General features: G+C 34.1%; 31 protein-coding genes, 3 long non-coding RNA genes and 1 other non-coding gene across 60 annotated transcripts; 16 read left to right on the top strand and 19 right to left on the bottom strand.

Moving 5' to 3' along the window:
- The first annotated feature begins 3,485 nt into the window (after window positions 1-3,485).
- On the top strand, window positions 3,486-7,540 carry RR18 (response regulator 18). Of its 2 annotated transcripts, none has more exons than XM_022278985.2 (6): window positions 3,486-4,092; window positions 4,276-4,428; window positions 4,659-5,060; window positions 5,136-5,212; window positions 5,367-6,587; window positions 7,178-7,540. In XM_022278985.2, exons 1-6 carry the CDS (start codon window positions 3,945-3,947, stop codon window positions 7,250-7,252), a joined length of 2,076 nt encoding a protein of 691 aa, XP_022134677.1. In that variant the 5' UTR covers window positions 3,486-3,944; the 3' UTR covers window positions 7,253-7,540. The 2 variants fall into 2 exon arrangements, with proteins under 2 accessions (XP_022134677.1, XP_022134679.1); XM_022278987.2 differs by having other exon boundaries at window positions 3,488-4,092; window positions 7,152-7,540.
- Window positions 7,541-7,950: 410 nt separating this feature from the next.
- TIL (temperature-induced lipocalin) lies at window positions 7,951-9,052 on the top strand. The gene is made up of 2 exons (XM_022278989.2): window positions 7,951-8,382; window positions 8,725-9,052. Exons 1-2 carry the CDS (start codon window positions 8,011-8,013, stop codon window positions 8,905-8,907), a joined length of 555 nt encoding a protein of 184 aa, XP_022134681.1. The 5' UTR covers window positions 7,951-8,010; the 3' UTR covers window positions 8,908-9,052.
- Window positions 9,053-9,247: 195 nt separating this feature from the next.
- Window positions 9,248-12,256, bottom strand: YKT61 (SNARE-like superfamily protein). Its single transcript, XM_022278988.2, has 6 exons — window positions 11,889-12,256; window positions 10,911-11,008; window positions 10,371-10,475; window positions 10,164-10,229; window positions 9,638-9,724; window positions 9,248-9,505 (listed from the first exon to the last, which is right to left on the bottom strand). Exons 1-6 carry the CDS (start codon window positions 12,079-12,081, stop codon window positions 9,455-9,457), a joined length of 600 nt encoding a protein of 199 aa, XP_022134680.1. The 5' UTR covers window positions 12,082-12,256; the 3' UTR covers window positions 9,248-9,454.
- An 875-nt stretch (window positions 12,257-13,131) lies between these two features.
- Window positions 13,132-25,910, bottom strand: FIP1[V] (FIP1[V]-like protein). Of its 2 annotated transcripts, XM_022279131.2 has the most exons (10): window positions 24,794-25,910; window positions 22,966-23,219; window positions 21,986-22,112; window positions 21,660-21,728; window positions 21,400-21,537; window positions 17,501-17,602; window positions 17,037-17,383; window positions 14,852-16,511; window positions 13,495-14,024; window positions 13,132-13,418 (listed from the first exon to the last, which is right to left on the bottom strand). In XM_022279131.2, exons 1-10 carry the CDS (start codon window positions 25,712-25,714, stop codon window positions 13,406-13,408), a joined length of 4,161 nt encoding a protein of 1,386 aa, XP_022134823.1. In that variant the 5' UTR covers window positions 25,715-25,910; the 3' UTR covers window positions 13,132-13,405. The 2 variants fall into 2 exon arrangements, with proteins under 2 accessions (XP_022134823.1, XP_087981510.1); XM_088125384.1 differs by having other exon boundaries at window positions 13,132-14,024.
- A 4,163-nt stretch (window positions 25,911-30,073) lies between these two features.
- LOC111007406 (RTF2 RING-finger protein) lies at window positions 30,074-31,698 on the bottom strand. Its single transcript, XM_022279758.2, has one exon. The coding sequence runs from the start codon at window positions 31,496-31,498 to the stop codon at window positions 30,338-30,340; it is 1,161 nt and encodes a 386-aa protein (XP_022135450.1). The 5' UTR covers window positions 31,499-31,698; the 3' UTR covers window positions 30,074-30,337.
- Window positions 31,699-33,460: 1,762 nt separating this feature from the next.
- Window positions 33,461-35,368, top strand: LOC111006914 (uncharacterized). 3 transcript variants are annotated; one of them, XR_015791314.1, is made up of 4 exons: window positions 33,461-33,599; window positions 33,753-33,849; window positions 34,379-35,068; window positions 35,175-35,368. It is a non-coding gene; the product is annotated as an uncharacterized LOC111006914 (long non-coding RNA). The 3 variants fall into 3 exon arrangements; XR_015791312.1 differs by having other exon boundaries at window positions 33,750-33,849; XR_002600923.2 differs by lacking the exon at window positions 33,753-33,849.
- A 5,409-nt stretch (window positions 35,369-40,777) lies between these two features.
- On the top strand, window positions 40,778-44,003 carry LOC111007413 (bHLH transcription factor RHL1). Its single transcript, XM_022279766.2, has 6 exons — window positions 40,778-41,599; window positions 41,679-41,834; window positions 42,059-42,124; window positions 42,622-42,687; window positions 42,819-42,887; window positions 43,198-44,003. Exons 1-6 carry the CDS (start codon window positions 41,054-41,056, stop codon window positions 43,585-43,587), a joined length of 1,293 nt encoding a protein of 430 aa, XP_022135458.1. The 5' UTR covers window positions 40,778-41,053; the 3' UTR covers window positions 43,588-44,003.
- A 4,266-nt stretch (window positions 44,004-48,269) lies between these two features.
- Window positions 48,270-49,207, bottom strand: LOC111006886 (Cytochrome c oxidase, subunit Vib family protein). Of its 3 annotated transcripts, XM_022278983.2 has the most exons (4): window positions 48,992-49,204; window positions 48,761-48,898; window positions 48,500-48,660; window positions 48,270-48,359 (listed from the first exon to the last, which is right to left on the bottom strand). In XM_022278983.2, the coding sequence occupies exons 1-3, from the start codon at window positions 49,073-49,075 to the stop codon at window positions 48,538-48,540; spliced, it is 345 nt and encodes a 114-aa protein (XP_022134675.1). In that variant the 5' UTR covers window positions 49,076-49,204; the 3' UTR covers window positions 48,270-48,359; window positions 48,500-48,537. The 3 variants fall into 3 exon arrangements, with proteins under 3 accessions (XP_022134675.1, XP_087980964.1, XP_022134674.1); XM_088124838.1 differs by having other exon boundaries at window positions 48,270-48,660; window positions 48,761-48,865; window positions 48,992-49,207; XM_022278982.2 differs by having other exon boundaries at window positions 48,270-48,660.
- A 493-nt stretch (window positions 49,208-49,700) lies between these two features.
- Window positions 49,701-49,772, bottom strand: TRNAW-CCA (transfer RNA tryptophan (anticodon CCA)). Its single transcript has one exon. It is a non-coding gene; the product is annotated as a tRNA-Trp (tRNA).
- Window positions 49,773-58,733: 8,961 nt separating this feature from the next.
- Window positions 58,734-68,896, top strand: LOC111007466 (AP2/ERF and B3 domain-containing transcription factor At1g50680). 5 transcript variants are annotated; one of them, XM_088125729.1, is made up of 5 exons: window positions 58,734-59,499; window positions 59,585-59,698; window positions 60,039-60,199; window positions 60,338-60,431; window positions 67,652-68,896. In XM_088125729.1, exon 5 carries the CDS (start codon window positions 67,659-67,661, stop codon window positions 68,682-68,684), a length of 1,026 nt encoding a protein of 341 aa, XP_087981855.1. In that variant the 5' UTR covers window positions 58,734-59,499; window positions 59,585-59,698; window positions 60,039-60,199; window positions 60,338-60,431; window positions 67,652-67,658; the 3' UTR covers window positions 68,685-68,896. The 5 variants fall into 5 exon arrangements, with proteins under 5 accessions (XP_087981855.1, XP_087981854.1, XP_087981853.1 ...); XM_088125728.1 differs by having other exon boundaries at window positions 58,734-59,515; XM_088125727.1 differs by having other exon boundaries at window positions 58,734-59,515; window positions 59,938-60,199.
- A 5,236-nt stretch (window positions 68,897-74,132) lies between these two features.
- Window positions 74,133-76,165, bottom strand: LOC111007147 (CBL-interacting serine/threonine-protein kinase 6). The gene has a single exon (XM_022279377.2). The coding sequence runs from the start codon at window positions 75,787-75,789 to the stop codon at window positions 74,497-74,499; it is 1,293 nt and encodes a 430-aa protein (XP_022135069.1). The 5' UTR covers window positions 75,790-76,165; the 3' UTR covers window positions 74,133-74,496.
- A 19,516-nt stretch (window positions 76,166-95,681) lies between these two features.
- LOC111007258 (Reticulon family protein) lies at window positions 95,682-100,472 on the bottom strand. Of its 3 annotated transcripts, none has more exons than XM_088126099.1 (9): window positions 98,712-100,472; window positions 98,551-98,625; window positions 98,354-98,456; window positions 98,191-98,265; window positions 97,930-98,074; window positions 97,773-97,842; window positions 97,546-97,611; window positions 96,160-96,282; window positions 95,682-96,025 (listed from the first exon to the last, which is right to left on the bottom strand). In XM_088126099.1, exons 1-9 carry the CDS (start codon window positions 99,643-99,645, stop codon window positions 95,844-95,846), a joined length of 1,773 nt encoding a protein of 590 aa, XP_087982225.1. In that variant the 5' UTR covers window positions 99,646-100,472; the 3' UTR covers window positions 95,682-95,843. The 3 variants fall into 3 exon arrangements, with proteins under 3 accessions (XP_087982225.1, XP_022135249.1, XP_022135248.1); XM_022279557.2 differs by having other exon boundaries at window positions 98,551-98,598; window positions 98,712-100,470; XM_022279556.2 differs by having other exon boundaries at window positions 98,551-98,604; window positions 98,712-100,466.
- A 2,335-nt stretch (window positions 100,473-102,807) lies between these two features.
- Window positions 102,808-105,134, bottom strand: LOC111006988 (F-box protein At5g49610-like). The gene is made up of 2 exons (XM_088125943.1): window positions 103,466-105,134; window positions 102,808-103,223 (listed from the first exon to the last, which is right to left on the bottom strand). The coding sequence occupies exon 1, from the start codon at window positions 105,064-105,066 to the stop codon at window positions 103,954-103,956; it is 1,113 nt and encodes a 370-aa protein (XP_087982069.1). The 5' UTR covers window positions 105,067-105,134; the 3' UTR covers window positions 102,808-103,223; window positions 103,466-103,953.
- A 5,362-nt stretch (window positions 105,135-110,496) lies between these two features.
- LOC111007003 (formin-like protein 13) lies at window positions 110,497-123,849 on the bottom strand. 4 transcript variants are annotated; one of them, XM_022279132.2, is made up of 18 exons: window positions 123,502-123,834; window positions 122,213-122,913; window positions 121,273-121,494; window positions 119,516-121,173; window positions 119,312-119,432; window positions 117,850-117,921; window positions 117,167-117,265; window positions 116,710-116,751; window positions 115,512-115,592; window positions 115,379-115,429; window positions 115,234-115,315; window positions 113,629-113,723; window positions 112,685-112,756; window positions 112,472-112,588; window positions 111,525-111,593; window positions 111,368-111,434; window positions 110,908-111,250; window positions 110,497-110,773 (listed from the first exon to the last, which is right to left on the bottom strand). In XM_022279132.2, exons 1-17 carry the CDS (start codon window positions 123,572-123,574, stop codon window positions 111,072-111,074), a joined length of 3,801 nt encoding a protein of 1,266 aa, XP_022134824.1. In that variant the 5' UTR covers window positions 123,575-123,834; the 3' UTR covers window positions 110,497-110,773; window positions 110,908-111,071. The 4 variants fall into 4 exon arrangements, with proteins under 4 accessions (XP_022134824.1, XP_022134826.1, XP_022134827.1 ...); XM_022279134.2 differs by lacking the exon at window positions 115,512-115,592 and having other exon boundaries at window positions 123,502-123,835; XM_022279135.2 differs by lacking the exons at window positions 110,497-110,773; window positions 110,908-111,250; window positions 111,368-111,434; window positions 111,525-111,593; window positions 112,472-112,588 and having other exon boundaries at window positions 113,629-113,766; window positions 123,502-123,844.
- A 4,063-nt stretch (window positions 123,850-127,912) lies between these two features.
- FAD6 (fatty acid desaturase 6) lies at window positions 127,913-132,317 on the top strand. The gene is made up of 10 exons (XM_022279540.2): window positions 127,913-128,232; window positions 128,316-128,370; window positions 128,721-128,962; window positions 129,285-129,428; window positions 129,539-129,690; window positions 130,198-130,320; window positions 130,470-130,647; window positions 131,215-131,333; window positions 131,602-131,716; window positions 131,885-132,317. Exons 1-10 carry the CDS (start codon window positions 128,194-128,196, stop codon window positions 132,044-132,046), a joined length of 1,329 nt encoding a protein of 442 aa, XP_022135232.1. The 5' UTR covers window positions 127,913-128,193; the 3' UTR covers window positions 132,047-132,317.
- Window positions 132,318-133,011: 694 nt separating this feature from the next.
- LOC111007491 (BTB/POZ domain with WD40/YVTN repeat-like protein) lies at window positions 133,012-135,312 on the bottom strand. The gene is made up of 2 exons (XM_022279884.2): window positions 134,880-135,312; window positions 133,012-134,705 (listed from the first exon to the last, which is right to left on the bottom strand). Exon 2 carries the CDS (start codon window positions 134,572-134,574, stop codon window positions 133,243-133,245), a length of 1,332 nt encoding a protein of 443 aa, XP_022135576.1. The 5' UTR covers window positions 134,575-134,705; window positions 134,880-135,312; the 3' UTR covers window positions 133,012-133,242.
- Window positions 135,313-145,043: 9,731 nt separating this feature from the next.
- Window positions 145,044-148,608, top strand: LOC111007236 (Leucine-rich repeat protein kinase family protein). The gene has a single exon (XM_022279529.2). The coding sequence runs from the start codon at window positions 145,773-145,775 to the stop codon at window positions 148,326-148,328; it is 2,556 nt and encodes an 851-aa protein (XP_022135221.1). The 5' UTR covers window positions 145,044-145,772; the 3' UTR covers window positions 148,329-148,608.
- Window positions 148,609-153,493: 4,885 nt separating this feature from the next.
- LOC111007197 (eukaryotic translation initiation factor 5A-2) lies at window positions 153,494-155,984 on the top strand. The gene is made up of 5 exons (XM_022279470.2): window positions 153,494-153,848; window positions 155,046-155,168; window positions 155,281-155,337; window positions 155,480-155,554; window positions 155,653-155,984. Exons 1-5 carry the CDS (start codon window positions 153,726-153,728, stop codon window positions 155,755-155,757), a joined length of 483 nt encoding a protein of 160 aa, XP_022135162.1. The 5' UTR covers window positions 153,494-153,725; the 3' UTR covers window positions 155,758-155,984.
- A 1,543-nt stretch (window positions 155,985-157,527) lies between these two features.
- Window positions 157,528-162,732, top strand: WRKY32 (WRKY DNA-binding protein 32). Of its 2 annotated transcripts, none has more exons than XM_088125817.1 (5): window positions 157,528-157,975; window positions 158,095-158,165; window positions 160,782-161,473; window positions 161,591-161,749; window positions 162,138-162,732. In XM_088125817.1, exons 1-5 carry the CDS (start codon window positions 157,708-157,710, stop codon window positions 162,493-162,495), a joined length of 1,548 nt encoding a protein of 515 aa, XP_087981943.1. In that variant the 5' UTR covers window positions 157,528-157,707; the 3' UTR covers window positions 162,496-162,732. The 2 variants fall into 2 exon arrangements, with proteins under 2 accessions (XP_087981943.1, XP_022135102.1); XM_022279410.2 differs by having other exon boundaries at window positions 157,529-157,975; window positions 158,095-158,144.
- Window positions 162,733-166,411: 3,679 nt separating this feature from the next.
- LOC111006799 (DNAse I-like superfamily protein) lies at window positions 166,412-169,315 on the top strand. The gene is made up of 7 exons (XM_088125492.1): window positions 166,412-166,749; window positions 167,138-167,179; window positions 167,833-167,915; window positions 168,019-168,121; window positions 168,228-168,441; window positions 168,654-168,748; window positions 168,824-169,315. The coding sequence occupies exons 1-7, from the start codon at window positions 166,608-166,610 to the stop codon at window positions 169,069-169,071; spliced, it is 927 nt and encodes a 308-aa protein (XP_087981618.1). The 5' UTR covers window positions 166,412-166,607; the 3' UTR covers window positions 169,072-169,315.
- A 572-nt stretch (window positions 169,316-169,887) lies between these two features.
- Window positions 169,888-173,361, top strand: LOC111007084 (transmembrane 9 superfamily member 8). Its single transcript, XM_022279272.2, has 7 exons — window positions 169,888-170,238; window positions 170,708-170,872; window positions 170,973-171,082; window positions 171,171-171,279; window positions 171,376-171,488; window positions 171,595-171,748; window positions 171,863-173,361. The coding sequence occupies exons 1-7, from the start codon at window positions 170,128-170,130 to the stop codon at window positions 173,018-173,020; spliced, it is 1,920 nt and encodes a 639-aa protein (XP_022134964.1). The 5' UTR covers window positions 169,888-170,127; the 3' UTR covers window positions 173,021-173,361.
- Window positions 173,362-174,820: 1,459 nt separating this feature from the next.
- Window positions 174,821-175,818, bottom strand: LOC111006810 (uncharacterized). The gene is made up of 2 exons (XM_022278882.2): window positions 175,678-175,818; window positions 174,821-175,398 (listed from the first exon to the last, which is right to left on the bottom strand). The coding sequence occupies exon 2, from the start codon at window positions 175,312-175,314 to the stop codon at window positions 175,075-175,077; it is 240 nt and encodes a 79-aa protein (XP_022134574.2). The 5' UTR covers window positions 175,315-175,398; window positions 175,678-175,818; the 3' UTR covers window positions 174,821-175,074.
- Window positions 175,694-178,559, bottom strand: APO2 (APO RNA-binding protein (DUF794)). Its single transcript, XM_022278881.2, has 4 exons — window positions 178,428-178,559; window positions 177,832-178,000; window positions 177,370-177,725; window positions 175,694-176,705 (listed from the first exon to the last, which is right to left on the bottom strand). Exons 2-4 carry the CDS (start codon window positions 177,997-177,999, stop codon window positions 175,874-175,876), a joined length of 1,356 nt encoding a protein of 451 aa, XP_022134573.1. The 5' UTR covers window position 178,000; window positions 178,428-178,559; the 3' UTR covers window positions 175,694-175,873.
- A 4,701-nt stretch (window positions 178,560-183,260) lies between these two features.
- On the top strand, window positions 183,261-186,907 carry LOC111007166 (serine carboxypeptidase 24). Of its 2 annotated transcripts, none has more exons than XM_088125530.1 (8): window positions 183,261-183,721; window positions 184,855-184,962; window positions 185,033-185,221; window positions 185,301-185,386; window positions 185,470-185,882; window positions 185,940-186,059; window positions 186,266-186,371; window positions 186,462-186,907. In XM_088125530.1, exons 1-8 carry the CDS (start codon window positions 183,433-183,435, stop codon window positions 186,603-186,605), a joined length of 1,455 nt encoding a protein of 484 aa, XP_087981656.1. In that variant the 5' UTR covers window positions 183,261-183,432; the 3' UTR covers window positions 186,606-186,907. The 2 variants fall into 2 exon arrangements, with proteins under 2 accessions (XP_087981656.1, XP_087981657.1); XM_088125531.1 differs by having other exon boundaries at window positions 183,264-183,721; window positions 185,964-186,059.
- Window positions 186,908-186,969: 62 nt separating this feature from the next.
- On the bottom strand, window positions 186,970-190,216 carry LOC111007167 (nucleoid-associated protein At4g30620, chloroplastic). The gene is made up of 7 exons (XM_022279414.2): window positions 190,059-190,216; window positions 188,983-189,134; window positions 188,704-188,804; window positions 188,554-188,593; window positions 187,821-187,892; window positions 187,345-187,401; window positions 186,970-187,263 (listed from the first exon to the last, which is right to left on the bottom strand). The coding sequence occupies exons 1-7, from the start codon at window positions 190,126-190,128 to the stop codon at window positions 187,189-187,191; spliced, it is 567 nt and encodes a 188-aa protein (XP_022135106.1). The 5' UTR covers window positions 190,129-190,216; the 3' UTR covers window positions 186,970-187,188.
- A 3,268-nt stretch (window positions 190,217-193,484) lies between these two features.
- On the top strand, window positions 193,485-196,201 carry LOC111007291 (uncharacterized). Its single transcript, XM_022279602.2, has 4 exons — window positions 193,485-194,421; window positions 195,146-195,216; window positions 195,292-195,700; window positions 195,784-196,201. The coding sequence occupies exons 1-4, from the start codon at window positions 194,317-194,319 to the stop codon at window positions 195,979-195,981; spliced, it is 783 nt and encodes a 260-aa protein (XP_022135294.1). The 5' UTR covers window positions 193,485-194,316; the 3' UTR covers window positions 195,982-196,201.
- Window positions 196,202-196,274: 73 nt separating this feature from the next.
- LOC148210571 (uncharacterized) lies at window positions 196,275-201,685 on the bottom strand. The gene is made up of 5 exons (XM_088125820.1): window positions 201,444-201,685; window positions 200,891-200,973; window positions 200,529-200,797; window positions 199,456-199,935; window positions 196,275-196,537 (listed from the first exon to the last, which is right to left on the bottom strand). The coding sequence occupies exons 2-4, from the start codon at window positions 200,907-200,909 to the stop codon at window positions 199,462-199,464; spliced, it is 762 nt and encodes a 253-aa protein (XP_087981946.1). The 5' UTR covers window positions 200,910-200,973; window positions 201,444-201,685; the 3' UTR covers window positions 196,275-196,537; window positions 199,456-199,461.
- Window positions 201,686-204,764: 3,079 nt separating this feature from the next.
- LOC111007433 (PMP3 family protein At4g30660) lies at window positions 204,765-208,457 on the top strand. Of its 4 annotated transcripts, none has more exons than XM_088126018.1 (3): window positions 204,765-204,966; window positions 205,079-205,225; window positions 208,086-208,457. In XM_088126018.1, the coding sequence occupies exons 1-2, from the start codon at window positions 204,877-204,879 to the stop codon at window positions 205,214-205,216; spliced, it is 228 nt and encodes a 75-aa protein (XP_087982144.1). In that variant the 5' UTR covers window positions 204,765-204,876; the 3' UTR covers window positions 205,217-205,225; window positions 208,086-208,457. The 4 variants fall into 4 exon arrangements, with proteins under 4 accessions (XP_087982144.1, XP_087982145.1, XP_087982146.1 ...); XM_088126019.1 differs by lacking the exon at window positions 208,086-208,457 and adding an exon at window positions 207,734-207,751; XM_088126020.1 differs by lacking the exon at window positions 208,086-208,457 and adding an exon at window positions 206,087-206,487.
- Window positions 207,605-208,219, bottom strand: LOC111007432 (uncharacterized). Its single transcript, XR_015791890.1, has 2 exons — window positions 208,077-208,219; window positions 207,605-207,981 (listed from the first exon to the last, which is right to left on the bottom strand). It is a non-coding gene; the product is annotated as an uncharacterized LOC111007432 (long non-coding RNA).
- Window positions 208,458-210,249: 1,792 nt separating the features above from the next.
- LOC111007431 (uncharacterized) lies at window positions 210,250-212,852 on the top strand. Its single transcript, XR_002600987.2, has 2 exons — window positions 210,250-211,661; window positions 212,290-212,852. It is a non-coding gene; the product is annotated as an uncharacterized LOC111007431 (long non-coding RNA).
- Window positions 212,853-213,536: 684 nt separating this feature from the next.
- On the bottom strand, window positions 213,537-219,658 carry LOC111007430 (eukaryotic translation initiation factor). The gene is made up of 9 exons (XM_088125689.1): window positions 219,145-219,658; window positions 218,735-218,806; window positions 218,203-218,298; window positions 217,773-217,988; window positions 217,046-217,140; window positions 215,817-215,904; window positions 215,393-215,743; window positions 215,047-215,289; window positions 213,537-214,916 (listed from the first exon to the last, which is right to left on the bottom strand). Exons 1-9 carry the CDS (start codon window positions 219,325-219,327, stop codon window positions 213,867-213,869), a joined length of 2,394 nt encoding a protein of 797 aa, XP_087981815.1. The 5' UTR covers window positions 219,328-219,658; the 3' UTR covers window positions 213,537-213,866.
- Window positions 219,659-224,513: 4,855 nt separating this feature from the next.
- Window positions 224,514-227,964, top strand: MEF29 (Pentatricopeptide repeat (PPR) superfamily protein). 2 transcript variants are annotated; one of them, XM_022279794.2, is made up of 2 exons: window positions 224,514-224,902; window positions 225,337-227,964. In XM_022279794.2, exon 2 carries the CDS (start codon window positions 225,418-225,420, stop codon window positions 227,779-227,781), a length of 2,364 nt encoding a protein of 787 aa, XP_022135486.1. In that variant the 5' UTR covers window positions 224,514-224,902; window positions 225,337-225,417; the 3' UTR covers window positions 227,782-227,964. The 2 variants fall into 2 exon arrangements, with proteins under 2 accessions (XP_022135486.1, XP_087982041.1); XM_088125915.1 differs by having other exon boundaries at window positions 225,295-227,964.
- A 1,222-nt stretch (window positions 227,965-229,186) lies between these two features.
- On the bottom strand, window positions 229,187-233,882 carry IRX3 (Cellulose synthase family protein). Its single transcript, XM_022279792.2, has 13 exons — window positions 233,721-233,882; window positions 233,422-233,617; window positions 232,991-233,187; window positions 232,803-232,902; window positions 232,557-232,677; window positions 232,198-232,464; window positions 231,745-232,090; window positions 231,395-231,658; window positions 231,097-231,309; window positions 230,807-230,999; window positions 230,507-230,703; window positions 229,989-230,342; window positions 229,187-229,768 (listed from the first exon to the last, which is right to left on the bottom strand). Exons 1-13 carry the CDS (start codon window positions 233,793-233,795, stop codon window positions 229,187-229,189), a joined length of 3,105 nt encoding a protein of 1,034 aa, XP_022135484.1. The 5' UTR covers window positions 233,796-233,882.
- Window positions 233,883-235,289: 1,407 nt separating this feature from the next.
- Window positions 235,290-237,924, bottom strand: LOC111007427 (heat shock 70 kDa protein). The gene is made up of 2 exons (XM_022279791.2): window positions 236,495-237,924; window positions 235,290-236,319 (listed from the first exon to the last, which is right to left on the bottom strand). Exons 1-2 carry the CDS (start codon window positions 237,638-237,640, stop codon window positions 235,507-235,509), a joined length of 1,959 nt encoding a protein of 652 aa, XP_022135483.2. The 5' UTR covers window positions 237,641-237,924; the 3' UTR covers window positions 235,290-235,506.
- A 2,446-nt stretch (window positions 237,925-240,370) lies between these two features.
- On the bottom strand, window positions 240,371-246,377 carry LOC111007340 (AUGMIN subunit 8). 5 transcript variants are annotated; one of them, XM_022279679.2, is made up of 7 exons: window positions 246,147-246,376; window positions 242,983-244,404; window positions 242,489-242,608; window positions 241,752-241,868; window positions 241,583-241,672; window positions 240,827-240,934; window positions 240,371-240,606 (listed from the first exon to the last, which is right to left on the bottom strand). In XM_022279679.2, the coding sequence occupies exons 2-7, from the start codon at window positions 244,282-244,284 to the stop codon at window positions 240,535-240,537; spliced, it is 1,809 nt and encodes a 602-aa protein (XP_022135371.1). In that variant the 5' UTR covers window positions 244,285-244,404; window positions 246,147-246,376; the 3' UTR covers window positions 240,371-240,534. The 5 variants fall into 5 exon arrangements, 4 of the variants coding, with proteins under 4 accessions (XP_022135371.1, XP_022135373.1, XP_022135369.1 ...); XM_022279681.2 differs by lacking the exon at window positions 246,147-246,376 and adding an exon at window positions 245,078-245,215; XM_022279677.2 differs by lacking the exon at window positions 246,147-246,376 and adding an exon at window positions 244,517-245,058.
- Between the last annotated feature and the right edge of the window lie 8,076 nt (window positions 246,378-254,453).

The following is a 254,453-nucleotide window of genomic DNA, read 5'->3' as shown; positions in this document are numbered from 1 at the left end:
GTTTTGTTAACCACAAGTTTTCAAGATCATGGCGGCCTAAGATCTTTGGAGAAAATAAATAATATGGACAGCTAATATATAGTTTACTAAAAAGGGAACCGAGTTAGTTTGGTCCACAAGTATAGGAAAAAAAATGGTCCGATCCAGGGTGTGTGTGGCAAATGTGTCACGAGTAAAGGAATAATAATTATAAAAATAAAAATATTGTTGCTTATTTTGTTGAAAATGTCAAACCATTTAATTTATTGGTTGTACTTATAATTAGCTGGCCTCAAACTTATTATATTCCCCCTTTTCTCCAACACTTGCCATTATTTCATCATTCTTCTCTCCATGTGTTAACATATGATATTATTTCTTTATTTTATTACCCTCTCTTTCTCATTATACATTACCTTATAATTAATATTGCAATCAAAAAGTTGTATATGGTTATTATATAAGTAAGTTCACGTCATGGGGTTACTTTAGTTTAATTAATTTAATTTGTTGGGTTCATATAGTCAAAGACTTCTCCTCAACTTGTGAGATGCATCATTAAGATAATCTTTATAAGCTAGCTCAAGCAATTAACAAAGTTCTCTCTTTTTCTCTACTTTTAAAAAATATATATGACTTCATAGTTTTGATGGTGTGTTTTTCTTAAAAAAGAATCCAGTGTTAATTAATTTAAATTAGTTTGGTCTATTTATATATTATTTTAGTTTTTGAAGTATCCATCTTGTCAAGTATCCTACGTGTAAAAATATTAATTAGGAGACCTGCTCATCTCGTAACCAATTAATTTTGAAACGAAACTCTGTGAATATTGATATAGTATCAAAGTCCAACGAACTGAAACAAGTATGCAATTAAAAAACGGATCCCACGTGGGAAGCTAATTGGTTTTTATCTCATTTCTTTTGATCATAATTTTAGCATTACAGTTTACTCACTAATTTTTTTGAAACGTGACCATAAATTTTGTATTAAAAAATTTTCATTGTGTATAAAATTTTGTTATAATATTGTAAATAGGGACCAAATTAACTGCTTTTTAAACTTACAATGACCAGAACATATATTTTAAAAATATAGAACCCAAAAGTTGAATGGAAGCTAACAGTATATTAAACCTTATTTTAATAAGTGATGAACAAGTTGTTTTGTTTGGTCTCTTGTAGAGAAACTAGGAGCCAATACTATTTAGTGATTAGTTGATTTGGACAAATAAAAAGTATAGTTTAAGTGGTGCAAGTAGATGAGTGTGTGATTGAAATTTAAGTGCAAATTGTGAGACATGATTGGATATATGTTCCCATGATGAACTTGGCTACATAGCAATAAAATATATTCACATCTTATTATCTAAATTTATTTGTCACTTTTTCTTTGTTTTCCAACTTTGTTGTTGTATTTTATTATAATATAGATATATATTTGTTTGTGTAATGATTAATTCAACTCAAATTATAAAAAAAAATATCAATTCAATTGATTAAGATATAAAATATAATTTTTTACCTATGAGATGGATTCAAATCCACTTCATGAACTAAAAAAATAAAGATATTCAACTCAATTAATTCTTCAAAATGTCTTATCTATCCACTATGTTGGATGAGTTCCTATTCTGACAAAATTTAAACTTCAAAATTGATACATTTGGCAAAAAATTAATTGTAATTTGTAAAATTGATTTTTTTTTCCTTTTAATGTCAATTATCACAAAAAGGCTGCATTTGTTTCTGGGTCTAGCATAAAATTGAGGGACCCACGTGGAATTAACGAGAGCCAATAGAATCACGAAACGTGGCAGTAGCTGCAGACCTGGAGGAGGATGTGTCCCATTTTATAGGTTTCTTGCTTTAGTTATAAACAAACTCATTTACTGCACATACCCTTTTTCTTTATAAGGAATACTCCGGCGCGTGATTCACACGCTCCCGCCATTTTCCTTGGTAAGTTTGTGAAAATTAAATTCTCAAAACGTTCAAGATTTTGAAATCATTTAATCACAAATTAATGTAACTGCTAATGCAAAAAAGGAATGCAATTTTATTATTTTTTATATTCTATTATTAGTCATATCTATTATTTTTTTTTTACAACAACGAAGGAATTCGAATTCATGACTTTAGTCCGAGACCCAATTATCGAACTATGCTCATGTTAGTTATTATTATTATCTTTTGAATCAAGAACAAAATTTCATTAAAATATAAAATTGTATAAGATGTAGCCATCTCAATTATTATCGAAAGACAATCCTATAATTTCTTGTATTTTTTTAACTATAAATATAATCTCAGTATCCTCACAATTATAAAAGTGTACATTATTTATATTGTTATCAATTTTGCAAGGGAACAAAATTTCTTATTGCATAATTGCTTGGAGAAATAAATTCTCTATCCTATGTATATATGTATATAAACTTTAAAGGAGCAAAATTTTATAAGGAACTTGAATTTCATTAGTAGGTCCATAACAAATGTAATAGAGATTTATACCCTTGTAATTCTGACTTTTTATCAAATTATTAAATTATGTTCAGATTAGACGTTAATTTGATTATTAAAACTTCGAAATTCATATTTTTCACATGGGAAAGACAATAATTTTTTTAACATTTTGTTATAATTTGATTTGACAGTGAATTGTAGAAACTATTTACCTCGATTTCGGTTTATTCACACGTATCAATCAAAGGGAAATAGCTTCCTTTTAGGAATAAAATCATGATTTACCAAAAACAAGACAAGGAAAAAGCAAAAAAAAAAAAAAAAAAAAACAAAATAATAATATCTGCCATTTAAAGCATCAATAATTACTAGATTCTAAACGGGATTTGATTGAAAAAGAAGAAGATACAGAGAAAAATGATGTTTTGGACTAAATTGCTCTTAAATTCTCGCTTAATATGTAATTTACGAGAAAAAAAAATTAACTTTTCTTGTTAAACTTGGGCTTAATCTATCTTCATCATAAACTTTTAATTTCATAAGATTATAACTTAGATTTAGATTATTATTGTAGTTTTTATTATTTTTTTTTGGTTTAATTTCTTATTATCAATCTACTAACTATAACCCAAAAAAACAAGGTAAAGAACTCAGCTTTGCATGAAAATTTTGTAACAGAGCATTGAATAACTCTGCCAAAATTCACCATTTTCTTATATATTTTCCTCAAAAATCGATTAATTCCATATCAGAAATATATGTCTCATCATTGAGTATGTTTTTCTGAAACTATTCTTCCAACAAAAACCTAACATATAAGGTAAAGATTACAACTTTTTATTTTATTTTAAGGTAAATACTAAATACTACCTCACTCAATTGATAAGTTGTTTCTTAAAGGATTTTTTCCGTAGATTTTTCTTTAAATTATGAACGCCACAATAATCACATGCAAGATTAAAGCCTGTGGGAGATCGTCACCGACTGGAGAGAAGCGGACGCTTGATTTGACTGACTTTTTTTTCTGTGATGCATTAATTTTGACTGCAATGGCCAATGCCCAAAGAGCTGTTCATGGACATTAGACTCCCACTGTCAAAAAACCCAAAGTTCTTCCACTTTCTCACAGATACGGATGATGGAGAGAGAAAGTGGAACAGAGTTTTCCTTGAACCAATTATAATAAGACAATGGGGGAAGAAGCAGAGACTGAGAATTGAGAGGAATTTGGCTTAAAATACTCGAACGAATTTCTGTTTTATTGGGATTCAATTTCTTCCTTTCTCCCCTCTGTTCTGCTTCTGCGCATCGCCATCATTGCCGATTTCTACAGCTTTACTCTCTGTAATCTCCATCTTCTTCTGATTCCCTTTATCATTTTCTTCCCCCACTCTCTTTTCCCATCTGGGTTTCTTAGAAAACGGAAAGGGGGCGCGGAAAACATTGAACCCACTTGGGAATTCGATTTATTTTCACTATTTTTACTCTCTTTTTTCCGCCATGACCGTGGAGGGCCATTCCGTTGCTTCCGCCGGCGAAGATGGCGCCGCTGATCGTTTCCCAGTTGGGATGCGGGTTCTCGCCGTCGACGACGACCCTATTTGTCTCAAAGTACTTGAGAGTCTCCTCCGTAGATGCCGGTATCATGGTTGGTTTTCCCTCTCGCCCTATTTCGATTCTGTTTAATCGATGTAATTTTTCAACAGTAATTTTGATTTGGGGATTTTTGGTTTTGTTGTTGACTAAGCTGAATCGTATCTTCTTCAAATGTGTTCTTGGGATTTTGGGTTCCTTACAATTGGGACTTCTTTTTTGTTGGATTTTTGTGCAGTTACTACGACGAAGCAGTCCATTGAGGCGCTGAGAATGTTGAGAGAAAACAGAAACAAATTTGACTTGGTTATTAGCGATGTGAACATGCCTGATATGGATGGTTTCAAGCTTCTTGAGTGTGTGGGGCTTGAAATGGACCTACCTGTGATTAGTAAGCTTCTTTCCCATTATTCATTACATCCTTTGCCTTAAGATACCAAGTTGCCCTATGCTTTTGAGGATCAGTTTGATCTGTTTGTTGCTGCTGCATAGATGTAATTAATGTGGTCTCTTTATTACAGGGGAATTTTGAACTGCATTAATTGTTATGTTCTTCAGAGTAGTTGGTTTGGTTATTGAATTATCAGTTGTATGATGATGGTGTTTCTTCTTTTTCCCTAGTGTTATCAGCGCATAGTGATACTGAGCTTGTTATGAAGGGGATTACACACGGTGCGTGTGACTATCTGTTGAAGCCGGTTCGAATTGAGGAGTTGAAGAACATTTGGCAGCATGTGATTCGGAGAAAGAAGCTTGAACCTAAGGCGAAAAACAAGTTCCCTAATCAGGATAAGGCTCGAAATGGAGGTGGTGAAGGTGAACAAGGTTTCTCATCAACCAGTAATGCGGAGAATGCAAAATTCAATAGGAAGCGGAAGGACCAAGACGAGGATGACGATGAAGAAGGAAAAGAGAACGGGCATGATAGTGACGACCCTTCAAACCAGAAGAAGCCTCGAGTAGTGTGGTCGGTTGAGTTGCACAGGAAGTTCGTTTCAGCAGTTAATCAGTTGGGACTTGAAAGTAAGTTGTTGCTTAAAGCTATGCTAGTTCATTTGTGTTTCCCCAAATCTAACAATTTTCTTCACTCTTAATCAGAGGCCGTGCCAAAGAAAATCTTGGATCTGATGAATGTTGAAGGACTTACCAGAGAAAATGTGGCCAGCCATTTGCAGGCATGAATCCTCCTCCCTTTCCTACCCTTCCCTAAATTACTCAAATCAAGATGTAACATGACATATTTAGAAACAAACATAGAATGAAGAAGATCATTAACTTTATTGTTTATCACATAATGAGAAGGTAAGATAATTCATGTTGGTATTGCAGAAATATAGGCTCTATCTGAAAAGGATCAGCAATGTGGCATCTCAACAAGCCAACATGGTTGCAACATTTGGGAGTAAAGATGGCACTTACATGCGCATAGGTTCGCTTGATGGATATGCAGATTTACATGGCTTTGCAGGATCTGGGCGGCTTCCAAACTCGACATTATCGTCATACTCACCTGCTGGAATACTTGGAAGATTGAACTCCCCGGCTGGAATGAGCCTGCGTGGGATTGCTTCTTCTGGACTGATCCAGCAAAGTTCCCAAAATTTGAACTGCGCTATTAATACCCTTGGGAAGATCCAGCCAAGTACTATGTTGCCTCCTAGCCAAACTACTAGCCTGATGCAAGGAACTCCGATGTCGCTCGAGCTCAGCCAGTTGGAACACAGCAAGTCCAGCGCCCCGATTGGGGAATTCAATACAATGAATGAGACATCTGGGTTTGGAGTTCCCAACAGCTTCTCTGACACTAGGGTGAATATCGGAAATTCAACCAATTCGGTTTCCCGCTCTCCATTGATGTTACAAGGAACCATGGCAGCATATGGAAATCAGACTTCCCTTAGAGTGGATCCATCAAATGGAGAAACTTTTGACATAGAAACCAGCGGTTCAAATTTTTTGGATCCTGATCTTCCTAATGAAAACTGGCAGGGAGCAGCTCAATTGTCTAGATTCTCAGCAACTTCTTTGACCCCTAATGAAGCTTATAACAATGATCAATTGCACGCAATAAACTCGACCATTTCTTCCACTCCCTCAACGATTGGAAGCATCCCCGTTGATTTTTCCACCAGAAGTGCAGTTTCAGCTCCCTTGCAGGACTCAAGAAATATGCAATGCCAGGCAGGTCTTGGCAGTGTTATTCAAGCTATGAATAGCATGCCAAAGCAGAGTTGGGAAGAGCATAGATACGATTACAGTCAAAACGTGCAGCATAATCTTAGCGCAATCAATTCTATGGTTCCTAGCAATGGGACTCTAATGAGCCAGAGTTTGAATCAGAATAATATAGGATGTGATAGAAAGGTCAGTTCATCTTTGATTGTCCCACCAAATGCTGCTGCTCTACATAGCGTGCTTGAAAAATTGGGTCCTAACGCAAGGGTGGATGCGGATGGAAACTACGTTTTGAATCAAACAAAGTCACACGGAGCGTCAATTCAAGGCAGTTTCGAGTCCTTGGACGATATAATGAATGCGATGATCAAACGGGTATAGTCAAATTTCTTGCTAAATAGTTAGCTACTGCATTCTGTTGTGCCTTCAATTTTCCATAGTTTTCGAAATTCTCCTCGCTGCGGTGACATTAGTACATGTGACAACTATATAGACATTCCTTTCTTTTGAATTGTCGCTGTTTTATGGTTGAGTCGATTTGTTTCTTGCCATTATAGTAATATAAATACGAACTGTCTAAAACATGGAAAATGGCTGAAGGATCGTGTGTGATCGTGTGAAATGATATGAAAAAGCGCTATAATCTCGTTCTAAGTTTGAAAATGGCTAAAGGATCCATGTGATTGTAATGTTACCAAGTGAAGCAGTAACTAGTTTTCAACCTCTTTTGATTCAGCAAATTTGTATGCATCATAAACAGGTCAAGTTTCATGGGCCATTGGTTCATTGATTGCAGCAGTTGTCGATTTTAGATCATGTTATGTATTTCTCCTGATCACTTAAAATGAAGATCTTTCTCCTTATTTCGTTATCGATTTAGATCGGATTCTTGTTGTTATTGATTTTAGACTGTATTGTGAATCTCTCCTGATCATTTAGTGACAGAATTCTGCATAATGACTCAGGAACAAAATGAAATATCAGAAATGAATGGAGAATTTGGATTTGATAATTACTCTCTTGGATCATCATGCATTTGAGACTCATGCATCTCCCAACTGTTGGATGAAAACAAAGGCATTAACAGCGATTCATCGGTCTGTTACAAGGCTCCATTGTCGTCTGCTCCTCCATTTCCTGATACAAAAACCATCTCGTTTCAAGGTTTTTACTACAAAACAGCTGATTTTGTCCTCTTTTTCCTTGTTCATAAAATATTGACAGGACAACTTCTCAGTTTTCTCATAGTTTTTCTGTTTCCTTTGCCTTGTGCTTTGAGAATGAAAGTTTTCTTGAAATCTAATATGGGTCAGCCAATTTCTGTTCAATCTTACACGCCTTCACCTCCACATGTCGTCGAACTACCAAACTAAATTATGTAGATGCAGCGTAGTTACTTTTTAATGTTAAAACTGAACGACACTCCTCTCTATTAAATTCTCGACACAGTCGCGAATCCAAAACGTTTCGAAATCGAGAAATTTCATCGAAACAGCGTGAAAAAGATGAAGACACCATCAGATAAAACATCATTTTCCCATTGCAAAACAGAGCAAGTTGCACGAAATGAAGCCAACCAAAAGGGTCCACCACAAAGCCACAATAGTCTTAGGTTCTAGAAAGTAGAAACCAAACGAGCAATCCGAAATCGAGAAGCTTCGAGTATCATCTCGATGATTGGGCCACATGGGCACCGCTGAAAACACCTTGTGGATAAGAATCCACCAAGCAATCAACCCTGTTTGTACAAGTACAAATATCTCGAGCAACCCACATCTCTGAAACTGAAACTGAAACGATGGCAAAGAAGGAGATGGAAGTGGTGAAAGGATTGGATCTCGGGAGGTACATGGGAAGATGGTACGAGATCGCTTCGATTCCGTCGAGATTTCAACCCAAGAATGGTGTGAACACGAGGGCTACTTATGCGCTCAGAGAAGATGGAGTTGTGAATGTGGTGAACGAAACTTGGTCCGACGGGAAGAGGAATTCCATTGAAGGGGTGGCTTATAAGGCTGCGCCTTCCAGTGAGGAGGCCAAGTTCAAGGTCAAATTCTATGTGCCTCCATTTCTTCCCATCATTCCAGTTGTTGGGAATTACTGGGTTTTGTATATTGATGATGAATATCAATATGCCCTCGTTGGGGAACCTTCCAGGAACAATCTTTGGGTATGTTCCATCTCATAATTCTTCGCTTTCTTGCACCAATTTTTCATATGCTCTTGTTATTCATGTCTGTTGACTGAATCATCCATCCACTAGCTTTTACTTTTACTTTTACATGGATTTCTAATCTGCTAATTTTACCGTCGTTGATTCAAATTTTAAATTGAAACATTAAAGTACGAATCCAATATAAGTTCCCAAATTTTTAAAGAAAGGCTAAAATAATACCTTTTTAAAGGTACAGAAACCAAAAATGACATTTTAAAAATATAGGGAACCAAAATAAAGAAAGTATTTGAAAAGAGGAAACTTATATTGTACTAACAATTGGTGGTATTTTATCAGATATTGTGCAGACAAACTCATGTTGATGAGGAAAAATACAAGCAGCTGCTTGAAAAGGCAAAGGAGGAGGGCTATGATGTGAGCAAACTGCACAAGACACCGCAGAGCGACCCTCCACCGGAAGGGGAAGGTCCTAAAGATACTAAAGGCATATGGTGGTTTAAGTCTATTCTGGGAAAATAAAGTAAATGTAAATCACAGAAGCTTCTCTTTATATCACTACCTCTCTCTCATCAGTTGTGTGTGTTGGACGTGTTGGTTTGTAGGTATACATATCATCTGCACCTCTGTATAAACATGCTTTGAATTATACCCATGGTTTTCTTTATTGATCATAGAAGCAAAACTAATTTGTCTAACAGTGGTAACTCGACTCGAGACCGCGATAGTTGTTATCAGCTTGGCATTAATCAGTAATGATCATCATATCTAGAGATGCAACAACCAAACTAAAGCAGCATAACATGGGGCATAAATAATAAACATTTCACTGACAATAGAAACCAGGATGCGTGAACACCGATGAAGAAAATGAGACATTAATATACTATACGAATAGGATTTTACGCCCAACATTTTGTTTCCCCCATCTTTTAAACAACAAACGAGGATTCACAAGATTCACAAGATTCAGCGAAGCAAACAAATTGTAGAGGATATAATCGTATTACAATCGTCAATTTTCTGGTTCACCTTCTATGTAAGAACATGTGATGCCATCATCAAAAGCTTACAATATGGTACAACACTGGTTGGTCTTTTTTGCTTGTTTGTAGAACATCTGTTCAATCACAGGTGAGCAGAAGTTTAGGTCGGTCTTCAGAAAATGAAAAAAATTAACAACATACATGCATACTATATACTTCTACTGGTAATGTGGAGGCTTCACAGAATACTGTAAATAATAACTTACCTGTGATGCTGCGCTGAGGTCAGAGCTCTTCTCAACTAAACTGTCCAGCTTTTCACCACGGGCAAGCACACTGTCAATGGTCTTATGCTGCATTGGAAGAGAGAGTATATCGGTATGAAAAGTGATTGACAAGAAACAGCAATATAGTATACAACTGAGGAAGTTATCTACTAAATCGTTCTTTGTAATTATCCATTATCTTTTATCATTAACAATTGGAGCTTTTTTATATAAGCCATATGTTATAAGGAAAAATGGTTTCTTATCAAAATGAGCAAGTACACAATGTAATTCTCCTCAACAAAGTCATATGTCATCATTTCTTTCCTGCGAGATTACAATCAGGCTGGCACTGAAATGCACAAAGAAGTTTGCCTCGGGCAAAACAACTTAATCCCACAACCAGACAAGAAATGTATCTTTGATATGACAAATGACTAAAGGTCGAGGCCAGACTAATGATGCAATTTTGCAGTAATGAGATGCGCACAAGTTCACAAACCACTGCACCTATAATATGACTTACAAGAATAATTTTGGTTTCGTCCAACTCCCTCTGTATTTTCAACAATTTATCAGCCTCTGCAGGGTCCTGGTCAGTCGATTAAAAGAAAGGTTATCAATACATATATTGGGTTGAGGTGGGAAGAGGGAGGATGGAAGACTAGATACAGTTTCAAATTCTGTCATGCAATTATGTCAATAATTAAATGCAGTAAGAAGAGCTATAAACCTGGAATTTGATTATAGCATCATTCAGATAGGGCCATGGTTGAGCGTTATCAGCTTGTGTAGTTCTCCATGTTTCACCAAAGTTTTTCTGGTACTCATCCACAACCTGTCAGGAATTGACGTGCATCATCAATAGTCCGAATCATGCGAAGACAAATATATAAACGACTCATTATTCTCAGAAAGTATAAGCTTTACATGTTTGATTAAGGTTTGTTAAGATCAATACCCATCCATCCATCCATATATCATAATAATTCAGCACTTTAATTGTGGCAAATATATAATTAGAGAATAAAACTAAACATTATATTGCACTACCCTGCTAATATTAGTGAGTCTTATGCAGTAATGACAGGTGAGTTATTTAATGAGAAATCAATAACTGGCCTATTAGTTCGCCTTTTTCTGAAAGAAAATCAACTCATCAAGGACAAATCATAGAAAAAAATTTCCATACCACACGTTTAATTTAACACAGGGAAAGAAAGAGTGCTCTATAACAAGACATTTGGTAAGTGTGATAAAGAATTATGCTTACCTGATTAAGCAGAGAAAATGCACTTCGAACTGGGTAGTGATCATCCATAAACCCAACAGCACAAAGACCATTTCTGTTGTAACTATGCACCTTGTACTCTATACAAAAATTCCAAAAAAATCATTGAAAATTTAATAATATAGCACATAATTAATAGGCAATAGCTCTAGCTGAAAGATGCTAAATGGTAAACTATCATTGCAAAACTTCTTTAACAGAGACTTCAAAGTAGAGAAAAAACATGAAAAAAGAAGAAGCTCACATAAGAAATACCCAACCTCGTATTGAAAAATTATCATTCAAAAAGAAAATTACTAATTGACCTATTGAAACAAGAAAAGGGCCAAAAGAAGAAAAAGTAAGAAATTCAAAATCTTTATATGCAAACCTCGTACTATAGCTTCAAGTTTCAACTTGTAACAAATTCACTGCCTATAAATGACGGGCCCCAATAAATCCCCTATATGGTATTCAGATTGCATCAACCATATGCAATCTATTGCATTAAAACACTAACTGGGTAAAAAATATTACACGAAAACATCCAGTTGTCGGTTGTACCCGCTTAAACCAAAACTGAAAAAGGGATCATCATGAGACATTCCTTGGTATATATGTCGCATACACCACCGTCGACTGGGGTTTTATTTTGTCTTTTTGTGCTCAAAATTTGTTGCGTGGCATCACATCCTGTTCGTTCTACCCTAATCTGCAATAATACTTTCCCTCTAACAATTACAGCCTTTTAATCTTTCCATATTCCGGTCAGCATATAGAATTCATGAATTTCCGATTATGAGATTGATCGAAAAAAAAAACAAACTCAAAACCCAAATTCAAACCCGAAACTCCAATTGCAGCAGAAAAGCAACAAAATCATCAGAAAAAAGAACAATCCCATAACGACAGTCCAAGCAGAAGGGCAGAAACATAACCCTAATCGAGAATTAACCATTGAAAAAGAAAAAAAGAAGAAACCTTCGTGCTGAACAGATTGACGCTGGTCAGGTGGGGTACGCTTAGCGACGGTCCGACCAACGAAGCAGACGAACTCTCTAACGCTGGACCTCTGGAAGTAACCGAAATGACTCACATCGGAAGCGTTGGCTAATATAATCGGATCAGATCCATCCGGTTGGCATTTCAAGACCAACAACGCCGTGATCTTCATCTCTTTGTCCTCAAAACTCAATCCCCCGCTTCCCTCTGCGTCTCCCCCTTCAAAGAAAAAGGCTCCTCCGTCTCGTTTCTCTCTGTACAGAGGGATTGAGAAATCGTAAGGAAACGAACAGTCTGTAAACGCAAATTTGGGTAATGGGATCTTATTCTTGTGCGTGGGAATTTAACGCAACGCCAACGCGCGAGAGCGCCAAGTAAGAGCGACTCGGTTTGGGAATCGGCAGGTAAAATGGAGACAGAATCTGCTGCGGTAAGCTTCATTTTAAGACCCTGCAACCAGTTACGTGGAAGAATTTGATTGCGCCGACACAGTACCCCACCAAATCAAATCAGAAGTGCAAATTGCTCTCATCCACCGTATTAACTTGTTTTGTTTTAACAGTAATTGTTTTGTTTTAACGGTGATTGACACCTGCGTACGTCTCTATATCCATTTATTATACCTTAGAATATTGGATTAGATAAAAACTTTTTTCCCCTTTTTTTTTTCATAATTCATAATATTAATAGAATTGATTAAAAGAAATTCTCATTTCACTTCACTAATTAATGGACAAATTTGTAGTTGATATATTTATGATGAATCCAAAACTTTACTAATTAAACTCATGAAAATATCTAATAAAAACATAATAAACTAACGGTAAAGAGATATTTGACATCTAAGAGAGAAAAATATAAAAATAGAGACTTTTAATAAAAACTAAGCAAGTGTTAATTTTTCAACAGCGATAAGAATTTTTGGAACAATATTCTTGACATTTTTTTAAGCATCCATTCAAATATGTGAGAGAGCGGTCCAAATAAAGTAGAAAGAAGAACCTTTAATGAACTAAAAGATGAAGTGTGAAGAAAGTACGCAGAAATGATATCTCATTCATATATGTCAAATATGAAGGAACTTTTTTTCCTCACCTTCATTGTAATGTTAGTAGCAAAAACTTGGTATAGCACATTGCTGAGACTAAGATGTCCTAAAAACAAACAAACATGTAGATGTTCTTCCGCGAATGCTTCCCGACGAATTAGAAGGCAACAATCATACAGTGTATCTAAATGCATTCTAAGCCGCTTTCAGTAATCAATTCAATGTTACATCTCTTGCTAGTAGTATATACAAATACTGTAAAAGAAAAGTTGCTACTGCAGATGATTATATGGTTACAAAATAATATATTGACTAAAAGAGATGGAGAAAGAGAGAGATGATGCATTAATTTGGTACCACCCTCCTACAGAAGCCACTCCCAATTAGAAGGCGTTGCATTGTCAATGGATTTGAGCAGGGCGCTGAGTGGAAATGAACAGGGCCTCTTTCATGGATCTTCCCTTGAAAGAAAGAAGAAACACCACAGATTACAACCAAATAGTTTCTTTATTTTTTAACCATTAACTACTAATCCACCTTCGTTTTCGAGCGGGTCGTTCGGGTTTAATCTCTGAATCTGCAGGAGCTTCGCTTTTGGAAGAAGGCAGTGCTTCACTCTCCATCTTTTTTATCACTAAAGCCTCTTTCTCACTTGGCATTGGGAGCTTGAAGCGCTCGCTTCTCTTCTTCAACTTTTCGACCGTGTCCATATGTCTATCCTCCAATACTTTTGTATCGGAAACGCTGCCCTTTGACTCCAGATCACCACTATCTTTCTTTTCAGCCACATGATGATTATCGACGGCCTCAGCTGCTTTCATGGAGTCGTCTGGATGTTTGCTGGCTTCTGAAGATCCGCCGTTGTTCTCAGTTTCTTTAGATATTAATGAGGATGATGACTTGCTGTTGACGTTGAAATCTCTCTCTTTGTGACTTGTCCAACGTTCTAACTTAGAGCGCCCTCTCCTAGAATCTTGCTGCTCCTCGTCTGAGGAAGCATCATCAGCATGTTTCCTGGATCCATGATGGTGCTCCGGCTCGCCATGATCATCGGAACCTTTCAGGACCTAGATTGAAGTAAAAAAAAAAATAATTAAAAAATGATAGAAGTACATAATGAAAACAGAGAACAATTACAAGGAAATATCTCCACTAAAATCAATGAGAGATTACAAGGAATAACAGAAACCAATCTCGAAAGACCATGCTACTAAATCAAGTGGTGAGCAGAGGATTCAAAAACCAATCCTCTAGAGAAGAACCACGAAAAAAGAATTTTAAGAAGACAAACGTCAACTTACTAGGCATAGACTTGAAACTTAAAAATAATATTCTCCATGGTAGTCCTCACGCATCGATCGAATACATAAATATAAGAGAAGGAAATAAACAGAGAACAATTACAAGGAACATCTCCACTCTAATCAATGAGAGGCTACATGGCTACATGGGAATGCTAGAAACCAAGAATGAAATTAAACCACACGGCAGAACTTCCTAAAGTAAGTAATGAGCAGGGTAATTAAACCAGCTCTCTGTAATAAAGGAAGTAATTAAGAAAGGACCAGAAAAAAGGAATTGAGGAAGATAAACCTCAACTTGCTAGTCCACAGGCATTGATAAATTGAGGAAAAGGATTGAGAACCACCAACCCCCCGCGGGCCACACAGGAAAAAAAAAGGGTAAATTGGATGAATGATGAAGGAACCAAGCAACAAAAGAGGTAATTATTAGGAAAAAAGGGTTGATGTCACACATATTTAGCCATCCAACTATGCCAATTTCAAACTTAAAACCTGCCGTTTATGTTTAATGAAAAACCTTGCTATTCCAATTTTAAAGTAAAAGGTAGTATTTCCACTTCCATAAAACAAACCAATAAAAGGAAATATACCATCTGACTCCTATAATTGTTTTGGTTCTCTTGGCTTTTCTTGGAAGGACCTAAAGCATTGTGGTCGCTGCCATCTACTTCTCTGTTCTTCATCTTGCTTTCTTTGTGCCTCTTATCATGAATTCTCTGGCTATCAAAAGCATTAACAGCATGTCTTTCACCAGTTGACTTTTCCAGCCTAGATCTTCTGTCCTCAGTACTAGGTGGATTCCGCCGTGAATAAGCATCCTCACGTCCTCGACGTGAACTTTCCTCCTCTATTCTATCCCTCCTCTTAGTTTGTTCACTGTGACGCACCACATCTTTTACTTGGTACTCCTTTTCAGAAACTCTATTATCATCCTTCACCCTCACATGACCCACCCATGCTTTCTCTTCTGCTCCATGCCCACCCCTGACAGAGCTCCTTCCTTCATCTCTATCCCGCTTTGATAGATTTTCCTCACGGGATTGTTTCAGCCTATGCCAATCCTCCTTATCTCTCTGCCGATCACCCCTTTCTCTTTGTAACCACTCCTCTTTGTGCCCTACAGAATGGTGATCTCCAATGTTATCTCTAACCCTCAGTAGCTCATCTCTCTTTTGCGGTTCAAAGACTTCATCTCTTTCCCGTTTTCGGTGGCTTTTACTCTCTCTCTTACCATGCAAGATTTCCTCCTTGTCTACATGATCTCGCCTCAGATGTTCTTCATCTTTCCTTTTCTTGTTATAATAGCTATCCACATTTTCATATCTACTCTTCAAACTGTCATCTCTTTCCCTATGTCTTGAGCTAGCACCTTTATCATAATGAACCCTATAGCTTCCATTATCTAACTTTTTCGTTAGATGGCGGTCATCTTTATCACTTCTCTCAATTTCACGAATTTTGCCCCTATGCCTAGATCCGGTTTCATCATCATGCTCCCTCTTTCTTGTTTCTTCAGCTCTTGCTTTTCTGTAATAAGGATCATCATCTCTTCTTTGCCAAGTAGCTTCAGCATTACTCCTCTCCTTTCGCCTATCAAAGCCATCAGTTTTCAAATGATGCTGATGAGCTAAGCTAGGGTCCCAGTCTCTATAAGCATAAGATTCCTTCCTCCCCTTAACTTCCACACGGTTCCTCTCATCTGGTTTGTCATCGTGATCTTTTTTTCGAAAATTCTGTTCATTTTCATCGATGTACTTCTTGATGCTCCCCATGCTTGATGAACGTCTGTTTTGAAATACTTCCTCCTCGACCCCATCCTGCCATTTCTGATAATCCCTGCTGCTCCCTGAGCGCGTTTTTCTATTTTCACTACTTGCAGCTTTTGAGTCTTCATCGTCGTCTTCTTTGGGCAGAAGTGGTTCAACTATAGGACTCAATTTCTCATTATTCCCCATTACTTCATTATCTCTATCACTTTTATTAGCGTTGCTGGTTGAAATGAAATTCTCATTATCCCGATCTAATTCAGTATTTCTGTCAGCCTCAATGAGCTCATCGTGTTCAGCATCCTTGTCCTCGGCACTAGACTCCCGCGCAGCCTCAACCATTACAGGAGATGACACTTGTGGACTACGTTTACCATTTATACTTCCAACAGAGCCTTCCTCCTGACTGTCGGAAGATCTCCTATCCTGCAAGTTTTGTCTAGGAGAATGAGGGGACTTGTTATGTGTTCTACTCTGTGGCCGCCTGTACTCAGAAAAGGAGAAAAATAAGTAATTCCTTCAGATACGTTGATATTGAGCTAAGAAATACCCAGAAAGGGGAAAGAATCAAGATTTCAAAAAAAAAAAAATTCTAAAAAGCATTGGAAATTAGGATCAGTATTGCTTTGAGTTCTATTTCAGTAGAACATGAACTATTTATTTGACTGATGATCTTGAATGGGACTGTTTAACAATCTGTAACCTGAAATGGCATACCTGCTACCGAAAACACTCCAAAAGACTTCGAAAGTGCATAATACAAGCTCTAATACAATGAGACATACATCAAGTGTGCCTAACTCAAAACTTTTATGCTACAAGCATCCTAAATTGTCAACTATGATATGAAGACGACTTCGTTACTATAACGTGACATTTAATCATTGTCAAGTCCGTGTAATTAAATGAAAAATGGTTCAGACTGCATGCTGCTATTTTAAACTATAAAATCAACTTCGTGGCAGTAGCTATCAAAGTGAATGATTGATGTTCACCAAATGATTCTTACCTTTCTTCAACAACACCCAAATTTTGAGCAGGGTAAGCAGGGGTATGGCCTCTGGACGCAGGATAGTGTACTGGTCCATCTGGAGGGGAAGGCAAATTCACATCTTCGCGTATGTTATCACAAGCAGAATTCGTTGATGCCTTTCTTCTTCCAGCCTTCTCTCGCAGTTCATTATCATGAATTTCTGAAAAATTGTCAGGATATTCAGTATCACTATCAATTTGTGCATTGTCCTCTTCGGTCTCATGGACTGCTTTGAAATCCTTTCTAGAAAGATCATCATTCTGTTGGTTCGGGGTGCAATTTCCTGTGGAGGAATTGTCATCCAAAGAATCCTGCAAGACAATCTATAGAACCAAACGCCTGAAGTTAATTTTTATTATGAGTATAGGATTAAGATTAATAATAGCGTTGAACATGGAAGACTATGGCATTTTGCTTAATCACAGGATTGATGGAAATACCTCAATTATAGCATCTGAATCACGAATTCTGGGAGGTCTAATATCAATTGAGGGAAGACGCTCACCATAACCACCTTCCACCTGTATTGCTCTGCCAGTAGGCTGGGAAGGAAAATTTTCACCATTGAGCATCAGTACTAGAACAATGTAGAGACTAAACTACCCACCCACAGCATAAAATTCTAAGAAAGCAATAAATATCAATGCAAGGGACAGACACAAAGGAGTTGTGGCAAGGACAATGAAAAGCAAAATCCAGAAAAAATACAGACAAAATGACAATTATACTGATATAGAAAATAATTTACAGCTATCCGAGAGGTGTGTGTTTCTCCCAACAAAAACAAGCTACTTTGCTACCTTTCCTTTCCCCACAACCATGTTTGCTAAAAGTACTACAAAAGAGCCATGTCTCTCACAAACCTCTCCCCCAACTGACATGACCAGCTCACAAACTCAAGCATTACATAATTTACCTATTATTTAAGCTTTAAAGTGAGAAAGTATGCATTATAAGGTTAGTTGATCAATCACCACTAGAATAGTATTCTTCCGCTACCTCCTATTTAGCCATGCCATCCACAAAATCCATCTCAAAATCATCCCAAGGTGATTTAAGGATAAGGAGGGGTTAAGCCAAACTGGCTGGTGGTGATGTTGATATTTTCTTGAATACAGAGTCTTTGACCCCTTCTTGAATTCCTTCCCAATACAATTCAGATGCAACTGCTTATAGGTTTTCTGCTCTCCAGCATGCCCTCCCGAAAAGCCATTGTGGTACTCTTCCAGGAGTAAAGAAATCAAGGGCAAGCTCTTTAGTACTAAGAGACCTTATACTTCAATAAGTCATCTACTGAGGAGGGACTATCTGCGCTACTGCCATTCAATATCACAGTTTTAATCTTCGAAAGAAAAGAATCCTCAGTTACTTGTATTCTTGATATAAGCCATAAGGTCTTATTCACCACTAAGATTGATGTCAAAGTGACCTCCACTGAAAATCCCGATATGCATCAGCGACTTTGTTTTCTAGACTGAGCACGTATTGAATTTGAAATAGAAGCTATTCTAAAAGGTATGTTAAACCCAGGAGATATGGTCTCTATCTTTTCACGGCTAGCACAAGGTCTTATTCACCACTAAGATTGATGTCAAAGTGATCTCCACTGAAAATCCCGATATGCATCAGCGACTTTGTTTTCTAGTCTGAGCATGTATTGAATTTGAAATAGAAGCTATTCTAAAAGGTATCTTAAACCCAGGAGATATGGTCTCTATCTTTTCACGGGTAGCACAATGACAATCAACACCTGTAAGTATATTTTGTTCTGCTATAGCATACAATACTGGGCTTAAATAAGCAGTAGGCTGCTGATGTCCATTAACCCAAAACATTTGTTTCCACAACAAACTAGAAATCATGTAGCAAAAAATCAATATTGATTTCATTGTTGTTTTAAGCTCTTTCAAATCTTTCAATCAACCAAACTGGTCCTTCTTCTAGGGATGCTATGTGAGTGCTCTACCTATATAACCATTTCTTTTTTTTTTTTTTTGATATTTTTGAGTGTCCGAACCAACTTACGCACACCTCGACTAATCTCACGGCACAACGGCCTGACCCTACAACATTTGGTGTCGGAAAATACAAAGGAATTACTAATTCCTAAGGTAAGTGGCCATCATGGGATTTGAACTCATCCCTCTTAATTAACCATAGCCCCTTTGGACCAATAAGCCACCATGATGCTATATAACCATTTCCCTTCACGAACTTTCAGTAAAACCTTGTCAGTCATTAACCACCAGAGTTTTCTTAAATTTCTTGGTCTTGGTCAAGTCAACATGGCCTGGATTGTGGTTGGGTTTGGGGCAACCAAGATGATATGTTCCAAGTACTCCAAATTCCTTTGACAAAAATAGCTTATACTATAAATGAGGAGATTGCCAAAGAAGACCACCACAAATAGTTGTAAAATAAGGACATAAACTTCATTAATCAATGCTTGGAACATTGATGGGGCGTTTGTGATGTCGCAACATAATGAAGAACTCATAGTGCCCCTCATGGCAAACTTTTATTAGTTGTTACCCCATTTCAAGGTCACAAAAAATAGCCACATCATATAATTCATCTATGATAAGATTTGACATGGTCTCCCTATTTAATGCTTAGTAGTCCACACAAACCTCCAAATACCGTCCTATTTCTACCCTAAGAGCATTGAGCTTGAGAAAGGGCTTCTGCTTGGTCAAATTATTCCAACAACCAAACTCTCCAACTAAACATTTTATTTCATTCTTTTGGGCTTGAGGGTATACATAGGGTGTTCACTAATTAGCAATGGCAAGCCTTCATGTAGGTGAATGGAATGATCATGGGAGAAGTCCACTCAGCATGGAGAATACAACCAGATACTTTTTCAACCCCCTGAAACAAAACTTTTGATTGAATACAAAAGTTTCAAGCATCATTGAGTCTGCCATCGCAAATATTGAATCATTTATCTCCTCCTTAATTGCACGGATAAAAAAAAAACCCTTGATGCCCAAAAATACTGTGGAGTGACACAATGAAAGACTTCTTTGCAGCAAAACGATCTCCCCTCCATCATAAACTTCATAGACAATATCTTCAAATTGCATGGATGATATCATAACTCCCTAAGCTTTTCTCATATTTGAAAGCAAGACTTCAGCTCCTCAACAGATGTCCTCCCCCTAAATGGACTTTTCTGAGCATATAAAGACAATAAACACACTAGTGGCACCTTCTAAATTCTCGACTATCCAAACTTTGACTTGATGAAGTTCAGGTCACCCTATTGTCAATTATGGCTATTATGGCCTCTTCCATAAATTTCTTGTGACCTTCATTGTATAGGGGCAAAATGATCCTCATAGTGGAGTTTAGTAACGGTTGCTACAACCTGTAGTGATCCTCATAGTGGAATTTAGTGGTGGTCGCTACAACTTGTAGTGGTCCTTCAACCTCGTCGTACACTCCTCTTCTCCCATCCACCTTCCTTCCTCATCCTCATATTCTTCTTAAGCCAATAAAATGGCTCTTTATTCAAAGGCTATCTCCCCCTTGTCCATCAATACCATGCCAACATTTCACTCAACATATTCATCACCACTGACTCCGTCTCTTTGGCTTTTGATAAATGATTCAACTCAAAATTGTGCTTCACCCAAAATATCTAACGATCAAGATCACTTCCATTGAACACCAATAAGTTAATTATCTCCACAACCATTTCAAAACACTTCCTCTCCTCCATATGCGTCCAACTGATTACCCCAATTCCTCCCACTAGATTCATGTCCGCTAACTATTTCTTTCCAAGAATTTTCCCACGAAAATGGAAGGATCAATAACTGTCCTCTTCGATTCTTACTTCTTCATGAACGGGTTCAACCTTTGACTAGCATATCCACACTCTTCTCTATTGACGGTATCTTCTGAACTTCCTCTGTCATTGTTCCCAAACATTGTTCAACAGCTTTAGTTTGGTTGTTCATTTTCTCCCTTCTTAGCATGCCGAAAAAGTGTTCTAATACCTTAGCCAAAATATGAAAATTATATTGATAGAGGAAAGGGTTCACAGCTCACAGAAAATAAAGAGGCATGTGTATCTCCCAACAAAGCTAAATTTCTCACTACCCCCCTCCTACCAACAACCATTTATACTAACAGTATCTTACAAAAGGCCTTATGTCACTCATACACAAAATGCACTCACTCCTCATATGCTCCCCAACCTCTGATAGCTAACAAACTCAAGCATTACGTAACTAGCCCATAACTCAAGCACACAAGACTTCTTCCTTGTATATGTAAAAGATATCTGGGCTGCCCTCTACATATCAAAAAGATGATGGAAAATAGTAAATACCAGAGGTGGCCGCACACGAGCTGTTCCTTTTCCTACATCATTTTGTAAAGCATCGGACTTCCCATGAGTATGTTCACCAGGAATATCATGGATACCTGCAGCAGCTGCTAGCTCTGGAGGCAAATCAGGATCATAGCCCTGAAAATGAAAGAAGAAAAAGCTTTCCAAGATTGAAGAATGTTGTAAAAGAACAAGAATTTAAAGAGAATAAAATATGGCTGAAAGAACTTGCTTCTTCTATGAAAGAAGCATCAACTAACCTGTTCTGTCCGTCCACTCTCATATACACGAATCTTGCTTTGCATAGTAGCCTCCAGGCGGAGTTGTTCCTATGAATAAAAATAAAGTAGCCTTATTTTTTATTTTATTATTATTATTTTTTTTTTTTGGGACAACTTTTATTACGAAGAATGAGAGAATAAAACAACAGACATATTGAAAAGACCAAATCGTGGGGAGTACAAAAACCCATTGCATAAAACCCTTGTTACAGCACTTAAAAAGTAAGGGATAATCACAACCAAATAACTGCAAGCACCCCAGAGGAATTGAACAAGCTATAATAAAAAGAAAGGTAAACCTTTACCAGCTGTTTGCAGTATTCTTTCCAGCTATCCTCATTGAGACCAAAGTTGAAAAAGTCAGACATGTCCACTCCAGAAGCTTTCCATGGTTTCTCCTCAAAACTATCAATGTCAACTTCAAAAATGGTCCTGAATGACATAGTTAGGATCAAAACGTACTACAATTAGAAAAGTAGAAAATTGAAATATAATAGTTAGGCAATTGAAACAAAACAACTGAATAATGAAAACGAAGGTGCCCTCAAATATCAAAGTTTTCAGGTCATTTACACATTACTTTGGAAATTTTTGCAATATATAAGCTCCGTTCTGGTTCAAGTCACTCAATTTAATTACAAACCACCGCTGTAAATTACTATTCTTGTTTGAAATTAGTGTCAGATCAAGAATTCAGAAGTACAGGTTTATTGTTAGACCTCCTATAAACATCTAATAGCAGAATCTGACTTCAACAAAACCCTCTTTAGGATCAACTTCAATGGTTCAACCTCTATATTTTTATTTTTTTTTTGCATGAAACAGCAAGCTTGTTTCCTATTCAAGTTTGTCTATTACGTCATTACTCGGTATGTTTTGTGTTAAAAAATATATAGAAACCGTGAGGATTAATGAAAAATAAATATATGCTTCATTGCAATGGAGAACATAAACAAAGGGGTGGGGGGAGGGATTACAAAGCATGTCAGATATAACGGGGTTAAGATCAACCTTATGAATCAAAAAATTGTGTGGATTTAACTTTCTCACAGGAGATAACTGTAATTTGTGTGTTCTATGAACATAATGGAAAAACAGTCTGGATTGTATAGCTTCAACACAACAAAAACATGCAAAGCTCATTTCACTTGCATGGGCACACCAAGGGCATTTAAAATTTTAAAGTTGGAAAATTCCAGAAATTGAAACATGCAATTGGTAACAAACTAAAGCTAGCAGCATATTTCAACATTGAACCCCTTCAGTAGGCCAAGCCAAGTATTACTTGTGTGAGGGCAGAGTGAACTCCAGGCCACCAAAACCACGCCCTCCCATATTATTGCCCCATCCAGGCATTCCGAAACCTGAATGAAAACCTTTCTGCACTGAAGTTGAGTCTTTTGCTCCTGCTGGTCGCCAATCACCTCTGCCACGACCACCAACAGGGCCCATATTGACAAGTGGACGAACTTGACTCGGAGTTCCTCCAGGGCCAGAAGCAGAAGTACCAGGAAAGGGTGCTGCACCAGGTCTCACATACTACATATGCCACCAAGAATACGGGCTTTATTATCAAAACAAGCAGCAAGAAGAAAGTGTGCAAGAAATCTTAACCATCTGCAGTTGAAATCTAAAAAACTATGCTTAACTATTCCTCAATATAAGAGAATCCAAGAATGTCCATAATCATCACTTATCACATACAAGAAACTATACATTTTTGTGTGTTCAATCTGCTACAGCCAGTATTTTGATTAACTTAGACTAAGAAACATAATCTCTTAAAAGATTAACCAATATCCAAGAAAAATAAGAACTACAAAGCAATAAATCAAGTTCATATTAATATCTTGAAAATTGTTCCAAATATCTAGAAAATTCAATTGGAATATGAGTGGTGCCAGGAGTGAGATCAGTACTTTGGTGATTATCTATATGAGTAGTTTCATATATTCACTCGTGGAGGAAGTAAGACAACTAGTAACTATGATATCCTTGACAACTATGTATGTAGGGCTTCCAACACTGCTGTATACAGAAAGTTGTATGTGTGATGGCAGGCATATGAGGAATTCAGTTTTACAAGGAAAAGGCATTTAACCAGTTGAATAGAGTCTAGACAAAGTATCATCAACTAATTCTTTGATAGCTTATTGAAGTGCTTGAAGGACGTGTAGGAAGTGTCTCTGAGATTGTAATCCTGGAACTGAACAATGTCTCCAGCCAGTAGATTTGTAGTACACATCAGAGTTGGTACAGGTAACAATTGGCAGAATGATGATTTTCACCAGCTACCCCCCAGGATAAGTAACTATATATTAGTTATCCAAAATATACAAGGAGGGAACTGATAAGGAATCTCTCCCCAGCCTGAACAAACAGAGATTACAAAAACCTTTTCCAATTGGTTTGAATCAAGAATAAAGTTACAAACATGTTTAGATAAGAAATGCTATCTAGAAGCTGGGAACAAAACCTAATCGTCCACATTAGGTGACATTCTTAGACTTTCCTTTGGATAACCTACCGTTTGTCTTGAGCTGAACCTGAAACTCCCAAAAGAGTAGCCACTGCAACATTTGCCCAAATAATATTACCACTGCCTTCAAAACTGTGCCCACACATTGGATAATTAAAAGAACTTGTGTTCTATGGGGGACGAACCACAGATAGTTGAAGGTTTGAAAGAAAGAACTCCAAATCTTCCTAGAGAATTCGCAGTTGATTGATACTTATCTTCGTTAAGATGATTATTACACTTCAAACACCAGCTGGGGGACAGTATAACACAAGTGTTCCTCTTTTGGATGAAATCAAGAGTAGAACCTTTGCCAGGTTACTGAATGATTATTTATGACTTTTAACCGATATCATTTATACCATAAGAATTTAGTGATTTATACTTCCAATCCAAACAAAATTTATGTCAATAGTAGGGACCAAAAGTACAAGGGCAATCCAAATTAAAGAATCAACACTAGTGACCACACGAGTATTATTCACGTCATATAATAACAAACAAAATTTACATTCTGATCATCATCGACAAAGGGGGAAATTACAAAACCCCATATACACTTATCACACTTTCAAAAAACAGATAATACACTGACCTTATATTGAGAATGAAAAGGACGATAACCATAATTGCTATATCCGATTTTTGGTGCCACAACCATCCCACCACTAGATTTTGCAGCCTCGCCCAATTCCTTTCGCTCACCATCCGCTGCGGGCGCTGCATCGTCACCCCACTCTTGCTCTTCCATAGCTTGATTCTGATCATTATCCCCCAAGATAACCAGCGGGCGATCGTCTTCATCGTCCTCATCATCACCAACCAATCCACTTCTCTCCATTGCCATGGGCCCTCGATCACTGTCGTTTAAGACAATTTGCAAATCATCCTCACTGTCACTATCCCAGTCATCACCGCCATCACCCCGGTCGCGGACAGCATCATTCGTTCTAAAACCTTCGGTGCTCTCCAAATTTCCGGCTCCCCCATGGATCGACATACCGCCGGCGGGAGATAACCCGGGAATAATCGGCTCCACGCCCACGTCTTCAACCCCAGCATTACCCTCTTCAATATCGAATTTCACATCCTTATCCATCAAATTGACATCTTTCTCGAGAGCCCCTATAATTCCAGATTCGACACCAAAAACCCGATCGCCCAAAGCCCTATTTGGCAATTCAACATGAACGGGAGCTAAATCCTTATCTCCCCTCGCTCGAAGACCCTCGCTGTCGTTTCTGGCGGCCAAATTGAGAACGAACCCAGAAGAAGCAGCGGACACAGGCTCGCGAACCGGCTGCGGAAGTGGGGTTTCATTGGTGAGCTGCAGAGGAACGAGGGAGTTCGAGTAAGAAGCTCCAAAGGGTGTCTCGTCGTCGTCCCGTCGATTGAGATCGATCGGGCGTTGAAGAGACGATAGATGAGTCTGCGGAGCAGGAGCAGATGACGAAGAAGAAGCGAAAGGTCTGAGAACGTCGGTGTAGAGATCTCCGAACTCGTCGTCGTCCTCCATCTGGGAAAGGGAATTTGGAAGGCAGAGAAGAGATTTGAAGGAGAAGATGAAGGCTGAGGATGGAGCTGGAGCCTGGAGGCGAGCGTTTAAGGAGTGTGGCAATGTAGGCTTCTGCTTGTCATGTTAACAAGAGTTCCCCTACACTGCTTTTCCTCTCTCTCTCTCTCTCTCTCTCTTCCCCTCTTTCCATTAGGTTTATGATTTTTTCAACAAAGCTAAGCTAACCCTTATATATTTTCTTCCTATATTTCTCAAAATAAAAAAACAAAAAAATGTTTAAGGTCAGTTTATTTAGTAGAAATCGAAATAGAAATGAATTGAAATGAAATTCAAAATGGAAATGTCATTCATGTGATGTTTATCATAAATTTTATAGAATCGGAATCAGAATTCTTTAATCAAAATTGTCCGTAATGGAAATCAAAATGAGATATATAACAATTACTAGTATACCAATTTCTTATTTCTAAACGTTATTGTACTAATATTTTTTAATTAAAATAATAATAATAAATTTAAATTTATTATATTACTTATAATTATAGTAAATAATTTATATGTATTTTTCGGTACTGTTATATGATCAGATGACTATCTCCATTAGTCGAGATGTGCATAAGTTGGCACAAATACTCGCGGAGGTAAACAAAAATAATATTGATAGTAAATATTTTTTATTATGACAATTTATTTAATATTAATAAATAATGAATAATTAAAATAAAATACTCTCTTTTATAACAACCTACATTTAATATAAAATACTATTAAATTTTTTATTATAATATTTAATAATAATGAATTATACTTTTAAACTGATTATTGATATTAATTAATAATAACAAAACAACATTAACAAATTAAATACAAATCAATATATTTTATGATAAAATCCTATCAAGTTTCATAAATTTTTATTTGAAGATAGATTATTAGTAGTATAAATGGGAAAAAAATAATCAAAATATAAAATAATTAATTAAACAAGCTATGGGTCTTGTTAATACCGGTTTTAAATGTCAATGTCGATGGATCGTCGAAGTCTCAATTTCGTGGAAATGTCGATTGAAATATTGATAAAATATTGTCAATGGATATTTCTAGAAAAATTTAAAAAAAACTCGAAAAATTATTTAAATTAACAAGTAATCGTTTTACCAATTTTAAATAAGTTAAGAATGATTAATATTATGTATATATTAGTGAACTTTTGTTGATGTTTTTCATATTTTGTCATTTTTTTGTAATATTATAGAAATGCCGACTTATCTCTCGTGTTGATGTTGAACTCATAGATACATGGACACCATGATTAATACATATGAGAGGGAAATGATAAAAGTAGTAAAGTAACTAGTGTGTCAGGCCCACGAAATGATAAATGAGAATGGGACACGATTAATGAGGTTGTAGGATATGAAGGAGATTATCTTTTTAAGATGAGATTACCAAATTTGATTTTATTCCTACGATTCGGTAAAAAGGAATGAAAAAAATTATTCTCATTCCTTAAACTTAACATGGCGTAAGGTTTATCTGCCATCAATACCGATAAAGATTTAATAGTTTTTAAATTTTGTTTTTTAATTATCTTGCTCTTTTTTGTCACATGTCAACAATTTAATGGAGATATTCATCGTATTTTTTGTTTTAATTCACTTTATGTCTTAAAAAGATGAAAGTTTTGGGTTGAAAATCCAATCAAGTGTTTCACTTTTTAGTCTAAACTTTTTATTCCATCTTGTTTAAATCTAAATTTAGATCAGTGTTGTATTTTACCAACATGAGTTTAGCTCAACGGTAATCGACACTTATATGCGATAAAAAATAAATTGATATGTGAGTTCAAATGTAAACTTTTTTTCGAAGTTTCATAATAATTAAAAAACAAAAAAAAAGTTGTTTTTATAAGTTTATAAAATTATAATTAATTCCATATACAAATTATATAAATTAATGAGTAAAATTAGCTACCTTAAAAAAAAGAAATAATAATAAATAAATAAAGAATCTGAACTTTACCTACTCTTTGGAGAGCACAAATTATCCTTTCAAAAGTTTTTCAAAAATATTTTTTAAGCAAACATCTATTAATATTTGAAAGAAAATGACAGAAAAAAATCATGAAAAATAACTATAGACTCACATTGGACCACGTTAAAAGTAGCTTTACCTAGTTTTATATCTACCAAAATTCATAATTTTCATTCCAAAAAACTAATTTTATTGTCGTTTTAGAATATTTTAATATATCAATTTCAAAAAATTAATACACCTTCCTAAGTTTAAAAAAGAAAAAAAGATATAAAAATTGATTTTTTTTCCCAATTTTTTAATACATGTGAAATTTACTATACTTATAGATTGTTACATAATATTTCAAAAAGAAAACACTTGTTTTATAAGTTTATAATTAAGGCAACATATATATTACAAGTTACTGAGTAAAATTAATCTACAGTGATGTAAATCCCTATTCCAATGCTAATGGGAGGAGGGAGATAACAAAACTCATTAATGTCTCTAAAAGACTTGAGACATATTTTTGTTTGTGAAGTGAAATTTAGTTCATATATATATGCATGAAATAGAACACATTTATATATTTTATTAAATAAAATATCAAAGGGGGAAATAACTATTTGGAAGTTGAAAAGCAAGGGGTCTCGTCTTATAGAGAACTCGTGCTTTTAATAACATTCTATTCACTAAACAAGTTCGAACAATTCTTTAACATCGCTCTAAAAAAATAGCTAACAGTAAATATTTGGCCATGGTCTTATTTTCTAACAACAAACTAGATGGAAGTTATACTTAAGGGAGAAGCATTAGCTTGAGCAACTGGTTTTAAATTGATCAATCTAAAATGACACTTGTAGTTCATGGATGATGATGCAAATAGAGTAATGACCAACCCCTTGGCCACATTAAAAAGAGAATTATTTGATATGCATTCCCATTGAGAGGTCTACCGCTTAGCCAAAACTTTGGAAGAGTGTCTACCTCTAAACCATATTCAACTACATTTTTCTAGTACAACAATATGTGGGGTTGGAGATTCGAACTCATGACTTTTTTAGTCAGAAATATATGTCTTAACCAATTGAGTTACGTTCAGATTAACTCAGACCCAACTATCTTACTTATTCTCACATTTAATTATCTCACCCGACTACTTTATTTATAACAAGTCTATCATAATTACCACGAAAGGTTATGTTTTCTTAATCCTTTTGCGAGGAGGTTAGAGACTTTTGTTGCAACTCTCGTTCGCACTTTGAGCAAGATTTTGCATATTAGCGAAGATAAAGTTTTCATGAACGAGTCTTGGATCCCATCTAAAGACAAAGTAAGATTTGAATTGATCCTTTCATGAGTAGAGACATCAAAGGTATTACTACTGGGAGCCTTTCACAAGCTTTGTTTTGTGGTCTTCGCTAAAAATGGTCTATATCCAATCGAATACAGGGAAACTAAAATTTGATTTTGGCCAGAGCATGGATCGAGACCAAACTAGGCTTTGGTTAGCCTGTGGATTATGGGCCTCTTGGCGAGGATGATCCACATTGGAGTTGAGTTTTTATACTACTTGTTTGATATGATTGGAGATTTCATGTCATTTGGGTATGAATATGTCTTGGTTTAAATAAATAGAATTGCAATCCTACATGTGAAGCACAAAAACGTAGAGCAAACTCCTCTAGGTTGATTCAATTGGGTGTAACAATCACAGAAAACAGTTGAGATGAAGGTTGACAATCATATCTGAAAATTTAAATTTCGAGAGTTCGACATCAATGAAAATGTCTTCAACCTTACCTCTATTGAATTGTTAATCAAAAGAGTAATTGATTTCACGAAAATGAATAGATGTTGGAATGCAAATGAGTATGAAATTTAGGCTCAAAACCATACTTTAAATCCTAGGAGTATGGAACTTAGGCTCAGGATCAGTGAGCAGTTGCCTTATTAAAGTGAAAGGAGAAGACTAACAGCATATCAAGCGAGAAGGCATATCAAAGTTGGCTGAATCAGATCACAGCTCCAACAGAGCTTTATAATCCAATAAAGACAACATAAAGTAGCTATAATTTATCATGATGTGGGAATAGGGATAAGTCAGAAACACGAGAAGTTAAAGAGTTCTTAGAACAATACATCTGAAGTCAGAAACACAAGAAGTTAAAGAATTCTAGAACAATACATCTGAACAAAGTACAAACTTTGCCATAATCCCATCAGACACACACAAAGGAAACCTTATGGGATATCTCAGCATATAATATTCAGCAGATATTGATATATAACACAACAAAGAAAGAGGTACGCCTCCTACAGAAGAAATTAACTCTCAAAATATACAAAGAAGAGACTCCATCAGCCATCAGGGGGTTTATTTTCAAGACCTCAAACATGAACTCAGATGTTGATAAGAAACGGGATTGATCAGCGCAAGACTTCCAAGAACATGGACTGATCTAAGATTGAAAAACAGTTCCACAGAGCAACAGTCGTTAATGAATGTAAACTAATAGGCCATATCTTACATCAATTAGCAACAACGAGACATAAACAATATAAGGAGAATCGCCATAAACAGAACAAGGCAATTCTTAACACTGATCAGTTCCGACCCAGTGGAAGAGATCTACAAGAATACGTTTCCTTAAAATCTGACTTCCTGGATGAGGTGAATATCGAAGCATAGACTTCTTTGGTAGCATTGGGAGGGGCCATGTCTGCTGCTTTGAATCGCTTTACAGCACCATTATTTGCTGCAACCTTTACCTGAATACCACCATCCGGCCGCTCATTCCTTTCAAGCTTAGCTGAAACCTTCTCCGATGCCTTAACTTCAATACCATGCTTTTTACCAGACAAACGGGATGACGCCAAATCCACACTCACATCTCCATTCATCCCCACTTCCCCATTCTTCACTTTCTTCAGCCTCTTCTCCTTTGATTTTGATTTCTCTTCCTCCATCCTCTCTCTCAGTACTGCTACCTCCTCCTCGCTCCCATTGATCACTAACTTGTCTCTGTCCTTAAACTCAGCATGACAGACAAGGCATGAGGAAGATTTAACCTCCTTCAAGGCCTTTGCACTCAGAACGTGTCCACAAGTTCTCAGAGCAAAAAACTTGTACTTACCATTGAACTCGAGCCCAGTAATCGGGCACTGAAACCGTGGCCCTGAAATCGCATTGCTACCCGATTCTGTACCAGGAATTGCCGAAAGACTTATCTTGATCATATCCTTCAGACCCTTAACATGCCCGAATCCCTTTGGCAGCTTCTTCTCTAGCAAAGCCTGCACGAGCGACTCCTTATTAAAGACATTTCCGAGCCAATCGATCACGCAAGGTTCCCTCAAAGGCTCGTTAGAAAGGGCGCAGTTCAACCACTTGGACAGCCTCTGCTCGTTTGGGTCGACCTTATCGGGCTTCTTCTCTGCGTACATATTAAGGTAGCAGTCACGGGATTCGGCCCCGGTTGCACCGCCGTCACCACCACCGCCATGGATCCTGGTTCTTAAAATTAAGGTGGACAGAGGGGAAATTAGAGAACTGGTAACTGGGGTGGAATCAAGGAGGGGTTTTCCATTCAAGGTGAAGTAGAAAGATGACGCAGACCGTGGAGCAAGCGTTTGCGGGAGAAGAGAGAATTTAAGATCCTCTAGGGTTTGGGCGGAAGTTCGTGCTAGGTTTAGGATTTTTGATTGAATTTGGAGGTCGGGAGAATGAACGAAGATCTGAAGACGTTGTTGATTTTTCGGATGCATTGGGTTAGGGTTTGGATAGTCGAAGAAGATGGTGACAAAATTCCGTGGCTTCACAATCAGAATGATCTTCGAGAATCAAATTCCGTAGCTAGGGTTTGGATAACAATAAGAAGATGGACGACGATTCTTCGACTTGAGGGATAAACGGGAGGACAAAGGAAACCAAAATCCAGATGTTTCAAAGTCCAGACGCCAGCGATCAACAAAATATTATATAGTGCAAAATTTTAATATTTGAAAATATTTTTTCCAAATCTTTTATTCGAGACAAAGTTAGGAATTTTTTTAGTACCATTAGGATTTTTTTAGTTCATGAATTTGAAATATGAACTTATGATACACAATACTACTTTTATCTCTTAATCAATTTCTTAGGTAGGAGGAGATTTGAACTCACCTCGACCCACGTCAACATGTATGAAGATGGTCCCACCAAAACTATCGTCATCAGTAGCCTCAACTACATTGACGGTATTCAAACTTTCAAAATCACTACATTTGGTGTGCACATTTATATCTACATGCTTAACAACATTGGAATAAACTAATTTGGATGCATAAAATGCATCAGCCATCAGAGCCAACTTTTTTGCGAGATACATGGGTTTCGAGAACTTGACGGGACCAACTAAGCACCAGGTCGTGGGGCTACACAAGTCCACCGACATATCTTCTAAGTCTCTGCCTCAATCTCCGACAACTCAACTTTGACTCCGCTGCTCATTTATCTCTCCTTAAATATAACATTCTTTTAAAAAGTATGATAATACAATCTTAACCTTATTATTCTTTTCATATCATAGAATATTATTAAGATAAATAAAAGTATGTGCTATTAGGAATTTTTTTTTTCCTTTTAACTACATGTTATTGTATTTATTACCAATTAAATTACCATACTATATATTATTTTAGGATGCGATACACCATCGTACATTTTCAATGTCAATACTTGATCTATTATCACATCATACTTATCTTATTCAAGTAATGATCAATTCTCCTAGTTATATTCAATCTGAATATGACTAGATAAATAAGACATCTCTTGTTACATTTTAATATGAGTTTCTTTTTATTTAATTTGAGAGTTTAAGGATTGAGATGTTTTATCAAATTTTGTAGACGTATTTTAAAAGAAGTTGAAAAAAACTTATTAAATTTTCTATTAAGTTACTACATGCAAGTTTCCAATAAATAATTCACTTCCTAAACTCTCAAAAAACAACTCATTCAACATATCTTCTATATTTGTTACTTTATCTACTTTGCTCTTTTTAAGAGCGATCTACACAACGTTTCAGTTGGGTTGTTGTATCCTAGAGGGGACATGCCAGAGAATACTTGCTGCACCGGTAGTTGATAAAGAAATACACACCGCAGAGGGCTTGAATTTCTGACGTCAACCTAATTGATTACATGTTTGTATTTCAATATTTACTAAATTCCCCCAACAACACCTATTATCATTTAAAATATATCTTAAAATCATGTAATTGTTGAAAAATACATATCTCTTATATTTTGATGAAATTACACTGTATATTTTATAAAATATAATTACTTTTTTATTTCAAAAACAAGTCACAAAATTGACTTTTAGCTGGTGTATTAATTTGTAATTTACATTATTTTTTAAAATTTTAAATTTACTGTTCGAATTTATACATTGTCTTTTTTTTCGTACAATAAAAACGTTGATGGATTTTTTTTAATACAATATGTGGAGGTGGAGTTCGAACTTACGAACACCACTAAACTATGTTCGTTTTGGTGATAGAAATTAGACCTCTAGCATTTATAAAATGAATAAGGTACTTAAGTCCTTAAAAAAAAAAAGGAAAAGAAAGTAACGTTAAGTACTAAGCTCGTGTTGAAATAATAATAATAATAATAATAATAATAATAATAAATAATAAAAGCAAAGAAATAAAGAGTAGCATAAATAAAAAGCAGCAGAAATACCGATTATGAACTATTTCAGAAACTTCGTGAATTTTATGGCAATGCTTTAAAGAAGGTATCCAAACAAAGCCCTAGGCCAGAAATTTTATCGCATTTTTCCGCGGGAACGGCATTGCAGCTTTCTCAAGTCATCGGGGTAAGCGAGTTCAATTTCCTAATTTCATCTCTCTCGTTTAAGCGCCGGTTGCAGCTCATTTCGCTTCAAGATTTTCTCTGCCATTCCTTTATTTTCAAATTACATTACAATAATGCATATATGGTCTACTTGTTGTTTGTCGCTGTTAAGAAGTTGAAGTAATACAAAGTTTTCAATTACGCTTCGATTGCCTCTTTCCCTTAACCAGGGAATATTTTCACCTCAATACGTAATCAGAGAAGATGTCAAGGTATGCCGCTATGTTAATTTCCTCTGCTCAGTAGTGTTGTTTGGGATGTATGATTATAGAAGCCGCAACCTGAAATAACCTGCTATTATGGATTACCCTTGTTCATGGTCTTAGGTCTAGCTTTTATGTTGCCCAAATTGATCGGTGATATACATAGTATGCAAGATAATTTGCCTAAATTTGATGGCACTGGCAATTAAGTGCCATCTTATCTGCATAAAGCAATCTAGTGTTTCTAAATTTGGTGGTCTGGTTCTCTTGTAGATGTTCAATTATAAATATGTCTTTGTATTTACGATGCGTGAATGTATGTGTGTTTCTCATTCTCCACATCAATCTGTGTTTCTCTCATAACTGTGCTTGCCTAGTTGCCTAAACCTTGCCCCCTCGTGTTTACTGCTTATTCTTTTGTATGTTTGTGAATATAATTCTTGTGGGTCTGCTAATGTTATCGTGAATAGATTGACCCTTTCATGCTTATGTTTGGATTTCAATGATTTTCTGATTCTTGTTTGTCGATGATTTGCAGACAGAACTACTGCCCGTTTGGTTGCTGTGCTGATTGTATTTTGGTTCTTGTACAGTTCCATAAGACAGACTAAAGAGGAAGGGAAAGTTATTCAGTAGCCACCATAACGGCTAGATGCAAGTTTAAAATATATTTGTTCCTTAATAATGTTCAATACAAGTTCGAAATACAGCTTTTAAATTCTTCCATACATATAAGAATGTAGATATTATTGTTACTTGAACATATTTTAGCTGGTTATGGCATTACAATTTCGACAAAAGGTTAAGAATCACTACCTACGGTGTTCAACCCCTCAAATAATCCCTTTAGGAACATGGTTGGTTCCTCTTGTGCTGTTGAGAAGGTAGTATCTCACATTGAGATGCCTCTCGTCTGAGGTTGGGCGAGGGTAATGATGGCTTGGTCTGTCATGGGCATTTACTTTTAATCTGGGCTCATTTTCTATTTCCATTTGTTCACTTTCAGGCCCACATATATATTTTCGTAATGATCCATTAAACAAACTCCTACATCTTATTTTCTCAGCCCAATACTCCTTGTATGGGCTTGCAGGATTTTGGAGAGGAGTCAGATCAGAAGGTATAACGCTTGATGTCTCTTGGGTCCAGGTCTTGGAACGATCGCGGGTGTCCTTGGGCATGGGAAAGCAAAGCTCCGACTCCCAATTATTAAGGAAAAAAATAAATGGTGAAGTCGCATTGATCCTTTTTTTCCCGTTTAGTACAAAAATACCTGTTTTCTGGAATAAAATTACATCTTCTGTTTGATCCTTTTTCTTTTTAATATTTGCCAGATCCATGCTGTTGCTCTGTCGCTGGCCATAAATGGAGGAGATTTGAATCTACAATCTGAGGTATCACTATTTGGCTATTTGTTTATCTGTATCTTTACTTCACTTCCAAATGTCTTTTCTAAAAGATATATATAAGATAATAAATTCTCGTTGTATAAAAATTCAACCAGTTAAATCTAACTAGGTTTTGGATATGAGAGGGGGTTCCACTAATTTTCAACACTAATCAAAAATTGGGTCAACGAAAATTGTAAGGGTGGACAAAACCAGATTCCACAGATTTAATTCACATGCAAATTAGAACAGAATTAATGCCACCCATTTGCCCAAATGGCAATTGGAAATCCCATTCTCTCTCTTGGGAAGCTTCGAGGAAAACGCATTAAACTGTCTAATGATTCTGATTAATTCATAACCATCTCTTTGATTATATTATAAAAATCTATTATTAGTAATCTTATGGTTTAAAAAAATACACACGAGAAATTCTCCAATCATAGTCATGTATGATGATCTTAAAAGAAGCATCACAAAAAGCTAACTGGTTAAATAATTACACTTAATCACAAAAGATGAGGATTTATACTAATAAAAGCAACCCATAGTTGACTCTTTAAATTTTGGGCAGAATATTCAATTATTCTCTCCCCTTTCCCATTTACTCGAGATTTGGATTTTTTTTTTTTTTTTTGGGGTGACTCTTACTTTACAAATTCTGTTGACATCTTTAACAGGCAACAGCTGTTTTTTAGACTTAATAAACAAATTTGATCATGTAAGATTTACTTTTTGTTGGAAAGAAAAATATTGATAAAATAATTTGACTTAAGTGACAAAACTAGTAAGTTAGTTTTCAAGTGAAGGTTAATTATCTTCTACTCTGCTGAAACTGTTGAAAGGATTTCAAATGCACTCGTGGAAATCTTCCAGAATATAATATATAATCACATCGAATCTGTTGATGCAAAAATTTGGAGAAGCAGTTGAACTGGGGTTAGAGCAAGTAACCAAACAATAAATCGGACTAAGGTTAGGTGGACCGAGTACCTCTAATGGTCTTGTCTAGGGTGGGTAGATTTTTGCTTGGGATAATCAAGAGCTATAAAGAAAAGAAAGTGAGGTAACGAACATCGGTGTGGTGTTTGTCAACCAGTTAGATGTTTAGGTCAATCAATGAGCTTAAGAGAAGTAGATGAGATGTGTTGTGGGCGCTTGGTCGTGCAATACGCACGATCGTGCGTGCTTCACACGTTCAATGCACATGAATCGTGGTTGTGCTCGCACTATTACTTTCCCACCTACTCTTTTTGGATTGCTTCCTCGAACTTTTCTTCCAGTCTAAGCCTAAAATATGTTTTCCTTGGGTCTAACTCAGGTTCTTGGTAGGCCCCAACATAATTCTTATTATTATTATTATTAATTTTAATAAATCATTCTACTAATGGAATTGATTTTATATTTGGACAATATAAGATATATTGCTTGTTAATATTACCCATCTATCCTATACATCGATATTAACTATAACACAGTATAATACTGTATCTTCAAAGTTAAAATAAAAATGTATTACACAATGACGACGATGATAAAGTTGCACATGATCTAAGTTTGGAAGGGAAGTGTCTTTTTTTTTTCTTACTATTATTTTGACTTCAAATCGTTGACTACTAAATGGTGATTTCAAGTAAATGGAAATTCATAGAGAATTAAATTAATTTTTAAAAATGGTTTCATAAATAAAAATTCCAATACAACCCTTCAAACGTTATGGAGTTGACATGACAAACATGAATGTACAGCAAAAGAGATAATGTTGCGAATGAGTTTAAAATGGGGAAACTGGATAAGCATACTTGAGGAATTGGTATGGGATTATTATGGTAAAGTTGTATATATATTGAGTTTGGGAAAATGGGTGGGCCTCCATTGAGGTGTAAAGAGAGCACAAAAGCTGGAAACGATTTTTCACAAGACAAGGACTATACCTACAAATCACTCTTCTTCTCTCTCTAAGAGATTTTCGATTTAAATATTAGTTTGGTCTCCTACTTTCGACTTTAGTTCGTTCTTTATTATATTTTTATAATGTCTATTGGTCTTTATACTCAACTTTTGTTCATTTCAGTGTCTGTAATCTCAAACCGTTCATTTTGATTCAGTCAATTCATTTTCATTTTTATCTCATTCTCGTTTATCATAATTTTAACATGACACTTAACTCATTAAATTTTTTGAAATTTAGCTATGAATTTATATTAAAGGTTTTCATTGGATATAAATTTCGTGCTAAAATTTTGTAAATAAAAACTAAAATAATCACATTTTAAAAGTTGTAAGTACAAATACTAAATTGAACAAAATCGAAAGTTCAAAGACTAAAACAAATATTTTGTAGGTATTATATGAACTATCATTTCATGAGTAAATTTGAAGTCTCAAATCTATCGTCTTCGATTTTGGGCTTTTCTTTTAATCACATATTTGTGAGAATATGATATATGTAAGGCATCTTAGTTACAGCCCCAACACGTTACTTCTAATCATGTCTCTTATGGCAAATTTGGGCATTTGGGAATTTATGCTGATTGACACGATTTTAACAGCTACGCCTCCACCCTTCTCTCTATAGACAACATGACAACGACAACATTAATTCCCACAAATTTTTTTTTTTTTTTTTCGATTACTGTCCCATTAAAAATTAAAAATACTCTTACGTACCGATGGTCAAGTCAACATCCATGAAAAAAAAAAACTCTTTTTATCTTCAGTTTGCATTCCTCTATTTTATTTGTCAAAAATTTAATAGCGGTCAACAAAGTGTTGTTGTTGACCATCGGTATCTAACCGTTGATATTAAAAAAGAATTAGTGGTTATACTAAAAAAAAAGGAATAGACAGCCTATAAAATAAACATTTCTTTAGTTCAAATTTTTGGATTGGTTGGTTTTGTACACTTTTTTTTTCTAATACAATGAACAAGAGACATTCTATTACACTGATTAAAAGCTCCGAATCCAATTTAGTTTTCATTTTTAAAACAAAATTTGAGAAACAAACAGAAATTAAAACAAAAATAAATATTAAAAAAAGGGCAGCAGAAAACTAAACAGAATGTACATGCATTGAGACAAAAGCAGTGAATGTTGATGGATCTTGTTTCTGATCTGTTATTTTGTTTCCCTTTATTTTAGAGTGCATAATGAGATATGAAAGAGAAGACTCAGAGATTTTGAACTTATATTATATGCTTTTGGAATATTATTTTTTGATTAAAATAAAGGATACCCAATTTGTAAAATTATTCTCTTTGGGAATGCAAGTTTTAAATGGGCATATATTAATTGATAAAATGGGCTTGCCAATTGGAAGCTACCTTCGTGATCCCAAATCCTCTTAATTGGGTCTTTAATCTACTATTTATTTTGATAATTTATTGAATTTTATCTTATAATTAGGATAGGGAAAAAAAAATCATTCTCAACTCTTAAAAAAAAAATCTTTATGAAAATGATAAGCAAAAAGGATGATTACGTCCCACCTCCTCCAATTATTGTCTATATAGAAAACAAACTCAAGTATATGCCTTTGATTTTAACTAAATTTTGTTATAGTTCATTTTGTGAAGAAAAAAATGTTTTATGTAGTATAGAATGATTTGAATAGAGATATAAAGAAACACTTTGGTTGCATTATATATTATTTATATTAAATCAAGCTAAAATGAATATTAAATAATTAATTCGAGCATAGTTCAGTGGATAGAGCAATGATTACTAATTACTTTATTGTTTTTTAGATCATTACATTTCAATTAACAAAGTGAAGATTCAAACATCTACGTCTAAGGGGTGTTTTAATGTCTTATTCTTTAATGATGTTTGACTCAATTCAAACAACTCAGATAAATCAAAATGTGAATTTTAATATTGTAAGAGGCTTTCTTTTTTGCTCGTGACTATGTAGTGAGACGATGAGATGAAATCCTTTGATGCGAATCCGTTATACAATTATAATTAATTTCTACTTTCTAAGTTATTAGATTCGTCATCTCTTCTCTTAGTAACTAAAAAAATAAAAATAAAAAACAAAAAAATCTAATCTCATATTTATATCAAAATCATTGTTATATTGAAGTATACTATGCTGAATATTTTATGGAGCAGATATGTTGGAATTTTTTTACAAATTTAAATTCTAATATACCATTCCATTTACATTGACAGATTCAATCAACGAAAGCAACACAAAAAAAAAAAAAAAATTGCCTCTTTCAAATTCTACTTTTTAAAAATTTCAAAAATTAATCAAAATTCAGAACAGTTTTTTTTTTTTTTTTCCAACTAACCCATCGAATTTTTAGCATAAATTAACGCCAAAAGAATAGAGTCGTCGTCGTGGTGGAATTACAGGATCATGGGGGTTTGAATTTCAAATTTCTACTCGCTCGTCTGAACAACTGGTGTACTCGCTTGCTTTGACTTCCACGTGGCTCACACGGCTCTTTCTTTTTTTCGCTGAATGATTGTTACAAGTTTAAGTGGAAATTAATTAATAACAATAAAACATCCAATCATTGTTGTGGTACAGTTGTAATTATGATTAATCTTCTCAAATAATGTTGTTAATCATCAGCAGTAGAAAGCATCCACGTGGCAGTTCGGGGTATTTACGGATGACGTGGACTATCAGATCTACTTGGAGTGTCGAGAACCGGAAAATTTGGAACGGCAGGCGGCGATCGACCGCCCGTCGCCGATACAGATGGAGAACCACGCGAGCCGTGGGCGCGTGGTTATATTTTGTATTTTTATTAGAAATAACAACAGAATTTTTATAGATTTTATTTTATTGTTAAAAAAAGGCCGTCTAACCTAACAAACACATCTGTATTTGCAGAAAATATTTAATTCTAAATTTTCATCACATAATTACTAAAAACAAAAAGGAAACCAAATATAATATTCGTGTACTTTTCTAGTTTTTCCTTTTTAAAAGAATACAACATTATAAATATTATTTTTAATTAATTTCAATTATTAGGAAGAAATATTAATTATGCGTTAATCTGCATAAATATAACCAAATAAATCTTTAAATGCAATTTTACTGAACAAAACTACCAGGATCCATAATTATATCATGAAAAGTTACTAATATTTCAAATTTTTTTTTTGGTATAACATGTTTGACCTATATTCGTTTGGTTTATAATATTTTAATTAGTTATTAGGATCAACTAAGTAAATTTAAATAAAAGAATTTGTTTGACTTTTTTTTTAATAAGCTCGTATAATTCAAATTTAGTTATTATGTTTTTGGCTTCTGAATATAGCTTCCAATGGTAAAATAAGAAACCTAAAAGGAACAAAATTTGCCAACTTAAAATTCTATTGATCCATTTATAGAGAAGTTAATAAAAATAAACTACATCATAATATAAGTAAAAATATTCCTACTTATTACACTTTACAAGACATATTTTTAGTTTTCTTAAAATAAAAATATAGTAGACAAATTAAAAGGATTAATAGAATTAAATATATTTTTAAAAGTGGGTTGAAGATGGAAAAAATATTGAATAAAACCAAACGTGGTGTGGCAGAGAGAAGCTCCTCCTTTTGCTATTTAATAACCAAACACTCAAAAATCAAACCATTACCAAAAATTCCAAAATCAAATACACGCAGAATTTGAAGAACAAGAAGAAGAGAAGATTAAGGATTTTTTCATAGCGATCGAAACCCCAAATGATTTCTCATATGGTTTCCCTGTGACAGCTTCTTCTTCAATCAATCCATTCTCCTCCGCCGCCTGGTTCATCTTTTTCCGGCGATCTCCACCGCGATCAGAAATAAATCCACTCACCGGCGATCATGCAGCCCTGTAGCAGAGAAATGCAAGGCTTGAACTCTCTGTTGAACCACTCCCAAATCTCCCTTCAGGATCTCCACAACGACCACCACAATCACTTGAACCCGGCGGCGGCGCCGCCACAGATCCCGCCGTCTCACCTTCACCATTTCGATCCTGCCACCTCCCACGACGATTTCCTCGAGCAAATGCTCAATACTATCCCCTCCTGTTCGTGGCCCGACATGAATCCTCCAAACCCTAAATCCCCCTGGGACCTAAACCCTATCAATAAGCCTAGAGAACTCTCCGACGACGCCCTCCACTTGGACCACGACTCCGCCGCCCTCGCCTCCAAGCTCCGGAGCCACCAGATCAGCGGCAACTCTGCGGCCGCTAAGGCAGCCGTCATGCTCCAGCAACAGCTTCTCTTGAACAGAGGGATGACCGCCGGAAATGGCGTCGCCGACCACGGCCTCCCTCCCATGCCTCTCTCGCTCGGGAATGGCGATTTGGATCGCTCTCAAAACGACGTCGTCGACGGATCCTGCTTCCGGCCACCGAACTCGGTTAGTTGCGCGGTGGATCTATTTCTCGGCGGTGTTTTGAATTCTTAAATTTGATTTTGAACTCTTTTCTGTTTCTCAGGGAGGTTCTATGCAATCGCATAGTTTCGGAGCCCCGGGAAACGGGATGAACCAAGCTCCGGCGAGTGGTTCCGTCGGAGTTTCTCCATCGCAGCCGAAGCAGAAGGTCAGAGCTCGTAGAGGCCAAGCCACTGACCCCCACAGTATCGCCGAAAGGGTAAGATTACCCACAAAATCATTTCCTATTGCATTTTCTTTTTACTTGTTTCTCACTTGTTCTTGGTTGACTCAAATGTCCAATCCCATGGACACAAAGACAAAGATCGATAGTATTTTCTATTGTATTTTCTTTCGTTCTTTCTAAGTTTTCCCGGCATCCAAACAGAATTATGGTCTAGAATTTGTAATTTTATTTTGTAAAATTTTGTCTGGTTTGTGTAGCTTCGAAGAGAGAGAATTGCAGAGAGAATGAAAGCCCTGCAAGAACTCGTTCCCAATGCCAATAAGGTCAGTTTCCATTCTTCATCTTCACTCCAGCTTTTTTTCTTTTTCGCTAATTAATTCAATTTATCCCAATTTATAAATTAAATAAATAAATAAATAAAAAGGAATCGGAGTCTAGCATAGCATAGCTGCGGAGGTGTGGGTCTGTGCAAAACTGTAACCGCCGGTCAGTTATGTACCTGCTCCGTTCCGTAATTTAACCACCTGACCAGGGCCATTATGGTCCATTAACTTCCCCTCCCACACGACGTTGACGGTGAGAAACTAATCACGCAAAACCAGGGCCACGTGTCGATAAATTAGCGAGGCAGTTACCAACAAAATCACCAGCATATAAATATTAGCAACGCTTGTCTTTTTCTTTTTAATTTTTATTATGCTTTCGGTGCTCTGGAATATAGAAAAAAATATTAAATGGGTAAAATTAATAATCTCCACCGGTTGAGGCTAATTATAATTAATTTAGGGGTTTTAATTAATGTGGGGTTTTGGAATTTCAGACAGACAAGGCTTCAATGCTGGATGAGATCATCGACTACGTTAAGTTCCTCCAGCTTCAAGTCAAGGTATGGGCCCCACTACCCCTGTTTCTTAAATTATTATTAGAAAAAAGATTCCCTGGAGGGTATAATTTATTTAAATTAATATTATAAATGGGATTACTAATTCAATTTTCTTCTTACTTGGTGTGGTGCAGGTTCTGAGCATGAGCAGGTTGGGGGGCGCGGCTGCTGTTGCTCCACTTGTTGCTGACGTCTCCTCTGAGGTCAGTTCTGTAAAATACATTAACAAATATATATAAATAATTACTAAGTGGGTGAAAATTAAAATGAATATAATTATATAGAAAGAAAACAGGAGGAATTTTGGGGATTAAGTTTAAAATTCCTTTAACGGAAGACGACAAAAGGAAAAGGGTAGCACGCGTGCGAAACCTTTTATCAGCTTTTGATTTGCCTGTCGTTTTCGTTTAAATGGGAAAAGAGAGAAAAAAAAAAGAATAATAATAATATTATTATTATTATTAGGTGGTATTGCTAATTTATTTACTGAGTGGTGAAGCGCTGTCGTTTTAGGGGGGCGGTGAGTGTATGCAAGGAAGTGGGGCCCAGGGGGGCCGGAGTTCGAACGGCGGGAACCAAACGGCGTCGTCGAACGACAGCATGACGGTGACGGAGCAGCAGGTGGCAAAGCTGATGGAGAAGGATATGGGATCGGCGATGCAGTATTTGCAGGGGAAGGGTCTGTGTTTGATGCCGATCTCGCTAGCGACGGCGATATCCACCTCCACGTGTCACTCCAGGAATCCGATGATGAACGGCGGCGGCCACGGCCACGGCCAGCACCCGGTGATGGGATCCAACGGCGAGGGGCCGTCGTCGCCGAGCATGTCGGTGCTGACGGTGCAATCCACGAGCATGGGGAACGGCTCCGTCAAAGACGCGGCCTCCGTGTCGAAGCCGTGAAGAGAACACGGCGGCGCGTTGAGGATTGACTTTAGAAAATGAAAAGTTTTAATGGAGTCAACTACTGGAGAAGTCTACGAAAATAAGGCATCTTTCAATACGGCGCCGTATTCTCGTGGACTTCGGCTACAACCCTAACCTAAGGCCAACCCTAAAAAGGCGAAGGCAAAGCCACCTCCCTCTGACATCAAAAGCCTTCTCCTTTGCACCACATCCCAAGAAAAAAAACTCTCTCTCTCTCTCTCTCTCTCTTTTTTTTGGTAATGGGTTTAATTAAAGCAATTTTTGTTAATTGCTTACTTAACCAACCAACCCCTCTTCGTATTTTTAAATTAAATTGTGTTATTCTACTTGACTGTATGGTTTGTGCTTTCAAATCAGTGATGACTAATTAATTAGACAGAGTTGCTTACAAATCATAATTCATATATATCATCTCCTCCTTTTGTAAAAAGATGACTGTTTTTTCCAATTGGGTTTAATTTATAATTAACTGAAGGTTAGATGGGTTTAGACGTTACTCTTAAGTAATAAAATAAATCAATTAATTTGGGACATAGGACTAAGAGTTTTTTCTTCTCTCTCTCATTACTTATTTATAGTGTTGAATTTGGTACGACAATTGACGTTGGAATGCATCTGTTTTTCTTCTTTTAGGAAATTGTGTAATTATTATTATGTGTAACTGTGTAAGTATATTTGCTTTGACAACTCATGCCCAATGATTCTATTTCACTTTTATTTTATTTACAAAAGAAAAAAAAAAGTGTTCCATTCCACCGAGTTTTTTTCCCCTATTTTTAACTTCCCCCAAATTATCATTATCATTATCATTATTATTTTATAGCTGTTGGCCAATAGAATTTGAAAATGGTAGGTAACCTTTCACTAGCCACCATTTTTATAATACATGGTATCTGGGGTTTATATTCTTCATTCCTCTTTTGCTAAATTTTCTAAATGCACCCGGTTCATGATAATTCTCCCTTTTTTAAAATTAAAAAAGTAGATTAACATATAAATCATTAGTAAATAAATTTTTTAAAAATAGAATTATTACAAAATGAATCCTAAATATTGTAGAACACCCTTTATAATGGATAAGAGGATGTTGCTTCCTACTCCCTACAAAAGCAAGTGGTAGCTTTAGATAATAATGAAAAGGCATTTGGTTCAAATGGTGGGAGTGGTTAGTTCAACTCAATCATATCTCTATCCACATCAACACAATCAAATGAATACGAGTTTCAATTGAAATGATAATAAGACACGATTTGAGATGTACACACTATATTTTAATTAATTTTTAGAATTTCTTCATCCTCTTAACTAAATTGAAATTCAACATAAGTTTGTTTGGTATCAGAGTATTATAATTCTTCAAACTTTTTATAATAACTCTCTTTTCTTACGATGGTATGCATATGGTATCATTTTTGAGTTTTATCTTCTATATGATTGGAAAATTTTTAAAGCTCTAAGAAATTTTGTTATTTTAAAGTGAGACTTTCACGATATGCATTTCTTATTTTATAGACAATAAATCGTACCTTCTTTTCTCCTTGTTTTTTTTTTACGGTTCATTGACAGGTTTTTTCTTTTCAATTTTATGGGTCACAAAGTAAAACTACAATTGAAATTAATCTCCCATCATCATATAAACACACGTCAAGTTTAATCCAAAACAAGTGTGTTATATGAAGGGATGAAAAAAGGGTTTCTTTTCAAACTAAAGGAAAGTAAAACTTTAAGGAGAGAAAAGAAAAGAGTTGCGTTTAGGGAAAACTAAAGTTAAAATTAAAAATGAAAAAAAAAATGGAAAAAATGGAATTGGAATGGAGTGGTTTAGTGTCAGATTCTTCTAGAAGAGATGAATGAGAATACCACATTCCAAAACAAAGAATTAGGTGAAAAAAGAGCCAATAGAAAATTCAATTGGGATTGACCTGATACAAAAGGAATCTTGTTCTATCGTTGATGAAAGATTTCTCTATGAACAATACGCATTAAAATAAGAAGGGGAATGAGAAAGACTATTCAAGATGAAAAAAAAGTAAAGGAAATTTGAAATGACGATTTCAAATCCCATAATTCTATAAATTTCTAGAATCAATAGTTGTCTCATAAAATTAAACGGGACAATGGAAAAGAAAAAACCAAAAAAACATCAATTTTGACTTTGAATTCTCCAATATTTTTTTAATGTCTGGTCGTATTAATGGACAAGGAGTGGGAAGCGACTAATGGGCCCACAACAAGCGACAAGTAGTCCACTACTCTTAAAGTCCAATACCTTAGAAATTTTATTCAAAGGTAAGGTTAATTTCAGACCAATTTTCATCATTTGACTTATTATTTCCACATTATTTCTTCTTTGAAATAATATTATTTCCACATGATTAATGAGAAAAAAGTCGTCATAGACGTTTCAATGGGATTGGAAATTCCTTACTCAATTGAATTTAATTTAATCCCAACCAAGTTCTTTTTTTCCCCCTTCAAAGTTGTTAGATGGCAGTAAAAGTTTCAGATTTTTCTTACTAGTATTAAATATTTTAATAAGCTGAGAAGGTTTCATAATTTTGTCCGATTTTTTAGTTGGTCTTGATGGAACAAAATTCAACTAAACTATCTTATTTGCTATACCTACTTTAGAATTTTTATAATCCTCTGGTATCTATGACAGTCTGTAATGGGGAACCAATATTTCCTATAGATGGAGACATTGTCTGTTCAAACAGACAATTAAAATGCAGTCATCAAATAATCTCTTCCATAGACAACTTACAGAATGGCATCATCAAATAGTATTCGACTGAAGAATTTTCAGATGCCTGAGAACTCAATTATCCTATCTGAGATATAGCAAATAAAACTGGAGGAAAAAGTCAGCTTATCGGCTGGATCGGGATGGTTTCTAAGACGCCCGAGAACTCCAATCTATCAGGAAAAGTCTAGAGAGAGGAGGATTGAAGCAAAATATTATAAAGCTCACACTGTTGCATCCTCTGTATGAGGATAAGGCAAAGAACAAAACTTTTGCTCTTCATATATATCCCTACAGTCATGAAATCCAATATGAGATACATGATCAACGTAGAATGTATTTCCTAAAGCACACTATGATTTTCCTCAATAATGTAAGAAGATGATGGGGGAAAGTGATGACATCAAACAAGTGGTCGTGTTACTCCTTTTTGTCAAGAAGCACTACAATTTTATCTTTAGATAGGTGGCCAAGATTTGAACCCATTCCCCATAGTCCCTTTCCCATGCCCCAATACCACTCGGCCAATCCTCAATTCTAGAATCCTATAACTTCACGTCCTGTGTATCCTATCTGATGTTCTCAACAAGCCCACAAAGGTCATTCTTATCATCTCTATACTGAGAATGTACAATTGAAATAACTAATCCAATCGTTATTCGTTAGTCAAACTCGATGCATCTCCTGAAGATTAACAGGTTAAAACTCTGATCACACCCGTGGTTGCTAGTTAGATAAATCTCAAACTATCTCAATAGTATGATAATCAAGGAATTTCTCAAAGGCATTGGGTTTGACCAGCCTATAAAGATTCACAACCGTATTAGGTTGTCAAAAGTTCATTCTATCATTTCATTGAAGTCCTTCAAAAGTATGGAAATCTAATCCTAGAAGTTTTAATACATTAAGAGTTAGCTTAATTTCCCGCAAGGATAAAAGAATAAGATTCTGTGATAAAACGATGTCCTTAACAAGTACTCTTACCTCTTCCAGAAAAACTATTTAAACAGCAGTCTTGCTCCCAAGAAGATACCCAGTCAGTACAGGGAGCTTCTTGAAGCACTGTACTCGTACATAACCCTTTCCTAGAAGCAATTTCTTATGTAATTAATTATTTAATTGTAGCAAGACAGCATGCTGGTGTCATCAAATCAAAATTTCAATACTTATAGCACCCTTTCTTTTGGGTAAATGAACAATTTCGAGAATAAAATTTACAAAAATCACTGTCCATAGGGCAAGCGAAGAAGAAATGATCCTAGGATTCTTCACTGGCTCTACACATAAAATGGCAGCGAGTGTGAGAGCGAGAGTGAGAGCAGAGAGGAACTGAATAATTTACGATTTCTCTTTGAATCTTGTCCTGTGTATTGATACCTTTTGGTAGGAGCAATTCCCATTGAAAAAATCTTTACTTTCTCTGGGTATTTATCTTTCCACACGCATTTGCAAAGAGAATGATCAAGGATTTGAGAATTTTAAATAAGGTCATGAAGGAGCAATCCACAGCTGGAAAGATCAGTAGAGTCATGTCCAATGCCTAGATCTAAAAATAAAATCATAATGTGTTCTTGAGAATGATCTACACTTGGGCTTCCTTCCACCATATCCGTGAGCTATCACTTAATTGAGTTATATATATTTTCCTAAAGGCTACATTCTACTTTGACCTCGTACATTCAACCGACATTCCCTATGCACTTCACACTTTCCCTTATTCATACTTATCAAGAAATCATTTCTATAAAGGTACCTTGAGCAATTCTCAAATAATGAGCCAAGCAAGCACATTCTTTAACAACTAACCAACGCAATGCAGTCAAGAATTCTTTATGGAAGACGAATGGATTTGTATTTCTACAAACTATTAAAGCATCCAAATAGTGTGAAACAACTACCAAGACCATGACCGACATAGTTTTAGAGACGGGTAATACTATGTAAGTTTAGTCAAGTGACTACATAACTGTTCTTGTGTTCATAATGGCCATAGAACTCCCATATCCTAAAAATATAAAAAAATGGGGTGGAATAAGCTTTTGTAAGTTGTTAAAAAGATTGGCATTATTAGGAAATTAAAGCACAATCATCGCTATACAAAGTAAAAAAAGAACAAAAACAACGATCGTCATAAAAGATTCTGACCACCCAAAGTTGTTCCACCCGGGGGATTTGTGTTTGGTTCAACTAGTGGGCTTAAAAGTGTAAGGCTGCGGAAGTGACAAGGGACCTCTCCTCGAATCTTTGTCATCTAAGAGTCTTTGAACCCTACTGTTCTGACAAAACTTCCTATCGAAATGCTTCACCTACCAAATCACAAACACCAGAAATCAAAATCTACGAGACTAGAAATTCTAAGTGCCAACATTGTATTAAAATCTCCAGTCATCGGGGAACGGCATTTACCCAAGAAGCCCTACAAAGTTTGACAAACTCGGCCCTCAAAGCTTTACACTCGGCGGGGTAAATAAGGCCAACAGAAGCAATTTCAGTAGGCTTTTTGTCCGATTCCTTCTCCACACAAGCATAAAAAGCATCGCGAGCCTTGTTCAGATGAATAAAATTGCCATATTCATTAACACTCTAGCATTTTAATCAAACAGAAACCGCAGAGAATGAGTGATTGAGAGAAAGAACCTTATAGCAAGCTTGCCTAGAACCCGCAAGAACATCGCTATGAACTTCATCTAAGCCTCCGGACGCGTCAGCTTCGACAGCCATAGCTCCTTCAGAGACGAAGCTGCTGCTGTTGCTTGATTTCTTTCGCTGTTGGGGTTTCTCCTCCGTCCCCCTCCCAATTTCGCTCACCAGCTTCAGGCTTCAGTTTTGGGCCCAATCATGTTAGACTCCAGTATCAAAGTGTTTTTTTTTTTTTTAATATATATTATTTTCGATTAAATTACAAATTTGGTGCTTAAAATTTTCGCATACTTTTAATTTGGTCTTATAATTTTAAAATTTTCAAGTGAGTAGATGTAATTTAGACTTTAGTTTTAATTTAGCACTTAATATTTTAATAATTTTAATTTGGTCGCTATAGTTTGGTGAAATCTGACAAATCGTCCATGTTATTCACACCTTTTAATCTCGTTCATTAATCATCCATGTTATTTAGTACATATGGTTTAGACTTAGATTTAATTATTAGACTTAGATTTAATTAAGATACAGTTTAGGGAAAAAAACTTTTAATTTTAATTAAAATATTAAAACTAATTTTAAAATTTTCAAGTGGCAGATGTATTTTAAACTTAGCTTTAATTTAGTACTTAATATTTTAATAATTAATTAAAAAAAACTTAGTTTTAATTAAAATTAAAAAAGGATATATTTAATATCATGAATTTGAACCCGACATGAATCGAACACGCAACCTTCTGATCTGGAGTCAGACGCGCTACCATTGCACCACGGTTCCATTGGTTTAAGAATTTTTGATTTAAAGTATAATACAACACGTCAATTTCTAATTAAGAAGATAATCAATTTAAAACTAGAAAAAAAAATCTATTTAAATAGAAGAATAACCGTAGACTTAAAAAATTATAAAAATAATAATAAAGATTAACCATTGTCCATTGATTGTTTCAGTTAGCTTATTATGTGAACTACTTTTTGGAATTATTTTATTATCATTGTTACTTTTTTTTTTTTTAATGAAATTGTATTCTGTTCAGTCTAATGGGCAAAGTTCGATTCGGAAATGGGCTCACCAATTGGATGCTAGCCCGAACGGTTTGAACATTTATCGATGTTTTCAATTTTTTTTTTCTTATTTTTTCTTATTTTTTTTTTTGAAACAGAACATTTATCGATGTATGGGGATTCGAACCTGCTAATCTTCATTTGACAAGGTCATTTTGGAGATCTCTTCTCGAAATAAACTCTGCTTATCGTCAAGTATAGCATGTAGAGAAGTAAAAGCTTTAGGATTGTACAATGAGTACAGATAAAGTCTTGTATTGGCTAGGAAATGAAGTGATCCATAGTATATAGACGAAAACGATTATCTTCATTTTGGATGAAAATGAAAGCAAAGCTGCGATAGTTATATGTCCAAAGTGAACAATGTAATTCAGATGGATCAAGAGAAGATCAGGTCTATTGTAGATTGGGAAGTGTTAATGAAGGAGAGAGCATGCAGCTGTGGTGAAGCCGGGTGCTCAAAGTCATTTTAGATACTACAAGATAGCTCGAGATGAATAGAAAGTTGCCACAATCCAGGGTGGGGTTTGCTTTCTAGTAAGCCAAAATCCACCTTCTTACAGACTTATTAAACAAGGAGAGCACCGGGACGAATGACATCAAGGAAAATGTCTAAACGCCATAAGTTTGGAGCGCATATCATACAATTGTACTATTGTATTGGGTATTGGGTACCCGTCCTTAACAAGTGATATCAAAACCATAGTAAAAAATATAGTTGTACGGTAGATTGATAGAAAGCCTGCCATAGTCGAGTAGATTGATATGAATAATGATGTAGCTTTGTTCGAGGAGAGAAGATTGAGGGTGCGATAGAACGAGTGTTCCCACAATGTGATCCGTGTAGCAAATGCTATATATGGACCTGTTGGATAGAAGCAAGCTCTCGTTGTCAACCGGGAGTATATGAGTGCACGAGTTATTGTTGAGGTCGTAAGGAGTGCAAATAAAGTCTCATATTGGTTAGATAAGAATAATTATCTCTATTGATATGGAGTTTTTTTTTCAGTGAAACCAAAAATAAAGTCACGAAGGTTATCTTTAATAATAGAGAGTCACGGCTCTCAGTCATTCAGTTCTTGCATTGACCACATCCAATCGAGACTAATGGTGTGGTTGGCAAATTGCCAGCATAGTTTGGTGTAAGTAACTTCTAAGCTATTTGTATATTTTTATTTGAAAGATAATTTATGTATTAAAGAAAGGAGGTGTAATTGAGCACTCCCAGAATTTTCATCTTTAAGAAAGTGAAGTGAAAGTGTTGAAATGTGTACGGAGAATGAACAAAATAAAAAAGAAAAAGAAAAAAAAGGTTAAAAGTGGAAATGGTTGGGTGAAAATTATATCTGCTTTTTCAGTTCTGTGAAAATTGTCAGAGCTGGGAAATACATTGGACTGTATCTGTCGGTACCCAAAGCCCAAAAATACCCACTACAAAATATTCATCGCCACATATTTTCCTGCTATTTTCATCAAAATTTTGATATCTCTTTATCTTTTTTCTTAAACGAGATAAAAAAATATCTCTATAAAAAATAGAAAGAAATAATGTCTCTATTATAACATTTATCGATATTTGTTATGTAATCATCTTTTATATTCATCTTTCGCTAATTGTTAATAAATTTTTTTATGAGTAGTATAGATAAATATGAAAAAAAGGCATTTATTTTATTTTCGAAAAAGTTTGATAAAATTTTATTATGGGTCATAAATATCCTAAGTATTGCTACCTCGCTATCATATTTTTCCCCCTTTTTTTCCTTTTCTTTCACTGTTTCAGGTTTGGTCTTTTGTCGGGGTCCAGAAACTTCATTTATCATAAAAATCAAAACTTTTAAATCCTTATTTTTTTATTTGTTATATTTCTCAATGAATGTCTCTTATAGTCCTAACTTTTTCAAAAAAAAAAAGAAAAAAAATAATCACTGTTTATCATCAAATTTATTTTACAGGAGATACATATTTATATCTTTAGAAATGTTAGATACGTAAAGAGTTCAAATAAAGATCCATGTTGGTTAGAGAATGAGATAATCGTGTGTATGTATATGAAGGACAACGTCTCAATTGATACGATGATTGTTGAGTGAAATAAAAAGTAAAATTGTTAGGGTTATGTTTGAAACGAATCCATTATGGGAATATGGAGGGTCCCTTGCTCGGATGTGCTCACAACATCTAGTACGAGAGTTATGATTTAGAAGATTGTTGGATACGTAAAAAGTGCAAACAAAGTCTCACATTATTAGAAATGAGAGGGATAACATCTGCCTTTTGAGTGAAAAAAAAAGCAAAATCATGAGAATTATGCTCTCAAAGCTGATAATATCATACCATTGTCCCTTGTTCGGATGGACTCCGAACAAGAAATATGTGTATTAATGTGCTAACACGTGGACAGTAGCAAAGTCACATAAGTTGGCTAAGAGAAGTATTAAGTGTATGAATATTAAATGATAGAATAACAGCAATGGTGAAAACTATTTATTTTTTACGGTCAATAATTAAAATAAACCTATTTTAAAAGAGGGATAAAATTTGTAATTTTTCTAAAATCCGGTAAGTAAAATACGCTTCTTGAAAATCTATAAACCAAAACATAATTGATTTTGAGTGCTCTACCATATTAAAATCATTGTGTCGAACTTTACGTTGAAAAAACAATACTATAATCAAAGGTAACAAAAAAAAAAGGTATGAATATGATCACCTAATTTGTATCAAGCTCGTGAAAATGATCGAAAGGAAGAATATATAAATTTTATTGTCTAGTCAATTTTCTAAATTTTCTTCTGCCCTAATCCACTAGTTTAGCTTTTTGAGTTTAGTAATTGATTAATAAAAAATGCTATGACATATTACATAATTTTCTTCCTAGGTCTCAAACTAATTTCTAAAACCACAAGTGTGAGAGAAATTATATTAAAAAAAAGTATGAGAGAAATTAATAAAAATATTTACAGTATATTAAATACACACCATCATACTACCTTTCAATTTTTAAATTCAATGTTAAGCAAAATATGCCTATTTCTTCTGAAGCAGAACAAAGACTCCGGCGGTCTGCATAATTAAAGACCTAATGATGGTTGTTTGGTTTAACAATATTCGTTATTGATGGGTAGAGAGTTTGCAAATACTCGCATGAGGAATTCTTACTAGTAGACTTTCTAAAGTGAACGGTCTAGCAAAATGAGATTCTAGCACAACTAGACTGCAGTATCACGGTTTGAACTGAACAAGAGAAAACTATTGGTGTGAAGATTATGATGCCCCCAATAGAACACAGGTTGGGTTTTTTGAAGGTAGGTACATGCGGCTGATCCTTCATTTAAGAGTGAAAAGAAACATTTGTATGAGACGAACGTAGTGATCGATGTAGTTTTAATTTAGCTCAATTTCGGCATCGTTTCATAAAACTTGTAAATTTTAAGTTTCATAATTAAACTCAAAACTTGCTAAAACAGTAAGTCCGACGTTTCTTCATTTAGAATAAACGTTATGAACTTACCTTTTAAAAGGATTAAAAAAAAAAGAAAAAAAAAAGGGAACTTTAGAGATTGTGGGTGTGGTTGTTAATTGTTTGGCGGGGCCAACTGCCTACAACTTGTGTGATGTTTGGAGGGTTGTGGTTGGGCATTTCCAAAATTGTACTAAAAATGCCTTTAATTTGTACGAAACGACACAGTTATTACTCACATCAAATACAATGGTACGTCGTTTTTTAGTGTACAATGATGTCAAATTGTACTAACAGTTGGTGTGTGGTTTGATTCCTTTTCATTGTCCCATATCAAGCCACGATTCATTTCATGCAACTACAAAACTATATGTGAATCTATATGATTGTGTTGTTGATTTAGTGTAGCAATATTTGCAAATTTAAATCATTTCTATTTGTACCATTTAAGACCAAACCATTTTTTTTCCTCGGATGAGATGGTTATGATATCGGTGTTGTTTTTTTTTATAGCATACGTGAAGATTCAATTCAGATTGTAACGATATCTAGAGAAAATAAAACAAGAAGTAACATGCCCATCTTTCTTTAGGTCAAATTGAGTTAATTTAATATTTATGAAATGTTACTGATGAGCTCATTCAATTAGAAAATTGAATTTTTTAATGTATAGGGGGCCATAAGATGTCATTATATACTTGAAGGTTAACCTTTTGTCAAGATAGATATTTTCTATGGAGTGTGGGGTGGGCCTCTCGAAAGGTAATGAAGATGTACAAAAGTTTCTTTGGACCAAACGTTAATTTACCATTGAGTGTAAAGGCATAAGGGAGGCTTGACTGCAAGTTAAGACCCACCTGTCCTTAAGGACAAAAGTTAGCCTTAATGATATGACAATATTGAGTGAAAAGAGTCATCGTCGGATGGATTAAAGTTATTTTAGGAATAATGAACTAATCTTTCCCAAAAGCTCCACCGACAGAAAAACTTGGCACCTCGATGTAGGCTATTCTCGACTTAGAGTGATATTATATGTTATGAATGAAGTAAAGTAAGACTAAAAACAATCAAACCTCGACAAACCAAGCTCAAACATCAAGTGGGCGCTAGAGAATTCGAAGAAGCAGACCCAACCCAAGGACCAAGGCCAACTAATGGACTGGCTTGTTGGCTCAACCAATCCATGGCCGAGCTGACCACAAAAGTCAACTAGCAGATCGGTTCGACTTAGCCTTGGTAGGCGACTAGTATTGGTCGAGTCGTTTAGGCCTTTTAGCCTACCAAGTTTGGTCGGCTCACCCTAGCCTTGTAGTCGACTAGTATTGGTCAGCTCGGATAGGCCTCGACCAATGTTGATTGGTCAGCTCGGTCGAGCCATGAGGCTGATCAACCTCAGCCGCCTCAACTTAATTAGGCCACAAGGCCGACTATTATTGGCCACAAATCTTTTCGCTTGGCTCGGCTAGGAGCTTGATGAGGCATTCTCCAACGTTAGTCACAAATCACGAGCTCAGTAGGGGCTCACGAGGGAAGAAGATCCAGAAATCTATAAAATTTGAAATACCTTTTTGAATTCCTCTAGATTTCTTTCGTCTATAAATAAAAAGTGAAATCTCATGATAAAAGTATGATAAAGGTAGGCTACAAAACTCTACTATTTGCTACACTCATAAAACTCTAATTCTAACTTAATATCGCCTGTGTGACTGGCACCATACTAATGTATATGTATGTGTGTGTTTTAAAGGTTGGTGGGTAGAGTTCGTATTAATTATATGTGAGGGTCAGAACATTTAAGAAAATACCTTTCGTTGATACAAGAGGATGGAAAAGGACCCACTTCTAGTATATCAATCATCGTGTCCTATGTTAATAGTACCCCTCAAATAAAAGCTTCAACGAACGGGACAGTTGAACAAAATAAATATTTCAAATTATATTAGCCATAAATCTTAAATGTAAAAAGATTGTGTACTCATTCTTTAAAATTACTTCCAAAGCTACATGAAATAGTTTTTCAAGAAACTATTGCCTCAAAAAAAAAAAAAAAATCGTTGTTAATTACCAGAAAGATTTTGTCGATTTCTATTATTTGTTTTATGACCAATTAAAAGTTTCATCTTCCGTTTTTTATTTTTCTAAAATCAAACCCGTCCTCCGGCTTAGACTTCTGCATTATTTTCACTTTTATTTTATTTAAACAACCTTTTTTTAAGCATAAAATACGAGGGGTGATTGAATAAGGGGGCAGCTAGATTACAGGGACAATTATCTCCAAAAATAAAACAAAAGACAAAACAAAAAACGGAAAAAAAAAAAAGAGAGAGAAAAATAAAATAAAATTATAGGGACAGGATAACCCCACCCCCAAAATTAGTCGGTGGTGTCACTTTTCCATCTTTATCCCCACCTCTTAATTTACGAGATCCGATTTTTCGGAGTAGGGACTGTGCTGGGTTTTGCAACTTGCAAACAAAGTATTGATTTCCAAATGCATCAAATAGCTGCCAAATATGTGACTCGCACAATTCTAAGTGATTTTTAACCATTTGAATGCATGTTTGAGAATGGTTTGATAATGAAGAGGAAAAGAACGAAATTTTGTTTCGATAAATCAGGGATGTGATAATCTGCTCAAATATAGAGAAAAAAAGAGACATGTGTGTGGTGTGTGTTAGTTTACCGTATACTCTCATGCTTAAGTCAAAGCTATGAGCTTAAGAGGAGAAGAAAATGAAATGGATTGACAGTTAGGAATGTATACTTTGAATGAGTGTGACCCCTTGTATTTGTAACTTTTAGGAGGAGGGCTTGTCATCGCTTAGGGGAGTTTTAAGGATATGGCCAAGTTGAGGTAGGACTCGACCTATTTTAGGATTGCGATGGATTCGAGAGTTCGGCCTGCTGGATCAGAGCTTGCATGATAGTATGAGGGCTGGGGTGCAAGAGGTCGGACCTCCTCCCTTGCCCTTCCTTCGACAAGCTCGAAATTTGTGATCTACCTGTCAGCGGGGGATGGAAGTCGCGCCCGACCTAGACACCACACCTCTAGGTCGACCACAGATGGGTCCCACCATCAAGTTGGGAGTTGTCCCAGTCTTGAACCTCCCAGAAGAATAATTTTAGCCAAAAAAATAAAAAAAAAATAATAACAAGTATGACTTTTAATAGTGAACGATACTTAAATATTAGCGTTATATTCATGTTAGCGTTAAGTATTCCACACATAATATAACAGACCTAACAAAATTTTATAATATACCTTGAGTGCTCCTCTAAATATTATAAGTATGTTACCCGTGGGGGAAGTATTTAATTTAAGTTGATAAATGATATGATAGAAAGTTGATTAAATTGGAATGAAACATTAGAGTAAAAGAAAAAAGAGAAAAAAGATGTAAAGATGTGAATAGTTGATGGGGAAAAACTAAAAGATAAGAAGAAAAAATGGTACTTTGGGCTTAGGAATGAGTAATGATGGTGACTTAGATACATCCTCCCGCTGGAATAAATCGGATTAGACATAGTCTTGTCTTTTCAAAATTTAATGTCCTATATCTCATCACCACTCCTCCACTCTCTCTCATTTTTTCATGATAAAAAAAAAACGGAAATTATTCTCAACTTTTTTTTTCTCCTTCTCATTTTGATTATTGTAATTTTGGGATCATTATTTTGGTTTCTATTATTTTAATTTTTCTTTGATTTTAATTTCGGTATTTTAAAATGTCTAACTTTTTAAAAATGATTATTTTGGTTCATTATCATAATATAAATGCTTAAATTTATCCTAATCTATAAGTTAAAACTTAATTTAATCATGTTTAAAATGATATTAAAGTATAAGGTCCTATATTCGAATACATGTATTTCCATTTCCTTTCCATTTTATTGATTTCTACCTTTTGTGCAACTTTCTAAATTTTATACAAATTTTATGTACAATAAAAATCATTTTTAACTAAAATTTAATTTGTGTGGTCTTTATTGATCATTATGTTACACATGTGGGGAAGATGAATTGAATGTACTATCATTTGTTTGTGTTCCTGTGTTACAATTGTTCTTGTTTTTCGTAAAATAATTATTCTCTTTAAAAATGGGTAAGATTTTGAATGAAAATCCATCAAGATCCTTACTCATTTTTTCATTTTTTATTGTATGGTCGTATAATCTTTTTAATAATTACTTTACAAATTTTACCATTCATTTCTCATCATATTTTATATTAACGATGGTTGTTCAATAAAAATTACATTAACCTCTGGGAGTTAATGTAATTTTTATTTTAATTATTTATTAATATTAAATAAGTTGTTAAAATAAAAATTATTCCTATCAATAAAATATTGTTTTAATTAAAAATAACATCCATGCACAATTTAATTAATATATTTATAATTAGTTAGAAATAAGGAAAATATATTTTACTAACTTTATATATCTAATTAATATTTTAATTTCATGCAATCTTAATAAATAACATCAATAAATCTCTAAAATTCATAGTAAACAACATCAATAAAATAACACGTCTATTTCAACCTTTTATCGATTCCACGGGACTTCAGTACACAGTCCTACTATTGTTTCAATGTCCAAAATTTTACTCACATTTTAATTTAAAAGTTTTAATACAACACGTGAGATGAAGATCCGAATTTAATATTTTTTTTAGTTCGAAATAGATGCTTAACAAATTCAACTAAATTTAGGTTAACTTTTAATTTAATTCAAATGCTTTATGTAAGTATTGAGTTAACATCGACAATGTTATATACATATATTTTGAATAGAGGATATGGGAGATGGAATATATAATCTCCAGGAAATAAATACATGTCAATTATCGACTTTGGGCTCACGGGGCTATATTTTTTATTATTACATTAATGTACTGTAAAAACATAATCAACAAGGAGGTAAGGTAAGTGGATTTTTGTACAGAATCAGAAAAACTAAAATGGGTATAAAAGTGATTAAAATAAAATATAAAGTGAAATTAAAATGGAAATTGTGTTGTCTGTCCCCCGTTTGGACGCAGTGGACATCTGAGGCGGACCCCACCCACCGCACCACGGAGGCAATCGGACGGTCGAGACTGGCCGTAAGTGGTCAAAGCAATCGGCGGACCGTGAGTGGTCCACGTCGTCCAAAAAGGGTCCCACCACTGTCATCTTCCATTCGTCATTTTGCTCTTCTCCTCCCCTCAAAGTTGGCCTCTGTAACTGTACGTTCATCATCATACTGTCCCACTCCGCTTTCTTCTACACTACAAATCACCGACGCTACAATTTGCTGGAATCAGAATTCACACTCACACAGAGCGGCAGAAGTTGGAAAAATGGAGATACGAAAACGACAGAGGCATGTCGTCATCATCATCATCATCATCAATGCGGTAGAAAAAGAGAAGAAACCCTAATTAACTGGTGCTCTCTGTTGCCGAGAGGGGTTTTGAATTTTGCGAGAAAATGGAAGGAAACGCGGCGTCGAATCAATCCGTAGAGATCTCCAGTTTCCTCTCCCCCAAGAGAAAAACAAAAAAGGGGGTGATTCCAGAAATGGGTGGGTTTTAAGGTCAATTGGTTGGGGCTGTTTCGGTGAATGAAATCAAATTGGAGGGAGAGAGCAAAAGGGAAGGAGAGTGACAGAAGAGAGTGAGCACACGCTGTAGCCAAATGTATGAAGGGCATACCTTTGCGGGTGCGTGCTCACTTCTCTTTCTGTCAGCTTCCCCATCATTTTCCCTTTCTGCTCACTTCACTGCCCACTGCCCACTGCCCGCTTATCGAAGACCTTCCCAGTACCCCCTTTCTTTTCTTTTCCCTCTGGTCTCTGCTTCATTTCATGGTGTCAGTCATGGCCAGATGTCCATTGCTCCATTCCTCTATCTTCCAACCCCCCACCACCCCTTTCGCCTTCCTGTGGACAAATGGAACAATAACACTGGCGGACTTCAATGCCTCTTCAAGCGGTGCTCTTCGCTAATTGTCAGTTTGTTCTCGACTCATCTAATCCATATACTATTGTATTTTTATTATACTGTTTCGTTCTTGCAGTTTTCCATGGAGAAACGCGAAACGGAAACCCCCTTTTGTTTTTTTTTGACATTGATCTCCATGGAAACTTGGAAGCGCGACTTTTCATGGTCCTCTCCTGCCTCTATTATGATGGTACAAACCGATTACTGTTCATATTTAACGGAAAATCCTTCGTATATTATTGTTGTATAGTGGAAAACCCTGATTACTGTTCCCATCTAAACCCCTAACTCCCTGCCATGTTTTGGGGTTTTCTTTATTTTCATATCGCTCGCACTGATATGTGTTTTTGTTATTTATTTATTTATTTTGGTTTCCTGAGATCTGGGTTATTCCATATCTGACCAGATATTTCTTTTATCTTCTGTTAGAATATTGGAACCTGCGAGATATATATATATATATACGCATAATTTTTGTTGCCAGAAGAGGTTTGCAGATTTTGTTTTGATATTTGCTTTCCTAAAATGAGAATTTCTGACCGTCGCGGGCTGCTACTTGGAGAAGAGCGCGAGGACTGAACCGACTCGAGTGCTGAATATGGCAATAATCTCTCGTTTTGGATTCCTGAGCGATCTGCTGTTTTCGAGTCCCAGATATGAAGCTTCCAAACCGGAAGTTTTCTCTATTCTGGTATCTAATTTATTCGATAATAATATATTTCCCGGATTTTTGTTCTCTTGCCCCCTTTCCAAAATCATCTTCTTCTTCTTATCTCTGCTTATTTATTTAAGTAGTAGCTAATTAGGGCTTGAATATTGCTTTTCTCAGCACTTGTTTGACGTTGGGAGGCAACAGCTTGCTTATTGTTCCCTTCACTTTAGATTAATTATCATCACCACCATTACCACTGTCTGGTTAAGAGGTAATCAACTTGTCTGTTGGCTTTTTCCTTCTTCCTCCTTGTTTCTAGGATTTAATAAAACTGCTCCCTTGTGATTTTTGTTCCTTTTGTTACTTGATTCTCTTCTCCCAGTTATTCTTATCCTCTTTTTGATCATTGAAGCCATATTATTTTTCTTGAACGTGGGCTTATATATGTGGGTTAATTTTACCATGTGCCCGTAGTAGCTTTGATGTTTTTTTAATTCATGTCGAAGTTGGTGCATGTTTAATGCTCTAATTTTTATTATGGTACTTTACACTTTTAGACGTGGGAAATCTCTTTGCCGTCGGGTTTCTTCTTTATGATATGTGACTGCTGAAGTTACCAAATCAATTGGTTTCTGATTTTTAATACTAATAGCATCCACTCCTACGTAAAAGGTTGAAGGTTCAATACACATACCCCACATTTGTTGTATTTTAAAAAAAAAGGTAAGACTAGTTTGCCTTTGTGAAGTTTGATTTTCATATTAAACCCAACAGTGAAAAAATCTCTTTAGTTGTCAACGATTATATGGTTTAGCAAATTGGGAGATTACAAATACTTTTCATTAGATTAAAGGAAGCAAGGAGTCTTGGCTGTCCTTTACATCCTGAAAGTGTCATTAATTTTTGGCTTGCAAATATTTGATAACCATTGCATTCAAATTTTTTGAAACTCTAGTCACTCCAATAAATTATTTGTGGACAAATGAATCTGAAAATGTGAAGTTCTTAGATCTTTTTTCTAATTTTCCTTTGAACGAAAAAGTTCTCGACTTGCTTTTTGAACTCTTTCTTATTCATACATCTATTTTGTTTTCTAAAGAAGAAAAAGGCAACCTTTCGAACGTTCATTTATTTCCTAAATGTTTTTATTTATTTATTTTAATGTGGTTGTGTCATTCAAATGAAATCATATGCAATATGTGTTACTCATTTTAAATGGAATGGAGACGTAATGAAAATGGTTAATGTGACCAAAATATAAAATTATGAACTGTTCAGTGTTGCATTCTTTTTATCAGCACACGAGCTGAAAGCTGTCAAGGAAGGAATGCTTGGCACTGAGCCAAAGCTCTGGTCCTTGGAATGTTTGTTACTGTAAGATTTAACCATTTGAGGTTACACATGAAATGACACAATAAATACTCCAAGCTTTTAAAGCTGGTGGTTCTATGTATGTTTCAAACAATGATTGAGACATCACTCTCTTTTTAAATATTTTTTTATATCTTTTTTCAGTATTTCTGAATAGTATGACCGACATTGATTTGTCTAGTTATCCTGGCATTTGTAAGATTTGTCATATAGTAAGATGCGTAGCCAGCATTTACTTCCATTGTACTTAAACTTTTAGACTTTACAGTACTTCAACTGTTTGTTATATTCATGATTATATATCTTTTCCAAGATAGAAATATGCCTTCAAGACAATAATGGTAGTGTTTCAACTTTTAATGACAAGTAATATGCCATAAATATGGGAAACATTGTACTTATTTAAGAGTACTTAAAAGTTCTACGCAGATGACATTGTACTAGTTATTGGTAGGGTACGATTGTCTATTGCCCAAGTTTGATGGTTACATTTTTTTTTTTGGTTTCAGTTTTGTATAGTGATAGAGGTATATTTCAACATCAAGATTCATTTGGTAGGATTAGTAATCAAACATATTTGAAGTTTTCATTCTGAGTTTTGATGGATAACAATATTGAAATTATTTTAGTTTGGGTAATGCGTCTGTGTCAAACACTTGTTAGAACAGACACGTGTTAGACACCGATTATACAAATTAAATATGAGTCCTTGACATTTGTTAGACATATGTCAAACACTTTTTATATATAATAAACATACATGAATAATAATATATGTTAAAAATAATAAATTTTGAGGGTGAAATCCATTAAACTTATTTTTTTCTAATCGTATCAATGCACAAACTTAATAACTTTAAATCTCTCTTGTACAAAAAGAGACATATATTTAAAGAAATGCATATTTTAGTTATTGTGTCCACGTTGTATTCATGTTTTAGATTTTTAGAAAATAATGCGTCGCTGTGTCTGTGCTTCTTTGTAGTCCACTTAACACCAATACTCATGGTGGTTAGAAATCATGACCTCTTGATATTGGTTATTTATCGTGGTATAAAGCATATAACAAATAAATTTGCATTGTTGGAATTGTTAAATATGTTTTATTCTCTATAAAATTAGGTGACTTGACGTTGATGAGTAAAATTGTAATTTTCACATTGATAAGGTTATTTATTTTGTCCCTTTTTTTTAACTAGGAAAGATGAGAAATTCTTGAAAAATGGCCAAGTACTGTCTTGAACAAAAGAAACTATCTGTCCATTGTATCTCTGTGGCTGTTTCTTTTACCGTGTTCTCTTCAAGTCAATCCATATAACCAGATTGTCGACAAGAGAAAAATATTTGCTATCATGATTATTGTCTCCTTGAATTTAAATTGTATTCTTCAGGCTGCACCTGATTATATAGTTACTAGTTCTGTAATGGTTAGCAATTTAATTTTGGAGGATATGAATTTACTCTTGTGCCTACTTAGGTATAATGTCAGATTTGGATGTATAATTATGGCTGGATGTTTGGATTTTTATTTTTATTAATGGTTTTCCCTTGTATCCGTCTCTCTTAATCTCTTTTAAGTTGCTAAATTATGGACTCTAAGTCGCATTTGTTGAATAATGTGAATGAAAGAATCCATCTATTATTTATCTTACATGTGTGGCATTGCAAAGTTGACTTTATTGTCTAGTTTGATCGATCCAAATGTAAACATATTGAACTCTATTTCTTTTACTTGAACTCTATTCTTATTTCCAAATTCCAAGTCTTAAATTTCTGGTTCTTAGCAACTAGGTCAGCAGGTCATTTCCGGGGGAAATAGAAATTTGCTTCCATCTTGACATAAAAGATAGTTTATATTCTTAGGAATGTTTGCTTGAGGTTATATACATGCTTAAAATGCTTATGATGTTCACAAACATTTAATACATTCAACTCATCAAGAAATGGAACGTTAATCTAACCATACACGAATATTAATAACTAAATAAGTGACCAAAAACTTGTGTATTCATGGTTTTTGGTCATACATAGTTGGTTGCGGGTAGGCTGTTATTGGTGTTAACTTCCTATCCTTTTTTCCCTGCATTTTTGGAAGAATGCAAGATGAGGTTTCTGTACCTATTAGTATATATCCATTAGACTCTCTACATAAAAGAACTGATCAGATGCATTTTTTACGATTGTTTGAGTTGAGAGACAGACTTGGAATATCTAAACAGAACACAAATTATCATAATTTTAATTGTTTCAAACTTTCTTCTTGTATTTTTGTAGGTCTTCCTCATTTGAATTTCTGCTGATTCAAATTTTATTTGTTCTTTTCTTTTTGTTTCTGTTGATTAACTATTTTTCATAAGATTCTATGGAAGATGAAAAAAGAACAAAAAAGCAAATTAATCGTTTTATCAATTCATTCTCTTGTATTTGCTGCTAATTAGTTATATGGTTGCTTGATTTGATATTGTCCTTACTGTTCTTGTGGATTAACAGTAGGTAAAAGAATGATAAAATGTATCGTTTCTCTTTTATTTTGTTCAACATTATCTGTTGTTAGGCTACTTGTAAATTTCATCAAATTTACTTTGCTTGCAGTTGAGTTGTTCCCTGCAACATGTACATGAATTCTAACCCTTTTGTTTTCATCCTATGTCAAGCTTTATCTCTTGTTTGCAAGTCATCATAAACCCCATCTTTTTAAATGTCTCACTCTTTAGAAGAACAATGTGAATTGTAGAGTGAATTTTGGATGACTTCTTAGAGTTTTAAGCAAAACATTTTTTCAAAATTACTTTTTTAACATGTAACCTAACCCGGTGAAAATTTTGAAAAGTGCTTTTAATGACTACAAAATGTAGTCAAGCTGAATCCACCTATTCTAGGTCTAACATTATCGACGACCCTATTCCCCATACTTCATTCTTTTGCGAGGATATATCACTTATACCGAGCCCTTGCATTCATTTCTTAACATTTGAATGGTATTGGGAAACTGGAACTCCCGATTCAACAAGGTTAAATTCACCACTAAATTTCACATATTCTGTCCCCCAACCAGACCTGTACATCGGTCAATCGGCTTGGTTTGGTATTTGAACCGACACTGAAACCGACCCTCCTTTTTCTTTATTTTTCACATGTCGGTCAGTTCCGATCGAAACTGATATATCTCTCTTTTCTTTTTCCCTTTTGTTTACCTCTTCTAAAACACAACACTTGGAGCAAGATAAAAAAGGAAAAATAAAAAATGAGTCCAGTGAAAGTGTCAGACAACAGAGAAGGAGACCAAGAACTAAAGACAAATAGTTCTTAGATCTAAGAGAGAAGAAAATAAATCATACCGAAAAAGAAAAAAAACATAACTCAAATGAGAAATCTGAGATCTGAGAGATGGAAGGTCATGCATGAAGAAATTCATGAGAGTAGGGCAAGTTAGGGCAAGCTATTGCCTTTGTTTGATTCGTTCTCACTCTGAACCTTTAAAAGGTAAGGATGCCTTCCAAGGTAGGGTGGACACTTTTCTTAAAGAGAATACGGGGGTCTCTTTTACAGGTCTTCTAAAGCAACTTTGGATTAGGAAGGATTCTAAAGTCTTGGAGAGTGATTGGGACAGTATGATGGTCATCACGAAATTTTGTGCCTTAGACGGCTGGAAGGATATAGCTGTGGCACTTAAAGAAAAGTTCTCTCAAGACTGTCATATTAACCCGTTTTTGGCAGATAAAGGGCTTTTAAAGTTCGAGGAAGATGGATTGTTGAACTCAAAGTGGGTTAATGGCTCGTGCGAAAAGTAGGAGAGTTCCATTTGAAGTTAGAGAGATGAAGCTTTGAAGACCATAGCAAGAAGGAAGTGGTGGAATGCTTTAGAGGGTGGGTAAAGATCTGCTATTTACCTTTAAATCTTTGGAATAAGCAATAATTTGAAGAAATATGATTTCATCTTGGTGGTTTAAAGATGATTTCCTACAAAATCTTAAATCTCTTGGATTGTTCAGAAGCCATGATCCAGATGGTAGAGAACTCGTGTGGATTCGTACCAACATCAATTAAAATCAACACAAACTTTGGCAGCATTATAGTTCGTGTGAAAGAGGTTGAGAGCGTTTGATCTCCAGTAAGATGTTAGTTGCAAGATCCTCCAATGTGATAGATGTTCAACGGCTTCATTTGTTGCTATCACATGAAGAGCCTCCCATGAGTTTTCATCTGACAAAAGATACTCTAAATCTGAAGTTAGGTTTGAAAATGTAGAGGGCAGCCCAAATGTTCTTCCTATTTTGGATAGCATTTCACCGAAACTCTTGTCTGCTCAAGGTAATGAATTGAGAATTGATCCTCAAACTTTAGAAGGTGCTAAGGTAGCCAAGACAACTAACGACCAGATTGATGGTAGCCCAACTCTTGACTCGGATGTACTGCCGCCTAGGACTATCCCCCCTGGCATTTTTTTACTCGAGGAAAAAGAATGACTCTTCAAGGCAAGCAAAGGAAAGAGGAGGGTTCTAGAACGGCGCTTCACCTCTCAGCCATGGTATCATCAATTGTACAAATGAGCAGGCCAATCTTCTAATCAAGGATCACGTTTTGTCTAAAGATGAAGAAGATCTCAATGTTAGTGTTAGAAGTGAAGATCCAATAGAGTATTTGGTGGAGGAAGCGCTAATGATGATTTATTAGAGTTTTTCTTACGAGAGGAATTTAATTTATTTTTTCCAGGGATAATCACTCTTCTGCAAAAATAGATTCCATTTGTTCTCCTACTCGGGAGCTGACTTTGGGAATCGAAAAAGCTTCTTGCACAGAAAATCAAAGGTTTTTTAAATTTTTTGAAGATGTTGGCCTTACCCTAGATCCAATCACTGATTACATAGGCTTTTATTATGGGCATCAGGTTTTTGGTTGGTTCCGCTTCACAGTAGTTTTGGGGATTGAGTTTCTTTCGCTTTTGTGTCTTCTCTTGGTGGAGGGAGGTTTCAGTTTCTTCTCTTCTGGTGATTAGCTTGTGTTAAGTGATGGTTTTTTGATTCCTCCTCAGCCATCTGTCCTTTGTTTTGGCGAGCTTTCTTGTAATCAGTGTTCAGTTTCTGTTTTTGGACTTCAATTCTCTTATTTTTATGGGTTTTTGTATTCAATGTGCTGTTTGTTTTTTTTTCCCTTTTTCATTTTTCGCTTCCTTTGGGTGCTTGTATCCTTGAATTTTTTTCTTCCTTTTCAGAAAAAAAATTATCTTTTATTAAAACTTGAATAGATATCTGAAGAAACTACCGCCAAGCCAAAAGAACTCGTAGCTTGTAATGATTATGCTTTTAGATTTGATTGGTAATGAGATACTGTTTCTTGAATCCTGTGAATTATGATGCTTGTTGATTTTAGCTTTTACTATTTTGCTAAAATAAGCACTAAAAGTAATGATATTCAATTTTGTGAAATTTCATTCACATCCTCTGAGGTGGCATGGGTTTTGGGATGGTGAAATGTAAAGAAGTCTTTTTTAAAATTTTTAGACATTGTTTGGTAAGAGTCAAAATGATTTATTTCATTAATTAAGTAAAAATCTTGAAAGAGTAGGAATCTTCACTGATTGGATTGAGTTAAAGGACTTTCTAGACTCAACCCAATTGTTTGGTTGCAAATACTTTCAATTCAAACAACCCTAATGATAGAGCCAATCCATTGTAATATTTGGTTTGCAACACTGTTCAACTCAGGCACTGCTCTATAAAGTTATCCAACTAAGTAAGCTTTTCTCACACTCAACTCTATTTTTAATTCGATAAAAATCAACAATCATGACATTTCCTATGATGGTATGGCACATATCATACTGATTCTTTATCATGGATTTGGATCGTCGAGGGATTCTATGATTTGATAGGTTTATTCTTCCCTATTGGCTATATATGGTATACTCCATGAACCAGAAATCTGGTATTTAATTGTTTGGTGTAGCAACTGACTGTTTTGATTAATTGGTGGAGAACTTCTTTTTGTTTGAACTTTGATGAACAACTTACTTGACATAAGCTGGTGACGTATGCTTTGGTTATGTTGGATAATAATAGTAGATTAAACGGATTAGTTCGTACAAAATCTAAGCCTTCGCTTGTCTTTTTTTTTTTTCAGAACCACCATGATGAAACAGGAGTGGCCAAGTATGATTTCAAAAATCAGGGTGAATGCAATTGCAGAAGGTTCAGATTCAAGCTGCATCACTTGTCCATTCCCAGCCAATGGATGCAGAAGACTAGGAAGGAGTTTAACCTCAAAATTCAAGGGTGTTGTCCCTCAGCAGAATGGCCACTGGGGTGCTCAAATATACGCCAATCACCAGCGTATTTGGCTTGGTACATTCAAGTCGGAGAATGATGCAGCCATGGCTTATGATAGTGCAGCCATCAGAATCAGAAGTGGAGACTGTCATAGAAACTTTCCTTGGACCAAATTTACTATTGAAGAGCCCAACTTTCAGAAACTTTACACTACAGAAGCTTTGCTTAATATGTTAAAGGATGGTTCTTATAGAACCAAATTTGCGGAGTATTTGAGGGATCGTTCTGAAAGTTCACAATCATCTGTAGGTCCCTCTGCTGGAAAGATGCATAAGAATGGAGGGACATCTATTAAGCAACTTTTTCAAAAAGAGCTGACACCAAGCGATGTTGGTAAGTTAAACCGATTGGTCATCCCAAAGAAATATGCTGTTAAATACTTCCCTCCCATATCAGCCTGTGAAAAGGAAAATGAGGAAGGTATTATCGATGACGATCGTGATGTGCAGCTGGTATTTTTTGACAAAATGATGAGACAGTGGAAATTTCGATACTGTTACTGGAAAAGCAGCCAGAGCTATGTGTTTACGCGGGGTTGGAACCGATTTGTGAAGGAAAAGCAACTGAGAGCTAATGACACAATAGCTTTCTACTTGTGTGAAGCAACAAAGGCAAGTGCTACTAAAACTACATTCTGTGTGGTGGATGTCAAAAATCGCCACAACAGTGGCAGCTCGATCGAGAACAATATCCAGAGTTGTGAAATGCAGCTGGATTTTTTGCGGGACGAAATCGAGGAATCGGTGTCGCCTAAGCAAGTAAACAATGAGATAAAAGATGATGCTGAAGTCAAGAGCTTCAAACTGTTTGGAGTGCATATTAAGTGAAAACGAGTTCTGTTCGTTCTTCCTCTTTACATCATATTTTTTTCCTGTTATAGGTAGTTTTTGTAGTAATTAAACCGCATATCTTAAACAAAGTTCATTTAAGGTATGCTTGGGAGATTCTTACTGAAACAATGTTACCCTTAGGAGGAATTATTAGAAGTGATTATTAGTTTGTAGAACATATAATTTTTTAGTATATGTTTGCTTATTTATTTTTGGGTTTTGTATAAATTGTCATATAACTTGATTTTAATTATATTCTTTTTAAAAGGGAGAGAGAAAAAAAAAACTTGATTGATTATTATGTACCCTGCCTTGCTACATTGCTCAAACAAATGTCTGCATTTAAATTCATATTGGGCTGAATTTTCTATTTAAATGTCACGAGGGGAGTTCAAATAACTTTTCTCGATCATTATATCCTTTGTGTTCATAGAATTTTTTTCTTTCATAATTATTATTAGAGATTAAGAAGGTTGTTTCTTTTAGGAGACTAAATAATAACAATTCAGTGGTTATGGAAAAGCCAAGAGTTCAAATAAACCCTATAAAATGGCCTTGTTAGTTGTTACTAATCTGTATAAGCAACTACTTAGCTAAATTAAGTTGGTTTAAGAAGCAATTAGTGATGTTTATGGGTTGGTTGGATTTTGTAATATTTTGGATCAAGTTATAGATTTCTAACCCAAATCGACCCATAAAAATTAAATTAAATTGGGTTGGTTCGGTTATATTGGGTTTCAATCAAAACTCACATCATAGAGTTATATATTGTCACATATGTAATTAACTTAAGGTTTCAAAAAAAAAAGTCAAACAACTAACTCAATCTATCCATTTGAGTTTGGGTTTCAGTTTAAATGAATTTAGATTAAAAAGTTACGATTATATACTATTGTGAATTGGGTCGGTTCAACTCAGTAGATCAAAAAATCAGATCAATCCAATCGGTGAATATAATATTATTCCAATTAGTTTTCTATGGAACCCAAATCATTTGAATTGAGTTAGGTTACTCGAATCTTTTGGATTGTCGGTTCTTTTTAACACTTTATCCCCTGTTAAGCCCTTTGTGTTAGGTTTATGATTTGGAATATATAAATAATATATCTGTTTATGTCAATCTTTATCATCTTTTTTTTTTTTTCCTTTCACCATTATTATGTCAAATAGTTTATCTCTTGAATTTTCCTATTAAAAAGAAAAAGTTGGAATGAACACTGGAGAGTAAGTATAAATCATCATAACCAACTGTCAAATTCAAATAAAACAAATTTTTTTTTTTTGAAAGTAATAGAGTTAAATTAAATTAAGCCACCTGGGCAATAATGGAAGGGAAATTAGAAGATCAAAAGGACGTTGATACCGAAATTCTCATTTTTGCTAAAAAATGAGCAGGTTTGTTACAAATTCGTGTGACGTGGGCGAAAGAAATCGAGTCGAAGGACAGAGCGAGCGAGCGCAGTTCCATCAAGAGGTTCAGTTGACCTAATGTAGAGATTTCATCCTTAAGAAGCCGAATTTCCAGGAGGAAATCAGATTTAAGTTCAAGATGATTGCAATTCATAGATGTAGCAAACCGCAAATAAAACAAAATGTATATTAGTATATCAATCTAATCATAATATATATTCATCCTCTAATTAAGCTCCACCTCCTTTTTCTATTTTATTTTTTTTTTCTTTTTTAAAGTTAATTAAGCTCCACTTATTAAGAAAGAGAGCCATTGTTCTCAATGAGGTTTCCCATCCACCAAACAGAGACACCCACCATATTCCACTAATCACACTTTACTTAAAAATGAATTATCAATGCCTAATTTTCTTTGATTTTTATAATCTCTCTCTCTCTCTCTAAACACAGCATATTGCAACCAATTTATGAAGCAGAAACTCCAAAAACAGCATGGCTCTTAGGTAATTGGTAGGTGAGCAATACAATCATGCACAAAAGGTAGGGGATTTAGTGGAATTTTCTTTCAACAAAACTAATCTTATCAATCCTTTCTTCTATGTTTTCTTTTCTAGCTTATACAAAGTATCTTCCCCATTAATTCTATTCATCACGATAATAAAAAAGCAGACAAACACTCATAAAGATCACGTTACCCAACTTCATCCACCATTTCCACCCATCAAGATGAGATATATTTTTTACGGTTTCTTGTTTCTCATTTTCCACCTCTCCGAAATCATTCTAAATTAAAAACACGATTCATTAGGCCGAGGAATCCTTGTCGAGGTCTCCAAAATCAAAATAAAGAAGGAAAAAAGTTGTATCCCAAAACAAAAATTGGATTGGATATGAGACTTATGTGGTGGGTCCTTGCAAAGAATATATAGTGGTTGAAGAAGTGAAGTTGTGATCCAATTCCCCAACTGAATGGGTAGCCTCAAATTTCTTGAAGAGTCATTGGGTGAACCTTTCTGTGGCCTAAAAGGCAACTTCTCCAAACCATATAGTAAATGCACAACCTCATGAATTTATGTCTGCAATTCTTTCATAATATAATGTTTGTGGACATCATTTTATTTCAAATTCATATCAAAACTATATTTATTTTGTTTAATTGTGAGTTTTCTCGTAGTTATATCGATATACATATGACTAAGCAGTTATACTATTATTACTATGATAACAATAATCTCGAATGTCTTTACAAAACAAGGTGTTCTGCCACACAACACTGACACAGTCGAAAGGACGTTAATCAGCTCTCAATCTAAGCTTGAATTGAACCTATTCGTTGATTAGGATCCACCGGCCCAATTTATTTATTATTGTGTGATATATAAGATATTGTATTGATGGTAGCCAAGTAATTTTGGAACTTGGTTTTGAAGGACATTATAGAAAATGGAATCAAAAGGGGAAGATGGGGCTAAATGAAATGGATATAATTAAAGAACAGATGCAGCCTTTATTCCCTTTTTGTGTCTTTGGAGAAAATAATAAAGCCAAACAAAAGAGTGGAACAAAGCCAAACCCATGTGAAGAACCTTACTTCCAAACCCTTCTCTACATTTCCATTATTTCAACATTTTTTTGTTTTCCATCTGACTTCCCCACATGTTGTCACCCTTTTTTTCTTTTTCCAAAAAGATTTTTAAATACTTTGATTGGTGGGTAATCCAGATTTTGTTGTTTCTTATTTTGAATATATGTTTTAGCATATTTGTTTTTTAAAATGGTTTATCAATTTCATAATTCAAATAGTAAAAATTCTAAAAACAACATTGGTATGTTTTTAGCATTTTTAGAATTTGAATTTGAAAATTTAGAAGGTAAACCCTGTGTTTCATTCTCTTGTTTTCGGATCACCAACCAAATAATTTCTGATTTTTTTTTTTTAATTTGTCTATAGATCTATTTCATTCATCTCAACCTGACATGTAAATGAAAGTTTGTTAAAAAGACACTTCAAGTAACCATATATAGGTTAAAACTTTAAGAAAAGGAAGTTGAGTTTACAAGAATTGCATTTTTTTTAGAAAAAAAGAATTGATTATTTTGTTCTCTTTCAAATTTCGTTTTCTTGGAGGTGCTATTTTCATAGAAATAGAAATAATTATTGGGATAGAATGGTGGATGAAAAATGAAAGGGGAAGGAGAGAAGAAAGTGAATAGATTGCATGATCTCCCACATGGCATTAGGAAGCTTTGGAAATGGAGAAAAAATCATTTAGCTTTACAACTCATACTCTCTCTTATTGCTCATATTCATAGCAATCATCATTTATATGGGGGCTAATGTTTTTTTCTTTCTTTCTTCTTGTGAATATTCTAGTTTAGACATGATTTTAGGGTTAGAGTTTGTAGGGGTGATCATCAATCAGTACTTAGTGAAAATCGACGTGAAACCAACCATGTCGATTTCCAAAAAATGGAACCAACAACTTTCTGATCCTTCGTTGCACCGACTGACCTATCGATTTGTAGAAGCAAAAGTGAGATGAAGTGAAAAAGACGTAGATGGAAGAAAAATGGAGGAAATAAAGAAAAGTGATGGAGGGGGTGTGGGAAGAAAGAAAAATTTTGAAAAATATTTTAAAAGAAATACAACTAAGAAAAAACTTAAAGACCCAACCAAAAATTTCATCAAATCGATTAACCAAAGTCGATTGGGTCGATTTTTGTTGATCGAATAGATTTTTCAGCGATCTTTACTCACCCCTAAGAGTGTGTGCTAAATCAAGTCTCAAAACATAGTTTAAAATATATTTTTTAATAATGGCTGAATATTAATGAAAGAAGCATCACCACTGCCTACTGTTGTGACACTTGGGATATAATTCTTAAAGTGTGTTTATAAATGCTTTCAAAATAAGTACTTCTAGTGAATGATATCAATTATAAATACTTTAGCAAAAAGATGAATAAATCATTTTGATATTTGGTTATGCACTCTTCAAAATCTTTTTCGAGTGTTTTCTAATAAATCTTTTCTGTTTAAAGATCGTTTAAGTATTTTCTCACAGAATACTTCAAGTGCTTTTGACTTTTTTAAAAATATATTTTTTTATATTACTTTCAACCTGAGCCTTAATCTAAAACTATCATGCATATTAACTGGTTACCTCACAAAGTCAAAGACTTTCACACAAGCTATTATATGCTAAAAAATTGTATCTTTTAAATAATTAATAAAATATTTGAAAAAAAAAAAAGAAAAGAGGTTTGAGCAAAAATACTATCTTTTATGAAATAGAACATGTTTGAACAAAGGGAAAATAACCTTTTAAAAGTAATTAAAAAGTAGATTGAATAAGATTAGTTTTGAGTCAACAAGTAAATAGATGTGGTAAATCCCTTTAATGAACAAAGTTCATGTATAGTTAAAAAAAAAAAAAAGTTCATGTATTGAGTTTTAAATTTTTTATCCTTCGATTTGGTGGTCTCATTTCCATTTGATGGTGAGATTTTAAAATCATACATGACATAAGGAAACCCGCTTTGGTTCTTGAGGGTGGTGGGGGAAGGGGGACAGGACATTATTGATGAATCAAGAGTAAAAATGTACGATTTTGAAGTAAGAAAATGAAACTAAAAAAATCTAGAGACCATAAGGATCAAATTTAAACTCCTAAATTTCATATACAAATGTATACCAAATTGGGCATAAATTCAAAGATTACCATCTAAGAAACCAAGTAAATCCAAAGGCTTTTAAAGGCATACCATGGCATCTGAGAATGATCGACAAAGAAAGGTGTTTGTGCTTTGTCTACTTATCCCTGTAAGAAAACCCAAACCATCAATTGGTTTTATTCTACCCATCATGCATTTTTGTTTGAAGCTGGAAATAAGAGATGGGTTTCCAGACGATACTGTAAAAGTGGCACTCAAGATTCTGGACAAAAAAGTAATGCCTTGCAGAGTAACACAATAATTGAGGAGAGAGAGAGAGAGAGAGAGAGAGGCCCAACAGATTCACTTTACAATCCATGGTTCAGTTCAATGCATGCTTAGATTAGAATGGGCTCTTGATTCTGATTATCTCGATACTAAGAAAAAGGCTATTCAGCTTTAACAATGGAGGAAAAGAAGAGATTTTCGTGAAGGATTACAACAATTTTATGCACATAACACATGAAGATACGAACCAACTGTGACATGACAATTTGAGAGAGACGGAACTCTCTCCCTCTGCTTCATCATTTTGTTTCTCTGTCTTCCATTCTAATTCGAATTAATCAGCAATCTTAAGAACACACAACAACATCTAAAAATGGCGTCAAATCTACTAGAGAAGGAAACCCAAATACTAGAAACAACTGAATTTTTATTTGGTCCTTTTACCATCTCCTAAATCTCAAGCCGGCATGGAGTTCTCCGTTGGTGATGTCCAGACAATGTCTTTCAGCGCCGGCCGGAGCTCTTTGCTGCAGAACTGGTTGTATTCTAGCGTGTCGCCGTGATCTTTCTTCACCTCCACCACCAGGAACGACGGCGTCACGGCGAATATCTCCGCCGCCACCGACAGTTTCCCTTTTCTTCCACACTCGTGGCCTTGCAATCGGACCCTCGACTCGCTCTTTTTGACACTGAATTTCCCAGCCTTTGCTACCTCTTCCAGTTTCGATATCACGCTGCTCGCCGGCCTCGTCGTCGCGAATCTCAGCTCCTCCTTTTCCTCCCTCTTCTTCTCCTCGAACAACGGCGACAAATCGAAGCCTTCTGATAGTGAAATTATATGGAAAGCATTCAGCGTCTCCGACTGCTTCAATTTCTCGTTGCTCTCGTCGAATTCCTGCTCCTCTTTCGTAATCACAGTCCGGGGCACGGATTTCCTGAACCAGGATGATTCCATGATCTTCGAAGTTGTAATTCGTGTGCTCGGATTTGGATCGAGGAGCTTTGTGATTAACCGGCGGGATTCCGGTGAGAACCACGGCGGGCACTTGAAGTCTCCCCTGTAAATCTTCCTGTACATGGCCACAATGTTGTCGTCCTGAAATGGAAGAAACCCGGCGAGAAGAACGTAAAGGATGACTCCGCATGACCATAGATCGGCTTTGGCGCCGTTGTATCCCTTCTTCCCGATGACTTCAGGCGCAACATACGCCGGCGTACCACAAGTGGTGTGCAGCAATCCATCCTGCTTCAAGTGCTCTGAAAATGCGCTGAGTCCAAAATCAGTGACCTTAAGATTTCCGTCGTCGTCGAGAAGAAGATTCTCCGGCTTGAGGTCCCTGTGGTAAACCCCCCGACTATGGCAAAAATCAATCGCAGAAATAAGCTGCTGAAAATACACTCTGGCCACATCTTCTCTCAATCGACCTCTGGATATTTTGGAGAACAGCTCCCCGCCTCGAACAAGCTCCATAGCAAAATAGATCTTCGATTTGCTCGCCATAACCTCGTGAAGCTCAACAATATTCGGATGCTTCACCATCTTCATCACCGAGATCTCCCTCTTGATCTGCTCCATCATCCCCACTTTTATGACCTTCTCCTTCCCAACCACCTTCATCGCCATGCTCGTCCCAGTCTTCAAGTTCCGGGCATGGTAAACCTTAGCAAAAGTACCATGCCCTAGAAGCCGACCTAACTCATACTTCCCATGGAGCACACCAGAGAGACAGTCTCTATCCTTTTCCGCCATCGATTCGATCTTCTTCTTTCAGAGATTAAACTAGAAATACTGTGGTATATACAAACGATCTCGCCTTCTTTTTTTGAAAAATTTTGATTAGAGCGTAGGGATAGAGAAAATTGAAGAAGTAGCAACAGCAAGAGAATGGGGGAAAAATGGATCACCCGTCTTCGACGTGTTTCCGGTGACAGTTCCGGCCGCCGATGCAGTTGCCAGCTCGACCACTAGAGACGAAACTTGTCAACAAAGCTCCTATCATCTCTCAGCATTCCCTACGAGGGCGTCTTCTCTGCGACAACACCGCCACAAAATAATTTTTCCTAGGGTTTTGAAGAGCTCCGATCTATTGCGGAACTTCGCTTCTTCGTCCCTTTGATACTCTGCATCTCCCCGCCCGTTTTATAGCAACGGAACACTACGAAATTACCTTTCTGACCCCGTGTGCCGCTGAATTCATCGGACGGTTGTTATTAGATCCTGAGGGTGAGTAGGTGTCAGAATCGTGGCGGTTGATTGTGCTATTCGCCGGATTCGACGTCATGGCTTTTTCAAGGGCACGATTGGAGAGGTACATGGGCCATAGTGGGTGGGCCTTACTATCCAGGGCCCACGCTTTAAAACTGCCCATTAAGATCTGCATATTTACGACTCTACCCCTGGTTGGCTTTTTGCCAACGGCCAGCCTCATCACAGTATAATTCCGTGGGCCCTATTTAATTATTGTTACAGTAAAAGTGAAAAAAGTAACTCATCAAAAAATAAAAATAAAAAATAAAAAGTGAAAACGGTAAAATTAAAAAAAGAAAAACCCTGCATTTCTGGTAAAGGTCTTGTTAGGATCTTTCCTACGGAGATCTAACTAACCGTACGGATAAAGTAAATCTTAACTTCACAACAATATAACTTTGGAAAAAAAAAAAGACTTTGGAAATTTAATTTCTTTTAAAATTACCTCCACAAAAAAGTTACTTCGGCTAAACCTCTACGCTGTGACTTTGTGTGAAGGATGAATGAACCCACCTAAAAACACAAGTTCCACACGTTTAAGATAAATAAAAGTTTAAATTGGTTGGTTGTGGCCTTCTTTCTTGTCTTAATAAATCTATTTTATCTAAAAAAACTGTAAATTAAATTAAATATTCATTTGATACCTTCCACTATGATTTACAAATATACTACTAATGATTCGATTTTTAAATTTGATACTAAATAAATATTAAAAAGTAATTCATTGAACTCTATTTTTTACTAAATCCCTCATTTTCAAATATTTATTGTCAGCGTTGGGTTATCAACTAAACTCACTCTTATCTTATTTACTTCATATTGTTACTAATTTGTTTAAAAGCATAAATATTACTATTATAAAATTTTTGAATTCACAAAAACACGTTATTCTTTATAATATAGACATTCAACAGCCACGATTTAAAAAAAAAGAAAAGATATTCAACAGCCACGAAAAATAGGTAATAGTTGAAATATATATATATATATATATGGAGAAAAAAAATACACATTTATTATTTTTAGCCATCAGCTGTTTTCGTTTTTGAAATTTGATTGTGATTCTTAGATAAGAAGCTATGGTTTGTCTTCAAAAAATTTTTAAAAAAAATCTCTCAACTATTTATTTTATTGGAATATAAAAATCAATATTTACTAATTTCCCATTCAAAAGCCACAAAAATAGGTAGTATTTGAAAAAATAAACGCATTTATTATTTTTAGCCATTAGTTGTTCCATTCTTCTTAAGATTGATTGTGATTCATTGAAATAAACAGTTAACTTTTAACCTATTAACTTCGGGAAAATTAACTAACTAAGATTTATACAACCTTAGGTTGGTTATTTAAATAATGAATTCTATTGTTTTTAAAATTTTAAAATACACTACCAGAAAAATAATATATTATTACTTCTAATATGCTATTTTGTAACATGCTCAAAAAGAGAATTGGACTATTAAAAAAATAAATTAATTTATTGAAAAAAATAAAAATAAATTTTTTTTAGATAAAATAAATAATGCTAATTATTGAGGGTTACATCATAACAGTGACGCACCACATTCAAAATCAAAGACAATTATCTCGTAGGTAGATAAACCATTAAAAAATGACACATTTGACCAATAAAACAGTTTATCCATCAGAGTAATAAGAACAAATTTCAACCCACGAAATATTTTCTCCAGAATCACAATACCTTCAACTCAATTAATGCTAGTGGAAGAGAGTCCTAAATCTAGCGTAGTATCAAATGGGAGCATAGGCAGTGGAGGAGAGCGGAAATGGCATTTTTGGGAATTTGGTTGGTTGGGAAGGGCAAAATTGAAAATATTTGAATGTGGCAGTAGGTTGACACGTGACAGATCATGCATGTGGGGGCGAGTTTCGGTTTGTGTTAGTTGGTGTTTTATTCCAGGGACGCCCCCCCTCTGAAACAGACCCCACCGTTCCTCCGATGGGTTTTTTCTTTCTTTTTCTTTTCAATTTTGTCTCTAATTAGTTTCGATAATTAGAGCTTTTTCTTTCTTTCTTTCTTTTTCTTTTCCTATCACGTTGATTGTTTTGGTTATATTGGTGGAATTAGAGCTTACCCACGTGTCCCTCTCATTGATAAAACACGTGTTCATACTCTAGCTCATATGTAGTTAACTCTAATTTATACTATGAAAGTCCAATTCTACGCTGTCTTTAAAATACCGATGCCACCAATATAAAATTAAGACAAAGTTTATTCCTGACAATGTACGTAATTTCATTTTTATTCTATATAACTAAGTTCAAATTGACACAAGTTCAAACTAAGTACTAACTTAAACTTTAAAATATACATGGTCAAGTGCTATTAGGTGTAAGGTTTTTAGGTCGTCACCTCGACTAATTGAACATCCTATTTCAAATCAATAGAGGATTTTGGACTCGTTCAAAATTCCGCATCAAGATGTTCGTGGATATAGTGGTGTAATCGTTTGAACCAGCGAAGTTAATAAAATGACTTATTAAACAAAAAAAAAATTAATGTTGTGAAAATTGTAAAGAAACAAGATGATTGATTAAATTCAATTCAATTAATCATGCTGTTTTATTTTAATATATGCTTTGTGGTATCTTTGGCTGACGTATTTGGGCATGCGCTTAAATGTAGGTGCAAGAAAAATAATTAATACAATATGAATATCCTATCTACTATATATATATTTCATTTTTCTTTTCTTTTCTTTTCAACTGAAGTATCACCCCATGCTAAATATATGCTATCATTCTTTGAGGTTCAAGGTCCAAATCTTTTATACCCACTTTTTTTATTGCAAGAAAAAGTATACATTAAAAATAAAATTATTATTATTATTCTTCTTATTATCGAATATATCAAAGGAAAAAAATATTAATTATGCTATAATTTTCAACTAATTTGTATAATTGTTTAAATTTTTACTCCAACATGTATTTGTACTATTGTGTTCTTGAGAAAGGAAAATCTTTTAAACCTGGGCAATAGTGTTTCAAAAATATTGTTCACGTTTTTCTAAATCTTATTTGTTAAAAAAATTGTCAACTTTTTTTTTAAATACAACAAATAGATACGAGAGATTTGAAATCATAACCTCTTTGTGAAAGACAGATGCCAACTACCACTAACTTAAACTCATGTTTGCAAATATGAATCTTTAATGAAGTGATTTTATAGCATGTAAATATTTACATTTGTTTTAATATTATAAGTAAGTAGTTATTTGTGAAAAGAAATATTTTTCTATGCAAATTTATTGCATGTATTGTGCATGTAAGGTTTTGAGTATAGTTAAATGGAATAAAATATTATTCGATTGTTATTTAAAAGATCAAAAATTTCCTACCCGTAATTGTTGATTAAAAAAAGTTGCGTGAATTTTATCATTAACTCATCATTTTAATCATTTATGACTTTTCAATAGTTACTGGTTCATCAACATATATAAACAACATATTTAGCTTTAGAAATATTAGTCACATTTTTTTTCTACAAAATAAAATACTTGTATCTAAGATAATATTCAAATTTTGATTTATTATCATTATTAATAACTGTGTTATTTACTTAAACTATGTTTATGTTGATTTAATTTACTTTCCTATTTGATTAATCATTCTCAATAACTTCAAACAAAATATTAAATCTAAACTCATAAAAAAAAAGTTACAAAGTAATTGATACTAACTACCAAATATAGTCAACCATCAAATAATAAGAAAATAGAAATAATAGCACGTAGAGAAAAAATAAATAATATCAAAATGAACATGATTCAACGAGTTAAAGCTACTTTTGTCTAACTAAAAGATTGATGGAATCCTTCATTTATAAAAAAAATAAAAAATAAATCTTAAATAATAGAAAAAGAGCATGTAATTCAAATTATTATATTATGAAAAATACAATAAAGTAATGAAAAGGAATTGAAAAAAATAAAAATACAAAAGTATCCCTAAGCTGTTGCTTCCAGAAATAATCGTCACTGGTCAGGTCTCATGGAGATAACAACGAAATGGCCATCCGTGAAGCAGAGGCGCAACTGGTTTTGTCATTTGGAAACCATCAAAGACTTGACGTCAGCAAAATAATTATAAAAAATATATACTATATATATTAAATTAAAATTATTTGAAGTCTTGGGCCCAGCCCGGCCCAACCTCTACTTCACAGTGTTTAAGGAGGCCGCTACCCAACAAAATTAATTTCAACTACAGGGTACTAAAATTCTCGTTCAACCATTACTATTTTAAATGTAAATTATCAAAACTCTTGGTCACTCCATTCAATTAAAATATATTGTTACCATATTTATCTAACTTTGATGATGGGTTGTTTTAAGTAATTAAAATTTTATACGAAAGTAAGTATAGCTCAGCGTAATTAAAATATATTTCCAATCAAGAGGTTGTGAGTTCAAATTCTCCCTCTAACAGTAATTATTATTTTTTAAGTAAATTAGAAGAATACTAGAAATTCTTTTATACATATGGTTAAATTGTCTTCCCTTTTCTTCTTTGTTATGTTCTACACTAAAAAATTATCGATAGTTATAAAAATAAGACAGGTGCATAAATAACATAAAATATATGTATTGTATATTATTGAATATTGTATGAACACTGATTTTTTTATAAAAATGTCACAACCTAAATCAAACAAAAATTTCAAATATGATTAAAATCATTAAGAAAATTTTCATTTATCTCATACAATGAAAAAAAAAAAGTTGGGACACTTCATAACAATTAAAATATATATAGATAGAGAGACATTGAATAAGGGTTTCTTAAAAAAAAAAAAAAAAAAATTACTGCGACAGGTGTATTATTCTATGTATGAGTGGGGTCCATGACGTGTGATCTTTTTATGGTTGTGTCGGTATATTAGTGGAACAAGTTGGTCTGACATGCATGTCAATTTGCAAATTATTTGACTTCACATCTCCATATTATTTCCCTTGTTCTTCTGTTCTATTTCTATGTGCCTTCTTTTTTTTCTAAGAAAATATTAAATTATAAATTTTGTCTAACATATTTTCAATAATAATTTTAAAGTTGACGACGAAAATGATCAAGCTAGCAAACTTCGATTCGGATCGGAATAATATCTTGAAGAACGAGTTGAAAGTACTCCGAACAGGAAACCTACAAAACAGAAAACACTCCGATGTACAAATCAAAAAGTATTCGAGTTGTATTCGAGAGTATAGGAGAGATCTCCGACACGACTTCAACGACTCTTTAAGATAAGCGTGAAGTACGACGCATTGTCGTGGCATGTATCGAGGAATAAAGCTGCATAGAGTAGTCTTATGTTAGTTCAACTGCAGGATGGGAACATGAACAAAAAGAGATTTGGTCGACTCAACCACATGGAACATCGACTCGATAATAAGGAATAAGATCAAGATGATGAATCTTAGTTTTGTGGAGTCAGAGCCACATATCGTTTTATCATCTAGGTTCAATATCAATATCAATATCAATTTCGTATTTATGATTTAATAAAATTTCACAAATGGTTAATTTGTTATTATTTTTTATACATATATTTTTTTAAATGACAACAAGCTAATGTTTTTTTATATGGCTATTATTTTAGTCAATTGTATTTATGTTTACGTATGAGTGAAAAATACAAATAAATGGGTCAATTTAATTATTGATGATTATTTATGTCTACCAATAACATAAATCAGATTAAAATTTTTAAAATAATAGAGGTGGAAATTAGCTTGAATCATTGATCATTAAAATAATATGTCTAAATCATATAAACTAAATTTGTAATTTAAAGAACTGAAAAAAATTACAATTTAATCAAAATTAAATAAAATGATTAAAAAATAGTTAAAATATAATAAATGAGTCATTTATATAAATAGCATAAAATTAAATATATATTTTGAAACATAGTAGAAAGTTGGAAATTTTATAAAAGTAACCTCATCCATGTAAAAGGCATCATAAAATGGTGGGACTTATGTTATATTTGAAAAAGAAGAACAAAATTTTGTAATACTTTTAAAAATATATATTAAATTTATGCTAAAATTTCGAAATAAAAATTACGAGTCAGACAAAATGCAGAAAAATTAGAGTTGATCTGTTTGTAAAAAATACCGAAATGCGAGCCCTGTCAAAAATGATTCGCATTCCTTTAATTTATTTTTTAAAGTTCAATTATTTCTGGCTTCTATTATATAAGTTGTACAGGAACCAATAAAACATGCAATGTTTAATTAAGTAATTCTAAAGGTTGGAAACTATAAATAATGATAAACTTTAAGAATGCATGCACTAATTTTGTCTTATTTCATTTACTTTGAGATAATTAATTAGATAATATTTCATTTTAGTAATACCATTTTGAAAAATGAAAACTGTTGATCTTATTAGAAAATATAAAATATATTTTGATTCCTCTCCTCAGAGTGAGTAGAGAATAGTCTAAAATGGTTTACTTAATATTAAATATACATTTGTATTTTATTTGTAAAGACAAAGAACATATGTTGGAAATAACTCAAAATATTAATTTCAATAGGGAAGCTGAGAGATTTTGACCCATAGTCTCATATATATGAATAACAACCTCTCATGGAGAATGTAATTATCTAACACATAACACATTTGATTTCTCATTTAATAGTTTATACATACAATTAAAATATTTAAAATAGATTATGTATCACTTCATATATTTAAATAATGATAAAAGCTAAATATTTGCCCGTCCAAAAGAAGGCCACGATTTACCTGCGATTTAATTAAATCTCTCAATTTCTTATAACGGAATTTTATAAAATTTTAAAATAAAAGTTATCTATATATAAACCGATATTTATAGAACATCAACTCTGTCCTAAGTAATTATTATAAATTAGATTATCAACATAGTCATACAAATTAAGATTCTAATTAATATTTTTTTAATACATGGAAACCAAATAAGCCTTTTAAAAAGAAACATTTTTTGGGTATGTACAGATGAGGTACAAATAAGGGGGTGGGTATAGCCAATGGCATGATTCTCAATTATTATTGGACAAGAAAGTATGGCCTGGTGAAGGTTTCCATCAAATTATTCTTATATAATATAGTTTTTTTTTAATTATTATATACATGATGAATTACCACAAAAGAAAAATAAAAAATAATTGAATTGGTCGTATTTTAGGACTATGCACATCACAAGCCAGCCGGGAATCTCTGCTTTCATAAATTTAAATAAATACAAAAAGATTCTCTATGTCTGATCAAAATTCAATTTTTTTCTTAGATAGAATTTCATAAGCTATTATTGACAAATGTATCAATTTTTGTCCTATTAAGAAAATATTTAATTAGTATGATAATATATTTAATTTGAGAAAAAAAAATTGGTGTAACCGCACCAATAAACTGGAAATACAATGATCTTTACAATTCTATAAAATTTTTAACGTTAAAATTAAGTGCCAGATTGAGCATAGTTAAGTAAAAATTGATATATACCTTCAATAAAAAAGTTGTGAGTTCGATTCCTACCTCACATACGGTACTAAAAAAACCTTAAAATTTAGTTGGACTTTTAACAACAATGTATAATTTTATAAATGATAGATTTTAAATTAAAAACTCGAGGCGTAATTATACAAGTTTTATAATTCAAAGACAGTTTCCACAATTGACCTCTCTTAATTTTATTTTTAAACACAACTAAATTAAAATACTTGCAGAATTATATCTGGCACGTAGAAATTTGTAGCAGACAAAAATTGATAGCCCTTTTAAAAAGATAAGATTTGTTTCTCTCAATTACTTTAATTTTAAACAAATATTAAGCTATTTGTCTTGTTTCAGACCGGTATAAAATCATTTTTCATTTGTCCCCATTAACAAATTCAATATTGTATAGGTACCCCAAAAAACAAAAATTAAATGTTTTATAGAACTTAGAAGATAACAAATTAAATATTTTCAATTATTATTCCCATCCCATAATTTTTTAATAAAAATAATGATAATTTTCGTGGATGTTTATCGAATAGATGTTTTCTTTATCCAAAATCATTAACCTTTTTAGTATTTGATCAATACCCTTTTGTAAAAAAAAAAAAAAAAAAGGAATAACCATTAAAAAAAATCTTCATAATCCTTTTTTTTTTTGGTAAAATATTTAACTCAACTATTGTTTCAGATCTTGGAGCCTGTATGATAATATTTTTCTTTATTTATTATATTTCGTTTCTTATCTTTTAACAAATAAATACAAAATTTATTTCTTTTTTTTTTTGAAAAAATGAAATAGAAACATGTTTAGTAACTATTTTTTTTTCTTACTACCTGAAATTTTAAATTTAAAAATAATTTTTTTATATAAAAGTTTACTTTTTAATTAAATATTCAAATATTTCGTATTTATTTATTATGCATTTATGATAAAATCATTTATACACAATTTTAAAAATGTTTTTTTTAAAAAAAAACAGAAACAATTACCAAACATATGTGTTTCAAAAACTTTAAAATGAAGATCATAATTAATAATTTTTAGATTTAAAAATATATATAAAGGAAAAAAGAATAATGTTCACCCCAAAGAAGTATTAATTGGTCGAGTTTCAACCTTTTGTTCACCATGTGAGAAGATCGCCTTCCTGCCAAAATCTTTTGTCTCTTTATAAATAGTGTTGGTATTTAATTTTTTTTTATATAAAATTTCAAGATTTAATCATAAATTTCCTAGCTGCTTCATTGGGTGGAAAAAGGAATAATAAAACTGAGAAAAATAAAATGCTTGGTAGCTGACCCACAAATTGCATTTATTTATTTTTTTTAATACAATATGTGGGGGGTGAGAAATCGAACCTACAACTTTTTGATTGGAGATATATGTAAATTATCGCTGAATTACGCTCGCTTTGACCATCCATTAATTACATTATTATACACCCTACATTTTTTTTAATCTATAATATTTTTTTAAAAAAAAAATTGATTTAATCACACTGTGATATATAGATACCAAACTAATATAAATATCATTAAAAAAATTTAACATGTCTCCGGTATCGAATTATAAAGAAATAGTTATATAAATGGTACGTATTTTTCAAATATATCAATAAAGTTTAAAATTTTCTAAAAATAACATAATTCAAATCAAATTCAAAGGTAATATATACTGCACTAAAAGAAATCATACTTATATGGTTGAAAAATATGAAAATTTGTGACACTTTTTTGGGAAAACTCTTGATTTCTTGGTCAGAAAAAAGTGACAATTACCACTGAGCTTAAACTCATACTGACTTAAATATCATTTAGTTAGTTCTAAGTTCCAACCTATATTTAATATTCTACAAATGAAAATGTGGTAAAAATTCAAATATTTAAATCAATATTTAAAGATTAACATTTATATTCCATTCAAAATAGTACAAAGTCAATTTTCTTAGAAAAAAAAAAGGTGAATGTTGGGCTCTACTTACCCACTATGAATGATTGGGATCCATCATATACCAAATTATTGAGGATGAATCATTGGTCCCCAACTGTAGAAAATTGATCTTCAAACAATAAAATTTTTTATTTTTTTGAGAAGTAAATTAATGGAACTTCCTTTATTAAAAGGACAACATATGCCACATGTCCAATGCCGTCCCCAATAACAACTAACATACCATATTATATTGGGAATATTCCTTACTAATCTTAATTTTAACAATAAATTAAGATCTAATTGTTACATCAAAATATAAAAAAAAGTACATGCTCATGCTTATATTAAAATGGATTTTTTTTTGCATTCCAATTCCACACTATTATTCAATGATAGTACTTGTGTTTTCTTTTTGTACTTCTAAAAAAAATGTTTTATATTTTCTTGCCAAGAAAATAAAGAGATATAGAAGAATCTTCACAAAAATAAAGATTTTTATGTGGAGGGCATGTAAATAATTCTTAACCTACAATATTTAATCTTCATCGCATTGTGGACAATGTCAACTGCCCAAGGATTAAATATGGTCATTGCAAGGGAAGTAAAAAATTGTGGACTGCACCTTTTATCCATGCTTTTTGATTAAAATTATTATAATATCGTACACGTCTAAACTCCACTGATTTACACTTTTTAGTGTTGATGGCCTCCGCAATTTCGAGGGGCCCAAATATTCACTGAACCCAATTATTCATATTCATGGTTCTATCTAAAAATCAATTGGTAATGAGAAGAGTAATCCATATTTATTATAAACTTATGTTAGGTCCATTATTTTATCTATGTGAGGTCATTAATACCAATCAACTAAGTCATTAATACTATTGAAGAGATTAGTTGTCTTTCTCTATGCTTGGACCTACTTATTCTCGCCCAAACTAAAGAACTTCTCCAAATCTTGATCGTTCTTTTACAGCCCAATGTTGATAACCTCGACATCCACGTTACATTAAACTTAACTTTGATGCTTTTGTGTTAGCTGAAACTATGGGTTTAGGAGCAATTGTTAGAGATTCCCTTGGTGTGCTACAATGTTTGTGGTGGAATCATTTCTGACTATCACAGGTCCCGTGGAGCTTGCAGAAGCAATGACACCTAATTGAAGGCTTCAGATAGTAGCTGGTATTAATCTGTTATGAGCTTAGGTTGACTCGTTGATCATTTGGAAGTTTCTTGTCAATGATGTACAAGTGGCAAATCAAATTCAACTTTTTATCACGCTCTTGTGACTCTGCCACTCATGAACATAATGGTCCAAAAAATAGATGCTCACAAAATCTGACTTGAGAATCACCCACTAATGGGTTAATGGTGTCGTGACGAAGGATGATCTTATGCTTTAATTTGTTTTAGTTTTTAGCTTGGTGCTGAAAAGAAAAAGTACACACATTTAACCTTGACTTTTAAAATTATAAGAAGTGACTTTAACAAAGTACTAATTAGCTACTTACTCTTTAATTACGCTAATCGCCTGGTTTCCTTAAAAGTATGTTTAATTCCAAAAATCACATTAAAATCATTTTTGCAAACACTTAAAAGCACTTCATTAATATCTTTCAAAATATTTGTTTAAAAAAACATTTCACTTAAACATGATAACTATATTAAATTCACTCTAAACATTAGTATTTCCCAATTAATTTTAGTTTAATTATTAAGGTAATTTTCTTTTAACGAAATACAAATAAGATAAAGTTTAAATCAGAACCACACATTCAAAGGCAAGCGTCCGTGGATGTAATGGTTTATGATTATTTTTTTTTCTAACAAACTAAAATATGATTTGTCCCATCTTTAGTTTCTTTTATTTGTTTATTTTTATCATGTGGGTCAGCTGCATCAAAATCTAGAAGGAGTGTTAGTACTTTTTTACACATTTAAGGATTAAACTAATCTCATCGTTTAATTTAATGTCATTATTAATCTTTTTACTTACAAATTATAAAAATAAATGCCAATGCTTTCTTACATCATTTGATGATCCGGTGCTCATAGAGATATTTGGTATAAATAATTTAAATTAAAAAATTAACAAGTGGATCATCATCATAATTAATTAAAGCAATTCAACACAATTGTCTCGGATCAACTTTAATTAATTTAAGTCATGACATGTATTTAAAATATTAACTCAGGTTTGATTATAGTTAATTAAGGTTTTGTTGAAACATAATTATGTATATAAAAATGATGGTGTAAAATTGGTAACCGCACATTAGGATTTGAAAGGATCAATCAAAGCATTGAGAAGCAATCAAGAGATATCATAATTAAGATCACTATCTATGACACTGCCCTTTAATTTATTGGCTTAAATAAATTGTGTGAAGTTGACATTATGAGATAATAGAAACTTTTTTTATACTATTTTAATTAATATTTTTTTACTTTTAAAATATTAATTTTAATCTTTATACTTTATTCTTTAGTTCATTTTATTCTTCCTACTTTTAAAACGTTTGTTTTGATCCTTGTATTTTAAAGAGTGACGATTAGTTTCAGTCTCTATTTGTAAAATTTTAACATAAATTTTATACACAATAAAAATTGTTTAATACAAATTTATGACTATATTTAAAAAATAAAGTAACAAGTGAATTCTCGTGCTAAAATGTCAATAGAATTAAATTAGAAAAAAATGAATGAATATTTTGAATTGAAAGAGACATTTTTAAAAGGTACAAAAATCAAAATGAACTTTCCAACACTATAGAAACTAAAATAGAGCTTAAATCAATATAAAACTATAATGGGTAAAATAAAATATTTAATAGCTTAAATTATTCATTTAGAATGGTGAAGATTTGAGTATATGAAGAGAAACGGTAACGGTTAAAAAATCTAAACTTTTTTTTCTTTCCTCTACAATAACGATTAAACTAGGTAATTGATATATATCTTCAATCCTACGGTGTTTTGTTTTCCACCGCCACCTCACAAAATATAATAGCAACACACAAAACAAATATATATACGTATAGCATTAAGTTTAAAATTTTATAAAAGTCTCATAAATGGTAAATTTTGTACAATCACATCACTATGGTGATACTTAAAAAAAATAATGATACTTTTTATGGAAATATATATTTATTTTATGTCACAGATAATTTTTTTTTTCCGCAATCCCAAACTCAGCCACACATCCGAAATCGGGATTCCCCCATTGGATGAGGAATGTTGGGATCTCACCGGTGAAAATTTTTGTCACGCACACGTTGATTTTGGCTTTAATACAAAATTCTTCGAAATTATTAAAATTTTATGTAGGAAATGAATTTAGCTATTCTTTTAAGACTAATGTATTTAACTACTGTGATTAATTAGTTAAATCATTAATATAAATTAAGAAAATGACTTGATATATTTGAATTCTTTGAAAAGAGACATACCAGTGTCTCAAAAAAAAAAAAGGAAAAATATATATCTAATTTTCGTCGATAGGTTGATATTTCCATCCACATTTTCATATGTTCTTGAACTCACATCGACATCAAGATTGGATTGACATTTTTAGAATATCGCAGAAAATTTGGTAAAATGTATTTTAGAAAATATCAAGAAAATATCAATATGAACATAATATTAATAATAAGAATTTATAATTTTTTTTTGCACGATTTGTAAAAAAGAAATGGTAACATATTTATTTATTAATTGAAATGTTTTATTATGATTTTTTTTTAATTTTATTGTATTTCTAGAAATATCCACCGTGATCAACATTTTATGAATATTTTTATCTCCATTCACATCAATGGTAACAGAGTTTTTTCTTGTTTGACGACAAGGCCGATGTCACTCTCATAATAAATACCCAAAATTTGAAAATTTCAATTTCCATGGCCACAAAGGGGCAACATATTTGAGTCTCTAATCTCATTGGAACATCTGCACAATAACGTTTTGTGCTGTGAAAATTACATTTCCAGATTCAGTCATTAATTATATGCCTCTAATAGTATGTCTTATTTATTTAATTCAAAATTTTGGTGAAGTTGCGTAATATATGTGGCTTCTAGTTTTCACAAATATGTTTAATTAACATGTCCCAAAAAAAAAAAAGTTTAGCAACCGTATGATTTGAGGTTTAAATATTTAATATCTATAAAAATAAGAAATGTGGAAATCAAAAGTTAATAAAGAAATATTGTAAGTAAAGGTACTTAAAAAAAAGTTTAAATTTCATGGTAACAAAACTCCACATTGATCAACATTAAGATTTGAGCTAAAATTATTTTAAGTAACCCACATGAAAAATTAATGCTTTTGTGCTAAAATTTAAAACAAAAACCTACTTGAAAGTATAGAAATCAAATAGACTAAATAGAAATCTTAAGTTAAATATGAGCTTAGTGTCATGTAAGCTTAAAATTAGTAATGATGACAACAAACTTATTTTTTGTAACATTAATAATCCACAACTTCTAAATTAAAAATATAAAGACTAAATGCACAATTTCAAAAATTTAAAAGCAAGAATAAGATTTTATATAACCCTATATTAAACTATTTGGAATGTGACCTAAACAAATAATTAATATAACCAAATAAGGATTCAATAATTTAGTTTGAATCGAACATATATGTATAAAATAATTAGGGTTTGATGAACATATAAAACTATAAAAGTGGAATAATCCAAAGGAAGCCATTGAAATTGAAAGGGAAGCTATTTGTGTGAAGTGGTAACAGAAGACGAAAGCTACACATTCAGCTAACAAAAGACAGCTAATACATGAGGTTAAGGATGTTTCAAAACTTCAAATGGCAAGTGGATGGACCAAAGTCTCTCTAACCCCAAATAAAAAACAAAAACAAAAACACATTAATGAAAAAATATTCTCTCTTTTTAATGATACCTTGTCTTGTCCAAAGATAAGTTATCAATTGACAATTAAACAATATTGGCCATTCATTTCAACTTTAGCTAGAAAATCACAAAACACAAGCAAACTATATAAGCAACCTAACATTCTTGACTTTTTTTTTTTTTTTTTCATAATAATTGAGTTTTTCTTTATCATTTATCTATGAAAGCGTAATTAAAAATAATCATCATGGGTAGTCCATTGGTCCAAAGGGGTTAGGATAATGAAGAGAAAACAGGTTCAAATCTCATGATGGCTAGACCATCTATTTTAGGAATTTGTTTTTCAAAATTATTTTTATATTTTGTGATCTAAATAGTGAATTAATTTTTTCAATTGAGATTCCATTTTCAAATATGATACACTTTCAAATATGATACACTTTCAAATATGATACACTCTGTTTGAATGTCTTATTTTCAAATTTTTATTTTCTAATTACCAACCAAACACACCCTAAATTACTCTCTACTTATAAATTTGATTCAATATTTAAGATTCAATCAATTACACAAAATAATATATGACATATAGTGAGGTCAACTCCACTTTATTTCATATAGTTATGATGAGTCGGATTTTAAAAAATCTAATATTTTTCAGATTTATTTTTTCTTTTTTACATTAAGTAGGGCAAGAAAAATAAATTAAAAAAATATAGCACCACTGACTTCTACAACACTGCGATCTTTTCAACACCAGAGGCAACAGCCAAATGATGTCGGTCAGACGACGATCAACAACCAATTTCGCTGCCGCATGAGCCACAAAGTTACAATCTTCTTGCAAAAAATAAACTCAAACTCTCAAATAAAGAGTTAAAATTTGAATTTCAATTATCAAATTGTTCAAACCTAAACTTAAGCTTATAAGTTTGTTTCATGATCATGTTTTGAGTTGGTTTGGCATGAACTTTCTTTAAAACCTAGTTCAAGTAAATAGAACCAATTACTCAAACCTTATCATTAATCTTAACAATGGGAGTGGCTCTTGCCGAGGTATATCGCACCAAAATGAATTATTTACCATCCTCGTGATCCCACACTCTTTTTCTAAGCACAAAAAGAGAATAGTTGGGAAAATTTAACAAGTGTTTCACGTGTGACCGAGATAGCAACTAAATTTTATTCTAACTTCTAAGACCCATTTGTTAGCGTTCCCATTTCTGGTTCTCGTCTTCAAATTTTATTGAGAAACTTAAACATTTTGCAACTAAATATGTTACTTGTTTCTCATTTTTTGGAAACATTCTCAAAATTGTATAAAATTTTGGAAACAATCAGAACAAGCTTCTTGTTTTCGTTTCAAATTTGTTACCATACATATAAATATAGATATTATTTGATCATCCTTGAATTCATGGATGTTGGGCTATACAATTCTATTTTTTTTTTATTAAAAATGAAGAAACAGAAACAAGAAACGAGAACGTTATCAAACGAACTCTAAGTGTCCCTCTCAAAGTCTCAACCAAAATGAGAGAATGATACATAAACTTTAGCTTTAACTCCATGTGATGCCTTAGTTTTGGGGATGTGTAGGTAAATGAAAAGGGTTATGCTTTAACAAAATATGTAACATGGGCTTTGTCTTTGCAATAGAATTGGGTAGAAATTTTACCAAACCTTTGCATGTGTTTACATGTGATAATCGTTTTCAAATTGATTAAAATTTTGAAATACATGTACCTAAGATGCATTATTTCTCTTATTGGATCGATGGTTTTGATTGAAAATGAGTTTTGGCATTGATTTTATACCAAACTTGAAAGAAAAGTGAACAACAAGATGTTTTGATGGGTCACTTTTGATGTGCCAAAACACACTATTATTTAATTGATTGGCACTAATTTCCATACTATCACACAATTTTTTTTCTCTTTTGCTTGAAACCTTATCTCTTAATTATGTTTAATCTTCATCTGCAAAAAAGAATTCGAGGGACCGTAGTCTGTAGTTTGGTAACATTTTTGTTTTCTTATTTTTTAATAGAGAAAAATGAATTACATTCTCCCAATACATATGTATTCAAGTATGATAAAACAATATTTTTCTTTATGTTTTGGAATAAATTAGAAATAATAGAAATAAATAAGAAATTTGTTTTTGTTGTTTTCAAAATTTCTATATATTTTAAGAATGTTCCTAAAAGGAAGAAACGAGAAACATATATAGTTGTAAAATGCTTAAATTTCTTAAAAAAACAAGAAACAGAAACGTTAACAACAGAGAATGTTTAATGCAAAAATATCTAAACGTTTTATTAAATTTGTTTCAAAACATGTTATTTATTTGAAACAAATTCCCCAAACACAAAATTGAGAAAATAACATTGAAAGTAAGCCCCAAAAATTCATAAAATGAAATTAAACTTTTTTTTTCATTTGTTGAGTTGAATGCCGGTAGAGATGAGGATTTGAACCTCCAACTTTTTTGTCGAATATGATTTTAACTAGTTGAGTTATATGTTGAGTAAAAACTTATATTTATCTCTACAACAAGTAAAATCATTACATTCAAATACTGTTTCTACTTTTTCTTTGCTCGCAACATCTCATTAATCTATATTCTTTCTTATCTCTTTAGTGTCGGTTTAAGATACTAATCATCCTACTTTAAGTACCATCGTAATTATAACATATGCCTTTATTTAATCTTTCTTATCTTATAAAAGTCCTCACTATTTATAATACATGTACAAATATATGTAAACAATTTTTTTTTCTTTTTTTGTGTAAATAGTAAACTCCCGGAAAAGGAAAAAAAGAAAACCATAATCTATCCTGATTGTGAGGCCCTACTTCCAAGTGGCAGGCTGCTGAACTGTCAGAAGTTAGCTGGGCCCATATCTTATGTCTGACATAGAGATATTGATTGGGCCCATGGGCCATTGACTGGACCCGATTCTGTGTATTATGGACCACATCGCCACATGCTTCACTTCCGACACAAAAAACATAGAATTTGATGGCCCCGCTTCAAGGGCCGACAAATCGGAACTCGCTCCGGCCCGTATCCTAATGATGTCTTAATTCGATTAACGTTTCTCGACGATTGTGATTAGAATTCACTACATTTTGTTTCACAAATCTCCATTTGGATGAAATATTTCACTTTTATATTTTATTACTATTTTTTATTATATTATCTTTTTTTTTAATAATTTCAATCATTCAGATTTTATTATTTTCCAAAAAAAAAAAATCATTCGTATTTATTACGTCTATTTGTATTGATACTTTCCATATATTTATTTTCCAATTAAGATAAGTATTCTTATATTTATTAAAGATTTTATATTTTCAAATTTATTCTTTGCTTAATTTGTGAGCAGTTATTATTTTAATTTTTCAGCGTATTTATCTTTTTTTTGGGTGTCTTTTCTTTTATCAACGTCTTTTTTTCCTGACGTTTTTCTTTTCATAATATGATAAACATACTCCTCCAAAATATTTTTTCATATTTTAATTATCTTCTTCTTTTTTTTTTCATTTTTTTCACATGTCTTTGTTTTCAATAATTTCTTTTTGACCTTCTTTTTCAATAAATATTTACTCCTCCAAAAACTTATTAATATATACTTTTTATTGATATATACTAAATTATTAGATTATATAATATATTATAACGACCAGTATATAATATAATATATATATAAATATATATATAACACTTTGGAGAAGTATAAGTTAGGTGTATATATATAATCTAAACCTAACTTTGAGTACGATAGAGTATCATAATAATATACCCCAATATATTATATAATATATACTCCTATATACTATTTTTCTACTTCGTGACATCACTTCCCCTCACCAAGTCGTTGCCCCCTGCTCGTGTCAAGGGAAGCGTCATTATCACTAACCGCTGAGTTAGATTTGAGTTTGTACTGTTGTTCATGAAGGGTCGTTGCTATCGTTCGGATGACGTCGTGGGGGAAGGGAAATAATCGCGGGATGTGGGTTGCAGCTGGTTGAAACCATCGCTGCTGGAGAACCAACGTCGTGGAGGAAACACTGTCGAGGGTTGTCGCCTCTGCAGGTTTTATGTTGTGGAGGGACGTCGTCGACACAAGGGAGCCACGCTGCCATTTGCAAGATGTTGTCGATCGTGGGCTGTGTCTTGGAGTGCTTTGTTGTTGGTTCTAAACGTCGAGAATCACCAAGGGGTCATTGTGCTGCCTCAAGGAGGGTCGCTTGGGTTGTATCCGACTTCGAGGTCGTTAGCGCAAGGGTGGCTGGCGACTGGGTTCTCACGAGGGGGCAAATGAGCTTGAGAGGGAGAGATCCTAGGGTTTCCTAAAATGATTTCTTCTTTATTTGTAATTTGTTTATTTATTTATTAAAAATAGACGAATATGAGTAGTTGATAATTTTTACCTGACCCATTCTCTATTTTGGTAATTAGGCTCTTTAAGAGTCTTATGTGTCTACTTATCCCTTCATTTTAGAATACTCATTCTATGTTTATTTTATGTTTATTTTATATGTATGTTTAAAAGACTAAGTCTCTAGTACTAAAAAAAATCTCTAATATTTGAGGTATTTTTTCTATCATTTAAAAATTTTAATTTTAACTCCTGATGTTTGACATTTTTTAACTACATTGTTTAACTCACTTACCTGACATGAATACAGACATGAATACAAGGGAGAAATTAGACCTCTAAAAAGAAGAAAAGTCTAAATTTCGAAGAATTAGAAAGCTGTCTTTTAGATAACTTTTTTTTTTTCATATTTAAACCAATCAACTAAGCAAGTTTATTATTGATGATTGCCAATTAAAATGGTATATTGTAGAAAAATGTTGAATATATTAAAAAAACTAAATTGAAACTTTTTAAATAGCAAGAACAAAATTGAAAAAACACCTAAATATCAAGGACAAAAACTCCTAATGGAAAATATAATAAACATATATCAACCTTCAATAACTAAAGATTAATTTGATAATGTTTTTTTTTTTAATTTGTTCATTATTGTAAACACCTCTCAAATGTCATCTCAAAAGCAAAAGAAATTCTAGAAAAACTATAATGGGGATTGCTTGATTTTATTGAAGTAATCCACAAATATTTACATCGCAAAAATATAACTTCTATGGCAACAAAAACCAAATGACCAAGAAACCAATTGAAAGGGTCCACAAAATTTGTTTATTTCATGAAAAATAGGGGTCTACTCAAAATTTCTTCTTTTGCTTGGCATTGGTCATACCTCCAAAACGGGGCCCACTGCCATGTTTTTCCTTTCCAATAGAAGCTTGACACGTGTCTCCAACTTCCTCCACCTCATCCTCCTCCACCCAGTCGTCTGTTAGTATAGATTGCTGGTAGTATCGAAACGCCACGAAGAGCATAAATGCTGTAATATCAAAACAAGGCCCTCTAGTTATCACTATTTGCAGTATAGCCCCACTAATTTCCTTAAATAACAATCCGTAACCTCAACACAATTTATAATGGAAAAAGAAGGAAGGAAAAATAATAATTAATTACCAGCCCAAATGCGAGCCACAACTGAAGACAAATTCCATACGAGCACGAAGATTGCTACAGCCACTCCCTTCTTATGGGAGCACGACTCCCATGCATCACCGAATCGTCGAACCCAAAATTTGGCTGCAATGGCCCAAGAAAACGTTAGGCCCAAATATCTTACTAATTGGGCTGATCCACTAGGCCCATACATTGGCCCAATGTGGTTGAGTGTATTAAAAAAGGCCTTGTGTTGTTCCTTGGGCTATGCGATCCAAAGCTTCTAGGAAAGGACAAGGCCCATATTGAACGAGAACCAAGATTTTTTAGATCCACAAACATATGTCCAAATCCATTGGTCTGTGAGAAGCTTGCAAATATGGCAACATGGAAAATAAATATTTTAATAAAAATACTTTAAAATAATTAATTATGCATCTTGATTTAATGTATTGATTATTAGTAATTGTAAATCATTTATTCATTCATCTCAAAATTTTATTACTCAATCCTAAGTCATTGGTTAGCTAATTATTAATTTTATTATGCAAATCACCGATGTGCTGTATCATTAATCAATAACAATTAACCACTTTATTAAGCCCAAGTGAGTGTAATAAAATTTCCTATCATGTAATTACTAGATAAACAGTCAATTATTATTTTAAAATTTATACATATATATATATATATATATATATATGGTTTGTCAAACTCTGATCAACTAGATCTATTCATCCTAAAATTCTTCTTTTCCTACCGTATAGACAAGTAATCTAAGGGAAGAAGAATGAAACAAATAATTCAAGGTAAAAAAATGACGATGAAAAATTTAAGGTTTAAATACTATTTTGGTATCTATTTTGTATTCTCAGAACATCTATTTTCGTATCTGTACTTTTACGTTAAAAGAAATTGTCTTGTTTCTCCATTCATTTTTATTTTTTAGATTCTACTTTTAGTAGGACACTTCACTCGTCCCGTTTCAATTATTGAAATGTAGTTATATATTTATATTAAATAATTCTAAATGTGTACAAAATGTATTGTTCAGATTTTACAAATATAGACCAAATTTGTCACTTTATGAAAATACTCGGACTAAAATAGAGATTTTGAAAGTAAGAAACTAAATGAACATTTTAAAAGTATAAAAACTAAAATAATACAAAACATTATATAAACCAAAATTTAAACAAATAATAATTAAAACAATTGAAATAAATAAATAAGAAAAAAAGAGAAAAAAAAATGAAAATGATGAATAGTAATTTTATTATAGAGAGGAGGTGGAGCAGGGCAGGGTGAAAGAAAAGTACGAAAAAGCTGGCGAAGAGTGATATCGAGAACGCAACTTAACGGTATCGTGAAAGGGACAAAAGTGGCATTTTAGGTCAGAGATTTTACCGTAAGCTGCTAACTGCGAGGAGTACGAAGAGCAGACTTTAGGCACAGTAAAAACTCCAAAAAACCCTGACACAAAAATCAAATGAAAATAAGTGTATACAATTTTAATTCTCTACCAGAAATAATTTTGACATATTAAATTTCAAATTAATTAATATGTGCTAGTTCGCTGAATAATCGATAAACCCTTTTATTTTTACGGGCAAATTTGGAATTCTATTTCCTACCCCATTTGGCGACTTTCCAGACGGTTATGGAGCTGCCACATCTAGCCAAGGCAAATAGCAGTACTGCCAGCTGCATTATACCAAATAAATCCGCCATTATTTCCGTACATTCTTGAGATTATGAACTATTTTTTTTTTCAAGAAAAAGGAAAATTACCTTCATTGTAGTTGCAGGATCTCCACAGAACAGAGCTCTCAGCTTTAATAAGAACTCATTCAAGTAAGGGAGGACAAATTTCAGAACCCAAATTGCTTCTTCTTCTCCCACTACATGTCTCACATGCTCCGTATCAATGGCTCCCCTGAATTTTGTGATTCCCATTAACAAACAAGAACTCAGCCCAAAAAGATGACAGAATTCTTCTTCTTCTTCTTCTTCAGAACAAATTCTCACGAGGGATTAGAGAAAAAGGATTACCTGCAAATAATGGATCTGTACAGGAACGTGGCTGCGAGATAGAAGAGTCCCAGATATGATACCACAGAAATAAAGCTGCAAGAGAGACAGAGGGAACAAATTAGTTTTTGGATTTGATTTTTGCCATGGAAAATTGGGTTTGAATATGATTTTTTTTTGGGACCTGATATTGATGTCCTTGGCGTAGGAAGATGATATTATAACAAAAGATCCAATCCCGAAGACGAAGGCAGATCTCGATACATCCTTCCACATTACCAAGTCCACTGACCAAAAAGTAAGAACAATTCTCTAATTCAGAACTTGGTTGCAAAATCTTGAAACCCACTAATTTGATGAGAGAATTCAATGTAGTAGTACCTAAGCTCTGCAATTTGTTGCTCTTTTCTTGGAAGCTGTGGTACTCATCTGGTGCTGGGTGGAAATTGTCAGGAACTAATTAAATTATGCGACAGAATGTTCAAGAATTTTGATTCAATAAAGGGATTTGATGAAAGAACAGAGAGAAGATTTTTACGTACTTGTAGTGGGTTTTGAGAGATTCTGGTAAACGGTGGAATGTTTATTAATTGGTGGGGACTGTTTTTGGTAGATTTGGTGGAATCTCTTCACTTCATTCACAACTTTCTTGGGTTCCGGAAGATTGATCTCCTTGATATCGAAGCTCTCCTTCTCAATTTCAATGTCTTCTTCTTCTGATTCCTCCCCTTCGTCTCCTTCGTTTTCATCTTTAACATCGCTATCATCGATCGACACGTTTTGAGCGGATTTGATCGGAATGTGGCACACTCCAAATTCCCTGCAAGAACTCTCATTCTCAACTTGGGGTTTCTCAATTTCCTTAACAGATCCGTGGATTCCCTTCTCGACTTCGTTCGATTCCGATTCTGGGTTTTTCAAATGCTCCAAATTTGCACCGAATCCGTCACCGGCAACGACAATAATGGCCTTGGCATTGTCATTATCGATCGTCCTGATGGAATCCGATTTCACCTTCCTCAGCTGAATTTGGGTCTTCTCATGAGTTTCTCTGTTTGATCTGCTCCCCACTTCGGATTTCGACTTCCTAATCTGAGTTGGGGTTCTCTCAATTCTCCCAATAGCAACAGAATTCTCCTCATTCCCCTCAGATCTCAACTTCCTGCCCTGAATTGGGCTCTTGAATTCGTCGCAATTCCTCTTCCCTTTAGCTGGGGATTTCTCAGATCCCTCTGCCCCGTCGCAACTCCAAACCTTCCTCTTCGCACTCACTGCCGCCGCACCATCAGTTGTTGCAGTAGAAATTCTCTTCGACATTGCCCTCGTTACAGCTCTGCCATCTTTACCACTCCCATCTTCGCCATTGAAGACCTTAATCCCACCTTTCACTTCATCCATCTTCATCCTGCTCTCCCAAACAGACCCCGAAACCACACTACTAATACCAACCCCTGCTTTCCTTCTTCCCACATCCATCTCTCCTTTATCTCCCACCCCTTTTTCTCTTTCTAGTAATTACAGAATGACATTGATGGCCACAGGAAGCTTTAAGGTGAAGAAATGGCGGTTGGTGGGGAAGACATTGGGATACCTTCGAAAAGCAGAGAGGTAGAGAGAGAGGGGAGGATTGGGTTTCTCTTTATCCTTTGTTTTTCGCTTTTTCTTTTCTGGGGTGCTCTGTGATCTTCTTTAATTAATGGAAAAAGAGAGGCGAGGGGAAGGGGCGTTTGTGGGGTTGAAATGATTAGAGTGCTAAGGATGATGGTGTTGGGAATTTATTCCATTAAAAAGAGCATAAGGATCTTCAAATATCACTGTAAACGAGGCACCCCAAATTCATCAGTCATTACAGCTACTGCATGCAAAGTGTAGGCAGTAGTAGACATGAACATGATGCTGTTCATGTTCCCTCTCCATTTTGTCTGGCAGAGGAAAGTTTCACACTTTAATTAGTATTAGTACTGCCAATTTCCAAATTGGAGTTTCTACCCAGTAAATAAAAAAAAGAGTCAGAGAGAGCAGAAACTATATGTGATGAAATTGTTGAATCTAATGAACTAAGAGTTGGGGAAAAAGACAATAAACTATTGAAACCCAGAAGAGAAAACCCAATGAATCTAGTAAACGCCAAACTTGGAAAGGAACAAATCAAAATTTCCGAGAAACGAGCATTCCGTAGTAGAGAAGAAAATGCCAAACGGTGGAGAAAGTGGGCTGCACCAAAACCCAAGCTTGACAGTGTGTAAAATACTGTAATCCTATTGAGAAAAAATTGAAAGAAAAAAGAAATGAAAACTACTCAACTCTAAAGCAGGACATAGGCAATGGCATTTGATTCATAAAGATAAAGATGAAAGATAATGCAATCTCTTGTATTGTATTCAATTGATGTGATTTATTAAACCACGAGAGTTTAATTTTATGATACAAGGGTGTCAGATAATGGAATCTGAAATTAATAATACACACCACTCACCAACCAAAGTGACAGTGAAGAAGCGGATCCATTCCCATTTCAATAATTTAACAGAAAAAGGATCTCCAGACGCAACCCATCAGCCAAACAGGGCTCGTTGCAGATAATTTTCCAGCAATTTAAGATCGGTTTGGTAACGTTCTCATGATTCCTTATTTCTTATTCTCATTTTCAATTTGTTCCAAGTTTTAGCATATTGAGATATTCAAGCCATGTAATTCATTTTTCTTTACAAAAGCATTATGAAACGGGTTTTTAATAATATTTAATTAGAGGATGGTGTGTGATAAAATGGATGGGAGGGAAAAGAGAGAAATTGGGAGTGTTGAATGGGTCACGTACTGATGGGGACGGAAGGTGTTCGAGAGAATGACTGAGAGAGGAATCGCTGCGGGGGACAGACACAGAGGCCTTCAGAAAGAGAGGCACCGCTTTTGGGGCTGCCCCATGGCCATGTCAGTCCAAAATGATACAAGTTCAACAGGCTTCCTTCTTTCTACTACCACACAACTTTGGCCACTGTACCACACCGACACTGATGGCCCCTAATTTCAATTTCAACTCCTTTTTCTTTTTAGCGTTGGGCCTACTGGCTAGCAAGATTGAGACATTGGTAGGGGGGTTGTTTATGGAGTCTCTAGTCTTAGGGTTATTTCCAGGGGTAAAAAAATTAATCTTTTTCTTTACCTCCAAAGAGTGGGGAATTTCAATTTCATCCAATTGAATGGGTTCATTACAAATTTAGTGAGACTTAGAGAAAAAATACACTATAATTGAATTTTTGTTGAAATTAGAGATTTTGATTTTGTGCATTAATCAAATTTAATTAAAATTGGTGTGCAAATGTAGTAGAAGTTGACATAAGATTAAAAATTGATTTTCCCACAGAATTTGAAGTTTCATCAGAATCTAGCGTTCTTTTGTGGGATTTGAGAATTTGAAGAAATTGGAAGACTAAATTATAGCTGAGCAAAAGTTCAGCTGGTAAAGTCTAACTGATCTAAAGGGAGGATTTTCCTTCTTAATTATCTGATGTACCTACTGAAGATTTTGTATTTTCTTTTATGACGACCAACTTCTTTAAATAAATGAAGAAGCAATAATGGAAGATGAAAGTGTGAGATCTCATAAGATAAAATAATGTCAAGGAAAATTTAATATTTTTGAGATTGGAGCAAAGTTCAGGAGTGGATGCAATGGGCCAAACAGTCAACTATCAATTAAAATTTTCTTACGTATGATGAAGATGTGTTGATGATAGGTGGGGATTAGGTATAACTAAAGTAAAGTTTCAATCTTTTGGAATTGGAAATAATTTGGGATTGCGATCTCAATTGCCGAGGAAGTCTAAACTCTAATGAAAAGTGTGCCCAACGGCTATAGTTTATAGTCAAAACATTCAGTGACATAATTAAAAAATTAAGAATATTTCCACAGTTGTTGTCAAGCCAAGCAGTTACGCAATATTAGCTCTCTCAGCCCATAATGAGTAAGGTAAAAGAGAAATAAATAAATAAATAAATAAAATAATAATAATAATTAGTTCGAACCACTTTTCATCTTCTGAGGATATTATATTATACCGGTGGGGAAAATATCCAAACCTACCACTTATTAGAAAATACTCCAAGGTCTAACCATTTAATCAAATATTTAGGCATTTATTACAGAGCGCTTAAAAAAACAGTATAAAAATACTTTTCCTTTCTTAAATAATGATTTAATAAAATATTTTACTCTCTATATTTTAATAGGTAACAATTTAGTCGGTATAATTTAAAATTTATAATGATTTAAAGAAATATCGATAAGATATAATAAGATTTTTTTTATATATGTAGATCGATAAAGACCGAACCTATTTTTAAATTACAAAGACTAAATTACAAACCTTAATTTTTCTTTTTTAGATTTTTCACAGTAGAAACTAAATTGTTACAAAATTTAAACCAAAGACTAAATTATTAAACAATAAAAATTGACACTTAAATTTGATGAAAATTGTCATGGCAGAACTAAACTATTACAAAATCAAATTACAGACACTCACTTGTTATCAATATAAAAATATAGTTTATGAATTAAATTGTTATTTAAGGAAAGTATGGGACCAAAAAGTGTCTTTTGTAACTAAAATTTTAATTTAACTTTTACGAAGAAAAAACATTGAGCTTTAAATTTTATCTTTGCTACTTCCCCCAAATGCTAATTATAATCCTACGGGTTACCTCTCAGATTCAAAGATGGCAAATTTTTTAGAACATTTCAGTTATTTGATCGGGGAAAATCTTCAATTTGGCCATGATAGAATTCGAAATTAAAAAACGATTGGAAAATCTTGATCCATCCGACCTCATTTGGCATCTCAAAATATGGGACAAAGACAGAGCATTTGCATTTTCTTGGGAAAAAAAGTAATGTTTAAGAATCTACTAAATTAAAAGAGAGAGAGAGAGAGAGAGAGAGAGAGAGAGAGAGAGAGAGAGAGAGAGAGAGCTACGAATTCAGAACAGGGTTGAGAATGTTACCTCATGAAGACGCAAATTAACTTTTCAGTCTGAAGCATGTCGTCTTTCACCTTGGAAAAGAACAAAACAACTTTTTGTAAGTTAACTGAGCAACTTCATGAGATGAGATAAAGGCTTTAAAATGCCATATGGAAATATCCTAATCAATTCGTGATATGCATATGACGCAGGAATTTCCAAACACAAATATTTACTCCAGTAACTGCTGCCATGAACTTGCAAGCCTCGCTTAAGATTAGAAAGAGCAATCAACGAATTGAAATACTAGTAAATGTGAACTTACCAGGCTTACCTCAATGTCAAGAGACTCAAGACTCATTCCCTGCCAAAAGTTTGGCACTTCAAAAGAAGTTCTGAACTTGTGCAGATAAAGGAATCCAGATTTTGCCATTCGCAGGAGAACTGTTACTTATAGAACCATACAAAAACGATGATTATATAATAGAAAACAATTAAAGGAACACTTTTAGATATTCTGACGTAAATAGAGCTCGTGTAATCAGTAAATCTGTCATTTGAACAATTCATATAACTTCCCAATATCAAAGAAGGGAAAATAACTTGCTAGATAGTTCACGCCATGGTTGGCATAGCAACAAAAAAATGATTTGTAGCCTAAAATTTTGACTATTTGTATCCAAAAAACTACCCCATTGTATTCCAATCAAAAGAGTGAAAAGCTCGTTTCCAGTCTATTTTCTATCCCCTCAAAACCATTTACAAAATCAGGGAAAAGAAAGCTAGTTCTCCAAAAGGGAAAACATCAGTAGCTTACTAGTTCTAGCTGGGATTTCTGCTGCTATTTGAGTCGGATTTTGAGGGAGAAACGTCCAAGGGAACCAAGCTCAAGGAATAAGGAAGCACTGAAGGATCAGCCCAGGGGTTTGGACCCAAACTGTTAAGCGAACAAACTTCCACCACCTTGCCTGTTTCAGTGTGGTATGAATAGAAAATTCCATACACCCTCATCAATAGAACCTCATCTTTAAATGCTATGGGATTTATCCATGGATCCATACCTTTAACCACTTTATGTTGCGTGCTGTTGTATAGTTTGAAAAACATCTTTGGGTTCTCTTCCTCAATCACTTGGAGCCGTTTTGAATGTTTGAGCATCCATTTTGTCTCAAAATAGTCTTCCAGACACCATACAATAATTCCATATTCGCAGATCATGATGAAATGCAGTAGGCCCTTGGATTCTCCTATGCATGTTCCAGGGACGTTGATGAAAACTTCCATGGCAGGAATTGGAGATGGAATTAAGAGAGACAGTTCTTTCTCCGTATCAAATGTAAGGATCTGATCCGAATCAGTAAGCCAATGTAAGGTCCCTTTAGCATAAATGCCTTTGTTCTTGGACAAATTGCCATTTGAATAGCAAACTTCATTCGATTCCTTCCAGGCTCCTGTTTCTGCAGAGTATGTTTTAAACGTGTAGTACCTTTCCTCTTGTTCATTCTCTAACTGCTGAATTCTTACTATTTTGAAATTTGTCGACGTGTTGATAGGGTCCCTAATGGGATCAAATACCAGAGCAATGTTGCTTCTTTTGTCCAGCTGAGGCACTTCAAAACTTACCCATTTCTTGAAGAAGGGATTGCAGACATAGATTGTAGGGTGCTGTGTAGGGAAGCAACTTCTACAACAAACAAGGCCATTACAGGATGCCAAAATAACAACATCCTCGGGCAGGAAATCAATGACCATTTTATGCACCTTAGAATCTGCATTTACTGAAATATAGCTAAATGTTCTTATATCGTCAATACATGATTGGTAGTTCTCTTGAAAGATGAAACCTGATAACGTCAATCCGGTCTTCTGAAACTGTTCCTGTACGAATGAGCGGTCTAAAATAAGTTGATACCACTCTTTAGAAACGCACCTCATTTCAAGAAGAGTCTCCGTTGGCAACCAGGATAAAATGTCAAAGGGAATATCACCATTCTTGATGCTGAGAATGTCCATGTGCTGACATTGAAAACGTAATTTTAGAAATAGATTAAATAACCATGAACACATAAATTGATGGATAAAGAACATTATACCCATGTGTGAAGGAAAAAATCACATCGACATTGAAATATCAGTACGTGATGCACAGTAGATGGAAGTAAAAGCTTTGGGAAAAATGCTCCATGACGTGCTTATCTAAGCTTCAAATTTCACAAGTAGCACACATCTATAAAAATCTAAACCGAAATAATATCTGTTCTAAATTCCCATTTTCCACATCATCATCACTATCAGGAAAATAAAAGCACTACTGATCAAATACTAATTGGGATAAGCATGAAGATATAGTTTGCTAACTAAAGAAATTACCATAAAGTTGTTTTCCGCTCTGCCTATTTTATGCCCCTCCCAAACAAAGAATAAACCAGTATAACTCAAATAAGGCAAGAAAAAGGGTATCAGTAACTCCGGTTATTTATTGGCATTACATTATTGCTTCCACTCGAAGGCAAAAAATGAGAAAACAAAATTCGACAACTCAATGGATCATTTTGTTCCTCAAATCTCATCTACCAGGACGAAAATAGAGAAGTAAAGCTTCTCAAACCTTATGCACAGTGTACGAGTTTAGTTCCTGAGAACCGACTAAATCAAGTAAAAAAACCAATACAAATGAATCGATAACACGAACTAAGTTTATTTTCTGTTTCTAAGTATTCTGTTTCCTACAACAATAGTAGAAATAACTATTTATTAGTACATGTCCAGGACTGAAGAAAATCTCCGCAAGAACATCCGAGAGTTAATAGAAAATCGGAAAGCAAAAGCCTACGGTAGATTTATTTCCGAAAGGATCGGGGAAGCAACCAAAAAGCTTTTCAGGCTGGTTCCATTAAAAAATAATGTTAATATTTCCATGTTTAGGCTTCTTCTTTTTTTCCCTTACTCTTTTTTGTATTTCTGAGCAGCCAAACACTAGTCCGCCAAAGAAAAATGTTCGAAATGGTCGTCTTCAAATACATCCGCTGATCTAGTTTTCTCTCCCGATCGCTAAGAACAATGCTTACAAACCACTAGTCTACTTCATCCACGGGAAGTTCATAACATCCAAAGCAAAGAGAAAGTTCATTTACCGTATACAAAAAAATGCATGAAACGTCTCAAACAAGTGGTTTCTCATACGCTATGCATGGAGCTCATGTAGACGAATCCGTGAGGGAGAAGAAACGACGAGGAATAGGATTAAAGAACCGAAAACAATAGAATACAAGCAGAGAACAGAGATATAAAACAAAATGACAGAAATGAAACCTTCTGAGATTCTTCGCCGCTCTACACACAGATGAATCAAGAAAGATATTCAGATTGTGCGGAATATGAAACGAACTGTGCAGCAGTGGTCCTCACTCCTGCAGCTCTGCCATTGGAATGAAGCAAAGCAAATGCTCTCTCCTCAAGACAGTTGCATTCGGTGACGTGGCAGCGAAGGAAGAAGATCAAATGACGGGGGTTTTATACCGTATATAACCGGCGGATCATTTTATAATTTCGTCTTCTTCCTTTTCTTTTTCTTTTTTCTTTTTCTTTTTTCCTAAAGAAAATTAGTGGCTAGTCCGAATCGGGCTGGGTGTATTTTTATTTTTCTATATAAATTTTGAGAGCGGGAATTCAAATTTCTTATTGAGGGCTGGGTGGAATATTTCGTTTCTAATCTCTCTTCGTAAAATAAACTTTCAAATCCCCTTTTAGTATGGTTTGATAGTCTATAATATAACCATTTTAAAAACGGTTCCGTATGTAAAGTAGAATGTTTATTGTTATGGATAAATAAAGTCGAATTGACACGTAAACTAGAAAATAAATATGGGCTCGAACTAGAAGAGAGGACAAAAGAGACCTAAATCCGAAAAGCTCACTGGAAGCAGAGGACTTGACCCACAACTAGTCAACAAGTTCTAGTTATCCAATGTCTTGACCTCGTGGGATTCTATAACGCACCAATAACCTTTTCCACCCGACGTCTGGTCCACGACAATATCTACTTTGAAGTTCGAGAAAGCTAGGTTTCTTAGGAGTACGAAGAACCCTATAAATAGAAAAAGACACTAAACTTTAGAGGTATGCAAAATAACCTTACTCTTAACCGTACAACTTTCAGGAGTGTGTTTGGTTCCTCCGTTTGAGGAGGTTTGTTAAACTTTAGTTTATAAAGTATGAGTTGTTAAGTCTGACTTTGTTAAGTGGACGTTTGGTTGTTAGGTTTATTAAGTCTGGATTGAGGATTGTTAAGTCTAGATTTTTTAAACTTGTGTTTGGATACTATTTTGTTAAACTTAAGGTTATTAAAATTATGTTTATCGGTAGATTTTGAATTTATAATAAATAATAGATAGTTCATGTATTGAAATAATTAAAATTAAATTAAAACTTATGTTTTAATATGAAATGAGGAAGTATACCTTTCAATATCAATAAAAAAAATTAACACACAGTCTGCTCTTCTTTTTCAATAATTTTTTTATACAAATTTATCCAACATGTAATTTACCACAAAATAATTGTTATTAATAGTTTATTTAATTTTTTTTTCATTTCTTGATATGCTAACTTAATTTATTTACTAATTAAAAACAAAATTTTCATTAAACTTAACTACTTTTTTCTTTTTCTACATAGCTAATATTATATTTGATTAAAACGTCAAAGTTTTAAATAATAATTATTTAAAAGTTATTAACTTCAATACAAACTAATCAAAATAGTTAACTTCACTTATCGTATAAAATACATTTCTTTAATTAATTACGCTAATTTAACTTTTACATTGCACTAGTAAAAATAATTTGATAAAATTATAGATTTAGAGAAATAAATTTATTAGATTATATGGGTGTTTTAAATTTTGAATTTAAAATATAACAGTCTAGATTATTTTAAAATATAATATTTATTTAGTAACTAATATTTTGAGTATGAATAATTTATTTTCAATAGAATTATTAATCTTAATTCTTTTTGAATAATTATTGTGTGAAATAAATATTTAATTAGTTTTGTTATTGATTTTTTAAAATATTTTTCGAAGTGTGACTAAAGTGTATACATAAATTATTACATATATTGTTTCAAGTTAAATTATTGGATATAAATTTATCATTGTAATTTCTCTAAGTTTATAAGAGGTATAAATGAAATGATTAAGTTGGTTTTTGTCAAAGTTGGCATATAAGTTTAAGAAAATTGAACTAAGCTACCGTTATAGTTCCAACCGATCAAATAAATTAACTCGATTTGGCTACTTTCTTCATTTTCAATTTTAGCTTCCGATCATAAAGTTTACGATTAAAATTTTTTTGTCGCTTGCAATTTTAATTAATTTCATTTGCTTTTTTATTATTAAAATTATAATTAGAACTAATATATTTTATAAAAAAGTTAATGCATTTTAGAGGAGAGAAAAAGATAAAATATACAATGTAACAATTTAAAATAATAATGATAAAATAGTGTAGCAACTTGAGGAGTAGTGATAAAGTACCGTAGTAAACAGGGGTGGAAGAGTATTTACTGTAGCAACCTAGGATGGAATAGGTAGCAAACCTAGATTTATAAAACTGTGAAACAAATATAGTTTGTCTTAACAAACCCTATTCTCCGTTTCGAAAAGAAAGAACCAAACACCCCCTCAACATCCGATTCTAACTTGAAGTGCCGGTCAGGCAAAATTTCTACATCAATATTTAACACACACGAAGACATATCTATATATATACGTGTATGTTTCACAATAAAGATTATATTTTATGAATGTATTTATCTATCCATAACTTTATCAAAAAGGTAGTTATGTATAACAGCTTTATCAAAAACAAAAAATAGTTATGTATAACAGGAAATAGAAAGCATATTTTAAAAAAAATCCAGCAAGTTGTAATAATTTTTTGTTCAATAATATTTTAATGAAACTATCCATAATTATATTTTTAGTTCAACAATTATGAAAATATTTTATCTATTTAATTATGCTTGAACTGACCAGTATTCAAAATGTCGAGGTCGATGAAAAAATCGAGGTCCCAATTTTACGGGTATGTCGATATCGATGGATATTTCGAAAAAAAATAATGGAAATTGTGGAATTTGATGGAAATTTTTTGAATTAGCAAATAAAACTTGAATTGTAGTTTAATTAGCCTATAATTGATCACATTTAACCATAAGAATATAATCATTTTATGTGAAAATGTCGATGTCGATGGAAATATCGAAAAAATATTTGTTTCTTTAATAAAGATCGATGGAAATTATTTGTCATTTGTGTTTTTTCATAATAGGATTCATTAAGAAATGAGATAATTACCGACTTGATTTCCAAACACATTTCTAAATTCTAATTAATTTGTACCTACTTCTCTTTTCAAATTTGAATTTACACATTTTTCAAACACATTTTCGAATCAATCATCAATCCAACTTTCCAATCAAATTATCCAATGAGATCCATATGTGCTTCATATTCAATGAGCAACTACCTTCAAAACTTTAGGATGACCGGGGAAAACTATGATATCTTTTTTGTATTAATCAAGTTACCTATTCTACTTCATGTTTCACCACTATTTGTATATAGTAATATTTTATTTTTTAAAAATTCTAAGATTATTTCGATCTTTATATATGTCAATATTTCACATATATTGTTCAATTATGTAAGTAAGGATTAGATTGGATTAGAAAGTATCAATAAAGCAAATTCCAAATCTTATTAGTTATATTTTATACGGTATTAAAATTCGAATGTGAGAATTATAGACTGTAGTGACATAGTAGGAAGATGATGAAAATAAAATAACATTAAAAGAAGAAGAGAAAAAAAAACATGTCGACATTTCGACATGGGGGAAAAATCGACTTTTCCCCCCTATGTCTACGTCGACATGCTATATGTCGAACGACATTTTGAACCCTGGAACTTACACAAACTTTATAACTCTCGAACACGTTACAAATTCTATAATTATAATTATAGAATTTAGCCTTACCATCCACCCCAAATCTTAACAATTGATGTCAAAATGAATACTCTGCTAACAAAAATCGAGGACAATTGGACAAATATGCAAATATTCTTCTTATCACTATTTCTATTTTATATATGAGCTAAATAACAAATTATGATTATAATATCTTCTCAATTTAGGTTTTTTTTTCCTTCTAATATACCAACAACAATGTATGTAAAATGCCTATATTTAATCCATATCATTACACTATTACTTATATATTGATACAATTAAGGAACAATTATTTGACGACATATAACATGTGGTATAAAAGAGTAAGCGAGTTGAGCCCTGAGAGAAATTTGAGCAAAAACTAAGGTGCACATAGCATAACACAACTCAAAAATTTCTCAAAATGGTAAGATAAATACACATTTGGATGAAATTTGCCCAATTAAAGAATACCAGGGGATCTTCAAATTATAGAGCAACCTCGAAAGATGACTACTTCTACTTCTATCCCCTGTATTATTATTTTGCTACAATTATGTACACAAAATAATTTGTTCAGTTTCGGTACAAGCAGAGCTCTGTTCAGCCCATTGAACAACAGGATAAAGCATGATCTGCCAGCATTGCTGCAGTGCAAATAATGGAATCAATCAGCTGTGTTAAAGCTAAAAAATCGCGCTAACTACACCGAGAGAGACGAAGCTATCAATATGGGAGGTGGGTAGACGAAAGCGCCAGTAAATTGGGTCAAGAATATTACCTCAGGAGGACAAATTAACTTATATCATTCTGAGGTATGTGATGCACTCCTCTCTCAACATCAACAAGCAGATAATCACTCGCTTAAACTAATTATTTATGTCAGATGTCTGTAGAGCTGGAGGGCTTGCTTGAAGGAACTGAGTTACGGCACGACACAACAACTTACTTGACGTTGCCAATCTCAATTTGGGAGTGTGACAATCGTCTTGTCTTCTTATGCAAGTGCCCCGTCTTTGATTTTTCGCTTTCAGTTGCTTTCTTCATTTCAAGCTCAATCTGCTTGCAGTTTTCCTCGTGGGCTCGGTTAAACATTCTCACAAAGTTGCATAATGTTGACATAACTGCAGTAGAAATTTAACGGAAACAGAATTAGATCAACAATGACACTGAAAGGAGTAATCCAGACAGCTGCTTCTTGCTAATGCTCCTACACTTTTTTACTCATGATGAACAAATACCTTGTTCAAAGGGGCAGCGAGCTGGATCTTCTCCAAAATAAAGAATCAAAGAATCTACATTTCTACCCTGCAAAGTATATCAAGTTCCGCATAAGCAATAACCTAATGCAACTGGACGATTATAGATTGAATGGATGCATCGAGAAGCAGCACCTACCACGCTAGAGTACAGCGAAGCCAAAGTTCTCACTTCAGCTTCAGCAAAACGAAGGAACTCCTTTAAAACCTGAATCACAAGGAGGGGAGATAAAATCAAGATAGCACTAATAAAAATTATCTTCAAAATGATAAAGATTGATACATGGAATTGCTGAATGGTTCCATGTCAAAAAACAAAAGAAAAAATTACATGGAATGGGGTACGACATTCAATATTTATTACTTCAGATATAAGCATAAATGTAATGGCCAAATGACACCAGAAGTTCTCCAGCTCAAGGAATATAAGCATATTAGATGAACGACTTTCTTTTATCATTTTAGAGAAGGAATCTCTCATAAAAAATTACTTTTCTGCAATATGTCTTTGTTTTCCATTAATGCTGACAACTTTTTAAGAACAGATTAAAAACTATGTCGTACACCCGATTTGCCGCATGCTTTACTTGAAACCAAGTTACTCAAGCTAGGCTGTGAACTTTTAAGGGTAGATAGCAATTCAAGCTGACTACCCTCACCTCAACCAATGGTGCAAATAACTTGAGACAGAGTTCTTCTTGATCTAAGAGAATTGATAAAAAGAATTTAGTTGTTTCCACTAGAAAACCAGACCTTCTGTGATACAGTTTGTTAATTAAGATACATGCATTGCAAATAAATGGAAAAAAAAAAACTAAAAAAGATGGAATAAAAATTGCACAATCAAAACTTAACCAAAATCACCGAAAACGTTCAAGCCATGGTGCATAGTAAAGAGGGATCTAAGATAACTTAAACTTGAGGTTATTACTACCATTTAGATAACTTCTTTAGTTAAACCTCTTAAAAACAATATCACCTAGATCCCATGAATCAGAGTCAGTGATCATTTCCAATTATTGAATCATGAATGATTAGCTGAGCAGTGGTAGAAAAAATGTATACTAAATTAGTGAGCTAGAGTACCTTTCTGAAGTTATTGGATATAGGGCCATCATTTTCAGATGTAGACAGTTCTTGAACAACTTTCTCCAACCCTTTGCTTATTGCTTGCATTTCTTCTGCCAAAACCTTCAATTGTACCTGGATAGAAATTGTGCCTCAGTAAAGGAGACAACCTCCCTTCTCCTCCCCACCACATATACAAACAAAATCCAAGTTCAACAGATGAGATAACACCTTTGATGCAGGCTCCAAGCTTGCAAGATCTTGAGAAAAATCCAGAACTTCTGGCAGTTTGTCAGAAAGTATCTACACTTCGACACATAATAAACTTAACAGACTGGTTCCAGTATGCTACACTACGCCAATCACTATTTGTTCTCAATGATAGATGGAAAGGGATCTGAACTTGAGATTGAAGATCATAGAAAAAAAGATGCGCTGAAATATATTACTACATTAGAGTAAAGTTACACTGGAATACTACGCAGTAAGCACACAAGAGGCTTACTTCTCTCCAATAACCACCTACCACTGCCCTATCGGAGCTTAAGATTGACAATGGAAACACTTCAATGGTATTATTATCCTCATGACGACCTCTAAATTGTAATTACCGATGCTAAAATTGAAAATCCAAGCATCACCGTAATTTTAAACGCCCATAACCCACTCCATTGATCTTGTCCCCCCTATTACTGGTTTTAGGTGTGGTTATCATCCATTCTCTATTATCTTAGAGATGGCGTCGAGCTCATCCAACCCATTTGTTCTTTTTTTTCCCCTTTTTTTTTAACTTTTTCTTGTGTCTCTCTTCATTTTGGGTCAAAGTTATACAGTAAATGTAAGTTTCAGCCCACCCTCATGTATTGGGAGAGACATGGGACCTCCTTAGCAAGCAAGCAGTGTGCAATTTCGGATACACTCATGCCTGAATTTGTAGCATGTTTTCAACATCTCTAGTCAAACCAACAACAAGGTGACAGTGTCATAGAGGCTTTTACAAAGGAAAAAATGGTGTCTAAAATGTCAGATACATATCACAGATGCTTATCGTTAGTTGACAGTATATAAAAGCCCATATGTATTTTATAGTCCTCGACAGCTGATAGTCAATGTAAAGTTGAAAACCAACAAAATATAAATCATGCTGATAGAAAAATAAACAGTATAAGTTGCACCTTGCAAAGATAATGCATTAGAGTCATCTTGTTGTTTCTTGCACGAGTGTCTGTCAGTTTAAGAAGGCTATCCAGCCTAAATCCTATAGCAGAGCCTAAAAGGAAACGGACGACCACGAATAGGTGAAGTCAGCAAGACTATTACAAAAGAAATATTTCAATTAGCATGGAGTGTAGTATTCTTACCACTGAAATAACAAATAAAATAAGAGAAAAGTGGAAGGGAGCAAACTCAACTTCACATAATTTAGTTAAATATATTATTCTGAAAGAGGTTTATAGGAAGCAAAAGAACACAGGAAGTTCAGATTAAAATATTGAGGCTCCGCTGGAAGTTAAAATTTTAAATTATTTATGATTGAAAAACAAGAACTTTAAGGGCCCGTTTGATAACCATTTTTGTTTTTCGTTTTTTATGTTCTTAGTTTTTGGTTTTTGGTTTTTAAAAAACAAAAATCATAGATAACCATTTTTTGTTTTTTTGTTTCTGAAAAACAGAAAATCAAACATGTTTAGTAACCATTTTTAGTTTTCTGTTTTTAAAAAGTTAGACAATTGAAAATAAAAGAGAAAACTCTACGTAGAGTAGAGATGACAATGGTGTGGGTGCGAGTGAGGATGCTATCCTCCATTCTCGTGTCCGTGAAAATTTTGTATCCCCCCTCTACCTCGTTCTTCGGTATGAGAGATGTTCTCGAGAGAAATTATTGGTTTTATAATTTTTTTTAATTATTTTTAGAATTAAAAAAAATAAAAAAACGTAATATATATATTAATTATTTTAAAAGGTGGAATCGAGGACAAGGTTCGGACATGTTTTTCCTATTTTTAGGTAAAAACAAGATTCAAAATATAATTTTTAGAGAAAATAAATAAATATAGAGATAAATAAAACTTCCCATGAAAGAAAATTGAACAAGAAAAGAAGATGGAAAAATAGATTAGGAAGAGAAAGAAAAGTTATAAAAGACGAAATTTTAGAGAGAGAAAAGTTCGAAAAATATTAAATTTTTAAAGAGAGAAATTAAACCGATCCGTTAGAAAAAGAATAAAAAATAAAAATACATAGCTATGAAAAATTTGGGGAGAGAGACAAATAATAATAAATATTCAAAGTACGAAAATTTTAGAGAGACAAAAAGAAATTTTGTAGAGAGAAATTTATTTAATAGAATAAAAAATAAAAATACATAGAGATAGAAAAATTTGGAGAGAGACAAATAATAATAAAGATTCAAAGTAAGAAAATTTTAGAGAGAGAAAAATAAATTTTATAGAGAGAAATTTAGAAATAAAAAAAATTTAGAGTGAGAAAATTTTTTTAGAGAAAATATGAGAAATAAAACAAAAGTTGAGTATTAAGAAAAAAAATTAGATTTTGAAAAAAAGAAATCTGTTTTTAAAAACTAAGTAGATTACAAATTAGTACAGAAAATTGAATTGGTTAGCAAACAACATTAATTTTAAAAAACTAAAAACCAAAAACGAAATGGTTATCAAACGGACCCTAAAATGTTCAGTTAATTGATGTACAGTTTTCATGATGGTAAATGAATAGATATGATATGCTGCATTCAGAGAGTATTGGATGCAACATCAACTAACCCCTTGCTGTTCCCTGGTTTAAAGCATTTCCCAGAGAGAGTATTGTCTGCATGACTCTCTTGAACTTGACTGAATTTTTTATCTGAAATAAGAGCATTAGCAAAGATACAAAAGATCATGTCATAGAACCATGAGCAGAGATTACCTCTTCTGCAGCAGAGTTAACAAAGTTCAGGCTTTTTTTAAGATCTGTGACCTGCATTACAATTCAAGAGGGCTGGTTAATAACTACCTTCAGTATGTGTCTGAATGTGTGTGTGGCAGGTAATGCAATCCACCTGAGAACTGAACTGTATCTTGAATGAAAAAACTCGAAGTTTAGATTCTACACGAGGTACTTGCATCAACTCTAAGAAAAACTGTGAGGAATATTAGAGCATTTATCAGCTCCAAATTCATAGACCAAACCCCAAAAAAAAGGGTAAGAAAAATAATGTTATCCTCAAATTTAATAAGCAATGCAGATTGAACTAAAATGAGAGAGAGTGGAGAGGAAAAGAAATATGGAAATGCAAAGTTTTCAAACATCACTTCATGAAAAATTGAATTCAATGTATCTACAACAGTGATCTGAGGGTGAAAACAAGGTTAACAACAAAGAAACTGAAGCCAAAAGGCCCCATTCAACACAATATGCCAGTCTTTCAAAGAACTAAGAAAGTTCACGGCCGATTTCTGTCCATTTCCAGTAGGAATTAGCAAATGGAAGCAGAATATTTCTTGTACTTTAAGAAATTGTAACAATATAAAACTAAGTGTAAACAGTACCTTAACAAACAATCAACAAAGTAAATAAGTTCTTAATTAATTTATCCAAGTCGAACAGTTAAATTTCCAACTAATTTGCAAGGAAAAACATTTTTCAGCCCAACTTTAATATTTCCTATCTATCGTTAATCAAAACATTGCAGATCACCATGTTAAAATATCCCTGAGTGCTTTTATAATAATTCTATGATTCCTCTGTTCTTTTCAGGATAACTTAAAGTACAGGATTCTCATCTTTGAGAAAAACCTCATCCTTGTCATTGCTTTTGTACATCTCTCCTTCAAGATTGTTAGATATCCATAAATGAATTAAATTTATCCAATCCATCAACTTAAACTTGTGGATTAAGTGGTGGTTTATTCATCCTTAACATGGTATCAGAGTGGGAGGTCCAACTCCTGTGTTGTTGTTTCCACCCCACTTATTATAATTTCCACTTGTTGGGCCTTCGTGCAATTATAGCCCACGAGTGAGGGGGAGTGTGTTAAATATCTATAAATGAATTAGATTTACCCAACTCTTGCCTCGAGACAATTTAGCATTTGCTTATCTTCTTAGCCACAATAAACTTTCAACTAAAAGTGGAAAAAAAGCAATTTTACATGCTTTTGTATTAATAATACAAACATGTAATATGCATGTCATCCATGAATGGGCAGCAATTAAAACCTCAGGTAAAGAAATGCTGAAAGAGTTTCCTTAAAAACCTGTTCACATTTTCCAAGCTTCTCCTTTTCTCCGTTGTAGCCCTGCACATAAACATGCAAGTGACTTGCAAAGAATGTATTAACCGTAAAATATCAAGGTTCTGATTTTTCACACTACATGCTTTAATTACCCATCATTCTATTTATCATTTGAATTTATCCCAAATTTAGAAATACTTAAATGATTAGCATTAACAAGTCTGCCTTCACCGAGAGTGAGAGAGAGAACAAGGCCTTTAAAATATCAAAGGGGCTACAAATTTTATTTTATTCATTTTTTCTTTAGTACAAGTAGAGGTGGGAGATTCGAACTCGTGATCTCTTGGTCGTATACATGTGTCAATTACCGCTAAGCTAAGCTCATGTCGGCAAAACAAGGCCTTTACTGATAAGATATTAAAAGAAAGACAAATGGGTTCAAGTTTACTAGGATTACCAATTTTGATAATTCACCAACCTTAAGTAAATCCATTTCCTCCTTTGTGGGACAAAACTTAATAAGATTCTCAACCTGATCGATATCCAGTGCTGAATCTTCAAGGTCAAGCACAGAACTCTGCCAACATTACCCAAGAAGGCACACTATTTAAGGTTAATTAGTAAGAACAAATTACCAAACCAAATTGAGCATACGCTGCATGGAGAAACTATCAACAATAATAATTAGCTGCATTTTTTTAACAATACAAATTTTATTGATGAAAAATAAAAATAAATTAGGTATCCTCTTCAACTACAAACATCAAACATTACAAGAAAGAGCTACATCACAATTCAAACTAACAAAAGAGGTAGCATAATGAATAAATTAACATCTCTATCATCAAAATAATCGAACATCTCAACCCAATACCAAGTGTTGTTATCGCCCAGAAAAAGTTGTCATTCTGTTTCATCTATGCAAACCATAAGCTAGCAAACAAACATAGAAGATGAATCTTAAAATCCAATAAAATTTGGACTGCAAGAACATTGCCAAATGACAAGGTAGAGATAATTGATCCATGGTTTCATCGTGATCATTCATTTTATGACCATGACAAGAAGCAATGATGAGTAGATAATTGAAACGTTTTTTCCTTACCTTCATTAGAAGATATACATATACAAAATTTATAAGCAAATTAAATATAAATTTACCATTAAGTCATGCAAAGGCACCTTGACCTTTGAAAGCATGATCTCACAGTTGTAAGCTCGCCTGTGATCAATCTGTGACAATATCAGGTAATCAAACATAACGTTATGGAATCCCTAAAAAGGTTGATATGAACTATAACTGGTAGGAGAGAAGAAGAAAGCAAGTGTATTCATACTACCACTTTTGCTTTGCAAAAATGTTACCAAACAGCCTACTGATGGGATAATCAACCAAAATGACCATTTCATATAACCATCCCATCTTCAGACAAAAATTGGAAATAATTAATGAGACAACTGCCGATTATATTTGGCATTACAAGTGTTTAAATAACGTAAATGGCCGCCTTTACTAATATTCATTTCGATTATCTGTTATGATATACTATATATAACCTACGATAATATATAAGTAGCTTAAAGGAGAGAAACTTTTAGCCCTGCGAAAACTCACTTCAACTTTTCGAAGTTTATTTATTAAATTCTATTTTTCAAAATTAAATGTAGTCTGATGTCTCAAAAGTGAGCATGCATGAAATCAAGTAGCCACTTTTATGCGAATGCTAGTAGTAAAGAGTTGCGTGCTTAATTAGAAACCATGTAAAAATTTGTTTAAACTACACCCAGTCCATAAGGTGATGAGCGCTCTTCGGATAAAATTTATTTCTTCGATGAATGTCTTTTGACAAGACATATCAGATTAGATTTAATAATAATGACATTTTTAAATATTCTGATCATGTAATTATTGAAGAATAATACTGATAGTCTTCTATGTCTCCATGTAAAATCACTAGTCTTCAACAAAACCACAAAACTTTCATTTATTTTCATCACCAGCATCTTCAGAGAAGTACATATCTTTTAAGAAAATTAAAAATCGGAAAAAATGGAGTATAATAATTGTTGCTATTTTAGGATTGAGTGCAATCATTTCAACTCCTTACTCTGATGGCCAACTATACTGAAGTCTGAAGCCTAAGTTTTAAAGTTACAGAAGTCATGAGGATGATTTCTGAAAAAAGATTCTTCAAGTGGATGCTGCAAAAGGCTCTAGAGGTGAGGGAGAAGAATCTATTAAACATTGGATAGGTGATTACCATCATTAGTTGGGAGTCTGGGATTTCTGTGCGAACATGTCAATTACTATGACTTGTGCAGTAGCCTTTGTTATGAGTAAGCATTCTTGCAAAAAACTTGTGAATGTTGTCTGAATGTCATTAGTCTACATGGTTTGGTTCGTTATTTAATTTGTTAGCATCCTTCGTATGATGTGTTGTCAGTCTCTCCGTAGATTCATCCCTTTATTCTGTTATAATAGTTTTTATATTAACAATTCATAAACTACAGGATATGGCGTGATAGCATCACAGCAAAACTACTGTATAAAATTCATGGTAATAATTATAATGGTTTTGAAGTAGAGAATGGCCAGCATCAACTGCTAGATTAATTAAATTACCAGTTGCACTTTCTCGGATTTATTTCCAACTGAGCCTCGTGCACCTGACTTCTGCTGATCAGGAGCAGGAACTGCCGCTGAGAAAAGACTTTCAAGCTCTGACATGTCAATCTCTGGTGCTCTACAACAAAATATTAACATTAATGGTCCAGAAGCATTGTTTGACTTATTTCAGAACTTCTCTAGAAATAAGGGCTAGCATACCTGGAAGCTTCACCAGTTTTTTGAGTTTCAGCCCATAAGCTTCCTTGCACTGCTTTAGATAACTTTAACCAATGCAATGGCTTCAGTTTCTTGGTTATATGTGTTCTTGAACTTATAGTGCGTGACAAACTCCGTCCCTTTCCACTGGATGGAGAAATACTTGGTGGCACGGGAGAGGAAGACCTAGATGAGCCAAGAGAACCAGGAAACGGGTCACCAGATTTTGAAATCCCTTTCCCTGGAAGGGTGGGAGGAGGGGGAGCAGAAGGAACAGGTGGGGAGGAGCCCGTGGTGGAAGCAGGTGGTGGCGGTGGAGGAGGTACAGATGGAGATGTTGAAGCACTTCCAACCTGTCTGGATGGAAGAGGCGGTGGCAGTGGAGGAAGAGATGAAGATGTTGAAGTACTTCCATCTTGTCCGGACATCAGAGGAAGAGGAGGTGGCGGTGGAGGAGGAAGAGATGTAGAAGTTGAAATACTCTCAACCTGTGTGGACGTCATAAGAAGAGGAGGTGGTGGTGGAGGCACTGGAGAGGAAATTTTGGGATCTGTGATGACCATTGGAGGAGGCGGAAGAGGTGGTGGTGAAGGGATTGGGGATGAAATTTTATGATTTACAGTGGATATTGGAGAAGGAGGAGGTGGTGGTGGTTGAGGCACTAAAGATGCAATTTTAGGAGAGGAAGCTAGTGTAGAAGGAAAAGGAGGGGGCGTAGGTGGAGAAGCTTTAACTCTAACCGCTATGGTTTCCTTCAATGGAGGTGTAGAAGGAGGTGGAGGTGGAGGAGGTGGTGGAGAAGACTCTAATGAGAAATTAATTGCAGAGGTTACAGATAGTGGAGGGCTAATGGTTGATAACTGACTTTCTATTTCCTTGGTAAGCGATGATTTATCTGGTCTTGGAGTTGAAAAGTTATTAGATGGGAGTGGTGGTGCAGCTGGAGGCGGGGGAGGATGAAGTAGACAATCAGCAGAAGAAATAGTCGTGGGAAGTTGGGGGAGAGGAGGAGGAGGCGGTGGTGTTGTTTTTGTAAGGACACTTTTATTCTGAAGAGATTCAGGTGCAAGGGAAACCGCCAATGCTGCATTCGAAAGAGCTGAAGATTGAGTTTTCAAATGAGAAACCTCTGCTTCTCCTTCATAATCATGTAACGAATGGCTTCCAATTGAAGCACTGTATGAGGTCCCATCTCTTCTCTGTGAATTGGGTGAATCTTGCACCAGTTGGCGTCCTGAAGCAGATTGATTGCTCAGGTGAGGGCCAACTACTGTAGCTTGTAACTCATTGTTCTGTTCAGTTTTAGCAGCATCCGGGGAAATTTTAGATGTTCGAATAGATTCTTCCTTCTCTAGGATTTTGGTTTTGTTCTCCAACGTGGACTTCTTCTGCTGAAGGTTTCTGGGACTTGTAGACTGAAGTAAAGGAGTCATTTGCGCACTCCAAAGAGAATTGTTGTCCGACTTATCTTGGTTTATGTTCAAGGCATTCATCTGATGGAGCACATTAAGGGCCACATCCGCTTTGGGATCTAACCAATCCACATGACTAAAGATCTCTTGCACTTTAGCAAATGCTTCCATGGGAAGACCTTCCTCATCAAAGCAAAGTATATCGCTCGCGACAGTAGAAGCTCCAGCATCCATCTCAGAGAAAATAATCTACATTAAATTGATGATCAAAGAACATATGCAAGTAAGAGATGCACTACGAGATAATCATGGCGGGACGAAAATCATGGCAGGACAAGAGAGACAGACCTCTGCTCGGAAGACTTTTGGAAATTTATCTTTAGCATTCCACAATGTATCGATCTCTTCACGGTTGAGAATTAAAATATTAGACCGTATAAAAGCTGTATTAAACATTGCTCTGAACATCATCTCTTCAAGTTCCATGTCATCATGCAAAGTGATGCACTCAAGAACAACATCTCCTTGAATGTGGCAATTAACATCTATCTTAACCAGTTCTGATTCTGCCTGCAACAGTGTACAAAAGGTTGACCATATAATAACATTGAAGATTCTAACTGTATTTACAAAAATCATTTAACTCAACTGAGAATCAGCTTTTCGTTGGACTAGGGCAAGGAGGGTGACAGCATAGGAAATGTACAGGAAACAAATTCTCTTGCAGATTAAATCATAAAATCCATGCTCTAATTTGATTCCTTAGATAGTTCAGTTACCACAAAACTATAAAGCCCCAAAAATTAAGATATTGTTATTCTTTATCATGGTCATCAGAAAAATCTCCGATTGGATTAAGGGTGTCCGATTTGGCAAGCTGAGCATTCAAGACCATTTAATACTAGAAGAAATTAAAAGCCTAATCACTTATGATCATTGCACATGCACTTAAACTTATTGTATATTATCAAGTTGGAAGTCATTTTGAACCTATACTAGCCTGTGTGGTAACATTGGGAAGCAGCACAAAGAAGTCAAGATGCACAAAATCAGGTCAAACATTTACAAGAATGTTAAATGTCCAGTTTCTAGTTCCAGACTACAGCCACAAATGCCAAACCTTCCAATTTGGTTAGATATGATGTTTTAGAAATAAAACAATCGATTAACAATATCAACTCTTTATGACTTGAAAAGAAACAAAAGATGCTTCTGGAATCAATAACAGAGAGATTTGTTTTACATTAACCTGTGATTCTGATCAATACAAATGAATGAATCATATCACCTGTTTGTAAGTACGGATATTTTTGCTTCTTTTTGGAGTTGAATACAGAACTTTAGGAGTTCGGTCACTGACAAGGAGAGGATCCTGTCCATATATTCGAAATATTGGACGGCAACCACCCTCTCCATCAAAATTTGGAATAAATCTCAGAATGATACAATCCAAAGTGAGAGCTCTGTCCATAGGTGGCCATTCTAAGGCTACATTCCTCCTTGCAACATACTGCAGATACCTTAATTGAGAAGGAACTGGATTCACAGAAGACAAGAGATGCAAAAGCTCACGAGGTGCCTGCCTATAAACCATGTCCAATGTTCTTTGCTCCCCACTATACTGTTTCCTATATATCAAGAGTGCCGAAAGCATGAAAGCTAAAACTGGCCAACCACCACGTTCACAGTGCATTAACAAAACATTATTCAGTCCAAGGGAAAGCCAACTTTCGCATGATCTTAGAAAATGGTGGATCACTTCCATTGTCAGAACTGGGCATCCCTCGTACTGCTGAGGGTAGTCCATTATGGTCATATCGTACTTAGATAAGATATCACCCACCTGACTTTGCATCTCTAATTTCCGAAAATTGAATACCAAGAATGAAGCATCTGCTAAATGTTCTCGGAGTTGAGCAACTATTCCACCTAAGTAAACTTCATAATTCTCTTCCTTCCAAGCATCCGTGGTAAAACAGCAATCGAAAACTGCAATGTAAAATGCAGATGTCTATCAGTAAATTGAAACTTTGTCTCAAATTAGAATCTAATATGGAAATACTCTCAGGATGATAAAACTCGTTCAGAAGTACAATTTCAATTTCTCTGGAAAAAGAAAGGTACAAGCATCCTTCCACCTCGTCTTAATAGAGATAAAACCATGATCCTCGCGTGATTATATCCAGGTTTTAAGGTTACATCACATCAAACAATACATTATGAACCAAAACCAGGCAACATTCAACTATTCGTCCAGTGCAGCAGTGACACGTTTCCTGCTGAGTTTTTGGCCTTCTCTACCACCTAGCTTCTTCCACTTTATTGCATTGGAAATTAAGATTGAGAGATATGAAAATGAAATCTGCAAACGCCATTGTATTTCCATGTCGTTCTCCATTTGTACTGATACCGAATTCACACCATAAAATAAGCAAACAATAAGCTGATACACCATAGAATCCATCTTTGTCATCGAGACAATCGAGACTGAGAACATCCGCGCTAGTAGGGCCGTAATAGAAGACAAGATGAATTTAATCAACACAAAAAAGGAGAGAAGACAGAAAAATACAGTACCGTAAACTCTTTCACAGATCTCGAGAAGCCCATCCGGTGGCTTCCGGAAGAACAATTTCCGCAACAACGCCATGTCACCGGTCAAGTAATCCTTCCAATTGGAGCTCGAAATTCACACACACAAAATCAAGATTGCCGACGATTGATTTCGTTTTATCAGTTCCTTTCTCGCAGAAGCTCAGACGTTTGAGCTGGAGTTTTCCCCTTCCCTCCGTTTCTGCGTCAATATACAGAAATTTTACAAAACCAAAATGGCTTTGGTTTTTGTTTTGTAAAACAAGCTTCGTTTTCCTGCGTTTGTTAGTAGTTTCAGTTTTCCCGTACTTCTGCCATAGCTGATAGCTCCAAGATGGATGACGTGGACGCCACCGTTGACCGCCATGTATAATTCGTATTATTTTTTTTTTCACCGTCGTATTAATAAATTTCCCTTTCGTACCGGCTTTCGTATGAAATAAATGTGATATATTTCTTCTGCTTCGGTTGGCCGCATCAAATAATTATGAGTGAAGGTAAAGAATTCATCAATTAATTCTTTCTTTTTCAGTAACTGTTATAATGAAATTTACAGAGTACTTTTTATTATTTTCTACAGAGAAAGGTCAGGTGCCTTTAAAATACTTTTGGTACAATATAGTCCAAATTAATAATAAAACTAACTAAAGTTTTCAAACATTGTGTACTAAAAAAAAATTGTTTTCAAGCATGTAAATATAGCATTGTAATGAACCCAATCTCAATACTTATACTTCATATATATCACTATCTGATATCAATATTATAGTTTATCACTAAACGACAATAATAAAAATGAAAGACTATATTAGTGATAAATACCAATAGATGTCGGTAATACCAGACTTTTCCAAAATTTATTATAGTTTATCACTAATCGACAATAAAAAAAAAATTAAAGACTATATTAGTGATAGATACCAATAGATGTCGGTCATACTAGACTTTTCCAAAATTATATTAATCGTATTATTTTTACAAATATTATAAAGAAAAATTATGGTGGATAGAAAAAAAAATTTTACGTATTTCAAAATATGTCACATATTTTTAAAATTTTGTAAAAATTTTCAATTATATAAGTAGTATATCATATATTCATATCAATAATATATAAGTAGTATATCAGATACTGTTATGGGAAGATAAGAAGAGACCAAGCGACGGGAGGCCGAAAGGAACCCAAGAAGAAAGCACGAGCCAGGAAAAGGGGGCTGGCATTCGGCGACCCGAGCTGACCCCCGACCGACCAGGCCTTGGCGCTGAGACATTCACGGCCCCCGGTCCATCCGACCATTGTGCAGTTACAGTTGTATTAACTCGCATTGATCCTCAATCCGACCTAAAACCGACAACGAAGTAACGAGCCTGGAGATTTAAGATTCGGCTAGGGCAAATCTGGAGGGGATCGAGATTGGACGACTATAAGTAAGAGATGAACCAAACCCCAAAAGGTACGCCTGAACTTCCTATTTTCTGCACTCGACTTTTGATACTAACTTAAGCATCGGAGCCCGTGTGGTAAACCACACCAATCCTAGTTTCAATCTGTTTTGCAGGTCACGTTGATCCATCGATCCCTTTTTGTATTTAGAGAATTGGTGCACATTTAGCGAAATCTAGGGAAGCCAAATCTTTGCATCAACAGATACTAATATCATATCAGTAATATATTAGATGTATATTACATACATATTGTACATACACTCATATTAGTAGCATATCAAATGTATATCACATACATATTGCTAGTATATCATAAGTATATCACATACATATATCAGTAATCAAATATATTACAGATATATATTATTATTTTAAAATTGGACCTCCATTTTTTTTAAATTGCTATATTTGAAAAAAAAACTAAATATAGTTACTATTTGGCTAATTTTACTATTTTTTTTTGTCATATTTACAACTATCCTTGTTATAAATTTGGTTCTCATCCCTCGCATTTCTCCTTAAATATTTAATTATAATGTCTATTCTTAAAAAGAAAATGCTTCGTTTTTTTTTCTTTTGACAGAAAATGCTTTTGTTGGTACAAACGCCATAAGTTAGGATATTTAGTAAGTTATTTAATTCGTGAAGTTTTAAGAGGAACTGGAATAAAATCATTTCGTAGATTTTATAGGCTAAATTACGAACATTTACGAGTACTTTGAAAAGTGTTGTAACAGTATTTATTTGTTATGTTATAAAAATCTATAATGTAAAAATATATTATTACACGAGTGGGCCCACCATTGACATGCGATTCTTATGTAGAGCGCCATTGCCGACTTCCATGCCAAAACGAAACACCGGCCATAATATATAACCGACCTATGTTTATTCATATTCAAGTTATAACAAAATAAATTTGGACAGCCCTTTCTTTTTCTTTTTTTTAAACAAAGAAAAAACTAAAGTTTCCTTTGACAACCATTTTAATTTTTTGTTTTTACTTTTTCTTTGTTTTTAGTTTTTGGTTTTCTGTTTTTAAAAAATAAAAATCATATATGTTGGATAATAATTTTTATTTTTTATTTTAAAAAACAAAAAACTAAAACATATTTGGTAACTATTTTTAGTTTTTTGTTTTTAAAAAGTTAGAAAATTGAAAATACATATTAGAGAGAACATTTTTTATATAGAGTAGATATGACAACGGTGTGGGTGCGAGTGAGGATGCTCTCTCCCATTATCGTGCTCGTGAAAATTTGTAGTCTTCGTCTCCACCTCGTTATTGGGTCCGAGAGATGTTTTCGAGAAAAATTATTGGTTTTATAATTGTTTTTAATTATTTTTAGAATTTAAATATAAAAAAGTGTAATAAATATACATTAATTATTTAAAAAATGTAATGGGGGATGTGGACGAGGTCAGAACATGCATTTCCTATTTTTGGGACCCAACCCTGCGGAAATTTGTGTAGAGACATGAAAATACTAGTTTAGGGAGATGTAAATAAACTTTTGAAAGATAAATTTTAGAGAAATAAAGAAAAATATTTAGAAAAAAATGAGTGAAATAAAAGTTAAAGACAAAAAGATAAAATTTTTAGAGAAAAAAATTAAAGTCGAGAGAAAAGATATGTTAAAGAAAAAAAAAAGAAATTATAAAGAAAGAGAAAAATTAGAGTGGAAACAAATTTAGAGATAAAAATAAGATTCAAAATATAATTTTTAGAGAAAATAAATAAATACAAAGATCTTTCTAAGTTAGTGAAAGAAAATTAAACCAAAAAATAAAATATAATTTTAAGATGAAAAGTAACAAAGAGAAAGAAAAGTTATAAAATATGAAATTTTAGAGAGGAAAAAATTAGGAAAAATATTAAATTTTTAGAGAGATAAATGAAACCCGTCTATTAGGAAAAAAAGAAGAAAAATATAGAAAAATTTGGAGAAAGACAGATAACAATAAATATTCAAAATATGAAAATTTTAGACAGAAAAATAAAGTTTGTAGAGAGATTTTAGAAATAAAAAAAAAAGAGAATAAAAAATAAATTTTTTAAAGATAAATATGAGAAAGAAAAAAAATTGAGTATTAAAAGAAAAAAATCCGATTTTGAAAAATAAAAATTTTTCAAAATTACTTTTCTTTTATTTTTGAAATTTACCGTAGAATTTAAAAAAAAACATAAAATTGAATTGATTACCCTAATTTAACTAAAAATCAAAAGTAAAAAAAAAAAAACCAGAATGGTGCCCTAAAAAATTATCTATTATATTTTTCTTTGCATCCCTCTAAGTTATATTCTTCTCCACTAAACAATAAAGTATTATACTTTATACTTTTAAATCTTATAAGAATTTATGCTTTATCAACAACATGAAGAATAGAAATAAGAAAATAAATAAACACTTTAATCGTTAAACTCTTGGCTATTTATTTATAAATTAATATTTCTATTTATTTATATGACAATAAAACTCACTTTTTCTATAAGATTTATAAGATCGAATTCTGCACGTAAAAGGATTACATTTTATTACTGGACTTTATTTTTTGAACAATATTTATATAATTTTTTTAATTTCAATTAAATATAAGATAAGGATTCAAAAAATTATTTTTTGTTTACACAATATTTTTAACCAATTAAGTAAGTTATAATAAGAGAACATTAAATGCATACTAACTTATCACGTATTACCAATATAATTAAATGAATAAGACGATCATTTCAAGGAAAAAAAGAAGCCTTTCCAAAAGAAAAGGGAAAAAAAACGATGAATAAGACATCACTTATTTTATTTGCTAAAAAAATTATTTAGAGATTTAGTTCAATGAAAAGCAATACAAATATAATCCATCTTTTCCTCGTGGACGACTTGAACGAGGACTGCAGACTTTTGTTCTTCGGCGCCACTTCTTCAATTTCTAGTGGGGAAAAAAAGAAAAAAAAAAGGAAGAAATTTATTGATAAATGATAGCAACGCCGATTTGCAAACTAGTGGCGGATGCTTCGAAAGGGTCACCCCCTTTCACTTCTATCCACAACTTAGAGAAGGATGGGGGAAGGATTTATACGCAATTTCGCAGTCCAAGCCGCAGCTTCGTGTACTTAAGAACACCCATTAAGAATTCCCCTCTTTCACCGCCCACTGCATCTCGTTCAATTTCAAGCAACCCCTGAAAGCTGAGGGGGCCTTCTTGACTGGAATTTCTGCAATTCTGCTCATAATGGCTTGCAGACTTGCGGATTCCATGTTTCTTTTCACTGTACGTTTCCCGCCATCTAGTTCTTATTTCGCCCTTTTTGGTGCTTCTGCTTCTGTTTCTTATTGTTTTAGTTTGATTATCAGGGCCCCCATCAGAATTCAGCTCGAACACAAAAAACTGCATCCCATTATTCTCCGGGTATGTTTGAGTATCTTCCTTTTGAGTTCTAAGCCATTGAATTATGTGAAGTTGAAGTGTTGGCATTCACTGTGTGAGAGTTCATGCATTGGAGATTGAATTCCATTTACTTTCCTACAAATCATCTCAAGCATGAACTTTATATACAAAATAATGAATTAACTGACGAGGAACCGACCGAACTAGCTTGGATTTTGCATTGCTTACATTATCCTCATTTTGGTTTGTTCTAAGTTTTGCATTGTATTCTTTAACTTCTTTTTTGCCCTGCTGTCTCTTTGAGCATAACAACTTAGGTTTTCCATTTTCAATTTAGATGCTTCAATTCAAACATGACTTTTGCAAGACAGGTATATTGCACGTGAAGGGGGAAATAATATTCCAGAAGAAAATCAAGCGACGAAACTATCTACTTCCCGTGAAGAGGGCTGCAATTTTACGGGCTGTTGCTGTTCCAGTTGCACCACCTACTTCAGCAGATAGTTCTGAATATAGAAAACAATTATCAGAAAGCTATGGATTCGAGAAAATTGGAGAACCTCTTCCTGAAAATGTTAGGTTGAAAGATATTGTTGAGTCCCTTCCAAAAGAGGTACTTCATTTGCCGCAACATTATAGTGTTGGCATTCATCCCGAGACAGTTCATGTTTTTTTTTTTAATTGGGTCAAATAAAATGTTGATGATGTTCTAGTTCATGTTTATAGTTGCTTACATAGCCTTCCAGCCTTTGGGTGAGGGAGGTTGTGAGTGGACAATGCTTTCTCTCTTCCCCATTTTTCCGTTGCTCACTAGTCGAGCAAAAACTTCAAGCATTTAAATTCTTCATATCCTCGAAGTCTTCTCGTGAGAAGATGCGACTAAAAAAGGTAGTGCCATTTTTGCTCATTTTATCTTATTCTTTTTGACTTTTAAGGTGTTCGAGATCAATGATGTGAAAGCATGGAAATCTGTTTTAGTATCTGTAGCTTCCTATACATTAGGTCTTATCATGATTGCAAAAGCTCCATGGTATTTACTACCTTTGGCTTGGGCATGGACTGGGACTGCAATAACAGGGGTTAGTCTTATTCAATTTTATTTCTATTTGCTTCTCTATCTCCCTCCCATTCTTGTTGGAGTTTGTAACGTAGCTCCCTGAAGTTATTTTTTCTTTCTTTTCCCCTCAAGTTCTTTGTTATAGGTCATGATTGTGCTCACAAATCATTTTCAAAGAACAAGTTAGTGGAAGACATCGTGGGTACTTTGGCTTTCCTACCTTTAATATACCCATACGAACCTTGGCGGTTTAAGCACGATCAACATCATGCGAAGACAAACATGTAGAAAATCTCTCCTTTTCTTTTTTTCTCTCTCTCTCTTCAAAATACTTATTTTAGCACTATCTTCCTGCATAAGCATAGTTAAATGTTATTTCAAGGTATAGTATGAACAAGTGTCTTGTTGAGCAGAACAACATGAATGGATTTTAATGTACCATAATCCGTAGCTTGACACTGCTAGGTCTACACACATGGCATCTTATTTGCTGGACACTGCTGGGCGTGCAGTAATTCTTCCTAGTATCTTTGAATCAAGTTAATAGAATTTCTCTATATGTTTTGCATTTTGCTTAGAGTCAAATATCTTATGCGTTAATTAAGCTTAAAAAACTAAATGTATGACTATGATACATAGAAATCAATATCAGGATGGCTTTTATTTTCAACGTAGGCATCAAAGTTTTAGGTTATTTTTATAATTTTGGCCGGTTACCTACATCTTAAAGATTTCTGCCTTTCTTCTTTTATAAGCTGAAGTTCCATTTATATTCCTATCTCAATATATAGGCTGAAAGAAGATACGGCTTGGCATCCTGTGTGGAAAGAGGAATTTGATTCAGTACCTCTTATGCGTAAAGCAATCATATATGGATATGGTCCATTTCGACCGTGGATGTCTATAGCTCATTGGTAAGGTACCTTGGATGGTTCCTTGGGGATTATCATTTGTCAAGGATTGCAAGAATAACCTGACTTCATATCAAGATATCCTGTATGTGAATTGACCGCTTGCTCTCGCTCTCTTTCACTAATATGCAACAATTTGTTCTGCATAATAGGTTGTTGTGGCACTTCAATTTGAAAATATTCAGACCAAATGAAGTGAAAAGAGTGAAGATAAGCCTAGCTTGCGTTTTTGCATTTATGTTTATTGGATGGCCATTGATCATCTACAAGGCTGGGATTCTCGGATGGGTCAAGTTCTGGTTAATGCCATGGCTGGGCTACCACTTTTGGGTAACATCATCTGCTTGCCTCTTGATATTATATTTTCCCTATGTTCAATTTAACTGATGATCTGCACTGAATGGTGACTTGTCATGGATCTCCATGGTGGAACATTAAATTAACAAACTAGCTCAAAATTAGATAAGAGGATTATATGATGATTGATGCCATAGACACTAACAAGAATGAACTGCGTAACTTAGACCACCGTATCTGAGTATCTTTTGACATTGTTGAAACATAAATCTTAGTGAAGCTTATATCTTGCGAGTTGTATGAATATTACTGATACAAATAAAAAATGATTAATACCATGCTTCCAAGATGATGAAATGATGATCTGATGTTTATGCTGCTATTATTCATTCATGGTGGGTGACTGTTGTTTTGTCATTCTTGTTAAAAACTGCATGATTGTGAAACTAGCCCATATATATATATTCTTTTCACTAAAAGTCTCACTAAGGAAGATTGTTGTTTGTGGATGGGACGATCTACATCTATCTTTTGGTTATTGTTTGGCGTTTGCCTACTTATGGTTTTGTATCTAAGAATTACCTTTTATTTCTTGCTTAGATGAGCACTTTCACCATGGTCCATCACACAGCTCCTCATATACCATTTAAATCTTCAGAAGAGTGGAATGCAGCCCAAGCACAGCTCAATGGAACGGTTCATTGTGCTTACCCTCAGTGGTATAGATCATCTATTTTAGTTTTTCTTTTTCTCTGTTCTCTTCCTCAGTACTTTACTCATTTGTTTCTTAATTTAATATTGCTAATCTAAAAATTCTCTCATTGTTGGGCAAGTACTAAGCAGTTAAGGTGCTGTTTAGGTGTGTTTTCTGTAGATTAGTTTCTTAGAATGTTTTATGAAGCCATGTTAAAAAGAGATTCTTGCACTGTTCATGAGTTTCCTTTACCATCAGCCAGTTAACCGCGAATATAATCTCTTCCCATGTAGGATCGAGATTCTATGCCACGACATCAATGTGCACATCCCCCACCACATTTCTCCAAGAATCCCAAGTTACAACTTACGTGCAGCCCACAAGTCTCTTCAAGAGAACTGGGGAAAGGTAATGGCCTGAACCGAATGCATGTCTGCGTTTTTCTTTTAGACACATTTTGGATTTCAGTTCTTGAAAGGTTAATGCTGCCTTGCATTGCATCTATTCTCCTCCCATTGATGCTAACAGTCTAATTCTTTCGTTTCATATTTGTTTTCCCTCCAACTCCTTCTATAGTATCTGAACGAGGCTTCATGGAATTGGCGATTAATGAAGACGATCATGACGATGTGCCATGTCTACAGTAAAGAGGAAAACTACGTCGCTTTTGACCGACTCAACCCAGAAGATTCTTATCCCATTACATTCCTCAGGAAAGTTATGCCTGATATTGCTTGATTTTATTATATCTTACCAACCTTCAGGAACATAGACACTTTCGCTTCTTTCTATCTCGGTGCAATTCTTTTCTCCACAAATTTTGAGGAATGAATGGAAGGAACTTGGTGTCCTATATCGAGTTGATGAATTTCTCTCTGCTGTACTTTCCAGTTCGTCGCTCTCCCTTTTTTTACGACGAAACTATTCCTTTGCCCAGTAGTAATGTTCTGTAACCTTTTCTTTACATAGTTGTTACCTAAAGAGAAAAGACAGACACTTTAGTGCTTTCTGTTGCCACTTTACAAAAAGTTCGGAAACATTCTAGTTTCCAAACACACCTGCTGACAGAAGACCAATACAACACTAACTATTATCATTATTTTTTGTTCTGCAGCAACCATTAGTAGGAACTTAGAAAGTTAAAAAAAACAAAATCATTAGTTTTAAGGGTATTATTTTGATTTGAAAGCTTGTTTTGCTACCTCCAAAGTTCATGTAATGCCTTGGCAAACTGAAAGAGTTGCAGTACAGAAAGTAATGATTTGGTGAACCAAAAAAGAGAGACCATGTGATTTTTGAAACAGAGAAATGTTATATATATACAACTTTATGCCAATAGGGACGTGATTTTATATTAGAGCAGTTGAAACTGTTCACATGACAACAAGGATCTCTCTGTCTGTCCTCTGCAAATATGGAATCTTGTTCACCACCAGATCCATGGTTGGTTCATATCTCAGTGAGAGCTTGTCAGATGATATTTATTTAACAAAAGTTTTTCAGAACTATCTGTTGTTTTTATTTTTTTAATAAGGATCTGTCATTACATATATTCTCTCTTATGTATGTATAGAGCAATATTATTGATTCGAATGACATTGTTTCTGCTTTATTACTAGAAAGTTTTGACAAAAGATTTGAAGTTTGGTCTGTTTTCAGAAGGGAAAAAAATAACAATGTGATTCAACTGGGGAAGATGGAGATGAAAGAAATATTGAGATTATCTATTACTGTAATAATGGGTGAACCCATACAAACTCTGCTCTAAAATTTCCTCTAAATAATGGCAATGGCAACTAAATTTTGACTCTCTCCCTTTCGTTTTGTTCGTCCTGCTTAGCTTTCTTAACCAACGTCTCTGGTTTCCGTCGAACCGAGAGGCCCTGCTATATACATCTCTTCATATTTCTTCGACTACCCTGTATCTTACAAATCTATGATACTACGGGAGCAGGTGGTGTCTCCCATATGTCGAAGACATTTTCCTCACTGTGAAGTGCGAAAAGGCGATCCCCGCCAATGGAGAAATCGCAGATTGAACCGCCGAAGCTTCGGCGGAGCCTGGACGTCAAAACCCAGTCAGGTCCACACAAGACTGATATGGAATCATTCATGGATGAAAAGAGCTGCCCCTCATGTAATGCTAATTTGGGGTAACAAGGCTCTTCTGGCATCCTCCCCTTCATTAGCCTACTTCTTGAGCTCCACCTGATACTCCCCCCACTGCTGCTTCTCAAATCCAAAAACCCCAAATCTTCATATTGATTCACCACACAGATTGAGCTGTTCTCCTCCATGGCTATGGCATCTCTCACTCTCTTCTCATCTACAGTCAATGGAGCTCCAATGTCAGACCAAGACCAGACCATTTTCTTGTTCCTGAAATCCAACAGGCTAATGTAGCAGTTGTCCTTCCTAGGAAACAGGGTTGCAACCAACAAGCAATTGGTTCCATTCAGCCATTGGAGCTTGTCAGCATCTCCAAGAGACCAACCTGCTGGTTCATAGAAAAAATCTGTCTGTTTCCCTGTAATTTGGTCCCAAACGCCAATTCCATACTCATTGCTTCTGCCTTTACAACTTGAGAAGATCTTATAATCTGAGCTGAAACTCAGAGCTCCGGCCGTGCAGCTCTTTACCTGATTCTCGTGGCTGACTTGAAACTTATGCCGGAGCTCGCCGGTTGACTTGCTGAACAGACCCATTCCGCCGTCGCCGCGGCCTAGTCTCTCGCACACGCTGATCATGATGCTCTCGGCGTCGATCCAGCCCACGTCGTTGACTCTCTGGTAATCGAGGTTGACCGGCCGGTGTCCGTCGAGCATCCAATCGTAGACATGAACCATACAGCCATGAGCGACGCAGCAGCCGCCGTCGGGACCGGCTCGGATGGCGGTCCCGTCTCCCGGGGCCTGGCCGGTCACAGAATGCGAAAGCTTCAATCTATTGCCGTCGAATTGGCCCCATTTGGCGGAGCGGAAGTGGTCCTGCAGGCCGTAGAAGAGGGCCTCCCGATAGAGAAGTTTCTCCGGCATATTTGCCGGCACGTAGAGCTCGCCGGTGCGCAAGAGATCAAGGAGGACGCCGAAGCAATCAGGGTTCCGATCAATGAAGAATTCGTCGGAATTATCGGATTGTAAATCCCAATTCTCGTCGAAGAGTGCCCCAAACATGGAATTCCGGCCGGCATTCGCGAGAGTTGTGGCGGTCGTTTCGAACATTCTACCCCCAACATTGAATCTCACCCTATCTTTCTGAATTCCCATGATTTAATTCCCTCGAAATGGAGAAACCCAGATGGGGTTTTTCAATCAGAAACGAATTAGATTCTTCCTCGGAGACAAAATCAAATTCACGAGGTAAAACAGGGGATTAAAGATTAATCTCTCCCGCGAAGCTGGAGAAAACCAACGATGGAAGAGAGCTTAAATTACAAGATAGACGAACCAGAAGAGATAACCAAATATGACCAGAAACAGAATCAACAGAAACAACAAACCTCAAAACCAGGATAAGAGAATAAGAAACAAATTCAAATAGCCAATTAGAGGGAAATAGAAGGAGAAATTACACGACTCTCGAGCTGAAAACAGAGGAAAGGCAAAGAATGGATGAAATTGATCGTCTGCAGATACTTTTTTTTTCTCTCTTTCCTGAACAAAATTATGATCTGGGTTTTAAAATTTATGGGATTTGGTGCAGAGGAATTAAAGAGTTTGGAGCGGTTGGATTTCAAAAAGTTGACTCTCTGCTTCATAGGGGTCTGGTCCGGAGTTTGGACATAGCCGAACTTGAAAGAGAAAAATCAACGACAAAAATCATTGGCATAGCGGGCTCCGCCTGAAATCTGATGCATCTTTAATTCTGCACTGTCTGATGAATCTCATCATGATGATCATGGAGGGCTTCCCCGATCCCACCGTGGGCTCGGCGCACGAGAACAAAATTGACGCAACTCAGTAATTTCTCGCAATTAATAAAATCAGCCCTCTCTCGCACCCCCAAGGAACCTTGTCGTCTGGCTCTGGGTGTATTTTATTTCACTGCCCTTCATTTGCATTAATTTAAAAGGAAGACCGGAAATTTTGTCTAATTACACTTCACCCCACCCAATAATTATCCTTCTACTTATTAGGATCCATTACAATTTTAGCCCCTAAATTTTAAAAGTGACCCGTATATTTTTGTATTTTCAGTTAAATCTAATGATAGGTACTGAACTTTTTAAAGTATCGGTAGATTTTTTTACTTTTAATTTTATAATTAATAAATTTTCGAACTTCCACTTCGGTGTTTTATAAGTTTTTGATCCATTTGATTTTTTTTAAAATTTCACAGATTTATTAGACAGAAAATTAAAAGAATATATAATTCTAGAGTAACCCTCAACCCTTTAATAGTGTGAAAATATTTAATTAGAATTCTACCAGACTAGCATTCATTACTATGTCAAATGAAAATATAGTGAAAAGTAAATCAATTCATTTAAGTTTTTTAACTTTTTATTTGTGAAAATGAAGAGGTGGAACCAAACGACTCTTTGACGCAAAAGCAAGCATAGTTCAATGGTAATTGTGAGTTCGATCCCTACCCCATATATTGTACTTAAAAAACACACGACTCTTTGACAGGAAAAAAATATCTATGCAAACTATATTTTAAAATCTCAAACTATACATTAGAATGTTGTGAGGAATAAAATATTGATGATAATAATAATTGAAAATGCAAAATAAGAGATGTCATATAAAGGGGAACGTGCAAATAGTGCAATAGAATTTCAATAATTGATAAATTAGAAAAAAAAAATATTTAAATCGATTTGTTCTTCAAATCAAATGAATGATTTATGCTTTGATTAGTTGCTTAAGTGATAAGATTTATTTCAACAACTTTGTAATTCAGAGTTTAGAAAATGAGATTTTTCTTTCACCAATTTTGCATTCAATCATACATCTTATAGTTTAAAACTTCTATCAATCTTAAGATGGTGATTATGATGTGTAAACCAATTCTTTTGTACCTAAATGGATAGGCATTAAACTTGAAGCAAATTAGTGATAACTTTAAAATAAATCACTTTTCAAATGAAAAAAAAAATATTAAAAGAAAAAAAAACTTTAAATAAAGCGCAATAGTAACACCTTTAAGAGTTTGAAAATTGGGCATTTTCCATATCTTTCATCCTCTTTAATAGTATTAATTATTATAATCTGTTTTATTGTATTCTTTTTCTTCAACATTTATTGTTTTGTGTTTGTACAAAGAAAAGTCAGAAACTCCCCTATTTCTTAATTTTGTAACATTGAGAATGGTTCAAAGTTAAACTCTATTATTATTATTATTATTATTTATTTTGAGAAAAAAGTTACTTGGTTAATGTTTTGTAAAACTTGAACAATCTTATCAAAATTTAATAACTTCTGTGCTAAAAAAAAAATTTAATTTCTGACTAGTTGAAAATTTTATATAAGATTTTTATATTTAGAACAATATTTTTGAACATGATAAAAGCTTTAATGAAATTTTCATAACTGATTCTTTTTTCTAAGCTTAGTGATGGTAGGGTGGGTGGTCGAGGTTTCGACATTAAGTTTTTTTTTTTTTTTTTTTTTACTTCAGAGACATGTACGAGTAGGGATTTGAATCTCCAACATTTTAGTTGGGAATATATGTCATAATCAGTCGATATAGGTTTAAATTCATCGTCAATGATACAAAAAATAGTATCTTATCTACTAAATTGTGCTAAAATGGATATGAATTTTTTAAAATAGAAATATGTACCTAAAGAATTGACATAGTTTGCATGTATATCATATATTAGGTAGTGCTGCACCAACCTAATTAATTGATTAAAGCACCAAATCTTCCATTAAAAGGTCGTAAGTTCGAATTTCATCGCACATGCTGTACTAACAAAAATAGTGTACTCAACCTCAAACTCTAAATCAGTCTTATTTAAATTTGGTTACGTTAAAAAGATAATATTACTTAAAATTAATTTTTTAAATACATGACCTTTTCCATATATTAGGAAACTTGATGTATGGATGCCACGTCATTAATAACTAAATCATTGCTTCACGCGCCAGGGCCAGAAAATAAGTCTTTTTCAGTTTTTTTTTTTAAAATAAATATTTTAGTTATTTATGTGAAGTGAAGTGAAGTGAAGACCTCCCGTTACGCTAAAGAAAAACATCGATAAGCCCACAGAACATTTTTAATTTTTAATATTCTTTTTACTCAATTTTATATTCACATCGTTTTTTTTTTTCCGAATACTAAATTGTCTAATAAAATATCCAGTTTTCCCCCTAAAATAAATACGTGCATTTATTTATTGAATGGCTACATTAGTTTTATTACAACCATTATTGAAAGTATATATATAAAAACATAAAATAATTGAAATTACTTTCAAAGAAAAACACCAAAATTATGATTTTTTTTTAGATTCTTATAATATGTGAGATAATAATTAGGGGGGATTAAAGATTATTTTATATTCATTTTTTTAGAATATTGCTGCCATTCAATGAATTTTTTTTTTTTTTTTGAGATTTTGACAATATTTGAGATAATAATTAGGAAATAGAAGATTATTTTATAAGATAGGAGAATTTGAACTTACAATTTTAAAGAGAGTTGTTAGTATAATGTGGGGTGGAGAATCGAACTCACAGTCTCTTTATCTGAATATATATCAATTAATGAACTTTTGATTTCGTATTTAATAAAGAAGTTTGGGTTGGACTTCAATTTCATAATGTAATGCTATAAACTTGAAGTATATTCTGAAAATGAATTTAAACTTTATTTGGGTAAAAAAGAATCATAAAATCGGATAAAAAGAAGGCAATTGTGCACTTTTTTACTAGTTTTCATGCTTTAATTGAGAGATAAGGCCGGCCGATAACTTTAAATTTGCCTATCATTTTGTTTCATGCATATTTTGGTTGAATTATCTAATAGAGTGATATTGTAAATGCTAGATTTTTTATTTTTTTTGAAAGTAATAGTTAAATTAAATTAGGTCTCTTCGGCAATAATTGAAGGGAAATCTCCCATTATACATTCCAAAGCCCTTGAGGGTAATTAGAAGATCAAAAAGACGTTGCTGAAACCCCCATTTTGGTTAAAAAATGGGCAGGTTTGTTACAAATTCGAGCGACATGGACGAAGGAAAGCGATTCGAAGGACAGGACGAGCGAGCATACTTCCATCAAGAGGTTCAGTTCATCACCTAATGTAGAGATTAAAAGTAAATACTAGACATTATATAACATATAATTTTAAATAAAGAAAATCAAAAGCGCAATATATGGCTTCCTTTTACAAATAATAACTTGAGATAAGATAAGAACCGAAGATTAGGATATCATAAATAGCGGGAGATTATTGTAAACTCCTCTTGCCCGCCACAAAAAATGTTTTTAATATCACTATTCTTTGCCATATATATAAAATGTATTCTCTCGTTAATTAAAACTCTATTAATTATCATTTGTTGCTGACATGAGTTGGCACGTGTATTTGACCAAGAGGTCATGAGTTCGAATCTCCTATCTTCACTTATACACCGTATGGAGAACTGTTGGGTTCAGATTAATTGTTTTTGTGTTTCCTTAATTTCTCTATATATATCTCTAACAGTCCATCTATCTATAATTTAATACTCTACGAAATTTCTCGAAAATAATCAATATGCATAAAGACACTCACAAACCCTAATACATAAATCAATAGCTTTATAATTTGTATGATTGAGGTTGGTTGGAATGACAAGGGGTTAGTGATAGTACTCAAAGCATTCTTAACATTATTTACGAATCAGCCATTGCTTGAGACTATGGAACAGTGACTTCATTTCAAGTTTTCTTAAACTCAAAGCGATTATTTTTCAAGAAAATAAAAAATCTCAAAGTGATTAAAAAGATGACTTCTTCAAACTTCACTCTTACCCTTTTCTTTTCCTATAAATAATTATAATCTTCTTTTTAGTTGTTCAAGGCCCCATTGGCACACATCAATTGACTAATAAATATAAGTATATATATATATATGCTCGTTTCTTTTCAAATAATTCTTCCCACTTGCCTTAGAAAATAACAAAAACAGACTATTTGTAGCCTTTTCAATTTATGGATATGAAGGCAACTAATTCACCTTAACAAAAAGAAATTTTCCACTTGTGATTTCTACTTTCTGCTCTATTTTTGTGTCAAAATCCATTTAAAAGTTATTAAGGGCTTCATTAAGTGGAAGGGAGGAATTCAAAATTTTAATTAACTTTTTATATAAATTATTGGGGGCAGAAATAAGTAGATGTATTTGATTATCTCAATTAAATTGACAGTCTTAAAACATATATTCTTCATCTAATTCATCTCAAATACTATTAAAGTCATAAGATAATACATTAAAAATAATAAATAAATCAACATGACCAACAACGAAAAGATTCACGACAAATTAAAAACTCACCATTATCAAGCAGAAAAGCCAACATTTATGTTGATCCAATATTCAACATGAGAGGTTAGGTGAACTTTAAATCTACTAGGCTAACGACCTAAGTACACTCTGAAATTTAAGTTAATATTTAGTTTGAACTAGTGTCGAGTCCAAGTTAATATAGTGTGTAGAGATCGCATACCTTTGTGAAGGCGCGGAACTTCACTTTTTATTGAGAAGTATTGGACTATGATTGCGGCATCCATACCTATCACTCAACGAAATTCTTCTACAAATTTTCCACCGGCATAATTTTCTCCCTATCATAGCTAAATTGTGCTCTACCTTATGCATGTTTGGCCACTCTCTCCTCATTGTTTCAAGGCGAGAAGGGTCGCATATTTACTTTTGGCTTCATCCCTAACAACTTAGACTCCTAGAAGCTAAAAAAAATTCTCTAAAGGGTCCTTCCGAAAGTTGGTATAATCATAAATTCAATTCGATAAAGGAAAGAAAAGAAAACGTTGACCACGTGGGAAAGGATGGCCCACTAAACAAACCTATGCTATTGGAAGGAAGTGTTAGTCATATTTGTGAGGCTATAGACATAGAGTAATTGCATAGAAAGCATTTAGTTGGGAAGAATTAATTGGGATTATGAGTTAGGTTAGTAAAACTAAAGAATTTGGACCACCATGTTCCTAAAGTAAAGTTCAAATCTGACAACACCTCTTAGATTTTTCTTTTTCTTTTTCACACACTTACTTTTAGATCATATTGCTTCCTAAGAAGTGCCCTCGTTTTTATTTTTTTGGGTTCATGTCCAATTATATAAGTTATGGGTCCCATGAAGAAAATGGATGTCACTGTATTTCTCTCTATATATTTGTGCACTTTGGATAAGACCTCAAAATATAGCTTTGGATCTTATGTTATATTTGGGCAGGCAACACATATATATGCATCCAATATATGTATTCGATTTGATAGTGTCTCACTGTCTCGAGAAAACTGAACATGGTTCGGTATAAATTATCACTAAATTCAAAACAAGTCCGTAGGTTAAAAAGTATATTTATTATTTATATTTATATTCTTAATATCAAGGGCAGATAAAATATAATTGGGCCGTCTGAAGACAATTTTGGGCTTATTTTGATCTTTGGACAGGCCCATATAGGAGTGGGGTTGGTAAGGTTGTGGCGGGCCTAGCCCAATAATTGACCAATACATCAGCTTATTTATGGAATCTAATACGGGCCCAATAATAGGTACTATGCCACATTAATTGGGGCGAAAAAGAAAAGCATATTTTGATCAGTATTTTCTTTTAGTACTATTTTGACCGTATAAAACTATATATATATTTTTCAAAATTGATTATAGCCGAGAAAATACCAAGACAACCCAACTCCCTCGGCCAATATTAATGATATTAAATACGACACAAAATCATGCCCACGAGTAAACTCGTCACGTAGATAGCTATAGTACAGAGTTTCAAGGTAAATATAAAAGTACTGTTGGATATTTTATTATCATTTAAATATTTTGTTTCAACCAAAAAAAAGACTGCATTAAACTTTGTGGGGATGTTGTTCTTGTTTGTACAAGCACTAATAAATTGCTAAGCTACCATTCCTGTGAAAAAACATTGTCATTAATTGCTTTTATTTCCAATGATACTATTAAAGTTTTATGATAATCTAAAAGTTGTTCGGCAATAAATAATTCAAGATTTTTTTCTCTTTCATCTCAATATTTGTTACATAATAAATTACTATTCCTTAGTCTAATATAAACATGATAATATATTAAATATTCTCAAACATAATATGTTTGAATAGATGTGAATAAAAGGTCAAAATAATATCAAACTCTAATTAGTCATTTTTATTTTTTATTTTTTTAATGTCTCTAATAGTGTAATTCCACGTAATCGAAATCTACATTATTATTTATTATTATTATTTTATTTTTTTTTACTATTAGGGGTGGGTAAGGATTCAAATCTTTGAATTATTTGACTTAAAAAATTATTCTTATTAGTACTTTATGAACTTTTTAAAGTTGATTAATCGATATTGTTAATAATATTAAATTAAATAATGATATGATACGTCTATTAGAGAAAAATAGTCTGATGATAGAAGATAGAAGAGGAGAGAAGGGAACAAAAATACATCACTAAACAAATGAAATATCATTATCATATCTATTTGAAAAGATAAATAAATATACAAGGAAGCCAAAAGTATCCACAAATGCATGGGGTGATAATGGGAAAAAATAAGGTCAAAAGCAAGTGGAAAAGTGATTGTTGGTTAAGATAAGAGGGGCTCCATTAACTTAAAGATTGAGGAATGTTTCTAATTATGAAAAGTCATTATGTCTGTTGAGTTATTTTTACTCCTCAATTAATACCCATCATTAATCCCCCCTCTTTCTAATATTGCATGCCCCAATACAACATGAAATCATTTGATTAACTTTAATAATTATAATCAAAATCTCCCCAAACACTTGGTAATTATGTATTTGGACCCATAATCTTCTTTAAAAAAGAAAAAGAAAAAAAATCCATTTAGATTTAGTTTGGATCGAAGCTTATCTAAGTTAATAAAGTAATTTATTATAATGTACCAATGGCACCCACGTTATAATATTATTAATTTGAAGTAATGCCTCTTTTTTTTTCACTTTATAAACTTTAGAATTAGATCATTGTTTATTTTTTTGTTTGGCTGATCAGGAGTAAAGTGAATTTAGGACAATTTTGTTTTTTTTTTTAATAAATAATACTTTAAAACCATTTATTTTTTCTATAAACATATTAGGAAAATAATATATTTTATTGCTTTATCTTTATAGTCGGTTCAACGGGCCAATTTTATTCTTATATTTTAATTTCATCAAATTGGATTATAATATTGAATAACTCGAGTTACACATCTACTAATCAATAAAAAAAGAAAAAAAATTGAATAAAGCCACATCACCACAGCATTATCCCCCCGAAAAAAAAAAAGTTGAGATTTAGTTGTGTAATTATAAAATATGCTTGGCTGTTTAGCATAATAAACAAACATGACATTACTTGAAAATGCTAAATTACTTTACTTTTATTGATAGATGGAAAATAAAAAGAGAGAAAGGAAGAAAAAATATGTCACTTTTTAAAAGTGGCAATGGGAAAGAAGAGTTGTCGGGTTCAAAGTCCAATCTTATAATCAAACATTTCATATTACCATAATCATCTACATGAAATTGAATAACATTATTTCTTTACTTTTTTTTTTCTTGTTTTATACCAATAAATTATTTAGAAATGTATTTTCAAACCAATCAAACTCAAATGTAATATAAAGCACATTAAAAAGAGTCACACTTATTTATTACGTGACATGTTTAAAAATACATATTAAATTTATCGTATGATATAGAATTTTCTATAAATTATTTTTACATGACATCAAATAATATTTTTAAAAATAAATAGTAATGTCAAACATTTTTAAAAAAGCATACGAATATACTAACAATCGAATCTAAAAAGAACTACTAAAGGAATTTAACTTTGTTTTTGAAAAATCACTCTAGAAAAGTTTGAAATTCCCTAAAATGGGTGGGGTGGTGGGAAAAACAATCTGCAATTATTCGAGGGAAACGAGGTGGTGTTTGGAGTTTGACACCTTTTTTTCTTCTTTTTTTTGGGTCAAAATAACAACTTCCACTACCAAATTTCTTAGCTAATCCATTGAATTTTGTTCACATGTCATGAATTTATCTCCTAAAAAAAACAAGAGGAAAAAAAAATTGAGTGTAGACATCTTTTTAGGAGGATGATGACTATGTACAGAATGGAAGTTTTCCTTTGTAAAGGAATGCATTCACTAACTAATCCAATACAACCCATTCAACTAATCTCAATTAGAATGGACTAACTAATAAACTTTTCAACAAGGCTAGATTTTAGTGATGGAATGAACTATAAAATTAAAGCAACACTTAAAAAAAAAACTGTTTAATGAATATAGAACCATCAATTCAATCAATATATTTCATATTTATGAAGTCCATCCACAACTTAATCTATAATTCAAAAAAGAAAAATATTTTGTTCCTTATCAGTGATAATGAAATTTTATTCTCACCACCATTGAATATTTGAAAACTCTTTATTTTTTCAAAGAAGTATCTGTTTTTGCACTTCTCTTGCTCTATTGTCAAATATTTAATGATAGTAAGGATAAGATCGATCCTTACTAATAAAGAACCAACTATTTTCTTTAAAAAAAATGACTTTTTCATAAACAAATAATCAAAACTGGTAATAATATCTCAAAGAAAAATTTACCAAAAAATCGACGGACTCATCTACTTGACTCATCTACTTGAGCTCTTTGACATGGGTCAAGCTAAAAAGAAAGGGGAGAGACAATTACCCATTTTCTAGTTCATGTTAGACTAAAAAGTTAAAATCTTTTAAAACTCTCCCTAATTTTTCTTTTCAAGAAATGTTAAAATATAAAACTTTACCCTTCTTATAAAAAATTCTAACTCAAACTCTGTCCCGTGCTAGAGCAACGAGAGGGGTGTGTGTTGGGAGTTGATGAGTCTTAAAACATAGAAGTAAGCATAGGAAATTGAGCTTGAACAGTGTAAGAATTGAATTGGGGATGAGTAGCAAAACATGGTAAGAGGGTGATGATTCCTCAGAATACTTGAATGCGAAGCCTGTCCTCTCTTTTCATGTTTATGATACAAAGAAAGTAACATAGCTTTCAACACAAACTTCGCCTCCAAAAAGTTAAAATTCCTTTGCCTCCAAGTGGGAATCCTTGACATGGATCTTTCCACCCTCCCACACTTCAGAATTATTATAACATAAACATACTTATACATTTCAATCACTCAATGCTATTAAATTATGATCTATATGACTATGATTTTGAAAGATCTGATCTGTTTTTTGGGGTGTAGTAGTTGGGTCTTGGAGATGACAATGGTAATTTCCTTTTCCTCAATCAAAGGGAAGATTTGTATTAAAAAAAAAAAGGCTTGAATCAAGGTGAATCATTGCTACACTATTATTTGGATTTAGGATTATATCATAGGCTATGTATTCTATAATACGAATTCAACAAAAAACAATAGGAAATTGAAGATTTTAATATTAAATTTGTGGATTTGTATTTTAATATTTATACTTGGAGCAGGGGCGTATCATAGAAAGAAATTGAATATGAAAGCCCGGCGCAGAAAGTGAAACCAGAATCTAAGGCTATTCTTCCTATTCTATTTTATTCTCCCGTTGTCCAAAAGCCCAGATTTTTATTTTGAAACAGTTGCTTCCCTACAATAACAAATGATGATCAGCACTCATTCAAGACTGAGAGAATCATTGAATTCCCACCAACAAGCTCTGATAAATTCGCCAACCTAACCCTCCTTTTCTATTAACACCCACCTTCTCATTTATGAACCTCAACCTCTTAACTTTGGCTTTTACAGCTTCCTCTCTTCTCCTTCCTCATTTACACTCCCACTCTCTCTCTTTCTCACTCTCTCACGGAAGCTCTGCTGAAACATCTATCAAATATGCTAAACATAAACTAGAGCTTCATTGTTGCCCCAACGTTCGTCGCTTACAGACTGGGTAAGCTCAGATGTCGCCCTTGAAACCAGGAAATTTTGGTTATCCTGAAAACCCATATGCCATTCTTTTGGGTTATTCAGCTTATTAGTCGCTGTTTTTGCTTTATTTTGTGGCCATTATAGAGGTTTGAGAAATGGACTGTGGCTTTTTAGAGGGGTTTTTAGTCTGGGGATTCTATGGGAGTTGCAGAATCCAGGAAAGTTGCCGGAGATGGACCCGGGACCATTACGAGAGATTCTCTGTAAGTAACTAATGGCCGTGCTTTGGAAAACCTAAAAGGGGTGGGATTTGAGATTCTGGGTTGGCCGTGTGTTTCCGATATTCCTTACTTTCAAGAGTTTTTCTCAGATGGGTCTTCGTTTGTTCGGTTCCATTTTAGTTTTTGCACTGTTCTTCAAGCCTTTGGCTTGTCAGCAACCTAATACAGATGGGTTTTTTATCTCCGAGTTCTTGAAGAAGGTGGGCTTAAACTCTTCCCATGTCTACAATTTTTCTGCTCCCGTTTGTACCTGGAAAGGGGCTTTCTGTGACAAAAATGGAAATGTTATCGAGTTCGTGGCTTCTGGTGTAGGCCTCTCCGGTGCTATTCCCGACAACACAGTCGGAAAACTCAGCAGACTTCAGAGTTTGGATCTTAGCAACAACAAAATCACCGGATTTCCTACAGACTTTTGGAGTTTGGGCTTACTCAAGAGGCTCAATCTCTCGTCGAACCAGATTTCTGGCCCTCTCGGAGACAGCATTTGCAACTTTGGACAGCTTGAAAGCGTCGACATTTCCATCAATAATTTCTCTGGGAAAATTCCAGAATCTATAAGTTCATTACTCAGTCTCCGAGTCTTGAAGTTAGATCATAACAGGTTTGAAGAAAGCATCCCATCAGGAATCCTTAACTGCCAATCTCTGGTTTTCATGGACCTTTCGTACAATCAGTTGAAAGGGTCACTTCCGAATGGCTTTGGGGCTGCGTTCCCCAAGCTCGAAAGCTTGAACCTTGCAGGAAATGAGATTCATGGTCATGATTCAGATTTTTCTGGCCTCACAGCCGTGGCAGCTCTTAACTTATCTGGAAACTTGTTTCAAGGTTCGGTTATGGGGTTGTTCAAAGAGCAGTTGAAGGTCTTAGACATCAGCAGAAATCAATTTCAGGGTCAAATTTCTCAGGTACAGTACAATTCTAGTTACAACTTGTCTCATTTGGTGTATCTAGACTTGTCTGAGAATCAGCTTAGTGGAGAAATTTTCAACATTTTGGAGCGAGCCCAAAATCTCAAGTACCTTAATCTTGCTTATAATAGTTTTAGCAGCGGGGAATTTCTACATGTTAAATTGCTTTCGAGTTTAGAATACCTTAATTTATCCAAAATCGGCCTCATCAATCACATTCCTCCTGGAATCTCACAATTGAGTCATCTGAATACTCTTGACATCTCTCAGAATCATCTTACGGGCAGAATCCCATCATTGAGCGTCAAGAACCTTCAAATTCTTGATGTTTCGCGAAATAATTTGAGTGGAGAAATCCCTCTATCGCTCTTAGAAAAACTGCCATGGATGGAGAGATTCAACTTCTCCTACAATAACTTAACCTTTTGTGATTCCAATATTTCCTTAAAAACCCTCCATGCAGCCTTCCTTGGGTCATCAAACAGCTGCCCCATCGCTGCAAACCCGAGTCTCTTCATAAGAAAACCCAGTAAACACGAGGTCTTGAAGCTGGCTCTGGCTGTTACTTTCTCCATGATCTGCTTACTTCTAGCAGTGATATTTCTAGCATTCGGATGCAGAAGGAAAAGCAGAACGTGGGTGGTAAAGCAGGCCTCTTACAAAGAAGAGCAAAATATCTCGGGGCCCTTCTCTTTCCAGACTGATTCAACCACATGGGTGGCTGATGTTAAGCAGGCAACATCAGTCTCGGTAGTAATTTTTGAGAAGCCATTGTTGAATATAACCTTTGCAGACCTATTATCTGCAACTTCAAATTTCGACCGGGGAACCCTATTGGCAGAGGGCAAGTTTGGTCCTGTTTATAGAGGATTTCTACCCGGCGGAATTCATGTGGCTGTGAAAGTTTTGGTCCATGGTTCTACATTGACGGAACAGGAAGCTGCAAGAGAACTCGAGTATCTTGGTCGCATTAAACACCCAAATCTTGTGCCGTTAACTGGATATTGCTTGGCTGGGGATCAAAGAATTGCCATCTATGATTATATGGAGAACGGGACCTTGCAGAATTTGCTTCATGACTTGCCACTTGGTGTTCAAACAACAGAGGACTGGAGCACGGATACATGGGAAGAAGTCGACAATATTGGAATAGAAAATGTTGGTTCAGAAGGTATGCTAACAACTTGGAGATTCCGTCACAAAATCGCACTAGGTACTGCCCGAGCACTCGCATTTCTTCACCATGGGTGCTCGCCTCCAATCATTCATAGAGATGTTAAAGCCAGTAGCGTTTACCTAGATTATAACTTGGAGCCCAGATTATCAGATTTTGGACTGGCAAAGGTTTTTGGCAATGGTTTAAGCGAAGAGATTTCCCGTGGTTCACCTGGTTACACGCCACCAGAGTTCTTACAGCCCGAGAATGACTCTGTAACACCAAAAACTGATGTATATTGCTTTGGTGTTGTCCTGTTTGAGCTAGTTACTGGTAAGAAGCCAATTGGAGATGACTATCCTGAGGGAAAAGAAGCGCACTTGGTGAGTTGGGTAAGAGGACTTATTAGAAAGAATCAAGGATCAAGAGCTATTGATCCGAAAATTCGAGGTACAGGACCTGAGGATCAAATGGAGGAGGCCCTTAAGATTGCATATCTATGCACAGCTGACCTTCCATCAAAACGACCGAGTATGCAGCAGATAGTCGGACTTCTCAAGGACATCGAACCAACAGCTTAGCATGCAAATGACAGATAAAAAAAGAAAAGCATTGGGGTTCTAGTTCCTGTTATCTTCCCCCACAACCACCTACATTGGTTACTCCGGACTCCTTTGATGCTGCACGAGGAAGTGTACAGTATAGTCATCATGGAAAGATATGTTTTGAATGTTGATGTATTACTTCTTGCCTAGTGTTCATTGTGCAACATCAGAATTTAATGTCGAATACATGAGTTTGGTCCTGGGAACTGAAAAATGGGAATTTCCATCAAAATTTTGTCCATATTCATTTTTTTCATATCTTTCATGTGTCCTCTAAAGTATAACAAGAGTCCTCGATTTTTAGCAAGGTCATTAAATTTTCTCTCTTATCTGCATCCTCGAGACTTTGACTGTCTTTGAGGATATAACCCGGGGATGAAAGCATGAGAATGCAGCTGCTGGTACCCATTCTTTTCAACTATTATTTCAGCAGGGCAGTTGTGTTGGAGAATATGGTAGTTGAGGGGACCTTTGAGAGAACTTCAACTTGCCGTGAACTTTATGGAAAGGAAACCATTCATCTCGCTTGGGACCATTGTTGGAGTCCGAATCTATTTTTACGTACTTTTGGCTGTATGTAGTAGACATCTTTTTGCATGTGCTTTCCCTATAGGCTCCAACCATAATGCCAAATTGGGGAAGTTTCATAAACTCATGTTATGGCTGTCTATTAACAGTAAAATTTGAAGAAGATTCAAGTAAATATGATCTCAAAACAGCCCTCTAGTTAGTGTCATTGAAAATTTCTCCACATACCAAAGAAACACAGCATCAAAAAGAATCCAAAACGAGGGAAGGGGAGAAAAAATCATCACATTACTTGATTGGATAGAGTTTCTGGCCACCAACTTGTTTCACAAATTGATGGGTGAATCGCCAGCGCCGGCCACGGCCATTATTTCGAAATCTCACCCCTCCTGTTGACCCCACTGGCTCGGGTTGGCATTTTTTCAAACAGTTAAAGGACAATTGAGAAAATGTGGATCTCACGCATCACCCCACTACAATATCGATTTGGTGGATTGATGGAGGCGTGTGATTCTCGGCACCATGCTAATGGACAACATACTGACCCCACAAAGTATTAAATCCAGAAAAATTATTTAGACTCCATGGAATTTTGAGTATATGGGCTTGCGATGTGCTCGGAAGTTTAGAGAAATACCACAAGAAAAACCAAAGAGATTCACGTTTTTAAACAAACTGATGAGACTAGCTGCTAACGCATGCCACTCCATCTTCTTATATAATTGGGCATTCGGCTGGGCTGGGCCGGCACCTTTTTTTTTTCTTTCTTTCTCCAAAACGGCACATTTCTTCTTCTTATTTCTAATGTTAAATTACTGATACTATTTTGAGAAATTACAGTTACTAGTAGGTGATTGATTTTTCAATTTTGTATCTTTAGATCCTTAGTTTATTCGGCAATTTTTTAATTAACGAATTCATTAGATATAAAATCGACTTTGATATCTAAATATATTTTTTAGTACAACAAAGGTGGGATATGATGGATATCTTTTTAGTACAATATGGGAGTGAGGGGTTGAATTTATGACATTTTAATTGGAGATATATGTCAATTACCACTGAATTTGAGATAATGTACTGTTATTTTTATAAAATATTTAGACAAATCAAGGAATCAACATGGTGATAATTAGTGGAAACATAAGTATAGTTCAACTGGTTAACGTATGTAAAGTATAGTTCAACTAATTAATGTGTATATCTTCGATTTAAAGATCGTGATTAAAGACACGAGCTCCACCTTTCATTGCCAATTATTTTTAGGTTACTTTTTTCATTGTTTTTTAATACAACATGTGGGGATAGAAATTTGAACTCACAATTTTATTTGTCGGACATATATGTCTTAACCAATTGAGTTATGTTTAAATTAGCATACTCCACTTATAATTGTGTCTTGTTGTTCTTAGTTTTTTTTTACGAGAAAAAATTATTTTAAGAAAGGAAGGTTGAAATACTATTTTAGTTCTTATACTTCTTCTTTTTGTTTATGTTGATTTCTCTCGTCATTTTGATCTATGACCAAATGTCAAAGCGAGCATAGCTCAGCGGTAATTGACATATACCTCCAATAATGAGGTTATGAGTTCGATCCTCCGTCCTAAAAAGATCTATGACCAAATTAGAATTTTAAAAAAATAATAAATAAAGTGTTTCTTTTTGTGAAAAGTGCACTTTAAAATAACCGAAAGGAAAAAAGAATCTTCTTTTGCAAGTGTGGAATTTTTAGTAACTGACTTTGTGTTATTTTTTTGCAAAGCAAGAGAAAAAGGGACTGGTTTTTATAAAGGAAAAAAAAATGCATGGATTCGTTTGATATTTTTCTACGCGATTTGCAATGGTCAACAAAATTCTTATTCTGTAATCTGTATGCCTGTGCTTTGCGCGGGTAGCTATGAACCGTTGATTTTGACTATTTAAAATTTATAACTAATCTTAAATAAAATATATTCTGTATCTTTTTTTTATTATTATTTTATTTTAAAGTATAAAAACATAAAATTAATTAAAGAGTTAAATTTTTTTATATAATAACGTTTACCTCACTAAACTTTTTATATTTTTCATATTTATCTCATATAAAATTTACGTCTCAATAATTATTCTCGTTACTCACTTATTAGATTAATGTGACTAAAAAAAATTATTACTCACTCATTCGATTAATGTGACTAAAAAAATAGAAAAGTGTCATTTACTTGAAAATTTTTCACAAGCAAAAATAAACAACTTAACACATATTCCTCTATTACTTGGATTTTTTTCTTAAAAAAAATACATATTCATGGATTTTTCATTATTTTTTGTTCCTAAACATAACGATGCATAAAAGAAATTAAAACTTTGAGTCATTAAAAAAAGAGAATGACACAGAAGGAACAAAATGCAAGTATGTCTATTTTATAAGTTTTTTGAATAAATTACTTATATATTATAGGTAATCAAATCTTATTTGAAATTACAGTTATTAACATTGCATTGAATTAAAAATTAAAAGTTAACCTTAGATCAAACAATTTAATTAAAATATAAGAAAAACACAAAGACATTTACTAAAGAAAAAAACATATTGAAGGATAAAGAATGCTCGAATTTCGGTGAGAAAAAAGTTGGGAGCCCAAGAGTAAAAAAAAAAGACTCTATATAGTTGTAGAAGATAAATAGTTACAAAACTCTTGACATTCTTTATTAATTATAATTAAAAATAAGTTATAATTTTTAAAATTAATTTATAGAAACTAATAGACAATATTATACCTATTATAACTCTTTACATTTCAACATTTGACATTCTTTATTAATTATAATTAAAAATAAGTTATAATTTTTAAAATTAATTTATAGAAACGAACCGACAATACTATACATATTCTAACTCTTTACATTTCAATATTTAACATTATTAAATAATATAAACAAAGTGGAATTAATAGCAAAAAGGAAAAAAAAAAAGAGAGAAATGGGAGAAAGTGCATGAGAGAAAATTTATATTAAAAATAACTAAGTTACTCCAAATTAACCATGAAAATGTTTAAATTGAAAGGATAAAATAGAAAGAAAAAATTGATTCTATATCCTATTTTATATATAATATAAATATAGATATAGATAAATTATTTAATTATACTACTATTAAATAATTATTTTCTTTATTCCATTATGAGTTTGAATTCCATACCATTTACTTTGGAATCTGATAAGTGAGATTTCGAGTAAGTGTTTACATAATCTTATTCCATACATATGTTCAATTTTGTATAAAATGATTACTTTGTGTTCAATTATGATTGATTTGTTGCATATTTTTACCGAAATTATATTTTATCACTGGAAGGTTATAATACAGAGTTACAATTGTTATTAGTCAATAATTTAAAATGGAGTATTTTATCTAGATTTGTAATAAAGGTTATAGAACTAGTAGGAGTGATTGTATTGTAGAAGTGAATTTGAAAAATCATATTTAATTACATTTTGTAAAAGAGATTTAACTAAAATTTATTTAGGTTTGGTTTGAAGTGCAACTAATATTTCAAAAATCACCTCAAAATAATTTTATATTTTCACAAAATTAATTTTATCTTTTTACCAAATATTATCATTTTAAATGAAAGTGATTTTGATAATCACAAAATTTATTTTAACCATGACGAAATCACTCTCAAACATATTTTAGTATACGATACATGATTTTTAGATGAAAAAACAATAATATCATATTTTATCTTTATACAATTCACACATTTAAAATAATTTATGGTCCAACGAGCATAACTCAAATGATTAAGACAAATAAAAAATCTATATTCCATATATATATTTTGTTTAGTGAATTTTAAAGGATGAATTGATTCACACACAAAAAGAATCAATGTTACTGAAGCTTGGGTCAATAGTTATACGCAATGATTAGAAGTTCTTGTTATATAAACGTTTATTCTCTTATATGAATTTTTTTTTATTTTAAATATTCATTTCTACTTTATTGCCTTTATTTTTTATTTTTATTTTTTTGGTAAGATGCCATGTAAAAAAGTATAATACACCTCATCAAATAGAGAATCAAAATCAAATGATCTATAATACTTTAGTTAAAGCACATTAGTAAATGTTATAATCTTCTACTTTCTACTGAAGAAGGAATATGAATTAATTTAGAAAAAAAAATCTAAATTAAATTGACTAAAAAATAGTATTGATATATGAATTTGTAGTTATCTAAAATTTAGTTCTTCTAAAAAAATCTATTATTTAAAGATTATCTATTAGGAGGAAAGACCAGTTCAATGGATTCAAATTACATATTTTTTATTAAAAGACCGTGAGTTTGAATGCCACCCCACCCCACATATTGTATAAAAAAAATTCGGTTAGGAAATTTAAAGGAAAGACAATTCTACAGTAGATGTTTGCAATTTCATTAATAAAAACACGTGATTATAAAAATTTTAGATAAAAAAGAGGTTAGTAAATTACAAATATTTTAGATAATTCCAGAAAAAAGTACAAATATTTTATATAAGATCTTTCGTTTTTCAAATCCCCACCTTTATTTATTCCCTTTAATCTTTCTCTCTTTACGCAAGAAAAAAAAAAGAAAGAAAAAAGAGAAAACAAAACAAAACACCATGCATGGAAAAAGCAGTTAGAAACGGCGATGGGAATGCGTGAGGGGGCTAATCCAACGGCCACGATTTCATCTCTCCCAATTCGGAACCTGTGCCTCTGAAAAGTCTGGAATATTATAGCCGAGGCGACGACTTCGTCGTCTTCAGAAACCAAGCATAGAGAACTGCGCCTGAGACAGAGTGAATCGAAGAGCAACAAAACGACGTAGCAGCGATGTCCGACGAGGAGCACCACTTCGACTCCAAGGCCGACGCCGGAGCGTCCAAGACTTTCCCTCAGCAAGCCGGAACCATTCGCAAGAATGGCTACATCGTAATCAAGAACAGGCCCTGCAAGGTTTCTTTCATTTTTCCCCATTCCACTTTCGACTCTGAAGTTGATCAAAATTCTTGGGGTTTTTTTAATTTGTTGAAGCATGCAAGTGGGATTGGATTGGATTGTGCTATTTTATTCACTACTCTTTAACTTCTCGTCCAGATTCTTTATTTTAATTTTTGCTTGGCCCTTTGTTTTCAGAGAGGATAGACATTCGATTTCTTCGCTTGTTTCGATACTGATATTTCTAAATGAAGTATGTCGCTAACTTCTAACTCGGTGATTACTGATTTCGGTAATTGTCACTGTTAGGTTATATATTTAGCTTTTCCCCTTTAGATTTTCTTCGTGGGATCTTGTGCTTTTTAGGTTTTTAAGAATTGCTATGGATTTGGATGGTTTTTGCACAACTATTGTGGATGGAAACTCTGTATTGTCTTGGATGCTCAGCCTTTCAAGCTGATCTTGGTTACACGAGAAAGACTAGAATCATTTAGTTACCTAAAAATCAGGCGGTAAACCTATGATAACAATTGCAGGAGAAATGAACTTTGAAGAAGTTGTTCAAGATTTGACATAGTGGGTTTGGTGTAAGTGGAAGCTTGTGAAACTCGAGTGTTACTGGTTGATTATTTACTTATCTTGAATGCCAAGTGATTCTTTCACCCACGTTTGAAGTGTAATAAGAAATATGTGGCCTTGGTCTGTCATAAGAGTAGATCATGATTATGTTGTCTTTAGTCAGTTTTATTAGATGGACTTGGTTTATGGACTCGTTGAGTTCGTAAGTCCTGTTATTGGACACACCATTAAATATTTCAATGAGATCTCACTGCAATTTCATGCATACCAATACCATCAAATGTCCCAGCTGTTTCTTGTAGGACAAGCAGCGGATAGATGGCGGGGCGGTAAGGAGCGGACATAGGCCACATGTTGTAGTTTTTTTCGCAATGTCTCTCTTTTGAAATATGCTATGCACGCCGCCTTTTTGTGTCAAATATCAATATACATTATACAATGTCCAACGTTATAGTCCATTTGCCATGATAATGTGTAGTTGAAGTTTTACTCTTCAATATGGAGGCAGTCCATTGACTTGAAGGTTTTTTGAAGTAAGCTGTGCTTATATGGGATGGGATGCTTTCAAGCTACCTACCAAGCATATCATGTTGCAGTATATCACTGTTTTATTATTCCCATTAACCTCCTTTTCAGGTTGTTGAAGTTTCCACTTCAAAAACTGGAAAGCATGGACATGCAAAGTGTCACTTTGTGGCCATCGACATATTCAATGGGAAGAAACTTGAAGATATCGTTCCTTCTTCTCACAACTGTGATGTAATTTCTTTGTCATCCTCTTCTTGTGTTCTACTTTCTAAGTGGTGGTTTTATTGTTCTATGCAACTTTGCTTGTTAGTCCTCAATCCTCATATTACCAATGCTTCTGCAGGTTCCCCATGTTAATCGTACTGACTATCAGCTGATCGATATATCTGAGGATGGTTTTGTAAGTTCTATTATAATCTCCCTGTTCAAGACCTCCCTCTCAAAGAAAAAAAGGAAAAAAAAACACACGTTCGTAAAGACTGAACAAACAAGAGAAATGAAGGTAAGATGGAGTCTTGACCAATTATCTTGTTATTTTGCAGGTCAGTCTCCTTACTGAAAATGGAAACACTAAGGATGATTTGAAGCTTCCCACCGATGATAATCTGCTGACGCAGGTATACAACGATGACATCACTATATTTACAAACCTTCAAGTCATTACCATGTAGTTTTCTGCAACTTCATAAATTTTCATTTATTTTCATGTCGATAGCTTAAAGATGGGTTTGCTGAAGGAAAAGATCTCGTCCTAACTGTCATGTCTGCAATGGGAGAAGAGCAGATCTGTGCTCTCAAGGACATCGGTCCTAAAAACTAAACACAAAGCTACGGCTACATCAGATATCTCGGAATCCCCCAAACCAAAAACCGTCCGGTAGTTCTATCAAGTATGTCTATATGTAATAAAACCATATTATCAGCAGTGTGCTGAAAATATTACAGGAAACGTCAGACGAAACTTCTGATCCTTGCACACTGCTAAAGGATTTGGATACATATTTCACCCTTATTCTATATAGTACAATACTTAAAAAGTCTGTGTAACCCCCCTCTCGTTTTCTCAGCCATGACGTATATCATTCTAACCCTTTTGAATTTGCCTAAGATCCCGGATTTTTCTTATACAGGTAGTAAAAACAGGAAGATAAACAGTTGATCTGGTCTTCTGGTCTCTTTTCCCTTTTTTCTTTTGTATAAAGGCTGTTCATTAGAGCATTTCATCGTTAGTGAGTGGCCACTGTTTCCTTGAACCAAAAGAGAAGAAACAGGTCCGAGGAGTTGGCCCGACCGATATGACAAGCTCTATAATTATTGTCCTAAAGGCAGACAACACAACTTAGTTGGATATGTGTGTCACAAAAACAAGCTGCTGAACCACACAAATCTTTACACTCCAACAAACCCACGTCTCTCTTAATTTCTTATGTTAAATAGTGCAATCTTATCATCATATGAATTATCTTATATGTCCTCAATTTCGTACTCCATGGTTAGATTCAATGGAAATAATGTCCAACTTAATAAGTTTTAGGCATTTTTTTTTGTACATGACAACAATCATTATTGTACTTCACTCCTATACTTGTATAAAAGAGGTAAGACTATAAATGCAGTTTATTGTAAGGATAAACAATAATTTCACTAGCAATGTTTGGTGTTTGTATGATATAAAATCTCTAATACAATATATTATAGAACTATCATTAAGCTCCTGCGTGGCGAGATCGAAATCGGTGACGAAAATATCAAAATTTTTCACAGAAATTTGGAGAGAAATTTTCCCTCTGACTCCCAGACTTAGTCAAATAATGGGAGATTAATTTACTGCTATAGTTTTTTCTTTCCTTTTTCCGTTTTATGTTTTTTTTTTCAAGTGTTCTTTTAACTCACTCAAATTAGTATTTTTAATTTGAATGGTTTAAGCACTTAACATTTTTATAATTATAAACACAATTGAAGTGGGAGAATTTAAATTCAAGATGAATATTTTATGCCAGCGGTTTTTGGTCAATTATTTGCTTCTTATATATTAAAACTTGGGCAATTCGTTAATATGTATTTATTTGACTTTTGATGGAAGCTTCTATTAGAATTACCTACTTATTTATTAAAGTAGAAATTAAAATGCAGACATAAATTAATTGTAGCATATAAAAAAGTTAATTTAGAAGAAATAAGAACATGTTGGGAGACATTAATAATTGATCAAAGACATGGTTGCAAAAATATCCTCTACGAGTTTAATGCACAAAATCTTTGTCTACCTAAATTAAATACCAAGTATGAATTAAACAATATATATAATTGTTTTTCCTAATTTTAAAATAGAAGAATAAGGAGGAACGGAAGGAAATTAATAAAAAAATTAAGAAATGGAATTGGTCACTGTATTTGAGTCAAAAGAGCAGGCCCATGTGGCCACCTACGCCGTGAAAGAGAACCGTTAACTGACAGAAGCCAACGGCTACGAAACGATCCGACGGTGGGACGTCCCTGTTTGGTGACGGAGAAATTGACGGCATCCGTTAACTGAAACCACCTGAGTCAATTTACAGTCAAAGACACTTATGCCATTTTCCGCTTTAAAGCGGCTGCCCCTCAGTTTCTCTCTCTAAAGCCTTTCTCTCACCTAATCTATTCTTCTATGTCACCAAGACGCAGACTCCGATACTCGATTTTGGTACTGGCCTTGGTTTTGGGTTTGCTTCGGACACTATAAAACCAGTAACACAACAGTACCTAACTTTACTCTCTGTTTTAATCCGCCATGGCTGAGCGCGAAGGCTGTGAAACTGACCAACTCGGAAGCTCCAAGGCTACTGGAGGGCAGGAAGACGATGAGGAAGAAGAGATGGAAGATTCGGAGGATGAATCAGAGGTTGAGTTGGAAGATGGAGAAGGACGGGTCAGTGAGTCGCAATCGGCTGAGTTGAGGGCGGTTTCGTCGGTTAATGGAACTGCGGCGAGTGGGTCTCGTCCTGAAACCCTAGCGGCGCCTTCTGCGATTCAGTCATCGGAGAACGGTCGGTCTGATGGTAGGTTTGTTTGAGAGAGATTTGATTCTGTCTCGGTGGATGAGTTATTCGGTTTCTGAATCATTTCTAAGTTTTGGTGGAATTTTTCTGTGGGTGATGTTCTGCTGTTGATTCTACAGGTTTTCTTGTCAATTCTGCTACGCAGTCGCTCCAAGGAGCTGAATTGAAGGTAAGGAGCTCGATCATTTCTGTGAGGACCCAATTTATTTTCTCTCTCTACTCGCTAAACTCATTAACAATTGTTTGCTCGTGTGGGTTTTATTGGTTTGATATTGTATTCGCTATTTCAATAGTGAAAGTTCAACTGGAAAATTGAAGTAGTTTTAAAGTAATTATCATTGGTTTAAATTCCCGAATCACCCTTCAGTTGTATCTTTGTAAAAAGAAAAAGGGTTTGCGCAGCACGGGAACATTGTTGTTTACGAGGAATATTTTTTGCTAATTATTCGGGGTTTGAGAGTAATGAGAGGCAGGTAACTTCCGTTTCTCCTTGTATACCCTCCTGTTGAAGTTGAACCGATCTTTCTCAAATAAAGCTCCAGCCAGTCAGCTACTTATCTCAATCTGCAAATTACTCAAGTACTACTGAGCTTCTGTCTCTGTGCCTGGCTAATTATTTGTGCTTGAAAAGGGAAAACTTGAATAATATGAAACGTTGGTTTTCTTGCGATCATATTTTTTGTGATCCTGTGTTAAAGCCAACCACGAGCATGATACGCAAAACATCATGTCAGTCTTTACATTTACTGAGCTAGAACATCTTCTTTCAGATCTTATTGGAAGGAACAAAGTCTGCAAGTATTTTAAATTCTCATTTGAAATGTATCTCCTTCATATATTAGTCTCGGTTGTGCTTGTTGGTGTCTTTCCTTAGTTCAATGGCATGATTCTGCAGAAATATGACCTAAATATTTGTTGCGAGCTGATTTTTTTCTAGGCACAGTGGCATGATTATGCAGATATATGCTGCCAATGAAATTTCCATGAATAAAACAGAATGTGATAATTGGTTTTATTTTTTAAACAAAAAAAGAAAAACATTGGATCTACTATCTTACTTTTAATCCTTTGCTTTTGATTCACTGAGAGAGGAATTACTCCCGTTCCTAATTCAGATGTTAAAGCTTCATTTATCAATTGTGAATCTTGTATGAATGAGCAGCCTAGTTCAGAGTAAATGCCATATAAAGCATGCATGCGAATACTTTGTAGCACTATATTCATATCTAATGCAAAATGATATACATTTTCACTGGAATTCCATAAAGATGCAAGAGTTTTGCTTTTTCTTTAATGCATTTCTATGTAGGGAATTGCTTGAAATGGTATACGTAAAAGAACCATGAAGCCTGAAAATTGAATAGGTGAACAAAATTAAAAGCAGAACAATAAATAGCATTTTGATGTGCATGGAGATTAACATTATTCTCTTCATCCAAGTTCTATGCAATCAAAGTACTGCCAAGAACGCGCAGTTTCCTCCAAGGAGGGAAGAGGTGCTTCCCTAGGTTTTGGTCTCTGATTATAATTCAAAAGTGGGTGTCTATTCTTTTGAAGGCTTAAGCTCTTCAATGCAGTAGCAATATTTAGAAAGTGTCCTTTATGCTTGTGCCTGTAGGATATTTAGTCAATATGAGAATACCTTCCTTAAAGACATTCTTTCTGTTTTCTCATTATTACATTAATGTGGGTGTATTACAAGTTAGTTCTGTCATCAAGTATGTTGCATCGCATTTCATCACAATAGCATTATCTGATGTGGGTGTCCTGTAATTGAGAAGTTTGAGATTTGAAGGCGAATGATTGGGACATAGATCTTTTGGCCTTACTTATTTTAGCCTTGTACAGTTTCTCTCGCTTAACTGTGCATATGAACAGTTCAAAGAACCTGGAAAGTTTCTACCATTTTGCTTCTTTTGTGGGTCATCTCCTCGAAAATGTAATTACTCCTACTTCACAAGTTAGCTAATCTAGAATCCCAGCCAAAAAAATGAAAAATATACGGTAGGTGGCTATTAGGAAAATAAATACTTCAGATAGAATGTAATAAATATTTACTCTCTGGCTGACAACCTGCAGATATGTGTGCTTTGTGAGAGTGCTGCTGGTACTATTGAATACGTTTCTTCCAATAGTCGGATTTGTGTGGGGTTTGTTTTTGAACTTTTTTTGTTGCTTTTGTGTCCTCCGGGTAGCCTTTAGGAAAGAGAGTTGGGGTTTCTTTACAAGTCTTATAAGAAGTAAGTGTATGATTGAAGAGACTGCAGTTTCCACTCAACTAATTATCATATTAATACTGATCTTTTGTGATCGAACATGAAGCATGTATGAATCCTTGGTCATATTTTTTATGTTTTCCCCATATTATTTAAAACTATGGTTCATGTCCTGTTGTTTAAATACTTTCACTTTCTGGTTTTGAAGTTCATATTTTCCTTCATTACTAGTAGATTGTAGTTTCCCATCAACATATGTTCTTGTTGCAAAGCTTACTCACTGGGTATTTATCCCCCTCAAAGATTCAGTTTAAGTTGTTCATTTGAGGGGTAAGTGATTAGTCATTGATGATGTTTTCTCTATGAGCCTGAAAGATTTGTGATAACTTGAAATGTGAAAATTTCAAATGAACAATCTGATGTAACTTAAATTTCTTCGAGACACATATTTTGAATTAATAAGTTCCTTACGATGAAGTCAGGAAAGTTTGTAGAACGGCTGAGAGCTAGACTCATTGTTGATGATTTGATGCCTTAGTATATTGCTGTCCTCACTGTCTAATTTATTTTTCTCATTCTCCTATAATCAGCCGGTTCTATCTTCCTGCAATGAGCCTTTGGCTGTTGAAGCAGTCCAGACAGATCAGGTGCAAGAACAAGGTGCAACTTGTAAAGGACCTGGTTCGGATCAGTCGCCAACTTCAGTAACCCAGTCTATCTCATCCTCTGCAAGCCCAAGTTTATCCGAACATAAACTGTCACCCAAGAAGGTCCATAAAGAATGTCAGCCAGAACCGAGCCAGAAAAATTCTTCCGACCGTAGAACTGTATCTCCTGTTGTTAATGTTAGGACACCTGCTTCTGATGGTTACAATTGGAGGAAATATGGTCAGAAGCAAGTGAAGAGTCCCAAGGGCTCACGTAGCTATTACAAGTGTACATATTCTGAATGCTGTGCTAAGAAGATTGAATGTTGTGATCACTCAGGCCACGTAACAGAGATTGTTTACAAGAGCCAACATAGCCATGATCCACCCAGGAAGATTAACAACCCAAAGGAAAGCAAGCTTGTACCATATGTTGAACCTGTGGTTAAAAAAATCATTGCAGAACATTCCAGAAGAATAATTAGTGACTCAGATCCTCCCACGCCTTCAAAAGAACCTTTACGGGAAACAGCTATAGTCCTTGAAAGAAAACGACAGTACTCAAACGACTCTGATGGAAATGAAGAATTTAAGGTCAAAGATGAGAATGTCAATGAACCTGAGACAAAACTAAAGTAAGTCGGCACCTCCAGTTGCAGAGCCCTTGTTCTTATTTCTACTCCTGTATAAAATGCTTAGAAAGTGTTAGCTTTGACATAGTGCTAACCTTCTATTTCCTTACTGGTTATTAGAGTTAAGAAAAGCAGTGCCGGGTACTCAGGTTCTCCCTTAAAACCTGGAAAGAAACCAAAATTTGTGGTGCATGCTGCAGGCGATGTGGGAATCTCGGGTGATGGATATAGATGGCGCAAGTATGGTCAAAAAATGGTGAAAGGAAATCCTCATCCTAGGTGAATACCTTTTTATAATTTATGTCACACTGCTTATTTGATGGAAAACAAGACAGTTTTTTAATTAGACTAGTTTTGTTTATTCCCGATTGTCCTGGACCATTCTGCTGGTGCTGAAATATATGTGTTTTTGTTATATTCCATGCTTATTGTCAGATTTTGCTTTGGTTCCATGGAATTGTCTCCAGTTCTGTTATTCCATTGCGTCTATCAATTGAACTTAATCTTATTGCAGTCATGTGAAATTACCGCTCATACTCCATAATTTGGAAAACTATCTTCATGTTAAGAACAGAAAGAGAACAAACATCTCCAATTAATTTTGAGTAAATCATTCTCTGTTCCTTTGCATCATCTGATCTCGACGTTGGTGGAATAAAATTTTCAGGAACTACTACAGATGTACCTCTGCTGGGTGTCCCGTCCGCAAGCACATTGAATCAGCTGTGGAAAATCCAAACGCAGTGATTATAACATACAAGGGAATTCATGACCATGACACGCCCGTTCCAAAGAAACGACACGGTCCACCAAGCGCTCCTCTTGTAGCTGCTGCAGCTCCAGCCTCCATGAACAATATGCAACCGAAAAAGACAGACGCTGTTCAGAGCCAAATTTCTTCGACACAGTGGTCTGTGGATGCTGAAGGAGAGCTGACTGGTGAGGCCTTGGACCTTGGAGGTGAGAAAGCCATGGAATCTGCTCGAACTCTTCTAAGCATTGGATTTGAAATCAAGCCCTGCTGAACGAAACGCCTCCCAAGCAATAACTGTGAGACTCTTTATGAACATGTAGCTGTCTCTCTATGTGAAATATTTGATTAGCAGGTTTGATTATTTTTCTACCAATTTCCATTTGTCTTTTTTTTTTCTTCCCCTTTTTTTTTGGCCTTTTCCTTAGCCATTTATGTAACAGTTGTGTAAATTTGGTATTTATACACCTCCCTGATTTGGTAAGGAGATGATTCGCACCGTTTTTGCTTACATCTCTTACAGGGTCGGGTTCAAATTCTGGTTTTCACTTTTTAGAAGAGACTAGTAGCAACTTAGCAGCTATCTTGAGTTCTATTTCCAATTTATTAATGAGAGAACTATTATTTCGGATTAATATCATCACTTATTCGAGTCTGTAAATGATAGATAGGTCTAGCAAATCACACTAACTAATAAGTTTTGGGACGAAATGAAATTTTGGAAAAATCTTTGAAACTATTGGAGAGTGAGCTCATAGTAGATTGATTGAATCAATTTCGACAGTCTAGTTAACAAGGGCTTGGAGTCTCTCGATTATACTAACTTAGAGGTCTTAAGTTTAAATATTTTGATGATCTTAAGTTTAAATATTTTGATGAGCTTAAACTAAAAATCCTTGATGTTTCATGAGTCTGGACCTTGGGGCAGACGTGAATGTCCCTGGATATAGCTTCGACTCCCCGTTCAAAAAAAAAAAAAAGATTAACTGAATCAAATGGCTAAAATATAATTGTATGACAATAAGAGATAAGATGGGATGAGCTAAAAAATTGTGTTTATTATTATATTATTAGTTAAAATACTTTTTGGTATTTCTACTCTCAAAATGTCTATTGTGATTCATTTTTGTTTTCAGACTTTCAAGACATTTGCTTTAATTTCTGTATTTTGAAAAAGTGATGTAACATAAACCTTTTAAAAAATATATTGAGTGTAGTGTCTTGTTGAGTATCGTAATTAAAATGAAATATACATAGGTTAAAATAGACAAAAGTTTAAAGTATAGGAATCAAAATAAACACGATCGGTGGATCAACTTAGTTCTCGTTCTTTTCCGATGCACTCGCTTTATATCTCCGACACAAAAAAGGACGCGATGGGTGAAGAGAGAGGTTCAATGGAACATCGGTGGATGTTGGGGGTTGTCTCGAATTCCCATCGACCCTCCTCAACGAGGATAGAAACCAAAATACTATATTATTCCCTTACGAGTCATAAGTGAACGAGAATCTTTCAAATGGTCTGTAATACACTGCCACTACCTCCATTACCTAAAAACTGATACCTTACTTGAAAGTTAGGATTTTGGACTAAATTTATTATTGGGCGAATACCATTCCTCTTTATTTTATTTTATTTTAAGAATTTAAAAATAATAAAGGCATCGGACAATTAGAATATTCCAAGTTAGAACGAATACTTTAAACCAATTTAAAAAGCTTGAGATTAAGATAGTTGAGAATAATCTATACATATACTTGTAAATTAAATTAAATAATATGTTGTTTATTTCATGGAAAATTATAATGTAACATTTCTAAAATATATGAAGTGTCAAAAAAAAAAGTTTTAAAATAAAAACATAAAATATAAGAGGATATAGTTAAAGTTGATGCTGAGCTGACAGGTTGGCTTAGACTTTTACTTATGTAAAGTAGTTGAGCACCACAATTGATGATTGATCATATTAGCAAATCAGCCCTTTGATTTTGTCATAAAAAGAGAGGGAAGTTTTTCAAGTTTTCTATTTGTACACAAGTCTTTTTATCATCCCCTGAGAGCACATGATCCAAAATAAAAAAATAAATAGTTCATGAAACTAAAAAACAAAACAAAAAAAATCAAAATCAAAATTTTTTCATTGAAATGATGAGGTTTTTGAAATGGTTCTCGTGTCATTGATTTTCTGCTAAAAACAGTAATAAAAAACTAAAAAGTGACTTTTAAAATTTAAAAAGTTGCACTCTTCCCTCTCAAATTTCGTATTATTTTGTGTTGGATGTGAATTTTGGCCGGCCACGTGTCATGACCGAAGAGGTGAGTTGAATTGACACCCATGCAAAATAAGGAAATTGACCCAAAAACGTTTAGGTCGGCAGTTAGGGTATGACCTAAGAAGTCGAGCCGACTTTCAACAATTTCCGTAACAATGTCTCTTCCAAACCCGACAACACGCCGCATTTTTAGGTGTGTCAGAGTTCCTGTCGGGCCCAGTTTCTATAAATAGAAACTCCTGTCTTGAATGTAAGGTACGCAATCCTAGATAGAATCGACAAGTTATGTCGAACTGGAAACTAAGTTGCTCGTCGGGGTGCGATGAGCCGTGGATCATTCCATTACTTATTATCGAATTTTTTTCTTTTTTAGCTTCATTCAACTCGTATATTTCTTTCAATTCAAATACTAGAATTGGGTTTCTTTGTGAAAGTTCTTTTATTGTTTGTTTTATAAATAAAATGTTTTTGATGACCCATTTTTTTGTTTCTTTTGAGATATTTAGAAACAAGTTTGTTATTTCTTTTAAAACTCTTAGAATTATAAAAAGAATCTGTTTTGCAGGTTCCTCAAGTGCTCTGGAAGAGTGTTTGGCAGTTTAAAGAAGATTATCCAGTCCACTCCGACCTACACCCAATCCGAGCTTAGCAATTTCAAGCTCAAACAATTTGATTTGAAGATTTGTTGCCACTAGAGAGACTAGATTCTGCATAACTGCATTGTCTTATTGTCTTGTGATTTATTACTTCATCTAGTCATTGTCGTATCTTCAAAGTATGTAGAATTTTTTTTTAGTATAATAAATGAGAGTTTGGATTCGAATTCACGACCTTTTGGTTTATAGTATATGTCTTAACTAATTAAGTTAGGTTAGAAATATATAGAGGTTGTTTATTGTTTAAGAAATTTTATATTTGAATTGATATTTCATTTATGAAAAGTAAATATGTAATAACGAAATGTACTAAAAAAAGAAGAGAGGATCAAACAATTCTATGGTGGAAGATCTGATAATCGATTTAAAAAGTACAGAAAATAAATGCCTGATCTCTCTTTAAGATTCGAATCTAGATGATGGTATTATAATTAGATATTTTATGATTAATGATTGTAACATTTATTAAAATTTGAAATTGGAAAATAAATTTATAATTATTATCTAATACTTTTTTAGTTTGACAAAACAACCGTGGAGGTAAAAATTGGAATATCAAATCTTTTGACTCCTTGCCTATGTTCGTTATATTATATTATTAAAAATTTTATTACTATATTCCTGATGCAACTCAAATGATATAATAAATGGTCACCTTCAGAAATGTTCAAAAAATTTGGTAACTCGAATAATCTGAGTAACCTAATCCAAATCTTAAGATTAGGTTGGATTAGGTAAATTCTCGGTTTGGGTTGGGTTAAAAAATGTAAGAATCGACTAATCAATTCGTTTATCGATTTTAGAAAAGAAAAGTCTTTCAACCCGAATCGAACTGACTTTGTTAATATATATATATATACACACACTATTTGTTTATCGGATTTAGAAAAGAAAAGTCCTTCAAAGTCGGTTCCGACTTTGTTTGTATATGTGTGTGTGTTTAGGTCGAGGGTTTTTAATCATTTTCTCCCTCTCGCTTCATTTTTTCCTCATAATCTATGGCTGAACTATACTCACTTCGACAACAAAATAGTTTCATAATAATAATAAATCTGATGACAATGTTGGATTGAGTTGTAAAACAACCTCACTTCAATCGAGCATATGAATCGAGTTGATCTAAATAAATTCCATTAACCCAATCCAATCCGACCCATGAACATCCGAGGTCAATTTCAAGATTTGGCACGTGATCCAGGCATTGATTTGTGGGACTCGCACGTGCGTCGTCAAACCCCAGTACCCTCCCTTCAGAGTTCAGACATGATCAAACGAAATCGGGACTTGTTTTTCTCTCCCCCCTCCCCAACCTCAGCTACTACTGATTCTTTAACCCCAACCAGAAGGATGGAATGTACCTACACGCTATAGCTGCTACTTCATATGTGCACAACTTTTCTAGTCTTAGAATCAATGATCCAGAAAAAGTAGGGATTCAGGAAATTTTGGAGAAAAAATGAGTGTTACTTTGACTGTAATGACCTTCAATCTCCATGACGATCAACCACCGGAGAGTTCAAATTCATGGGAGAAGAGGAGGGATTTGTGTATTAGTGTCATCACTAGCTATTCTCCCGCGATTCTCTGTACTCAGCGTGGTAGGTGACTTTTCCTCTACTGCTATGTTACTCTATGGTATTGCATATTCGATTCTGTGAATGCTCGCGGATCTTGATCTTTGGTGTCATTGTTGTCGCAATAATTGATCTGGGTTTTGTTTGATTCGAGTTTTGTTGGTGGGTTTTTGGTTCTTTAGGATTTCGTTTGAGTTTTGAAAGCCACGGCCTGGGTTATTTTGTTGGGAAGCTCTAATGTTGTTTGCTTCCATTGGGCAGTGTGGCTATTCCAGTGGACTGTTGATTGTCATTCTTTTTTGGCTAACTTCAGTGATTGAGTTCAATTCATTTGATTGAGAAAAAAACTGATGCCCTCTTTTACCATTTTCCTCTCTGATTCCTTCATTTCTTTTCCTTGATGGGTTTCCAGGTGTGAAATCTCAATTGGAATTTCTTCAGCAGGGATTGCCTGGTATGTGTTTCTATTCTACTGAGGTTATTTACAAACTTGTAGGCTTATCATTGTTCAAATGAGATCATAATGTTTTTACCATGTCTGATGGGAGATTGTAATATAAGCCTGTGATGCCAAAATCTTTTATTTTGTCCTTAACAGTGTCATGACAATATGGAGGAAATGATGCTTAGAAAAGTGATTTTACTGATATACATGATACAAAGAAGTTCCTCACTGATAAGCTACCTGATTGAAAATTTGGTGAAGCTCAAATTATTAAAATTATCAATGATTAATCTGCTAGTGTGAATGAATTACAGGCTTGATTGCTGACCAATTGTTGAGGTATTAGTAGTATTAATCTTCATATGATTTTCATTAAATGCACAATACTTACTATCAATTTTGGAGCATTGGGCTACATTTATGAAAACGAAACGTGATTAATGAATGCTTCAATCTTAGGCGGCAATTGCCGATGCCTAGGCGTGTTAATGGGAACTGGACTTTTCTTCCCCGTATAAAACTTTGAAAGACAGTAAATGGGTGAAGAAAACAATCGTAAAGCAACTGCTTAAAATCGTATCGATATTTTCATAGGTCTCTATCCTTATCTTTTGAATTAGATTTTCTTCTGCTTGTAACTTGAAGTATTAAGTATCTTTTAGGCTATGACCAATTTGGAATTTCAAGAAAAGGATCCCATGACGATTCAGATGAACATTGCACAATCTTTTATGACAAGGAGAAGGTATCAGATTACTTTCCTTTTTGATTTGGCATCAGTTTTAATTCAAGTCCGATAATCTGGTGTGGTTTTTTCTGCTTTATCATTTCTTCCCTCCATTAAAAAGGTAGAGCTGTTAGAAGGCGGCACATTTTGGTTATCAGAATCACCTTCCGTTCCAGGAAGTATGTCTTGGGGTTCGATTGTTCCACATATTGCAACTTGGGCGATATCCTTGATATTTCATTATGACTTCTCTTACATTGCATGCTGCGCATCATTTTGACTTTGTATGGAGAACTTTGTATTATGTGTTAACTTGACGTGATGCCCACACATTCCAACTGAAAGGAGTCGAGCCTCCTGGATTCTCATTTCAGATTGTAAATACGAACATGGACGAGGTCAATCCCCGTGCCCGTAGGCGAAGTGCTTTGCTTACATGGCAGCACATTGCATCTCTACCCCCTAGCTTGCCAGTTATATACTGTGGAGGTTTCAACACGGAAAAGGAATCAACTACGGGCCGTTTTCTTCTCGGGAGATCCAGGTAGTTGAAAAAAAAGCCTCTAATTAGTAGTTATCAATCTGGATTGTGTGTGCAATCCTACATATTGCTTCTCATTAGTCATTAGTGGCTGGAGAAAGAAACCTTTTTTAACTTGCTTAATTAGCCATGGATCATTGTAGATTTTGTTTTCAGTACCAAACGTATTTTATTTAACTCTAGATTATTCTGTGGCTTCACTTCCTTGTTGGCAGAGAAAAAGGTGCAGTGGGGGACATGAGAGATACATGGGCGATTGCTCGGGCGAGGAAGAATGTTTCTCTCATTCGAACTTACCACGGTTTCAAAGGTACGCAATTTTTGCTTAGCCAAAACTTGTTTACGAGCTTGTTCAACCTTCCTAACTCCACGAGATCCTTTTCAGGTGATAAACAGGGAGCTTTGGAGTTCTTCAAGTTGATTCTAAGAGCACTCTGCCTTTGCTGGGATCGCCAGACCCAAGATCTACATGTAGATTGGATTCTTTTCAGAGGTAGATCTTTGATCCCTGTCCTGTGTGAAGTGGTGAATGATAATATCGACGGGTTTTATCCGTCCTCTCACTACCCTTTGTTCTCCGAGTTCATGCTTTCTCGCACCGTCAGAATGCTCGAAACGACAAGTCAAGAGTAACACTAAATCTCCATTTGTTTCAACTCAGAATTCTCCATTTTTTCTCTGTTTAAGCTCCAAATCATCTCTATTTATTGATGCTAGAAGTAAATGTTTATAGTTTTCACACTCTGTATAATAAGCTTCAAATGACACTTGAGTTCCTTCAAAATTATCATCCAAAACTGCTAGTTTGTTTCTGAGAGAGTTCAAAGTTGTATCAAAATTTCTTACCCTTTTTCCTACATGAAAGCAAGTTTCAGAAGTGATTCATTGTTGAATATTACCATTTGCTGAATTTTATGGAAGGCAGTTGGAACTTGGAACCTCTCTATCAACCCAATATCTGAGAGAAAATTGGATTGAAAATCAATTGAAAAAGAATAACTGTTGTAATGAAACTAAAATTTAAAAAATTGTGTTCACTAAGATTATGATGGAATATAAATGAAGATGAAGTATTTTTGTTCATGCAGTTCATCAATATTTTGAAATGAAAATTATATTTAAATTGATGAAGTAATGTAAAATAAAATAAAACCTTTTGGTTATGAAGTAATGTGATCTAACTTAGGATAAAATTAGTATTAATAAGTTTAATTAAATTGAGCGCCATTAATTAATTATTTAAAATGTATATTCCAAATAGTAAAGAATAAGAATTAAATATCTCACTTACAATAATCTAACGTTGCTTCCATCACACACCAAATGCAAAAGGAAATTATTTTTTGATTTTGACATTAAAAACGAATCATACATCTCATTCTTTTACAAGTAACAAGCATTTTGCAAATAAATTAAATTTTGAGTTCCTTACAGAAAATAAATCAGAACGAATTTGTGTCGTGTTTCGATCTACGCCGCATGTTAGGGCCAGAAAAGAAGATCGAACGGCTCTGAATGGCGCATAGGGGCATCGTCTTCTATAATTCATTCGGCATCGGTGAAGAACAGTAATTATTCGTCTTTCTTCTTCTCGCACCAAAAACCAGCGGGCGATTCAGCGAGGGGGAGGAGAGTTTTCGAAGCAAGTTGTGGATCTGAGTTTGGGATTTTAGATCCCTTGTGTAAGCCATGGCGAGAGGGCCTCTCGTGTTGCTGCTTTGGATCTCCGCATGTCTCTTCCTCTTCTTCCGTGCTTCCTGTTTCTATCTCCCCGGTGTGGCTCCCCAGGACTTTCATAAGGTTGGTTGAGTTCGCATCTCATTCTGATTCGATTATGGTTTGGTTTGATCTTCTTTTCTTTTTTTTCGCCTTCGTCTTTCGTTCTTGGGTTCTCAGATCTTGCATTCACGTGTGATTTTTGGACGTTACATGATTTTCTTGGTTTTAGGGTGGTTGAGAAATTGGGAATTTCGTTTTCTTTTGGGTTTCTTAATTTCTGTAATTGATTTCTCCCCTTGTAATGCCTTTTGTTGTGAAAATCAACCGAATCTGCTTGATCTTTTGAACTCGAAATGAAGTGTTGGGGAATATCAAATTTGAAACAAGTTTGAAATTATCAATTCACTGTGTACATTATTGCGCTGAATCTCCGTTCCTTGTAGGAGGTATTTATTGGGAAATGAAAATTCGTGGCATTTCCATGGCTCTCTGTTGAATGGCATCGAAATGCAGCTAAAGTGTTTATTTATTTGTTTTTTTACTGGTGCAGGGAGATCCTCTGAGGGTCAAAGTTAACAAATTGACCTCCATTAAAACTCAGCTTCCTTACTCTTATTATTCCCTCCCATATTGTCGTCCAAAGCAAATATTTGATAGCGCTGAGAATCTTGGAGAAGTTCTTCGTGGTGATCGTATTGAGAACTCTCCTTTTGAGGTATGCTAGGTTTTAAATAAAAATAGTACAAGCAACCTTCTTGGTCCTCTTTTTTCATTTTTGTTGTTTGACTACTAAAATAATCTATTGTTTCTCGTAGTTCAAAATGAGGGAACCAGAGATGTGTACGATCCTGTGTCGCTTAGTTCTTGATGGTAAAATGTCAAAGCTGTTCAAGGAAAAGATAGATGATGAGTATCGGGTGAACATGTAAGGCATCGTTTTCAAAAGGACTATACACATTGATTTTGATGTTAACTTACGGATTATTGTCTAAATACCTTTCTCTTACATGCAGGATTCTGGACAATCTTCCGCTTGTTTTTCCCATACAAAGGAATGATCAGGAATCTTCAATTGTGTATCAACATGGCTTTCATGTTGGTCTCAGAGGACAGTATGCTGGGGTATATGATGATATGTTGTTCATAATTTGAATAATTTGACATCTTATTTCATGTAATCTTGATATATAAGTAAATGTATGTGTTTAATTTCTGTAGAGCAAAGAGGAAAAGCATTTTATCTATAACCACTTAACCTTCACGGTTAAGATTCACAAGGATCAAGTGACTGAGTTGTCGAGGATCGTAGGATTTGAGGTCAAACCATTCAGGTTCTTGTACTGCTTTGCTTGCCTTGAATAGAATTTTCTTAGTCCTCCGCTCTTATATAGAAATTACTTAGCTATATAATTTGCGTGACATATCTTATGCATCTAGTGTAAAGCATGGGTATGAAGGTGCTTGGTCTGGTACTAATACCCGCTTAACAACCTGTGACCCGCATGCAAAACGTATGGTTACCAACTCTGAGACTCCTCAAGAAGTTGAAGATAAGAATGAAATCATATTTACTTATGATGTGGAGTATCAGGTTAGTTGCAGTACCACTCATATTGATAAATTTTTATGTGCATCTTTATTGTCAAGTGCATGCTGCTTCTTGGCCCCCCACCCCTCCTCTAATACTTTATACTTGGATGTTTAGGAAAGTGATGTGAAATGGGCATCAAGGTGGGATACCTATCTTCTGATGGCTGATGATCAGATTCACTGGTTTTCAATAGTTAATTCTTTGATGATTGTTCTTTTCCTCTCGGGTATGGTAGCCATGATTATGTTGAGAACACTATACCGTGATATTTCAAAATATAATCAGTTGGAAACCCAAGAAGAAGCTCAAGAAGAGACTGGTTGGAAACTGGTCCATGGTGATGTTTTCAGGGCCCCGTTACAGTCTGATTTACTCTGCGTGTACGTTGGTACTGGTGTTCAGTTTTTTGGCATGAGTCTTGTCACCATAATATTTGCTGCACTTGGTTTCCTCTCCCCTTCAAACAGAGGTGGTTTAATGACTGCCATGCTCCTACTTTGGGTCTTTATGGGCCTTTTTGCTGGCTACTCTTCTTCTCGTCTATATAGGATGTTTAAGGGAACAGAGTGGAAGAAAATCTCACTTAAAACAGCAGTCACGTTTCCTGCCACAATCTTCTCCATTTTCTTTGTTTTGAATGCTCTGATCTGGGGGGAGAAATCCTCTGGGGCAGTGCCATTTGGAACCATGTTTGCTCTGGTCTTCTTATGGTTCTGTATCTCAGTTCCTCTAGTCTTTGTGGGTGGTTATGTTGGGTTCAAGAAGCCAACGATTGAGGACCCTGTGAAGACTAACAAGATCCCGAGACAGATCCCAGAACAAGCTTGGTACATGAACCCGACTTTCTCCGTTCTCATCGGAGGGATACTCCCATTTGGGGCAGTCTTTATTGAGCTGTTTTTCATCCTCACCTCCATATGGTTGCACCAATTCTACTACATATTTGGTTTCCTCTTCATTGTCTTCCTCATCCTGATAGTCACTTGCGCTGAGATCACAGTTGTGCTCTGCTACTTCCAGCTGTGCAGTGAGGACTACCATTGGTGGTGGAGGTCATACCTGACTTCAGGGTCCTCTGCACTCTACCTCTTCCTCTATGCTGCTTTCTACTTCTTCACGAAGCTCGAGATTACGAAGCCAGTATCGGGAATTTTGTACTTTGGGTATATGCTGATTGGTTCCTATGCTTTCTTTGTGCTGACTGGCACCATTGGATTCTACGCTTGTTTCTGGTTCACAAGACTCATCTACTCGTCCGTGAAAATCGACTGATTTCTTGCAGAAATGTTAAATATGAAAGTTTTTGTTCATGTAGAAAGGGGGAACAAGCTCACTCGGGCCTGGGATAGGAAAAAACACAACAGCATCTCCTGGAAATTGTTTGGATTTAGATGCGGCTTTTCATTCTTTTCTTTTTTCTTTTTTTCCTTAAGAAAATCTTGTTAGTACAGTTTGTTTTGGAGATTCCAGTTATTACTTGTTGTTCATTGGCCCTTTGTTATGTTTTTTTTACTTACTGCTCAATAGGAGACTTGGAGAGAATTGTAAGCAACAGTTCCGATGTACTCCCTGGTTATGTTTAGTAATGAAGGAAAAGAATTCAAGTTAGTTCACTCTGCTTACTTTTCTCACTTTTACGGGTTAACTCAGAACAGTTGAACTATGTTCACATTGACATTCTGACTCATTCAGATCCTAAGTTGGAGAGAGAGATTAAATCGAGACTCAGACGAAGTAAAACTTTGGTTGAATTATATAAAACTTCTTTTAAAACTTGAACTTGGATCAGATTGTTTAGACTTGTACTTGATGATATTTATGGATTGTATGCTTTTCTTTGCCTCTATATATAATTTTCAGAGAATAAGATGCAGTCCATGGGGAGTGAATTTGAAACAATCTTTACAAGAATTGAGAATGAAGAAATAGGGCAGAAGATGAGAAATGTCTGAATGGCCCTTCAATCTCGGCTCTGAAGTCTCTTTTATATCATGTAAAGTGAGATTTCAAATCAGAGAAAATAAGAGAAGTCCAGTGTCTGAATCTTGAAAAGATTCATATCTTAAAAGTATATATATTGAAAAATATTGATTAAAATTGAGTGATTGACATTTCAAAATTAGTGGTTAATCGTTATTCTAATGGAACAAGAATATTTGAGTGGGCTAGATCTATGACAAGCTAACCAAATTACTCAAACATGTTCATTTGACAAATCTCATATCATATAACAATGGAGAAGACCATAAAAGATTATTTATTTTTTTGAGATAAGACTATAAAAGATTATAAATCAACAAATCACATCATATTTGTTGATATTAAATTTTTTGAGCTCTTGATATATAATCTTCATAAAGTCAAAGAATCAGTTTAGGTAATTTGGAAATATAGGAAGATTCAACGAGCAATTCGAGTCTTCTTACTCATCCATTATGGTATAAATTGGAAGGTGAAGGTCAAGAATTGTTTCATAATTCATACTAAAAGAAAATGCTACGAATATCTATGATGAAGGCAAATGCCTCCATGGTCAATTCTTTTGTATACAATTATAACGATGGTAAGCGGATATAAATATACTAATAATAATAAACCAAAAGGTGTTAAAATTATGACTTAAAGTTAGTCGTAGATATAATTCTTAGTTTAGTGTTTTATATCTTTGAAATTATGACTAATAACTCTATGAACTTTAAAACGTGTCTAAAACGTTCTTCAGCTTTCAATTTTGTGTCTAATAGATCTTGAACTTATTTCAATATATATTTTTTTAATTTATGGATCTTCTATTAAACACAAGATTAAATTTTGTATTAAATAAAATCTTAATCTATTAATATTATTTTTAATAGATTGTGAATTTAAGAAAATGTCTAATGACCTATTAAATTATTATGCACCTTTTTTTTTCTTTTTGATAGTTTTGAATTTTCTACACACTTTTTAAAGTTCAAAATTTATTAAAAAGTTGTAATAAATTTTTAATTTGAACCTAATTTGTACATGCTAAATCGTTAAATATGTGATTATTGTTAAATTATTATGAGAAATTTACATGCTAAATAAAAAGAGGAGATAACCTAATGCATTTGTCAATGGATTCAATACAGAAAAATGGCGCTCAATTATCCGTAATTCTTCTCCCTTAAAAATAGGTGAAACTTCTAACGATCTCTGTGAATTGAAAATTAGACAAAAATAATACATATCATTATCAAACTCGAACAAGAATGATCATAACAAAAAAAAGAAAAAAAATCGAGACGAAATTCTTTTGAAGAAGAAGAAGAGTACAGGTTATGGTTAAGTTCCAATTTGTAATTCTACGTGCGGGGACGGGTGTTCTCCGGAGTAGCCACGCCGGCGGTGACTTTAGCGACGTCAAGGGCGGAAGCCTCGGGCTTCTTCTTGGTGCAGAGGACGAAGTAACCGAGTGTGGCGGCGATCACGAAGCCGCCGACCGCCATTTTCATCGGACAAACCGGCAGTTTCTTGCGCTGGGAAAGAACCTCGGTGGTGTGCTGAGCCGGAGATGGACCATTCATTTGCTGCGATCCTGCCATTGCCGATGTTCTGTTCTGTTCTGTCTGATCAGAACTGTTCTTCCTCTGGTTTTCGATTTTCTTTCTGTGAACTCTGTGCTGTTCCTGCTCGTTTGCGAAATTTGGGATTAGGGCAAAAGCGGGAAAATGGCGATGGAAGAAAAAGGGGAGGATGTGGAATTGGGATTGAACAAGTGGCAGTTGTTTGTAGATCATGGCAGTTGAAGTTCGTTTTTGGTGTAAAAAAGTTTTTGGAGTTCTTTGACATTTTCCATCAAAGCCCCATTGGACTCGCTCTGCTTTTCTTCTCCTTGGATTGCTTTTTTAATATTATATTTAAATCATCGTAAGAAATTTGCGATATATTCCGAAAAATAATAATACCTTAAACGCGGATAAGTGTTGCAATCTTCGCCTTCATTTGATACTACTTGCGAAGATTAAGGTAAAAGACGGTTTTGCCCATGCTCGTGGTGGTCGCACTGAATAAGAAGGCTTTAAAAAGTCTTCTTCAAATTCCTTCTGGAGCCAAAACATAGCATATTGACAATGTATACAAAAATATCAAAGTGGTGAATCCTCAAACTACCATTTCAGCCTCTTTAATGTCGAAGGGAATTCCCACATCCATTCGCATGGTTGATTTGTACTGATCTGGGATAGCAGCGCCAGCTTGAATGCATATTTCAACTATTGCAGGTGCCTGCCCGTAAAAGTTTCTTAGCTCTCTCTGCAATGGAGGTCCATTTATGTCTGGTACGTGCCACACGTATCTGGGCGGTATCAAGTCATCGAGCACGGCCCGTTGCCAACCATGTTGCCCGTTTCGTTGTTGGTGCTTGAAGGCTCCACAGTTCTGTGCCTTGTGCCCGCTGCCACCAATATGTACCTCCGGACAATACCCGCATACTCTCACTGGATACATCTTCATGAGTCTTTTGGCTCCTTGCCTCATTTGCTCCCATGCTTGAAGCGTTTGGTCAGCAAGCCAAGCTATATCTTCTTCGTCGCTTGGAGCCTCGGCATCGGAATCTGGTATCTCTGTTAAAAGAGGTATCAGAGGTAGTTCTGGTTCAGGGTCTGGTAGTTCACTTTCGTCTGCGTCGATGAATTCACTTTTTGAGATGAGGATGATCGGTTTCCTTCTCCTCTTTGCAGGATATTCAGGTAGATCGACACCTGCTTGAATGCAAAGCTCAACTACTGCTGGAATTCGTGGAATTGAGTATCTTTCATGATGAGAAATACGCTTTCCAAGGCGATCGTAGAGGTGGTATGCTTCTACAGGCAGGAATATGTCTTCAAGAGTTGCCTTTGTCCACTCATGAAGTCCCTTACGGAAATTGGCATTCGGCCCTCTGCATGACTTGAATGGATGTCCAACAGGCCCCACATGGATTTCATTGCAAAACCTGCATAACTTTCATCACGTTTAGACAAAGTTGTGAAGAGCTATTTGAGGAAGAATGTTGCATGATATCTCACATTTAAGCAGTCATGAATCTTAAATCTAACAGCGATCAAGTCGGTCGGGATGTGGGAGTGGAAGCGATCAAGGAGCTATATAGTTGTCTGTGTATACAATTTATGATGCTTCTCATTGGTTAATTCAATAGTGTCTACTTTCAATCAATAATACAAGAATTTATCAACGTTCATTCTAAATTGTTATGCATACGTTAAAATCACATTATTAAAATAACACACATTAGAATTATAGCAAAATATGAAATCGAGCAGATTTCGAGCAGCTTATTGCAACATAGAGCCTCTGATCAAACCAACAGTAGTAACCATCAATCCTAGCGAAGTTATTTGAATTACTAATAACCACATAAAGACAGACTGCCTATCAAAGAGTTGATAAAGTTACTTACAATGCAATGACACTTAACAACCATCTTATGTTCAGAAAAGTATGATAAACTACAACTGATAGATTAATGAAAAACATGTTCATTTTTGTAAGAAGATTATTTCAAAGCGCCAAACTTCAAACATGCCATGTAGTAACTTCGAGAGGTTTTCCCATCACTAGCTAAGGACAACCAATTGGAGACTAAAGAAGAGAATTACCCGCAAGCATGCACAGTTACCACCTGCAAGAGCTTCTTGAGATTGTTGATTAATGTAATTCTTGCATTGAACACATTGTGGGCAATTGGTATCATGCTCTTGACTAGCAACCCATTCTTTGGAGGTGGTGCTGGTCGTCTCGGCTGGCCTTTACTCTTTTTCATCCTCTCCCTAGCAGCCCGTCTCAATTGCACAATGGGAATTGGAAATGGCTTTTTCTCCTTTTTAGAATAGTACTGGGGGAAATCGGCATTCTGAGGATAATCACTTCTTATACCACGTGAATATGAATAAGGTATCTTCCATGCTGAAACCTTAGATTTGGGTAGGACTTTGAAATTGAAGTTACTAATATGCTGCAAATCAGAACAGATAATAAATGATTCAAATTCTGAAGAAGAAAAGAAGGCAAGGCATAGAAAATTTAAAGCAAATAAATGAAAATTAAGAAATCATTCATACCTGCAAAGAATCCAGCAAACTGAGACCTGGGCATACTCTGGGTTTCAAAAATTCAGATTTCTTCTGAAAGAAAATTCTACGGAACTCCAATTTTGTTGGAAATGTAATTCTTTTAACAGAACAAGATGAAATAGTGCCAAGTGAGTAGTTACAAGAACTACAATCCATCCTGAAACCAGAAAAACTCGCTTAATAAAGAGAAGGGATGCTGATAATTATTGGCAGCCACCAAGTAACACATTAAAAACAGCTATAACTATAAGATTTACAGATATTTAAAATAAAGTAACAGAATTATACAAGTTGTACGCAACTAATCGAAGTACTTATAGTTAGAATTAGAAACCCAAAACAGCAAATATTATCAAACACATGGCGGGCGGAAGCAAAAAGTTCATAATTCCTCAGTCATCAGCTTTAGCTCGAAATAGATGCAAATGCAAATGCAAATTCATAGTAAACCTCTCATAAAGATGCACATACTGAAATATTGTATGAAGAATTCATTCGCTAGCCAGAATAAGCGATGGAAAAAATGGGGGAGGGGGGAGAAAAACGATAGAAAAGAAGAAAGAAGAATGGAACTGTGAACTTACAGGAAAATTAATGAATTAAAACGAGGAAGCTTCGATTTTTCGTTAAGGATAGTTTCCGAATTTCATGGCATTGGGAGAATTTTTAACAAAATGATGAGTTTCGTTTGCTTCTCTCCTTTCAGTTGTCAGATTGATGATATTTAAAAAAATCTTTTTTCGCAAATATTAAATTAATAAACAAATTGTTCGTTCAATTGGACTGTTCTTCTATGGATGTCCAACTTGGGCCGGCCCGAACATTACTAGGCCCAATTTGGAGACGTAGTCCATGGGATTAAATTTGCCTATTTTGAAGTTGAAAAAAAAAAGACAGAGAAAAGGCTAATTTATCTTGCCATCTATATTACGCTTAAAATTTTTGTCTGGTACAACACGTAGAGGAGATTGTGATAAGAAAAAATGCGGTTTTGGTTCTTAAAAAGCGAATTGGGTAAATTTTAAAAAGTAACTACAAAAATATCATTGCTTTCAAGTAATAACAAAAGAAATGCAAAATTAAATAAGAAATTGTAAAGTTGGTGTATATATACAAACTATTGATAGAAATATAGAGTAGTTTGTGGTCAAAGTCAAGAATCACGTATATTATATTCAACACGATTTAAGGGTGCAACATATGATATGAAATATAAAGTACGGAGGCGAGTCAACACGTAAATGCACACATGGTACAAAATTTATCAATGAGATATTGTAGTTTGTACTCGATTTTTGTTAAATGTAATTTTCTCATAAATCTTCATTTTTATAGAAATCTTGTACAATGATAAATCATGTACCTTATGCTCTCCGAGTTGGTATCATTTACGTCCTAACACGCGATTTATCTTGAATTAGTGTCAAATCTACATAATTTATACTAAAATGGAGTCCGATATAAACGATTTACCTTAAATAATGATTGCCGTTTACCTTTACCCCACTTTTGAAAACGATTTCAAAACTATCACATTCTTGTTACTTTTAAAAATATATACATTATTTTTATTAGGAAAAAAAAAGAATCCAAAGAGGATTATTTAAGAATGTCATATCCAAGGTGTCATTTCAAAGTCTGACATCATCTTCTTGGGCCCCACATCTCCAGTCAAATGGGTGCCATGTCTCCATTTTGACTTAACTCCTCAATTAGTATTATTTCAGACCTTAAACCTAACCCCACATTACCATCCCAAAATAATTATATTTTATCTATGTTTAAAAATGTCTTTTTTCCTAACTATATTTTTATTTAAAAATAATAATAATATATTATTGTACATTATGTTTGGTTTATGAACTTGAACAAACACAACATATATCTAATTTAATTGACATTCTTTTGTATTACATTATGTTATATCATCATTTATTAGTGAATTCATGGACTAAATTGATAACAATAAAATTTTATAATTTAATTTTTAATAAGGATATATGAATCTTTAAAAATTATGTACTGCAAATGTATATTCTGCATAATTAACCTAATATAAAAAGTAATTTAAAAATATATAAATATACAATGTAAGAAGATAAAATATCACTCTTTAATTCTTCCTCCTTGGAATAGAACTTTCCATATATAGTAATATAGGTGAGAATTCAAATTTTTTATATCAATATCCCTTAAAAAAAATCAGCTAATAAGAAAAATTACTAAAATTTTTACTTATATTAACAAGTTATCTGATTGTTATTAAATATCAACCTGTCTTAATACAGAGTTAAGATATTGGATTTTAAATAAATAAATAAATAACAAATCATATTTGAGTGTATACATTTATACATATATATTACAGTTGATTAAAACTGAGCTGTGGGTTAAAGCCAAATTGCTGCCGTAATCTCGGGGAAATGAATAAAGAAGAAAAAGGATTTTTAATTCAATAATAATAAACAGAGGAAATGCACAATTTTATTATTATTATTTTTTTTTATATATAAGAAGAAAAGTCATGTGCACATTTATGGAACTCTGACTTTTGAAAAGGTAGCGGCAAAAATAAACAAAATAAGAAGAAAAAAAACACAAATATAGTGGTGGGATCAAGGCATGACAGTGGAAAAACAGATAAAAGTTCCTCTATAAAAAGAAAATATATGATATACAATTTGACTTATTTGTAGCATTCAATATTCAATTTCAACGGTGCAATTTTTAAGATTTTTTCAATCAACATTTACAAAGTGGAAATTTTGAACTCATGTGTCTTGATCATAAACACGTGTCGGTTACCATTGAATTAAACTCATGTTGACTTGAAGTTGGTGTTTATCTAATATCTTATAAAGTTTCAAAAAATACATTTTAGTTTTCGCAGTTTGGAAAATGATTCTCTTAACTTCAAATTGCTTCAATCAATTAGTTATAATCAATCGATTACGTAGTGGGAGCAAATTGAAAGCTTTAGTAGTTGGATGCAAGGAAGATGAAATCGCAAGGTTCTATCTTTTTTTTTCCCTCAACTTTTTACGATTTTAATTTATTCCTTCGAATTTAACGCTCCAATCAATATTGTTATGTTAGTTTAATTATCAATCAAATGGGTTCAGAGACCATTTAAGAAACTATTTCCCAAACCTCACAGACTAAAATGTCTTTTTTGAAACTTCAAAACTTCAACGATCAAACAATTTTTAACCTATAAGTAATTGGAACCTACGAAGTATAAGATGATATTTTTTAATGCTCTAAATTTGAGATAACCATTATTCTATAATCATGTTTGGAAAAGAAAATAGTGATATAAACTTTTTCTATGAAAGTCATTTAAAGTGCTCCATCAACCTTTTAAAATGCTCATTGTGATTTGAAAAATTTTAGAAATCACCTTTTTCTTGTTCAATCAAACAGTACAAAAATTATAAAGTAATATAGACCAAATGACATAAAATAATTTTTTAACTAATAAATATATAATTAAAAAATGTTCTAAAGTTTCAAAGCATAAATAAAATTTAAAACTATTATTAAGAGGTATCTTAAAGAACCTTTTTTAAAAGAAGATTGGTAGAAAATGCACGCTTGCATGCACGTGGGATGAGATTGATAAAATAAACAAAATAAAAATAAAAATAAAGAGTTATGACTCAAAAAGGAAGAAAAATCATTATGACTACCTTTGACTTTTCATTTTCCTCTTTTTCCTCCAACGAGATCGATCTAGAACAACTCAATTATTAAAAAAATCTAGAACAACTCAATTATTAAAAAAATCTAGTATATTATTAAATTTTAAATTTTGTATATAGTAAGTCGTTGATGTTGTTGTACTAAAAAAACAGTCGTTGATGTTAAATTGGTCAATATGATTGATATACACTAATACTTAAAAGGCTCAAAATTAACCAATCACATAATATTTAAATAATATAACTAATGTGTATTAGGTAAGCATTAATCAACCGAGTTAATAATAGAAATTTATTAGATACAAAATTAAAACTTCATAACCTATAAGAAATCTTTTATTATCAAATACGTTCAATGGATATTTTTATCAATGTTTTTAGAATATAGAAACTAAATAGATACAATCTAAAAATTTAATAATAAAACGGGTAACTTTTAACTTAAATATTCTATAGCCTGCCTCTGATTTAGGATAAAATTTGACGAAGTGTAAAAATCAAAATACATAATTTTTTTTTATTAAAGCATAAAAGACAGCATTCATTAAAATAAATTAAATATGAAACTAAGTTGGAATTAACTTTTAATCCAGAAAGACGATAAAATTTTACATTGTGATCCAATCACATTCAAATATAATATATATGATTCTCAAGATTTCTAAATATTAACAAAAATAAAATATCCGATCAAAATATTTATAGTATACATTTACGTCCCAATTAAGGTTATTAGCCATTTTCTAGAGAAAAAAGTATAAAAATACAAAATATTCATCTATTAGCTAGATAGGATTAAATAATATACTATAGAGCGACTGGATACAAAAAAAAAATGTAGTAGAAAAAAAATACATAACTCAATTGATTAAAATATATATCATTGATAAAGAAAAATTAAACGTTCAAATCTCTACGGTATGTATACATATAATTTGTTAAAAAGTACTTATATTCAATCCATGAAATACCCGATGGAGAGATAGATGTGGGAAATTTCTAATACTATATATGATGCTACCAAAAATTTTCTATACCACTATTATTTATAATTTGTCAATATTAGGCTATTTAAGGAGGGTGGGTGGAGTCTATAAAATAAAATAATATATTACTTAATAACGTGTCAAACTTAATTTAAGACATCTATCTCTAACTAAAACATCGTGAATTCGAATCACTAGTTTAGCGGTTTTAGTATTCATCTTTTTTACAAGTAGGAGGGAGAAATGCAAAAAAAATATCTTTTAGTTTTTTAAAAGACCAAAAGAATAACGTCTCAAGTCCAAGATTAGGAGCCACAGTCTTTATTTGAGCTACTTAGGAGTGCGAAACTATTCTAATAGACCAACTCAAGTCAAGTCCTTTCAGTATTTTTTGTCCTCACTTTCTATAAGAGGTCACCCAACTCAAGATTACTGTTCTTACGATTGAGCCACCGAAAGAGAAAAGGCACCTTATTGGTTTAGGTAGTGATTATCAATTATTTTAAGCTTTTCTCAACCATGATCTTATGATGTTTTCATTCGAATGTGATATCGGTTAATTCATGTATCCTCCTCCCTATTTAGACATCACAGAAAGTCATTGACACGAAGATGGATGTTGACCAATAAACATTTGAAGCATGATTCATCGTCCCGTTGAGGACCACGGTACTCCCATAACTCAAAAGAAAGTGGGTGCATTTATGATTTTCTTCCCCCTCCTCCTCTTAACCAACCCACATCTCATCTCATTTACATTCCCCCTCCAATCTCCCTCTCTCTCCACAGAAATTGGCCCCAACTTTCTCTCTAATGCACCACTAGCTATATCTCTCTCCACCAATCCCATTATTGACTCATCAAAACACTCCCCTTTTTATCTTTCTCTCTAAACCCAATTCATGCATGAGTTGAGAGCTGGTGCAATGGCCTCCCTTCTCTCAATTGCCTTCATTTCATCCCTCTTTCTCTTCCATTGTCCAACCACCACCGCCACCGCCACCGCCACCTCCACCTCCGCCGCCGCGCACGACCGTATCACGTCGCTCCCCGGGCAGCCGCCGGTGGCATTCTCCCACTACTCCGGCTATGTCACGGTCAACCAACAACACGGCCGAGCTCTCTTCTACTGGCTCACCGAAGCCACGTCTTCCCCTCACAAAAAGCCTCTTCTTCTTTGGCTCAACGGAGGTAATTTAATTCAATTAATTTCACTCCATAATTCTTCTAAATTGGCTTTGTCGTCTTCTCATAATCTACATTTTAAAACATGCCATTACAAGAAAATTGACATGTAACCCATTGACCAACCAATTAAAGCGCAGGGGCAATAATTTATTAAAATAATACACTTTGTAGTTAAATAATGTCGCAAATAATATAAAAAGTCAAGAGAGAGATTATACTGAAAAAGTTATGGGGCCAAAAAGTGGCCTCTCCAGACCCTCTCTATATCTACCTTATCTGAATCTGCACGAATCAATTACCAGAACGGCGCTGTTTAGCAGGAAGGGTGGGAGTTTGCTAGAGTGCGCCGTGGGTGAAATTGGGAGAGGAGCATGCGTGGGGAGGGAAGTGGGTGGTGGGTTTTTAGTTTTATTTGTGGAATTATTTTTTGTTTGGTTTTGGGAGGGGAAAAGAGAAGCTTTTTTTTTTTTTTTGGGTTTAGTTACTCTTTGTCTCTCTTGGATCTGTCTTCCTCTTTTGTTTTCTATACCCACAAAGGCACAAATAATATGCTTTCTCTCTCTCTCTCTCTCTCTCCCCCCTCCAATCTTCTCTGCCCTTATTCTCTTTTTGTGGTGCTAATCATGTCTCTTTTTGGGATTTTAAACTTCTTTTCCCTTCCTCTTTGCTTTTTGGATTACGTAAAATGTTTCAAATAGATTTTTGAACTTGGTATATAATAAAGTTTCTTTTTTAGTAAACACGTGAGGTCGAAGATTGAGATAAGTGTTCATTACTGTTAAATTAAATTCAAGCTGGCTTGTAAAAATTACACGTTCAATATTTGAAAAAAATGCTAAATAAAAGTATTGAGACTAAATAACATCGATTCTGAAATTTTAAGCGTCGACTAAATAGACACAATTCTATATTATTGGGTTTGAGATGATATTTAAGTGTAGTGCTTTTTATTAATCATTTTTCCTATGATTTTTTAAAGAATGTGTAGTAAAAAAAAAAAAAAAAAGAATGGTTTGTTTTTATCTTAAAAGTTATACTGCATATTTTTAGAAGCAGTTTTGATAAAGTAATATAATTTTAGGAAAAAGAATAAAGGTTTGTAAAAGCACTTTTTGAGGGTTTGGTGATATACACAGGACCAGGTTGTTCATCAATAGCATATGGAGCATCGGAGGAAATTGGGCCATTCAGAATCAACAAAACTGCTTCTTCTCTTTATCTAAACAAATACTCATGGAACAAAGGTCTATTACATTCTCTAATTCCTCTCCCTTTTGATCAAAATCTCTTTACAGAAACACCATTTCTCTGCAGATGCAAATCTGCTGTTTCTGGAATCACCTGCCGGAGTTGGATTCTCTTACACCAATACCACCTCCGACCTCGAAGATTCCGGTGACAACCGAACAGCTCAAGATGCTCTTGTTTTCCTTATCCGATGGATGTCTAGATTCCCGCAATACAAATACAGAGAATTCTTCATTTCTGGGGAGAGTTATGCAGGTAAATCCACTCGGGTAAAATTTAATCTTTTCAATATATTCTTGAACATTGCAAAGAATCTAATCTTTGCGACGTATAGGACACTACGTTCCACAACTGGCAAAGAAGATTATCGACTACAACAAAGCACACTCTCACTCCTTCATCAACCTCAAAGGCTTCATTGTAAGAACGGAAAATTACTACATTGGATTAGTAGGAGTATCATAGGAACCGGTGGAATTTGTAGTTAAGTTTTGAAAATGCAGGTGGGAAATGCAGTAACGGATATGAACCTCGACGCCCTTGGAACGGTGACGTATTGGTGGAGCCATGCCATGATATCAGACACAACCTACAACTCCATCCTTAAGCACTGCAACTTCACCTCCGACAAGACTTCCGAGCAATGCGACCATGTTGTTAGCTACGCCATGAACCACGAGTTCGGCAATGTTGATCAGTACAGTATCTACACTCCCAGATGCCCCTCCGTCATTCCCAACAACACGGTGGCAACAACCTCAACCTTCAGATTCAAAAGCTCTCTTCTCCGGCGGAGGGTGTCAGGGTATGATCCATGTACTGAGAATTATGCAGAGAAGTATTATAATCTTAAGGAGGTTCAGTTGGCAATGCATGCCAATGTTACTGGAATTCCCTACAAATGGACTGCTTGCAGGTGGGTTTTGCTAGTTTCTGTGTCTTTGGCCAAAACTTATCTCCTTCACCAATAAAGTTTTGTTTTTCCTTTTTGGGGCAGTGATATTCTGCTCAAAAACTGGAAGGATACCCAAGAATCCATGTTGCCCACGTACAAGGAGCTGATTGCAACTGGTCTCAGGATATGGGTCTTTAGGTTTGGTTTGAAAAGCTCTGATCTTTCCACATAAATCCTTCTTTTATCCTCTTATTCACTTTCCCAGCATCTCATTCTCTGTTTTTCCTTCCATATGCATACAAATTGAAGTGTAGAGAAGGTTTTACATAATTCTACTAAAGTTCCCAAGTAAAGAGAGGTAAAAGTTTCCCTTTAATGTGACTTTTATATGTGGAAAAATGCAGTGGGGATACCGATTCAGTGGTTCCAGTGACAGCCACCAGATTCGCCCTCAGCCATCTTAACCTCTCCATCAAAACTCGCTGGTATCCATGGTACTCCAGAGGACAGGTTTACTTCTGAAAACCCTGCTTTTTTTTTTGTTCACGTCTGTTTTCAGTTTGAATGAAAGGCTTTAAACAAATGAAATGTACTTGTCAGGTGGGTGGATGGACAGAGGTTTATGATGGGCTAACCTTTGCCACAGTGAGAGGAGCTGGCCATGAGGTTCCACTGATCCAGCCACAGAGAGCTGTGACACTTTTCAGATCGTTTCTATCAGGAAAACATCTTCCAAGATCTTGATTTATCTGCAGAGAAACAGAGCAATGAACACAGAACAAGTAATTGGTCATTTGTCTCGTTTCCAGATATTGGTCATTATTTCGCAACAATTCCAGTACAGCAATGCTGGGGTGTAGGGAACTAGAATTGTATTCATTCTAAATTATATTGGCTACGCCATGTCAATGTCATTACCCATTTCAAGTCCGCAGATGAAAAGGTTGAACTAAGATTACTAACATTTGCCAATGATTATCTTCTGCAAAGTAGAAGTTTAAAGCTCTTTCTTTCCAAGAAATAAAATGTCCATACATTGCCAAATATCTTAATATGTTCCCCCTTCAGCGAACTCAATTGCCAGTGCTGATATCGCTTGTATAGAAGATTCCAATTTGAATACTCGTCTTGTACTTTTCATTCTTCGTTCTGATTCCACAATAAATATCACAGATGTCTGTTTTACATTTAGAGATGGAGAACAAGGTTTCCAAACATTTAGTTCACCAGTAAAAACTAAAATGGAATTTTCTGCCAAGGTCAGATTACAATTAAGTCGTTCCGCTCCTGCATTTACAAAACTGAAGCTCGACAGACATAAAAATGTCTACTTCAATCCCTCATTGAGGCCCTGGGGCATACCTAAGCTCTGGGCAAGATCATTCATTCTTAGCTTCATGGCCTGAGAATCAAAGGACCAACAGTCAGTTCAGCAGAAACTAAAACTTGGTAATTCAACTACCATCAGAGTGAGTCTTCAAACCTGAACACTCTTCTGGTGTGCGTCCTTGTATGCTTCGGTGACTAGAAGGGACAGTTTCTGCAAAAGAATGTAAAGTTTTGAATATTTGGAATATCTACCATTAAACCCAATCATAAAACTTAATGGTTAGTCTTCCACCATTGAAAGTAGAAACCACCCATTCAAGAAAAATTATACAACCATAAATTACAATGTTACTGAAAACAATATTCTTAAGGAATAATTTATGCGTATTCGATTTATTTTTTAGCCGAGTCCCCATGGAGGACCCAAGCTCAATAGCCATCCAAATCTCAAACTCATGAGGCACAAGAGCCATAATACCACCAGGCACCAACATTGAAGGAGATATACTCCAAACTTGGATTGAGGACAGGACAGGTAGTGCAGTATTAAGTTGTGGCCTGTGAGGATGCTTTATTAGGAGCAATGCAAAGTCAAATGTTAGAGTGCACTACAGCATTGTGAATACTCACTTCTGGTCCTAATTTCATTGCAGCCTCAGTGATCTCCGTGCGAACAGGTTGTTGATTCCCAGATAACGTCACCTAAATTAGTTGACAGAGAAAATATGAGGCCAGATACGTGGTGACATGCAAACATGATATGGACCCCTTCTCTAGTATCATAATTCTCATTAAATGAAAAGGCAACGTTAGGCCACAAATTTTGCATGAAACCAATTGCCAAATCCATAACCCTTGGCCATGAGCTCAGTACTTCTATAATTATTTCAATAAATCATGACTTTATCTCTTTCGAAATTATCCACGGGGATCAAGACTGGAACTATCAATTAATAGTTGATACTGCAAACTAAAGAGATATTTAATATCTGGAGAAGATGGCCCCAAGCAAGAGATTTGGAATCCATAGTGACTTGTTGAATATAAGAAAATTGGCTTAAGTTTGATAACTAACTAAACATTAATCCACTAAATTGGTAATAAAAAACTCTAGACCAGTTCTTCTTCTTCCCTCTAAGTAATACATGAAACTAAGGCAAATAATACCAATAATAATAAATATGTGTCATTAGTCTGGAATCTGTAATTATTTACTAGCCACCTAAAATTTAGGGGAAAAAGGTCTTCTAAAATCTTAGCGAAATGTAACCCATGTTCACTTCACCAACCACCGATGTAATAGCATAGTGTTTGACAAAGTGGAGATGGACTTAATGCAAGAGAGAGAGCAGGCAGAACATACCTTAATTAGCTCTCCTTCGCAGTAGCCATCAAACTCTGCCCTGGAGAACAGAAACACGGAAGAAAAAAGAAAAGTTAAAACAACGACTTCATAAAACAGAGAAAAATGTCTGAAAGTGACAATACATTTATTTAACATGTTTAGTCTTACGCTGCAAGTTCTTTTTGTACACGCACTGCCTCTACTTGGACAACCATTTGCGCCTTCTTCACAGTCTCGTATAAGTTCTGCATGTTTCCGAATATTCCTGCCTAAAAAGGGTTAGCATGTAAGTAACTAGAATCTTACTTGCAGAGAAAACCTCTTTCCATTCTCAACTTTGAAAGACATTTCTGTTTGGTCTCTCAATTACTGAGACTGAGAGTGACAAATTTAACCATGATATCAAAAATTTATATCGTGTTAACCATATTGCAAAGTAAATTCTACCTTTGAAGGTGCATCATCGCTCTTCTCCTCATTCTCCTTCTTTTTTCCAAATAGACCATAAACACAAAAGGATCTATTATTTTTATGAACTTTCCAAGGACCATGAGATGTGATCCGCACACCAACTATATTTGACATTGAATTTAGGTTACCTGTAAGAGGTAGGCAGAAAAGCATAATTGGATCATTATTAAGTAAAATGTGCAATCAAATGTCTCAAAAAGTGGACTTCATTTCTAATTTCAGCACGACAACTTGGTAATAAACAAGGAATTTCCAGCTACATACAAAACTCTATAGTCCAAAGTACCATATTCTGGATTATAAGACGCAAAATAAAGAAATTCTAAACCATCGTGCCTGCTAAGTTTTACAGCATTTATATCTAGGTTTTCAGAGAGTTCTAATGAAGTAGACAAGGGATTTATTCAGCTCGTCCATCCGCATTATCACTAATTATCCATTATATGCTACCGGCTTCAGTCTTGGTTGTTCACATAATTCCTTCTCTATGGAGTATTTTCAGGTAGAAAATCTTGAAGTAACCCCAGTGCTAAGAGGTTTCGAGGTTTTCCAAACTAATTCAGTATTTCTTACGTTAATTTTACAGATCATAACCTTTTTCTTTAATGTTCTTTATACAATACCGTACCCAGAACGCATTTGCCTTCCAGTTCAAACCAAGAGGATCTCCCCGTTCATCTGTCACAAATTAACTTCGATTCCAGAAAGAAAGCAATAATTCCCAAATAGAGAATGAACCTAACCCATTCAGTAATAAGAGCTGAGGATACCGCAGACGGTTTTAATTTAGGTCTAAGCTTTATCCGATCGGTAAATCTTCCCAACGAACTACACCACACTAATCAACCGCACCAGCTAAGATCCGTCCATTTGATCGAGTGGTGAGAAAGCTCCATAATATACAGGACGGAGCCAAGTTCCAAGCAACCAATTCAATCCAGAGATACAGCAATCAATCTAAAATACAGTCCTCGTTTTCCTACGGTCTCACCAACCAAAAGAAAATGAAAAATCTGAAAGAGACAGAGTTACAGAGCGAGGCTGGTACTCACTTCGTTGTTTCCAATCAGAAATTCCTCGCATATTTGGTAGTTGAGCACTCAGAGATATTGTCGACGCCATTTCTGAAAGCTGTGAATGTGCCGCGGAGAAAGTCGAGAGGATAAACTATAAAGTGGAGTTTCGCTTCCGAGAGACCGCGCCCACCCAACCATCACCCGTCGGTTATAGTTCTTAAAGACAGGCCAATACACAAAGGCCACGTTTCTTATTACGAAAATTTTGTTTAACAAATACTTGGTAATGTTTTGGTTTAAATTTGTTGAATTTATACTCAACAAAATAGACGAGTACAAATATTTTATATGTTTTAAAAGTTTTGAGAGACCTACTTTTTTTGTTTAACAGTAACCCTCTCCAATGTAGCCAACTCAAGACTCGAACTCGGATTGAAGCGGGCTAGTCCCCGTAAAAGCCCCACCCGGGTCACAGGTTCTCAGTAACGTGGATAGTCAACGAGCATGAGGAAGCTTGACTTGTTGTCATGTGAGGGTGGGAGATTGAACTCACAACCTATTGGTTTGAGATATATGTTAATTACTATTGAACTATACTCGTTTTGACAAACGACATAATATTACAACATGTTTGTAATAAATAATTATTAAATGTATAATTAAAATGACATAGATTATATATATTATTTGTGAACAAATGAAGGTTATTCAATTTGTATGATTCAATTAGTCAAAATATTAAATATTATAGTGAATATATTCTATTTGTAAATCAAAGAAATTGAAAATCGAAATCATAAGTTTTTAGTTATTTTCAATGGAAATAGATGTTTTATAGTTGATATAATTTACCAGAGAAAATAATTTTAAAAATTTCACAATAAACGTTTAAACTTTTAATTTACAGAATCAAAATAATATTTAAAATTAATTGTTATTTAAACTTGAAAGGATGGTAAATAAGAGACAAAAGAAAATGTTGCAGATGGGGAAACCAAACCTCAGTAGTGAGCAACTTTTCTGCAGTACCCTCCTTTCAGTCTGTAAACCAGACTCTGCCCTCTCCATCAACCCAATTTTTTGATCGTTTCTCCAAAATTTTGAGGTTACAAAACACGGTTACTTTTCGTACTTTTCGTATATATATTTTTTTTCTATTCTGTAACATTTAATTAAAGTATGAATATTTTTACTGCTTTGTACTATATAATATATATATATATTATCAACCTTACAAATTCCAAGCTTTCACCATTTTAATTATCTTTCCGTTCACGTTTTGATTATGTTTATCCTTCTTTTTAAGTACCTTTCGGTCACGTTTACTGATCATGAATCACATTTTTTTTTAGTACAAATCAGGTTAGGATATTCAAATTCATAACATGAATTACATTTTTTAAATACTATTAATGAAAAATTGACGTGACATGTTCATTAATCTATTTTAATTAGTTGACAATTTGGACATGGCCAACTAGTTAGCATTTACCATTTATCTCCGACTACTCAGAGGTCGTGTGACATATTTGTTTTATTAATACTGTTTTTGGATTCTTTGATTGAAATTTATGAAAATAGCATTTTAAATGTTTTCTTTACATTTTAGATCTGAAACTTTAAAATGTATAGTTTTATTAGAAAAAAAAATAAAACTATGATAAATATACTATTTTATTCTATGCTAAACTCATTTCATTTGGGTTGAAAATAAAAAGGGAAAATATAATAAATAATAGATTATATGATATTGTAAAATAATAATTCTACAAAATTGATAACATTTATTCTAATAAATTAATTGATAATATTTTAAACATAACTAAAATTTAGTTGACCATAGTTTACAAATATATTAAAAGGTAAGTAAACAATTATTTTTTAAAAATTGAGATTCAATTTTCAAATGTGCTACGAAACACAAAAACTCTATTTTAATTAGATTTTTATCCTCAAATTACCAACAAACGCACTCTTAACCTATTAAAATATTCAAAAACTAATTTTTAATTTAACATTTGAGTGGCTCTCCATAGAATTTACATTTAACCTTATCAACTACAAATTTATTTGAAAGATTTTTTTTATCACAAGATTTATCTAAAGGTTATTAAAGATAAAATATGGTAAAGTCAAGATTTTAAATGTCGAAGGCTCAACTTTGTAGAAATATCCATAAAATATCGATATCAATGAATATTTCTATAGAAATTTAAGAAATAAAAAATTCATAAAAAATATTTAAATTAACAAATAAATATTTTACTATTTTTAAATAAATTAAAAATAATTATTATTAATATTATGTATATATTAACAATATTTTGTTGATATTTTTTTTATATTTAATCGCTAGTTTTTAAAAGGATGGAAATGTCGATTTACATATTGCAAATATTTAAAATAACGCGTAAAACTCAGAGACAGCCGGGAAAAAAAAGCTTTTGGTTCGATTTTTGAGATGAAGATAATGCGGTGTCAAATCCAACGACCAATGTGGAATTTGGACCCATTGATTCAGATTAAAACCCAACAAATCAGGGCCTTCCATTTTTTTCTCTTTCCTTTTAGGGGATAATCGGAACTGAACTTGATATGTTTCTTTGCTATGAGTTATAACTTGGTTACTGATATTTATATATTTGATTAAAAAGTTATAAATTCTAATTTCCACTTTCAGACAAGGATGATTTTCATCTAAGTTATATTTGTTCTTAAAATAAGTTAGCATATCTATTAAATAAGAAAGTTATTTTCTCTCAAATTTTAATCATGTGAGGTAGTTATTTCCTGTGTGGCTTTTAAGTGAAGTGAGCAGAAGCAAAACTTCAACTGTAATCCAAAGTGGTGTTTCTTTCTAATAAGTTTTCCTCCTCGTCTCAAAAAGAAAAAAAAAATTCCACTATCAAATGTTGTATTAAAGAAAATTTAGGTTAAGACTTAGGTCACATGTCTGAATATTCATATTCACGTATTTTTTTTTTATAGAGATTCAAATTTTGATCATGAGTTTAATTTCCACCCTACTGATTATTACTTAAAAAAATATAAATGTTAAAATAAATATTTCAAAAATACATAGACAAAAACAAGTATCGTGACAGAAAGTATTAGAAAGGAAAAAAAAAACACACACACCATTACAAGTTCCATTACTTAAAGAAGTGGGCACTCTGTGTATCCAAATTATCACTCTACCCCACACCCCAACCAGAACCCATTTGGACAATTTGGTATTTGTCCATCTTTTCTTTGCTTTCTCCCCCCTCTGAAAAAGCTATGGGTTTTGAGTTTGAGGGGTGGGTTAAAAAAAAAAAAAAAGGGAATTTGCAGAGAAAGTAGGGGTATCGTAGTAATCTCACATAAATTGACCTTCACCTGTTATAACAATAATAATAATGGAGAAATTGGTGGAAAGCATCTTCCCTTGTTTCAGATTCATGAATATATGCAGAAGAAGATTGCGATGAAATGAGATGAAACCAAACCAAACCAAACGCGGTCCTCACCTACAATACTAAGCTACTTCCGTTTCCATTTTCAACAGTGCATCAGAAGCCACCCTCCATCCATCCTAATCTTCTGCCTTTAGTTTAGGCAACAAAAGAAAAAAGATGGAATTTCTATCTGTCTCCAAGGAAAATACCGTCTGTTCTGTTCTGTTCTGTTTCCCGTTCTCTCTCTAGAAGTCGCTGAGAAAAACAGGTACGCAAAGAGGGAAGAAACAGAGAAACTCCACGCACACGCAGCCCTTCAATGACAAGGAAGAGTCTCTTTAATGGCCCAGCTGGACCAATTTTGTTGTAGAAGAAAAACCCAAAAAAGAGAAAAGAAAGCGAAGATGGATGAGAATTGAGATGAGATGAGATGAGATGTCTTCTAATGTCCTCCAACCAAACCATTACCAAGAACCCCCACAACCTCGCATTAAAAATTCCCCTTCCCTGAATTGCCCCTTCTGCTGCAACCCCCAAAAATCCCCATCTTCACTTCTTTCTTTCTCATCACTGTCTCTGAAAACAACCATTTCTTTTCACCGAGTTATGTGGGCCTTTTTGGGTTTTAGTTGGCTCGGTCAGAGCTTCACAGAGAAAACAGGAAACCAAGAACCCTCTCCCTCTCTTCCTATCTACATCTTTTTCTCTTTCTCTCTCTCTTTCTTCTTTGTCCTTGCCCACTTTCTCAATTTCTTCCATACCCACCTTTTCTTCTCTCCCTCTTTCCCCTTCCCTTCTCCCTCCCCGTCTGATTTTTCGATTTTCGCTTCTGGGTTTCTGGTTTTTCCTCCCCATCGATGAAGAAGATCAAAGGGGTTGTCTCCCAGTACGCTGTGTATGAGGATCCTAAGGCCAGATTCAAGCATCACAGTCTCCTGCAAGATTATGACGAATTGGAGAAGGTAAAATTGGGGGTTTCTTCTTGTTTCCATCAGATCTGGCTTTCTTTTGATGATGTTTGAATGTTTTCTTCAGATCCTGATTTTCTGCGAGATTTGCTTTCTTTTTGGTTTGAACTGAATTTCTGATCAGGAAGAGGGTTTGATCTGATTGTTTTGGCTGACTAATTCTTCCGAGTGTCTGAACTGGTTGTTTCTTTGTTAAGTTTTAATCCTCTATTTGGTTGCTTGATTGTTTCCTCTGAAGAGTTGTTGAAATTGGAAAATCCTATCTCTAGGCAAAAAGAGTGAAGTTCATCTATTCTTTTCTTTCTATCTGGAGATTCATCTTTTAGTCTTGCTTCCATCCATTATTTTTCTTGTTTCTGAGAGATTGAGATACCCTTTAAACTGATATGACCACCTCTTGTGGTATTTTCATTCTGTTCTGAACCTGTGCTTATTACCATTTCAGATCATCTTGCTGAGTTTAGTGCTTATCTCCCTACTCTCCATAAATACAACACTTTAAACAACTGATCTTATTTGTATGGTCTTTCGTTTCAGTTTTATCTCACACGGCCTTTTGAAGTTCCATAGGAAATTTGGTTCTGGTTATTTATAAAATCTGCCACTCCTAGTTCTGAGTTTGAGACATATACATCAGTTTTAGACTCAGGAATGTTATTTGGATAAACAAACAGCTGAAAGTTTTTTTTTTCTTTTCAATTTTTTATTCTTCTTCCAGGAAACAGAAACTGTTAAGAGGAAATTGCAGATGATGAATCAAAAGAAGATGACCCTGGTTGCAGAAGTCCGGTATGATTAATACATTATATTATATTGTATTTAGTGAATTGTTTAGACCTAACTATGAGTCCGTTTATATTGAAGATTCTTGAGGAAGAGATATGAGTACTTAATGAAGAACCAGTCGTCAAACAACCGTTCGAATGGAGATCCCGTGCAGGTGCAGCAGAAGCAACTAAATAATCAAGTGACTAACAACAATAAGAAGGGAAAGAATGGTGCGAGAAGGAGACCTGCTTTGCAACCCCTTCCGTCGATCTCTGATATAAACCAAAAGGAAAAAATTGACCGAGGAATCGATATCCCTCTGCAGAAGAATCCTACTCCAACTCCTGTCTTTGACTTAAACCAGAAGGCAAAGACTACTAGGAAGAAAGCCAATCTACAGAATCCGGCACCAGTTTTGGACTTGAACCAGAAGGAAAGAATGTACAGTGGGAGAGATGCTGGCGAGAGAAACATCACTCCATTTTTTGACTTGAACCAAATTTCGGTAATTGACTAGACTTATTTGGCCACTCTGAAAACGTTATTTTCACTTCCCCTCCCTAACAAAATCTCTATGTTTCAATTCAGATAGAGGAAGAGGAACTGCAGATGCATTACGAGCCACTGAGAGCCAATGAGCTGAAGAAAAGCCTTCTTCGAGGTGGGAGCGACGAGCAGCAAAACAACGACATCAAGATTTCGGCGTGCAGGACGATCGGAGATGGCCCGAGTCGAGCAAGTAAAAGAAAGATTTCATGGCAAGACCAGGTGGCTTTAAGGGTTTGAGCTCCTCTTCATTCTTATCTCTAATCTAGTGTCATTTAGAACTACTATTTGGGTGGTGGGCTTGAGGCCACAGTTAAGTGTAATTCCTTCTTTGGTTCTGTAATTTTCTATGTAAAGGGAAAGTAGTATAGTACATGTTAATACCATTTAAAAGAAAAAAAAAACAAAAGAAACGATGATGAGATATTGACAAGAATCAAAGATGCAATCCTTCAAACTATTGCCCTGTTTTCCTATAGTTTTGTAAAGCATAGGCACTGATTAGGATTACGTTTATGAATGTGATATGATAATGGCTTAAAAGAATCCGATTTCTTCTTTCAAGCTAGGCACTGATTCTGTACATAGACACATCCATTTGTTCCTTGTGCATATGACAAAAAAAGAGATAACTGAAGGCAGATGTTAAGAGAAAAAGTTTGTCTCTGGTAGCTTACACTAGCAAAGAAGTAAAATAGCAAGCAGAAAATTTTTCTGTGAGCTGAGTCAGATGATAAAACGCCGTTCTGCCATTAGGAGACACATCTCCGAGTCGAATTCCTGTGGATTTCAGAAACTAATACCAGCAGCATATGAGAAATGAGAGATTTGAAACTGGATAATGAAAGTTTTTGTAAAAATGGGGCAAAAGAAGACGGTTTTTTTCTTTTTTTTTTTTTCAATACAAGTAGGGGCGAAGCTTTGAACTTATGACTTCTTAGTTGGAGATAAGTGTGTTAAACAGTTTAAGACTAGTTTGGACAAGGTAACGTGCCCTTGTACAAAATTTGATATGGTGCAAAATCAAGCATATAAAAAGTGCTCCAAATAATTGCCAAAATGCCCATCTAACAACTCTAGAAGCAGTAGTATACAAGCCTGAAGTCAGAAGTTACTTTTCTGTAAAAACAAAGAATAGAGGGAATAGTAATTATAAATTTCTGTAAAAAATGAGAACTTAACCAATGAGGGTATTAATTATACATTTTATTTGAGTTCAAATTCAATTCCATGAGATTACTATTTTAAGGGGTAAAAGAATGAATTTTTATTTCAAACTTAAATTTAAGTCGGTTTTATTATCGTTTTTAAATAAAGAAGTTTAGTCATGTTATTACACATAATTGGAAAAAAAAAAAAGACAAAAGGGTTAAAACGATCAAGTTCTAACATAATGATCCTTTTCGGAAAAAAAAAAAATTTGTACAAGTTAACATAATGATGTATTGCAAATTTGTATAGGCTTAAATATATGTTTTTTAAAGTTCAACATGAACATGTGCGGCCTCAAATCTCCCATCGATGTTATATACCTAACAATTTAAATTAATATTTTTTAAGTCCTGATATTTGAATGTTTTTTTCTTTTTTTTAAGTGCCTTAATTCTTCCTCCAAATTTCTATTAAGTTTGTATTAAATACATTTAAAATCCACCCACAGAAAAAAATATATATATAATTATAAAATGTTAAACATAAAAGACTAAATGGAACGTTTTAAGTTTAAAAAAAAAATTGAACTTTATCGAAAATTCTAAAAAGGAAGTCAAACATATATTTTTTTGAGTTCAGATTTGCAACATATAACCTTCAAGACATATATACAAGGCCTTAATTAATTGAACTATGAGATTAGACAATTAAACCATATACTTAGTGTATTTTTTCCATAAAATCTACAAAATCATGTTTTATATATTAAAAATGGTTTTAGACATAAATATAGTTCAATTTTTTAGCTTATTTGACTATTTAGTCCAATTGGGCCATTACTTCTTCATAGAACACATGGATCCATTTAGCATATAATCCATGAACATGGATATTATATGAAAAACTAATGGTACAATTTAACGGAAGAATAAAATAAGCTAAAAATTAAAACCCATGGGTGTTTAAAATGATTTTTAATATCCAAACATATGATCTGCATATTTCATTGAAATTTATGAGGTTTAAATACTCTTTATTTTGAAATATCTATTTTAGTATTTATATTTTATAATTTTATTTATTTTAATCCATGTACTTTTTAAATCTTAGTTTTTGTCCCTGTGCTTTAAGAAGTAACCAGTTTGGCTTCTTCGTATTTATTTCGATAAAAAATTTAGAATGACACTTCACTCACTTAATTTCTTGAAAGTAATCATAAATTTATATGAAGGAGTTTCTTTTGTGTATAAATTTTGTAAAGAGAGACTAAAATTGTCACTTTATTGTAAAAGTATAAAGACGAAACAGATATTTAAATGAACAAATATTAAGTACAAGGATAAAAATAGATATTTTGGTTAATTTTTAGAAATTTGAAAGAGGAATTAAAATTCTTTGACCTAATTTCTCCTCTAAATTTGTTCCAACATATCAATAATCATGGTACTAAGAAAATACTAAAAATGATATCAGGTAAGTTGATCCCCAAATTTTAGGTTAAGATTCTATTTGGTCCTAAGCTTCAAAAACCGATAATTTAATTTCCGACATTTAGAAAATAGTTCTAAATGGTCATTGGAGTTAAATGACGGTTAATAACACTAACAGAATGCTGAAGTAGAAGTTTTAGACATTAGGTGACATCTCTTAGTGTTGTATTTTTAAACGATGTGTCATTCATTTAAAAATACAAATAAACAAATGACATGTAATGCCTAAAATTCTATGTAAGAATTCTATTAGTGTTATTAATAGTATTTTGATTCGAATGACCAGTTATAACTATTTTCTAAAAGTTGAGATCAAATTGTCAGGTTTTGAAACTTATAACCAAAGAATTCTTACTAAATTCTTAGATACCAAAATTGTAATATATATATATTATAAACATATATTAAAGCGTAAAGGAAAACTTTTTAAACCTTTTTTCTAAAAAAAAAAAAATCTCTCAAGACTAAACAACTGAAATATATTTTACCATTAAACTTTATCAGAGCTGCATGACAATACATACATCTGTATGTTGAACCCTTTTTTTCTTTTTCTTTTTTTAACGATATGTCTGTTGAATTGTTAAGTTAAGAAAAGCAAATTTTAAAAATTACCTTTGACTGACTGACACAATACCAATAACTTTTGGTGTGCAATTATCATCAAAGAAAAGAAAAAACTGATAATTAAAACTAAGGGGCAGTGAGAAAATTGAACTGAACAGGGGGATTTTTTTTTTTAATTAATATTGTAGTATTTGTTACAAAAATGAAATTGACACCTTACTACTATTATTTGACAAGAGAGAAATGTATAAACAAAAATTTATTTTAAAATAAATGAGTTGTCAAATATTGGATAGTGATGAGTCAAGTTTTGTCATTTTATAAATGATTTCAAAATCAACCGTTTTCATTATAATTAAATACTTTGAAAACAACAATATAATGGTATGATACTAAATCCATCTCACAATTAAAAAAAAAAAGGTTAAAATTGGATAAAAATCATAATGGTATGAATATATATTATGCAAACAGCTGGAAGAGGAAGAAAAAAAAGCATGGGTACCTTTAATTAGGCGATGGGATTTGGTTCATGTTGTGGTGTCCCCATGCAAGTTTGAGAAGGCGAGTTTTGTGCTTGATTCTCCATAACGATCATACTCTGAGTTCCAATTTGGTAGATTTCGCACCAGAATTTGAAGAACCCCTTGTTTTCAATTTCAGGGCCCGGTTTAATTTCTTCAAGTTCTTCTTCTTCTTCTTCTTCTTCCACAGGGGTCACTGTGATCTTCTCTACTACTTTCTTACTTGCTTCTGATTTTGCTTGGTGCTTTTTGCCTCGCAAATGGGCATCGAAACTTGTCTGGCTCGAAGTTGTAATTTTGCACGTCTTACAGAAAAAATTATCTTCCTCATCTTTCTTGGCTTTCTTCAAAATCCAGCCAAATGGCGGCTTGGGTTCGGTACCGACAGCCTCTGCCTCGGCTTCTGTAGGTGGTCTCATGGCTTTCCGCTTGGCTTCGAATCGTTGTGGGTTTGGCCTTGGCTGCAATTTCCACACCCGCACCATAAAAGGAATGTTTTAATGAATGTGTTTCGTTTCAACGAGGATATTTGAGAGTGAAGGTAGAATTAGTAATTAAAAAAAAGATTAAAGTATAATTGATTTTTCAAAATCGTTGATAGGATTTTAAACTTTCTAAAATTAATGACAAATATGATAAAAAAAAGTACACATAAATACCTTATTGCCTTCTCTTTTTATTTCACTCATAAAAATACATGTATTCTCCAATTTTATATATAATTTGTAATAAAAAACTGAATTTATTCAACTTTGAAATCAGTATTTTGTTTGTGGCAAAAAAAAGTAAACAGATATTAATTCAAACATTTAGCAAATTTATGTGATCATAATCACAAAAATTTTTGTCTTTGAACAAATTAATTTTTGACTACACATCTTATATATAAAATTAGAGTGCAGTGGATTTCTATGAATGAAATCAAAAGAGAAGATAGTTAATTTTTGAAAATGATTTTGATCACGTTAAAATCGCTCCTCAACGAACTTTTGATTTTAACCATCAAAACTAGAGAGAGAAATTGTAGAGTTGTTGATATATGTATTGGACTAACCAGAAGGATTGGCTTGTCCTTTTCCTCATCATTCGTAGCCTCTTTTGGGGGTTCCAGAAATCGAAGTGGCGACGAATTCGACTGATTAAGCATTCTTTGTCCACTCGATTTCATGGAAAATTGTTCATCATCTAGGGTTCGTTCAGCAGCCCTAAGAATGGCTAGTTCTTGCTCCATGATTATTTCCCTCCTAATCTCCACCTCCACCTTCCGCCGCCAAGCCATCTCTCTAATCCTTATCTCTTCTTTAACCCGCCGTTCCACCACCTCTGCGCTCAAACAATCCACAGAATAAATCGATCAATAACGAAGAAATTAATTAAAACAACACAAAATTAGCTTCATAAATTGTAATTACGAACCTCGGAGCTGGAGGAGCATCTGGAACTTGAAGGCCCGGCGGCCGCCGCTTCATTATCCATGCCTCCGAACCTGAAATCCATCGCTGCCGAAGAGAACAACAATGAAGAAATTAAAGTGAAAATTGGAAGAGAGAGAGAGCAGAAAAAGAGGCGACTACTTGTGATGAAGAACTACTGAACATACTGTTTCATTATTGCCTAATATGGAAAAACCAAAACTAATTTTTATTTTATTTTCTGGTATCGTACTACGCTTCATTAAAACCTCTGATTCTCCCTCTTTCTCAACTTTCTCTCTCTCCCTCCCATTGTTATTTTTGGAGCTTATTTTCTCGAAAATGCTTCAATTTTAACCTATTTTTTCCGTTTCTTCACAATCGGTAATTTTCTCACTTGGATTCATCATTAGCAACATTGGTGGTGTTTTTTTTTAATATCGCCAATAGATCTTTTTGTCACGTTCAAGATTAAAAAGATAGGAAAAAAAAAAAACGATTGACAGCAGTTGTAGCTATTATAGATAGCTCAAAGAAAAGTGGAATTTATATGGTACCTGACAGTGGTTTTAAAGTGGCTGTAAAATTTTTCTGCACCCGTGGGGCCCTTGTCCAGCAAGTAACTGCGAGATTTGTGGGCAGCTTCTTCAGCAACTTCAAAGTTTGGAGTTGAAACCTGATAATGGTGGAGAGAAAGAAATGGGAAGAAAAAACGAAGCTTCAACCAGTCGAATAATGGAAGGGGAGAGAGGATGGAAAGCAATGAGAGGGTAAGTTGAGAGAGAATGGAGAAGGAAGGGGAGAGAGAGTATGGAAAGCAAGGAGAGAGAATCATAAAAGTTGTTTCATGATCAATTTGTTCCTATTACAATTGAATATTTGAAATTGATTATATTTTAAAATAAATTTTTATTTTTATATTTTTTAATTATTAAATATTTAATGGTGGTAAGAATAAGATTGTTGCTTAGAGGTGTTAAGTTTTATTGATGAGAGAAGGAAAATATTTGCTCCTCACTGGTATGGAAGAACCTTGTCCTTGTCATCATTAAATATTTGACATTTCACTATTTTTTAAAACGTTTTTTGTTTTTACATTTCTCTCTCTTAATTGTCAGATATATGGTGGTAACGACAAAGTTACTTCTTACATGTGAGGAGTAAAGTATTTTCCGAGAGAGAATGGAGAAGGAACTAAAACTAATTGGATAAAATTTGACTGGAGCAATCTTGTTCTTGCCACCATTAAATATTTGACCAGAGAAAAAAATTTTGAGTTAGTGAATTGTAGTAAGAAGAAAGTTGCTACTTTAATAGGGAGGAGTCAAAGTATTTTCTATAGATTTAACTATTTCAAATGTGAGAATTTAATTTTTACCCGTTAGTATACAATTCTTTTTCAATTGAAAGTTTATGGGTGTAAAATTGCAACAATCATTCATATTTTAATGGTGATTTGTGCAATTCAACCTTAAAAATGTGTCACAACTTTTCAAAAAAAAAAAAATTATGGGTGTTAGTCAATCTAATTAATGTTTGTTTTCTTTCTTATAACAATCCTAATTAATAAAATCAAGTGCATGATCCTCTACTATGATGCCTGTGTTCGAGTATAGCTTTGACACTCCTAAGGAAATCCAAACACAAACTCATTTATTTAACCCTCCGATTGGCATCAACAAAATTTAAAAAATGTCGAAAAATGATTTAAAATTCTTTATCTTGTTTGGAAACTCAGAATAATTTGAAATGACTATAATTAAATTTCCTTTGTTTGTTTGGATGGAACATTTTTAAAATTAAAAAAAATACTTTTAATCTAAATTTATTAATTAGAAATTAAAATAGGACAATATTAATAAGTAATTTACTTCAAAATTATTTGAAAACCTGCCAAATTGGACAATTTAGATGAATTTTTTTAAACGTATAAACACAATTTGGAATAAATAAATTCTACTTCATATCAACAAAATTTAAAACTAGGTGAAATCTTTAGGTACCAAAAAGACTATAAAACACAAGCAACTCCAAACTCATACTTAATTTCACTTAAGGAGAATACTAGTCTAAATAGGGAATTAAGCAAAAGCATATAAAATATGGTACTTAAAAAGAATCAGTCCCTATTCTGCTTGTCAGACAGGATATTGGGTCCTGATTTCATTGATTAGCTACAATTTGGAGGATTTTTCTTTAAGGAGATATAATATTACAGAGGTAAGAAAAAAAAGTTTTCATGTACATATAGGGAAAGGCGAAAAAACCATGTCCATAAATTCTTTCTAGATAAACTAATTGTATCTTTTTTTTCTTCTTTTAATTGAACGGAACACAAAAATTATGCTAACGGTTGAATCCAAAGTCTTCCACGAACTCAAAGAGAGTCGTACGTTGAATACACAAACCTACAAAACATATATACGTGAGCACTTTAATGCTAAGTCAGTAAGTAATCGAATTGGTAGTTTATAGTGTTTAAGATTCTAGATTCAGACACCAAAGCGAGTATAGCTCAGCGTTAATTGACATATATCTCCAACCACGAGATTGTAAGTTCGATCTCTACCACCCCACATGTTCTACTAAAAATGATTCCAAATTCACACATACGTGCAAGTACCTGATCTTCAAACTCGGCACTCCCTACTCTTCGGATAGTGCAAGTTCTGTGGCTCTCAACATTACATGTAGAATAAATTTGGATTTCAATTCTTTTTTTTTCTCCTGTTAGAGTAAATGTTTTTGTTTTACTTTTAACTAACGAGTCAATTTAAGTTTTGAATTTTGATGTAGAGAACCTAGAGTTTAAAATACTAATTACTAATGTTAGTATTTAGTTAAACTAAATTTCACGTCATTAAATCATTTAACCTCCACACAATAATATATGAACTTCACTTAAAAAAAACAAACATCTAATCTAATACAATTAGATAAACTTTTTCTGAAAAAAAAAAATTCAAGTAGATGATCTAACACGCATAAACATTGCGCTGTTAGATTATTAGAACATTTATAGTAAAATGACAAAATTTTTAAAATTGAAAACTCCAACTTGTAAAAAAGATATTACTTTCACACCTCTTATTTAAAATTAAGATTTAAGATGAATATGAGTGGCTCAAACATTTAAGAAGAAAAAAAATTTAACTTTTTGGTAAATTTCGTCCATAAATTTTTAACATAGTAGCTAATAGGTCCCTCTTTCAAAGTTGTGTCTAATAAATCACCGACCTATTCAACATTTTTTAAGAAACAAATCTATTAGATATTGAATTTAATGTTCTGTCAATTCGTGTCAAATAATCCTGTAAAATTTTAAAATTTTTAAAATTAATCCAAAGACTATAAGACACAAAATTCAAAGTTTAGGAGGTTTCTAAGATACCTTTAAAAGTTTAGGAATCTATTAAACACAAAATTTGTAACTTCATAAACTTATCAGACACTCTTAAAATTTAAGAACTTGAAAAATCTAAAAAGTTAAGGCCAGTTGGGTAATGTTCTCACTTTATATTTTCTCGTTACTCGTTTCTTATACGTTTGGTAACAATTTTTGTTTCATTTAAAAAATATAAATTATTTTATCAAAAAAGAAAAATAGTGTGTTGTAACTCACGAGAATCAAATTACCATGTTCTCACTTTATACCAAAATGTTACAAAACGGACCCTCGAAGACTAATATTGTAATTTAATTTTTATGTTGTAATTTCAATGGAAACAAAACAAATTTATTTCAAGATTTCAAAATTTTGAAATCTTTGAGAATCAAAAGGTATAAATGATAAAGCTGTACTGTCCAATAAGGGTAGGCCCACCGGCCCATGTACTGCTTATAGCCAGCCAATACGTCTTTTTAAGTCTTTTCCATCATAAATTATTAATTATATTGTTTCTCCATTTTGGATCTGTCGCCGCCCACCTTCGTCTTCCCCTTCTCTTCGATCTTCAGTTCTCCTTCTGATTCTTCAGACGCCATTAAAACATGCCTTCTCGCTGCGAGATCTTCTGCGAGATTCTCATCGCTATCTTGATTCCTCCTTTGGGCGTCTGCCTCAGGCACGGATGTTGTACTGTAAGCTTCTGATTCTTTTCTTCTTCTTCTTCTTCTTCTTCTTCTTCGCTCTTTTATTTCTGTTACTCTCATTAATTGCATAGATTCTGATTAACGATTGTTGTAATTGCAGGTTGAGTTTTGTATATGCCTTCTCTTGACGTTTCTCGGTTATATTCCTGGAATAATCTACGCCTTGTATGCCATCGTTTTCATTGATCGCGATCAGTACTTCGATGAATATAGGCGTCCTCTGTATGTGCTGGCCTAGATTCTTTAGGTATTTTGCCTCTATACCATTTGTGTGCTCTGCTGTAATTTAATTTATCGAAATTCCAACTGTTCAGTGTGTGATTGATCATCTGTATCGTGTTCTTCTACCGCCAATCCCTTGTATTTGTTGCTGAGTTTGCCTTCCTGAGGGAGGAATTTATCTTTCAGAAAATGCACGATCACTATTTGTTTGTTAAATGTGAAATTTATTTAGGGTTCGTTCATCATCCGATTTGAGGTCAACCGTGTGGAATTTTAGATTATCTTCGCTTAAAGAAATATCAGCTGTGTTGAAATTTTCTGGTACCTTGATTATAGAAATCTAGCTCGAATCAGAACCTTGGATTAGAAAATTAGGCGAAGACCAAAGACCCGGCCTATAGGCTGCCCTCTAGAGATGATCCGCTCCCAATTTGAATTTACACAGGAATTCGATCCATTTTAAATTTCATAGATTTGTGGATAATGTTTTCAGGGAAATCGTAGCATAAGAAAAGGAGGCCCCACCCCACTTAAAGTTTCTCCTCTTTTCTTTATCAGATCTCAGTGATTTAAGGCTAGATTGGGGTAGATAGGATAATTAACCCTTCAGTTCACAGTGTTTTAGTCATTAATTGTCCAAGGAATTTGAAAGTTTATCAAACTCATGATCATCTAATAAAAGTTACTTTGGAATTGGATTGGAGTGTAAAGGAGGAATTTCACCAAAGAAAATCTGAAAGGCTACAGTGGAGCCACGTAGCTCTTAACAAATTCCCAACAAACCAATGAATTTATTTGGGATGTACTATTTTGTATACTTTTTGTTTAAATTCTTTATTATTTTCTTGTAATAAATGGGTTTGTACTCTACTCTGTGTATAAAAAGGAGACCCAATAGGGTGCTGCTGAAACTCTGAATTTATTGTGTTGGGGGAGTAATCAGTAAGCAGCTACAAGACAACTTAGAGTTTGACTCTCAAGAGTGGAATGTTTATTTAGTTTTTTATAAGTGGGGTTTAAACGGAGGTTAGAGATCGAATTCAGAATCTCTTAATTAGTCAATTATCGTTAAACTATGCTTGCTTTTGTGAATATTTATTTGCTTCATTATTAAGTATGAGCCAGTTATATAATAAGTTTTAAGCAATTTATCATTGATGCATAAGATTTATGTCATTTCGAGTCCAGCTAGGTATATTGTGTGGAGAAAAAACAGATTATTTGTCTCAAATTTTCTTTCACAAAACGTGTGGAAGTAAATGAAGTAATGTTTATGCCCTGGTTAAATTTTTGCTAATAATTTAATTACAATACATCTCATTCATGTAATATAGTGACCAACGACAGGTAAGTGAGGCCAACAAAGATTTTACTAGATCGTTCAATTATCTTTCATTCATATGACTTCATTACAACATGATTTTTGATTTGTAATATCAAGAGCAAACAAACATGAAGTAATAAAATGTTTCCATACAAGAATTATTTAATTACTTAAATACTGAAAAGAAGAAATCAAACTACTGCATTCTATTTTCACGCGAGTAGCACTGAAAAAGAGAAATGCAAGTCTCATTTTGTTTGGGATAAAATTTATGTACTTACCGGTAGGCATCTTCTTACCTAATTTATAGTCTATTTATTTCATTTTATCTGTTCATGTATTCATCTTTCTTAATTGTCAACTTATTTGTTTTTTCTAACTCCGAATAGAGTTCAATTGTTATGGCTAAATTCAAACTCTTACCCGCATTTGAATGTAGTATTCCTAAAAATGAAAAAAAAAAAAGAAAAACTATTTTTATTTAACTTTTGCATGTATAGCAATTAATTTTTTTTTTAATTCAAACAATATGTGTGAGATGAAAATTGGAATGGTGAGGATACTAAGATCAATTAAAACGAAACTATTCTCAATAAAAGTAATACCCACTGCTACCAAAACCCCTTGTCCAAAATCAACCCCACCAACACCATTACCATAGTCATGGTTTATCTTGATCCGAGTCTTATCTTCTTTAAATACAGTTATTCAAAGACAGGCGTCTAACATGTCAAAATTCTTGGGAAGAATTAAAAGTGATTCTTTTCTAAAGTTGATAGTGTTTGACTAAATTTTTAAATAGTGTTTTTAATCATCTAAAAACACTTTTAGTCAAAAGTAGTTCAAGAAAATTTTGAAATACATTAAAGAAAAATATTGTTGGACAAACCACACAAAACACACCTAAATTTTGTAGAAGCTCTCTCTCAAATCTTGAAATACATTAAAGAAAAATTTTGAGAACAAGAATGTTGTTAGCATGGTTACACGTATGTTTTCATGGGGTTCGACATCGATATGAAGAGTAAATCAATATTTTCATTAAAAAAAATCGACAAAGTATGAAAAATACCAATACAGTGTTACTAATATATACATAATATTAATATTAATTATTTTTAAGAAATAAGAAAATGTTTATTCGTTAGTTTAAATATTTTTTACGATTTTTTAATTTCTCTAACTTTTACATAAATATCCATCTCTCAGACTCACTGTTCTGCTACAACACACAACTGTCACTTAAAACAAACCTGTAGCCGTAACAACGACAACAACACATAAAACTTCCCAAAACGATGAAGGAATTGATTTAATCCGTAGAGAGGTAGCGTCGTTCTTCGAGTGTCCCCGCCGCATGTCGCTCGCGCCGCCGTACACTCCTCTCGCTCTCATCATCTTCCCCGCCGTAGCTCCGGCACCTGTTTCTTCACTCTCCTTCCTCTCGCCCTCTAAATCTGCACCAGAAAATGAAATCATAATTATTCAACACAGCACAATATATAAGCTTTTCTCACGATTTGTTTTAAAAACATTTCATAAGATTTCTTACCTTTTGTAGGTCTCCCCTGTTTCAGCTGCTGCTTATAGAGATCCTCAGGTTTGATGGTGAAATTGGTTTCAGCTGAATGGCAAATTGGGAGGGAGAGATCAATGGAGATGAGGAGCAAAATTATTAGTCCTAATTTGCTCATGGGGATTGATTTTGGTGGCTCAAACTCAATCTTCTCTGCCAAATGGAGGGTTATGAAACTGCCTGTTTTTAACCACTCAAAAGTTGAATCAACAGCAACCTCTATGAAGTAATAGGTTCGTTCTAGACATCTATGGATTGGAATATATACTCACAGATCATGTTTCTTTTTTCCAAGGAAAAAAGGAAAAGAAAAACTTGCATCTTAGTTAAATTTAATTCGTGGCGTTAATGGGTTTCCATTGTGATTCTTTTTTTTCCTTTTCACATTATGATTTAAATAGGTCATCCAAAAGGAAAGTAGAATAAAAAGATTTATGCGGTGGGAGGAAGTGTCTTAATCACTTGAGTTATGCTCAGTTTGGCAAAAGAAAGTAGAATATAAGTTTAATAGAATATAACAGTTTTGGGGATTGGATTGGATTAAATTCTTGAAATATGGTCTCACTAAAATCATATTCCTAGAATATAACATTTATCTTATTCTCTTCCAAAATATGAAAAGGGTTAAAAAGCACTTTCATTTCTGTACTTTTATTGACGTCACAATTCAATCATTTAATTTCAGTTTGTAACAATTTAATTCTTGTATTTCTCTGAATTTTAATATGCAATAATTTAGTTCATGTAATTTAAATTTTCAACAATGGAGTCTTTACTGTTAGAAATCTCATCAAAATTAATTGCATATTTTTATTATGTAATAATTCAAGCTTGATAGTTTATAAATACATTTGGTTTCTCATTATAATTTTACCGATTTACATATATAAGAAACTCTATTAAAATCTAATAACATTTTTCACGATATGTATTAAATCGATACAAATTTTAAACTATGAGGGTTAAATTGTTACCTACTAAAGTATAAAAACTATTGTTATAAAGAGAAAATAGAGATTAGGCTAAGCAACCAAAGAGAGAAAAGAGAGCCGAAGAAGGAGCGGACCCAGAGAGAGGTAAGCGGGTCGGGGCCCATCGACCCAGGCCGGCCGTAGCTGACCCAGGGTCGACCCCCGTGCAAGCTCAGTCCGAGTTGACTTGGTCTCGACCCTGAATAGTACAGCGTGAGGCACATTCTATGATCTCTTGAGTGTATAAGGATTCAACAAATGTAAACCTATGAGGATTAGGGTTCAGCTGATCACTGATAGCTACCTCAACTCCTTTCACTTCTGCACCTCCCGCTTTTCCGCCTCAGATTCCAGCTGCACAAGACCAGCTCAGGCAGGTCCATCTACTTCCGCACAATTTGTCACTAAACTAAAGAAGAATTTTTTGAAAAACTCCGTTTAAAAAGCCCAAAGAATGCAGGAACAATCCAGCCTTATCGCGGTCCATATCCTCCATATCATGAAACCGTTCCTTATCCACCAGGGTACCAAATCCCACCATTTTCTATGTTTGATGGGAGAGGGTACCCTAGAAGTATGCCTAATAACCCTACTATTTAGACCCGACTACTCCGATACTAACTTAGGCATCGGAGCCCGTGTGGCAAAAGCCACATCAGTCATAGTGTTGTACTATTTTGCAGTCTCATCAATCCCTATGTTCTTGAAGATTGGTGTGAATTCGGCAAGATCTCGGGAGGCAGAATTCTAGCATCAACAACTAAATCGTTAAACATTTAAAATACAATTACATCGTTACAAATTAAAATTTAGGGATTAAATTGCAATTATACTACATGGACCTAGAGGTGATTTTTGACCAAGTAAAATTAACTAATCACAGAAAATTAGATACTACCGCGTCGTTGTTCTTTATATTCATCTTTTTCCTTTAAAAGTCTGTGTCTTTTGACTTTCGAAAGTTCAATTATGAAGAAAAGAATATTCACATGATTAGCGATAGAAAATGTGAATAGAAATAGAGTGAAATTTCTGGTAGAAAAAAGTTAGTAAACAAAACTTATGTTGGAAGAAATTTGTGTAAATCAAAGAGATTAGTCAGAAAGAAGTTAGTTTAAATTTTTAAGGGAAAAAAAAAGTTAGTTTAAATTTATGCCTAACAAGTGAATAATAAAATTATTGAATTTTAGTATCCAATATACTTTTAAAGAACAAATTTGAACAATTTAATAGATGATAATGGAGATACAAAGAAGGAAAATAGTTTAATTAAATAAAATATCTATATCAACAAAGATTTTAATTACGTGAGATCTCATCTCAAATTAATGGAAATAGCAATAAAATGTAAACCATAGTCCACGGGAGATATTTCTTGAAAATTAATAAAAATGAAAAATTCATAACAAATAACTATTTCATAAAGTTAAAAGAATTATTAATATTAATCTCTATGTCTATGTTTTTTTAGTACAGCGTGGAGGTGGGGATCAAATTCACAAATTTTTATTGGAGATATATGTCAATTATTAGCTCGACATTTCTATATTTATGTTAATAATATTTTGTCGATATATTTTATATTTTGTCAATTTTTTTATTAATATGTAAATGTGGATTAATCGGAATCTATGAACCTATGAAAATCAACCGAAAGTTGTAATGGAAAAAGAAAGCAAAGTATTGTGTTTACTTTTGATATGATTCCAAAGGGATAGGGTTCTTAGAGAGGAAGAGTAAGAGATGGAAAATCTTCTCTTGCAAAATCAGATGAGTCACTTTAGAAGACAAAGAATTCGATTCCTTTCCTTCTTTTGTTGGCCATAGAACCATAATATCCGCCCCCACTTGTGATATTCCCCTTCAAAAAGTTATCGGAGAACAAAATTCATGATCATTGATCAAACCGACCAAACAAAACTTCAAATCGAATCGCAGACAGACGATGCTGAAGGAACGATTCCGCTAGGTTTCAGTTTCAGCTTCAGCTTCATCCTCATATGATCTTCAACAGCAAGAAGAAAAAATGTATCCAAAAATCTTTCTCAATACGAGTTAACAGAAACCAGATTGTGCAGTATCGACGAAGCAATCGCGACGCAAACGCTCCGCACAGAGACGGCCGGAATGAAGGCTTTGGAATGGCGGTAAGCGCGTCGGCGGTTATGTCTTCTTTGTCTTCTCGTGGAATCGCGATGGGATCTGAAGCGTCGGATGGCGATTAGGTTCGTGCGTTCAACCGCATCGGAATTGCTATTGTTGGCTTTTTCGCTGTGAGACAGAGGAAGATGCGTCTCCGACGAAGAGGCGCCTCTGGAGGCTGTTTCTTGGGGGAGATTATAGGGGCCGGTCTGTGCGTGAGCGTGAGCGAAGATGGAGTGGGGCTGACGCTGAGAGGCGAGGAGAAGGGGCGCCATTAACAGCAGAAATTGGAGAGGTTTAAGCGAGGCCATGGCGATGTCTATGGCTATGGCTATGGCGATAAATGTGATTTTATTGCAGAGGAGGGATGGAGATCCTCTGCGCGGAAGGGATGGAATTGGCGATCCCCATTGTTGAAGGAGATTGGGGAAGGAGCTAAGATTAGGAGGTACAATTTCATAGGTTCTCTTTTCTTTTTTCTTTTTTCCTTTTTTTTTCTTTTCTTTTTAGGTCCAAATTAAGAAAGAATTGATTCAATATTCATTAAATGTTCTTGAGTTTTTTTCTTTTTTCTTTTTATTTGGAACTTTCTATTATTACAATTCAAACGGCTTTGATCTAATATAGAAAGTTTGATTTTAAAATATAATTGCTATAGGGTTAATTTCTCAGGAAAAAAAAAACAAAAAAAAATCTACAAGCTTTCAATTATATTCTTTTAACTTTATTTTATACATATAACATGTGGGATTTATAAATGACTTTTGTATTATCTATTCAATTTTTTTAATTTAAAAAGTTTATAATAAGCCTTGATTTCTTTCCTTTAATATTTGTATATTTGTGTGTGTTATATATTATGAAAATTAAAAGTTTTTTTTTCCTTATTTAGTGAGAGAACTAAATTTTTAATTAACCTTGAAATCTTTTTAAAATTGTGGGAGAAAAATTTATAATTTAACAAAAAATATCTAATCAGAGTATATATGATTTTGTTGATTTGTAAGTATAATCAGCATCCCAATTACATTCCAATAATCAAACGAATTTTGCACAAAATCACAATAACAAAACAGACGCAAAGGCGATGCAGAAACAGAGCAGAGACCCAAAATGAAAGGGCGGTGCCCGGCTGGACGGCGATCCACTGGCACGACCAGCAATTACGGCGGATCGAACCCCCCTTTTGATACTGATCTTCTCGGCCAAATTGGAGCCGACGCTATTATCTTCCCGCCGACGCCCCGATGGGTGGAGCAGATTCCGGCGGAGTATTCCGGTGAAGGAATTCGAATCCGGGCCGTAGTCAGCGGACGAAACAGCGAGGGATTCAGAAAACAAGAGAAGAGCAATTAGGGCTATCGAAACGAAGGGTTTAACTGCAGCCATCTGTGTAGGGCTAGGGCAAATCCAATTCGATCTTCTGTTGATGAGCGAACGGAATCAGACTATCAGAGTATGGAGATGAAGTGTGTAATCGCATAGATTTATATAAATTTAAGACTCTTTGTGAAGATGAATTTCAATTTCGGAGCGTTTGACCATGGAGACCCGCGTAATCTCGGTCTTCTTTTTCCTTTCCCAAACCATTTTCCCGGAAAATCGAAAGTTTATTGATTCTTCGAAGTTTCCTTCTTCAGTGGGAAAATCAGTGCGATCGAATTTGCAGATTGTCCACGAAAAATCATATTTTAAATTAGTCGGTAAGAAACGTGTATTGTTAATACGTTGCTAATTTGTTTGGTGGGAGAAGTCGTTTACAATATTATATACACACAAGGGAAATTTTTGTTTGAGAGCGAGAAGTTTTGGTCAATTTTAATTTCACCAACTTCAATTACCAATTTTTATGTGCATTTGGAATTTGAGTATTTTATTGAAAAAAGAAATAGAAATACAACTTCCAATCACATAAATATAAATTCATATAATAATTTCATTGTTTTCAAAATTTAGCTAAGAATTGAAAGGTAAGAAAGCAAACATAATTTTCAGAAACTAAAAACTCAATCACTATCAACTGGGCATTAATATTTATGATTTTGAAGAATAAAAAGAAAAAAAAAAACAAAAGAGATTCTCTTTTTAGGTGAAAAAGAGATTAAGTACAAGAATAATCTTTAGCACTCATACAAAATAAGTACAATCACTTATTTCCAGGTCCACTTAGTATGAAAGAAAATATCTAAATCCAAAGATTCATTTCCCGAATTATTAAGAAAAAAGCAAAAGGCAAAAGAAAATCCATTTCCTCATACTTGTAGAAAGTAGAAAATGGATGCATAAATATAAACTAGCCAAATTTAGTAGTCAACAAGCCAAATAAAAAAATAAAAAATGACAAATTTAACATTTTAAAAAAAATATAAAATAACAGGACCCCTTGAAGGGACACTCTTTGAGTTATTCAGCCACATGATTTAGCCATGCTTGGAGAGCAAAATCCATGGCATTATGGGGTTTGATTTTCACTCTCAATAAACATACTTGCTACAGACTCCCAACAAAAAAATATACAACTCAATTAAAATTACCTGTTCTTTGTAGCCACCTTTATCAGATAATGAAATACAGGTTGTTTGTCACATGAGAGGGCAAAGGAAGCGAGACATTCCGCGACAAAACTAAGAGCAAGAAGAGAACTCGAGACGCGTTAATATGCCAGGCTTCGACATGCCTCGATGTCAGACTCCAACGAATCTGATAATCCTTGCCCAGACGCATTAGAACTAACTGCCTTCAAGACAGCATCAAATATATCTTTCCTGAACCTGTCATCTTCCACCTTCTTAAGGGCCTCCTTCACCACCTGGAAATCCAAACCACCAGATATGACAAGTTTCCCAATTATCTCACCAAAATTCATTGGTGCTTTTGGTAAATCGATGCCCACGTCATCGATCTCAGAAGCGTATTGCAAACATCCAGTCCCTATGTCTCCAGCTGTAAAAACTTTCTTGGAAAGTAAATAGTCCAGAAGCTTAACAACTGCTTCAACACAGGGTGGAATTTTCTCTAGTGCTAAGGATATGGCTTGTTTTACAATCTCAGGGTGGTAAGCTGGTGACACGAGTTCTTCCACGCACTGTAAAGCTTCATCCAAAAGTCGGACACTGAAATATTCCTCAAGAAGAGAGAGAGTTTTCTTTTCAAGATCATCTTGTTTGGAAGATGCAGCTGGAACCTGTGGTTTCTCGGCAAGTGGAAGGACTGCTGCTGCCGTAACAGGTTTTTGAACCTGACTAGAGGGCTCCAAGCCAGGACCAAAGTTAACGGGACGAGTGGTAGATGCACCTGCACCCTGCAATAGAGCACTAGTCTTGTTACTAATGGATCCACCAGTACCCTGGGGTAGTAGTCTTGCATTCAACATTGGTGCTTTGCCAACCAAAGGTGTTTGGCCACCACGTCCAGCAGGTTGGGTACCCGATCCATCTCCGCCCCTTGGTATAGGCCGTGACCTAGGTACCTCCCAATTGTCATTATCAATTCCTGGCATACCAGGCATCTTCCTGGTTCCTGGCATGCCAGGCATCATACCCCCAAAACCAGGTCGATTAATAGGAAAGCCCCCGGGGCTGGTGTTCCCAGCAGAACCAGACACAACTCCACGACTATTTCTGATATTGACGGTAGCACCAGGACGTAGTCCCAGATTTCTTTCTGCCTCTGAATGTATTTCAGTAATAGTTTTGGCTTTAATCTGAAAGGCAGAAGTCATTTTAACAAAGATTCAAAATGATGCTCCAGCCATAAAATCCAAAGTACCCCCCCCCCCCCCCCCCCCCCCCCCCCCCCAATGAAAAAAAAAAGCAAGAGGAACAGGAATCTACCTCTTCCCGCCTAGGAACCCAATTGTTGGCACGCAAATCAAGAACATTACGGACCATGAACTTCAATCGTGGTGCCAACTGAGGGTGCGTAGTCAGTTCTTTCAATCGGCCAAAGTACATATCATTTATACGACGTGACTTTGCATTCTCATCTAGCTGCTTACCTATGGTGTTAAAGAACTGACAAATGGCCTCCACATTTTCTTCAGCAGGACAGGTTTTGTTATCTGGTCCTAAAAGTTCCTGATTACAACACGAAACCAGAAGAGGTCAGCATTTTATGAAATTTTATGTAAGGCTGAAAAACGTAAGCAATAATGTATATGGGCATCAATCAAATAAAGACCTGCACAATGTGGTGGACAATCTTCTCAGGCACCATCTTTTGCTTTAGAAGCTCTCCAATTAATCGAATATTCCCAAGTGTACGAAGCTTGACCAGTCTTTCTTTATCTCTGCGCTCCATCTCTTGCTCAGGGGCAGTCATCTGCCTAACCTCTTCCCTCAACTTGTCTGCACCTTCAAAAGCCTCCTGGCAGATGTTTAAGAGGACTCGTTTAAAAGTAATTTCCCTTCCACCAGGTTCATCAGAGGGGAATTGAGGCAGCTTCAGATTCAGATCAGAACACAATTGAGCATACATGGGGCAAAATGTGGGCTCAAGAACAGCCTTGTCAAATATCAGTGAAATGACATCCTGCATTGGAAGCAAAGTGAGATGGGGGAAAAAAGTAACATCCTCTAGCATCAAGCGAGTGAATGAAGATGACCTTCAAAATATCGGCGGAGGTGATTCCAGAGTCAATTAGCTGACCCTTAAGGAGATCGAATTTTTCTGGCGTTAGCTTGTTCAATATCCTACATAATCAAAACACTTTTATCATTGGGTATAAAGATATTCAATGGTATTAGAAGGTTTAGAGGCATAAGGCTCGAAGGTCGCCTTTGTGGCACAACTTCAATTCTAAGGACTCGTGCCTCTTATAGATGAGGTGTACGCCTCCATTTGAACATGCTAAGGTTTAGATCTGTACCCCTCATGGGTGGCCAGAAGAATAAGACCAATGGACTGCCCAGGCTTGAATTTATGACAGCTCATTAATGTACATAATACTAAGTATATAATTTTGCCCATTACTACTCACTCTTAACACTTACAAAAAACTAAAGGATAGGTAAATCCTAATTGAAAATGACCCTTAGAATCTTAAATAATGACAGTGATCAATGATGGAAAGATGAAATTTCAGTTCATTTATTAGCTTCATATATGGTTGATATTTATATATATTTGTGAAAGATGAGATTTCAGTTCATTTATTAGTAATACACTGTTTTAAATAATTAGGATTTTTATCCTTCTTTTTTTTTATTTATATTGAGTCTTTTGCCTCCTTTAAGCACCTCCTAAAGACAGGGCAACCTCAACATTTCAAAACATTCATGAGAATGTAATCCAAACTTTCTTCAATCCTTTGGCAACACCGTATTACATAAAGCAGTTACAAAATCAAAGGCTTTCTAAGCAACTTTACACAGATTCATCAACATCATAGGAGCTACATCCTATAAATATTTTTTCAATGCTGTTTAAATGTGAGGGACAATGTACAAAAAAATCATAATAAGGAAAGAAGTAATTATCATAGAAGATGCTGCAATCAAGAATAAATCTTCATGCATTGCACTATTAATTTGTATCAGGGATCAAGTCCGGAAAAATATAAATCAGTTGAAAATTAGTCAACTCTGGCAATTGATCTAGAAAAAAGGTACGGGACTTGAGAATCCTTCTGCAATTTGACACTGTGGTATGCTTTAGTTTTAAACTCTGTGACAGATAAAGGCATAGGATTTCTAAGAGTAAAGGGATAGGATAAGGATCAAAACAACAAAACTCATATTCAATTCCAAATTAAAAGGAAGTGAAAAATAGATTATGTATAAGAGTATGATGAAATTACAATCATGAATAATTGCTGTTATTAATATGCATTACCCCTTTACAGTCTTCAAGACACGATCCTTTTCAGAGAGACTTCCTCTCCTAGCTGACCATGGTACCTCAGCTTTGATTAAAGCAGCAGGTGCTCCCTAAAATAAAATGATTAAACGGATGTTAAATAACTTGATATAGGGCTATTAGAACAATTTAGAAACAAAAAATGCAGTGGAGAGAAAAGGGACCAAAGTGTAAGTGCATTGCAAACAAGTCATTCTGTATCATACACTTAACTTGTCAACGAATTTCACGTTATACTTCAGAACAGCTGGAAATATAATATGTATATTATATATATAGCTCATCACATCCTAAAAAATGTCTTAAACTGCAAACACACAATTCCCTTAAAAAGCACTCATTGATCTCAATTGATATGAAAAGTAAAATCAATTTGTTCAAAAAGGTGCTTTACAATGGCGAAAAAATTCTAGATATATTTATAGATATGACGAAATGAAAACATTAAAACTAGAATATGGAATTTCCCAACAACATATAAGCAGTTAGTTGAGCTAGAAACCTGTCGGCATTAAATTATGTACATCATAAAATTCAAAGGAAAGAAAAAGTCATATTTCTGTCTTAGATGCAAATTAGTTTTGAATGAGGTTTGAGATCTTGTTCCTGTTTAAAATAGAAGTAGGCGAGATGTTCTCTTCTGAATGCAAACACATTCCAAGCAAATCGACTAATTAAAATGGCAGAAATAAATACAAATTACCCCTTGGTTAGAAGTGGTACGGGTCCAAGATGAGTTCGAGTCTTGACGACTCGATTGATTTCCCTCTTGTTGCCTTGAGTCAAAATGACCACCAAAATCTCTATCTCGAATAGTTTCCCTGGACCTGTCCTCTCCAGTAGCAGAGAATTGGGCAGAACGGCCACGCCAGTCACGATTGTCAGGCTCAGAATAGCGATTCTGAGACTGATTAGGTTGCTATAAAGGGGACAGAGAGATGTTACAAAGATCGTGCAAAAAGAAATACATAAAATGCTACAATAACAAATTAGAAGGAAAGCGGAGAGGGTTAAGAAAACCATTTGGTGCAATTAAAATAATTTTTAAGTTTAAAGTAATAACCTCTTTCAAACCTTCCAGCATCTCCAAGAGAGAGAGAGGAGAAGATAAATCAATTTAACAACATACTTACATTGCTCTCTCCACGACTCCAACTTTGTTCCTCGCCAAAAACTTCCACTTCAATTTCCCGTTTAAGTTTTAGTATATCATCTGGAACTTCCACAATCTTCAAGAAACAAGGAAGGGGAATCAATCAACCAAGACGTCATTCTAAACAAATTCTTAGTATCTAACTTCCAGGAAAAGTGACTATAAAAATATGATGAAAGATAATACGATTACTAGTAACTGTGACATGGAATTATTTGTCGAATACACACAACTAGATAACAGCTGTCAGTTTTTTCTCATTCAGAACCAAAAGTAAGAGATGAAGAAAGGAGAGAAATAATCATAACTAAAGGAACAAAAAAGGCGTAATGAGAGAAACTACCCACAAATCAAATTATCCCAACAAGAAACCCAGAGTTAAAAATATCATTCAATTATAATAACGATTAAATATAACAGTTAACGAGATATCCAGAGAGAGAGAGTAGACACATGCACCGTCGAGACAATTAGTTTATTTTGACAAAAAAAAAATGAGAACATAATGTTACCTCCCGAAGCTGCAAAAGCTGATCTCGGGTAAATCGAACACGCTCGCGACCCTCAAACCGTGAATCTCCAGCCTATTACAATTGAAAAATGAGCGTTAAAACAGAGCCCAATGAGGAATAAAAAGCGATGCCTACACATTTGAAATTAACTACCCAATATTTCGACCAACGGATCAATTCAATCGGAAACAAAATATCCCCAATGAATCTTGGTAGATTAGGAAGCTTAGATTGGAAATCAAACTCTGCCAATACAAATCAAGAAGCAGCATCATGGAGCAATAAACCCCAATCACAATTGCGCGTCGACATATCCAAATGGCATTGGAACATAGGATTAGGACATTTAGGAGATTGGAAGGCCGAGATCCAAATGAAAGAATGAATAAAAGAGAACAGGAGGCACATACCTTCAGAGAAAAGGAAGCGGGAGGAGCGCCATGGGGGCGGAGGGCAGGGAGATCGGAGGAAAAGGAACCGAAGGCAAGAGAAGACGAAGATGAAGAGGATGAAAGGTCGAAGCGAGGACCAAGGAGTCTAGTTCGACCGCCACCAGGTCTCAAGCTTAGCACCGTCTGATCACCTTGCTGCATAACTCGATCTCTCGCTCAAGGGAGATGGAATCCGCCGCAGAACCAAGAAGAAAACCTACGAGAGAGAGGGCGTGGGGCAGAAATTTGATTCAGCGGCGAGCGCGCGCTGAATTGGGATAGGATTTGATGAAGATTTGGGGCTTTTTTTTTAATCTGTTTCTCTCTCTTCTAATGACGAGAGAGAGAGAGCTCTGATAAACAGAAGAAGAAGAAGAGAACGCGATGAGCTGCTCTGCTTGCGGGGGCTAAAAAAAAACCCTTCTTTTCGCCACTCTGCTCAGCACACCAATCTCTCTCTCTCCTCTCTCCCGCTCTCTCTCTCTCTCTCTTCTTTTCTTTTCTTTTACCTTCTATATTTATAAATTTTCCCTTTTATAAAAATAAATTACAATTTTGTTTAGAATAAATAATAAATTACAACTTTTTTTTAGAAATAATTGATAATTTAATGTTTTTCCTTCTTCCCCCTTTCTTTATTAGGGAGGGGATTTCAAACTCATGAACTTTTTGTTATAGATATATGTTAATTACGCGCTATGCTCGTTTTAGCTAATATTTTTCTTCTAAATTGTCTATTTTAAACTATATAATTACATTATTCAAGCATACCATAGCTCAATTAATTAAGGTAATAATATCACCGATTGAATGATAGATTCGAATCTCCATCTCATATTTTGTTCTACTAAAAAGAAATGAGTATGTATTGTTTGATCATTGGTGTACTTATTTTTAATTATCTAAAATAGCTCATTTTTAGAATGATAGAATGGTGACATTTTCTTTATTTTGTAGATTGTTTTTCTGAGATTGATATTTTTTTCAATTTTTTTTTGGTACAAACTCAAAATAAAATTTCCACTCTCACTTTTTTCTCTCGTGATCTTTTTCTATAGATGTATTGGTTACATTAATTATTTAAAATAGTAAATATTATAATTCCTAGATTTTCATATAAATATGTAATTTAAATATCTTTATTGACAATAATTATCAGCATAATTAATTAAACTTTTAAAAAAACATCATTTTTTTCACTGAAAAATATTGATTTTGACAATTAAATAAATTATATTTCGATTTATTATTTATATTTAAAATTTAAAATTACCATCTTTTGACAATGATTAGGAATATCGGTTATTAGCAAACATGAGTTTACTGCGGCAGTTAAAATACTAAATATATATATATATATATATATATATATATATATTAGTCACTTAAACTCAACGTTTTAGTTTTGAAAAAAATGTCTTTCTTTTTTAAAATTGGCTAGAAATTCGAAATTATTTTTAAGAAATATATTAAAAGGCAAAAAGTTAATAAAAAAACACATTAATTGCATTGCTTGTTTAATTGGCAAATATTTAATTTTTTAAGTAAAGTTGATATCTATAATAATGACGAGTTTTACTGTTGGGATAAATTAAAAAAATAAAAATTAAATCGTAAATGAATTCAAATTATGTTTTTTCTTCAAATATTTTCCTTGTTCCAAAAAGTTCGAATTTGTAAGAATTTTAAGTTTAAATGTAACAAATTGTTATTTTACCTTATTTTGATGAAAAAAATACTTAGCACTCTAACACACTTTATTCTCAAATCATCAATCAATCTAGTTTCAAAATTTAATGAGTCGTTGTAGTTTTTTTTAGTATTATTATTCGAATATCTGTAAATTGACTCTACCTACGTCTTTTTTTTCCTTCAAACAAACTAAGGTTTATTTTCTATCTTGTTATTAATATATTTTATTTTCCTTGTTTTTCAATATTGTTTTGATATTTATATGTTTATGTTTTTTTTTTAAGATTTTTCTTATTTTTTTCCTTTTGCTTTTGTTTTAAATAACTATAATAATATATATATGGATATGTGAATAAACTTAAATTGTTGGTTTAAATTTTTGTTTTTAAATAGTTGAATCAAGACATTTTCAAATTTTCGTTCTTAGTTTAGTTTTCAAAATAAAGATAATATTTTCAAGTTTTAATTTTGTTAGGTTCATTTAATTAAATTATTCATGCTAGTTTATATTAAAATATTATATTATTAATAATATAATATCCTACAAAATATTAAAGGATATAGTAGTAAAATGTTATATTTTATTTTTATTTCTCCAAAGCCATTTCATCATTTAAAATTTTGAAATTTAAAATAATGTCCTACCCATTGCAAGATACCAAACAGAGTTAAACTAATATAAAATTCCATATTTGTTTAAGGATAACTTTCTCAATTACTTTTATTCATACATGGTAATTTATGTACATCCAACATCAATACATCTATGATTTATACCTCTTTTTTACAAGACTTTATTGGTTGCTCAAATCAGCATTTTTCTTTTCGATCTTAGAATTTACTTCTCTGAAGAAAATATATTCATAATAGCATTCCTAAAGAATATCTATTTTAATTTTTTTTTTTTTTTTTTTTGCATTGTCTTCAAGAAAACAAACTTGAAGTGTTATTTTACCCCTAAGAAACTAGTTGAATGGGACAAAAAATCCCTATTTATATTTAGATTTCCCGTGGGTAGCCATCGTCTCATTTTTATTTATTCATACTATATAAATAAATTTAATAATATTTCAATTTCTACTCACTCTGTTGTTTCTACTAGGTGATTTTGAATTTTTCCTTTCAACCAGGATTTCCAAAAAAGAAAAAAAATTAACTACATGGATAAAGATTTATAATTATATAAGAAAGTAGAGATGTATGATTTATAATTATAAATAGTTAAAAAATAATTATTCTATTAATAGATTATTTAAACTAATAATAAGTGTGAAATAATTTATTCAAATAACTTGATTCTATTAATTTTCGCGGGGAATCTCTATTTGTCTAACGTATTGTAACATATGTGAAAAATTAAAATAAAAGAAAGAGTTTATTTTTGCTCGAGGAGCCAAAAATTTATTTGCCGGGGCGGCTCTTGCCGTTTGAGTGTTTTTATTGTTGTTTTTTTTTTCTTTTTTTTTTAATATTTGTTCATCCTCAGGACCAAACAAAATAACTTTTTGATGTTTGACCCCACAGGAATGATAAAATAATAATTCCCAAAAAAGTAAAATGACCTTTTTATCCTTTTAAAAAAACAAAACAAACCAATTAATCTAAATTCAATCCCCAGCTCTCTAAGAGAGAAAACATTAATAACTTTTTTCATTACAATGATTAATTTGTTTTTGGAATGGTTACAACTTAGAATGATAATTCTACGGGTGTATTAGTATTAATATTTGGAAATTGTCGAGGAAGTTAACGTAAATTAAAACCTCCACAACTTATCGCATTTGTCCTTAAAAAACACGAATGATTAAACAGGGACGAAATTGGAATTTCAAAGTGAATATTCTTATTTGAAAAAAAAGTTCCAATGGGCGGTTTCGGCTGGAAAGCAATTCTTTTGTTAAAGAACGACGTCGCTTGGGGAGTGAAAAGACGTGGAAAAGCAAATAACGTTTTGCCTTGAGAAAAAGTAGGACCGCCGATGGGCTATCAGTACTTTTGAAGAGTCCCTCTTCTCAACAATTACAAAAATCATGTCCTTGTCACCAACATTAGACTAAAAATATATTGTTAATTAATTTAATTTAGTTTTTTTTTTAATTAAAAAAATTTACATGTACTAAAAGATAAAACAATATTTATACTTGTATCTTATATCAAATCCTACCTTATATATAATGATATACTTTATCCATAACATAAATATGATATATTAATTAATATATTTTATATTAGTGTATTAGCAATATACTTTATCAATCACAACAAATTATACAAAGAGACATATAAGAGGAAACTACTATATTTAATCTTTTTTATTTATAATATTTACAAATGACAATCAAATTTTCAATCTTTTATAATTTTTTAAAAATGAATGACAAATTATTGATACTTTTTTAGGGATAGTTTGTTTCGGAAATGTAAACATCCCGCATCTAAAGATGTCTAGAATTTCAGATACTTGGAGTTTTAGATGTCGATAGTCACGTTTGTTTTATAGGAAAATTTATAAGGATATTCGACATTATTTGAATAGACACGTTTGTTTGGTAGAATTTGTACATGGTATGCATTTAAATTACGTATTGTTCCAACAATACCCTCACTGGTCATCATATAATTTATATGTTAAATTTAATATTATTAGAATTCGTATAAAAAATTTACTTCTATTAATTCAATATTATATTTTTATGTCAATTCAGTGCTTATTGGAAAATTAAAATAAATAAAAGATTGCACACTAGATTTGAATTAAAAATTAATTAAGATATTATATGGCTAAAACTTATTTATAACTTAATGTATCATATAAATAAAATTGTATTTAGACATTTATCAAGCATACATTTGTATTTAAAATAAAATAAATGAGAAATAAATAATATTGATGAAAAAATATTATAGAACAAATATGATGAATCATGAAATTGTTAAAACAATATGTCATCAACATGAGAATCTTAAAAACTCTCAATAGCTCACATGCTTTATGTAGAGATATTGTAGGATGTCCATACATCTAAAAATATATAGATATCCAATATTCCTACCGAACAAACACCGGACTCTGGATATTCATCAAATTGAGAATCTTAGATTCATAAAAACAAACAGCCTAAAAATATTGAAAAAAAAAACATGGTAATTGTGATAACAAAACAATCTAAATGTGAAATAAAATATGTGATTTCTTAGATATTAAATGGTAGTGCACTAAATAAATAAATATATATATTATAGAATATGTATAATGTCTAGTTAGTGAGAAGTATTGTTTGATAAGATATATCTCGTAGTCAACATGAGTTTAGTTCAGCACGTTAAGATACCTAACTCCATTCGTAAAGTTGGTGGTCAGATTTCCATCCTCACAGTTGTTGTAATTAGAAAAAAAAAAAGATATATATCGTAATTTTCAATTGCGCGCACACATAAAATAAATGGTGGATCCACATAAGAGGCATCAACTTTTTTTTTCTTATTCTTTTATTTTATTTTAATTCATGTGAGAGTAGTAGCAGGTGCGACGATTCAACTCTTTTCATGATGAATATACGACTATATGTTATGAGGGAGAAGGGATCACAATAGTTCACCGTAGAATAAGAGATGAAATATGAGAGGAGGAGAGAGAAAGAGAGCGGGAGCAAGGGTGTGTTTTGGGAATAATTTTGGTAAGGTTAAAATTACTTTTTCGCATGGTAAAAATTACTTTCCTTCTCGATCATTGTGTTTGGCCCATTCTTAAAATTACTGTAAATTAATTTTTAAGTAAAAGCTTTTAACTTATTTCCCTTCGCTCTTCCCTTTCTCAATCTCCCGCTCTCGAGGTCTCTCTCTCAACTCAACGCCCAGCCGCCCTCCCTTCCCTCCACAGATATCTGCCGGCGACACCTCACTGCCACCGTAGGGGAGCCGCGGCGAGCTTCCCCCTCCGACGACGTGCGAAGGACGCCTCCTCACGAAACTCGACAAGTAATTGGCAAATTTACTTGTCAATTACATCCAAACGAAACTTGGGCAATTCACATTAATGTTTCAGGTAGGTTTAGTTTCACATTATTATTCAATCAGATTTCTAATATACTCGTCTCTATATATGCTAAGTGGCCGTGTTAATTCCTTCTTTATTGTGTACATTGATTTTGTAATTCTTTATCTATATATTTGTAGCATGATGACATCTATGACGCGTTGCTTATAAATTATTAGAAAGTATGCCTTCAGTTTCTATTTGTAATCTTGTAACTTTCATATGCATAATATGACTCAAGTTAGTTTTTTTATTTCATCATCTTACTATTCTATTGCATTCAGTATTAGAAGCAAGTAATGAATCTGTCGTGTAGGTTGATTTCTGTTTATTTCCTCTGTTTAAGTTCTAGATCCTATTTGTTTCACATTGATTTTAATTCATTTATTACTTATTATTAGTTTTATGAATCTCATCTTCGATTTTAAAATGGAATGGGAAAGTATTTCTCGCCTCCAAACGAAGAAATCGAAGGGGAAGCGACGGAATTAAGAGGCTCTCTGGAGTGCTGAAGCTGCGTACATATGATATGCAGAAACACTACCACTTCTGTGCTCCGAGATAAAAAATTCTTCCTCTCACTTCTTAATAAGGCCACTAAACTTCCTCAACTCCTCCAAACGCAAGCGCAGTTAATCGTCCACGGCATTCACAGTGATCTATCTACAATTACCAAGCTTACCCACAAGTTCTTTGACCTCGGGTCCATTCGCCACGTGCACGAGCTCTTTGTTAATGTCTGCAGACCTGATCTATTCATGTTCAATGTCCTTATAAGAGGCTTCTCGGACAATAACTTGCCCAAATCTTCGATCTCTGTCTATACCCATTTGAGAAAAAGGACTAATCTAAGGCCAGACAATTTCACTTATGCATTTGCTATATCAGCTGCTTCGAGGTTTGAAGATGAAAGGATTGGCACCTTGTTGCACGCACATTCAATTGTTGATGGGGTGGCATCGAACTTGTTTGTTGGGTCTGCAACCGTTGATTTATACTTTAAATTTACGCGCGCGGACTTGGCGCGGAAGGTGTTTGATGTAATACCTGAGCGAGATACGGTTTTGTGGAACACGATGATATCCGGGTTTTCTAGGAACTCATGTTTTGAGGACTCGATTCGTGTTTTTGCAGATATGCTTGACGTTGGGCTGCCATTTGATTCTACAACTTTGGCTACGGTGCTTACAGCAGTGACGGAGTTGCAGGAATATAGATTAGGGATGAGTATTCAATGTTTGGCTTCCAAAAAAGGGTTCCATTATGATGTCTACGTGCTTACAGGTTTGATATCATTGTATTCAAAATGTGGGGAGAGTGACAAAGGAAGGTCGTTGTTTGATCAGATTGGTCAGCCAGATTTGATATCTTATAACGCAATGATTTCTGGTTATACTTTCAATCATGAAACTGGGTCGGCAGTGGCACTCTTCAGGGAATTGCTTGCTTCCGGACAGGAAGTTAATTCAAGCACATTGGTGGGCTTAATTCCAGTTTTTTCGCCCTTTGGCCATCTGCAGCTTACTTGCTCTATTCAAACTTTAAGCACGAAGATTGGTATTGTTTCACAACCTTCTGTTTCAACTGCACTCACTACTGTTTACTGTCGACTAAACGAAATTCAATGTGCAAGGCAGCTGTTTGACGAATCTTCGGAGAAAACTTTGGCTTCCTGGAATGCCATGATATCAGGATACACTCAAAATGGGTTGACAGAGAGAGCAATTTCTCTTTTCCAGGAAATGATGCCTCAACTCAGTCCAAATCCTGTCACCATTACCAGTGTACTTTCGGCTTGCGCTCAGCTTGGAGCTCTAAGTATTGGCAAATGGGTCCATGGATTGATTAAGAGTGAAAAACTCGAATCAAATGTATATGTCTCAACTGCTTTAGTTGATATGTATGCAAAGTGTGGTAGCATTGCGGAGGCTAGACAGTTATTTGACATGATGGCAGAAAAGAACGTGGTAACTTGGAATGCTATGATAACTGGTTATGGTCTTCATGGATATGGAAAAGAAGCACTAAACCTCTTTAATGAGATGTTGCAATCAGGGACTCCACCGACTAGGGTTACTTTTCTATCTATCTTGTATGCTTGCAGTCATTCTGGCTTGGTGAGAGAGGGTAATGAAATTTTCCACTCTATGGTTAACAATTATGGTTTTCAGCCCATGAGCGAGCACTATGCTTGCATGGTCGACATACTTGGGAGAGCTGGACAGCTAAAGAATGCCTTGGAGTTCATCGAAAGAATGCCACTTGAGCCCGGCCCTGCTGTTTGGGGTGCATTGCTTGGTGCCTGCATGATTCACAAGAATACAGACATAGCCCATGTTGCTTCAGAAAGACTTTTCCAATTGGACCCAGAAAATGTAGGATACTATGTCCTGCTTTCAAATATTTATTCTGCTGATAGGAACTTCCCCAAAGCTGCTTCTGTCCGACAAGTTGTTAAGAAGAGAAAACTGGCAAAGACGCCAGGGTGCACTCTTATTGAGATCGGTAATCAACCATATGTTTTCACATCTGGTGATCAGTGCCATCCTCAGGCCACAGCCATTTATGCCATGCTAGAGAAGTTAGCAGGAAAGATGAGAGAGGCTGGATATCAATCGGAGACTGTTACTGCTTTGCATGATGTAGAGGATGAAGAGAAGGAGTTAATGGTGAATGTCCACAGTGAAAAATTAGCAATTGCTTTTGGGCTCATTTCAACTGAACCTGGAACTGAAATTAGGATTATCAAGAACCTCCGAGTTTGTTTAGACTGTCATACTGTAACTAAATTTATATCTAAGATCACGGAGAGAGTGATTGTGGTCAGGGATGCTAATAGGTTCCATCATTTCAAAAATGGTATTTGTTCATGTGGAGACTATTGGTGAAGATAACACTCCCATGGTAGTTAAGATTATTGGATAGGGGGAATGTATAACTTATTTTGGGAAGCCATAAAAGCCAAAAGCCATTGGCTAACATGTATGAGATTTAAAATGACATTATTAATAATAGGTATAATGATGATTTTTGAAAGAATTTGAAATAAATCAGTAGAATTGTTTGAAATATATTGACATGCTGTGGCACATTGACCTCCATCCATTTTATTTTCCATATTTTTTATTCATATGAATCCTTGACATTTTGGAAGCTGTACAGATTTGTGCTAGGAACCAAATAGCTCAAATATATTGAAAGATAAAAGCATCAAGGGACTACAATAATCTCCAGTAATTCGACCCTCTTCTCTTGAGATCATTGAAGCTTAAATCACAAACAATTGGCTACCTTTATCCTTTTTCCCTCACTCTATTTTTAACCAACTAATTCCTTAATTAATTATTAATATAATATTATTACCCCATCAATAACCCTAATTACCCCAAAGGCATTCCTATCAGTTTGCTCCATGATTTCATTCATACAACCTATGCACATCTTTGTTTTCAATATCAAACATCTAACTGAAAAGTGTACTTCCATCTGGTAGATTCAGACTTCAGCTATGTTTTCTCAAACATGAACATCAGAAATGTAGAATATTAACTTGATGTGCTGTAGGTACATAGTTCTTTCACACTCAATGCATGGCTATGTATTATCTTGCTTCAGAAGCTGAGTGAATCCAGTAGTAGTTATTTGGGAAGAAGCAATGGTCTTGGCTAGAGACAGCAGTTTTTTAGTGTTCTGGACATGAATTCTTGGCAACGTTTGTATGCATTATTGATATTTGTTTCCTTCTGTATTTATATTTTTGGACTCACTGGAGGTCTTTTTGTTGCATCTGTGAATAAAGTTCAAAAGAATGCGTCTTTTAGAATATTAATCATTGAGGTATTATGCTGTATTTGGCTGAATTGAAAATTGCTTATATGTGTGTGTGTATTTCTTTTTTTACCTGACATTTCATTTTCTTCTTTTACCTGAAGCTATCTATCTTCTTACTGGATCTTTCATGTCAGGTACTCTCAGTTTTGATTTTTATGATGTTTAAAGTTTTTCAGTGGACAGGGTGTTGAAGGTACACCATTGTAATTGTCTAGATGAAACCTCTGTTCTGTGTACATAAACTGAAATAAACATATTTTCTTCATTGTTCTCAAAACTAGGCATGTCGTAATCACACTACACAAAAAATTTCACTCTTGCTTTTATTCATTCTGGTGCTTCCCATTCTTCTAGTCCACATAATCTGTATGCAATGTCCAGAACGCATATGAACCTCCTGGCTATGCACATGAATCTTCTGGTGATGCACACATCAAATAACAAGAAAGAGAGGCAAGCCTTTCAGCAATTTAGTCCACATTTCTTAGTGTCAGGCCCCTTTGTTTTCATCACAAATGGATCAATTCGGACCCAAAGCAAGGAGAAGATCGAAGCTAACAGCACGGACCATATGACAACAATAGTTGGTGTGCGGTTTTGTCTGCCCATCAGACCTTTAAGGAATGGATAGAGATGGACAATCACCCAGAAGGCGAAGAAAAGCTTACCAAACAGAGGTCCCCATGATTGATAGCCATTGTTTATGGCATCTGAGATGCCTGCAACGACCCCAACAAGGTTGATGATCAAAATAGTTGTTGGAGGGATTAACAGAGTGGTCCATTTGAAGGCATATAATTCTCCAAAGTCCTCATCATCTGTTGCTTTGGATGTAACCGTGAAGCTAGTATCAATTCCAGCCAAAACCTTCAACAGACCTTGTACAACAGCAAATAGATGAGCTGAAATACCACCAATCACCCAAAACTGCTCATTTCTCCACCATTCCTCAATGCTAACTCCACTCCATTTAAGCTCAAGAATACCCGTAGCAAAAATGGAAAGAAACAAGGCAATGAAGAAGAGACTTGCAAAAGTGCTTATCTGGTTGTCAAAAAGATAATAATTTCGTCAGTGGATGATGCAAAATATCTTGCCAAAAGCTATGGAGAAAAATAAAAGGTTAGTTATAATCTTAAAATGTATATCTTATAAGATAATTAGAGTTTACTGTGGCTACTGATTTAGTTACGTTTATTCTTCCCTAATATTTTCTTCTTAAATCATCTTTTGTAGGTGATAATGTAAATAGCACTATATTTACCGGGGGCATGATAAACTTATCCGTGAGCAGGCAGATTGCAGGGAGGGTACAGTAGGCGAGAAGTGGTATTGAAGTGAAGGGGTAGACAGTTGTGTTAACATATGCAAATCTCTCGAGCCACTTTAGCTTTCCACCCTTATAACCATACCAAACAGGGCAGTGGTTACTGAAAAAAATTTCAATAGATCCGAGAGCCCACCGAAGCACCTGGTTTAGCCGATCAGACAAGTTGATGGGAGCTGTACCCTTAAATGCAGGTCTCTTTGGCATGCAGTATATGGATCTCCAGCCACGGCAATGCATCTTGAAACCTGTTAGAATATCCTCTGTGATGGATCCATAAATCCAGCCCAACTGCACACACCAACATGACACTAGTTTAAGTTCCAAGTCTGCTCATCTCTAGACCTTTATTTGTTATTAACTTTTTGTTTGATTTAGGTGTTAGCATGTCAATAGTGAAAGGAAGAAGAAAATTGTGTTTAAATGTTTTCTGAAGTAAGAATTTTTGACATTACCTCGGTACCCCATTCAGTTTTGTCTTCATAACCACAACTGATAACGTGAATTGCTTCCTTAAGCAGGGCTGCTGGACTTGAGGAGGGAGGAACACCACCTTCTTCCATCAAAGTTGAGGTAACAAAAATTGACGACTGTCCAAATTTCTTTTCAAAATTCATTTGAGACATTAATAGCTCTTTGTCGCCGTCCATCCCTACTCATATAGTAGCAAAAGATTAACTATCAGCTATCACAATCTGATGGCAAAGTATGTACCAGTACCAACAAAGATTGGAGTTTTAGAAATGTAGACTCACCTGCAGCATCTCCATCTACTCCACTTTTAAGCTTCTTGCGACGTCCAAAGCATGGACAACAGTCGCAGCTTACCATTTTTGGGCGTTTGGGACCTTTCGGAGGGTCATAACCATATAAAGCCTGCCTCCTGAAAACACAACCTGTGCCGACATACACAGGGCCCTGAATTCCATCTAAACCTCTCATGTTAATCTGCATCACAAAGAAACATAGTATAGTTTAATTTTACAATTTTTTTAGCTTAGTCATTGAAACAAGTGTATACAAATTTCCAAGATGGGGTCTTTACATCAAAGAAGACTGTGTTCCTGTTGGCATAACGATCGTGCCTATCTATACCATCAAATCTTTGTGGAAATTGAACATAACAGACTTTCTTTCCAACTTGAGGGTCCATAAGGAAGCACATGGCCTCTCGTGCTGCTTTGCTATTGTTTATGTAGTGATCACAATCCAAGTTCAACATGAATGGAGCATTTGTAAGCACGGCCGAGACACGAATCTACAATTGTGCAAAAATGTATTAGAAAAAAGAAAAGGAACAAAGTGAGGTCAAAATAGAGGGAAACTTGGACTGAGCAAGTTACCAAGGCATTCATGGCACCAGCTTTCTTGTGATGTTGGAAACCTGGTCTTTTCTCACGAGATACATAAACTAGGCGGGGGAGTTCATTTCCTTCAGCATCAAGTCCTCCACTATGACCCAGAAAGACTTGGATCATACCGGGATGATCCTTTGTATTGTTTCCTGGCCATGGTGTTCCATCTTGCATTATCCATCCTTCTGTGGGAACTTTCACTGCTTTTGCTACTTGAGCATTTATCCTGACCTTGAATTCTTCATATTCTCTCTACATGCACCAAAGATATTGCAATATTGATATTATTAAGCACATATTGTAAAACTCTTTCTGTGTAATTGTTATAAAGTGCATACCTTCATTGCTCGACGTTCTTTTACAAAGGTTGGTTGGACTTTGTCCTTTAGATAATCAATCTTCTCACAGAAGTACATTTCAGGTGCTCGTGGTTCTATGGAAAACTTCTTACAGAAGGGTACCCATTTCCTGGCAAATTCTGCAGTTTCAGACATTGCTTCAAAGGTAAGCATGGAAGCTCCATCATCTGAAACGTAGCATGAAATCTTATCAACTGGGTAGTCCATGGCCAAGATAGATAAGATTGTGTTGGCTGTTACAAGAGGAGGTTCCTTCATTGGATCCACAGTACTGACAAAGATGTCCACTGGAGCAAGCAAATTAGGTTCACCCTCTGGTTCATACCTACATTAAAATATCCATATGATCATTGATTCTAGATTTTAACACATGTTCAATTAACATAGTTTTTTTTCCTGGTATTTTTAATGCTATTCTGGGATTGGTATTACCTAAGGGATAGGCGATCCAAGTAGGTTTCACGATCGATAGGGAACCATTTGGGAAACTGATCGAGGATCCATGAAAATGCAAACCAGATCTCACATATCACAGAAGTTAGCCACAAACCCAATGCATCATGCACTGGATTTAGTATCCGATATCGAAGGAAGAAGGCAAGAATAACGAGCCGAGCCACAATAACCATCCGGTAAGGATTAATTTTGCTGGATGCTATTGGTACCTTCCTTGACAGTGGCTGTCTAGCTGCATCAATCCTGCAACAGTTGGCAAGTAAATTTATACATGGATTTCCTCCATTGAAAGTATTAAATGTGTGAATAAGAAAGATGGAAGTTTTCGAGCATACATTGCCATGTCAGGGTCATTGGCATCATCAGGTTCAGGCCCAAGATTGCCTTGCTGCAATTTCCAATCATCCATTCTATCTTTCCAACCTTCCTCTCTCTTTTCATCCCATCTTGCACTCCCTGATTTTTGGAAAACATATTAGATATGGTACGATAGCAAAACTTCATGTGGCTTAGAAGAGATAGAGATCAAAATCTTCCTCAGTTTGATGCAAAAACAATGGGAGGAATGAGTAGAAATTTACCTGGTTCAGAAACTGGATAAGGATGCACACGTTTGTGCAGTGAAGAAGATAACATCTGATCTCCATAACCTTGAGATGATAAAGGAAGCTCACCATTTGCCTGTATATGCAACAGATGCTTGTTTGTAATTCCAACATTATAAACTAGGAAAATTTTTTCCAGACCAATAGAAATTTTGCATACTCACTGGCTGTGTTCTTCCGGCAATAACAGGTGGAAACTGTGAATTTTCATCATCATCTGGACCTCTACCATAGCTCATCTTGCCATGAAGCATAGCTTCTGCCATATGATTGTGATTGTTCCTCTCATCATCAATGTTGAACTCATGTTCGATGTCATCTATGTCCTCTTCATCGTCATCTCCCTCCACCCTCGGACTCCCTTCACGACACCCAAAAGGAGAAGAAAGTTGAGGAAAAAAGAAAAGGTGTTCGTTTTCTTTCAAAATAGAAATGAAATTGTGTTCAAATAATCAAATATGTTATAGTTAAATGATCTATCCATCGCATGTAGGCTTTAAGGTCATCACAGCATAACCATCGGGGTAGAGTAGGAACCCAATAGATCGAATGGAACGATACAAAACCAAGTAAATTCATTTGTTGTGTGTCTTACCTTTGAGTCGCTTATATCTAGTTTTACACTGAGGACACAGTTGGCTTCCTTCTCTTCTTTCATACTCATAGCAAGGTCTGCAGACTGGAAAACCACATTCATTACAGGCAACAAACAGATCACCATCCACAGTAAGCCCCACTTCATCACCACAGATCTCACACACTTGACCATCCAAGTTCTTCAACGGCTTGGGCTGCAGAACAAGAAACCAATTACACAAATACACAAAACCATTGAAACCATTGAAACCAAAACAAAAACCTTCTCCCACTGCACATTTTGGTTAAGCTTATCACCTCCTCATGGCCATGAATGACAACAAGCTCATTGCGGTTGTGAGACCCGGCAACAAGGCCGGCGCTGGCTTCCATGGCTGGCAATCAGCACAGGGGGAGGACTCAGATGTTTAGTGAAGGATGAGAGTTTGGAGGAAGGAATGTGTTTTATGAAGGGGATAGGTAGAGGAGGATGGGCTGAGCTATTCAGTTGTCTTCTTCAGCTAATGCGTCCACGTAATGGGTGGTGAGTTGGTTGCTGTGTCAGAGTCCCCTCTTGCCTTGAAGTTAAGCTTCCTCTCCTTCTTCTTTTGCTTTCATTCCTTCATTCTCTCTTTCTTTTGAATACTTACTCTTTATTAATCATGTGTTCTGATCTCAAAAGCTTTGTCTATAAAGTTCCATAATTGATTGATTCATTGTAAGCTAAAGTTTATAAAGGTCATTATTAACCCTATGGTTTCTAACTATAGACATGTGTATATCGTTTCAATGAAGTTGGATTTTGTAGGATTGATCAAATTCCCTTGTAAGTTGTGATTATTATCTTTACAAGAGGCTCCTAATGTAGGAATAAGTGTGTTTATATTAACATGTATAAACCGAGTCTTGCCTTGTTTGTATGAATATTTCATTGAATTTGAATTAAGAAGCAAAATTTTGACATAAGTGAAGAGAATGGGAAGGTGAAAAAGGGACCAAAGCTGTGAAAGGAGTATGCTTAGAATGCAAGAAGTTGAAAACTTATAACTCAAAACAACTTCAAATCGTTAGGTAAGGAAGTTGTAGTCTCCCAATCTGTCCTTTGACTCATCAACTTCTCCTAATCTTCCTTCCACACTTCTAAATTTTTTTAATCCAAAATTTTTGGCTTTCCTTCTCAAAATTGTTCTATACTTTTTCGAAAGATACATGCCGGGTCAATTTATTTGTAGCAAATATTTTTAGGGGAAGATATATGCTAGTTCAATTTATATATTTTTCAATATGTCAGTTCAATTTCTCGTGAAAGATATATACCAATTTCATAATTCAATTTATTTGTATATTGAATTATATGTACCAATTTTTTAATTCAATTTATTTGTAGCAAATATCTTTGATTTATATGCGACTTCAATTTCTTCAGTTTCTTAATTCAATTTATTTGTAGTAAGTTTCGAAGTTTTTCAGAAAATCGTGAAAGATATTATACCAATCCAATTTTTTTCGAGAGACCTATATGTCAATTCAATTTTTCGAGAGAGCTATATTACAATTCAATTTATTTGTTGCGATAGTAAGGTGATCAATCCTTTTAAAATTGTTGTTATTTAGACACAATTTTTTAAAAATTATTATTATTCAGATCCCTATTTAATAAAACAAAACTAATTTTTAAAAATAAAAAACAAAAAATAATTTGTAGAAATTATAAAACGGACTCGTTATATTATATGTTTGTGTGAAATCTAAGTGGGTCCCCCATTTCCTGAGGAAGGATGATGATGATTGATGGGACAAGACAACCGAATAATTTCGGTTCTATTAATTTTTTTACAAACCCACAACATTTGGGTAACGTGTCTCGTTTTCTCAAAAGATTGATGCTTGATGAAACAACCGGAGAATTCTACCTCGTTTATCCATTAAATTCTACGAAGAAACCCTACAGATTTTATTACAAAGTTGTTCAAACATACATCACTACCCTTTTTTCTTAGCCCAAAAAGAGGGAGAAAAGGAAAAAAAAAAAAAAAAACCAAAAGATTATGCAACAGTCTCAAACTCTATTACTTGGAAGCTTTAAAAAGTAGTGGCAAACTCCTCAATCCACCTCCTCAATCTTGGGCCCAGCACCGCCGCTGGACTCGGCGGAAGAGCCACCAGGCATATCCTCACCCATCGGAAAGCCGGCGCCGGCGCTGCCGCCCTGGTACATCTTCGCAATGATCGGATTACAAACCCCTTCTAAATCCTTGAGCTTGTCCTGAAGCTCATCAACCTCCGCCAACTGGTTCCTATCCAACCACTCGATCGTCTCCTCCACCGACTTCTCAATCTTGTTCTTGTCATCTGGATCCAATTTCCCAGCAAACTTCTCATCCCTCACCGTGTTCCTCATATTGTACGCATAATTCTCCAACGCATTCTTCGCCTCCACCTTCTTCTTCACTTCCTCATCCTCTGCTCTGTACTTCTCCGCCTCCTTCACCAGCCTCTCTATCTCGTCTTTGCTCATCCGCCCCTTGTCGTTCGTGATCGTGATCTTGTTCTTCACCCCCGCCGTCTTGTCCTCTGCAGTCACGTTCAGGATGCCGTTGGCGTCTATGTCGAACATGACGTTGATTTGGGGCACGCCTCGGGGCGCCGGAGGAATGCCCGTCAGCTCGAATTTGCCGAGCAGATTGTTGTCTTTGGTTCTCGCTCGCTCTCCTTCGTAAACTTGGATCAAAACCCCTGGCTGATTGTCGGAGTATGTGGAGAAAATCTGTTCCTTCTTTGTTGGGATTGTGGTGTTCCTTGGAATTAGGACTGTCATCACGCCGCCGGCGGTCTCTAGACCGAGACTGAGCGGCGTCACGTCCAGCAGCAGAAGATCTTGAACTTTCTCGTCGCCTTCTCCGCTCAGAATTGCAGCCTGTACACAATCGTGGAAATAGTTGATAGTTAATATTAGCTGATTTTGAAGAACACTACATAGAGAATCTTTAAAGATTATGGAACCATTTTAGCCTAATTTCAATTCCAGTTTCTTAAAAATCAAGTTCAGAAACACTATAGGAAGTTATCTAAATCAAAACATTTTCCATTACCTGAACAGCAGCACCGTAAGCAACAGCCTCATCGGGGTTAATGCTTTTACAGAGCTCCTTCCCGTTGAAGTAATCCTGCAAAAGCTGCTGAACTTTCGGAATTCTTGTCGATCCACCGACCAAAACGACCTCATGAACTTGGATTTTATCGATTTTAGCATCACGGATGCATTTCTCAACTGGTTCCATACACTTCATGAACATATCCATACACAATTCCTCGAATCTAGCCCTCGTTATCGTCGCATAGAAGTCAATTCCTTCGTAAAGAGAATCAACTTCAATCGTCGTCTGCGTGGTCGATGAGAGCGCTCTTTTTGCTCTCTCGCAGGCGGTCCTCAGCCTCCTCAGCGCCCTCGCGCTGCCGCTGATATCCTTCTTGTTCTTCCTCCTGAACTCTGTGACGAAGTGATTGACCAATCGGTTGTCGAAATCCTCGCCGCCGAGATGAGTATCGCCGGCGGTGGCCTTGACCTCGAAGATCCCTTCCTCAATGGTCAAGAGTGACACATCGAAAGTTCCACCGCCGAGGTCGAAGATCAGCACGTTCTGTTCGCCTTTACGAGAGGCCTTTTTGTCCAAACCGTACGCGATTGCGGCCGCCGTCGGCTCGTTGATGATACGGATCACGTTAAGCCCCGCAATGGCACCGGCATCTTTTGTCGCTTGCCTCTGCGAATCGTTGAAATAAGCAGGGACTGTGATCACGGCGTTCTTAATACTTTGCCCTAGAAAAGCTTCGGCGACCTCCCTCATCTTAATCAGAACCATAGACGAAATCTCCTCCGGAGCAAACTGCTTCTCTTCGCCTTTGTAGTTGACGATGATCATCGGCTTGTCGCCAGGTCCGGCAATCACTTTGAACGGCCAGAGCTTCATATCGCTCTGGACAGAGGGATCGGAAAGCCGCCGGCCGATCAAGCGCTTGGCGTCGAAGACAGTGTTCTGAGGGTTCATAGCAACCTGATTCTTCGCCGCATCGCCGATTAATCGCTCGGTTTCGGTGAAAGCTACATAAGAGGGAGTGGTTCGGTTACCTTGATCGTTAGGGATAATCTCCACACGATCGTTGAGCCAAACCCCGACGCAGCTGTACGTGGTGCCGAGATCGATGCCTATGGCTTTGCCTTCAGTTTTCGCCGCCATAGCCGGAAATCTTCTTCGCCGCTCGGAACTTGCAGAAATTACAGCGTTGTGTAAATGTGAGGAACAGAGTTTTGCAGAGCTTTTTTTTCAATGGTTAAGCTTTGTAATCTGAAATTTGGAGAGAACAGGAAATTTTATCTGAAGATTCATGTTTTGAGAGAGAGGATTTATAGGGGTTTTACAGAAAGGTCGAGAAATTTTGTTTTGATGCGAAAAAGAAGACTACTATCTGAAATCGGAAGAGCGCGTGAAAGTTCCGGAGTGTTCGAATGCAAATTCTAGAGCGCGGGGAAATAACGCCGAATACCAAAACAGTCCTCAGTTTCCTGAATTTTACGAATCTGCCACTTCTCACTTTATTACCAGAGCTCGTTACTAATATATTACAAATCTAGTTTAATTGAAATAAATTAGGTTAAGAAACGGCTTGGTCCCTATACAACTATACGCTATCTAAACCTTAATTTTTAATAATTTATTCTTCGTATTGGATAATAATTTAGTTTTTAAATTTAGGTAGTTATTGAAAAATTTCATAAAAGTTAAGTATTAATTTTTATCATATTAACAATTTAGTCTTTGTAATATATTGGTTCATCATTGATTTGTCGGTCTACATGTATAAGAAGCTTAACAAAAATTTTTACGATTTCGTTACAAACTTTAAACTGCATGGATTAAATTGTTACATACTAAAGTTTAGTGATTAAATTGTTACAAATTTAAAAGTACATAGACTAAGTTATTGCAAATTAAAGTTTAGAGATTAAATCGTTACTTGGATGAACATATTCAATATCATTCTAGTTTGGTCTCTATCATTAGATTTTTTTTTTGTTTTAGTCATTGAACTTTCAAAATATATGATTTCTTCTTTCCGCTTTAAAAAATAAATAATTTTGTTATAATAAATAATTTTGTTATAATCTTTATTTTTTTCAATTAATTGATGATGATTTGGACTTTATAGGGCGTATACTAATGTGTTAATGTGAAAATGAACTCAAAGAAGGAAAGTATTTGGACTTCAAATTATACAACAAATATCAAAATAGTTATTTTTTTAGAAATTTACAAATCAAAATAGTTAATTTTTTAAAGTTCAAATATTTAAAAGTTAAAGGATTAAATGAGGTTTAAACTAATAATTATAACAATGAGTAAATTTACCGATCTCTTCTGAAAAATGTGATCTGGGAGTCACAATTTGATCACCATAAGTTTAAAATTTTTAATTTGATTTCAAGAATTTAGTTAAACGATGACTTCCCATTAAACATTTTTTACCTGTTCGTAAATTCATTTCATATTCTTATCTTTTTTTCCTCGGTCTTAAATTTTAATATATAGTCCACTAACTCAGTAAATTAAATAGAAAATATTACTTAATACTAAACAATAAGCATTATGTTCTTTGGTGAACATCATCGGAGCCGTAAGCTAAGGATTTTTTAAAGATGAAATTAGGGCGTGGAGTTGGGGGCATTATAGGAAATTCATATGAAGTATCAAAACGGTGGGTTTAGTAAGAGAGAGTTCATTGGCGGTTGGCTTGGCGCCAGAAGGCGGTGACAATTATTATTATATTTCCCATCGCACGTGTCTCCCCTTCTCTAAGGTTTCCTCATCGCACGTGTCTCTCCACACTATTCTTGATTCTTCTTCCAAAATCCAACCTCTTCGTTTCTATTTTCTATTTCATCCAATTCCATAGAAAAATTGAAAAAAATAACGAAAGGCACGAAAAAAGAGTTCTTAATTCCAGAAATAAATACTAATCCTGACAAAATGGATTCAAAGGTTGGTTTGGCATTTTATTATCCAAGTTTTGTTGGACCACCTATAATTTTGAAGATAAATTCAAATGCTAGGAACTACTTTCAGACTTCTTTATACTTCTAAATATCTTGGATTCTTCCATTTTAAAAAACGTCAATTTTGATATCTGTACGACCGTTTTGATCTCTATTTGAAAAATTTAATATAAAATATAAATCTTTTAATATATTAGATCTCTTTAGGATTGTTTTGAATTCCTATTTGAAAAAATTTAATATAACATTTAAAAAAATTTAGCATCGTTAAATTTTTTGAAATATAATAAATGAGATAAAAATAGAAATAAAAGAACTAAAATAATAACATTCAACAAAAACATATGGATTAAAATAACAAAAGTTGAAGAAGATAGTACACTAGCGTATTAATACAATAACTAAAATAAATCAAACTCAAAATATATGGGACAAAAATGATATTTAAATCTAATAAAAATATACAAATAGAATCTTGAACTGAACAAATTTAGGCAAAGCACCTTAAATTAAGTCAGCGGAGCAAATATATAAAACAGTTTTTGTTTTAGAAAGTCAACGTAGTTAGTCAACATACTAAATGACAGTAATTTTTAGCTTTTGATCTTGAAGTGACAAAATGAATCCACTCTGCAGTCAGCACCATAGATTTCATTTCATTTAAAAGACTTGAAATTTTATGCAGAGTTCATTATCATTTGGGCTTCAAATAAAAGGGACTATAGAAACAGGAGGGCACCTGAACCTGAAATATGCAGCGACTTGGACTTTTCTTCCACTCCAATTCCTGACCTAGTCCCCACATTGTGTAATGACCCTTCAATTTCTCCATCAGTTTGCATAACAATTGGTAAGCAAGCAGAAGAAAATTAAGAGTAAGCCAGATCAAGCTCTTGCAGTGGAAGAATGTGAGGCGTTGAAGAAATTTTGAAATGAGAATATAGATTAAAGTTGAAAAAGATTTACAGCTACATACTCCTGCTAAGAATTTAAAGAATGAATTTACATCTCCGGTGAAGTAATGAGTAGATGGGGTTTTGTTAGCTGGGCACTCACGTCAGGAAGCTTGCCTTTAACAGCCTAAAACTGGCAGCCCTTTTCCAGTCCTTGTTTCATTTGTATCAGATGTGTCCATAAACTCTGCTCCTGAACCTGCTTTCAAACAAGCGTCGTTGAAAAAAAGTGGCTGGTAATTGAAATATGCACTTTCTTCTTGCTAAAATAAAATAACTTTTATCAGCAATAAATGAAGGGTCAAGAGTGAACCAAACGCATAAGTTTTGGGGAATAGTTTTTTATGTTCAATTAGATCAAGATTAAGGCAAGTAAATCCATTCTTTAATTTATGCGGCAATCGAATATTAATCCCCACCTGCAAAGCCGCTGTTGAAGCCAACAATGCTACACATTCATCAAGCATAGCTTTTTCTTTGGCTGCAACAATAGCAAGTTCAAAAACCAACGTCTGCAGTATCTCCACCTGGAAAACAAATAAAATTATACAACAGTCATTAACAATTTAATAAATTAGAGTTTCAATGGCCTAAAAGATGTGTAGAGTTGTAAGACGGTCACTCCCTGATGTAGATATAAAACAAATATGGCACACAAGATACAATATGGAGAGCGAAATTTCCAGGAGCACACAAATAATAATGAAATTTCTTAATATGTAAGGTTCATATGATTTGGTATGTCCTTGAAAGGAGATATAATACAATAAACCAGAGTTCCTTTCACTATGATGCATAGCTATCATTGACTCCATGAGCCTACGATCTTAAAATTCATCAGTTCAAGTTTGTAATATAATGAAAATTCTAATCTCCGTAACAAGTAGAACTCACGGGATAAAATGCTAAGTGCTAAAGGGAGAATTCTAAATCTGATGCAATTTATGGATTCTCAACCTTCTAAATTATTAATAATTCCAGCATTGAGTTATCCTCCTCCAGCTATGATGATCAAAATTATTCATATTCTCAAGCACTAGGAACACCAATTGCATTATGAAAAGATCGATCAATGTCCAAAGCAATAGCAGAGGCTTTTGATTTCATTAGAGGAAGATGTGGAGGAAAGCTATTAGGATATCGATCATATTCAAGAAAGAGATATAATATTTTACCCTCGGGAGCAAGGAGCAAATGGAGGCTCCCATTGCTTGCATCACCTCAACAGCGGAACAGATAGCACCATTTAAAGAGCCAACATCTGCCTATAAAAGAGTGGTTATAATCAGTTTCAAATATTCAGCTTTCAACGGTTAACAAAAATTACTGGCCGATGTTGCATACTTTTGCTCCTCCAGTTACTGGAACACGAAGAGTGCTTGCCTCTAAATCATCTATGACACCTGATAAGGATCGATTATGACTTCTTTCAAGCACAGCCCATTCATTGAGGTAGCTCATCTGCATCAATCAAATGCAATATAAAAATTATATAATTTCCGTGAAGTATGCATGAGAGCTGATGGTATTCAAATACAAACTCCAAATTCAAATGACTAGAAAGGCTCTGATTTAACGGATGAACCAAAAAAGAAAAAGAAAGTTATGTTTCTCGATGAAAACACCATTCATCTAAAAGCTAGTCATAAGTTTCTAAAATTAATAAATTTAAAATCAGAATATTTACATAGCCGAAAATTCTCTCATAAAAAACTAACCTTGTTGAAACATATGTTAAGACTAGTTCTACATTGCTGGAGAAATAAAAACAAGTTCCTTACAGCTACTCTAGTTTGACATTTTATGCTAAAACTTGAGGTAAAGACAATGGACTAAAATACCTATTGCATAAGTCCCAAGTTTTATTCATTAATATTAGACCATGGTTGGCAAGTACAATGCCAGAAACTAGTATTTTTGCTCAGATCTGTCTAGGCATAATGTTATCTATCAAGTTATTTAATATGAGCATCAGTTATACCTATTACCCAAAACTGTGTGCACAGAAAAAAATATAAGAGCCCCGCTTAACAAACTACACTAATGCTTTGCAATGGCTTTCAAGGAATTGTTGGTATTACTTGATCATTCATAATTGAGATCAACTTGAGCTCTAGCTTCAACTGTTGGAGATTGATCCTTTTTCTGATAACTGAATCCCACAGATTTAGTGTAGTATTCCTTACACCATGAAGAGCTCTCTGCACCAAAGCACAAAAGTTATTAATCTTTTACTTGCACTTAAAATATACAAGCAATAATGCCCGACAAGCAACTGAACATGCCACAAATTAAAACTAAAAATAAATAAATAAAAGAAAGAAAATATGTCCCTAAAAGTTACTACCAGGTAAAAATAATATCTTCATCTAATTGGACCGCCAGAATATAACTCATAGTTTCTGACCGACCACAAGCAAATATCTTCCCAAAGGTTAATCATCAGAATACCAGACTGTTTGTTTACAATCACAAGTAACAGTAAATCACGTCTGGTGCCAACAGAACAAATAAACAAGTTGACGCCAAAAAAGGGTCCATAATCAAGCAAGATTGACATGCACTAAAATCCTACCTCTGCTGTCAACCCCTGATTATACAGAACTGCCTCTGCCCGTGCATTAGCAAATCTCCACTGCAAATGTCTGTTATATAGAAGCCGTAGCTGATGAGCACCTTCTATATAGCTTGCTGCCTTCTTTCCCTTCTTAAAATCTGCTATGAAACTAAGTACAGAAGTTGAAACATTCGGTGGAGAAGAATTTGAAGGTCTTATTCGTGACGTGCTAATGCCTCGAGGAGGTGGAGTTGACGGTCGAATTCGAGATGGACTAACTCCTCTGGTAACAGAGAATACTACTGGTGTCCTAGAAGGTGAAGATGGACGTGGCCCAAGAGTAGGTGAGTCATATCTCACAACTCGGTTTGTTGTTACTTTTGTGCCTGGTAAACTTGAAGAAACAACCTTTTTAATTGCAGATTCCTGCGTCGAATTATCATTAGCTGAATTGGCCTCAAATTCTTCTTCCCTACTCCTTCCATCAACATATGATTGCCTCATAACACCACTGATTGATTTCTGTAAAGGTTTATTGGTAGTCTCAACCATGGTTGCCCTCGTGGAAGATAATCCACTTCCTCTGAGTGGCTTATTTAAGGTTGGGACTCTCTTATCAGTGAGATCTGTACTACAGCTTAATGGATTAGAGGATGCCTTGGCACCAACTCTACTTGGCCATCTATGCTGATCTACCACTTGGGAACGTGAAGAACCATCAACTGGCTTGAAATTCTCTGACTGATCATGCCCACATCTACCTCTAAGAGGACTCTTCTTTCTCTCTGGCGTGGGCTTCCGTGCAACATTTTGCGTTTCAGCCTGCTTATGGGGAAAATTGGAAGAAGGCCTCAGAGTTCGATCAGAAAGAGAAGATGACACGGGTTTTTCCTTCTTGCTAACAGGAATAGAAAATGCATCGGATTGGAATGAGACGCTCAAGCTTCTCATCGTAGAGGGCCATAAACTCTCAGGTCGACCACCAATCATTCTTTTCGATAGCAACTGTACATCTGCCGGCGAACCATGAATTGGCGTGGAGGGGCTTGGAGGAGAAGGGGGTGTGGAGGGTCGCTTCCTCTCTGCTGATTGGGCTCTTTTAAGAACCAATTGGGATGATGTAGGAACCGTCCGCGTGATGCTTGGTGATGGGCAACGCCGAGAACCAGCCGACGATGAAGAAGAAGGTGACTTGTTCGTTGAACGCGAGGGAGACCGGGGGATAACGGCATTGTTCTTTTCTGCAGGAACCAACGGTTGTCTGGGCGCCGCTGCCAATATATGCTTTCTCAATGCCCGTGCCGATTCGCATACATCCATCCAAACAATCGAAATCAGACCATAGTGATAGATTTCTTCACATAGCTAAACAATTCGCGTTCCCCGCAATCTGGAAAAACAGTACTCACGGAAAGAAAGATCCTTTTCTCTGCATTGTATCTGCCCATCACAAATGCACAATTCAAAGAATGAACAAAAAAGCAAGGAATAAACCAGCGTTAAAGAAAAGAAACAAAAATGCAAAAACCAATAAATAAAGTAGAGTACATACAGTTTTATAGCAGCAAAGATCAATTGAAAGGAGAACTTGAAAACTAGAACAAATTAACTCGAATTGACTAGTTTCTAATCAATCAACGCCCTCATTCCCAGTAGATCAGACCACGGAAAGAAAGACGAGCATAAGGTAGGGTATACAAAGGGCCGCTTTTAAAAAGGAGGACTGCCATAAATTGCATCAACGTCTAATTCTTACAGCTTGGGATTCGGCTTGCTTCGACACAAATTGCGTTTACAGAGAAGGGGTCCCCCCAGAAACTCCCGGGCGGGGCGATAGAGAGTATGGGCTATTGCAGTTTACGGCAGGGTAAGAAAAGGAAGTGAAACTTGACGGGAACTTATTCGGCTATGAAGGGGCCTCTCAGGAAAAACTTCGTATATTCCGACTCATCATTTGGCTCCCTTCATCTTCTCTGCCAACTTATCTCTCCATACAGAAAATTCAGAAAATTATTGAATTAGAAGCCAATGGTACTCCAATGGTTGGATGTAGATTCAAAAATCTTAATACCACCGATGATATAAGTTCAAAGTACCAGTTTCTCTCTCATACCTCTAACAGTGTAAAATTACCAGCACATTCTGCCGCCTCCCCCACTAATTTCATCAAGAACAATTCTGAAACTTGTAAAAGTAAAGAAATCGCATTACCAAAGTTTCTTAGAAGAAATAATACTTGTAGGTCTAGGGGACCAGGTGAAATTGAAAATGTATCACTCACTCCAACTGTCAATGTTTTTGGCTTATTATTTGACCTGTCTATTAGAAAAGAGTATAAAAATCACCCAACAAGGCACCATTAAATTTTCTTGTGAACAATATTTAATTTTCCCTGCGAAATGGTGGATGTCCACATGCAAGATGCAAGGAGAACCAGAATCACTGTCCGTTGTAAGAATTTAACATTGCCGTAATAAATGGACATTAATTACCAAACCGAAGTCAACACGAAAGAGAAACGCATTAGAAAAAGAATTAAGATTATGGTTATGTACGACATTAGAAAAGAACAAGGTTCCCAGTTGGAATATTCGGATTAATATTCTCCTCTTTTGAACTTCATAATTCAGGTGCAGCTGTCAATTAATGCAGTTACACAGGTGAAAATTTTGCAATTCAGCATAAACAATAATTTTTAAGGGTTTTGAGGAGGAATCCCCCAGTGCCCTGATTTCGGCAGGTTCGTGCATCTGATAATGGAGACCGGCCTATTCTGAGCCCTTACTGCTCATATAAATCTCTCGACAGAAGCCTCAGAGATCTTGCAGAGAGAGGAATATAAATAAACCCACGATACATACTCAAATTTCAGAAATCGTTATAAAACGACAAACAAAATTAAGTAATTATGGTTAAAAGAAATATATATATACATCTAAACGCTTTTTACGGACGATCCACCAGAGAAAACAAATAGTCAAATGGTAATACTTCGAACTTATTATAGAAAACAATAGCTCCAATTTCCAAACTCAGAAGAAACGTCCAATCGAAACTCGAATTGAACTCTCATCAAACCGAAGAATTCAATGAAGACATCCGCTAAGAATCAGTCACAAACTAAAACTTCAAATACGACGACGGAGAAGAAGATCGAAGAGTGGAAGAAAAAGAGTTCTCACCGGTGCGGCGGAACCAATCGCGCGGTAAATCGGAAAAATTGAAGCTCCCCGAGGATTCAAGTTCTAAGTAGAAAGCAGACGTATTAGGCGCAACGCGATCGGAGATATCCGTATGGTGCGGATTTCTTCGGGGCTCCAGCGGGCAGAGTTGACGGTGTTTGGATTTTCGAAGAAAAGGAAAAGCGCTTCTTTTTGAACAGAGAAAAATTAGGAATTGTTAAATGAAAAAAGGTTAATGAAAAAACGAGAAAACGGTTATATTTATGACTTTTCAGAAGGTAGGGACAACGGAAGACAGTTGCTTTCGCGCCACCTACTTTTCTTAATCCTTTTCTACAAGATCCATTAAAACTTTATGCAAAATATTAATAAATTTTAAATATTTAAGCTCAATTGATTAATGTAGGTATAGTAGTAGTTTAAAAATATATTATCAAAGACGTGTTGAATAATTATTTAAATGAAGATTCAATTTTCAAATCAAAACAAGGAATTGAACTCTATTTCTTTTCTTTTCATTGAATATCTTGTTTCCAAATTTTTATTTTCAAATAATCAACTAAACGAATTTAAAAGAACTTATTTTTACTTTTTAATATGTATAAAATTATTTTTACATCCGATCAACTAAGAAATAAAAAGGGAAAAGTTATCAAGATTATTCAAAATTTTTGTTTTTATTTTTATGATTATTTTTTTTTAACATTTTCCAGCTTTCAAATATTTAATGAATTGAGGGAGAAAATGGTATTGAATTTTTAATTTTATTTATTTGGGGGGACCTTGGAGCATGGGCAACAATTAATTGAAACAAAACAAGAAAATTGTTCTAAAGTAAAATAAAAGACATTCTTTCTTTCTTCCAAATTAAGAGATGAAAAGAGGGGATGAATTATTTTGGTTTGGTTGGTTTGAGGTTTTGCCCTTTCTTTTAAGGAGAGAATTTTAATTGAACTTTCATTCTAAAAAATGAAACACAGCAAAGATTAAATATAATTGTAGTTCTTTAAATTTTGATTAATCTTTACACGTGTCATCTTTAAAATGAAAATAAATATTTTGTTGTCTGAAAAATAATAGAAAATAAAATAAAACATTGTCATTTTGTCATCCTAAAAATTCTGTTACTTTCCATCTAAAAAAATAATAAAATTTTCTAAAACGGGATAAAAAGGACAAAAACTACATTTTTGTAATACATCGAATATGAGACCAAGAGGTTGAATTATAGACTTCAAAATGAAAAGAAAAATGTGCGACTGTAATTCACCTGTTAAGATATTTATCTAAGTTGGAAGAAAAAAAAAAGGTGAGAAACATGAAGTTAAAGAATAGGGAGGCCAGAGGTGGAAGATGGAGATTGGATGGTGTATGCAGTCATTTTCAGCCCCATTCCTCCAAATTCTTTTCTTCAATTTCTTGGAACTTCAATTCCCCTTTTGTCTTTTTGTCTCCACTTTTCTCCACCAACACAATTAAAATGTTTCCCCACCAACTTCTTCTCCTCCTTCCCCTTCTCTACATCTTTTATTTTCATAAATAAAAGTATGGTAAATTATTTTAACAAGCCTATGGCACTTTTTTTTTTTAAATATTGATTTTAAACCTGTTGGGTTTGTAAGAAGTGCAAATAGAGTCCCATATTAATTGGGGAAGAGAATGAAAGAGAACAATTATCTCCATTGGTAAAGCCGTGAAGTTATGCCCAAAGAGAACAATATCCCGCTTAAAAAAGATATAATTTTTTCTAATCAATTTAAGTTATATATTAAGAAAGAATTATTTTTTAAGTACAATATTGTGAGATAAAGATTCGAATCCATAACTTATTGGTGGGAGATAGGTATAGTTTAGAAAAAAAAATGAATTACTACTTCTAATTTGTCATAATTCAAAAATTGTATATAAAATAAAATCATTATCGTCTTTTATCTTTTTATTTTTTCTCTAATTTGTCTCCTTAAAATTACAGAATTTAAACATCATACCTATAAAAAGTTAGCATGCAAAATTTTGCTCTAGTGTATATAAAATAAAAGTTACTCGCATTTATCTATGTATAACATTTTCTTTAATAAAAAAATCATATCATTGACTCGCATTTATCTGCTTAAAAATAAATATTTTAATTAATTGGGATGAATTGATGTTGATAGCTTTTGAAGTATCGAGGGGTTCAGGGGATTATTTGACACAAGAATTTTTGAGCACGTCGACCATCACGTGGCGAACTTTTATTGGCTGACGTGGGCCGCCAGCCAATCAAAAATAAATAAAACGTCTTTTGACTGCGGAATTTTCTAACGCCTTCCCGAGTTGACAAAACAAATCCTTTGACGTGTCAAACAAATTTTAGGATTAGGTATTTGGACGGTCAGGATTCAACCGAAATCTTTTGTAATTCCGTTTACAATTTAAAATTAATATCTTTTTCTATCTGCTCTCTAACTGGTCATTGCCCCTTTTTGGGAGGAAAATCCTTTATTTTAGGTGATAATTAATTATTCTTCAACTCTAAAATATTTGTAAATTAAGCAATAAAAAATAATGGAGGAAATACATTCAAGAACAAATGTGCGAATAAGGAAAAAGATATTTTATCCTGCCTAACCTTATTTGAATATTTTTTTTATATTTCTTCTTTTTCAAAAAACCAACAAATTAAAACTTTAGTGCATATAACAATGATCTAAAAACATTAGTGTTTGACATGTGACAATTGGCTTATAGTCTACTTCATAATTGGAAAGTCAGGTTTGCATTGAGAATATATATATATTTATATATTTCTTCTGCTAATTTATTGGGCTACATAAATCAAGATATATATTAGGGATGTGAATATAATTATCTAATGTCATTCAAAAGTGAAAAAGTCCTCGGCATAAAGTAAGAAAATATCTTCTTGAGTGAGTTTTTTTTTCCCTCCTCTTTTAGTTGTTAGAATACAATAGTAAAATCACACCTAGTACTAAAAAATTATGAGAATTGAAGAGACGTGTAATCTTAATCATTATGTTTTTTTTACACCTATCTTAGGAATTAATCTTTATGTGTATTTCCAACATAAAATGTTGTAGAATCTGGTGATGTCCCGCGAGATTAGTCTTGGTGTGTGCAAGCTGACCAGACACTAATGGATATACAAAAATAAATCACATGTTTTTTTTATGTTTTTTTTTAATATTTTTATCTAATGAGCTATATAAAATTATTTATGTTGTGTATTAAAAGGATGAAATTATTGTACTAATACCTCTATCGTGGTGGAATTGAATAGTCTCGAAGCTATTCTTCTGCTGAACGATGAGGAGAACGATCTAATGGAGCTGAAAATCTTGAAGACTGAAATCAAACATCTAGTTGGGCATAAAAATGTTGCTGGTTTCCTCCATGTTAGATGCCAAGCTAATCTGTTGGCACAAAGGGCTACTTCGAGGGATGAAGACGATCTCTAGGGAGAACCTTTTCCTTTATGAATAGTAAGTTTAGTTGAAGTTGATATGTACGAGGGTTTTACTATTCCATCATTATTAATGTACTAGGTTTACTTGAAGTGAAGTCAAAGAAGCAACATGGGATAGACCATCCTAGTCAAGCCTATCGGGCTGGAAAATCCAACCCGACTTGGTCCACCATACCCGACCAAATCCAGTCAATGCAATCTACCCAAGCCAACTTGAAGAGATGTTTCAATGAATAAGAGGAGAGACCTAGAGCACGAACTATTATTCTATACAAATCTCTCAACTGAATCTTTTATTTGACTTATACAATTGACTTTAACATCAAATTGTGTAAATGTTTATAAAAGCATTTTGTTGAATTTGGAAGGGAAATACAAACAAAGTCTCACATTAGTTAGGGGAGGGAGTGATAATTATGTCCTTTTGGGTAGAACCAAAAGCAAAACCGTGAAGACTATGCCAAAACGGACGATATCTCATACTACTCTGAAAAAAACTTAAATTTTTAAGATGATTTTAATATTTCCAGCAAAGCGTTTACTCTTTGGGTTTCTTAACCTAACGGGAATTGAATTTCAAAAAATGGAATAAAAAAATATGGAAAACTTCATAAATTATAAAAAAAGGGGAAGAAAATGAGTTGGAGTGAAATCTGAGTGCATGTGGGTGTGTTGATATATGATGAACCTTATATCCACATCAGCCAGCTGGCTGGCCCATATGAACATATGAATTCTTTTTATTTTGAGAAAAATATTATATGGGTTACACTAAAGCTACTTTTTAGAAAACATTCCATTTCCCAACTGTACTTACCAACAATAATTTTTTTTTAAATGTTAATTTAAACTTAGTTCCTCCGATCAAAAATTGTGAGTTCGTTCACCCCCTCATATTATTGTATTAAACAAAAATATTTTAAAAAATATTACATATACTTATTATTTACAACTAAATAGTTATTCGATTAAGAGGGGAAAGAAAGGATGCTTTAAAATTAAGTGAAATTTGTGGAATATTGAAAGAAAAACTTTGGTAAATTGAGTGATAGTTGATAGTTTGTGATGTGGAGTGATTGTAAAAAGGAGTAAAAACTCAACAAGGACAGCCTGGTTTGGTTTAGGTTATCACAAATAGAAACCAACAAGAAACTGGCTATCATCATTTTTTTTCTTTCCTTTTCAATTCTCTAATAAATATAGACTCAAACAAAGCTCACATAAATGTAAAAAAGTATTAAACTTAACAATACTTTGAAATCAAGTAAAATACTATTATAGGACTGTTGACAAAATTTCAAATTGTTAGAAAAGTGAAGAAACAACTATCTTCGTCGGTATAAAGTATTTTGGATAAAATTTAAAACAAAATCATAGACACTTATGCCTAAAGGAGATAACATTATATCATTGTGAAAATTTTGACTTTTTTTTACTATAGATATAATACGACGAAGCTACATTGGACTAATTTAATTAATATATGATTTAATTTCTTTTGACAAATATATAGTTTAAATGTGTCAACTTGAACATGATTCAACAAGTTAAAACATTTATTTCCGACTAAAATATATAGTAAAAAAATGTTTAAATGTATGGTTAATCCAACATAATTCAATCAATTGACAAGACACCAATTACTTTATCATGCCCGCTCCTACATTTATTTTACCAAAAAAAAAAAAAGATACGTGTAAAGAATAAGATCCGTGATTTTTTTTTTTTTTTACAACAAGTGGGGATGAAGGTGATTCAAACTCACGACCTCTACATCATAAATAGGTGTCAATTACCACTGAGCTAGGGTCATATTGGCTTAGACTCGTGATTGATTGAGTGGTAAATTTGGGTAAGATGTTTGTTGGAATTAACAATATTATTATTGTTTTGAAATAAAGGCAAATTTGGTAGAGACGACCAAATGATGGCCATAGGTACTCATGCTCATCAAACCATATGATTAAATTCCAAATCGCTAATTAAAGCCACACCCTTTCCAATCCCTCCTCTATCATAGCTTTCTATTATATTTAATTTCCATTTTAAAAAGAAACCCCCTCCCATAATTCTAGACTTTTTACCTAAATTCTATTTTAATCTACTAACTTTATAGATACCCATCTTGTTTTAATCTTCTATTTCTCAAACTTTATATTAAAAAGTCATTTAGTCCTTGTTACTAAAACTTTCTACTGTATTTAATAAAATTTTTGCCATCATGATTCATGATAATACTTGAGTAGTACTAGAGAACCCAATTAATAATCTACCAAATAAATAATCAAGTTTTTCTTAAAAATAATGCTAATAGTAATAATTACTATCAAGAAAGCAGCTCTAATCATGGTGTATTAGGCCACGATCCAATTGTCATTAACAAATGACTTGAGACAGTAAAAATAAATAAATAAAAAAAGAAAGGAAAATAAGAATAAAAATGCCATATTAATGAGGGAAAAAAAATGTCCCCACTCATAATAGTATAAGTGTCTCATGTGCTCAACTTGCACTTCACAATAACAAAACAAACATTTGCATGTCCCGACATGTACCTTCTTTTATTTGCTCATGTGACAATTCACTATCAAAAAAAAAAAAACATATATTTTTAATCAATTTTGTATGAAGAATAAAATAAATCAACAATACACAAAATAAACTTGTAACAATTATGAGATTATGAAGACTATTAATTCAAGTAAGAATTATACGTGAATGCCGCCGGACAAATCAAAGCTTGTAAATCTTGCAAATTCATAGGTGTAGTTTATAAATTTCTTCCATAAATAATGAAATTGCTAGGAGAGTTGGAGCTGGTTTAAGTGATATTTTTGTTTGATGTTGATTTTTGGATGATGTACACTTAGGTACTATTTGAGTGCCATGTATACCTTCGTCTTTGTTAGCATGAAATTGTACATGCAAAATTTTGCACGGTATGGTACTATGTCGAATACACTTCGATAATTATATTAGGGCTTAAGTAGGGACAAACAGACATAGAGCATTAAGAATGAGGGAGCATGAATCTCGAGGGTGTGAATCTGCTAGAAAGTATGTGTCAAATCCTCACAAGGATTTGTGTGGGGAAAATACAATTTATCTTTCATAAAGATTGGACTGCCTCTTTCTTTATATATGAGATGGAGATGGTGCGAGGGGAGGTCTCCAGTGCCTTGGGCGTTCATAGGAGAGGGTATGTCGCGTCATAGGTTTGTGGGGACCATCGAAATCCTCTGTCTCCCACTGTCATGCAAGTAAAGGGCTGGGCAACGTCCTGTGTAGTTCCTGATGGCGCGCAACGATCTATGTACAAAGTGTTAGCATCTTGACGGCTGGCTATTCACTGCAAGGCATTCTTAAGAGCGCTCGATCTTTCCAAATTGGTCTTTTGAGATGGCGCAATAGTTTAGGTGGTCTCTGGCATATCGTTTTTACTCGTAAAATTTTAGTTCAACAACCAACATTAGAACCGTTCTATGAGGTAGCAAAAATGAACTTAACTAACCAAATCAACCACTGGAATTAAATCAAACTAAATTAAAAACAATTCCACCTACTTTTAAACTAATTATTATTGGTAATAAAACCACCCTGAATCTTAAATTTTAACTTTCCAACGTAATTAGTAAATACAAAAATTCAACACAAACCTAAAAACTTAAACTAATTGGCCATAATTGAGAGTGGGCGGAACAGGAAACCCGAGTAATTGCAGTTTTGTTTGATTTGGAGGATTATTGTTGTGTTGTGGTTGACATAGACATAGGATACCATACCATAATGGCCTGCAAATTTTGCTGCCGGAAAATGACATTTTAATTACGAAGGCCTATAATATAATATTTATATTTATTTCCTCTTTTATTTTTTTTTTAATTCGGAATCGTCCGTAATTGCTCTACTCTCAAACCCCATGGGGAATTGCGAAACTACGTGTCGACCTGCTGAACGACACGTTGGCTGTATTCTCTAGATCTTGCTGTTCCGCCCAACGGGAACATATTGGTTTTTTCTCTGTACTTTTCGGATTTTTTATTGCTCTATCTTGGTTCCAAATTTTGGTGCTAAAATGAATGTACCCAATGTTGTTTAGGTCATTTTAAGATCTTATAATTCGAAGCCTTGAATCTTAATCCAATGTTTATAAGGCTATTTTCTCAAAATAAATAAATAAATTATAAAATGAAGAAGGATAAAAAGTCGTTTGTGAATGAAAGAGATGTTCTTTTAGGGTGTGGTGGAATAACACACTAGTTTTTGGGCCGGTTGATGGGCTGGTGTTGAATTTGAAGCCCATTTTTGCTAATTTGGCCCAAAAACTTGGCCCATATTATTAACCGCGGCCTCGCTTTCTTCGATTCGGTGAGCGCCGATGGTTGTTACTTTGCGCACACGTATCTTTTATCTTTGTTCTTTTCTCTTCAAATTTTCGTGTTTTTAAAAATTGTTTTAATTATTAATAGTTATAATAAGTTATAAATTATGAAGTTACATCTGTATAATTTGAGTTTAATTTTAATTTAGCTTCTATAATTTTAAATTTTTGTATTAGTTGATGTGATTTGGACTTAGTTTCAATCTGATTTTCAAACTTTAAAAAATTTGAATTTAGTCAAATTTCACCGATCATTTTTAAAACTATCCTTTACTAGCTTATTTAAAAACTTACATGTTTTCTTCTCCTTTTTTACTCGATCCTAAATTCCGTTGCACCAAACTAGTACAATTAGCCAAGTATAAAATATTATCTTATTGTCATGTAAATAAAATACATTTCACGTATTAAATATGGTAACAACGAAGATTATTTGAGAAGTTTGACTAGAAACTAAATT

The sequence above is a fragment of the Momordica charantia genome (genome assembly GCF_013281855.1).
Source record: "Momordica charantia cultivar OHB3-1 chromosome 6 unlocalized genomic scaffold, Mcharantia_2.0 BLBB01000006.1, whole genome shotgun sequence".
NCBI classification, from domain to species: Eukaryota; Viridiplantae; Streptophyta; class Magnoliopsida; order Cucurbitales; family Cucurbitaceae; genus Momordica; species Momordica charantia.
This window is presented reverse-complemented; position numbering and strand designations above follow the sequence as displayed.

Coding starts and splice junctions, on each gene's coding strand:
- LOC111007167 (XM_022279414.2), bottom strand. CDS start 190,128: ATGGCGTCGACAATATCTCTGAGTGCTCAACTACCAAATATGCGAGGA. Junction 188,805..188,982: donor GCGATGATGCACCTTCAAAG/GTAGAATTTACT, acceptor AACCCTTTTTAG/GCAGGAATATTCGGAAACAT. Junction 187,264..187,344: donor CACACCAGAAGAGTGTTCAG/GTTTGAAGACTC, acceptor TTTGATTCTCAG/GCCATGAAGCTAAGAATGAA.
- LOC111007166 (XM_088125530.1), top strand. CDS start 183,433: ATGCATGAGTTGAGAGCTGGTGCAATGGCCTCCCTTCTCTCAATTGCC. Junction 185,222..185,300: donor TTCTGGGGAGAGTTATGCAG/GTAAATCCACTC, acceptor TGCGACGTATAG/GACACTACGTTCCACAACTG. Junction 186,372..186,461: donor CATGGTACTCCAGAGGACAG/GTTTACTTCTGA, acceptor TGTACTTGTCAG/GTGGGTGGATGGACAGAGGT.
- LOC111006988 (XM_088125943.1), bottom strand. CDS start 105,066: ATGAGGTGCGTTTCTAAAGAGTGGTATCAACTTATTTTAGACCGCTCA.
- LOC111007236 (XM_022279529.2), top strand. CDS start 145,773: ATGGGTCTTCGTTTGTTCGGTTCCATTTTAGTTTTTGCACTGTTCTTC.
- TIL (XM_022278989.2), top strand. CDS start 8,011: ATGGCAAAGAAGGAGATGGAAGTGGTGAAAGGATTGGATCTCGGGAGG. Junction 8,383..8,724: donor CTTCCAGGAACAATCTTTGG/GTATGTTCCATC, acceptor GTATTTTATCAG/ATATTGTGCAGACAAACTCA.
- LOC111007413 (XM_022279766.2), top strand. CDS start 41,054: ATGCAGCCCTGTAGCAGAGAAATGCAAGGCTTGAACTCTCTGTTGAAC. Junction 41,835..42,058: donor CCCACAGTATCGCCGAAAGG/GTAAGATTACCC, acceptor TGGTTTGTGTAG/CTTCGAAGAGAGAGAATTGC. Junction 42,888..43,197: donor TTGCTGACGTCTCCTCTGAG/GTCAGTTCTGTA, acceptor CTGTCGTTTTAG/GGGGGCGGTGAGTGTATGCA.
- LOC111007197 (XM_022279470.2), top strand. CDS start 153,726: ATGTCCGACGAGGAGCACCACTTCGACTCCAAGGCCGACGCCGGAGCG. Junction 155,338..155,479: donor ATATATCTGAGGATGGTTTT/GTAAGTTCTATT, acceptor GTTATTTTGCAG/GTCAGTCTCCTTACTGAAAA. Junction 155,555..155,652: donor ATGATAATCTGCTGACGCAG/GTATACAACGAT, acceptor TCATGTCGATAG/CTTAAAGATGGGTTTGCTGA.
- LOC111006799 (XM_088125492.1), top strand. CDS start 166,608: ATGAGTGTTACTTTGACTGTAATGACCTTCAATCTCCATGACGATCAA. Junction 167,180..167,832: donor TCTTCAGCAGGGATTGCCTG/GTATGTGTTTCT, acceptor AGTATCTTTTAG/GCTATGACCAATTTGGAATT. Junction 168,442..168,653: donor TTTCTTCTCGGGAGATCCAG/GTAGTTGAAAAA, acceptor CCTTGTTGGCAG/AGAAAAAGGTGCAGTGGGGG.
- LOC111007406 (XM_022279758.2), bottom strand. CDS start 31,498: ATGCATCCGAAAAATCAACAACGTCTTCAGATCTTCGTTCATTCTCCC.
- LOC111007491 (XM_022279884.2), bottom strand. CDS start 134,574: ATGGGAATTCAGAAAGATAGGGTGAGATTCAATGTTGGGGGTAGAATG.
- LOC111007466 (XM_088125729.1), top strand. CDS start 67,659: ATGATGAAACAGGAGTGGCCAAGTATGATTTCAAAAATCAGGGTGAAT.
- FAD6 (XM_022279540.2), top strand. CDS start 128,194: ATGGCTTGCAGACTTGCGGATTCCATGTTTCTTTTCACT. Junction 129,429..129,538: donor CTGGGACTGCAATAACAGGG/GTTAGTCTTATT, acceptor TTTCCCCTCAAG/TTCTTTGTTATAGGTCATGA. Junction 129,691..130,197: donor CATCATGCGAAGACAAACAT/GTAGAAAATCTC, acceptor CTCAATATATAG/GCTGAAAGAAGATACGGCTT.
- LOC111007291 (XM_022279602.2), top strand. CDS start 194,317: ATGAAGAAGATCAAAGGGGTTGTCTCCCAGTACGCTGTGTATGAGGAT. Junction 195,217..195,291: donor ACCCTGGTTGCAGAAGTCCG/GTATGATTAATA, acceptor TTTATATTGAAG/ATTCTTGAGGAAGAGATATG. Junction 195,701..195,783: donor TTGACTTGAACCAAATTTCG/GTAATTGACTAG, acceptor GTTTCAATTCAG/ATAGAGGAAGAGGAACTGCA.
- LOC111006810 (XM_022278882.2), bottom strand. CDS start 175,314: ATGGCAGGATCGCAGCAAATGAATGGTCCATCTCCGGCTCAGCACACC.
- LOC111007258 (XM_088126099.1), bottom strand. CDS start 99,645: ATGGATGTGGGAAGAAGGAAAGCAGGGGTTGGTATTAGTAGTGTGGTT. Junction 98,266..98,353: donor GCCAAGGACATCAATATCAG/GTCCCAAAAAAA, acceptor TCTCTCTTGCAG/CTTTATTTCTGTGGTATCAT. Junction 98,075..98,190: donor TACAGATCCATTATTTGCAG/GTAATCCTTTTT, acceptor CACAAAATTCAG/GGGAGCCATTGATACGGAGC.
- LOC148210571 (XM_088125820.1), bottom strand. Junction 199,936..200,528: donor AGGACAAGCCAATCCTTCTG/GTTAGTCCAATA, acceptor TGGAAATTGCAG/CCAAGGCCAAACCCACAACG.
- MEF29 (XM_022279794.2), top strand. CDS start 225,418: ATGATATGCAGAAACACTACCACTTCTGTGCTCCGAGATAAAAAATTC.
- LOC111007433 (XM_088126018.1), top strand. CDS start 204,877: ATGCCTTCTCGCTGCGAGATCTTCTGCGAGATTCTCATCGCTATCTTG. Junction 204,967..205,078: donor TCAGGCACGGATGTTGTACT/GTAAGCTTCTGA, acceptor TTGTAATTGCAG/GTTGAGTTTTGTATATGCCT.
- WRKY32 (XM_088125817.1), top strand. CDS start 157,708: ATGGCTGAGCGCGAAGGCTGTGAAACTGACCAACTCGGAAGCTCCAAG. Junction 157,976..158,094: donor GGAGAACGGTCGGTCTGATG/GTAGGTTTGTTT, acceptor TTGATTCTACAG/GTTTTCTTGTCAATTCTGCT. Junction 161,750..162,137: donor AAAGGAAATCCTCATCCTAG/GTGAATACCTTT, acceptor TAAAATTTTCAG/GAACTACTACAGATGTACCT.
- LOC111007147 (XM_022279377.2), bottom strand. CDS start 75,789: ATGGCGGAAAAGGATAGAGACTGTCTCTCTGGTGTGCTCCATGGGAAG.
- IRX3 (XM_022279792.2), bottom strand. CDS start 233,795: ATGGAAGCCAGCGCCGGCCTTGTTGCCGGGTCTCACAACCGCAATGAG. Junction 233,618..233,720: donor TCATTCATGGCCATGAGGAG/GTGATAAGCTTA, acceptor CTTGTTCTGCAG/CCCAAGCCGTTGAAGAACTT. Junction 232,091..232,197: donor TTGGATCGCCTATCCCTTAG/GTAATACCAATC, acceptor ATTTTAATGTAG/GTATGAACCAGAGGGTGAAC.
- LOC111007427 (XM_022279791.2), bottom strand. CDS start 237,640: ATGGCGGCGAAAACTGAAGGCAAAGCCATAGGCATCGATCTCGGCACC. Junction 236,320..236,494: donor CTTACGGTGCTGCTGTTCAG/GTAATGGAAAAT, acceptor GATTGTGTACAG/GCTGCAATTCTGAGCGGAGA.
- YKT61 (XM_022278988.2), bottom strand. CDS start 12,081: ATGAAGATCACGGCGTTGTTGGTCTTGAAATGCCAACCGGATGGATCT. Junction 10,476..10,910: donor CATTTTCTCTGCTTAATCAG/GTAAGCATAATT, acceptor AATTCCTGACAG/GTTGTGGATGAGTACCAGAA. Junction 10,230..10,370: donor ATGCTATAATCAAATTCCAG/GTTTATAGCTCT, acceptor TCGACTGACCAG/GACCCTGCAGAGGCTGATAA.
- APO2 (XM_022278881.2), bottom strand. CDS start 177,999: ATGGATTGTAGTTCTTGTAACTACTCACTTGGCACTATTTCATCTTGT. Junction 177,726..177,831: donor GTTTGCTGGATTCTTTGCAG/GTATGAATGATT, acceptor TCTGATTTGCAG/CATATTAGTAACTTCAATTT. Junction 176,706..177,369: donor GTAACTGTGCATGCTTGCGG/GTAATTCTCTTC, acceptor AAAGTTATGCAG/GTTTTGCAATGAAATCCATG.
- RR18 (XM_022278985.2), top strand. CDS start 3,945: ATGACCGTGGAGGGCCATTCCGTTGCTTCCGCCGGCGAAGATGGCGCC. Junction 4,429..4,658: donor AATGGACCTACCTGTGATTA/GTAAGCTTCTTT, acceptor CTTTTTCCCTAG/TGTTATCAGCGCATAGTGAT. Junction 6,588..7,177: donor TGAATGCGATGATCAAACGG/GTATAGTCAAAT, acceptor ATAATGACTCAG/GAACAAAATGAAATATCAGA.
- LOC111007084 (XM_022279272.2), top strand. CDS start 170,128: ATGGCGAGAGGGCCTCTCGTGTTGCTGCTTTGGATCTCCGCATGTCTC. Junction 170,239..170,707: donor CTCCCCAGGACTTTCATAAG/GTTGGTTGAGTT, acceptor TTACTGGTGCAG/GGAGATCCTCTGAGGGTCAA. Junction 171,749..171,862: donor CTTATGATGTGGAGTATCAG/GTTAGTTGCAGT, acceptor TTGGATGTTTAG/GAAAGTGATGTGAAATGGGC.
- LOC111007430 (XM_088125689.1), bottom strand. CDS start 219,327: ATGCAGCAAGGTGATCAGACGGTGCTAAGCTTGAGACCTGGTGGCGGT. Junction 217,989..218,202: donor GGAGTCGTGGAGAGAGCAAT/GTAAGTATGTTG, acceptor TCCCCTTTATAG/CAACCTAATCAGTCTCAGAA. Junction 215,290..215,392: donor TTGTCCACCACATTGTGCAG/GTCTTTATTTGA, acceptor TGTTGTAATCAG/GAACTTTTAGGACCAGATAA.
- LOC111007003 (XM_022279132.2), bottom strand. CDS start 123,574: ATGGCGTTGTTGCGGAAATTGTTCTTCCGGAAGCCACCGGATGGGCTT. Junction 121,174..121,272: donor CAAAAGTCTTCCGAGCAGAG/GTCTGTCTCTCT, acceptor AATTTAATGTAG/ATTATTTTCTCTGAGATGGA. Junction 115,593..116,709: donor AGCTTGGAAAATGTGAACAG/GTTTTTAAGGAA, acceptor TATTCCTCACAG/TTTTTCTTAGAGTTGATGCA.
- LOC111007340 (XM_022279679.2), bottom strand. CDS start 244,284: ATGGATGTATGCGAATCGGCACGGGCATTGAGAAAGCATATATTGGCA. Junction 241,869..242,488: donor TCTCAATTATGAATGATCAA/GTAATACCAACA, acceptor TGATTGATGCAG/ATGAGCTACCTCAATGAATG. Junction 240,607..240,826: donor CTTCAACAGCGGCTTTGCAG/GTGGGGATTAAT, acceptor GTTTGAAAGCAG/GTTCAGGAGCAGAGTTTATG.
- LOC111006886 (XM_022278982.2), bottom strand. CDS start 49,075: ATGGCTGTCGAAGCTGACGCGTCCGGAGGCTTAGATGAAGTTCATAGC. Junction 48,899..48,991: donor CTAGGCAAGCTTGCTATAAG/GTTCTTTCTCTC, acceptor CATCTGAACAAG/GCTCGCGATGCTTTTTATGC. Junction 48,661..48,760: donor AACTTTGTAGGGCTTCTTGG/GTAAATGCCGTT, acceptor GTGATTTGGTAG/GTGAAGCATTTCGATAGGAA.